The sequence below is a fragment of the Xenopus laevis genome, chromosome 1L (genome assembly GCF_017654675.1).
Source record: "Xenopus laevis strain J_2021 chromosome 1L, Xenopus_laevis_v10.1, whole genome shotgun sequence".
NCBI lineage: Eukaryota > Metazoa > Chordata > Amphibia > Anura > Pipidae > Xenopus > Xenopus laevis.
The window spans coordinates 42,224,880-42,469,857 of record NC_054371.1 but is presented as its reverse complement, the minus strand read 5'-3'; the positions used below and the strand labels follow the sequence as shown (position 1 = coordinate 42,469,857).

At 38.9% G+C, this 244,978-nt stretch overlaps 4 protein-coding genes and 1 pseudogene across 7 annotated transcripts; 2 read left to right on the top strand and 3 right to left on the bottom strand.

Moving 5' to 3' along the window:
* Positions 1–1,387: 1,387 nt before the first annotated feature.
* Positions 1,388–38,848, bottom strand: cep135.L (centrosomal protein 135kDa L homeolog). 3 transcript variants are annotated; one of them, XM_041588978.1, is made up of 27 exons: positions 38,537–38,848; positions 35,172–35,256; positions 32,351–32,511; positions 31,973–32,163; positions 30,039–30,206; positions 29,155–29,296; positions 28,810–28,894; positions 27,546–27,674; positions 26,795–27,010; positions 25,320–25,385; positions 24,208–24,358; positions 23,765–23,988; positions 22,231–22,386; positions 21,685–21,846; positions 20,911–20,988; positions 13,807–13,958; positions 13,294–13,409; positions 10,986–11,140; positions 10,805–10,860; positions 8,861–9,029; positions 7,936–8,046; positions 6,523–6,708; positions 5,446–5,655; positions 4,632–4,834; positions 4,147–4,251; positions 3,432–3,587; positions 1,388–3,336 (listed from the first exon to the last, which is right to left on the bottom strand). In XM_041588978.1, exons 3-27 carry the CDS (start codon positions 32,461–32,463, stop codon positions 3,315–3,317), a joined length of 3,522 nt encoding a protein of 1,173 aa, XP_041444912.1. In that variant the 5' UTR covers positions 32,464–32,511; positions 35,172–35,256; positions 38,537–38,848; the 3' UTR covers positions 1,388–3,314. The 3 variants fall into 3 exon arrangements, with proteins under 3 accessions (XP_041444912.1, XP_018085543.1, XP_041444917.1); XM_018230054.2 differs by lacking the exon at positions 35,172–35,256 and having other exon boundaries at positions 38,537–38,847; XM_041588983.1 differs by lacking the exon at positions 38,537–38,848 and having other exon boundaries at positions 35,168–35,186.
* A 2,194-nt stretch (positions 38,849–41,042) lies between these two features.
* On the bottom strand, positions 41,043–81,854 carry LOC108719596 (annotated as a pseudogene).
* Positions 81,855–90,433: 8,579 nt separating this feature from the next.
* On the bottom strand, positions 90,434–101,747 carry LOC108698504 (exocyst complex component 1-like). The gene is made up of 3 exons (XM_018230044.2): positions 101,391–101,747; positions 94,003–94,133; positions 90,434–92,328 (listed from the first exon to the last, which is right to left on the bottom strand). The coding sequence occupies exons 1-3, from the start codon at positions 101,509–101,511 to the stop codon at positions 92,065–92,067; spliced, it is 516 nt and encodes a 171-aa protein (XP_018085533.1). The 5' UTR covers positions 101,512–101,747; the 3' UTR covers positions 90,434–92,064.
* A 3,730-nt stretch (positions 101,748–105,477) lies between these two features.
* Positions 105,478–167,555, top strand: LOC108698490. Its single transcript, XM_041588969.1, has 17 exons — positions 105,478–105,578; positions 105,657–105,730; positions 110,754–110,865; positions 116,657–116,731; positions 118,708–118,796; positions 119,984–120,146; positions 123,339–123,419; positions 132,690–132,754; positions 136,986–137,063; positions 145,061–145,121; positions 145,541–145,688; positions 146,176–146,255; positions 150,732–150,795; positions 158,695–158,735; positions 161,419–161,481; positions 163,115–163,162; positions 167,036–167,555. Exons 1-17 carry the CDS (start codon positions 105,549–105,551, stop codon positions 167,252–167,254), a joined length of 1,491 nt encoding a protein of 496 aa, XP_041444903.1. The 5' UTR covers positions 105,478–105,548; the 3' UTR covers positions 167,255–167,555.
* A 29,918-nt stretch (positions 167,556–197,473) lies between these two features.
* On the top strand, positions 197,474–233,073 carry nmu.L (neuromedin U L homeolog). Of its 2 annotated transcripts, XM_018229994.2 has the most exons (10): positions 197,476–197,880; positions 210,904–210,959; positions 216,348–216,392; positions 216,488–216,547; positions 218,552–218,581; positions 218,683–218,733; positions 223,136–223,210; positions 228,350–228,397; positions 231,556–231,594; positions 232,708–233,073. In XM_018229994.2, the coding sequence occupies exons 1-9, from the start codon at positions 197,721–197,723 to the stop codon at positions 231,589–231,591; spliced, it is 561 nt and encodes a 186-aa protein (XP_018085483.1). In that variant the 5' UTR covers positions 197,476–197,720; the 3' UTR covers positions 231,592–231,594; positions 232,708–233,073. The 2 variants fall into 2 exon arrangements, with proteins under 2 accessions (XP_041444895.1, XP_018085483.1); XM_041588961.1 differs by lacking the exon at positions 218,683–218,733 and having other exon boundaries at positions 197,474–197,880.
* Positions 233,074–244,978: the final 11,905 nt, after the last annotated feature.

Below are 244,978 nucleotides of genomic sequence, written 5' to 3'. Positions count from 1 at the left end.
ATTGCGGAAATGGACATTTAATATAAGCTTCCTCATACTGAAGTAAGAAACTTTCTAAACCAATCAATTATAAATTCTGCATCATTTCTGAAACAATCAAGTTTATGTTCGTTATTCCTCTCTCAGCATCTGTTTCTCTTCATTCTCTCTTTATGCAGCAGTTTGTCACATGAATGATCCAATATATCAGATGTATCAGAGATCACTCAAATAACTGATTCCAGTACAAAGAAAATCTAACAAAATAACAGACTTTTGCACAAATTCTGCATTTAGAGAGACATGATGTCTGGTGATTTTAATAGTAAGCTCTAATATATATTCTAGGGAAAAGGAGCCCCCCTATAAGATATATTGGATCAATTATCTGACACCCAACTCCTGAATGAAGACAGAATGAGAAACAGATGCCGAGAGAATAATAGTGAACATAAACTTATTTATTTTAGAAAAGGTACAGAATTTTTAATTGATTGTATTTATAAAGTTTCTTATTTCAGTATGCTAATATAACATTTTCACAATAGTTCCCCTTTAAGATCTGCTGGTTTGCCAAATGAGTGGATCTTTCCCCAATACGAACACCTTGCTGGGTTGACTAACTGGGCTTCAAGCTGGCTTTCAGGGGTATCTAAAAGATAAGAGAGACATTTCCCCAAAATCTCACTGTAATCAAGATGTATACCTTGTGTACCAGTCATTCAGCCATAGCTCCAGAAATCTCTAGGACCTCAAAGAAGTATTTGCCCCAGACGCACTGTAATTGACCTTCAAGTTAGGCTTTTCGCTTAAATGTGGAGAACAAATATAAAGTCTCCTTAAACTAGAGTCCTGCAGAGGTCCATTTTTTGGAACCCGTACCCGACTCGTACCCGAAACCTGCAATCCGCAACCCGGAGCCGTATTCTTACCCACTTGGACCCGCTACCCAACCTGATCCGCTAGTACCTTATCCGCTAGTACCTTATCCACAACCCGGACCCGCTGACCATCAAGAATCAGGAAGTGCTGTCATTGTAAAGCGGAAGCGACATCATCGGAAGTAGGCGTGATCAGAAAAAAAAAGGAGTAAAACAGGAAATGCTGTCATTGTAAACCGGACGTGACATCATCGGAAGTAGACGTGATCAGAAAAAAAAGAGTAAAAATCGCTATCGAGAAGACCCGCGGCCCAACTCGCGACCCGCAAACCCACAGGCTCCCATCTATACCTGTACCCGGAACCTCTCTCGCAACCCGCAGAGTACCGCAGGTTTTTGCGGGTAAGCCGCGGGTACCCGACCCGCTGCAGGACTCTAACCTTACAGCTGGGCAAATCTAGGGGGGAGCCCACAGATATTAAACCACTGGTCTACAGTTTGCAGTAAAGATTTAAATAAAAACAAAATCAAGGTAAAATATTTATTTGTTTTTTAATAAATAGTCACGTATACAAAAATAAATAAGAATAACAATATATGAGGTGTATGTTACATCACTGGAAGAGTTATTTTCTGCTGTGAGATAAAGGATTAAAATTACATTTTACGGTGAAGTGAAACATTCATGACACCAAAAAAACTGAAATAAAATAATACTAACTGATACTAGCAATATTTAAATTATTGGGCAGGCCTTTTTAACTTAAAGGGCTACATCACACTAGGACTTGTAGCAGTGATAAATACATCCCATGCCCAAAGAGGATTGCTTCCCAATGACTAATACAATGAATCTGAAACAACAGTGCCACCTGCTGGTCATTTACAGTCAGTAGAAAATTAATTTGCTGAGAAATTCAATGTTGTGATGTTGTTCTGTCTCGTGATGTTACTCTGCCTAGAAGTTAGTCAGTGGAAATAGCTGTGTGATGTTTCTATGGTCCGTTCTTAGCAGAGCAACACCACAAGCCGTTTCTTTTCTCAGGAAATTCATTTTCAACTGACTTTAGCCAGGTGTAAAAAATGACCCAGTGGATGACACTTCAAAAAAAAAATTATGTAACTGGCAAAAGTGCTTAGAGAGAATGCTGAGCAATATGTTTCGGGGCTTTACATTTCCTTGAACCCTAGTAAATTAGTCCCTATCTGTTTTAAGGGGTTAAAATAAGTGGTTCTGTGGTTTTGGTCATCACTGAAATGCTCAATATGTGACACTGGCCTAAAATCAGAACATAGGACCAATGACAGTACAACAACTGATCACAGAGTATCATAACTATGTATATTTTTCCTTTCACAACTATGTATACATGATCGTATTCTCAATGTAGGTTTAATAATTCTGTTTTGTAACATTCTCTGCAGCAATTTCTCTTTCAGCAGATGAGCAAAATATATAAAGGGGAAAACACTTGAATGGTCCTATACTGTAGGAGGTGTCTTTTTAGCTTATCCAGGTAGATTGAATAAAATCTGCACTGGTTCTTACAAAAGAGCAGAAGGAAACTGCTGCTTGGAGCATCATTTTCCACCTAAACCTTTAATGGTTGAAATCTCTACTTTTCTTCAGGACATGGTGCTGTGCTCAGGGCTTACAACATACAGGAGTATATGTGAGCTGGCTGATAGTTAGGGATGCACTAATCTACTATTTTGGATTCGGTCCGAACCCCCGAATCCTTTGCAAAACATTCAGCCGAATCCCAAACCGAATACACAAATTAGGGGTGGGAAGGGGAAAACATTTTTTACTTCCTTGTTTTGTGATAAAAAGTCACGCAATTTCCCTCCCCGCCCGATTCGGCCGGGCAGAAGGATTCGGTTGAATCCGAATCCTGCTGAAAAAGGCTGAATCCTGAACCGAATCCTGGATTCGGTGCATCCCTACTGATATCATCACGCAACAAAATCACTCTCAGTATCTTGTGCAGTTTCATTGCTCTGATATAGAGTAACACTTACATACACTGAACAGACAATCATAACGGGACAAATATAAAACCATATACATGTTATTTACACACATTTAAAACCTGATTTTTAACAATAAAGGCATGCCCTATATAAACCTAGAATGCTTCTCTAATATGGCCACATCTTATAGCACTATTCAAACCAGAGGTGTTGAAATCAAAAGTCTGCTAGGTCCGATATTAAAATTTCTTTGCAGATTAATAAAATTAAAATGAACTGGCATCTCCCTGAATTTAGTATTAACCCATCTGCAGATCAATTAGTAAACAAATGAGGCCATGCTGTCTTATAGCAACCCCCTCATCATTTGGGAAATACAGAAATCTGCAGACAATGCGAGGGTTTTTTTTAGATCCAGGGTTGGAAAGGAGATCAGGGGGGTGTTTATTTCTTCCTTCATATTTCTGGGTGTTTTTCAAGTTACTCCTTGAAGCTTACGCTCCTTAAAATGAAAGAATGGAAAACAAACCGTTAACCGTACAATTGTAAAATATTCTATGAATACTGAAAGCTGTTCCTAAGACTGGGGAAACCTACTTTTCTGCGGATTTCTCAGCCTCTCTATCAGCGGACCTTAAAATGGAGCGCTCGGGAGAAGGTGCAGAAGACTTCATAGTTGAAGTAAGAGGCGAGGATGTCCGTACAGAAGAAGTGGACAGACCATGCCGCCGCAACTCTTGAACTGCGCGCTCTCTGTTATAAGGGGAGAATTAAAATGTATTGATGGATAAAGAATCATTTTGCGGTGTTTCATCCAATAGTGACCACATTATTTAGCAGGAATCAGGAAAAAGCTAACTTTTCTATCCCCATAAAGGCGTGGTTCACCTTTAAGTTAACTTTTAGTATGTTATAGCATGGCACTTTCTAAACAACTTTTCAATTGGTCTTCTTTATTTATTTATTTTATAGTTTATGACTTATTTGCCTTCTTCTGACTCTTTCCAGCTTTCAAGTGGGGGTCACTGCCCCCATCTAAACAAAATGCAATACAAATGTATTATTATTGCCACTTTTTATTACTTATCTTGCTATTCAGGCCTCTCCTATTTATATTCCAGTCTCTTATTCAAATAATTGCATGGTTGCTAGGGGAATTTGGACCCTAGCAACCAGATTGCTGAAATTGCCAAGTAATAAAAAATGAATACCAATTGCAAATTGTCTCAGAATATCACTCAGTATATCATACAAATAAGTGAATTTAAAGGTGAACAACCCCTTTAAACAGTCAATAGGTCTGCGATGTTACCTTTCAAATCGTTCTGTTGTGAGCTGCCGTTTTGCTACATCATAGTCTGCCTGCAGCTGCGTAAGTTTATTTCTCAGCATGGTTGCCTCTCGGGAATAGCTGGTGCTGAAAAGATTAAAGATAGTAGGAGGGATCATTGATAAGTAGTTAGGTATGTTTTGCTACATCTCGGTTAAATATGTTTTTTCGCATTCGCATTGCGTTGCAAGTCTACATTAGTATTATTATACAAATATTATATATTTCTTTTACCCCCACCCTTTACTTTGAAATTGCACGTGTAACATGAAGTCAAATCTTTGTTTCCTGTAAACTTAACAAATAAAATAAATAAATAAAAAAAACTCTATAAAACTTTCCTTCTCAGAAACTAAATACTATTGTGCCAAACATTATATGTCACCTGGTTTCAGGATAACTAATCTCTAGTCTCTGCTGTTTTTACTGCTCAGGGATGTCGTGCAAAAAAAAACCAGAACACTCACAGTTTACTCTCAGAAAGCGTTAGCTTGTCTTTCAGAAGCTGGATTTCAGAATCCTTTTCATGAGTTGTTAGGTGGCTCTGGAACTCCTTTTCTCTGTTGGATGCCAGAAGTGTTTCCAGGTTCTTAATAGTGAGCCGTTCGCTTGCTAGTTGTTTTTTCAAGAGTTCTGCTTCGGACTTCATATCTTCCAGCTCATCAAGGATCTGAAGTAACGCAAATCAATGTAATGTCTTGATACAATAAGAAAACACATGACACTAAGAGGCACATTTATCTAAGGTTGAATTTCGAATTCATGCAAGTTTTTAAAAACTCGGGTAAATTGAATTGACCCAAAAACACGAATCGTATTCGAGTTTTTTTTCTCGAAGGCTGCAAACAACTCCAAATTGATCCCTGGACCTCTCCCATTGACTTAAACAGCAATTCGGCAGGTTTTAGTTGGCACTAAGTTGAATTTGAGTTCTTAAAGTGCCAGAGTATGATAAATCTCGAAAAATCTAATTTGAATTTTTTTTTTAAAAAAAAAAATTAGAATCGAATTTGAATAATAATTCAAATAAAAATTAGAATTTTCAATTCGACCCTTGAGAAATCTACAGGTGCCTGCTGAAGAAGCAGAATGCACTGCTTACCTCTCATGTGAAGACACCCTCACACGTAGTTTGGGGATATGACTAAGCCATCAAGAGCTGATGGTGAAGGGATGGGACTTTTCATATGGATACGCAAAAACATGTATTTTCAAGTAAGAATCAAAGCAAGGACCACCAAGGAGCCAGAAGCTGCTTTGCTCTCGCTCTCTTACACTCACCCTCTCTTGTTCCATGGTTCTGACAGACAGCTGCCGCGAGAAATGTTCTTTGTTAGAATCCAGCTTTACACAAAGCTCCCTCACAGAAGACAAATCATCCAAAATGGACGTCTTTTCATTTTGCTCATGCCTAAGCTGTTCGTCTAGTCTGGAGACTGTTTTTGCCATTGATGATATCTGGGATTCATATGCTTGATGAGCATTCATGTGCTGCAAAAACACATGATAAATAAGCTGTTAAACAAGCAGTTCACAGTATAAAAGATCTTGACTCATTTCTTCCTCTGTGATGAACTGAATTAAATGAGTAATTCTCCATTTTAAAGGGTTCAAGCTAAAACTGCATGGCGTTTAAGAAAATGTCATTGTCAACAGTTGCAGAAATTCATTTTAATAAAGGGAGTCACATATCAAACTTTTTATTTATGTGTTCTAAATAATGGAACAATAATAATACATTACATTGTAACTACCTCTTCAGACACTAATGCAACTCTGACTAGCTTACAAGACACTCAGTCATTATCACTTTAAAGGAACTGTTCAGTATAAAAATAAAAACTGGGTAAATAGATAGGCTGTGCAAAATAAAACATGTTTCTAATATAGTTATTTAGGCAAAAATGTAATATATAAAGGCTGGAGTGACTGGATGTCTAACATAATAGCCAGAACTCTGCTTCCTGCTTTTCAGCTCTCTTGGTTTCCACTGATCAGAGACTTGAGGGGGGCCCACATGGGTCATAACTGTCGCTTTTGAATCTGAGCTGCATGCTAAGGATCAACTGCAAAGTCACTGAACAGTTATGTGTAAAGTCGCTGAATAACTAGAGCTGAAAAGCAGGAAGTAGAGTTCTGGCTATTATGTTAGACATCCAGTCACTCCAGCCTTTATAAATTACATTTTTGGCTAACTAACTATATTAGAAATATTTTTTGCACAAACTATCTATTTAACCAGTTTTAATTTTTACACTGAACTGTTCCGTTAAAGAAAGCAAAATCTAAAAGGTGTTTCCAGCTTGTATATCATTACATAGTTACTAGACATGCAAGCAGTGACATCTGCAGACTTACCTCTTGGATTTCATTCTCTAAGTGCACCACTCTCTCACGGAGATGTCTCCTGTCCGTATCCACAGAGAGTAACTCTAGTCTTACTGAGCTGCTCTCGCCCTCTGCATTTTGTGCTTTTGATTCCCACTCCTCTGCTTGACTATGTACCATCCTAAACTGATCCAAAAGTTCTCTGTTTTCTTGCTCCTGGTGGTATAAATATATAAATCAATATACAGATATAAATTGAGAAATGTAAGTTGCCGTGTTTTACCCTTCCCTAGAGATTACATTTATTTCACAAAATAGCTTTGTTTGGGTCACAGGACCAAGGAGCATTTATCGCTCAAGGCATTCGGCAATTTAAAATGCTATGGGGTACAGGTGGATTTATGGCAAGTAAAAATAGCAGCAAAGAAACATATTCCTCGAATTTATAACCCCCAACAGAAAAATGTGCAGCCCCACAAGAGCAGCTTAAAAAAAAAAAAAAAAAAAAAGCCAGATCAAGGCATAAAACTAGACAAGGCAATTGTGCTGCCAACTGGGAAGATATTCTCCATCATGTAATCAAGTTTATTGCTGGTTTATGTCATAGGTATTAAGCTACATATTAAAGGTACTACATAGGTTACTATTAAAATTTCATGTAAGGAACACATTGGAGGCATCTTATTTTTTTAGCAGTTTGGGGAAAGAAGGAACCATGAGAACATGCTCAAGTAAACCCCATGGAAACAGAATAAGTTCTGAGTTCAAATAAATTAAAGGGGAACTATCGTGAAAATAAAAATTTAAAATAATCTTCCTCATACTGAAATAAGAAACTTTCTTAATATAATCAATTAAAAATTCTGCATTGTTTCTGAAATAATCAAGTTTATATTCACTGTTCCTCTCTCAGCATCTGTTTCTCTTCATTCTGTCATCATGCAGCAGTTGGGTGTCAGATGAATGATCCAATACATCTTATAGGGGGAGACTTCCTTTCCTAGTAGATGAATTAGAGCTCATTCATATAACCGATTCCAGTACAAACAAAATCTAACAAAATAACTGCCTTTTGCACAAATTCTACATGTAGAGAGACAGGATTTTCGGTGATTTTAATAGAGTGAGCTCTAATACATCTTCTAGGCAAAGGAGCCCCCTATAAAAGATATATTAGATCATTCATCTGACACCCAACTCCAGAATAAGAGAGAATGAGGAGAAACAGATGCCGAGAAAGGGATAGTGAAGATAAACTTGATTATTTCAGGAACAGTACAGATTTTTTAATCGATTGTATTTAGAAAGTTTCTTCTTTCAGTATGCTGAAGCTTATATTACATTTTCATTTTTGCGATAGTTATCAAATGGGCACAGATGAAAATTATCCAAGTAGACTGATAGTTTTGAAGCGTTCCCTCCAAAAACAGATTCGATTTTTACCTTGGAAGCCATTAAAGATTCAATTCTAGAAACTTCAGCTATGTAGCCATGAACCCTCAACTTCAGTTCTTCTTTCTCATGCATTACAGTTTCTAATTCCAAAGTAACTGCCTGTTAAAAAAAGAAAAAAATAATATATCAATGCAGCTAAGATTACCAGCTCACCATGTCAGTCTCTACATACACAGTAATAGCAGATGTGCTTTAAATGAATTGTTCAGTGTAAAAATAAAAACTGGGTAAAAAGATAGGCTATGCAAAATAAAAAATGTTTCTTATATAGTTAGTTAGCCAAAAATGTAATGTATAAAGGCTGGTATGACATAATAGCCAGAACACTACTTCCTGCTCTTCAGCTCTCTTGGTTTCTACTGATTGGTTACCAGGCAGTACCCAATCAGTGACTTTAGGGGACCACATGGGTCATAACTGTTGCTTTTGAATCTGAGCTGAATGCTGAGGATCAATTGCATAATCACGGACTAACTCAGAGTTAGAGAGCTGAAAAGCAGGAAGTAGTGTTCTGTTCTGTTAGACATCCAGTCACTCCAGCCTTTATAAATCACATTTATGGCTAATTAACTAATTTAGAACTATTTAGTATTTTGCACATATCATCTATTTAGCCAGTTTTTATTTTTATACTAAACTGTTTCAACGGAGTTATGGAAGACTCAAGGCAGCCATAAATTGTCTGACCCTGTACAGTATCCAAGTGATTGGCCAGTGGGCCAAACAGATACTGTACAAGGGCCCACCCAGCAGATGGATCGTTTTTACTTCCTCATCTGCAGATGAACCATACACAGATATAGATGATGCACTGGTAGATCATCACTAAGTAATGAGAGAGACATTCCGGTGGTTTCTTTGGTTGGCGTTTCTGCTAATCGATGCAGTGGGAGTTCTATTAATATGAAACTACCTGGGTTTCTCTTGCCATTGTGCCCAGGTCATCTTGCAATCTTCGGTTTTCTTTTAGACTAATTTCTCTCAGCCTTGCATTTTCTATAAGTTCAGATTGGACAGAATCAAGCTGGCGACGTAAACTTGCCAGTTCCCGATCTTTGTTACCAATGGAGTCCTTCAATTGGCTGTTAAACAAAAAAAAAAAGTGTCTTTAAAAACAGCATAGATAGGCGGACATTTGATTCATCCCACTGTTAATACTGAGTGCTGGGGCACACTGTTTTGTAATATTAAAATGTCGTGAAATTCAGGAAAAGTAAACCTTAAAAATATATCTTTTTCAAAATCCTGACATGAGAACACGCTCAGCTGCTTTATTTACTAAAAAGCAGGATTTTTTGTTAGTAGTGATAATTTACAAAGTAGGCAGGTACCCAAACAAGCCACCGCCTCCTAAAAATGGAGTTCTGTATTGGGTTCTATTTAAAAAGATCCAAGCAAGTCTCTACCCTATGGATTGTTATTGACCAGGTGGCTTTCATGTACCAGTGCAACTCAAGACTAGTTCTCTGAAATATGGGATTCCAGGATTATACTTTTGCAAACATGATCAAAAAAGCTTTAACTATGTGGCCTTGATTAGAACCAAACCACAAAACTCAAAAATTAATCATAGGAGCCACATATAGGAAATTGCTGTTAGGATGGCTGTCTAAATTAATTTAAAAAAAAAATCGAAAAACAGATGAATGTAATCAACCAGAAAACTTGAATTGAATACGAATCTAATTCGATTTGAACTTTAAAAACTCGATTCGAGCTTTTTCTCTGAAAAAAACTTGAATGTCAGGAAGGCTGCAAACAACTCCAAATTGATCCCTGTACGTCTCACATTGCCTTAAAGTGGACCTGTCACCCAGACACAAAAATCTGTATAATAAAAGACCTTTTCAAATTAAACATGAAATCCAATTTCTATTTTTTATTAAAGCATTCATAGCTGTTGTAAGCTCATTTAAAAATCTCAGCTGTCAATCAAATATTGTCGCCACTCCTCTATGCCCGTGGCATAGAGGCGGGGCAGACAATTACTTTCACTTTCCATTCAGCACTTTTAGATGTCACTGCTCTCCATATATTCCCCCCGTTCTCTTTACCATTTAATTGTGTAGCCAGGGCATGGGGATGGACATTGGATTCCCCATTCTGGTGCACAAACAAGATTCTGAGATGATACAAGACTTGTCTTAATAACAGTGTCCACAAAATGGCTGCTGCCTGTTTGCTATAATTTTGAAATCCCAGACTGAAGGAAGCAAGATTCAAATAATTGATATAGAGTAATTAAATTTAAATTTGCTTGACTAATGTGATAAAATAGGATTTTGTATAATTTTTTTGGGTGACGGGTCCCCTTTAATGGAATTCGGCAGGTTTTAGGTAGCGAATAGTCAAATACGAGTTCTTAAAGGGCTAGAGAGTGTGATAAATCTCGAAAATCTAATTTTCCCTAGTCGAATGACAGTTTTGATGATAAAAAAAACTTGAAAATTCGAATTCTGATTTTCAATTCAACATTTGATAAATCTGCCCCTTAGTGTGCATACTTACTGGTACCCTGCATCTCAGGTAGGGGCAATGTAAATGTGTTCAGCCCCATAAGGGGTAGATATTTCTAAGCAAGATGTTAAGGAAATCTGTTAAAGGGTTATATGCGTTTTATCATAGGGCTGTGACAAGTGATCGGCAGTCCTAACGGACAGAAGCAAAATAACCATGAGGCTTAAGTTGCTTTTTAAATGTTGTCAGTTGTATGCCCATTTATTGTGGCTTGATGGTTTTCAGTCAGACAACCTGCAGTAGACAAAAAATACTCTCTCCTTCATACAGGTAAAAAGAAAGCCAGGCCACAATGAACCAGTATAAATGAGTGTTAAAAGGGAGAGAAACATTAACTTACTCAAGGGTGCTCTCCAGGTCAGAAAGTGTCAGTCTTAAATTGGTAATCGTTTTTTCCTTAAAAGAAAACAAGTATTAACAAATCACACAGTTGAACAAAGTGTTCGCCCACAAGCTTTCTTCCCCATATATATACGGCAGAAGGAGATGGTAGAGAAGGGGCAGGAAAAATGACCACCTACTTTATTAGCCATGTTATCTTCTAGGCATGCAATTCGCTCAGTTTTATCATCTACGGCTTCCTGCAGGCTATCCTTCTCTTTATCCAGTACAGACACAGTGTTCCTGACCACATTCATTTCATCAGTTTGTGAGGATATTCGACGCCTCAGTTCATCTGCAAATAAAAATAAAACTAACATTTGGCAAGACAGGTATTTAAATAATATGAGAAAATAAAGTAGTAGGAATACATAATTATAATCCAAATTAAAAGTATTAATATAAAAGTATATTAAAAATATTTTTCTGCAATGCAAAAACTGTGAGATACACATGACTGGCTTGTATCAAGACTTATCTGTTAACAATAAAAAAATAAATAAAAAAAAACTGGTAAAAAAAAAAAAAAAAATAGAAATATTCAGTCACACTTTAATGACGGACAATATTGAAGAATTTGACAAAATTATTGGTAATAGCACATTGGGCGATTTAGAGCATTTTGTAGCTCTGTAAGCAATATTACTAATTTCTTATGGGTGATGGCACGCAGGGAGATTAGTCGCCAAGCAACAAATCTTCTCTACTGCGGGCGACAGATCTTCCCAAATGCCTTCCCACCCGCAAGAATACGAATCGCCAGTGGGATGGCATCCATATCATTTGTTCTCTGAAGTCACCTCGTTAGGCGATGCGAATAATCTCCCCGAAATGCCTTCCACCCGCAAGAATGCAAATCGCCAGTGGGAAGGCATTTCAGGGAGATTTGTCGCCCGCAGTAGCGAAGGTTTGTCACTTGGTGACTAATCACCCCATGTGCCACCACCCTAAGAGTGATTCTTAACAATATTCTCAGGAACGAAACAGTATTTGTGGCCACTAGTTACCAAATGAAAATGCCTCAGCGATGGCAATAATTAGACTACCATGATGTTTTAGAGGTGTATTTTTGGGATTACCAGTCACTACTAGCAGTGACAAGCAGTTTTAAATGAAGACAGACGGCACAAGCTGTTTGTCAGTTCTATGCTGGCTGAAAAACACAGGCGGAGGGTAGGCCCTGTATTCCATAGCACTAAAAGTCATAGCAGAGGGGTGCAAAGTTTTCACAAAAGACAATTCCCAATGTCTTTACTAATTAAAGAAAAACAAACTGAAGGTAAAAAAAAAACTATTTAAATTGCCACAACGGTATTTAAAGGAAAAGGAAAGGCTAAAATTAAGTAAGCTTTATCAGAAAGGTTTATATATAAGTAATGCTGCTCTGAGTCCTCTGTCAAAAGAAACACCACATTTCTTTCCTTCTATTGTGTACACATGGGCTTCTGTATCAGACTTCCTGTTTTCGGCTTAAACCTCCAGGGCTAGGGCTTAAGCATGCTCATTTTGCTCCTCTCTCTCTCCCTCCCTCCTCTCCTCCCCTCCCTGCTGTAATCTGAGCCCAGAGCTATGAGTGAGAAGGGAGAGACTCAGACAGGAAGTGATGTCACAACAAGCTAATATGGCAGCTGCTATCTTAAACAAACAGAGAGCTTCTTGAGCTGCTTACTCAGGTATGGTACAGCATTCTGCAGAATAAACATATTTTATATATAACATACATTTTATAGCTTGCACTATTGTGGCTAATCTATTGGCAATAAACTGCTTTGGTAGCTTTCCTTCTCCTTCAAGCTGATTATTTTGTTAAAAGCTATATGGCATTAAATGACCAAAACCATACAAAATGAAAATGAATACTATTTCTCTGCCACACATGTAAAAAATCTTGTAAGAAGAAGACTGGGGTTTTAATGCAGTTCTATTTTCAGTCATCCATTACCTGATGACTATTTGTCTAATGCCGGATGTCTTTTTGTCAATTTCAATGGAGGCTTAGATTTTTTTTTCTCCTAGGGCAATTTGTGGCAGTTCATAAATAATGCCCTACCATTTTAGAAATGGTGCCAGATTTTCAAAATCTACAAGAACATTATGTGTAAATGACTTTCAGGCACATTCATTTCCAGTTGTCACTGGTCCTTTAACTTGGCAAGTAATAGTTATTTTCTAGCAATAATAAAGAGCTCCTAAAAATGTTGATAGACAAAGACTACAATGCATTCTGAAGACTTGACTAGCTAACCCCCTTGCTTATAACATACTGTGAGTTCTATGGTCAGGAGTCAATTTAGAAAGTATGAGAACAACAAAAGCAAACCTAAGTCTAAACAAACACATAAATATTGAGGAAAACACTGTCTAGCAGTAATACAGATAAACATCAGAACAATTCATGTGATATCTTTAAGAGACAGAAATAAAAAAAAAATAAAAAAAAGGATCTACCTATATTTTCTTGCAGAGCTGCAATTTCTTCCTGTGCAAACTGTACTTCACTGGATTTGACAGTAAGGCGGTGCTGAAGATCTTCCAGCGATTTCTGCAACTGTTCATTTAAAAGCCTGGAACCAAAGGAAACAAATCTGTGGCACTACATACATTGTCCTTGTACGATTGTTTCGGTATAAAACATTCATAAATAAATATACAACCAACAATATTGGGGGTACCCCCTGCCCCATGTAGCACTAACCTTAGACTTCCATTTTTTATTTTTTTTATTTTGCCATTTCTATTCTCCAGTCTACTTGTGTCACAACCATAGTTCCATTAGTTTAGTGATTGTTTTTCTTTAATAAAATAGCTTGATATATGTGGGAAGGTAACATTATATTTATATTTCAATAAGGAGGAAGCTAGGACCAAGTGCCCCAAACACATTTAAATGTAGCCTATGGCAGACAAATTTTAGCATGCATATTTTTATGCAGATTTTATATCATGATAATGTATACAAACCTTAATGAATTAATTTCGGCTTTATACTGTGAAGATTCATCCAATGTGTGAGAGAGATTAGTCGACTTTATTTTGGATTCTCTCTCCAATAAAGCTATATTTTCTTTCAGTTTTGCTACAGTTGACTTTAATTCATATCGTTCAGCTTCAAGCTACAATGAATAAAGAGAAGTCTTGAGACACCAACACATTTTACTAGTTATATCAGTGTCAAATATGGGAAAGAATAATAAAGTATTAAAGTATATTCAGAATGTTTTTTTTAAAGACTAAAGTTTCTTTATTTGCCATGACACTACAAGCAAAAAGAGCCTCAAGCAGCTCTTCAAAAGTATGTTTTTGCAACCATGAGTTATTACAGGGAAAATTACTGCTTCTTTCACTTCATGCCTAAGCATGCATCCACCTCAAAAGCAAAAGGTGGCTATATATCGATTCACGTAAACTGCTGGTTTGGCCCTCCCAGGTGAGTGACCAGCTTATTATCTTACAAAATTGGCCCTACCAGACTAATATGTGACTGAAAAGCAGCCAGATATCTATGAAGAACCACCGCAGCCAGTTTATGTGGTGCCTTCACTATGCACCCACACAATTAAATTATCTATTTCTAAGAAAAAAAGGCAACAATGGTTAGGTAAGCAAAAACACAAAAAAACCTTTAGAGTGTTACAGTTTTAGAACAACAAGTTGGACCAAGAGTGTGGAAAACCATTCTAAGGAACTAGTGAGCTGTTGCCCGGTAATTCTACGTATATATCATTATAATTACACAGTTTTACAGCAAAAGATGGGTTATACCAGGGCCAGGGCTACCTGCACTCTTCGGGTCCCTACCTCCTTCGAGGGACAGTGCCGGGGTCTCAACCTAGCCTCTTGGGCTATAATGACCAATGGACATTTCCTGCCCCCTGACCATAGGGGGGAAAGAGGGTTCTGCCGGTGCTCAGGGCATGTGAGTATAGCCTTTGCGCGCTCACAGACAGCTCTCTTCCCCCCCTCCCTTCTCACTGAGAACAGACCGGTTAGCTACGTAAGTAGACCGCTGCAGCACAGGGGCACATTGCTCATCCGGCTGCCTAGAGTGTGCCTCCCCTCCCTTCTCAGAGTTCCCCGCTGCCTCCGGCCCAGGAACCCTTTTTGGATGCAGCGCGGGGGAGCTCTACTATAAGCTCCTTCACTCGCGCCTCTGTTGGAATGCATGCGATGTGTTTCAGGCGCCATTTTAGATGGCGCGCCTCATCAATTTAGGAGGAGGTGCCTGAGTTCCGGGCACCATTTTCCTTCACCCACCCTCTGGAACACAGGACATACAGGCGCAAATTAGCAAGAGACTTGCCAGGAGTAGATGTTGTAGAATTAACAATCCTGCTCGTTTCATTCAGCAGGGGGGGCACAAATAAACAAAGCATATACAGGTCGAAAAGGGGCATATTGAGAGAGCAACTTCTCCCACAATTCCCCTCCACTATACTCCCTCAGCAGGTGCTTCAGACACTGCAGCAATGGCAGAAGGTAAGGCAGGGAAACTTTTCTCCAGGGCTGGAGGGAGAGCAGTCGCAGCAGCAGCAGCGCAGGTCACTTATTTTTCTTGCAAAAGCTGCCACACACAAAAATTTCTGGGGGCCAGGGAGAGCCTATCTGCAGGTCTTGCTCCAAGGGGCAGGGGATAACCCCCTCTCTAGGGTCCAACAAGCCCATTCCAACCCCTCCGGGGAACCCCCAAGACATTACTCCTGATGCAGTAGCTGGCACTTCTACTGATCCTCCAGCTCCATTATGGGCTGTCCAGTTGTCTCAGTCAATAGCCTCATTACAGAGTCTTCCCGCCATTGCAGACAACTTAGGCAGAGCCCTAGCCAAGTTAGGCCAAAAGACTAGAGGTAAACGCAAGAGACCTTCCAGTCCCAAGGGAGATGCCGGCGGTCACGCTTCCTCCGATGCCTCTTCAGTGGGAGGGGACAATTCTCATTCTGAGGGCAAACTTCCCCCTTCTGAAGTATCCTCTGGAGCAGAGGACGAAAATGAGGACAATCTAAAGTCAGGGATGTCCCACACTTCTGCCAGCCTTTTTAAAAGACAACAAAAATCCTCAGTTTTCTTCCCTTATCATGAACAACTGCTCAATATCATACAAGAAGAGTGGAATTCTCCGGAACGAAAATTTCAGTCCTATACTTTCTCCAAATGGTCGATGCCACCCACAGTTGATGCTCCTTTGTCCAGACTGTCTAAATCCACAACCCTTCCAGTCACAGATGCCGCAGCCTTTAAGGATCCTAGTGACCGACGGCTCATGGGTTTTCTAAGAGCAACGTACTCATCGGTCTGGTCGACTCTGCAACCAGCATTAGCTTCGCCTGGGTGGCCAGAGCCATACAAGCATGGTCTGAATCCCTGATCAACGATATACAAGAAGGAGTAACCAGAGCGGATCTTATGCCAACGGTACACTCCATAGCGGAGGCATCAGCATACTTGTGTGACGCCACTCTAGATACGGCTGAAATTACTGCCCGTACATCAGCTCTATTGGTCACAGCCCGCAGAACCCTATGGCTAAAGAACTGGACAGCCGCCATCAGTTCCAAAAAGTCTCTCACTTCGCTACCCTTCAAAGGACAACGTCTTTTTGGTGAGGAACTGGAAAAGATTATCTCGCAGGCCACGGGAGGAAAGAGCACATTTCTCACTCAAAACAAGAGCAGAACCACTTCTTCCTCAAGACGAGGAAAGTTTTTTCGTCCCCAGGCGAAACAATTCTCCACAGCGTTCTCACTTCCGCTCAAAGACAAACGACAAGGGTCGACCAGCGTGGAAAAGCAACAAGTTCCATAACAAGTCACCGGGAGAAAAATCAACCTTTGCATGACGGGGCACCCCCTCCGGGATCCGAGCAACCAATAGGGGGCAAACTGCTGCGATTTCGGGAGGTATGGAACAGATATTCCTCAGATGCCTGGGTCAATGAAATAATAACCGAAGGTTACCATCTAAACTTTTCCTCTCAACCCCCCAGAAAATTCATCATGTCCCAGGTTCCATCCAACCCCAAAAAGGCCCAAGCCTTTTACAACTGCATTTCCAACATGGAGCTAAACGGAGTGATATCAGTGCCTCAGTCAGAGACATTGATTTGGAAGAAAAAAAGGACTCACATGCCCCTGCTGCAGTCACTCTTTCATTGTGTCCAGTCCAAATAGTGTGTTGGTCCCCTCGTACTGGTCTCCATCCAGTGGACATCATATGTAGGGGGGGTTTAGGTAGGTGAGAGGTGTCTGATGAAGTGCCAGAAAGAGGCATGAAACGCATCAGGTGATCCAACATGTCATAGAGTAGGAGTACATCTGTAATAGATGCCTGTTTGTTGTTTTAATTACTCAAATAAAGCTGGGCAGTGATTTTATCCTCAGACAGAGACATTGTTTACTCCAATCTGTTCCTAGCCCCCAAGAAGGACGGATCATTCAGACCAGTACTCAATTCCTCAACAAACACATTAAGTCTGCACGATTCAAGATGGAAACGCTACGGTCAGTGATCTGGGGGATGGATCCAGGGCTCCTGTTGATGTCCCTGGACGTCAAGGATGCTTACCTCCACGTACCGATATGGCCACCCTATTATCGCTTCCTGAGATTTGCCTTCAAGAATCAACACTACCAATTTGTAGCGTTACTGTTAGGCCTTTCCTCAGCCCCCAGAGTCTTCACCAAACTATTGGCTGTCACAGCAGCAACGTTGAGACTCCAAGGAATTTCGGTGACACATTACCTGGACGATCTTCTTCTCAAAGCCAGAACGGAAGCAGACAGAACCTTCAGCAGGCAATAAACCTACTTTAGAGCTTCGGCTGGACCATCAATTGGGACAAATCCAACCTGCGGCCCAGTCACCAGATGATTTTTCTGGGTCTTGAGTTCAACACTCTAACACAACGGGTAAGCTTACCCAGAGACAAGCAGATAAGGATCAGAGACCAGGTCAGCCTTCTTCTCTCCAACCGACGTCCCACTGTCCTCCTAGCAATGAGAGTTCTGGGATTGGTGTCAACCATCGAGGCGGTACCTTTCGCACAGATACACCTCCGACCGCTACAAGCCAGCATTCAGGATGGAAGGGAGGGTCTCTCTTACAAACGTTTCCTCTTCTAAACACAACAAGAGAGTCCCTCCCCTGGTGGCAAAGACAAGAAAATCTATCGACGGGCCAGACCTGGGCAATGCCAGACTGGACCGTAATCACGACAGACGCAAGCCTGTTAGGTTGGAGGGCAACATGGAACAATCTATCTGTACAAGGTCCATGGTCCTCCAACGAGGCCAAGTTATCCATAAACATCCTAGAACTTCGGGCGGTACGACTAGCTCTCAACCACTGGTCTCGCAATCTCCAAACCAAGTCGGTCCGAGTACAAAGCGACAACTCCACCAGGGTTCGCGTACATCAACAGACAAGGAGGAACCCGCAGCAAGGCAGCCCTAGCGGAAGTACAGCAAATTCTAGCTTGGGCGGAGCTCAGTTCAGTAAGATTATCCACCATTCACATTCCAGGGGTATCCAACACAAAAACCGACTTCCTTTGCCGCAACCAGCTGGATCCGAGCGAATGGGAAATCCATCCGGAAGCATTTGCGGAGTTGGTGATGATATGGGGTCTACCTCAAATCGATCTGATGACATTGGGGGGGGGGGATGCCATGACTCAACCCTGGCGATTCCAACCGGCCTATGTCTTCCCTCCTCTTCCCATGCTACCTCGGGTGTTAAAGAAAATCAGACGATCGCAGATTATAGTATTAGTGATAGCTCCATTTTGTCCCAGGAGAACCTGGTTCACAGATCTTCAGATGGCAATCGCTCAGCCAATCCGTCTCACACCCAGGAGTGACCTACTACAACAGGGTCCCATAGTTCACCACAATCCAGGACTCTTTGCTTTGACGGGATGGCCGTTGAAGCAGCCATTTTGGAGACGACAAGGCATAGCTGAAGAAGTCATCTCCACGATGCTCAAGTCACGCAAACCTACATCTTCCAGAGCTTACCACAGAGTCTGGAGGAGCTATTGGAATTGGTGCAAGGATACAGACCTACCATTTCTGGAACTCAACATACAAAGGATTTTGTCCTTCCTTCAGAAGGGACTTCAGTTGGGATTGAAATTAAGTTCCTTAAAGGTACAAGTTTCAGCTCTATCGGTTCTAGTCCAATCCCGTTTGGCAATGGACAATTCTATTTGTATTTTCTTACAGGGAGTAACATGCATCGCACCTCCCTTTCGTCCACCAATTCCAGGATGGGATCTCAACCTGGTCCTCGAAGCCCTACTAGATTCGCCCTTCGAACCCTTAGGGGTAATCTCTGAAAAATGGCTCACCTGGAAGGTGGTATTCCTCATAGCAATTTCATCAGCCAGAAGAGTATCAGAAATAATTGCCTTATCATGCACCCCTCACTTCTGGTCTTCCACAAGGACAAGGCAGTACTGCGAACTGTACCTTCCTTTCTTCCAAAGGCCGTATCCTCCTTCCATATAAATCAGGAGATATTAGTTCCATCCCTTTGTCCGGATCCCAAGAATGACAAGGAACGACGACTGCACAAGTTGGATGTGGTTATGGCACTCCGCTGGTATAAAGAACGATCCAAATCCTTTAGACGATCTAAAACTTTATTTGTCATACCTTCCGGCCTGCGAAAGGGCATGGCAGCCTCCAAGACATAGATTGCACGGTGGATCAGAGAGGCAATTCGTCAAGCTTATCTATCCAAGGGAAGATATCCACTGGAACATGTTCGAGCACACTCCACTAGGTCACTGGGACCATCCTGGGCATGGCGTAACTCTGCTTCCTTGGATCAGATTTGCAGAGCGGCCACCTGGTCCTCAGTACATACATTTACAAAATTCTACAGTCTAGACACGTTTTCCTCAGCTGAGGCCTCTTTTGGCCACAAAGTACTGCACTCTGTGGTGCAGTAACATGTCAGAACCAAATTCGATCCCGCCCTTCTGTTCTGGGACTGCTTTGTTAAGACCCCAAGAGTCCCTGTGTCCCCCTGAGATGACAGAGAAAACAGGATTTTTTGATACTCACCGTTAAATCCTTTTCTTTGTAGTTGATAGGGGGACACAGGGCTTCCCAACCCTGAGCAAAAGTTGACCAATTTGGTCCATAGGAAACATTTTTTCTGAATTACCAGTTCTGCAAGTTGTTTAGTTATCATCATCATCATCATCATTTATTTATATAGCGCTGTCAAGATACGCAGTGCTTATTTAGTTATGATAATCCCTAATTTCAGCAGTCTCTTTGGTACAAATTGAGGGGTTATGGCAGTGTGGGGTTAAAACAGCGTCCCGGACACGCCCCCTGCAAATTGTTCTAAGTGTCCTGCCTCCTAGAGGGTGGAGCTTAACCCCAAGAGTCCCTGTGTCCCCCTATTGACTACAAAGAAAAGGATTTAACGGTGAGTATCAAAAAATCCCGTTACCTTTGGCAAGATTCTCTGTAAGAGCATTCGTTTTGATGGTCTATTGAACCACAGGAGGACCAGTTACAGAGATCTAACGTTGTCTTTCCTCTTAGTGGTTGAAGTTACTGTATATACCATTGTTCCAGTTTCCCTCAAAGTGATGCAAGTGAACTTTTAGGAAATATGTATGTTTAGAACTTCCTTCCAACTACAGGTATGGGAGCTGTTATCCAGAATGCTCGGAAGCTGGGGTTTTCTGGAGAACGGATCTTTCCGTAATTTAAATCTTCATACCTTAAGTTCACTAGAAAATCATGTAAACATGAAATAAACCCAACAGACTGGTTTTTCTTCCAATAAGGATTAATTATATCTTAGTTGGGATCAAGTACAAGGTACTGTTTTATTATTACAGAGAAAAAGGAAAACCTTTTTAAAAATTCGGGTGATTTTGATAAAATGGAGCCTATGGGATTAGGCCTTTCCGCAATTCGGAACTTTTTGGACAACGGGTTTCTGGATAACTGATTCCATGCCTGTACTATGTCACTTGCTACGCTCCTATTGCACTGCCCCTTTTGGCAAATATCACTTAAGACATGTTTATTTGAAAGAATTACTTACCATACGGATTGAATTCTCAAGTTCAGAATTCTTTTGTACAAACTGTGATTTATCAGTAGCCAATGCTTCCTGCTGAATCTAAACAAAATAAATAAAACAATCAGAAACTCGTAAGTTGAAAAAACAAAATAATTTTGCTGTGCTGGGAAAGCAGAATCATTTATCTGCAGAAAAAATCAATCTAGCTCAGACTTTAAAGGAGAAATCAACCTGTGGAGATAAAAAAAAACCCTACCACAGGTAAACCTCCCTCCCTCCTCCCCTGGGGAAATGCCCCATACTCCATACTTACCCCATGGCGCAGATTCTTCCAGCTTGGAGTATTTGCTAGTGTATGAACACCTGACATGACAAGTTTCCCCAATTTTGTATAATAACTTGATCAGGAAAGATTTCAGAACTAAATTATTTGTACAACCTAATAAACATTTATATTTTTTGTTAGTTGTTTTCCATATACAAGTATGGGTCCCGTTATCCAGAATGCTCAGGACCTTGGGTTTTCCGGCTAAGGGGGTCTTTCCATAATTTCAACATTAAATTAAATCCAAAAGGATTATTGTGCCTCTATTAAGGATTATTTATATCTTAGTTTGGATCAAGTACAATGTACTGTTTTATTATTACAGAGAAATTACTTTTTTTATAAGTTTATTTTTTTTTTTTATTAAAATGGGAAATGGCCTTCCCTTAATTCTGAGCTTTCTGGATAATGGATACCATACCTGTACTGCTGACTGAAGCAAAATATATCATTAAAAAAAACTGGTTAACCTTGATTTTGTCCCTCAGACCTTCATTTTCATCTGTAACTCTTCGCAAGTCCGAGATGGCAACATCTCGCTCCTCCTCAATTTGGAGCAATTCATTCTGATAAGATGACTTTTTGGAGAGTGGAGAAATATCTTTCTTTAACATAACCAATTCATTTTGTGCCTGCAAAAAAAAAAATCACACTCCAGATATACTGAGTATAATATTATGTCTTTTGTACATAATAAACACAATTTTGATATAGCTGCAGCTAAGAAAGAACAATTAGCCATGCTTAGTTAGCATTAACAATAAATTTGTAGCCTTACAGACCATTCATTTTTTAGATGGGGTCAGTGACCCCTCTTTTGAAAGCTGGAAAGAGTCAGAAGAAAAAGGCAAATTAAAAAAAAAAAACCTATAAAAAAAATAATAAACAATGATGACGTATTGAAAAGTTGCTTAGAACTATAATATACTTAACGTTACCTTAAAGGTGAACCACCCCTTTAAAAGTATAATTCACTTTATATTTTGTAAAGGAAACAGCATGACTTTGGGCTTTACCTGTTCATATAGTATACAGATCTTATCTCTTTCAGCTGTCAGCACTCTAACATTGGACTGTATCTCAGCCATGTGATTTTCAAATTTCCCCAGCATATTTTGAAGGTCATCTCTTTCTCTGGTAATGCGCCTCAGTTCTGAACTGCTTTCGCCAGCCTAAAAATAGAGACAATAATATAGAAATAAAAACTCGTCAGTCTCTAAATAGCACACAGCCTACAGATTTACACCAATTCTTTATCAAACATTCAGACTGTTAGTCTGTTTAGAAGTTTAAACACAAACAAATTGATCCAGAAAGTCTGGGCCATGACACAAAGTGCAGTATTGTATGTATGACCCTTTATTGTGGTCTATGGAATGGACATGATAACACCAGCACAGGTGATTTTTCCAAGTATGTTATTATGTTCTATGAGTTTTCAAGTGTAAATAGCCTGTGTAGTCTATATTCCAACATGCAGCAATGGGGCTGGAATAAACATAATAGCTGGCCAAACATGGCATTATGCACAGACAGACGGGGCTACATACAAAGGGCATAAAATGGCACAATGGGACTGGGACTGTTGTGCGTGAAAGAGGTGGAAGAGCAATTGCTCTTCAGATGTGCAGGTTACGAATCTTAAAGGGGTGGTTCACCTTTAAGTTAACTGTTAGTATGTTATAGAATGGCCAATTCTAAGCAGCTTTTCAATTGGTCTTCATTATTTATTAGGGATGCACCGAATCCACTATTTTGGATTCGGCCGAATCCCCGAATCCATCTTGGAAGATTCGGCCGAATACCGAACCGAATCCGAACCCTACTTTGCATATGCAAATTAGGGGCGGGAAAGGAAAAAGTGGAAAAAAATTGGTTTGCTTTCTTGTTTTGTAACATAAAGTCGCATGAAATCCCGCCCACCCCACAATTTGCATATGCAAATTAGGATTCGGTTCGGCCAGGCACAAGGATTCGGCCGAATCCGAATCCTGCTAAAAAAGGCCGAATCTTGGCCGAATCCCAAACCGAATCCTGGATTCGGTGCATCCCTATTTATTTATTTTATAGTTTTTTTTAATTATTTGTCTTCCAGCTTTCAAATGGGTGTCACTGACCCCATCTAAAACAAAAGCTCTGTACGGCCACAAGTGTATTTTTATTGATACTTTTTATTAATCATCTATTTATTAAGACCCTCTCCTATTCATATTCCAGTCTCTTATTCAAATCAATGCATGGTTGCTATGGTAAATTGGACACTAGCAGCCAGATTGCTGTAATTGCAAACGAGTGCTGCTGAATAAAAAGCGAAATAACTCAAAAACGACAAACAATTAGATTTGGCCAGATATGGTCCAGATGTGATCGCTTGGTGACCTCACCAAATGAGCAGATCTTGCAGTATAAGCCATGAGAAGCAGCTAAAGCAGAAAGCAAAAGCGTATAATGTAGTTCCCTGATGTCAGAATGTACTATTTTATTTTTGGATTGCCATAGAAATAAATGTCCAAACTTTAAAAAAAAAAAAATAAAAAAAAATGATATTACCTTTTCTGGTGAACCATGTACATGGCTACTGTCTTGTCTTGAATGGCTAAGCAGGCTGTACTTAAAGTTTTGAGTCCGTTCCAGTTTTTCCATTTCTCTTTTATAGTAATCCCTTTCTTCTTCTAGAGTTTTAACAAACGAGTCAAGTCGAGAAGGTGAGCGGTCACTGCGTGCGATTCCATATTGTGTTCTCATCCTCTCGACTTCCAGCACAAGCTCTCGCTCTGGAAACATTAAGACTGTTAATGAATGTGTTCAAACTCCAAAAAAAAAAAGTTACTTTTTCTTTAGCGAGTAGTAGAGGGTTTGTTTAACACAAATCTTTAATTGGGACAAAGCAAGGACAGTTAATGTAAACAAAAAATGAAAGACCACAGAACAACAATGCATATCTGTCAGTCAGTAAGTTTCACATTGATTCTGTTTTTACACATAAAACACACCTGTAACCATCTGCTTCTCAACTTTATTTGAAAGCCGCTGCTTTTCATGCTCAACATGGTTCAAAAGGGATTCTAGCTTTAGATTTTCATCTGCTCTTTTGTCCAGCTCATCAGCTAACTTGTTCTTTTCAAATTCACATGTACTAAGATCCTAGAGAAAGAAAGTACAATTAGAAATATACTACAGGTAAGGAATCTATTATATAGAATGCCTGGGACCTGGGCTTTTCTTGGTACAGTTTTTTTTTCTATAATTTGGAGCACCATGTCTTAAAGGGGAACTATCGGGAAAATTAAAATTTAATATTAGCTTCAGCATACTGAAATAAGAAACTTTCTAAATACAATCAATTCAAAATTCTGAAATAATCAAGTTTATCTTAACTATCCCTCTCTCAGCATCTGTTTCACCTCATTCTGTCTTCATTCACAAGTTGGGTGTCAGATAATCACTGACAGTTAGATCCAATATATTTTATAGGGGGGCTCCTTTTGCCTAGAAGATGTATTAGAGCTCACTCTATTAAAATCATCAGAAATCCGGTCTCTCTACATGCAGCCAGAAATCGCGTCTCTCTACATGCAGAATTTGTGCAAAAGGCAGTTATTTTTTAAGATTTTGTTTGTACTGGAACCAGTTATTTGAGTGAGCTCCAATATATCTGCTAGGAAAGGGAACCCCCCCCATAAGATATTGGATCATTTATCTGACACCCAACTGCCGCATGAAGAAAAACAGATTCTGAGAGAGGAATAGTGAATATAAACTTCTTTATTTCAGAAACAATGCATCATTTTTAATTGTATTTAGAATGTTTCTTATTTCAGTATGATGAAGCTTATATTAAATTTCCCCCTTTAAATATACAATACTAAGAAACATTTCAATGTTAAACAAAAGTAACAAAAACAAAGTTTGTTTTGCCATCATAATGGATGCTAGCTTAGTAATGGTTATTTACTATAAGGCCAAGGACACACTAGGCTGGTTCTTAGCCTCCACATGAACACAGACAGAGAATAAGTCCATTGAATTGCTTGAATTAGCACTTTTTGGTGCTTGTAAAGAAATGCTTGTTAAAAAAAAAAAAAAAAGAAGATTGGTTACTTACAGACTTTAATTTTGATATTGTGCTCTCCAGTGCATGTATTTCACACTGCAGCCTTGTTATTTCACTCTGAGAAAAGAAAGCAAAAAAAATATATAAACTGGATAAACTGTTTGAAGACTATAGAAATAGTGAAGCATACCACTGTGTGCATTTCCTCACACAACCCAAACACATACAGGCAGGTGTTAATTGACTACTGATATAATTGATTGAAGTGTTTGTAAATGTGCTAGGCCCTTAGACTGTAAGCTCCACACGGGCAGGGACTGATGTGTCAGGGCTATATAAATACCAGGAAATATTTTACCAAGTACACTTTTGTACAAAAAAAGCAAAGGGTGGGTCTAGTCATGAATGCATCAAACTGAGGCGGTCCATCATGTGTTTCCTACATGGTCATCTAACTGCAGAGCTGCATGTAGAAATGAGAAAATTCATAATTTCACCTTCCACAAGTGCAGGACCACTCCTAATCAGGTCACATTTTCATAGCAACCAAAGATTTCAACTACGCATGTTCCTGGTTGGTGATCACTGCCAAAAAGTTGTGGAAAGAACATCAAATAGGCCAGAGATGGCCTCCAATCCTGCAGAGCTACACTACATTATATTAACAGGTATAGGCAAACAGGGCGGTAGCTTCAGCAGGGGGCTTAAAGGACATGTAACCCCCCCCCACACACAAAGATTTAATCAGTGAACAGCCTCCTTGAAATCTTTAGATAACTGCCACACTAGTTGTTAAAAGGTTAACAATAAGGCCGCAGCATCCCCTTAATCACTTAGAATTCCTTCTCCTCCTCTAACCCACTCATGAGCAGTTCTTCTCAGCTCAGATTACTAAACACATCCTCCAGTCTAACAGACAATGAAGAGATAGCATTGCGTTGCATTGCATCTAGCTGTCTGATTCTTTTTTTTTCTCTCCTAACCACCTCTCCTGAAAGCTGCTATTTGATTTAGGAAAATGTGATGGCGCTGGCAAATGGAGGGGGTATATGCAATACATATGATGAGGCTTGGGTAGGGAAGGTAACTTATCTACATGGTAGGAACATGTAGGCTTTACATGTGCTTTAAGTCATATAAATAACTTGCCAGGTAGCATATTACATTATAGTAAATCCTGCAACATATTTTATGTAAATAATCTTAAAGGAACAGTAACAGCAAAAAATAAAAGCGTTTTAAAGTAATGACAATATAATGTACTGTTGCCCTGCAACGGAAGAATCCCATTGTATACTATACATGAGTTTATCTGTTATCTACGGTGTATTCTGTGCCTTTTCTCCCTTTTCCAACTTGAATGGCTGCCCCCATGACTACACAGCAGCCTGTTTATACAAACTGTAGTTGTGTTTCTGAAGCAAACACACCAGTTGTACTGGTGCTGGGCAACTGTACATTACGGTATATTGTCCTTCCTTTAAACCATTTAAATTTTTGGTGTTACTGTTCCTTTAATGACTTACCTTTGCGTCCTCAATTTCTGCATCAGCAGTGACCAATACCCTCTCTTTGTCACGTTCCAGTTGCTGAGCCAGATGGTCTATCTCTGTGAGCTCTTTACACAGTTCTTCGTTCTTGGTGCTCAAATTTAAAACCTCACTTGTCACATTGTGCCGGGTTTCTAACAGATTCTGAACACGTGTCTCAAGATCTCGGTTCGCTTGCTGAAGGTACTCAATCTAAAGAAACGGGCAATAATGTATACATTTTATTTTTATGTTACTGTAAAACTTGTTTGAAGCGTATCCATATTTAGATTAGCCCTCTATCCACTCCCTCTTTCCAATCCTCTGCCATTCTGACATTGCCACTTGCTAACGTTCAATACTTTATTCCACAAATTACTTTCCTGACTTTCCAACAAGATCATAGGCCAGGACATATTTCTTTTCCTATATTGTACGCGTGTGCAATTTGTATGTTTTTGCCTTAACAGCATTCTTTTTCCCTTCTCCTATCATACAGTGCTGTAGAATAGGTCCATTCTTAATAAATATTTAATAAAAACAAAAATATTAAATATAGGTACATTGGAAACTAAATTATGCATTTGCTCATTTATAAATACATTTTAGTGCCATTGTCCATGCCATGTTGTTTTTCTTTGTTTATTTTGCTTTAATAACAAGCATCCTTTTTCCTTGAATTTCTGTGAGCAGGGGAAATATAGAGAAAAGCAAAACATTGCTTTAATATTAAATTGGATTAACTTGCCTGCAGGTTTAAATGGGCAACTAGCTTTTCATTACTTCTGTATCTAGATTCTAGGGAAATGACATCATGAGAACGCCCACCATCCAGTGCCAGTTGTAAGCGCTCCAACTCCTGGTTTCGCAGATCAACCTATAGGACAAATGAAGCATATTATACCAGTTACTAGAAATGAGCACTGAATCTGCACTGAATCTGACAGATGTTATTTTTCTACCTCACTATAGAACACAACTGTAGAATTAGCTAAGCCACTTAGTATATCCGATTATTAACATATTTACATTTAGGCATGACTTTTGCTCTACAGAAGGAGATAACTGCTGCATGCTACAGGGACCATATCACATGATGTTTGCAGAGATGTTTTGTTGATATTAGTAAAATTATTTAAAGGGGTTGTTCATCTTCTAATCAGGACCGGATCTGAGGTGAGGCCACAAAAGCCTGAGTCTAGGGCAGCATAAATTAAGTGCTTGGTGATTAGCACTCCGGTATGGAAAGGATGCACATCAGCGTGATCCTATTGGAGAGAGGGGTGTGCCGGAGGACGCTGGCCTCTGGCCACCCTTAGGGGAGAATCCAGCCCTGGTTCCAATCCGTGTTTTGGAGGAGCATTTTTTTCCAATTACTTGTAACCATTTTTCTAATACTGAAGTTTAATTTTCCACCTTCTTAGGTCTTTCTGAAGATGGTCAGGGGAGGATGGGGCGTCGCAGACTCTGTAACTGTTCTAAATTAATACATTTAGTTGATACATTTCTTATTTTTGTCCCTGCTGAGCAGAATCCCTGAATCCCCAATTTTAAAATGCAGCTGTTAAAATTGCAACAGTTCAGAATCTGCACCTGGATTAATGAGCTGCCAAACTAAAACAGCAGGAACACTAAACTTTAATTTTGGAAAAATGGTAATAAATAGAAAATGTAGAGCAACTGAAAAAAAGTCCTTATTTCTGTTGAACAATCTGAAAACAACTAAACTGAAAAAAACGTATTTGGAAATGAACAACTTCTCTAACTCGGGCAAAGGAGCCCTCATGTTCGTAATCCTACAAAACTGTATCAAAAAAAAAAAAATCTATAATAATACACCTGTCATTCTAAAAATGGAGAAACCTATTACACCCAAAATAATCTGGAGTATTTGAGGAAAACAATGCTTTAAAAGTTTACATCATCATTTTTAGCACTTCTACAATCCAAACAATGGGCATTTTAGGGACAATCTTTCACTACATTAATTAATATTAGTTAACAAACAAGACCTGTTGAGTAAGATTCTTCATTCCTCTTTCAGATATGTCCAGTTTTTCTTTTAAAGCTGCCACTTCCTGTTGAAGTTCTTGAATTCTAGAAATGATAATAACATACCAGATTTACCAAAGCATGCAGTTAAAGGAAAACAAAACCCCCCTTTAGGGAAAAGTCCCCACTGGCTTCCTCCGCTGGCCCCCTGCACAGTGTTACTCATGAATTGTGTCCTGAGGCAGGAAGGGGGGCCAGTGAGAACTTTTGCCTAAAGGGGGGTTTAGTCCTCCTTTAAGATGTATACATTAAACATGCATAGTAATAACATATCAATATAGCTGCATTAGAAACATACATCGTACCTGTCATCTGCAACTTGTAGGAGGTCAGCAACATAAGGATCCTCTGGTTGAGGTACAGGAACACTGCTTATACCAGATAATGGCACTGTCTGGTCAATCTGCATGCGTTGACGTCTAAAAGGGATGGTTCTCTTCTTGCCACCTACATATAAAATCGTCTTTAAACAGTTCTTCTTACATAAATTCTTCTTGTAAAAAGCAGGTTTTAACAAATCTCAAAGGAAAGCACAATTAGTTCAAATATATTGTCCCGGCATTTCCTTTTCTCATGTTCAGTGCTCTTTGGGGTGGTCCACAGCAACAAGGATGGCCATTGCATGCTTTTGTATTTAATTCAAGACTCCCTTATTGCTAAATGAGACATCCAGACCTATCACTAAAGGGCACTGTTAACGCCAACTACATGGATTTTAAGTTGTCTCTAAAAAGAAGATGAACGAGACAGAGATGCCTACTTGCACCAAGACAACACAAAATAATAATAATCTTGTACTTTCTAAAGCAACTGCTTTAAAACAGTAATTTAAATTTTACTTCAACAATTGTTAGTGTGTAACAGAAGAAAAAGCCTTCACTGTGTCATACCCTCACCAAGAGTGAACAACATACAAAACAAAATTCACCAACACTCCTTGAAAATGGAAAAGTCCACTTGTATTGAAAACATTACAAAAATACATGTGACATTTCGGGACTCATGTTTGAGAAAGGGTACGTCACGTGCATTTTTGAATGCTGCTTTTAATGTTTTGAATACAAATGGCTTTTTGCATATTCGCTGGTGACTTTTGTTTTGTAAAGGAAAACTCTGCGTTTTTGGTTAAACCACTACATGACACGGATTGATACCAACAGAGAATGCACAAACTGTCTTCTGCACAGACCTGGGGTTTGAACAACTGCCTGTAAGTTCTTCTCCTGAAGTTGCTGTATCCTTTCTGACTTAGCTTTGCCATCCTTTTCCATTGAGCGGATTTTATGAACATACTGGTTATTAAGAAACTTCAGATCAGCGGTCTGGTGTTCAAGTTTTCGAAGGGAAGCTTTCAAGTCTTTAAATCAAAAGGAACATGTATCTGTAAATCTAATGCTAGAAATTACTCATGGTAAGGAATTAATTGAAATCCCCAACAGTTAGTTGAAGACAACGATGACAATACACTCTATGTATCTTTACAATTAAAGGAGAAATAAAGGATTAAATGACTAGAGACCAATTCATTATGCAACCACAGTGATTCTAATCATTAACCTGCAACCCAGGTACTTTAAAGCAGAGGGCTCAGTTACTAACTTCTAATATGTTCTCAGGCATTCCCTGTGCCTATTGAAGCCAGGTCCATGAGCAGTACAGAAATCAGTGACAATTCTCTACACTGCACTTGGGAAATGCCTGGGAAAGTGGAAGAATATGGCAGTGCATTGCTCAGAATAATAAAGTACTCCTGAGTATGTGCATTTTTGAAAAGACATGTTGGTCCAGGATAGGAGGAAAGCATCTAGAATCACTTGAGCATGCCTAATAACTCCCCCCCCAATGATTTTACCTTTAGTTCTCCTTTAAGTTTACTACAAAGTCAGAAATTGAAATTCTCTCTAAAATACAATACGGTACTTTGCAAATGTATTCAGATTATTGACAGGTTTTTAAAGAATAAACAAACTACAGTAAAATTTTGTAATCTGTCATTTTTACTCCAGTTAACAATTTGATGTTATACAGGTAAGGGATCCGTTATCCAGAAACCAATTTTCCAGAAGCTCCAAATTACGGGAATGCCATCTCCCACAGACTCCATTTCAATTAAATAATTCCTTTTTTTAATGATTTCCTTATTCTCTGTAATTTCTAAAACAGTGACTTGTATTTGATCCTAACTAAGGTATAATTGATCCTTATTGTTGGCAAAACAATCCTGTTGGCTTTATTTAATGCTTAAATTGTTTTTTTACTAGATTTAAGTTATGGAGATCCAAATTACAGAAAGATCCCTTATCTGGAAAACCCAAGTTCCTGAGCATTCTGGTTAAAAGATCCTGTGCCTGTATAAATATAATTAAATATGGTGTTTGTTAATATTCAATTTTGTACAGACAAAATAGCTTTGTAGCTTTAATTATTTGGTGGTAACTATATGCCAGCTTTGCCCGATGTTTAGGGTGATGTTTGTCCATTCTCCAGGCAGATTTGTTTAAGACAAAAGTGTGTGGCTCGCAACAGAACATTAATAAAATGGTTAGTGATGCTTTTTCAACTGCATATTCTAAATTTTGCTACTAGAAGCTCTAAGGACTTTAAGATGTGGGTATGAGGCTTAACCCCAGTTAAAACATATAAAAATACACTGCTGGCATGCATCTTAACTATTTTTCAAGTACAGGTATGTACCCGTTAGCCAGAATGCCGGGGACGCGGTAGCCAGAATTCCCGGGAAACTGGCATACTTTAAGTCTACTAGAAAATCGTGTAAATGTTAAATAAACTCAATAGTCTGGTTTTGCCTCCAATAAGAATTAATTATATCTTGGAAGAAGTACAAGGTAATGTTTTATAATTACAGAGAAAAAGGAAATAACTATAAAAAATTGTAATATATATATATATATATATATATATATATATATATATATATATATATATATATATATATATATATATATATATATATATATATATATATATATATATATATATATATATATATATATATAATGGAGTCTATGGGGAGATGGCCTTTCCGTAATTCAGAGCTTTCTGGATAACGGGTTTCCAGATAACGGATCACAAACCTGTACAAGACAATATTCAAGTTTTTACCTTTAATGTGTCGATCAGATTCCTCTTTGAGTTTTAAAAGCTCTAGATGCAGTTCATTATTTTCCCTGACAAGTCTGGCATTTTCTGCCTTATATGGTTCAATCACAGAGTCAAAGTTCTTGCTCTCCTTCTCAGTCTTGCCAGCAGCCAACTTTGCATTGCGTAAGCTTTCTGTTGTGTGGACAAGGTCACTAAAAGTTGCAGGCAGATAACAGGGTCAGAGCAGGAGCGTAATTTATTATTCAGCATTTTTTTATTTGGTCCATTTCCCATGGTTGCCATCAGCTACCCCAAAAATGTATTTACTTAAAAAAAATAAAATAAAAAGAGCCTAACAAATGAATTTTTGAACTAGAGAGATGAAAGCTTTACCAATACCTGAACAATTTTTCGACTAGTGGTAAAGATTCTATTCCCAGCGGCTGCTTGTAGCCCAGCTGATCCAGTCGTTTCCTGAGGTTGATGAATTTCCTTTCTGCAGCAGTAGTCATTGTAGGAGTCTCACAGTGAACCACTCACATTCACCTACAAACCTTTCTCTAAAAGAGACAAAAATGAAAAATATCAAACTTGATTTTGGCTCCAAGTTACAATTTTCCAAACTATATTCTTTGAACACATGATAACCTGGAGAAAACTGCTTACACTTACTGCTGATAGAAAGGAATTGTTCAGTGCATTGTATTGAAACACAGATCATACATTATATCTCACAATGAGCACGTAGAAGGAATTTGGTCAATTGAAACACATGGGACAGTAGCAGATTATATATTCAATTGAAAAGTCTCAAAAAGGAGACTTAAATGCGCTCCAGTCTTTCCTTCTAGCTGCACGCCCCCATAAAATTGAAAGCAGAAAAACTCGTTATCAGATGAAGCAACAAGTAGTACTCTGTGAAAAATTTACTTATTTTCAAATACAAGTATGGGACCAGCATTTTCTTGGATAACAGAGCCTTCCATAGTTTGGATCGTCATACCTTAAGTCTACTAGAAAATCATGTAAACATTTAATAAATCCAATAGGCTGGTTTTGCTTCCAATAAGGATTAACTATATCTTAGTTGGGATCCAGTACAAGGTCCTGTTTTATTATTACAGAGAAAAAGAAAATCATTTTTAAAATTTGGATTATTTGGATAAAATCGAATCTATGGGAGATGGTCTTTCCGAAATACTTTCTGGATAATGGGTTTCCAGATAACAAACCCCATACCTCTACTGTGCAATGTGCCAAATTAGGGCGCAAATCGCCATTTTTACAAACCAACAATTACCCCAGAATTCAGCGTCATTAGGGGCACCTGCTAAGTGGCCACAACCTGTGAGTGAAGCACCAATAAGGACGCAAATTAGCATCTGTTTCGGTAAATTCCAATACGTTTTTTTACCCACCATTTGTCTTTAAACTATATTGCTTCTGGTGATGACACTAAGCTCGAATAAACACGAGGTCTTGGCGGACAGTTAATTCCAGGGTTCCCATGCATCATGTGTGCATTAGTGTGTAATACATCACTTGTTGCAAAGGAGCATGTATGGATGCAATACGTAAGTAGCATCAAAGCATACTCCTACTTGTGGCAATTTTAACGATTTGCACTTGCACTATTATGTGCAGGTGCATTAGCTCCTCAGACAAAATAAATGTATATTCTATGTAGGGATGCACAGAATCCAAGATTCGGTTCAGGATTCTGCCTGGCTGAACTGAATCCTAATTTGCATATGCAAATTAGGGGAGGGAAATTGCATGACTTTAGGTCACAAAACAAGGAAGTAAAAAATGTAAATTAGGATTTGGCCGAAACTTTTGTGAAGTATTTGGGGGTTTTTCCGAATCCAAAACAATGGATTCAGTGCATCCCTAATTCTATTGTGATGCTATTGTGCTTGCACTTTCTGGCAAGCTGTTATTTCTGCCACTTAATGTAACAATCAGTCTCAGTGGGGATTTTTTTTACTATTGATTTTTGTCAGAAAAAAATAATGTTTCGGCTAGGTCCCTAGCCTTTCTCACTTTGAGAAAGGCTAGGGACCTAGCCAAAACGTTAGTTTTTTCTGTTTGAATAAAACCCCTTTTTTTCCACTTTAAGACCTGTGAGTGCTAGCTTTTTTTGAGTTATTGCACATACCTTTATACAGCTCTGCACCCAGATAGATAGATAGATAGATAGATAGATAGATAGATAGATAGATAGATAGATATACACACATACATACATACATACACACACATTTGTATAACAGATCAGCACAACATCCTATGCTGGTTAGCAGAGCTTAATTATAAGATGGTTTTGTTTTCTGCATATTTTGTGCTGAGAAATTTTAGGGATTTCAGCACCATCTTAAAAAGCGGTTGATGAGAAAAGTTACAAGGGGTGCAAATGCTACTGTATTGCTGCTATTAAAGTCATGGCTGCATTTTGTTTCTATCATAGGTACACCCTACACATAATGAAAACAATTCAGACTATAACTGATTAGAGAAGCTACGGTACATAAAGAGCATGTTGCCCTTATGTGATAAAGCATTGAATCTGCAAGAAATTCTCAAAACAGAAAATCCACCGAGAAAAGCCACAGTACAACAACTGCACCAAGTTTCTTACAGCAAATAGGAATCACAGTAACAAATAAAACTGTGGAGTAGCATAGGAGCAGCATGAAATCAATAAAAAATGAAATTACAAATACGCTCAGGAGAGTTATACATAAGGTATATGTTCCTGCAATTAAGAGAATATGTACTGGAGAACAGAAGTAGAGTAAAAGAGAACAGAAGTGGAGTAAAAGAGAACAGAAGTGGAGTAAAAGAGAACAGACGGGAGAGAAAAGACAAGCTGTTAGTGAGCAAGGTGAATTCACAAATGTAATGTTATACTGAGATTTCTTTCACAGTATGGTCATACTTAAACTTTCTACAAATGATCTGACAATACCCCAAAATCAATGTTTCTGGAGAACTGTCACATATCTTTCCTCACATCTGGCCCGCCCTCCTCTGTCGCCACCTCAATGCTGTCTACTTGGTGTCTTCAATGGAACTATTACAGGCAAGTTTCTGAGCCTTTTCACTAGAGCACTACCATACTATGTATAAAAGTGAATTATTTTGAGACAGAGGAGACCCAAAACACCTTAAAAGCAAAAGCTGGTAAACACTACTCTCCAAATGATTAAAACTTACCTACCTAGCCAGGGGTGGTTCCAATAAGTTCAACAAAATCTGGCAGCCCTGGATTGATATGGAAAGACTGGTCCTTCTTTAGGAATACCCTATGGCACGTGCAAAATGTGAAATATGTAATATGGTGTAATTATGTTGTACAACTGATCAAACTAACAGTGCCTGTACTGAAAGCCCAGGCGGGAGCACCACAACTACCCCCTTAACGCCTCTCTTCCCTTCTTTCCTCTTCCAACGTCTTAAAACTAATGAAAACAGATGCTTTAAAAAAATATATGGTCATACATTCCAATAACAGCAAATTAGTGCTGAGTGGGTCAAATTGAAAACCAAGGGACCTGTTTTAAGACAAGAAAGTGAGCCACTTGCATGAAATCAGTAGGGTGGCTTAAAGGGAAACTATAGCCCCAAAATAGATACTTAACAGATAGTTTATATCAAATTAAGATGCATATTAAAGAATCTTACCAAACTTAAATATATATTTAAGTAAATATTGCCCTTTTACATCTCTTGCCTTGAACCACCATTTCGTAATGGTCTCTGTGCTGCCTTAAGAGATCACCTGACCAGAAAAGATGCAAAGATCCGATCGTACGAATCAACGTACGATCAGACTTCCCCATCTACCGACCTGCCACTAACCATTCAGATCAAATAAAGTAGTAAAAGAACAGATCAGCCGATGTTCTGCCCCTGACAGCAATCGTACGAAAGTTATGTCTGACCAAAGCTAGTGACAGTCTCCCACTGAAAATCGTACGATCGGCAATACATGCAGAGATATTACCCGCAGCCGACAGAAATCTTTTAATCTGTCAGATCGACCAAACGACTGATCTCTGCCGGACGAAAAATGTCGGGACTCTCCACACATGGTCCGAAAATCGTACGAATTGAGGATTCGTACGACCAGATCTTTGTGTCTATGGCCAGCTTCACAGGAAGAAGTGTGGAAGCAAAAGACAGAACTCTGTCTGTTAATTGGCTCATGTGACCTAACATGTATGGTTTGTTTGTGTGCACCATGAATCCTACGATCCCATGGGGCAGCCCTTATTTTTTAAAATGGCAATTTTCTATTTAGGATTACCCAATGCCACATACTACTAAAAATTTATATTATTATGAAAATGTTGTATTTACTTGAAGTAGGATTTTACATATGAACTGTTTTACTCAATATATTTTTTAGAGATTTACATTGTGCTGACCCCTCCACTTTGATGGCCGATTTCATCCTCACCTTTTGCATCGGTACTGGTCATTAAGTATGCAACCCTGTATGCATGTAATTCATGTGTTTCTATGTATAAACACATTTATTTTACAGAGCTGCGCAATACGATGGCACTCTAAGACTACATGTTAATAATAATCTATCACATCATCATAGCGGTGTCAGGCTGGACACAGGACATAAAGAGGACTTTGGACCAGGTTTGGAATCACTGGTATAAGGTTAGTAAGGGGATAAATAAATACGGACTGCTCCTAACTTTGCATGCAGCCACCTAGTGCTGTCACGAGGTACCATTCGGAAACAGAGTCATTCCCGTGAAATTATTGCCTGTCAAGTCAGTTTTCTATTAAAGTGAATGGCAAGTTGTTGTTGTGGAGATTGACACTATGGTTTGCACTGAAAGGACTGCAAGGGACATACAGTAAATGCCAAGGAAAAAAATAGGAAAAAGGTTTTTAGCATCATGGGCACTACAAAAAAGCCTGACAGCTTTCCTGCAGACAGAACAAAATACCAGGCTTTTTTTTTTTTTTGTTGATCGTGATTCTGCCTGTGGGGCAATGAAATACAATCAAGTTCACTGGGAACAGGGTTGCCAGGTTGGCGGGTTTCCAGCCAAACTAGGCTACTAATTTAAAGCCCAGATGGGTTTTGAAAGTACAAACTAGCCACGGTATGGATTTGGGCTACTTTTTGCGGGACACATGCTTGGCACATTATTGCAAGAAAATCTTTGGCTGGTTTCTAAAGTACAAACCAGCCAAAGATTTTCTTGCAATAATGTGCCAAGCATGTGTCATGTAGTTTTTGTTTAGTCAAGTTTAAGGTAAGACTACAATACCCAGCATGCAATGGGACCGACTTGGGTAGTTACCAGATTTTAGTCTCCAATCCATATTAAGCACTACGATTATCCAGTCACTTTCCTCAATTTGACAATTTTGGGGCAAAAATCTACTGGCCACCAAAATGTCTAGAGATGGACCTGTTTTACCAATATTTATTGAAATTGTATATGTATTAGGGCTTTATTTGGGCACCTATACCTCCTGGGCCCCCTTTGTAGTTACACCCCTGGTCCCATTTTGCTTCATGGAAAAATTTGTAAGTGTAAATTTGAAAAAGGCATATTTTCACATAAAGAATGTAGACGCACTCCTGCAGCCAGCCGGTGATGTGAGAATGAAGCTTTATTACATGTTGCTAAAAGTGATACGTCCTAACGTGTTTTGTATCAATAAGATACATAATCCTGTGCCTATAATTACGTATTTTATAATGTTAGGACGTGTCACTTTTAGCAACATGGAATAAAGCTTAATTTTTCACATCACCAGCTGGCTGCAGGAGCGCGTGTACATTCTTTGATTGAATTTTCGCCTAAAGCTACGGGTTCGGGGCACGGCACCTGGGTCATTTACCGGATTTGGTGAGTGCGCTTTCCTCTGACTTCATTGTACAAATTTTCAATTTGAATTGAAAAATCCTAAAGCTGGCCATAGACGCACAGATACTATCGGTCGTTTGGTAGATCGGACAGGTTTGATTTTGACCCGACTGATCCCGCCGGAGCCCATTGCACATCGTAATCGGATCGTTCGGCCATACGGGTTTTTACACCCAGGTCATGTCTCCCATCGGGTGAGTTATAGTTCCGCTTTGACTTTTGTTTTCAAGTGCAGAAAATTGTTCTGTGCTGTAGATAATGTAGGACGGATTAGAGCCGGCTGTGTTTTCTCTTTTTTGCATGTTTTCACATATATTCGTTGTTTTTTTTCACTGCACATATAGTGGTATTTTTGGGCTAATTTTGAAGTGCCTCTTGGCTAGTTCTGGGCTGGTTTTGAAACTTAGACCTGGCAACCCTGACTGGGATGTTACATTATGCAAAGCAGTAGCACCAAAAGGTCCAACATAATTGTGACTTCACAGCGATATCCAAGCAGCTAAATGGGACATTTAAACACAATGACAATAACGCACATCGATAGATTACATCTAGAAAGAATGTCATGGCGGCCCTCCGGACTCCAGCTGATACTGCGACTTCTAGAACGCCTGCATCAGTTGTAAGTCGGGAGATTCTAAGAAATCCGATTTGTTACGTGAAATACAGAGTGACTTACACATCCAGTATTAAAGGCTCCTCTCCGCTAAGTCCGGAACAGCCGCTTAAACTCTCATCCCTTTTCAGGCCGCTTTCCTTGGTCAGACTGTTAGAGCTTATGGGTAAATGGACAATACTTGTCTGATGACAGAACAGCGGGGGGAGAAGCGGTTTGAAAATGGCGCGCAGGAAGCCGGGCCGAGGCCTCAGCGCCGCACTGATAGTTGTACATAGCAACACTTCCTGGTCAAGCCTGTTCCACAGCACACGTCAGTGGCGTCCGCCGCAACAGCCCGCGCCTGCTCAGATCTGGCCACTTAGTAACCCCGCCTACTCCTGGAACGTCAGGCGGGACGGCGGCATTCTGGGAAGGGATTCATAATAAAAATGGTTGCTGTGTCGTATTTTTGCTCATTTCGACTTTAGGCGGTGGGTGAATAAAGTGGGGTCTGATTTTTACCAGCCAATGGCAAACTAACCAGGAGCAGCTCTGCCCCTACTGCATTTGAACAGGCAGCCATGCAGAGGGACTTTGGCGTCTTTGGGGCACAGTCGGTCTGATTTCCTACTAGGGATGCACTGAATCCACTGTTTTGGATTCGGCCGAATACCGAACCGAACTCTAATTTGCATATGCAAATTAGGGGTGGGAAGGGGAAATAATTTTTTACTTCCTTCTTTTCTGACAAAAAGTCACACAATTTCCCTCCCAGCCCCTAATTTGCACATAAAGATTTGCATATGCAAATTAGGATTCAGTTCGGTATTCGTCCAAATCCGTTGTAAAGAATCCAAGGAGTTCGGCCGAATCCGAAATAGTAGATTCGGTGCATCCCTATCATTTATAAACACTGGGCAAATTTGCACCTGGGCAGTAACCCATAACAGCCATGATGTTTGCCAACATCTGGCTGAAAAAAGCTAATCATTGATTGGTTGCCATGGGTTATTGCCAGGTGCAAGTTTGCCCAGTGTTTATAAATGAGCCCCATGTGTGCATTTTCCTTAGAGGAGAACTAAACCCTAAAAATGAATATGGTTAATGCCATATTTTACATACTGAACATATTGCAGCAGCCTAAAGTTTCAGCTTGTCAATAGCAGCAATCATCCAGTACTTCAAACTTGTCACAGGGGGTCACCATCTTGGAAAGTGTCTGCGACACTCACATGCTCAGTGGGCTCTGAGCAGCTGTTGAGAACATAAGCTTAGGGGTCGAAACAAATTATCAAGCAGAAAATTAGGTTTGTCTGTTATATAAGCTGATGCTACCAAACATAATGTACAACATTTCTAGCTACTTCTTTAGTTAAGCTTTAGTTCTCCTTTAAGTCATCAGCCTTTGATTCTGGCTCTCGTACTAGAAACTCTGGCAACTTATTTTGACCCTGTAGTGGTAAAAAATGTACTGCTATCCTGATACAATCCATGTGTTTCATTGCTGAAAATACCTTGTCAAGAACTTTGAGTCCTGTGAGAGGAAAGTACTACATAAACAATATTCTTTGTGTGAAACTCCTACTGTATTATAAACAACAATACTTGCTTTCAAGCGGGTGGCACTGTAAATATTTGTGTTAGTACATCAGATTTTTATGTTATATCCCACGTCACCTCTAAATTCCTGCTAATTTCCAAAAGGGGTACCTACAGACATACCACGGAGTTGAATAATGGATTGTAAAAGGGATTACAATTAAAAAATTATACCCATATTGCAAACTAATAAATAAGGAACTTTGTTTATACTTTCCTATCTGATTTCATTCTAGATTATTTTGTAGGATTACAATGGAATCTCTAAAGGAGAAGGAAAGTCTTCTTCCACTTGGGGTGCCAAATGTTAGGCATCCCCAAGTGATTGTATATACTTACCTGAAACAGCGGGCCAGTGCTCCTATCAGCAGAAAACGGTACCGGCCCAGGGTTCTTCCAGCGAGCACCACGAATCAATCCTTTCGGAATGAACTGCATATCTGCCATAAAATCCATTAGGAAGGCAGCGAATTGACTTCTGCAATCAGCTTACCCTGTTTAGAATATTCCCTAGCAATTTATTGGTTAAAAAAATTGCAGTCCCCTTATCTAGGCACAAAGTCATAAGCCCCATCCAATTGACTTTTATAGCCCCCTGCCTGCACCAGGGCTGCAAATACTTTTTTTAATGGCACATTATGCAAATATGGGTTATTTTAGAGAATTGCTTCACTTTATGGGAAAAGGTAGGACACAACTGTCCTAATATAGAATGAATTAATATTTACAGTGGCTCTTAGCCTTGACATATGTACAGCATATAGAATAAGAACAAGCATAGGGAACTAAACGTCAGTAATTATGTACATAGATTGTCCAAATCTGTTCCTAGATTGTCCAAATCTGTTCCTCTGCTTTCTCAATGCCTTATAACTAACCACTTTATTTTTCTAGGGTTTAGCTTAGTCGATATGAACCTGCAAAATTATTCTGATACTCTGTCTGAAATTCAGAGTTTTTCAGTTCCCTAAAACTGGAGACATGTAACTTATTTACATGGGCTCTGCAGTTCTTGCTGCATCTTGAATTTACAAGAGGTAGCAAGGCAGCTATAATGCAGTGTCTTTTCTGTAATGGAAAAACACCAAGGATAAAAGAGCAGTATTGTCTGCATAACTTCACTACAGAATAGCTGCAGTTGGATCTCCAGGCCTTCAAAGTGCTTGTACTGGCGGATAAATTCATCCTGCATGGAGTGCCACACCACCTGCCAGGAATTGAGTTGCATTGCTTGGTTATGCATCTCATGAAAAGTTACGTCTATATAATGCAATTCATCAGGCACCAGCATCACTCTTTTGATCTCTCCTAACCACACTTAACTTTTGTTGGCTAATGATAATTACACACAGGTACTAGACCTACTTCTGCTCAGCAATGCTTAAAGGGGATGTAAAGGCAAAAAAATAAAATCCCATTTTTACTTTCTTAAATGAAAAATAAATATATCTCCAATATACTTTAATTAAGAAATGTGTACCCGATTGTATGGAGTGAAATTCTCCGTTCATTTACTTGCTCTGACTGCTGCAGATAGGAAACTTCAGATAGTCCCTAACTGCTCTGCAGGGAAACAATCATACTTTCAAATGGCAGGGGGGAGGGGCTTCCCAGAACTCAAGCAGCTTTGTTTGTTTCCCTGTGGAGCAGCTGGCGACCGTGTAGAGATTTGTACTAACAAGACCCAGTGCAGTCTGCATATTCTGTTGATTAATCAGTCTTGCTATATCGGCTTCTGGCAGATATTATTTGATAATTTTTTTAATTATCATATTTTGATAATTTATGACGATCTCTAAGCTTAGCCACCTAACTGGAACCCAGATCACACTGAGCATGTGTGTAGTCTTGGTCTTGCAGAGATGTATAACATAGTTACAAGTTGGTGACCCCCTGGAGCCAACTTTGAAAGCATAAATCATTTGTTTTATTAGGCTTCTGGTGCAGTACTTTCATGTTTATGTTTAGAATACAAAATACAGCATTTCTAGCATTATTCTATTATATTTATTTGCCCTTTAAAGGAGTGTTTCTAAACAGAAATCCACCTGCCACCACTCCATTTCCGATTACTATTGCCATTGCTATTGACAGATGGAAAGGGGCATTTCGAACTCTGCAGTGGCAGCTGAAGTGTCCTTAGCTTGAAGGTGTACCTCAGGACTGCAGCTCAGGTAACATACTAAACAATTATTTGAATTATCATTGCTAAATGAAGATCAATATTTTAGTGACATTAACTTGACTGTACTTCAGAGCAAGTAAAAGTAATGTTATTCAATTTCTGCAACTTGAGGATAAGGAGCAATTCTGCCCACCACAATAGGTGAACATAAAATCCTGAGATACAATGATGCATTTCTTTGTAGTTTAAAGAAAATAAATTAGCCCACACTAAGAAAAGTCTGTATAAAAATAGACCCTTGTCCCTCTATTAGGGTGATTATGGCACTAGGGAGGATCCCATAACTAACAAATACTTTCTTTTTTCTCTTTTTCCTGACAACATAATTGTTATTATAGAAAGCCTCAATACAGCTAAAATCATATACTTTGTATGTTGGTACCATGATTTTACCTGTAGCAAGTTCTCCTCTTTGCAGAGATGTTTGTCAACCTTTCGATACAAGTTCTCCAGCCCCTTCTTCACTTCCTTGCCTGGATAATCCTTTATGACTTTTTGTAATCCTTGCTTACTGAATGCTAACTGGTAGCTCACCTCACCATACCCAATACCCTGGGCAACGCGAGCATTGACACCTTAAAAATCTTAAAATGCAAATAACAACGTTAGCAAAAATAAAGGCAAAAAATTCAGCACAATACAATACTATGCATCAATTTGTTAACAGTCAGGAGGTCATTGTATCCAATCTACATTTAGTTATAGAGTCTCTTTGTGTTTTTGGACTAATTCTCCAGTATAAAAATGCTGTGTTTACTTCCGAGACAAGGTCCTTATTGTCACAAACACTTATAATGCTGCAGTGGCATAAGATATCTTATTTTTCTTCAGAATGCATCATCCAAAAAGTGGTGATTGCCTTTACCCTAGGATATTATAAATAGTCACTACAGCACTCAATCCCTACAATGCCAAATGCAATTTGCAGCCAAAGGGGCTGCTCTCAGGGTTGGGCCTAGGACAACTGCCTTCTCTCCTCTATCAAATACAAGAGGTCCTCTGCACTCATCCCATTATCAATATATTTAAGACAGAGACATTTTGTGCATACTGCTACTGAAAAATGCCTTACCCTTTAAACAAAACAGGGATTGTTTGTCCATATATTGCAATATATTTAAGCTGGCCAACTATGTCAAAGTCAACCCATATCTGGCCAGTCCTACACTCAATTTTCATCTGATTCATTAAGAATTCTATTGCTTCATTATACACTTTACAAAGGGACTAAGTTTTACCTGCAACTTACTCGCTGCTTTAAAGTAAAACTCCCAAACTTGACTGCCCTTTTATTAGACACCAGTGGAATCATCTGACTATAGCTGGGAAGGGTGGGAGCTACAACATGGAGCTGGTCAATGCTCATGAATAACTATAACAAACAAGGGAAAGTTGCGCTCACCACTAATTTTTAAAAACAGGCAGGGGGTGCAATGAGGCTGTGACCACAAAATACATACAGACAAATACAAGAAGTCCTCTGCACTCTACGCATTATCAATATATTTAAGACAGAGACATTATTTTTAGATCCCAGTCTAGTAAAAACTCAATATACTGTACTTATTAGGGTCAGGGCAGATTTGGGGAGATTAGTCGCCTGGCAACAAATCTCCTCTTCTCTTTGGGGCGGCTAATCCCCCCCGAACTGCTTCCCACCGGCTAGAATGTAAATTGCCGGCGGGATGGCACTCGGATCGCTTCGTTTTCCGAAGTCGTCCGCAGTTGCCTCACGAATAAGAGCTTACAGTTAGTTTTTCCAGCGCATGTCCAAGAGAAACTATGACATATGACTGCAAGTGGTCACTATATTTCCGTTTAGCGTCTCTCTTCTCTGCTTCCAGACAGGATATCTTTAATCGAGAAAGGGTGGCAAAAATACGGTGGAAGTTTTCCATCATGACCACGTCCCTAGGCGTCTTCTGGCTTTCGTTAGCTACTTTCTCAACTGAAAAATAAGCACAAATGCATGTAGCAAATATTACCAACACCGATTGTCATTATCTGTTATTCATAGGATTATGACTAAGCAAGGTTTTGGTTCAGAATGATTACTCGTATTACAATGGATGATGCATCACAACTGAAAATTAACTAAATGAACTTGTAGTACGTCATAGATTGATATATTCTTAGCAACTTTTCTTCTCTAGGCTTCTCTTGCTTTTAAATTATATATTTTTCTGATGCTGGGAATCATTGACCTGCCAATTCCTGCCTATTCAGGCCCTCTCATTATTTTCCATCCTGCCATCCATAGGTGTTGTTGTATGACATTATTATAATACAATTACGCCTTTGAAAATGCATTATAAAATAATTGCCCCACTACACGTAAAAAGTTGAACAGCACTGGTCTATGGCATACTGAAAGTTAGTTTTAAGGTAAACTACCCCATTAATTATAACCAATAGTAGATTATTTAGACCTTTCTCTCACATTAAAAATGATAAAGATTATTTACAGGTATCACAAGGCTGTGAGATTGTGCTTTTAAATGTGTAATGGGATTGTGAGGTGATATGTTGCACCAAAGATGTTGTATAGCCTTTAGTAGCTACAATTCAAACTGCATATGTATACTGAGGATCCTGAGTACTTTAGTTGAGTAGTAATTGGAGAACAGCAGGTTGGAAATCTTGGGGTTATATTTTTGAAAGGTTAAATAAACAATTCACCACAAAATATTTCAAAGGGAAGGCCTAAGTCCCTACACAAGAGAATAGGACTGTGAATGTCTCTTCAACTGTGTGTGACACTTCACATTTTGATTAATATGCCCCTTGTCCTGATATCCTCCAACTTTTAAGTAAAATAAAAAACACGGAGGGCTGCAGATTTAACACTTGTCTTATATCTGTAGAAACATATTTCTTATGGTACAATAAAGCTCACTCAAGTGTAAAATAATATTGTTACTTTTTCTCTTTGGTGTCAGAGATTTTGAAAATATAGTTTTATACCATAACTAATGGAAACACATTCCTTCATTCTATGTACATGCTAGTCTAAGATATGTATGACTACAAGGTATCGCTATAATTGTTTATATTGATACTGTGTGTGGTTACATAGTGCAGTTTATTACATAATTCCGCTCCTTATTTGGCATGGAACTCTGCTAAAAGCCATGTGTGGTAAGCGCAGTTTAACCAGGTATAAACTCAATCTAGCTTCAAAATATATTTACTGGATGTCTAATGTAACAAGTGATGTTATTATGCCCATTTTTAAAAAATCTGTGACAGCTTTCCTCTACCTGCATTCCGGTAAAGAAGAGTACTTACCAATAATGAACTGAACATTTGCTGTCATTTTATCTTGGCTAGAGGGTAATAACAGTGTTAATCAATAACTAACATTGACCACTAAACACATATACTAACATCTATTGACAAGATAATGAATTCGATATAAGAAAATTGATGCTTAGCGCCAGGCTCAACATCAGATGATAAATAAATGCTCTTTAAAGGGTTAGTTCACCTTCAAATTAGCATTGAGTATGATATAGACAGTGGTATCTGCAATGATCTAATTTTTTTTTTCTAAATCAATTACATGTTTAAATTGTGTAGGTTTCAGCCTGGTTGCTGGGGTTTAATTACTTTATTATTTTATTTATTGTTTTAATTACTAATTACTTTAACAACCAGGCAGAAGAAATCAGAAAGCTAATATTTAAAATAAATAAATAGACCAACAGAAAAACTGCTTGTATCAATCCATCTCAAGCCATACATATTTCATTTAAGTTAGACTAGCTAACTTGGAGGAAAAACATAACAGACAGTCACAGCCTTGTACTCTAGTATACTAGTCACCACTATCACAGACATCTATGATAGGAAAAGAAGTGCAACAAAATCTGAAGGGCTTATGTGATTGGTCAAGCAGTCCATGTGTTGACTTCCAGGACAAACGAGCATATTGCTGAGTTTAGGATCCACTTACTATTTATAAAAACACCCTTGATAAGTTTTGTGTAAGCTTTATCCAGGTCTCCCCGTCTCTCTGCTACTCGAAAGATTGATTCTGCAAGCTCAGCAAACTCCTCAAACCCTAAAACGAATGGAAGGATGCCAACTTTGCTTTTCTTCGAGACCTTTACTTCCTCCATTTGCTTGATCTGATTAATCTGCAGGACAGGCACACACACAAATGATAATGGATGTATTAAAATCCATTAAAGAAAGTCCATTGGAACATCTCACAACCCACATTCTATACCTATAGCACACAGTGCTAAAAGCACATTATCTATAACAGATGAAATGCCTCACGTGCCCTGCAAGTCTCCACTAAACACAGAGCATAACAATTTAACAGAACAAACAATGTAATTAATAAAGAGACAGGCAAGTTGAGGGGATCTTGGAACATTTTTTGCCAATATACACTGATCTCTTTGTTTAGACCGTTGTATGGTATTTATTAAATTTTAACCCACAATCTGTATATCCCTTGTGCTTAAAGCAATACTAAGGAGAAAACGACGAAGTTCCGCACACCAGACAACGAACTGTAGTTTAAAAATTGCGAATCTTTATTTAATCCATATTAAAACACGCTGCTGGCTTGGCGTGTTTCCAGCACAGCTGCCCATAACCGTAATCTACAGTTCGGTGTCTGTTGTGCGGAACTTCGTCGCTGCCTCCTTTGTACTTTGCACAGCGTGAGATGCTATAAGATTCCTGCACCCGACTGGAGGATTTAAGCTGTCGAACTTTAACCCTCCACGGAGCGGTGAGTCTGAGCTGTTCCTTTTAAACTTTTTTAAAGCAATACTGACATGTTCCTATAAAAATCATAGGAACGTGTCTGTATCAAAGAGGTGCTGCACGCAGAATATTTTCCTCTAAAAGCCACACAAACCTTTGTGAAACTGACACTGCTAACGGATCTTCTGTGGTTGTCAAGCTGGGCTGTGGTTGGAGTGATCCTTCCATAGGCTGAAGTCCTGTTTTCATTTGTAATTAGCTTATGGAAGGATTGTGCCACCACCAGCCCAGCGTGACTTAAACAACCACAGAAGAACCATTACCATGCAATATCTTTTTATAGAGACCTACATTGACTTCACGATTGTTCGTGGGCGGCTTTGGGGGGCTTTTAGAGGAAAATATTCAGTGTGTGCAGCACCTCATTGATACAGACACGTGCTGTGATTTTTATAGGAACGTGTCAGTGTCGCTTTAAAGATGCTCTACAGGATAGCGAACAGAACCTCTTACTGGAGAGAGTTCTACAGTTTCACTCTTCTCCTGTGTATAGCCATTTGATATGTGGAAGTTTGAAACTTCTTTCCTGCAATATGAATTAATGTCAAACTGTGGGTCCAGACTGCGGGTATGAATGCTCTTTACACCCTTCCCTGCAGTAATGTAAAATCGACACAACTGGTACTCTACAATGTCCTTGTCAGCTGTATGGATTGAATATTGTTGGTAGATGTATAGAATCTATGTCACTGGCAAAAAAAAAAAAAAAGTGCCACCAATTTAGTTTCTATGTTTCTGGGTTCCATTTAAATTAATGGGTAAAGCAAGTAACACAGACACAGATCGGCTGCTTTTGGCATTGAAATGATTTATACCTCTTTCATAAAAATAGCACTCTGGAAATATCTTGTTTGCAGATACAGAACAGACAAATAATCAAATATTTTCCAATTCTAGTGTGACTGGCCCTTTAAATTGCCACATATATTTACTTGGAATCACAAGTCAATAGCACATTATAACAAAGCACCTGAAAATAGCATGAACTTCATGTTTTCTGTTTAACAAATTGAAGTTGCTGCCTGCAAACGTCCACCAAGACATTGAATTGCAGGTAACTTACTGTGCACTTATCAAAGTTCCGCTTCACGGTGACAAGGACATTGCCCAATGCAGTGCTGAGAAAAGAGGCGGAGTCTACATTCCCTGCCGTCCATACATGGTGGCTCATTTTAATCAGCATGTACATTGAATTAAAGCTGTCGATCTTGTCACCTAAGGCAATAAGGCTGTTCAGTTCATGCTCAATGCAGCGGAAAATGTAATTCATCATCTGTCAAATCATTTCTTTTCTACAAAAAAATAAATAAAATGAATTTAGTCAGTAAAAGTACAGACTACAGTAATTATTGCTTTCAAATCTATCTCCGATACTTTAAGCAGCTGCGCTGCTATGATTAAAGGAGAACTATACCCCCCAAAATTAATATTTAAGCAACAGATCAAATTAAGCGTCATATTAAAGAATCTTACCAAACTGGTCTATATATTTAAAGGGATACTGTCATGGGAAAAAAAAGTTTTTTCAAAATGAATCCATTAATAGCGCTGCTCCAGCAGAATTCTGCACTGAAATCCATTTCTCAAAAGAGAAAACAGATTTTTTTTATATTCAATTTTGAAACCTGACATGGGGCTAGACATTTTGTCAATTTCCCAGCTGCCCCTGGTCATGTGACTTGTGCCTGCACTTTAGGAGAGAAATGCTTTCTGGCAGGCTGCTGTTTTTCCTTCTCAATGTAACTGAATGTGTCTCAGTGGGACATGGGATTTTACTATTGAGTGCTGTTCTTAGATCTACCAGGCAGCTGTTATCTTGTGTTAGGGAGCTGCTATCTGGTTACCTTCCCATTGTTCTTTTGTTTGGCTGCTGGGGGGAAAGGGAGGGGGTGATATCACTCTAACTTGCAGTACAGCAGTAAAGAGTGATTGAAGTTTATCAGAGCACAAGTCACATGACTTGGGGCAGCTGGGAAATTGACAATATGTCTAGCCCCATGTCAGATTTCAAAATTGAATATAAAAAAATCTGTTTGCTCTTTTGAGAAATGGATTTCAGTCCAGAATTCTGTTGGGGCAGCACTATTAACTGATTCATTTTGAAAAAAATGTTTTTTCCCATGACAGTATCCCTTTAAGTAAATCTTGCCCTTTTACATCTCTTGTCTTGAACCACCATTTCGTGATGGTCGGTATGCTGCCTCAGATATCACCTGACCAGAAATACTACAACTCTTACTGTAACAGGAAGAAGTGTTGAAGCAAAAGACAGAACTCTGTCTGTTAATTGGTTCATGTGACCTAACATGTATGGTTTGTTGGTATGTTTGTGTGCACAGTGAATCGTATAATCCCAGGGGGCAGCACTTTTTTTTTAAAATGCCAATTTTCTATTTATGATTACCCAATGGTACATACTACTAAAAAAGTATATTATTATGAAAATGGTTTATTTATTTTATAGCAGGGTTTTACTTATGAGCGGTTTTATGCGATATCTTTTTATAGAGACCTACATTGTTTGGGAGGTATAGTTTTCCTTTAATCTGTGTAGGATTCCTTGTCCTTGAGACGGTTCCATCAGGACAGCATTAAGGGCATGTAGGTAATTTCATAAAGGAAGACAAGTAAGAATCAAAGTCCATTTGCCATAATCCCACACCAATGATTAGAGAAAAAGTGTAAAATTAGTACTGATGCTAATTAGTGAACATTTCTTATTTGTTGTACTAAATAGAACCCCAGTTATTACCAAAATAGTTGGCATATGAGATGCAGAGCTAGAAGCCAAATTCAGTTTATATCCACTGTATCTTGCCAAAAGATTAGAATGGTGCATTCCACTCATAGTGACAATTGTAATGGAAACTTCAACACTCACCCAAGATGGCGTCCAAGATAGCAACCTTCTGCTCCACCGCATGGCTCCTGCCGGGCGCTGTCCTGTGACATCAGCGCCTTCTTCATCTGGGATTGGTCGTCGGCGACGGAACGGACGCCGGCGTCAGAATCGGGCGCCGGCGTCAGGACGTCAGCGTGGGGACGCTGGCGTCAGCGTCTGACGCCAGTGCGTCAGCGTCTGACGCCAGTGCGTCAGCGTCTGACGCCAGTGCGTCAATATTTTGGCGCCAAGACTTGGACTATTTAAACCCCATTGCCCCTTTCTTCTTTGCCCAATTATAGGTTCCTTTGACTTGTGTTCCTGGGTGTGACTACTAATTCTGATTATCCGTGTATCGACCTTTGCCTGTTTTTCGTATCTCCATTGTCTGCCGCCTGAATTGATCTTTTGCCTGTACCCTGACTACTCTTCTGGATAAACCCTTTTTGTACCTCGAACCTGGTTTTGTCTCCTCTTTGGTCCACTACTATTACTGCTGCGCCTTCGGGCCCTTTACAGTATAATTGGGCCATGGACCCTTCGGAGGAGGCCCAAGCACCTCTTGATGTCGGAGGGGCTATTCGTGGGTTGGCTTCTCGGATGAAGACTTATGAAGCTCAACAATCCCATTTTGGCCAGGCCCTCGAGGCGATCCTGGAGAAGTTGACTGCTCTGTCTCCCGTGGCTCCGCCAGTTGTGCCTGCTCCGGCCATACCTATTCCGCTCCAGGTTTCCGAACCTCGTATTCCTGCTCCACCTCTCTTCAGTGGTGATCCTGAAGCATGCAGAGGCTTTATCAACCAATGCGAGATTCAGTTTGCCCTGCTTCCTGGTCAGTTCGTTTCTGAACGTGCAAAGGTAGGTTATATAATCACTCGTCTGCAGGGAAAAGCTTTGGAGTGGGCATCACCCTTTTGGGAAAAGGAGGATCCGCTGATTGACAACGCCAGGGCGTTTGTCCAAGAGCTTCGCACCGTGTTTGATGCTCCAGGTCGTGCCACTGCATCCTCCGCTAGGCTTTTTCAACTGCAGCAAGGTGTTCGCTCTGTCTCCGAGTATGCCATTGAATTCCGCACCCTGGTGGCGGAGACTTCTTGGAACAACGACGGTTACCATGCTGCCTTTTACAATGGTCTAGCCATGCGGATTAAGAACGATCTGGTATCCCGTGAAATTCCCCCCAGATGGGAGGACCTGGTCGCTTTGGCCGTGAAAGTGGATACTCGCCAGCGAGAATTCCAGGTCGAATTAGACCGTGAACGCTCAAAGAGAAGTTCCCGATTTCAGCCTATCCTGGCTCCCCGCTTCCAGAGACCGTTACTCCACGACCCTGCTTACACCTCGTCCTCTCCAACCCCCGCGACGTCTGCTTCTTCCTCTTCATTACCAGCAGAGGAACCGATGCAGATCGGACGGGCCCGTCTTTCCGAACAGGAGAAGAATCGGAGAAGGGCGGCGGGGTTATGTCTCTATTGCGGGGGCAAAGCTCACTTTGCTCTGGAATGCCCAGTGAAGCCGGGAAACGCCAAAGCCTAGGTAAGTTTGGGGAGACTTACCTGGGTGGGATTTGTCGCTCTCCCCATTCTTCTGCTCAACGTTTCCTCCTCCCAGTGCAGATCCAGTTTGGTTCCAAAGAGATCTCTTCTCAGGCCTTTCTTGATTCCGGTGCCGCAGGAAATTTTATGGACCGTGTGTTCGCTGCAAGCCACTCCATTCCTCTCCAATCCTTGGCGATTCCGCTTCGAGTCCTGGCAATCGATGATCGGCCCTTATCTTCTGCGACCATCTCACAGTCCACTCAAGAACTTTCTTTCAAGGTGGGCTCTTTGCATCTGGAAAGACTGTCTTTTCTTCTTATTGATTGCCCCTCCACTCCGGTTGTTTTAGGTCTACCTTGGTTGTGTCTCCACAATCCTGTTATCGATTGGTCCTCTACACAAGTTTCCAGGTGGAGTCCATTTTGTGTACGGAACTGTTTACCTGCTGTTCCTGTCGTCAAAATTTCTTCTGTGTCTTCAAATTCTTCTCTCCCCTCCGTGTACCAAGCATTTGCCGATGTCTTTAATAAAAATTCTGCCGAAAACCTTCCACCTCATCGTCCATACGACTGTCCAATTGAACTTTTATCCGGCTCCATGCCTCCTCGCGGCCGCACCTATCCACTTTCTCCCTCGGAGACTTCCGCAATGAAATCCTATATCCAGGAGAATCTGCAGAAAGGATTTATTCGTCCTTCCGTCTCCCCTGCAGGAGCGGGGTTCTTCTTTGTCGAAAAGAAAGATGGTAGTTTGCGGCCCTGCATTGATTACAGAGGACTTAACAAGATCACCATTAAAAACAGGTACCCTCTTCCTCTCATTTCTGAACTATTCGATCAGCTTAGGGGTGCCAGTCTCTTCACTAAGTTGGATCTTCGTGGGGCCTATAACCTCATTCGGATTCGTGAGGGGGGCGAATGGAAGACCGCTTTTAATACTCGTGATGGTCATTATGAGTACCTAGTCATGCCTTTTGGTCTCTGCAATGCCCCTGCGGTCTTCCAGGAATTCGTTAATGACATTTTTCGAGATTTATTGGGGCAGTGTGTGGTCGTCTATTTGGATGATATTCTTATTTTTTCTAAAAACCTCCAGGAACATCGCAACCAAGTACGTGAAGTACTATCCAGACTGAGGAAAAACAACCTTTACGCCAAGTTGGAAAAGTGCACCTTCGAAGTCTCTTCTATTCCTTTTCTTGGGTACATTATTTCTTCCCTAGGCTTCAAGATGGATCCGGCCAAGGTCTCTGCAATCCTGGACTGGCCTCTTCCTACCAGTGTTAAAGCTGTTCAAAGGTTTGTTGGCTTTGCCAATTACTATAGACAGTTCATTAAAAACTTCTCTTCCAGACTTTCTCCAATTCTTGCCTTGATCCGTGGTGGAAACAAACCTCAGCACTGGCCCCCTCAAGCTTTGGAAGCCTTCAAATTTCTCAAGGAAGCATTCTCCTCCGCTCCAGTCCTTAGACACCCCGAACCTCTTCAACCCTTTTTCATCGAAGTGGATGCCTCGGACATCGGTGCTGGTGCAGTGTTATCCCAGAGATCTTCTTCTGATGTTAAACTTCATCCATGTGCCTTCTTTTCCAAAAAATTTTCTTCCCCCGAACAGAACTATGACGTTGGCAACCGGGAGCTACTTGCTGTTAAACTGGCCTTGGAAGAGTGGAGACACTTATTAGAGGGCTCTTCGGTTCCGGTAACGATCTTTACTGACCACAAAAATCTCAAATTTATCCAGTCTCTCAAACGCCTCAATCCCCGGCAAGCCAGGTGGGCACTTTTCTTTTCTCGTTTTAATTTTGTTATTACTTTTCGCCCTGGGTCCAGGAACAGGAAGGCCGACGCATTATCCAGAAGCTTTATTCCTGAAGACTCTTGCTCCGAAGATCCTGAACCTGTCGTTCCTTCTTCCAAGATCATCGCAGCTTTGTTTCCTTCCTGCGCTTCTCAGTTACTCTCCGCTCAAGCTTCTGCTCCTGAAGAGACTCCCCTGGGTTTAGCTTTTGTTCCTCCAGAGTTTCGTCCTGCCATCTTGTCTCACTCTCACAATTCTAAACAGGCTGGTCATCCTGGGATTAAAAAGACTACCGAACTTTTGTCTCGTTTGGTCTGGTGGCCATCTTTAAGGAAAGACGTTAAAGACTTTGTTTCATCATGTTCCACCTGTGCCGTTTCTAAGTCTGGACATTCCCCCCCTAAGGGTTTTTTGTTGCCTTTACCCATTCCTTCTAGACCTTGGACTCATATTTCCATGGACTTTATTGTCGATCTTCCAAATTCTTCCGGCCACACTGTCATCTGGGTGGTGATTGACAGATTTAGTAAGATGGCTCATTTCACTCCTCTCCGCAAACTGCCATCTGCCCCGGAACTTTCTGAACTCTTCATTAAACATATTTTTCGTCTCCATGGTTTTCCTGCTGAAATTGTGTCTGATCGTGGTCCTCAGTTTGTGTCTAAATTTTGGAGGTCTCTGTGTAAAGCTTTGAACATTTCTCTTCAATTTTCTTCTGCTTACCATCCTCAGTCCAATGGGGCCGCCGAACGTGTCAACCAAGCATTGGAACAGTTCCTACGTTGTCATGTGTCCCTGTGTCAGGATGACTGGTCAGACCTTCTTCCATGGGCGGAATTTGCCCACAACAATTCCCTGCATTCTTCTTCCCAGAAGTCTCCTTTTTTCTGTGTTTTTGGTTTAAACCCTTTGGCATTTCCTCAGGACCTCCTACTCACCAACGTGCCTGCCGCCAATGATCAAGCAGCTCATATGATGGCCATCTGGCAGGCTACTACCGCTAATTTAGAAAAGAGTGCTTCTTCCCAGAAGAAATTTGCAGACAAAAAGAGGATTGCTTCTCCAACATACTCTCTTGGTGACAAGGTTTTGTTGTCTACTCGTAATATTCGTCTCAAGATTCCCTCTCCTAAACTTGGTCCCAAGTTCATCGGTCCCTTTCCCATCATCGAGGTCATCAATCCTGTGGCTGTCCGTCTTCTTCTTCCACCCGAAATGAGGATCCCTAATGTGTTTCATGTGTCTCTTCTTAAACCTGCAGTCTCCTCTCCCTCTTCTTCTTCCACAGCTCCTGTTGTCGTCAATGATTCTTTGGAGTTCGAAGTCAATCGAATCTTGGATTCCCGCATTTCCAGGGGTACTCTCCAATATCTCATTGAATGGAAGGGTTTCGGTCCTGAGGAATGCTCCTGGGTAAAGAACTCCGACGTTCATGCTCCCATCCTTGTCCGCAGGTTCCACAAACAGTTTCCTTCTCGTCCTGGTCCCGGTGGTCCTGAGGCCCCCCCTAGGGAAGGGGGTACTGTAATGGAAACTTCAACACTCACCCAAGATGGCGTCCAAGATGGCAACCTTCTGCTCCACCGCATGGCTCCTGCCGGGCGCTGTCCTGTGACATCAGCGCCTTCTCCATCTGGTATGGTCGTCGGCGACGGAACGGACACCGGCGTCAGAATCGGGCACCGGCGTCAGGACGTCAGCGTGGGGATGCTGGCGTCAGCGTCTGACGCCAGTGCATCAGCGTCTGACGCATCAATATTTTGGCGCCAAGACTTGGACTATTTAAACCCCATTGCCCCTTTCTTCTTTGCCCAATTATAGGTTCCTTTGACTTGTGTTCCTGGGTGTGACTACTAATTCTGATTATCCGTGTATCGACCTTTGCCTGTTTTTCGTATCTCCATTGTCTGCCGCCTGAATTGATCTTTTGCCTGTACCCTGACTACTCTTCTGGATAAACCCTTTTTGTACCTCGAACCTGGTTTTGTCTCCTCTTTGGTCCACTACTATTACTGCTGCGCCTTCGGGCCCTTTACAACAATTATGTGGGAAGGGTCAAAACATACTCAGACTGCGCTGCTGTGTTTTGGGTTCGAGAGGAAGCTCCTCCATCCAACTCTTCTGTTTCACCCTTGAAAAGACAATGGAGTGAGTACAACAAGCATAGTCTTTCTATTCATTGTAGGAGTAAACTTGAAGTTTAAGAGATTGCACTACATTTAACAATTATGTAAAGGTGAAATAAGCACTTTTCTGTTCATGACCTGATATATTAGTTACTGCTGTGCCATTGTAATATTATTTAAAATACAAAATAACTTATCCTGCAGCACGATGCAATGCATTTGTTTCATAATGTCCAGAGATAGGGGATTTTTTTGTAACTGATATTCAGCTCCATGGAGCAGGCTCTGATTTCCCTTACAGGCTGCAATACATAATTGCATCAACCCCAGAATCATAATAATAAGAGGCAAGGTCAGAATTAGGGGTCAATAGTAGAGTGGCACAGGAGTGCCAATTGCTGATCCATTAACGCTATGTTTTATGGCATATAAGCAAGGCGGACTATTGCAAAACCACAACAGATCATTGAAATGAATTATTTATGTCTTCATAAGTTTTACTAATCTTCCCTCTCTGCTTTTTTACAACATTCCTTCCGAATTTTGTGGTTTACTTATCTGTAAAGGCGAACATCAAGCTTCTTATCTAATGTTCCCGATATGTTAAAAGTCAAACCATCCTGCTTTTGTCTGCCAATAACTCTTTAAAGGATAAGGAAATCCTGCTAATCATTGCTGGCCAGCACACAGTACACCAAATATGTGCTTATCATTTTATTGTAGTGTGCACAATGTCCCCTTCTGCTCTTAGATGTGGCTTTACAGCACTAGGACTATTTAACTTCGGCTTTATGCTGGTGTTGGAGACTTAAAGGAACAGTAACATCAAAAAATGAAAGCGTTTAAAGTAATACAAATATTATGCAGTGTTGCCCTGCACTGGTAAAACGGGTGTGTTTGCTTCGGAAACACTACTATTGTTTATATAAATAAGCTGCTGTGTAGCAATGGGGGCAGCCATTCAAAGGAGAAAGGGCTCAGGTTACACAGCAGATAGCAGGTAAGCTCTGTAGAACATAATGGTGTTATCTGTTATCCACTATCTAACCTGTGCCATATAGCCTTTTTTTAATTTCCACCATTGCTAAACAGCAGCTTGTTCATATGAACTATAGTTGTGTTTCTGAAGCAAACAGATCAGTTTTACCATTGCAGAGCAACAGCACATAATATTTTTTTTACTTTAAAACACTTTCATTTTTTGGTGTTACTGTTCCTTTAAGACTGGAACATATGGGTGGCACCAATGGAGCAAAGTCTGAATAGGCATATAAAAATTTAAATGTTTCTAGGGAAGCAAATACAGTTTGTTATGGGAGACAATAACATGTAGGGTTAGTGCAAGGAGCTATGCATTCCGTGCTTGACAAAATTTTCAAACCGGCCGTCAGATATCAGTTGGTCAGGCCCTGCTGAATACCCCATGCACAGGCTAATAAGATGCTGACTTGGTCTGGAGCGACAACATCAGGAGCTTTTATCAGCCAGCGTATGGTCAACTTAAAGGGGTGGTTCACCTTCAAACAACTAGTTGTTTTCAGATAGATCACCAGAAATAACAACTTTTTCCAATGACTTTCTATTTTGTATGTGTCACCGTTTTTCTAATATTGAAGTGTATTGTGTAATTTTTCACATTATGAAGCAGCCCTCGGAGGGGGTCGCCGACCCTGTAAACTGTTCTAAATTGATACAGTTAGTTGATACAATTCTTATCTTTGTCCCTGCTGAGCAGAATCCCTGAGTCCCATTAAAGGCAGCTGTTAGAATTGATACAATAATTACTTATACTCTAGAGATACTACTGAGAAATGTATCAACTAAATGTTGCAGAATTGTAACAGTTTAGAATCTGCACCTGAATTACTGAGCTGCTAGACTGAAACACCAGAGACATGAACACTCAACTTTAAACTTAGAGTTTGGAAAAAAAAAATAAAAGATGAGGAATGCTCGCACCACATATAAATGTTACTAAAAGTCGCACCATTTGCACAAGGTTAAGAAACCAATAGCAACAAGTAGATGCAACATACTGATTGGTTGGTATGGCTTACAATACTTGGTGCAAACTTTGAGACTTTTATGAAATTACCTCCTTTATTTACAATGATTCAAATTTGTACCGACCGCACTTTTTTACAGAATGGAAATGAGGTCACTTTGAAAACCCTCCTGGCATACAATAATCCATATAAACCATTGCCCCCCACATGCAGGAACCCTAGGGGAAAGACCGCTACGAGTTTAGTTTAAAATAGATCAGGGTTGGAAAATATTTACAATAATCAAGACACATCGCTATAAAAGCCTGGAAAATATTAGTATCATTTTTACAATGAAACAAACTATGGCTTGTAAAACTTTGGGTGTACAAAGGTTAAACTAAATAGTTGAAGAAATACATGCATGGTGTGCCATATCATTGGTGTTCTAGACATGCTCTGGTGCGTGTGCCATACCATTGGTGTTCTAGAAATGCTCTGGTGCTGGGATAGGTTGAAGAATTTACTGATGAAGTCTTGTTCTGCCAGGCACAGCGGCTGCAGTTCACTTAAGACCTGTTCAAAAATCTGAAAAAGAAAGAGTACTGTTGCACTTGGTGCCTATTCATTCTGCTGCATATTATTGTACAGGCAGGCCCGGATTTGTGGAGAGGCCATCAAGGCCCGAGTCTAGGGCGGCAGGATTTTAGGGGGTTGCCCGACCACACCCATATTGGTTCAGAAACACTGGGGATGAGCAGGATATACGATTTTATTTAATCTCCTGTGCGCCAATCCCCATTTATCAGGTCCCGATCGAGGGCCAGAACTAGGGGTAGGCAGAGTAGAAATGTGCCTAAAGCAAAAAAACTAGGGGGCGCCAGGCACGTACCCTCTCTGTTGCCTACCCCACGTCCGGTCCCCTCTCTCCGACTGTATATTCACTTTGGCCATGTATCTGTTCTTCTCTGCATGCGCACAAGAGCATCAGTTTGTGCATATGCGAGAACGTTAGTTCACGCATGCACACAAGAACAGTAGTTTGCGCATACACACCCCATCCAGCGATACGACTGGCTAGGTTACCTAGGGCCTGGCTCTGTCCCAATCATGAAAGTTTGAGTGGAAAAAAAGGGAGGGGACAGGGGCAATGAACAACAGTAGGCCTAGTGGCGCCCGCTATGTAAATCCAGCCCTGTGTACAGGTATGGGATCTAGACATTTCTTAGAGACTCCATTTTATCCAAATAATCAATTTTTTTAAATGATTTCCTTTTTCTCTGTAATAATAAAATAGAACCTTGTACTTGATTCAAACTAATCCCAACTAATTAATACTTATTGGAAGCAAAACCAACCTATCTGGTTTATTTCATGTTTACATGATTTTCTAGTAGACTTAAGGTATGAAGATCCAAATTACAGAAAGATCCCTTATCTGGAAACCCCTTGAGCATCGTGGCTAACAGGCCCCATACCTGTACTATAAACACTCCTGAATCACAATGGCCAATACTTCATACATCTAAAATAGTCCATAGTAAGAGGTTATACAAGATGCCTGCATTTACATGTTGTAATCTGTTCCTATAGAAATACAGATCATACCCAAGGAGCCTTAACATTTTTAAATTCACCATTCATTAATGATTGTTAAGTGGAAAAAAAAATCCAACTTTCGTGAAAAAAACATGAGAGACGAGCTGATACATCGCTCAAGGATCCGCACACCTCTTGTGCATTGTACAGTGCTTTAATCATGTGACCCTTGAATGTATATTTACTTAATTTGACTGTGATTGTGTAGATTCTGCATTAATAGCCTGCCCAAGAAGGACCTCTTCCCCACCCTCACCTTGTTACATGTTAAAGGGATGAATTTTGGAACATAAAATCTCTCTCACTTTCCATGGTGGGTGGTGCAAGTCCCAAAGTGCATCACCTTAAAGGAACAGGAACACCAAAAACTGAAAGTGTATCAAAGTAATTAAAACATAATGCACTGTTGCTCTGTACTGGTAAAAGTTCTGTGTTTGCTTCAAAAAGACTACTGTAGTTTATATAAACAAGTTGCTATGTAGTCATGGGGGCAGTCATTCAAGGCACCTTTTTTCTCCTTTTTTTCCAGCTTGAATGGCTGCCCCCATGGCTACACAGCAGCTTATTTAATAAACTATAGTAGTGTTTCTAAAGCAAACACAAAGCTTTTACCAGTGCATGTTAAGAGTATATTATATGTTAATTACTTTAAAATGCTTTCTTTTTTTGGTGTCACTGTTCCTTTAACATGAAACAAGATGAGAGAGGGGTTGTATGACTGGAACCTGGAGCAGGAAGAAGAAAGGTCCCTGTGATTTAGAGGCAGACTATCATGGTTTCCTTTACAATCTGAAGACTCATAGATGTCTGTGTGAAAAGAAAAATCATTTTAGGACATGGAATGTATAATTTGACATAATAAATCCAGAGACAGACTACCATGGTTTCTTCTGAGGAATCTGTGCAAAACCCTATTGATTTTTTGGGCATGTAAAGTGTAATTTGACATTACAAACCCATAGATGCAGCTAGGCTGCTGAGATGATGCATTTCACAATATAAAACACAGGTTGGCATAGTGTGGGGCATACCTTATCAAATGTGGTCCTGTCTGCTACATCCAGGTCAGAAGCAGACATATTGCCCATGTCTAGCAGTGATGAAGACTGAGACCTGCAGCTGCTGGAGCTCTGTACAGATAACTTATTGAGACTTGATGTGGATCCTGTTAATTTCCCAGCACTTCCATGGAGACCTAAAATCCCAACAAATGAAAAGGTCTATAGGCCTCATTTACTAACATGCTGTATGTGCTATTTTGCAGGTGCCAAGAGCAACCAATCAGCAATTGATTCTGATCAGTTGGACCAAAGTTGGAGTTGATTGGTTGCATTTTCTTGATTTAGCACCTGTAAATCAGCCCTTATGTGTGCTCTCCCCAAACATTTGTACAGTGCTAAAAGGACTTTGTACAAGTAAAACCTACAAACCATTGTGGCTGCACACTTAAGCTGGGTATACACAAGAAAGTTCCAAATGTTTGGGAGCTCACAAAACAATTGTATTTAAAAAACCGCACCAAAGATATCCTTGATAGTAGTTAAATAGTTGTATCCTTAAGATTAAAGCAGAGGTCTGACCATGGTCAGTACAGTACAATTAACAAAGTCCAAAGAGAAAAAGTACCCCGTTTAATCAATTTAAATCAAATCAATTTATTTAAATCTGAACCTATTTGGGTGTTGAATAAGGTATAAGAATAGACCAATTTCGTTACTGTTTGAGTTAAATTGATTACGCGGGAGTACTTTTTCTCTTTGGACTTTATTAATTGAGCTCACAAAACAAGCAAATCTATGCCTGATTTTGCTACCCACTCGCTAGGCCATAATCAGGCTGATATGTTTGTTTCGACCCTGAAAAGTCTGGCGACTGGCACCATTCTGGTCTGTAATTGTCCAAACTGCCTGTTATTTCAGACACACATGTGGCCATCTTAAGTTTGTGTGAAACTCTTAAACTAAAAGTGCTTCTTTTAAATTAAAAAAATTATGTTTTTTATTGTTTTACTATATTATAGTTATGTCAACACGACATACCATACTCCCTCAGCAGGACCAAGTGTCCCATGCAACGAACGCACTAAGAATACTCACTCTCCGTTTCTTGTTTGACAGCAGTTTCCTTTCGAGGTAGCGTAGCTGGGGTTGGATTAGATTGCAAGCATCAAAGACAAAAGATGCATTAGGAAAAACAGGCATTTTAGAGACCATGCACAAGAGAAAAGTTAGGCACTTGTTAGAAAGTCATGCTGAAGGCAATTAAAAAGCATTACAGTTATAATTTGTTACATGGAAGAACCAATACAATACACACATATAGTAATGGAAAGAAATGACGTTATAAATGAAATTTATCAATGGAAATTTACTTATTCTAGATAAATTGCACACATGCAATGCTTTAGTATGAAAGTATTCTATATGGAACCCAAAGATTAACTGTATCTTAATGGAAAACATGTCAAGCTTCATTATTAAAGGAGAAGGAAAGGCTAACAATAAGTAATCTTTATCAGAAAGGTCTATATAAATACACCAGTAAACCCTCAAAGTAATGCTGTTCTGATCCCTCTGTCAAAAGAAACACATAATTTCTATCCTTCTATTGTGTACACATGGGCTTCTGTATCAAACTTCCTGTTTTTAGCATAAACTTCCAGGGCTACTGCATGAGCATGCTCAGTTTGCTCCTCTATCCCTCCTTTTTCACCCTCCTCTCTTTCCTGCTGTAATCTGAGCCCAGAGCTATGAGTGAGGAGGGAGAGACTCAGATAGGAAGTGATGTCACACCAAGCTAATTAAAGCATGTTATCCTAAACAAACAGTGTTTCTAGAGCTGTTTACTCAGATATGGTAAAGTATTCTGCAGAATAAATCTAGTGTTATAGCTTGCACTATTGTGGCTAATCTATTGGCAATAAACTGCTTCCATAGCTTTCCTTCTCCTTTTATGGTACCAAAATGGAATACCTCTTCAGATTGGGCAAATGGGAAGTATTTAATAGTTAAAAACATTGAGGAAATGGAATCCTGTTCTAATGATTTCCCCTGACCAGAAACCTAGAGAGCATCCTTGTAGCTGTAGGCCAAATTCCCACTATTTGTCTCTAAGTGCCAGCAACAAATCAACAATAAGCTTTTATTACTTGCAAGAGTCTCAACACTATAATCAATGTCTGGTTTGTTGCTCACACTAATCTAATTTCATATATTGGGATTCTATTAAACAAAGAAAAAGTAGTAACCCCACACAGTCTGAAAATGGTTTTAGTCTGAATTAATTAGTAACAATAGTATTGGAATTCTGCCATCCGTGTTATTTCTGTTTTAATTGTAAACAGCAAAGGTATCTTTTGAATTCCTACTCCCAGTATCCTCATTGAGCCTTGCTAAGAGGCAGAGTTTAGAGCAGCATGATGAAATCTGTGTTCTAAGGGTGCTGTACAATATAACACTGTATTTCAAAATATTCCTTGGTTTAATTAGTACTCTATATAGTGCAGCATAAAAATGGTGACCATGTAACAGTTTAGCAGGAGAACCAAAACAAATGACATCCCCCAAACAATCCTGTCCATCTCTGGTCACAACACCTTTGGCCCTATCACTACTGGAATGACAGCGCGGTTCAATAATCAAGCCCTGCGGGATACTCAACAAGCTCAAAGGCAGGAAAAACCCCCAGCATTCTGCTACATTGAGACTATGTTAACATGTGAGGGATTTCCAATCAATTGTAATATTGCATCATATTGCGTACATTTTTAGAACCCAAAATACAGATAACTTTTTCCTTGTTTAAATATTCATGCACATATGATATGCGTTTGATTCTGAGCAGGCAGAAAACCAATTATAGGGCAACCATAAATTACCTCTTCTAATAGCAGACACAATTTATCGTAAAGTGGGTCATACATTCTATATTCTCTAAACGTATTGACTATGTTGCAAAAAAATATTCTGCTAACTTTAGTTGCTGTTATAAAACCAGGTCAGGCTAAATTCCACATTTTACTCAACCCTCTACCACTGGCAACATAGAAAACATAGTGCTGGTATGAGAAGTCATTTTGTCAGCAAGTTTAACTGCAAATGTTCAACAAGCTCAAAAATATAGTTAATTGTAGTTATTACTACATTGGGTAGAATTCCTTTTTCTGTCCTAGATATTCCAGGCTTGATAAAGGGTCCAGTGGGGCTCGAAACGTTGCCCTTTGTTTGTATTAAATGGGCTAAATAAAATCACTGAAGATTTTGCATCATTTCCAGAGTACTACTGGATTTCTTTCTCTGGATATAGCAGTTGACCCAGATAGCAGGCAAGGGTCTTCTAGTCTAGCACCTGAAACCTACACAGATATACAAGAGGGTAGAGCACTCCTAATTATTACTATATATTCCTGAAGTCTGCGAGGGAACATATACTGTATTATATTCACTAGGCCTACAGACGAATGAGCAATGTTTTTCATGTTTTTAACCTTGTTATGGCACAAGACGGGCCCTGGTCAAATATTGGGCCTCAAGGGGGACTTGAACTGAACAAGTCTCAAAAAGACCAATCCTGTGGAAATCCATAGATTATGTACCATATGGGCTGGCTTAACAAACTTCTTCCCCTGCTCTGATTTCTCTCTCATACAGTCGCACAATGTAATCCATGTAATTCTGAAAAATCTAAGTAAATTATGTTTGTCAATTAAAACAGGCCTTGTAATGACATACTTTTACAATCATTCAATTTCAATGGATTGATACTGCCTCCTCTATTTATCCCTGGCCTGTCTAGTGGGGGTAATAAATATATAGCAGTTTTCAGACACCTATGGAATCTTAGAAGCTAGGGATGCACCGAATCCAGGACTCGGTTCGGGATTTGGTCAGGATTCTGCCTTTTTCCAGCAGGATTCGGACGAATTCTTCTGTCCAGCCGAACCAAATCCGAATCCTAATTTGTATATGCAAATTGGGGGCAGGAGTGAAATCGCGTGACTTTTTGTTACAAAACAAGTAAAAAATGTGTTCCCCTTCCCACCTCTAATTTCCATATGCAAAGTAGAATTCGGATTCGGTATTCGGCTGAATCTTTTGCGAAGGATTCGGGGATTCGGCCGAATCCAAAATAGTGGATTCGGTGCATCCCTAATAGAAGCACAATATTGCTCCCCTATGCGTAGAATCACTGACTCGTTCACCATATAACTTGTTAACTGCTTTCCTGCTACCTCGCTTACTACGTCAATATTAGAAGTCACAATGGAGCACTTTACAATATAAATGCACAACAAATGATTTGTACTTGTCATGAAAATCCATGGTTGCTAAATGATTTCAGTGTACAATATGTTGTTCCATGTTGTACATGTTTATATAAATACACTGGGGAGAGAGACATTTGAAGAAGAAATTTCCTATGCTATGCCACAAATTGACTTGGTTGTGCAATGGTTAGCAATGTTGCTTTGCAGTGCTAGGGTCCTAGGTTAAATTTTAGCACGAGTTTGTGTTCTCCCTATGCATATGTGGGTTTCCTCCAGGTACAACAATTGTAGATACATCACCTCCTCTCCTTTCCTTTGATATTCCTGCCCGGTGGTGCAGAACTCCCTCGTCAGTCGGCACACGTCAATCATACATAAGGAACATAGGAATAGAGTCACACATACACCATGTTGTTTTGCAAGCCGGGGAACTTGCCCCTTTTATTTTTACCACGCGTGCATCAACGTTTCGGGGGGGGGGGGTTCACCCTGGGGGGGTTCACCCTCCCTTCATCAGGATCTGAAGGGAGGGTGAACCCCCCCCCGAAAAGTTGATGCACGGGTGGTAAAAATAAAAGGTCACTGAATAGCTGCTGTTGCTGCTTAACAGCCTGAAGCATTGTGTGTCCTACAAAGAAAATCAACAAGAAAATAGTTCCTTAGTAAATCCGATTTTATTTTATTCATTTTTTAGACTACTACCACACTGGGTATGCCTGATATAAAAGTATGTAGGGTAGCATGTGGTTCCCTAGTTTCTCTATTATATAATATTCTTGATTATATTATATTGTCAGTATTTGATTATATTGTCATGTGAAATGCTACTTGTTATAAATGACTCTGCTTGCCTCCCCCCCCCTTTTCCCTTTCATTTCTGTACCCTCCCCCCAAAATGCAATAAACAAAGAATATACAAAAAAAAAAAAACACTCATGAACCAACACTGTGTCATTTCTGTTCATATTAAATGAGAAGTTATAATGTGCCTTGAAAGCCAAAGAAGGCAGAAAGATTAAGTTCTACATTTGCTGGCTTAGTTGTTACCTAGTACAAGAGCTAGCATGCAAATATTCAAGGGGGCACCATGGTATGCTGGGAGCTTAATTGAACAAGTCCATGTATCGGCACTCGCCAAATCAAGAGCATTAGCCGGTTGCTTACCAAAAAAAAATACAAGCACCATAGAAAGCACTCACGGCAAAAATATGAAAACATTTCACCAGTCAAAAATGCATTTCAATCCACCGGGGACCGTTGTTAGGATATGGACCGGAATTAGTACAATTGCTTAAATATGTAAAACAACCAATCAGTGCAATCAGTGTTATAATTAACCCCATGTGGGCTCAGTAGTCAACCCATAACTATATACCAGCAAATTTAATACAAATATGAATCAATTAATCTAAAAAAATTTTAAAAACTTCTACCCATCTGTGTATCATCATAAAAACATAATTAAATATTAGTGACCCACTTATCAAACATTAATAACCACAATCAATTATAACTCTAATTGTACACCAATACTTAATCTCCTCTAAACATCAGGAGTGGCCACTACATACCATGAATTTCCAATAATACATAAAAATAATCAACTGATTAATCACCCCCAAGTTACCCCCCCCCCAGTGGATTGAAACACATTGATGAGAGCATGGTGTAAGAAAGATATATATACACATACTGAAAGTGTATTTCTGACCACGGAATCAAGCATTTAAAAGCATAAGTGTTCTTGAATGACATAGCAAAACAACACTGTATAGCCATTAAAGCAAAAGGTCAGAAAGCCAATAACCACAACTTTTATAGTAAGTACTGCTCTTACCAGGATGAAGAGCCACATGCATACACTGTAGGAGAGCTCTGCTGCGTTAGTACAAGCCTCAATCCCTCGAGATGAAGAAAGATCTGCTTCTTGGAGAGCTTTAATGTGATTTAATTAGATAAATCCATGTGGTTCTAAAAACATAAAAATCTCTTACTATGTGATACAGAAGATATAAAAATGTGATTTACCAGAAGAGTCCTGTATCTCAGCAGTAGCAATTCCTTAATATTTACTAAAGCTGAATGCTACCAGGACATGGTATTGAGTGGGATTACTGGTTCCTTTATCTAAAAAATTGGCATTTACATGTGATCCTACAAGAAATGTTCATTTGTGTTACTGAGAAACAATAAGTGATATGCATTTATCTTTATATAAAGACATTTACAAAACAAATACTCACAACAAGGAATTCAATCTCGCCCAGGAGAGTGTCACTGTTGGTCTTGCTGAGCTCAATAAGATGGTTGCTCTCAGAGATCTGGTCCATTTGTTCCTTCACACTCTGTAGCATCTCCTCATAGCTGCTCAGTTTTCCTTCAATGTGATCTACCTCCTTAAGGGCTTCATCCAGCAGTTGCATGAGGATATTAACTTGTTTTTCTGAAGCCATGATTGACTGAATATTTGCCTGCAAAACACAAGGAAAGAAACACCTCTGAAAGTTCATATGCCAGATCAGTTATTCCTTTAAATGGAGGTGTTTAAACCCAGCATGAACAAAAAAATTTTTTTAAAGGAAAGGCCTATTTGCTTTGGGGTGCCAAAAGTTAAGCACGCGCAACTGATTATATTACTTACCTGAAACCCTGGGCCGCTGCTCCTATCAGCAGAAAACTGCACTGGTACGGGGGTTCTTCCAGTGAGCACCACAGAGCGATGATTTCCTTCTTCTTCTTTCTTTAAACTTCCCAGGACAGACGCATGCACAGTAGAATGAAATAGCCAACGTCTTTGTTAAAGTTCGGCTTTTCATTGTACTTTTCATGGGCACCCAAGGGAAAAAAGAAGAAGAAGCAAGTGACCGCTCCATGGTGCTCGCTGTAATAACCTCCCGACGGGTGGAGTTTTCTGTTGATAGGAGCACCAGCCTGGGGTTTCAGGGAAGTAAATACAATCACTTGGGGGGTACCAAACTTTTGGCACCCCCAAGTAAATTCAGCCTTTCCTCCTTTAAGTAAAAAGCAAACTTAACATACAGGCCTGTATTTACTAATGGTGAGAAAGCGAAAAGTGCAAAAATCTCTGCAATTTGCCATGCTTCAATGCAGCAATTTTTCCAGTATTATACATTTGCAAGCACTGCAGTTCACCACAAAATTTGGCATATACCACTAGACAGTGCAGAAGCAATACAAAATGGGAGCCCTGTATATTATTACTCAGTCAACAGCAGGTTTAGAAGAGTACCTCGAGCCTACATGCTTTATCTTAATGATAGTATTTGACGCACTGGCCAAGAAAACATTGGAGATGAATCTTAAATGTATTAAGTATTGGCACACACAGGTTTTCCCATCTAATTTTGGAGCTAGAGCTCTGAAAAAAGTACTAAGATGCACTAAGTAGTTGCAATCAAGTGATGATTGTGACCTTGGCTGACCATAACAGATACAACTGATGTTTGTGCATCCTTGAACTTGTCTTACCCCATCCAAAACCTGCAGCTCTCTGGATAATTTCTCTGCAAAGACCTCTGCATTGGATATTGCATATTCACAGTCCTCCATCATAATCTCAATGTCCTGCTTCTCTCTGGCATTTAATTCCTGGTACTCGGCTGCTGCTTCTTCATCTCCCCCAGTAACAGTCTGGTTCTCCCCACTAGGAACAGACTCTTTAAGACGTGATGGGGAAAAAACAGATTACTATTTATATTCGTACAGATACAAAACCAATCACTTCTCTTCAACGAGTATTTTTTCCAATTTGCTGTACTATTCAGATCTTATCTAACCTTCAAAACTCTGTCTGGTTGCACAGGGAGGTTATACCAGGCAGTCAAATCTATATGAAGACTAGATTTCTATTCTTTAATTACTCTACTATACATTTTTCTGTTCAGGACCATGCCTATTTATATTCCAGTTAAAACAATGCCTGGTTGCTAGGGCAAGTGGGACCCTAGCAAACAAATAGAATCTTAAAATTCCAAATAGAAAGCTGCAACATAACATTAGGTCATTAAAAACCACTTGACCAGTTATTCTTAGAATACCAAAAATACTCCAGCTAAAACTGTTGAGGTCATGTAGAAGTCAATGGAAGATGTCTCTTTAACCATTTGAAGATGTCTGTAGCCTTCACGATTTTTGGGTTTTTTTACGTTGGTTTGCGCTGAAAAACTCAATAAATTTGAGCCATGCAAGATTTTTTAGACTATAACTCAATAAATTTGAGCATTCGAGTTTTTTCCCCCGATTGCATACAATTGAGTTTTTTTACATACAGGTTTTTTTCAAAAATAAGCAAACATTTATTCGAGTTAGTAAAAAAAACTCACAAACTCGATCTTTGATAAATAACCCCAGTAACGTGTCCTTTCCAATCATTTCAAAATGTGGGTTCAATGAAGCTTATTTAATATTTTAAAAGAGATACTTTTCAGAGAGAATGGATTGAAGAAGAAGGAAATTGGAGATAGAAGGCAGGCATAGAAAAATGAATGCTACTGTATTAATCTTCAGCCTAAAGACAACATTAAGACTTTATATCTCTCTCTCACGCCTGGCTATAATAATTGGACACAGGCCTGTGATATCACAAGAAAGGATGAGCGTGAACATGTTCACATGAACACAGTGGCATTATGCTGTTGTACATTCCTTGTGAATGGTATAACATACAGCTATATTGCTTGCCTCAGCTATCAATCAGGGAAGCCTGTCTGAGGGCCCCACACAGGGGCCAATAAGTTGCCGACTCGGTCTGTCAGCAGCTTTTATCGGCCCGTGTATGGCCAGCTTAATACTACAGAATTCGGATTTCATTCAGCCGTAGGAAGCAACGTTGCAGGCCTACAATGCATAATAGAAGGAGCAATAAGTGAGTGCAGATAATAAACAGCTAAGCAGAGCCTCGATCATCTCTAGCAAAGAAAGCATTAAAGGGACAGTATACCCCTCAAAATTGGTTTAATGAAAAGTTATTTATTGCTCTAAACATCAACATTTTAAAATAAAATTAAAGCCACAAAAAAAAAAACAAAAACAAAAAAAAAAACAAGCAACTCACAGATACGTGGCTGTATAATGATCTGATTTTTATTTAAAATGATAACAGGCTTTAGCTGGGGAAAGTGAGGGATTTATTTATACAGAGAGCTTCTCAGTGGGGATTGCCTTGTTTAGCGCAAGAAATAACAAAAGTCAAAAAGTGTTCAGCACAAGCCTGGTTCATTGTTGAAAAAGGAGGTATGCTATTCCTTTAAGCATAATGTAAAACCATACTTAGAAAACATATGTTTTCTACACGAATACCTCTTTGTAGTGTATGCTAAGACAACTTTAAAATTATATGATTAACTCCCTATTCATTTCTACAAAATGACTCCAGAAGGTCTAACTATAACTATAGGAACATGTATAAATAAATCATGGCACCCACCTTCATCAACTTTAGGCAGTTCTATGTAAGGAAAAAAAGAGCAAAGGACAGTAAGCAAGAGAGTATTACAGCATAGTTTGTATACAGAATACATTTGGAAACAGTTATATTGCTTGGCTATAGCTTTGACGCACAGTGCAATGCACACTAGGTATTAATCATTGCAATGAGGTAAATGTAGAAAACTACTCAGTCTTACCTGGAAACCCGTTTTGTTTATATCACGAAACCATGTTTTATGATGATTGGGAATGCTCTTGTTTGAGGATACTTGCATTGTTCTTTAGCTCTAAGGCTAGGGGCCAGACACGGCCAAAATCAGCGTGATGAAATCCGCAGGCCGATTTTAGCCACACCACTAGCAGTATCCTCTTCTTGTTTTGCGAAAAAATTCGATACTTTGCATTTTGCGCCGTGTGTTGCCCTAGCCTAAATGCTATGGTTTCTACGTACACCCATCTCTCAATCACTATGAAGATACCCAGAATATCAGCAAAGGCACCAGTTTGTGTAAGGCTCTGAACACAACCATCTTCACTCCTTCCACTTCAACTAATTGCTTAGAACAGACAAAAGGCAATTTAATGATTACATTATTAATTTACTGGGCATCTAAAAGCAACCAATTAGTAATTTTATTGTCCACACCTCAAAAAGGATATAAAATCTCAGATACTTAAATGGCATTGGTCAACTCCCCCTCCCCCCATAAAATCATGCAAAGTCACCCACTAAGCGACTGCATTTGGAAACCCAATTAATACCTCAAGCAACAGCATCATAAATTACAAAATGATCTCTGCTGCTTTGCTACTTAAGGGCTCTTACACATGAGCGTTTTTACCTGCGCTCCCCTGCGTTCCGTTTTTCTGCGTTCAGCCACAGGGGAGCGCAGGAATAGATGCATTTAATTATTTCAAATGGGGCTGTACTCACACAGGCGCATGTAGGCGCCGAACGCAGGTTGAGACGCAACATGCTGCATTTTTCCTGCGTTCGGCGCCTACATGCGCCTGTGTGAGTACAGCCCCATTTGAAATAATTAAATGCGTCTATTCCTGCGCTCCCCTGCGGCTGAACGCAGAAAAACGGAACGCAGGGGAACGCAGGTAAAAACGCTCATGTGTAAGAGCCCTAACCCATCCTTGAGCAATGTCCCTTTAAAGGAACAGTTCAGTGTAAAAATAAAAACTGGATAAATGGATCGACTGTGCAAAATAAAAAATGTTTCTAATATAGTTAGTTAGCCAAATATGTAATGTATAAAGGCTGGAGTGACTGGATGTGTAACATTACAGAACAGAACACTACTTCCTGCTTTTCAACTCTCTAATGCTGAGTTAGTCAGTGACTTTAAGATGGGGCATGTGGGACATAACTGTTCAGTGAGTTTGCAATTGATCCTTAGCATTCAGCTCAGATTCAAAAGCAAAAGTCATGGCCCATGTGCCCCCCCCCTTAAATCACTAATTGGTTACTGCTTGGTCACCAGGGTAACCAGTCAGCGGAAACCAAGAGAGCGGCAAAAGCAGGAAGTAGTGTTCTGTTCTGTTCAGTCACTCCAGACTTTATACATTACATTTTTGCCTAACTATATTAGGAACATTTTTTTTATTTTATTTACCCAGTTTTTATTTTTATACTGAAGAATTCCTTTAGGTTAGAACCTCAGAGCCTCAATGGTTGCTGAGAATGCTGTTGTAATGGAAGATGGAGAACTTACCCCACGGGATGTCCAAGATGGCGACCTCCTGCTCCACCATGCGGTCCTTCCTGGTCGCAATATGACTGCGTCCGAAACGAGTCGCCCCCGGATTGGTCGCCGGCGACGGAATGGACGCCGGCGTCAGAATGTGCGTCGGCGTCAGGACGCTAACGTGAGGACGCCGGCGTCGGCGTCATGACGTCATTGCGTCAAGTTTTGGCGCCAACTTTGGACTATTTATTCCTGACTGCCCTTTTCCTCCTTGCCCAATTATAGGTCTATCTTGCATAGTTCCTGGGTGTGATTTACTGCTTTCTGATTATCTGTGTACCGACTTCTTGCCTGTTTTTCGACTCTGATCCTTGCTGCCTGTATTTGACCATTTGCCTGTTTACGACCATCCTCTTGATAAATCCTTTTGTACCGCGAACTTGGTGTTATTGCCTCCTCCTTGGTCCGCACTACAACAGAGCCTTCGGGCCCTGACAGTATAATTGGGCCATGGACCCTTCGGAGGGGCCTCAAGTTCCAACCGATGTCGGCAGAGCTGTTCGTGGATTGGCTTCCCGCATGCACTCCTATGAAGCCCAGCAAACCCACTTCGGCCAGGCACTAGAAGCAATCTTGGAGAAATTGTCTGCCTTATCTCCTGTGGCTCCAGTCCCTATGCCAGTTCCTGCAACTCCGCTCCAGGTTTCCGAGCCTCGCATCCCTGCACCTCCTCTCTACAGCGGTGATCCGGAATCATGCCGTGGTTTCATCAACCAGTGTGAAATCCAGTTCACCCTGCTTCCAGGTCAGTTTGTCTCGGAGCGAGCAAAGGTGGGCTATATTATCACCCGCCTGCAAGGGAAAGCTCTGGAGTGGGCTTCTCCTCTTTGGGAGAAGGAGGATCCGGTAATCGACGATGCCAGGGCCTTCATCCGGGACCTTCGCACAGTATTCGATGCTCCTGGTCGGGCTACTTCTGCCTCAGCCCGTTTATTCCAACTGCAGCAAGGGACCCGTTCAGTTCCTGAATATGCCATCGAGTTCCGAACTCTCGTGGCAGAAACTTCGTGGAATAATGATGGATACCATGCTGCCTTTTACAACGGTCTGGCGATGCGCATCAAGAACGATCTCGTATCCCGTGAGATTCCTCCTCGATGGGAGGACCTTGTTGCATTGGCGGTGAAGGTTGACACCCGACAGAGGGAGTTCCAAGTCGAACTTGACAGGGATCGTGCTAGGAAGTTTTCCAGGTTCCAACCCACCCTGGCTCCACGCTTCCAAAGACCCCTACTCCCCAGTCCGGCTTCTAATCTTCTTCCTCCTCCTCCTGTGGCACCTGCTACTTCTTCTTTGCCATCTGAAGAACCAATGCAGATCGGTCGGGCACGCCTTTCCGAACAGGAGAAGCTCTGGAGAAGGGCTGCTGGGTTATGCCTCTACTGTGGGGGAAAAGCTCACTTCGCCCAAGAATGCCCAGTGAAGCCGGGAAACTCCAAAACCTAGGTAAGCTTGGGGAGACTTACCTGGGTGGAATTTGTTCTTCTCCCCATTCCTCTGCTCAACGTTTTCTCCTCCCTGTTCTAATCCAGTTCGGCTCCAAGAAGATTTCTTCTCAGGCCTTCCTCGATTCTAGTGCTGCAGGCAACTTCATGGATCGTGCCTTTGCTGACAACCATGTCATTCCGCTTCAACCTTTGGCAACCCCTCTTCGAGTCCTGGCGATTGATGATCGTCCCCTTTCTTCTGCCATCATCTCGCAGTCTACTCAGGAACTTTCCTTCAAGGTGGGCACTATGCATTTGGAAAGACTGTCTTTTCTTCTTATTGATTGCCCTTCAACTCCTGTGGTCCTGGGACTGCCTTGGCTGTGTGTTCATAATCCAGTCATTGACTGGTCCATCTCACAAATTTCCCGTTGGAGTCCATTTTGTGTACACAACTGTTTGCCTGCTGCTCCTGTCATCAAAGTTTCTTCAGTATCTTCAAATTCTTCTCTTCCTCCTGTGTACCAAGCCTTTTCCGATGTCTTTGATAAGAAGTCCGCTGAGACTCTCCCACCTCATCGTCCCTATGATTGTCCTATCGAACTTTTACCCGGCTCAATGCCTCCTCGAGGCCGCACTTATCCGCTTTCTCCCTCCGAAACTTCTGCTATGAAGTCCTATATCCAGGAGAATCTTCAAAGAGGTTTTATTCGTCCTTCTACCTCCCCTGCTGGAGCAGGATTCTTCTTTGTTGAGAAAAAAGACGGAAGTTTGCGGCCCTGCATTGACTACAGGGGGTTAAATAAAATCACCGTAAAGAACAGATATCCCCTTCCTCTCATCTCTGAACTTTTTGATCAGCTCAAGGGGGCTAGTTTCTTTACTAAATTGGATCTATGTGGGGCCTACAATCTCATTCGGATCCGCGAGGGAGATGAATGGAAGACCGCTTTCAATACTCATGATGGCCATTACGAGTATCTCGTCATGCCTTTCGGCCTTTGCAATGCTCCTGCGGTCTTCCAAGAATTAGTTAATGACATTTTTCGTGATCTTTTGGGACAGTGTGTGGTCGTGTACTTAGACGACATTCTTATTTTTTCCAAAAACCTCTTCGATCATCGTTGTCAAGTGCGTGAAGTTCTTTCCAGGTTGAGGAAAAATAATCTCTTCGCCAAGTTGGAAAAATGCACCTTCGAAGTTTCTTCCATTCCTTTTCTTGGCTACATCATTTCTCCTCAAGGTTTTAAGATGGATCCCGCCAAAGTTTCTGCAATTTTGGATTGGCCTCTTCCTATCAGCGTTAAGGCAGTCCAGAGGTTTATCGGCTTCGCCAATTTTTATAGACAATTTATCAAAAACTTCTCTTCCAAGATCCATCCAATTCTTGCCTTGATCCGTAAAGGGAGTAAACCTCAACTCTGGCCCCCTCTAGCTCTCGAAGCCTTCAAGACCCTCAAGGAAGCCTTTTCTTCTGCTCCTATTCTTCGACACCCTGAACCCTCACAACCCTTCTTCATTGAAGTCGATGCCTCAGATGTGGGAGCTGGAGCAGTTCTGTCTCAAAGATCTTCCTCTGACGGGAAACTCCACCCGTGTGCTTTTTTCTCTAAAAAATTTTCTTCCCCTGAGCAGAACTACGATGTGGGCAATCGGGAGTTACTTGCCGTTAAGTTGGCCCTGGAAGAATGGAGGCATTTGCTTGAAGGTTCTTCTATTCCAGTGACAATCTTCACCGACCACAAGAACCTTGAGTTTATTCAATCCCTCAAGCGCCTCAATCCCCGGCAAGCCAGGTGGGCACTTTTCTTTTCTCGTTTTAATTTTATTATCACCTTTCGCCCTGGCTCCAGAAACAGGAAGGCTGACGCTCTGTCCAGAAGCTTTGCTCCTGAAGATTCCTGTCCCGAAGATCCTGTACCCATTGTACCCTCTACCAAGATTATTGCCGCCTTGTTTCCCTCCTGTGCCCCTCAGTTACTTTCTGCTCAGTCTTCGGCTCCTGCAGAGATCCCTCTTGGTGTTGCCTTCGTCCCTCCGGAATTTCGTCATGACATTTTATCCCAAGCCCACAGTTCCAAACAGGCTGGTCATCCTGGGATTAAGAAGACAACCGAACTCTTGTCTCGTTTGCTCTGGTGGCCGTCCCTAAGGAAAGATGTCAAAGACTGTGTTTCATCCTGTTCCACCTGTGCTGTTTCCAAGTCCGGTCATTCTCCCCCCAAGGGTTTACTCTTGCCACTTCCCATTCCATCTCGACCTTGGACTCACTTGGCGATGGATTTCATTGTCGATCTCCCTGTTTCATCTGGCCACACTGTCATCTGGGTGGTGATCGACAGATTCAGCAAAATGGCTCACTTCACGCCCCTCCGGAAACTGCCTTCTGCTCCTGAACTCTCTGAACTTTTCATCAAACATATATTTCGTCTCCATGGTTTTCCTACCGAGATTGTGTCCGATCGGGGTTCCCAGTTTATTTCCAAGTTCTGGAGGTCTCTTTGCAAAGCCCTTAACATTTCTCTTCAATTTTCTTCTGCCTACCACCCACAGTCGAATGGAGCCGCTGAACGGGTCAATCAGGCCTTGGAACTGTTTCTTCGTTGTCATGTGTCCTTGTGCCAGGATGATTGGTCGGATCTTCTTCCCTGGGCTGAATTTGCCCACAACAACGCCCTGCATTCTTCTTCCCAGAACTCTCCTTTCTTCTGTGTTTATGGTCTCAATCCTTTGGCATTTTCTCAGGATCTTCTTCTTACCAATGTGCCTGCGGCCAATGACCAAGCTGCTCACATGTTGGCTATTTGGCATGCCACTGCGGCAAACTTGAAGAAGAGTTCTCTGGTGCAGAAAAAGTTTGCTGACAAAAGAAGGATTTCTTCCCCTCCATATGTTCCTGGTGATAAAGTTTTTCTTTCCACACGTAACATTTGTCTGAAGATTCCTACACCCAAGCTTGGTCCTAAATTCATCGGCCCCTTCCCTATCATCGAAATCATCAACCCTGTGGCTGTCCGTCTTCAACTCCCTCCTGAACTGCGGATACCCAATGTTTTTAATGTTTCCCTGCTTAAACCTGCTATGTCTTGCCCTTCTTCTTCTTCTTCTCCAGCTACTGTTTTGGTTGACGATCATATGGAATTTGAAGTCAAAAGAATCCTGGACTCTCGTATTTCCCGGGGCATTCTTCAATATCTTATCGAGTGGAAGGGGTTCGGTCCTGAGGAGTGTTCTTGGGTGAGGAGTTCCGATGTACATGCACCTGTCCTGGTTCGTAAGTTCCACAGACTCTTTCCTTCTTCCCCTAGCCTCGGTGGTCCTGAGGCCCCCCCTAAGGAGGGGGGTACTGTAATGGAAGATGGAGAACTTACCCCACGGGATGTCCAAGATGGCGACCTCCTGCTCCACCATGCGGTCCTTCCTGGTCGCAATATGACTGCGTCCGAAACGAGTAGCCCCCGGATTGGTCGCCGGCGACGGAATGGACGCCGGCGTCAGAATGTGCGTCGGCGTCAGGACGCTAACGTGAGGACGCCGGCGTCAGCGTCATGACGTCATTGCGTCAAGTTTTGGCGCCAACTTTGGACTATTTATTCCTGACTGCCCTTTTCCTCCTTGCCCAATTATAGGTCTATCTTGCATAGTTCCTGGGTGTGATTTACTGCTTTCTGATTATCTGTGTACCGACTTCTTGCCTGTTTTTCGACTCTGATCCTTGCTGCCTGTATTTGACCATTTGCCTGTTTACGACCATCCTCTTGATAAATCCTTTTGTACCTTTTGGTGTTATTGCCTCCTCCTTGGTCCGCACTACAACAGAGCCTTCGGGCCCTGACAGCTGTCCTGTCTGTATAAAAGTTGTAGAGGATTATATTTCATTATTGCTCACAAGGACCCAGTAGGAATGGCTGAGTCTCAGTGAGTCCTGTTCTTACTGTAAATCAAGTTCTCAGACCTGAGATCATAGATACTACAAATTTCAAGCATGTCTGAATTCATGAAAGAGTTTGTCTTTGGAAGTGGGTGAGCTTTAACTTGAACAGTAAATGTGGACATTTTAGGAGAGTTCTAGGTCCCCTACCAATAATTCCTTCTGCTTTGAACCCATTAGGGAGCTTTAGTCTACAGAGTATATCATGAAAATGCTAATTTAACCCAGAATTCCTTCTGGGTCTCTTTGCCCAAAATGTTTGTCTTCTCCTTCTACTTCCTTTGCCTAACATAAACTGATCAGGAAACCCCTGTACTACACTGAGACGCCCCAATAAGGACAAAACTGGTCAGCAACTGCCCCAGCTGAGCTTTAATGCATAGTAAGTATTATTTATAAACACTGAGCAAATTTGCACCTGGGCAGTAACCCATGGTAATCAGATGATTGCTTTCAGTGTTCAACCTGCAGCTGGCTGCAAAAAGCTAATGGCTGATTGGTTGCTATGGGTTTCTGCCCTGGAGAAAATTTGCCCATTGTTTATAAATGAGCCCAGATGAGTCAGTTTTATCCCATAGGCTATTACACAAAAATGGACATTTTTAGGAGCAATACTGGCATTTTTTTTCCAGAATTCCTTCTGATTAGCATGTAAATGAGGAGTAACCATAAGATGTAAAAGAGTAACCATAAGCTGTGGTGCAGCAACACTTCAAGGCTTACCTTCCAATAGCTGGGAGCTGACATTGGCAAAGTAAATTTTTTCCAGCAAATATCTCTGATTCAGCTTCCAGAGGCAAGAAATGAATATATTCTACAAAATGCAAATCAAAATCAGGGTGGATTTCCTTTAGAAATAGAAAAATATTATATGAAAATCCATACAACACCTGGGGGCAGATTCTGTAAAGGGCGAAGTGACTAACGCTAGTGAAAATTCGCCAGCGTAACGTGATTTCGAAACTTCGCCAATTTCCTAACAGGCGCAGGCGTCACTTCACTAGGAGATAAGACGCTAGCGTTGTTTCGCACTCTAACGTCAGGCGAATTTTAGCTCTGGTGAACGGACGTAAATCCGCAAATTCACTAAGATGTGGATTTTACTGAACGTTACCTCATTTGCCAGATCAGACCAGGCGGAGTGCTTAGGATTTCTTAAATTTTTAGTCCCAAAAAACGCTGGCGTCTTTTCCTTTTTTCTGAGTGATAGCCTGCAAAGGTCTGTGAATTTTTTTTGGGTTCCCCCCCTCCATTTTCTAACATATGGAACATAAACTATACACTGGGCTCATGTGTAGGGCATTATAACAACTCTATTTTATTATTAAGGTTCCCTGGAGTTGTGTAATGTCATTTATTTGCTGTAACATATACGTCCATTCAACTTTATAATTTCCTGCCATATGCAAATAAGGCAACGCTAGTGCATCTTCGCTTTGATTGCCGAAGTAACGCTAGCGAAAATTCGCCAGCGTTCGGCACCCTGGATGCAACTAATTTTTTTCCCTAATTTTTGCTGGTTAGGGAATTTGCCCCATAGTGCTCTGCAGCACTGACCTGTTACTATTCATCAAATCAGTAAATAAACAAATTCTTTAAAACTTGCCATACAAAAGTTGTTAGACTTGATACATTGAATTTTAATGAATGGATGGATGAAAGAACAGCCTGTGATGATGTACTGTCTGGAGTTTTATGCCTATACTTAAGGTAAGAATTCAGCCACGGAAGTAACAATATAAAAGCACATTAGCAAATATGGCAAAATGATTCTCCTAAACCAGAATAATAAAAATTGATCAGCGAAAATCACTGTAAACCACAGTGTGAATCAACAAACCAATTTACATTCAAGCATTATAATGTTACTTTACCCAAACTGTCCTACAAGTTTTTATGCCTGTGAGACTTAAATTCACAAAGCCAAAATAATGAAAGGTCAGTTAGGTCACCTTTAAATCAACTTTTAGTATGATGTACACAGTGGGGCTCATTAAAGTGCATAGTGCAATTTTGAGGACAACTCGGCATGTTTTTTACCCATCATTGCAGCATAATAGCACCCTCGATGTAGCAATGCACCTGATCAAACTGGCATTAATGCATTAAATGCATTAAAGGAGAACTAAACCCTAAAAATTAATATGGCTAAAAATTCCATATTTTATTTACTGAACTTATTGCACCAGCCTAAAGTTTCAGCTTCTCAATAGCAGCAATGATCCAGGACTTCAAACTTGTCACAGGGGGTCACCATCTTGGAAAGTGTCTGTGACACTCACATGCTCAGTTGACTCTGAGCCTCTGTTGAGAAGCTAAGCTTAGGGGTCATACCATATTATCAAGCAGAAAATGAGGTTTGTCCGTAATATAAGCTGAAGCTACAGGGCTGATTATTAAATTCTGATGCTAGTTGCACTGGTTTCTGTGCCGCCATGTAGTAATTATCTGTATTAATTACAAATCAGCCTTATATTGTGACATTTCTATTCTATATACAATGTACATTTCTAGCCTACTTCTTTAGTTAGGCTTTAGTTCTCCTTGCACCATTACATATGCTTTCAAAGCAAATTAGATGCAGTTGCACTTGTGTTAGTATGTCCTCATTTATAATTATGGCTGTGCCTAATTCTTTAGGTAAAATATACTTTGTTGATTTTTGAGATGGCAGTTCCCCTTCGTCAATGGCCTCACTATGCAACAGGAGGTGGGGCAGATGCACCTTTGGATGCAAATACCATTCCTGAATGGTGCCGATTCATGGAATGACTGTGCCTTTTTTTCCCAACAGCTGTGGTTGCAGTTGTAGATGAGCCCTAGTAACATTGAGACAATTTGCACTTGGCATATATTTTTGGCGACCAACATACAGCTCGCAGGCGTCCCAGTGGGACAGCCCTGCCCTAAATATAAATATAGAAATGAATTGTAGAATCAGCTACATTTCGATGTATTCATTAATGCCAATTCATAACAATTATCAGATAGCTTACCTTAACAGCATCTTTAGCATCGACCACAGCAAGATCTTGAAGCAGCCACACTGTTTTGTGTTTTATGGAAATCTCCTTTATCAGATTTCTTTACTTTCACAACTTTTACAAGCACGGGCCGTTCTGTTGTTACAGTATAGGGAATAAAGTTGGAAAGCAGTGAAACAGGTTAAGCAGAAAGTAAATGACTGCATTATCAATAACCACCAGAAGAATTCCCTATGTGACCCTAATGCACACATACTGATCTCCAGCCTCTGTGAAAATACTTTCCACACTAAAATAATGGGAGCTGCTAGGTGTTTGACACCTAGTTAAGGAGAGTAAGGAAACACAGGATGCACAATGCATTGCAAAGCGGATATTACTAAAAATCCGATACCCGAGCTTCATAAGAAAATACGTCATTTTTTCGATTATATAACAATAAAACACTTTAAGGCAATGTAAAAAAAAAACAAATGCAAAATGTCTCTTCATTTCCAAAACAACCAATCTGAGGATATCATTTACTGGTCTGCTGCTTAAAAGCAAACATCCGATTGGTTTGCAATAGATTACTAAAGGCACCTTTACCCTCTTTATTTCTTTCCTGTAATGCACTCATTAAAGCTCCTTTCATTTCCATTAGTATGAATACATCGCTACCATTAACTCTGCTTAACAGCCACAGTTGCTGCTATTTTACCTCTCAATGCTTAGAGTCCAACTAGTGTTTTCTTTTTCGCTCATTCCATCACCTCATATAAACTTCTATTATATTTTTATCAACTGCTTTTTTCAAGGCTTATTCATGGCTGAATCATAAAACAATTGGATATTTCACATTTTTATTTAATAGCAACAGACTGGCCAGCCACTTTTGTACACATGGATTTTATATGGATTTCAATTTATTAACACATTCAGAACTCACACATGCACATTTTTATACTTGGGGCGCAAATGTGCCCAATGTTGGTACAGGAGTCCAGGTGTTAATCTAAAACAAGATTATGGCACATGGGGTAACTGGACAGTCAATGTGCTCAAGTGTAAAACAGTAGTGGTCAAAATGTCTGAAATAACCTCCCTTTCTATTGAGATGTAAGAGAAATATACTGCTGATTGCAGACCCTGGTGGCAAAATATGAACCACTGCTTATGAACGTTGAAGGGAGAGAGAGAGGTTAGGAGAAATCTGACCACCAATGTTTTGTTTCTGACAACAGGCATTTAAAACAACCTATGTTATCATTTTCACTTATCGAGCATACTAGAAATACTGATACAGTAAAGCTTAACTAAAGAAATAGCTAGAAATGTTTTACATTATGTTTTGTGCTTCTGTGCCAGCCCAAGGCAACCATAGCCCTTTAGCAGTGAAGATCTGTGTCTCCAAAGATGCCCCAGTAGCTCCCCATCTTCTTTTCTGCTGATTCACTGCACATGCTCTGTGCTGCTGTCACTTACTGAGATTAGGGACCCACTCACAATATACAGTACACATAGAATACGAATGTCGTAATATAAGGCTGATTAGTAATTAATACAGATAATTACTACAAGGCAACACAGAAACCAGTGCAACTAACAACAGTGCAACTAGCATCAGAATTTAATAATCTGCCCTGTAGCATCAGCTTATATTACCGGCCAAACACATTTTCTGCTTGATAATTTGCAACAACCCCTAAGCTTAGCTTCTCAACAGCTGTGTGTCGCATACACTTTCCAAGACCCCCTGTGACAAGTTTGAAGTCCTGGATCATTGCAGCTATTGAGAAACTGAAACTTTAGGCTGGTGCAATAACGTCCGTAAATAAAATGGCCACATTAATTTTTAGGGTTTAGTTCTCCTTTAATAAAGCCGATACCTACATGCATGAAACAATTGCACACACTTTATTCACAGATCAGAACAATGTTAGGGAAAATACTGTTATTAACATAGTACAGTATGTTCTACAGAGTGTTGTAGCAATGTTTAGCACATAGAAAACAGTTTTTCTTGCCTGCCTTGCAAACATTTACAATACTCAGGAGCCGTTCATCATTAGGGGTGAAAATATCCCTTTGCAGAGCGTGCTTGATGGCTGTCATTTTGATCCAATTCTTATTTCATACCATAGATATAAACCTGTAAAACAGCAAATGAGGACATTTAGGACTCACTGGATAACCTAGATTCATCTCATAATTACATTTCAGTATGTCTGGCATCTCTTTCTTATCACAGGTATAGGATTTATTATCTGGAATGTTTTGGCCAGGGAATTCAGCACTGCTGCCTTGCAGCACTGTAGTCCTGTGTTCCATAATTTAAAAATTTGATTTACTTAAAATTGGCACTGTGATAGGAGGCCTTCCTATAATCTGGATAACAGGTCTCTGTTTAAATTCCACCGCAATTTACAAAAATGGAGTTTGTGCAATTGTGTTGCGAACAGTTAAAAAAAGTGACATTGACATTTGTTTTCTATTTATAAGTATTGTCAGTTATGTGGTTAGGGACAAGTCACCTCAGTATTAACACAACACTCTCACAGCTGTGACCATCTGTCACTGCTACAATGTTCGCGACAGCATACTGTAACATTATAAAGGTGGATTAGTAGACAGATGAAGGTGGGTGCCCTGGAATTAAAGGGGTGGTTCACCTTTAAAGTAACTTTTATTATGTTATAGAACGGCCAATTCTATGCAACTTTCAATTGGTTTTCATTATTTATTTTTTTATAGTTTTATAGTTATTTGCTGTTTTCTTCTGACTCTTTGCATCTTTCAAATGGGCTTTGCGGACTCCCTTCTAAAAAACAAATGCTCTGTAAGGCTACAAATGTATTGTTATTGCTACTTTTCATTACTGATCCTTCTATTCAGGCCCTCTCCTATTCATATTCCAGTCTCTTGTTTAAATCAATGCATGGTTGCTAGGGTCATTTGGACCCTAGTTACCAGATTGCTTAAGATGCAAATTGAAGAGCTGCTGAACAAAAAGCTAAATAAATCAAAAACCTTCAATAATAAAAAATGAAAAACAAATGCAAATAGTCTCAGAATATCACGCTCTACATCATACTAAACGTTATCTCAAAGGTGAACAACCCCTTTAAGGTCACTAAACCTTGCTTCTGCAGTAAACTATATTAAGCATTAAAAATAACTATACAAATGGCCTCCCCAAGTTTGTCAAATGGGAAATATTATTTCTATTAGCACATTCTGGCTTGTCCTAGCCATTGCCCTTTTTTTGGTTTCCACAATTTTCCTTATGTCCTTCTATTTTGCCAAACTGGATTTGGTGAGGCATGGCAAAGGGAAAATTGTGCACATGTCCTGGTATTGACACAGACTAATCAAAATAGCAACAAACACAAAGCTTCGTATTTGCTCATAGTTTATATAAACACAGACACCATAACACCATGTCCACTAGTGATGTGCGGGTCGAGAATTTCACGACCCTCACCCGGCCCTAACCCACCACCTCCCAATCCGCACCCCACCCGGCCCGCTGTTGCCCCTATATTTATAAACCCGCCCCGCAGTGACGTCACAAAAGGGGCGTGGTAAATCTATAAATTTCAGCGCCGGAAGTGCTAGGTCGAGGGCCGGAAGAACAGAAGAGCTCGACCCTGACCTGAAAATTTTGTGCAGGAGTTGGCCGAACCCGACCCGCAGGTCACACGAGTTTCGAGCCGGCCTGTACATCACTAATGTGCACTGATAGTATTCCCTTTACCAAATAACAATATGCAAGAAAGGTTAAAGAAGTTGTTCACCTTTAAAATAACTTGTAGTATGATGTAGAGAGTGATATTCAGAGACAATTTGCAATTGGTTTTCATTTTTTTATTATTTGTGGCTTTTGGTTTATATACAGCAGCTCTCCAGTTTGCCGCTTTAGCAATCTGGTTGCCAAGGTCCTAGCAACCATGCATTGATTTGAACTGTAATATGAATAGGAAAGTGCTTGAAAAGAAAGATGACAAATAAAAAGTAGCAATAACAATACACTTGTAGCCTTACAGAACATTTGTTTTTAGATGGGGTCAGTGACCCCCATTTGAAAGCCTGGAAAGAGTATGAGGAAGGAGGCAAATAATTCAAAAACCATAAAATATAAATAATGAAGACCAATTGAAAAAAGTTAAAACTAGCCATTTAATAACATACTAAAAGTTAACTTAAAGGTGAACCACCCATTTAATTTTGTGTCCCTTTACATTAATACCATAATTTTTAATATAAAAACACCTGTCTCCTTCCAACAAAAGAAGTACAAGTGATTAGCGGCTGTCAAAGCCATACTACAGAGAAACACACAACCTGAGGGAATAAAGTGACTTCTAATGCCACACATCATGCTTGCTCCCTCGAGTCACTCTATATATGAGATCATGAACACTGGCTTCCAATTCACATCCTTTCTTTAGGACGCTGCTGTGTTGGGCCCCCACAGGAGCTATTTTGATACAAGCAGTCTGTTAGAAAGCAATGTTCCCAGTGGCCAGGGTTTCCAGCCAAATTGGGCTACTAATTTAAAGCCCAGGCAGGGTTTGAAAGTACAAATTAACTTTTTGGGCTTTTGACTGGTTTGTACTTTGGAACCCAGCCAAAGTTTTTCTTGCCCTAATGTGCCAAGTAGTGATGTGCGGGCCGACCCAATACCCGCGGGACCTGCGGGTTCGGGTTGACCTCGCACTGCTCCTCGCGGGTGGCGGCATTTGAAGGTGGCCACCTTCAAATGCCGGCTTCCGACTTCTGGTTTTATAGTCTAGCGTCTGCTCACCCCGCCCCTTTTGTAACGTCATCAGCAATGGGACTGACTTTTGTAGAAACCAGATTCTAGGCTCTGTACCCCATCTCCCGTCTTGAACATTCTCACATTTTTCAGTGACTTTCCTCAATTTGACAATTTTGAGGCAAAAATCTACTGGCCATCGAAATATCTACAAGTTGACCTGTTTTATCAATATTTATTGAAATTGTATATGTATTAGGGCTTTATTGGGCCCCTACACCTCCTGGGCCATCTTTGTAGTTACACCCCTGGTGACAGGTGAATGTGTCCCATTTTGCTTCATGGAAAAATCTGCAAATCAGTGAAAATTTGAAAAAGACGTATTTTCACATATATTCATTTATTTGTTTTAGACTTTTTATCACTGCACATATAGTGCTATTTTTGGGCTACATTTGAAGTGCCTCTTGGCTAGTTTTGGGCTGGTTTTGTAGCCGACTTTGGCTGGTTTTGAAAATTAGACGTGGCAACCCTGCCAGTGGCAGAAGAGTCTTTGAGAATAAAATGTTTGGGTTGTAGCACACTGTTCCAGTTCTGTCCATAACAATGAAACGTCTCACAGTCTGGCTGAGTACAATGACAAGAATTTACCAAGGGTGCAAAGGCAGAGGGGTGCAAGGCACGTACCTCTTCTGTCGCCATCCCCTGCTCGGACCCTTGTTCCCTTAACCTGCAGCATTTCTGTGTTCTTAATCTGCAGCTGTACTGAATAGTGAGTGTGTGCATGAGCGATCCCATTCTTCGACACATACGCTCTCACAGGGTCCTCGGCTGTTTCGCACATGCACACTTACGTACGTACTTTGGCAAGTACGGTGGTGAGGCAACGTAGTCGGCTGGGTTGCCTTGGGTGCCCGGCCGACTTGGCCCAGAACTGTTTATGAGTAGAGGATTAGGTTATTTACGAGACCACAGTCACGGTTACCCTGCCTTCCTTTGCTTTGTGGTGTCCCAGGGATAGAAAAATACTAGTAGCAAGCATTGGGACAACTCCACTGTTCTTCACTCCAGTTTCTTACTACTTTCTTATGAACTGGAGAAAAGTGGTTGCATAATATATCCTAATTTTTTGCTGGTTACAGAACACTTTTACCTTAACTATTATTTATTAATTGGGGATTGGAACTGTACTAATTTTTATTGCACTGCACTTTAGACCTATGAATTTCTATTTAAATAACTAATTTTGATGAATTTACCAAATACTATATGTCACAAAACCTACTTTTTATAATTATTAGAATTCATTAAGGACTGGCTGATCAATAATTATTTGCACTGCACTTTGGTTTACCTAATTCAGAGCTAATTGATGAATTAATGTATGCACTTTATATTGGAATCAATTAACTTTTTTTTTTGCACCCGTGTTAATTAATTGTACCGTCTGCATCACAGACCATCCAATTAGTGGTACTTGCTTGGCATAGACATCTGGTCTAATATCCATAATAATAATCATTAGCTACCAATCCTGTAACTTATATGCACTTCTGACTAATGGGGAGGAATTTAAGGTTATTGGTGACCTACATTTAAAACTAGTTTTATGTGGGGTTCTTTTCTCTTTTTCTCTCTATAGAAATAATTACTCATGTCCAGTTCAAAACCACCTAGTGGCAAACCTATCTCTGTCTATAGTCTGCATTATGAGTAAGCCCAATCCATTAGTTACAGTTATGGGATCTATTATACAGAAATCAGTTATCCAGAAAGCTCTGAAATACAGAAATGTTAATTTAGAAAAACAGTTTCTTGTTTTTGATTGATTTGTTTTTTTTTGTTTCTGTAAAATAAGAAATGAACTTCACTTGATATTGAGGTGTGTATCTATGTAAATGTTTTTAATTTATTGGCCAGATTATTGTTCAGGTTTCACAAGGCTGAAAACTGAACAGAAAGTTTAGACCCGAACAGGCCTTAGAAAAACCAAACTATTCGGGTCAAAATCGAACAGGTGGCAACTAGGGATGCACCAAATCCACCATTTTGGATCTGGCCGAATCCCTAAATCCTTTGTGAAACATTCGCCCAGATACCAAACCAAATCTGAATTTGCATATTCAAATTAGGGGCAGGAAAAGAAAAAGTGGAAAAAAATTCACTTCCTTGTTTTGTGACGAAAATTCACTTGATTTCCTTTTCTGTCTCTAATTTGTATATGCAAATCAGGATTTGGCACAAGGATTAGGCGGAATCCTGCTGAAAAAGGCCGAATCACAAACTGAATCCTGGATTCAGTGCATTCCTAGTGGCAACCCTACCTGTAAGTGGGGTTTGTCTGGCCCAGGGTTAGTATAGAGAGGGTGTGCATGGTTCAGTGAGGTTACTACCTCACCTCTTTAACTATGTATTCACATCCTGTATGGCTACTTAGTAATTAATTTAGATGCATGCTGCATGGCTGCATAGGGTTACCACATATTTGGTTTTGACTCAAACAGTTTAGTTTTTCTTAGGGCTGGTTTCAAACTTGTGACACCCAAAAAATAATCTGATGTGCTCCGACGTGCCCACCGAACCAGAACTGCTCCCCGTCTGACATCTTGTGCGACCACGGGAAGTGAAAACAAGGTACATGCTCGGAAGGGGAGTCAGGAGGCAGCATCCCTGCTGTACCCAAGTCCAGTGCTGTGGCCAATAACCACCTCTGATGTCAAAACCCCTCCCACATGAGGCACAAACACCCCCCCCAAATGCCATAACGCTATAACCCCCATATGCTACTGCTCCATACCTGATTCTATCATCCCACCCCCTTGTTTGGTTTTTGAAGAAGTCAAAGGTAGCAACCCTGTGGCTGCATATAAATCAGTTCAATTTGCAGCATACACTGAATTGCTAATTAGCCATGCATTATGTGGATTTTATATGTGGCTAATATTAAAGGGGTGGTCTGGCAGCTATATGGTGAAAGAATATTTTTTCCAAAGTAATGCCCTCGCTAGCCCTAAGCAACCTAGGATGGAACTCCCGGTGCAGGCAGCCATGTTGGGGCACATGCATGTGCATAATGAGCAAGTGCCCCAGGTCACTCATTATGCTCATGGCAGAGCTGTCAGCTTGTCTCGGGGGGAATACCTGGAAGTACCATAGGCGGAATTGACATCATGTGCATGTGCAGACCAGGGTTGCCAGGTTAGCGGGTTTCCACATTTCCCATTACCTTAGTGCAAGATCTATTATCCCGCACCTCTGGTGGAGGAAACTATTTTTTGATGATAGGTGTCTTTCAAGCCCTAGTAAGGGACCCCGTGAAATCCCTTTGAGCATACTGAGAATCCTGGAACACAGGAAGCAGACACCTGTGCAGTGACATACCCACTGTGAACTGTGTGTTATGAGATCTTGCACCATTAATATTTTGGGTACCAAGGAAGTACCATCTACTATGTTATTTGTTCTATAAATCTTCTGTTCCTGTTTGAAAATCGCAAATGCCTTTGTGATTGCGACTGTGTTGAGTTACAGTTCAGTGTGGAGACTCTAATTCCCTTTCTTCTAGGTCCAGTGAGTTGAAGAGTCACATGTAGCAAAGTTCTACCTTTGAGATAAAGAAACCCCAAGTATTGGCAGATAGCTACATATTTGAGATTTATGTGGTGGTTCTTATCTTAGAGCAATTTAAGTTACACTGGTTACTTGTCCCTGGTAATGTTGAATGAACTGGATTTGAGCAGCCCGTACACAACACCTTTCATACCCTATTTATTTTTCCATATTTCAAGAACCTGTAGTACCTCAGACAGGGAGACTATAGGTGTTTGTTCTGTGGTAGTTGCAGGAACTGACATAGAATTAGTAGTGCCTCAGATATGGCTCTTTGAGACATGGGTCAGGAACCAGTGTGCACAGGTGTGAGTGGCAGATAAATATACAGTAGGTGTTGCAAGGTACACTCTTCTAGTACCAATTAACCATCTTCTTTTTAATTGCCCTTCCCTGGCACAGAAGCTGCTACATTAACTTGTTCCCACAAGGGCCACACATGTAACATTGATGTACAGTAAGTTATGATGGATAAACTGTAGGGCCCATTTTATAAGTCTCTAGAGGCCAATACTGATTTAATACATGATTAAGTAGATTAGAAATCAGTTACTGTATTTTCATAATATAAACTGTTTTCCTGTGGTCTAAAGCATGGGTCACATTAGTAAGGAATACATCCTTTTGTCCATAAACCTTTTCTTGGAGGTTTAAAGCTGTCAACACATATAGCAAGATGATGGGTAGGCTCAAGGTGAAGCCCCTGAGTTTCACAGCAGCCTCACAATGAAAGATCTTTCATGTCCGGCAAGTCCCCAGCAGTTGCTTTTAGCAGCAATGAATTCTGGGGCCATGTTTGTTTCTTTTGCTATCAATTTTGCTATATAACTCTCACCTACCTTGCTGTAGCCAGTTTCCCTCTGTGCCCACAGAGTATACTGTAGCTTTCAGTTACTTCTTTTCAACCTCCATGTGACTAGATTTGGATGATTAATCAGATTTTGGTTAGATCTATGGTAGGACCTAGAGTTCCTCCTTTTTCTCTTTAATTGACTACTGAGAGACAATAGAAACATATCTTTGCTAATATAAAATTCAAACTACTGCTAATGTTTTTGTTTGAAAAAAAAGGATGTTTAGTGCCAACAAATGATCCTGAGGCATGTTCGGCCATTGCTCTAAAATTCAGGTTCGAGGAGCAGTGTCTGACTGGCCCACCGGGATACCAGGAAAAGACCCGGTGGGCCCAGATGTCAGTGGGCCTCTTGCTTCTAACCATTTGGCATATTCTATGGTCATTCCCTATTTCTTTATGGAAAAAAGAGGATTAATAAAGTAAGAATAGAGTATAGTAAATAGATAATAAAAGACTCTGAGAATAAAGAGGTTGAGTTAGGAGAGGAGGAATAATTATTTGGAAAGTGGGCCCACAGTCTAAGGTTTTCTGGTGGGCCCCTGATATCCCAGTCAGACACTGTCTAGGAGGAGACAATGTGCCTGTGTGTTGTATACCTGATTAAAAGAATGCACAGTAGAGAGGCCCATCAAATAAATCATTTAAAGGGCACCTACTGAACAAATTTGATTCCCTTGCTGGAGCTGCAGGATTTCAAGTTGGGGGAAGCAATACTATTCTGTGCATAAAAATCCTTGTTGCAAGCATTTTGCTGCCTGCACCAGTAAGGACCTCCCAGTGTGAGCAGCAGGGGCGATCCTGGCCCCTCCGCCGCCTGAGGCAGCAGCAGTTGCTGCTGCCCCCCCTCCCCCGGAAATTCGCTCTTAAAGTACCAGGAGCAGCATTTTTCCTGCCCCTGGTGCCTAATGGGGCGCTGCCGCTGAGGCGACAGCTTCAACTTGCCTCATTGGCGAAGCACCCCTGGTGAGCAGTTATGTTTGGTCACACGCATGCGCATAATGAGCAAGCTGGGATTCTAAGCATCATTTGCATGGCAGTCCTCACTGGGAGCCCCAGTTATTTTGCCCCCTAAATAGTATTGTTTTTCCCAACCATAGTACCTCCAATAGGTGCTCTTATAGCAATATCTTCTTATATTTTGACTGACTTCCTTTTTCTTTATAATAAACTAGTAAAACAGTTGCTTGTACTTGATGGTAACTAAGCTGCATGAATCCACGTGCAAAACAATCATATATTTTTTTAATGGTTTTGAGCAGATTTCAGGTATTTATATTATAGAATGATCCCTTATCGAGAAAACAACAGGTTCCAAACAGATAATAGATTATATACTTGTACAATCTTTTTAAATGTCTTTTTTAAACTGAAACTTTATTTACAATTAAATGATCAATTAAAAACAGACAATATTGTATATATATATAATATGAACACATGATGGTGCTGTGTGCCATTTAAAGCAGAGAAAGTGACTCAATTCTTTGCTTATTACTGACTTTTTGTTTAGGATTTAGAACCAAAAGTGTTCACATTCTTACAGCATAGATTTATTTAGAAACTTGAATAAATAACTGCCCTAAAACCTTGTGCACAATTAAACAAATGAATGTAGTTGTGAAACATTAGCTTATTTCTGTCTTTTAAAGTTGTACTTGTTGGTAGAAGCTCATATATTCCGCTACCTTTTCAGGTCAGAGCAAGTTCAAATGAATTTAATATGTACTTTTAAAAGACCAAATGAGATAAGCAAGGGTATATTTAAAAGGAATGTAAATGCAACATTTAGAATAAACCAAATTTTATCTGTATTGATTTTATGCAAAAACCACATAACAAACTAGAGTTAATTGTAAAAGCATTTTACACCACAATTACTGCCTGAATTTGTTCCATTGACTTCAAATGGATTACACCAGGTCTGAAATGTTGTAAAGTCATGTGCAATCATCATAGTGCAATTAGTGCAAGAATGTCTTCTAGGATGGCAATGTTTGGCTTTTATTCGTGCATAGGGATAAAACAGAGCAATAAAATGAGCTATTTAATTACACCATTTATACCCCTAGAGTTAAGCATACTTATTGCAGTGTAGTTACACCACTCAACCACTCTGCAGCTGCTTTGGTTGGTTTACTACAAGTAAGAAGATGAAAGCAAAACTATGATTGGTTGCTATGCCTAACTACCCTGGTGAACTGTATCACACATGTTAGTAAGTAATTACTAATTGTGGTGCTAGACTACAAATCAGTATATGGGCTCACTGACCCTGCATGCCCAATCCACCCAAAGTTACCAAAGGGGCATTAATAAGCTTGAGCAAACAGTAAAATGAGAGTGGACATTAACAGGCGATTAACATCAAATGAGGGTAAAGAAATGATGTTGAATAAACACAGCGGTGCTTTAAACTGTTGTAGTGACCCGAAACACCTGTTTGCTCACTTTAGGTTTTTCTCAAGTCTGGAGCCCCATCCATCCTTATCCACTAATAGTTATTATTTTTTTTTTTCTTTATTTATTTTATTTTCCCAACACATACATACAGTGTATCTTTGTACGTTTCTCATATGATCAAGATCAATAACTATTATTTTTTTATGAACAGTCAAAAACATTCTTCTATAGCTTCTACTGTCTGTCTAACTGCTGTGTTTCTTATGTTCCCATATATCAAGGATTTTGTTTACTTCCTTTGAACTCCAAAGCAGGATTATAAGTCTGCATTGTTACAGAAGTTGACTTGACTTGCGGCGTCCATATGTATACTGTATATATAATATTGGCTCTGTTCACAAGAAGGCTTCTGATCTTAATTTTAGCACATTTTCTTGAAGATGTAAAGCCCTATACATGATTAGCCGTGGGCACAGAAATGGTGGGGTATCCTACAACCATGCCCTTGTACCACTGTAATGACTGCCCTAATTCATAAATCATGTAGTCCCAACAGGTTACAATTACAGTATGAGAACCTATTTACCCATATACTCTAGCATCTCCATTATGCATGCTATATAGCTCAATCTGACTGGACATAACTATCTAATAAAAACTTGTAGAACAGGCTTGACTTATCCTTAAGTCGGTTATATTAATTATGGAAGAGGGCATAAGGAGAGGCATAAAAGGTTTGAAGCATAAAAGCATATTCTCATAAGTACTAAGCAGTCACCGTTGTTTGAAGACCAGATCACACCATCGACTATGTAGGAGGAGTCGAAATTAATAACCTTGATGTCTCTTTTGGTGTAGAGTGTATTTAGTTTAATTACACTTCGCACAAAGGAATATTTTGAAGCACAGCTGTATGCTTCCACATTGCAGACTTCCTCAAACTTCATATGAAAGTGTGCGTTGTCCTGGAAATATAAATTAGAATATACGTTAAAGAATACAATTTATAGAAAATATAAGACAGAATTTAACCACTATTTAGACACTGAAACTAGAGCCAAATATAAAGGTCAAGCACCACTGAACTTTTAAACATATACCCTATAATGCATATGTAGCAATGTTTTATCTGAATCTTCTAAGCACTTCATGTAATAAGGATATATTTTAAGCAGCCCTATATTATCCTTTAACTGGTTCAGTATACAGAATATACACTTGGCTATATGATCCTTCATAGGAATGATTATTTGTCAGACTGACGAAGCATGTAAATACTCCAGTAGGGAAAGAGCAAGGAACATAATAAGATTGACTATACATGAATACATGGCAAACAGATATTATTGTTTGCCAAACAACTTGACTGATATCCAATATTATGAGGATGTTGAAAACTGTAAAAAAAAACTAGTATCTAATAGCAATATCTGTATGTATATGGACAAGCGATATGTATTAGGTATGTATATTTTCTTCCATAATATATAATTTGAAGACAAAACAGCCAATCGCTGTCCTGTTATTTAAACAGCTCGATAGGGAGGCCCATCTGAAACAAATAGATCATTTGGCAGGTGTGTAGAGAAATGCTGTCTGAGCATTTGTGGGTCAGTCAATAACCAAATTAGGACAAATTAGGTCATTGGCTGGCATGGTTTGACCAATGACCATGAGACGTTTATCAGCCAACTGACCATATGAAAAACCACATCTGGACAGGCAATCACAAAACTGGTGTCCAAAAACAAGTAGACTGTGAAACCTGTCTTAAATTTTAACAGCCTATATTCAGTAACATTTCAGTGCCTCACCTTCCTCAGACTAACAGGTTCATTTGAAAATTGTTCCAAACAGATACTAATTTACATCCCTATTGGTGAATAGTAGTGGCAGGTGCAACTTGCCCAGTGTCAGGCATCACATTGGGATTCTAGGTAAAAAAACATGTTTATTTGCAACTAAACTTTATACTCTGTCCACTGCACTGCTTTCATGAATGAGTACTTATGTGTGTATTTTTTCCTGAAAATAATGGATATGATAAGTGAATGTGATTGGCCAGTTTTAATGGGATGGTCTTGCAAAACAGGGTACCTTTAAAAGAAAAAGCAAGACTGGCATTGTTTGACTGCTTAGAAACCAGTCCAGTATGCATCATGTATAAAACCTGAATGTTTGCTTCTATAACATACAGTAAATATAGGAACTGCAGGCAAAAGTATATACTGTTAGATCTAATTGATCAGTAAAGGATCAATTGCTGCTTATTTGGGTTAAAGATTTGCTTTATAGCCTCACTTAATTAATGTTTTCATTGATTTGCAATGTTCCCATAGCTAAGCTGAGATATAGGACCCAAGAGCACACTGAGTATTTGTTTTGCCTCAGGGACTAGGAAACAGGCTGACCAAGAAAATAAAGAAAAGGGAGTCCAAGACACAACAATAAGCTACATAATGGCCCAAAAAAAAAGCAGGCATAGGTCACATGATAAAGTATGGCAATCACTTCACTGTATTAATCAGCATTACTGTATTGTGTTAATTCACACAGTATTTATAATCAGTGCTGGCCTTTTCTTTTCCCATCAATAAACTCATATAAAAGTATATTATATGAAAAATCATCCTACTTACTGTATCAGCATCAATCCCATCAATACACTCCAAGTCTTTAAGAAACCACCTCTCTGCTATTTCATACTTCTCATCTAGGCATACTCTATAGTGCTTTACCAGAGATATATGAACCTCCTTCCGTTTCGCCACTGAAAAAGATAGTACTGTTATTACTTGCTGTCTCTTAAAATGATGGAGTCCTTATTCAATTGTTTACAATGTACAGGGAAGTGAATCTTTCTCAGGGGTTTGCCTGGACTGACACATTGAATGAAAGAAAATGACAAGATGATGTATAGATGCTTTTCATGTATAATTAAGGGCTTCTTTTTTATTGCAATGGGGTGGGGGTATGAGCAGGTGAACCAGGATTTAATGCAGCGTCTTTAAAAAAGTGTGTAAAACTATCAACTGAAAAAGGGAAATCATTGCCTAATAAAATGTCAGTGTCAGTTCTACAGATGAGACATTGTAGTTTGTCTCCTAAGCAATATGTTGTTTGTAAGAATTGTTTCAAGTTAAATGCAGTATAAGAAATCACTTAAAAAAAAAGAGTTTACTTGTGATATTGAAACAGTGCTCTGCCTTAAAGGGAGTACTGTTGCAGCAGAATTCTGCATTGAAATCCATTTTTTCAAAAGAGCAAAATATTTTTTTATATTTAATTTTGAAATCTAACATGGGGCTAGACGTTTTGCCAGTTTCCCAGGTGCCCCCAGTCATGTGCTCTGATAAACGTCAGTCCCTCTTTACTGCTGCACTGCATCCCCCCCCCAGCAGCCCATTAGTAGAACAACGGCAATGTAAAAAGATAACAGCTCCCTGGTACATGAGAATGAGAATAGAATTCAACAGTAAAAATCCCACAAGTCCCACAGCGACTCCTTCAGTTACATTGAGTTGGGAAAACTATAAACTGTCAGAAAGCAGTTCCATCATGAAGTACTGGCACTTTCTGAAAGCCTTGTATTAATAAAAGTCCAAAATTCTGTGTAATGTGGTGCTCAATCTGGAAACTCTGCTGCTCCACACTGTGGAGATCTCAATAAAACACTAAAAAGGATCTTGCACAATTGCTGTAGACTCTTACTGAAAGGTCAGGATCAAGCGAAATCACCTAAGATGGCTGCCCCCACACCAATATTACAACTAAAAACAATACAATGGGTTTATTGCAAACTGGGTCAGAACACAGGGCCGGGTCAGTATCCAGGTAATCACTCCTTGGAGTCCCTGAACATATGCTTTGCTTATTACAGAAAATCCATGTGTTTTGTTAAGCTAAACAAGACAAGGTAGATAATTAGATTTGCAGTACACAGTTAGTCCCCCACATGATGCACTTTTCCTATTTGTGCAATTGTAACAGTTTGCTCTTTGCAGCCAGGGTTGACAATGCAGTACACACTCCTCAGCTCCTGTCACAGACCTTCTTTCCGGTCTTGATCCCTTGGCCTAGCCAGCCCTCACTTCCATCTGCCTCCTGGGCGCTTGCTGTCTTTTTACATTGGGGTTGGGAGGGTGGTCACAGTAATTTTGGCACAAGGCTAGAAACAAATTGGGGTCACTAAAGAGCCCCTAGTGACCCCCACTGACTTAGCTCCCATGACTTTTGGTTCAGATCAGTTCAATAAGCTTAGACTGTTAAAAGTTATTAAAATGGCTTTTTAATGTGTAGAGAAGGGCAGGAAAAGAAAAGAGAGAAGTAAAACAGTACATTTAAGATAACAATTTAGTAGAAGGGAAATAAAAAGTTGCTTCTGTTTTATTTATTTTGTTACCTTCGAATGCTTTGTTTCTAGTGTCAGCTCAAATCAAAACAAAAATTGGCACAGGTTCTAAAACAGTTTGGGCTGAATAATATATAATAGAGAATTGCATGACAGTATAGATAATACAGACAACAATACAGACAAACATCCCTGTCTCCATAGAGGTGAGAATTCTGTAAAAAGCTGAGGTCAAAAATAAATACTGGAAAAAGTCCAGACAAAGAGAAAACCTATTAGCTCAGATATGTAATTAAATATACATCATATTTACCTCATTAAATAGTTTCAGAGTAAGCTAAAAAGGGGGCATTAGTCCATCCAGCTCAACCCTTCCAAAAAAACCTTTACAAGTTGATCCAGAGGAAGGCAAATCAATCCCCCAGAAGGCAGTCTGCCACTTCAGCCTCACAGAGAAAACTATAAGCTCTATGCACTTTCTTACTAAAAAAATATTTAACCAATTTTTAACTATTGTATGACATTATGTGCCCTTTCAGTAACCGATGCAGAATGAAGAGACACGATTTGCACAGCCACAAGCGGCTGGTTACTGATTTTCTAACTCAAAATGTATGGGGTGGCTCATTATTACATTATTTATATACAACTGTCAATTTTATAATGAGCTATTGGAATACATAAAAAGCCGGCTAGCACCCTTTATGACCCTACTGGAAAATCAAGGCCTTGCAACTGCTCACAATGGTCATGTGGTTCTTCAAATCTTTACAGTTTTTTACAGCTATTTGTATGAACTACATCTGCATATATAATTAAAAAAAATAGTAGAAGATTGTTGTGTATTCTTAATGACTTTCATACCTAGACAAAGATCATCTGGCACTCAGATACATATCATGAGTAAAGGAATAAGTATGGCCATGGCCAGGGTGCATTATTAAAGTCTTTTAGATAAAGATAAAGTTGTGAGAGCAATTTGGCACCCCCCATTAACACATTTCTAATAATTTTCTATAAAATGTCTCAATATAGCAGCACAGCTGAATAGTAATTATTGTAATGTGATGTGGGTTTCTGTATCCCCTACTAAAACGTAATACAGGTATGGAACCTGTTATCCAGAATGCACAGGACCTGTAGTTTTCTGGATAACAGATCTTTCCATATTTGGGATCGCCATACCTTAAAGGAACAGTGACAGCAAAAAATTAAAGTGTTTAAAAGGAATGCAAATATAATGTACTGTTGCTCTGCACTGGAACAATTGGCATGCGTGCTTCAGAAACTCTAATATTGTTTATATAAACAAGCTGCTGTGTAGCCATGAGGGCAGCCATTCAAAGCTGAAAAAGGATAAAAGGCACAGGATACACAGAAGATAATAGATAAACTGTGTAGTATACAATGGGATTCTTCAGAGCTTATCTGTTATCTACTGTGTAACCTTTGCTTGAATGGCTGCCCCCATGGCTACACAGCTGCTAGTTTATATTAACTATAGTTGTGCTTCTAAAGCAAATACACAAAGTTTGCCAGTGCAGAGCAACAGTACATCATATTGTCATTAGTTTAAAAAGCTTTTATTTTTTGATGTTACTGTTCCTTTATGTCTACTATAAAATCATTTAAATATTAAATACACCCAATATGCTGATTTTCATTCCAGTAAGAACTAATTCTATCTTAGATTGGATCAGGTACAAGGTACTGTTTTATTATTAGAAAGAAAAAGGAAATAATTTTTTTAAAAAAAAAATCGGGATTATTTTAATAAAATGGACTCTATGGCAGATGGCCATTCCGTAATTCTGAACTTTCTGGATAATGAGTTACCAGAATACGGACCCCATACCTGTATGGTGCACATCACTACTCCTTTTGAAAAGGAAATTTCAGAGGTATCCACTCCCTTCCTAAAGTCACCCTCATTGTAGATCAACACAATCTGAAGACAAAGTCCAGCACTTTCTGACCTGTATACTGTACTCTGTGCTCTGGTTTTCTCCTATACTCCATACAGTACAAAATGAATTTTCATACAATATTCAGTGAGGGTATGGTGGGAGAAGGGCTGAACAATATCGGCAGAAGACTTGGATATTGGCCGGCTCGCCGGTCAAGCTGGCTGAAAGTTTTGATCGGGCACCTTTGAAAGCATCTGAACATCACCCATTTTTAGTGTTGAATCGTCAGATACAGGTAGAATTGTATCATTTCTACCTGTATATCTGACGATTCAGCTCTACATGTGTGTATTGAAATGAACAATCTTTCCATGAAAGATCTTTTCCAGGAAAGATCATAATTGTAACGTCTATGGCCACCTTAAGGAATAAGCTATGTAAACACAGCGTGACTTTGTTATACAATTAAATATAATAGTAACGTATGAGAAAGGGATGCAAATTTGCAGTCTGCACTCAAAATGTGGCTACATCGCACAAGTTGAGATTCTGTGTATTTTTGATCCAGAGGAAGGCAAATCAATCCCCCAGAAGGCAGTCTGCCACTTCAGCCTCACAGAGAAAACTATAAGCTCTATGCACTTTCTTTTTTAACCAATTTTTAACTATTGGTAATCATTCGCTAACACCTCTAGGTATGACTTTATGTGCCCTTACAGTAACTAATGCAGAATGAAGAGACACGATTTGCACAGCCACAAGCGGCTGGTTACTGATTTTCTAACTCAAAATGTATGGGGTGACTCATTATTACATTATTTATGTACAACTGTCAATTTTATAATGAGCTATTGGAATACATAAAAAGCCGGCTAGCACCCTTTATGACCCTGCTGGAAAATCCAGGCCTTGCAACTGCTCACAATGCTCATGTGGTTCTTCATATCTTTAGAGTCATTTACAGCTATTTGTATGAACTACATCTGCATATATAATTAAAAAAAATAGTAGTAGAAGATTGTTGTGTATTCTTAATGACTCAGATACATATCATGAGTAAAGGAATAACTATGGCCTTCGCCAGGGTGCATGTTTAAAGTCTTTTAGATTGTATAAGTTGTGAGAACCACCTTAAGGAATAAGCTATGTAAACACAGCGTGACTTTGTTAGTGATATACAATTAAATATAATAGTAACGTATGAGAAAGGGATGCAATTTTGCAGTCTGCACTCAAAATGTGGCTACATCGCACAAGTTGAGATTCTGTGTATTTTGGCTGTGCTTGATGACATTTTTAGCCTACCGCATATGTGTCTGGGTCAGCCAATAGCCATAAAGAGCTCTAATGGGAATCATACGGTAAACACTTTATTATGGCTAATCAAATGTAATGCAGGCACACTGTATTTCGGTCTTACGCAGTGGTTGAAGTGGATGCCCACAAATCGACTAACCAACAATTCATCTGCCATACACAAGCAGATCAAATCATCTGCCAAGCTCAAGAATAGTTTTTGCAAGATTTGCCCATTAATTGAACCTGAAGGCCAACAAGTGAGATCATATAGAGGCTCATGCAGACTCATTGGTAGAGAATTGTATTCATGATCCTCACTTAACAGGACCAAGAGCCATTATCAGCTTGTGTATATCTACCTAAAAGTTTGCGCCTAAGAGCAATGTCTCACAGAGCTATACCTAGAATTTTTCTCAGTTACAAAACTTTGGTATCTAAAAACAAGCCCAGGCATGTGTATTGTACAGTGCTCCCTTGCACTCAAAGCAGGTGCAATCAGAAATAAGCACATAGTATAGAGGAGCACATATTAGTAGATGGTAGTTTGATGGATGCAATTCTGTATCTATTTTTGCATCTAGCACTTCACCTGGGGATGGTAAATGAGCCCTACTGTATGTCTGAATAACAAAATGTTTAGTTAAGTAATATAAGATAAATGTATTACAGGTATAGGAACCCTTATCCGGAAACCCGATATCCAGAAAGCTCCGAATTACGGAATGGCTGTCTCCCATAGACCCCATTTTATCCAAATAATCCAAATTTCTAAAAAAGATTTCCTTTTTCTCTGCAATAATAAAACAGTAGCTTGTACTTGATCCCAACTAAGATATAATTAATCTTTATTGGAAGCAAAACCAGCCTATTGGGTTTATTTAATGTTTAAATTAATTTCTAGTAGACTTAAGGCATGAAGACCCAAATTGCGGAAAGATCCGTTATCCAGGAAAACCCCAGAGCATTCTGGATAACAGGTCCCATACCTGTATTGTTTTAAACTTTAAATTGTGCCTTAAAAAAGAAAAGCTGAAGCTGAAGAAACAGAAGATGATAATTGAAAAGCTTCCTCCACAAAAGCGAGAACAATTGTAATTCTATGTAACTTTGCAATATACATTCATTAGACATTTTAAGATATTCATAATTTTAAGATATGTAAATATATATGTAGATACATGTGAATGCATTTTCATTGAAAGCAGTATTTTTCTGTTTACATTCTCTGCACTCCTGGCTGTGTTGTAAAGCAGCTGATAAAACACCTAGAGGAGACTGGACTCCTGTTAATTTGTTTTAAGCATCAGACTCAGACTTATATTGAAAAGTTGTTTAAAAGGACATTTGTAAATTTGTTGGGTGCAGGACTGCTGTAAAAGGACTGCATATTTCTCATAGCACAGACACATATCAAAGGACCCTTATGTGTTGGACAATCTATTATACAGGTATGGGACCTGTTATCTAGAATGCTCGGGACCTGGGGTTTTCCGTAATTTGGGTCTTCATGCTTTAAGTCTACTAAGAAATTAATTTAAACATTAAATAAACCCAATAGGCTGATTTTGCTTCCAATAAGGATTAATTATATCTTAGTTGGGATCAAGTACAAGCTACTGTTTTATTATTATAGAGAAAAAGGAAATCATGTTTAAAAATTTGGATAAAGTGGAGTCTATAGGAGACATCCATTCCGTAATTCTGAGCTTTCTGGATATCGGGTTTCCGGATAAGGGATCCCATACCTGTATTTTTAAATGACTCTGTGGATTATTAATAAGTATACTGTTTTACAAACAATTCTGGTTTTGTTACCTACAGTAATGAAGGCTACGACTTGCTCTTCGTTATTAATGAAGTACCAGAAAATAGTACGAAAAGGATATTTCCCCAGCAAGTTAAAAGGAATGAAGAAAAGAATTCCCTTTCATATGAACCTATTTTTATACCACGCTGTCCCTTTAATAGAACAGCTTGGTTGATTATCCTGGCACAACTCTAATCTTGCATTTCCATTTGGCAGGTTTTCAAACGGAACATGGAAAAAAAAATTAAACAAAATTGCCTGCTAGTGGATTTTCCACAGCTAAAATTATTCTGATCTATAGATGCAGCCCCATTTGAGTTCGAGAAGATGGCAGAACCTAAGGAAAGCTAAGAAATCACAGTGTAATTTACAGAATTCCTTTAAAGCCCTGTCCATGCTGAATACACTATAGTATTTAATAAACCTGCCTTGTTTTTTGAAAAGCTGCATTGTAATGAATATTAAGTGGAATAGGTAATATTATCATTGCTTTGCTGCTAGAACACAATTTACCCCATACATCTGAAAAAAACAAATTACCAAGAAAAACACATTCCAAATGACCAATTGCTAAATGTGCTTATGTGTTTATGACAGTATTCCTATGTGCCGTCCCTTATCATACCCCACTCATGAAAATGGAAATAATATATTGCATTTTACCTGATGTACACAAATAAAACCTCTCTTTTAATTCAGATTTTGTCTCGATGAACTCGCACAAAGTGTGTCCCTTTGGTTTGAAGAGTTTTTTCTCCATGTCTTCCTTTAGGAGAGATGACATATCCAATCCTTGCCAGCACGGATAGACAGCTTTTTGTAGAACAAAATCATTCACTGAAATGCAATATGGTGCAATATATGGAATATTTCCTCTGTTAGACTTGCTTCTCTTAGTGCTTGAATAAATACGATAGTAGCATGGGTATAGTTTCTCCTTTGGTGACTTCAGGAACCGGCTTCCGGTAGTAAATATATCCGCACTTCAGAGCTTCCAAGTTTCCTTAACCACTGGATACTCCACGCTGCATTCAAATTTGCATATTTAAAGAAAGGTAACATTTACACTGTTGCTAAGTTATACATCTTTTTTTTTCTAAACCCCAACATGAAACAAAAGAAAACTTGCGTAGGCTCCATTATAATAATCTGTTAACGGCCGTCTTGATGTATTGATTGAGACACCCTTCCATTAAGACTATTATTACAAGTAGTGAGTGAGGGCTAAACACTTAACGCTTCCCACAAGCCTATATCTATGACGTTGCCTTCGAAAAAGGAGCCAGACAATTCCCAGCTCATAACCACTTTCTAAATCATGCAGTATTCCCCTTGCATTAAAGCTAAGAGCTACCCTTCATGAAAAGAACAGTATTCATTTATGTGCATCACCAGTTCAGAGTACAGAACGTATTCATTAAAAGGCTCTTTTAGATATTATTTATTTAATAATAAATAGAATTGACAAAATATAGGTTATTATTAAAGGACTGCTGGCAAAACACCATTTTTCTTTTTGCAGTTCTAATTTTTGTACGTGCAAGTGCTGTATCATTTTCTTATAGTTACAGCCAGAGCCATATATATATATATATATATATATATATATATATATATATATATATATATATATATATATATATATATATATATATATATATATATATATATATATATAAGTAACAAAAAGGGTCCGCACACACAGGACTTGAGTGAGAAAAATAAGTTTGTCGTTTATTCAACGTTTCGGCCCAGTCACATGAGCCGTCTTCATGTAGAGACGGCTCATGTGACTGGGCCGAAACGTTGAATAAACGACAAACTTATTTTTCTCACTCAAGTCCTGTGTGTGCGGACCCTTTTTGTTACTTCCATACAATGTTCAACTGCTCCAGCACCTAGGCATCCATTTTGTGTTCTGTGTGCACCGACCCTACGGCTTTTATATATATATATATATATATATATATATATATATATATATATATATATATATATATTCTCTGAAGAACCAGCACTCCCATATATAAAAATATAAGTTTTTATTTCTGTTGCATTACAACGTTTTGGTCCCTGTTGGGACCTTTCTCAAGATCGGTCCCAACAGGGACCGAAACGTTGGAATGCAACAGAAATAAAAACTTATATTTTTATATATGGGAGTGCTGGTTCTTCAGAGAATATAAATACATATACTTCAACTGTGCACCCCAGCTGGAGAAGCTATACCAGAGTGCATTGGAGTGCGGATACTCATTGGAACTTGAAATATATATTGGCACCCGAGGGTCTGTGCCTAGGGTGGCAGCTTTTCGGGCGGCTTTTGGTTGCCTATATATTTAAAATGTAAAAAAAATGACAGAATAAAAAAGAAACCCACAAAGACTTACTGTTTAAATACGATGGCACAGCTGGGGAGGAAGGGGTGAGGGGTACAGGGCCAAGTGATGTTTTTCCGGAAGTGACGTCAACAGCACCGTGCAACATATTTGGGGAGCTCCATAAGTTCTGGTGGTGGCACTGGACCTAAATACAACCCTGGTTACAGTATGTATTTTAGGTGAAACAAAGCAAAGAAAGAACCCTCAAAAATAGAGCGATTCGGGTGTAAAGTCCGAAAAATTAGTAAAATTTTAGTTTTTGCACGATTTTATCGAGATTTTCCGATCCAACTTTTTTTATTTATTTCAATTTTAGTAAGTAACCCCTCTAAATGTTTGAAATGGTAATGTTCAAATGTTTGTCAGCTTGAAAAAGGACCATTTTATGTCCGAAACGTTGCTGCTGTTGCCATGATATATGTGAAAGAATAAAGGCGGTTTTATACTACAACTGGGAGTGCTGCAAATTTCGTACTTTTGGTTCCATAGAAGCATGTGAAGGTGAACACATGATGTGGCGTGCACCCTGCCACTAAGGAAAGCAATTACTGAGGAGCTGGGCCAACAAAGAAATTGAATGTTCTCCTAACCATGTTATAAGCTAAGGGGGCCTCGAACAAAGGTTGGATTTCCAAGGGGGCTTGCGCTGTAAGTCAGACAACTGCTACCTTAGGGTAAAGAAATACCAATATTTGGTCTTTTACTTATCTGCTACTCAGTCCACTCTTTTTGTATGCAGCCAAACAGTAGACTGGTATTTACATGCCCTCACATTCTGCAAAGACATCCCTAATTATTAGTTAAAATGTTCAGCAGCTGCCGCCAGCATGGGACTGGGACGTGAGACACCGGAAGAAAACGTGGTGGCCCCCCCCACCAACCCAAGTCTGCTGCTGGAAACCAGCAGCGGATCTGGGGGTGGTGGGGGGCCCACTAGGGCCTGTAGAGGTTTCTAGCAGGGGTCACTTGCTAAAATCACTATATGTTTATTGGACACATTTTTTTCCACTCATGGAGAAGATTTTTTAGTAATTTAAGCACAAATAAATAATAAAAAACACTAAGGGGCCCATTTACTTAGTTCCAGTGAAGGAATAGAATAAAAAAAACGTAGAATTTCGAATGTTTTTTTTGGCTACTTCGACCATTGAATTGGCTACTTCGACCTTCGAATCGAACGATTCAAACTAAAAATCGTTCGACTATTCGACCATTCGATAGTCAAAGTACTGTCTCTTTAAAAAAAAGTTTGACCCCCTACTTCGCCACCTAAAACCTACCGAGTTGCAATGTTAGCCTATGGGGAACATTTAGGTAGAAGAAAAATCGTTCGATCGATGGATTAAAATCCATAAGATTTTTTGTTCGATCTATTTGTGCTAAATCCTTGGGTTAATTAACCCTCAATATTCGACCCTATGTAAATCTGCCCCTAAGGGTGTCACAAAAATACTACACCATATTATCTATATTTCTGTTTTTTCCCCTCAATAATCTGTGTTTTTTGAGGTATATAGAGGTCCAATCTTGGATATTGTTTCTTTTGCGGCCAGAGGAGAGCCCTAGTGATTGCTGGATTGGGAACACAAAACTCCGGGGTTTCGAATTTGTAATTTGATAGTGTTTAAGCGACTGTAGTCTGTAAAAGTGAGCGTAGTCAATATTTCGCACTGTTGGGCATCTGTTGCATCAGTGCCATATTTTTACCCAGAATGCAGGGTTTTTTCCCTGAATTTGAGGTTGTTGTAATTCTGCCAGATACGTTCACGGCACCGAAGCTTTAGCATTCCATTAATAAACTATTTTAATCACTTTACATTTAAAATCTCATGCATTATCCTTCCAACGCATACATTTCTATTCAAGGCAAAGCAAGGAACTAATAATATTATACTTTGCATATAATAAATGTTTAGGTGAGGGTTTTTGCTTTTTTTTCTGCAGTTCTCTGAATATCACTCTCGAACTAAAATACTAAAATTTAACTTAACGGTGTACAACCCCTTTAATAACTTGGGGTGCACCAAATCCACTTTTTTTTGATTCAGACAAATACCAAACCATATCTGAAAACCAATTTGTACATTAAAATTTGAGAACATTTTTACAAATTGCTTTATCTGTAAACAAAACATTGATGATAAAGGGTTTGCTCTCCCTGAATTCCTGCAGCTTGCCCGAAGGCTACATGAGACTTTACACTACTCGACTAATGCCCCATACCAGCCCTCAAAACAATAGAGCTGCATAGCATTTTATGGGAGTCTGGCAAAATAGAATAATTAGCATAGCCCTGTCACCCAGGCTACACATACCAAGAGATCAGTTAAATACAACGACTCCTCCTCCCCTGAGCTCCTTAGAGTGAAATGAATCACATTAACAAGTTCATAGCAACTCTGTGTTGTTGAGCTTACAAGCACAAGTCCCAATCTGCAGTATGAGTGAAATGCATCTTACCAGCCCTCAGGTAATCACACAGCCTTCTGCTCCACTTCATATACTCATTCCCACTGCTTTATAACTGGATACTCGTTTTAAATTCCAGGGGGGAAGCCAGAGATTCTTCCAAGTGGCCACCAATATAAGGCATGTGTGTGGGATCCTCCTCAGCCTCAAAAGGTATTTGACTTGTTAGGAGATGCTGTGGTCTTACTGCAGGGACCCACAAGCGATACCGTTATCTGTATTTAGTGGGTTACTGATTACATTTCAGCTATGCCTTTCTCTTTCCCTACAAAATGTACATAAAGGTACTAGTTATAGTTACATATTCCTTTGTACAGTAATTGTTGAATTTTCTGTACTGGTTTTAGAATAGGGCAAAGAGCACATAAGCTTCAGGCTCCCAGCATCACAGATGCCTTTTGGAGGGAACTCAGGACATAATATATCCTTATGCTTGTGTGTATTTTCTCCAGGTACTCTGGCTTGCTTCCATTCTCCAAAAACACACAGGCAGGCAAAATGGTTCCTGTGTGGGAATTAGATAGGAACCTTAAGGTGGCCATACACGTAGAGATCCGCTCGTTTGGCGATCTTGCCAAACGAGCGGATCTCTCCCCGATGTGCCCACACTGAGGTGAGGCTGATCCGATCAGATAATTGGATAATAATGCAGGCAATACGGTGGTCAGATTGCGGGACCACATCAACAAACAGATGCTGCCGCGTTCCAACGGGATTTTTAACCCCGCCGACTCGCCCGTGTATCGCCTGTGTATGGCCAGCTTTAGACTGTAAACTCCACTGAAGCAGGCACTGATGTAAATTCCCTATACAGCTCTGCAGAATATGTCAGCACTATATCGATAATTAAAAAATAGTGTGACGATTGTTATAATTTTACTACCGGTATGGGATCCGTTATCCGGAAACCCATTACCCAGAAAGCTCCAAATTACGGGAAGGCTGTCTCCCATAGACTTCATTTTAATCAAATTATTCTAAATTTTGAAACGTTTCATTTTTCTCTGTAATAATAAATACCTTGATCCAAACAAAATATAATATAATTAATCCTTATTGGAAGCAAAATATCAGCCAATTGTGATTATTTAATTATTAAATTATTTATAAGTAGACTTAAACTATGGAGATCCAAATTACAGAAAGACCCCTTACCAGGTCCCAAGCATTCTGGATAACAGGCCCCATACCTGTATATAGATCAGCTGAATGGCCACAGGTTTGGCACCCCTGATTGCTGTATGTTTCCCCCTAAAGATACAAGGACACAAGGATTACTGTGTAGCTAGGAGTCTCCTCTTTTATCTCTGCTTACTGTTGTCCTTGTATAGGTATGGGATTATTTATCTGGAAACCCGTTATCCAGAAAGCTCAGATTTATGGAAAGGTCATCTCCCAGACACTCACACATTTTATCCAAATAATCCAAATTTTTAAAAATGATTTCCTTTTTCTCTGTAATAATAAAACAGTAACAGTAAAACCAACTAAGATATAAATATAATTCTCATTGGAAGCAAAACCAGCCTATTGGTTTTATTTAATGTTTACATGATTTTCTAGTAGACTTAAAGTATAAAGTTCTGCATTATGGAAAGATCTGTTATCCGGAAAACCCTAGGTCCCAAGCATGCTGGATAACAGGTCCTATAACTGTACTGCATTTTTATTTGGTAAACAGGATTTGCATTTACTTCTTTCTTTCACTTAATATATACAGGTTATACAGGTTATTCAATGGCATCTGTTTATTAGATAGCGGCCTGCGGTTGCATATCAGCTTACAAGCAACGAAAATCAGCCGTATTACCCACATTGCAGATAAACAAGTATGACAATGTACACGCTCATTAATGTATTAATCTATTAAGTATAATTATAACCAGGGACAATATTAGTGATTATTTTTTGTTGTCATAATTTAAACAGTTAAAAGTACATTTTAGATCCCCCCAAGCCCCTGTAAGTTTCAGATTTTAATTGGATACTAATAAAAATATGCTTATGCAGAGCTATTGGCTGTTGGGGTTCTCCTATGAGTCAATGTGGCCTCTGACTAATGACATTTTCCATCATGCGTGTCAATATTTGAGCAATCTCAATAAACCCGAATCAGATATATATTTTGGACCCAGATATGGGCAAACAGATTTCAGACTGCATTAGAAAAGGCCAACCCAGCCAATGTCTGACAGTGTATAGCACCTAAGTCTTCTTTAGGATTAGTTGTGGCCAGCTGGAGAGGGACTAAAAAAAATACTTCATATCAGGGACAACACCCTACCATTTATAAAAGCCTATGTGAAAATGCCAAAAACCAAAGACTGAAAATGTCTTTAATAACCTTGGGGGTTACAAGAAGCACTGAATTAGGGACACAGCCTAAATGTCATATAAAGGAGTTGTTCACCTTTAACTTAACTTTTTGTGGTTTTTTAATTATTTAGTGGTTTGTTAAGCAGCTCTCCATTTTGGAATTTCAGTAGCTATCTGGTTGCTAGGGTTAAATTTACCCTAGCAACCAGGCAGAGACTGGATTATGAATAGTAATTGGGACTAATTAGAAAGATAATAAAAGTAGCAATAAAAAAATTGTAGCCTTACTCAGCAGTAGTTTTTCAGCTGCTGGGGTCTGTGGCCCCCAATTCAGAAATGGTCAGAGGCAGAAAAAGAAGAAGGCAAATCATTTGTAAACTAGAAAAAAAGAAGGTCAACTGAAAGGTTGCTAAGAATAGGCCATTCTATAACATATTAAAAGCTAATTTAAAGGTGAAATACCCCTTTAATATGATATGCAAGGGTAAATTTAATTTGCAATCTTGAATATTACAAGAACCACAAAAGGATGAAAGCTAGTATTATAATTGTAAGTAAGCGTCTTATTGATGCAAAGCAAAGAGGGACCTGGCCAAGTGTCAGACCACGTTAGGGGACTTCCCTAACAAACTTCCCTCCATAAACTACTGTGACTGCACAATTTTGAAACAATATTTAAGCATACAGTGCCCTTAAAATGAGCTTAAAGGGAATTTCAACCCCAAAAATATTTTCACCTAATAAAAGAAAACAGAATTCTAAGCAACTTCGCAATATACATTCATTACAATTTTTTCATGATTTATGTATTGTATATGTATTGCTATTGAAAGCAGCGTTTGTTCGTTTCTATTCTCTGCATTAGTGGCTCAGACTGTTAATACTATGGAAGGTAAGGCAACTTGTCTTTGCTGGGGAACTCAGACTTTTGCAACACTGTTTAAAGGAAAACTATACCCCCAATATGAACACTTAAGCAACAGATAGTTCATATCATATTAAGTGGCATATTAAAGAATCTTACCAAACTGGAATATATATTTAAGTAAATATTGCCCTTTTACATCTCTTGCCTTGAGCCACCATTTCGTGATGGTCTGTGTGCTGTCTCAGAGATCACCTGACCAGAAATACTTCAACTCTAACTGTAACAGGAAGAAGTGAGGAAGCAAAAGACACAACTCTGTCTGTTAATTGGCTCATGTGACCTAACATGTATAGTTTGTTGGTATGTTTGTGAGTACAGTGAATCCTACGATCCCAGGGGGTGGCCCTTATTTTTTAAAATGGCAATTTTCTATTTATGATTACCCAATGGCACATACTACTAGAAAAGTATATTATTATGAAAATGGTTTATTTACATGAAGCAGGATTTTACATATGAGCTGTTTTATGCAATATCTTTTTATAGAGACCTACATTGTTTGGGGGTATAGTTTTCCTTTAAAAAGTAAGAAGCAACATTAAAGCAAATGATGCTTTCAATGCCAAATTGTTTTTACAAATAACTTTAAAAGCACTGAGAATTTTTAATACATATTTATTGGAAAGTTGTTTAGAATTATGTTTTATTTTATTAGGCAAATTTTTATTTTGGGGTTGACTTGCCCTTTTATGAGAGAAAGTATAACAAAATCCACACTGTACTGAAATATATGCTTTTCTCTACTGAAATCAAACTCAAGTTCCATGGACTAAATCAGGCCCGAACCTTTTTTATCCGTGGGCCACATTCAAATGTAAAAAGAGTTGGGGAGCAACTAAGGTTGCCACCTGGCTGGTATTTCACCGGGCTAGCTGGTAAAATACCAGCCCAGACCGGGGCCGGTATTACAAATTTACCGGCAATGTAGCTGCCGGTAAATTTGTGATCACCATTCAAACTGCTCCCGGCCTGCCTCCGATCAGCGCCGGATTTCCTCTCCGGCTGCCCATAGGCCGCGCGGTCCGACCAGGCGGCCGAGTGGTCCTAGCGCCCGCCTTCCCAGCGCGCTGGCGAAAAAACACCGGCGCAGCTGATGTAGTTGAATGGGGGCGCGAACGTCCCCATAATGCGGCTGGGCGGCATGCCGCCCCTATTTTTTGCCGCCCTAGGCCCGGGCCTATGCGGCCTTGCCGCAAATCCGGGCCTGCCTCCGATGCACCCTCAGCCCACCCTTTTCTTCCCTCTATAGCTAAAAAATACTTACCTATTCCACGATCCACGACTCTGGCCCGCCCCTTGACATCATGGCCACGCCCCCCAGTGACAGCGCTATGCTGCCCCGTGACATCACAGCACCGCCCATTTTTAGAACGATCCTCCACCTCGCGGACCCGCCCCCTTCCCTGGCCGGTAAAGATTTTTCAAAAAGGTGGCAACCCTAGGAGCAACACAAGCATGAGAAAGTCCTTTGGGTGCCAAATAATGGCTGTGATTGGCTATTTGGTTGTCCCTGCTTACAGGAGGCTCTACTTGGCACTATACTTAGTTTTTATGCAATTAAAACTTGCTTTCAAGCCAGGAATTCAAAAATTAGCACCTGCTTTGAGGACCCGGAGAGCAACATCCAAGGGGTTGGAGAGCAACATGTTGCTCACGAGCTACTAGTTGGGGATCACTGGACTAAATGGTGCAGTCTTTAGCATGGTTTGACTCAACTGACTCATCTAAGAGTCTGCTCCGAATTTAAAATTAGAGCTATAAAAGCCAGCGTCCACAAATACTGTATCTCTTGAAAAGGTTAATTAATTGACTTTGTTAGTTCAGATGTTTTTGCCTTTGTTAGACAACAGATCTTGCTGGTATTTTAATAGAAAACAATCCAGAACAATCTCTTCCAACTCCTAGTGCTGATATGCTTTATTTTGTCCATAGGTATATTGGAAGGAACAAAGTCGTGGAGTGGGCATTATTTCACCTACAAATGCAGATACACAGTAGGAGTGATCTTCTCTTCAATATAAGCAGCTTTTCAAAGAATAACATGGTTAGTGTTTTGTGAAATAGGACATAAAACCGTTGGAGCTTTTATAATGCTAAACTATTTGACAAATATATACATTACATTGAGGTGCAAATGTGGACGGATCAACAGTAAGGGGGCTATTTATCAAAGATCTAGTTTTAGAGGGTGTTGATTTTTTTTTAACTCGTAAATTCAAGTTTTGACTGAACAATACCCTCGAAAACTCAAAAGTTTCAGGTTAAATACAACTCTTTAATAAATCTGCCCCAAAACGTTGAGCGTTTAATTCTTCACTGCCAAAAATACCCGACTATTCCTACAGGAAATATGCTTGCTTGTGTGTCAGTGACACAAAATGTAAAATTATACATACGCATTATGGCATAAGTCATTAAAGTGAGCCAACACATAGGGGCAGATTTATCAAGGGTCGAAGTGAATTCAAGGGCATTTTCGAAGTAAAAAAATTCGAAATTCGAACAAATTTTTTGGAAACTTTGACCACTGAATAGGATAGCAGAATAGGAAGTAAAAATCGTTCGAATATTCGACCATTCGATAATCTAAGTACTGTCTCTTTAAAAAAACTTCGACTTCAATACTTCGGCAAATTAAACCTGCAGAAGTGCTATGTTAGCCTATGGGGACCTTCTAGACCATTTTTCTAAGTCTTCACACATCGAAGTAAAATCGTTTGATCGTACGCTAAAATCGTTTGATCAAACGATTTTACTTCGACCGTTCGATGGCCAAATTCGGTGAAAAATACTTCGACTTCGATATTCGAAGTTGAAGTATTTCAATTCGATGGTCTAATTTCGAAGTATTTTTTACTTAGAAATTCGACCCTTGAAAGGTTGTATTTAGCCTGAAAAATTCGAGTTTTCAAGGGTAGTTTTCAGTCAAAACTTTTTTCGAGATTTATTATACGCCGAAGGTGAAAATAGCTCAAATCCAAAAAATACTCCAGCTAAAAGCTGTAGAAGTCAATGGCAGAGTTCCATTCAACCATTTAAATATGTTTGCAGTCTTCACAATGTTTCGGGTTTTCACTATCTCTCAAAAACTTTCAATTTGAGTGATTTCTTTCAGAAAAAACTTGATTAATTCGAGTTTTCGGGTAGTTCATCCTGAATTCACTGATTTGAATTTTTTCCACTCAAGTTTTCTCTGAAATCGGAAAACATTCGAGTTGTTAATTCATTTGAGGTATGAAAAAACCTCACAAACCTCTAAAACTCGACCTCTGATAAATAACCCCCTAAGATACTGTACCCCTGTGTTAGCAGTTCATCGCCTGACCTTGTGTGAGCTATTTTAAAGGAATTGTTCAGTGTAAAAATAAACACTAGGTAAATAGATAGGCTGTGCAAAATAAAAAATGTTTCTAATATAGTTAGTTAGCCAAAAATGTAATGTATAAAGGCTGGAGTGATTTGACGTATAACATGTCAGTCAGATCATTACTTCCTGCTTTTCAGCTCTCTTGGTTTACACTGACTGGTTACCCTGGCTACAAGGCAGTAACCAATCAGAGACTTGAAGGGGGGCCACATGGGTCATATCTGTTGCTTTTGAATCTGAGCTGAATGCTGAGGATCAATTGCAAACTCACTGAACAGAAATGTACCATGTGGCCCCCCTTCAAGTCGCTGACTAACTCAGAGATATAGAGCTGAAAAGCAGGAAGTTGGATTCTGGCTGTTTTATTAGACATCTGTTCACTCCAGTCTTTATACATTACATTTTTGGCTAACTAACTATTTTAGAAACATTTTTTATTTTGCACAGCCTATCTATTTATCCAGTTTTTATTTTCACACTGAACTATTCCTTTAACTGGACAACTGGTTGTCCAGTTTGTTTTTTTTAGCTCTATGAAACTAGCTGAAAGCTGCTCTATATTTCAGGAATTTTTGCTCCACTTTCGAGTTCGAGTATTTGGTGTCAATGTTAAATCGATTGCTATCGGAAAAAAATCATCATAACATCATATAAACAAAATACGTTGGAAAAACGCTTAAAAATCCAAGAGATGCAAATACGTGTTCAAAGGCGAAATAAAGATGCAAAAGCCATTTGTTGCGACCTCTAGATGATCCCCACTGTAAGAAAATCGTGTTAACATTCATTTACTCTCCATTAATGTCCTAAATCCCATTATCGAGTAAACTCAGCATTATGCATTATTTCCTGTAAGCCAAAAATGCAATCAGAGAAACAACGTAATCCTCAAGGAACCATAGGAGGTGCACTAGTAGATATAGGCATCTTGAGAATACTTAACCTTTAAGATTGCTTTTCCTTCAGCTAGCCAAGTGTATTTACATGGATCGACATTGAAAAGCGTATATTTATGTAAAGCATTTCTTATATGAATTAGGTATCAGTATTATCAGTTGGCTCAGGGCTTATGAGCAAATTATTTTGCCTAATACTGTACACAGTTAAAATATACCTGTTTTTATTTAATTAATAGTGATTTTATGCTATAAACGATGCCTTTTTAGTTTACACCCCTACAGGATGACCACCATGCAGCTCTGAGTGCTTTTTTCAGAAAAACTGTAATTAGTAAATTAATTTTATGAATTTCATCAAATCAGATCAGTTCACAACAGATTCAAACCCCAGGAAAGCCAGTAATTCATTGGGGGGGGGCGATTCACTAACTTTGAGTGAAGGATTCGAAGTTAAAAAACTTCGAATTTCGAAGTGTTTTTTGGGCTACTTCGACCATCGAATGGGCTACTTCGACCTTCGACTACGACTTCGACTTCGAATGGAAGGATTCAAACTAAAAATCGTTCGACTATTCGATAGTCGAAGTACTGTCTCTTTAAGAAAAAACTTCGACCCCCTAAATCGCCATCTAAAAGCTACGGAAGTCAATGTTAGCCTATGGGGAAGGTCCCCATAGGCTTTCCTAATTTTTTTTGGTCGAAGGATAATCCTTCGATCGTTGGATTAAAATCCTTCGAATCGTTCGATTAGAAGGATCTAATCGTTCGATCGAAGGATTATTCAAACTATTTGCGTTAAAATCCTTCGACTTCGATATTCGAAGTCGAAGGATTTTAATTCCCAGTCGAATATCGAGGGTTAATTAACACTCGATATTCGACCCTTGGTGAATCGGCCCCTAAATCTTGATCAGTATAGATATTTGACAAATTAACAGGAAAAACTGTAATTATTGCTTATAGACTTGTATAGGATTTAACATTTCTCCTTTCAGATTAGTGTTTGTCAGCCATTTACGGCAATGAGTCCTATTGTGTTCAATTGTCTTTTGTTGTCCAAACAAAGCAAAGCCCAGAATCTTGTGCTTGGTGGAGCTGTGGCATGACCCACAAAGCCCTGAAAAATAGAATTCATTTTTTAATAAAAATGACATACATTTCAGGAATGATGCATCATTTCTGAAAGTTTAGACCAACTGAATATTACAGCCCTTATTTGCTAATGCATGGTGTAGTGTAAAGTGCTAATTTGTGGGTGTGCTTTGCATGTTGCACCTATATACACAGCTAACATGTACCTAAGGAACCATACACTAAAGGTGGCCATACCTGGGCAGATCTAAGTTGCCGATATTGGTCTCTTAGCCCGATTTGGCAGCTTTTGCAGGTGTCCACAATTAGTTTGGACTTCTGTGCAAATAACGCTGCATTGTGAATTGTGCACACCTTTGTCTATGAACCCTGATAAGTAATTGCATGTACGACAAAAACATTACAATTCTTTTTATCAAGGCTTTGGGTAAAACCATCTTAAGTAGTGAAGTCACAGCACCATCCGAGTTTTATAATTTATTTGAATCCTGGCTTAGATCTCAGACAAAACAATGTTTCAGGCCTGCATGGCCTTTTTTCAAAGCAGGCCTGATACATTCTTTTGTCTGAGATCTAAGCCAGGATTCCAATAAAGTTTTTTCATAATAAAACTCGGATGGTGCTGTGACTTCACTACTTAAGTATCCAAGCCAGTTGGAGTGGACAACTTTGTACATGCACCTGCTACATGAGAGCTTTAAAGGTCTGGGTGAGTGCCAACCAACTGCCTCATAATGCATAACCATCTGCCAACTCTTTAATTTGTTACTAATCTCTGAAAGTATCTTTACATCTGGAATTGTACTAGTCAAAGTATACCTGCACCTGATTTGCATCAAAACACAGTTGCGTGCATCATAACGCATCAGGTGCAATCAGGGTCAACTGGGCCGGCAGGACACTGGGAAAAACCCCGGTGGGCCCCTGGCTCCAGCGGGCCCCATTGGCCCAATCCGCAACCTGGTTTTCTTCCTTGCGGCAAAAAAAAAGGCATTATGTGCGCTGCCGCGCACGCTGACATTCACTGGTGTGCTTGTGCTGACGTGTGTGCGCGTGCGTGTCGGGTGGGTTGCCGGACAGGAGCCACTGAAGCAGCATCCCCCGGGGTCTAGAGGGGGGCCCTGAGGCAGAAGCCCTGGTTACTAAGCTCGAGTGAATAATTCGAATGGAAAAAAATTTGAATTTCGAAGTATTTTTTTGGGTACTTCGACCATCGCATTGGTCAAATTTGATCAAATTCGATCAAATCGAATGATTCAAAGTAAAAATCATTGGAGCATTCGATAATCGAAGTATTGTCTCTTTAAAAAAATACTTCGACTTCATACTTCGCCACTTTAAACCTACCGAGGTGCAATGCTAGTGTAAAGGCCGCCGGGAGCACGAAGAGACGCGTCTGCTCCCGGCGGCGAAGAATCCAAAATGGCAGCGCCCAGTCGGCCCACATGGACGCTGGGATGCCAGCGCCGCAACTCCGATGCATGCGCAAACACGCCGGCGCAAGCACGCCAGCGTAAGGACGCCAGTGACGTCACTATGGCGCGGAATTCAACTATAAAAGGGCGCCCAGGACACCAGAATGGCGCCCAAGAATAGGTTCTGCTTCCCTGAACCTGGGTTCCTGTTCCCAAACCTTGTTTCCTGTTCCTGTATCCTGATACCTGCACCTGCCTTGGTTTTGACCCTTTGCCTGGACTCCTGCTTATTGATCCTGATCTGCCTGCCCTTGAACTCTAGCCTGAACTCTGATTATCCACTTGCCTAACCCTTTGGGCACCGCGACCTTGATCCCTCAAGAGGGCTTCCTCCTTGATCCAGACTACCTCCCTGGAGGGAGCGCCCGGCTCCCTGACAGTTAGCCTATGGGGACCTTCCCCAGCACTTTTCTAAAAAAAATTTTATTAGATTAAAAATCCTGTGATCGGTCGCTTAAAATCGTTCGAATCATTCGGTTCGAAGGATTTTATCGTTCAATTGAATTCGAAGGATTTTACTTTGAGTGTTTTTTAACCCTCGAAATCCGACTCTTGATAAATCTGCCCTACTGTGTGCTTCTTTTTTCCTTTTCTGTTCCTGATGTGCATATGCAAATTAGGATTCAGATTTGGTTCAGTATTTGGACAAATCTTTCATGAAGGATTCGGAGGTTCGACCCAATCCAAAATATTGGATTCTGAAATTATTTATGAATGTGTTTTGAGTAAAGCATTATCTAAGTTTATGTAATACCCCTTTTTGCTCAGAAGTTTCTGACCAATGTGCATACGGCAGTAAAGGAGTCCTATACATTGCTTGTAGTAAAAATGTTTCTCCTGACTTCTCTTTAAAATGTTAAAATTAAAAGCAAAAAGTAACATGCACCTTTGTTATTGCCATGTGCGTTTAGTTGAGGCTTTATTTACAAAGCTATTGGTGGTTATGGAGATAATAGTTGTAAACAAAAGTGCAGTAACTGTAATTGCTGCTTCTTTTTGCAGAGAAAGGACTTTGAAAAGCTTAAGAACCTGTTATGTGTTCACCCACAGCAAAGAACTCAGCAAACACTGAGACAGGTACAATAATAGACCTTTTGTTTACCTTGTACATATTGATTTATAATTCAGAGCTGTGCACTTGTATTAGTATTGTCTTTTCAATGACTCTCAAGCTGTTATGATACAGATGGAAACTCAATACACTGCATTAATCACCTGACATGTACATAACTGTACCTAAACATGCTCCTACAATTCACATTGCTTTAATGTAAGACAATCAGAACTGTATGTGTTGTATATCAGGGACTGTATAAACAATTGCCCTTTGCAGTCATAACTTTACACCCTGGAGTTCTCTGCAAAAATTACATGTGTGCCAAAGCTCTTAATGTTAAAGGAGTTTATGTAAAGAGACACACACACATATATAGGTACAGGGGGTACTGCAATCAGGGATCCCATAGCAGAGGTGGACCCAAGAGAGATAAAAGGCAGTGTGGTGGATCGAGTGTGGTTCAGGTGCATCATGGATGGGATATTGTTATAATGGGGGTGTTTGAAGTGTAACAGGGGTGTGGTTGTGCACAGGCAATTCTTTTTCATTGGAATTCATTATCTTGTTTGCTAGGCCCTCTGCCCAGGGGTTTAGGTGACCATTGGGTTAATAATTGGGGCCCCTGGGGGGGGCAAAGCCCTGTTAATTTAGTAGTATAGGGCCCTGTTATTCTGTGTATCATAATGCAATTTTTGCATTGCGATTTTGTAATGTTTGCAGGGTCTTGAGCAGTAATTCATACATATATAGATGTCTCGCTGATATATAGTTGTTCTTATAATACATATTTAAAATACATTGGCATTTAACAAAGAAATGAATCGCCATATTGTCTTCCATTCCGTGTATCAGTCTTTCATTCACAACAGATAGTGTCAGTTAACATTATGATCTAAATCAGTGCTGTCCAACTTCAGTGGTATAAAGGGCCGGAATTTTTCTGGTGGAGGGCAGTGTTGACCACTCCCTGTTTTGAAACCACACCCACTTTAAACCACACCCATGTTACCACAAGAACTTTTAAGACCACTTCCACATTAATGGTGGTAGCACACCAAAAAACCCAATGGTTGGTGCTCATTGCAGGGATATCACTCAATACTCATGTGTGAAACAAGTTTATTACATCATATTAAAACATGCCCTTAAATCCAAATGCATCATCCTCCCCTGTGGATAACACAGTAAGCCCCAGCACATGATTAAACACCTTGGGGACCCCTAACAAGAATTTCCAAATGGTAACAAACACCCACCAGATGTACTTCCTGCAAGCAGAGCATGGCACACACAGACAGTGTAGGACAAGCTGAGTATGGCATACAGGGAGAGCAGTGCAGGCAGAGTATGGCACACACAGGGAGCATAGGGCAGGCAGAGTATGGCACACACAAGGAGCAAACGTCAGGCAGAGTATGACACACACAGGGAGCATAGGGCAGGCAGAGTATGACACACACAGGGAACATAGGGCAGGCAAAGTATGACACATACAGGCAGAGTATGGCACACACAGGGAGCATAGGGCATGCTGTCTGAATTTAAGGTTTAAACAATGCAGGGGCCAATTAATCTCTGTACTGATACCTTTTAAAGCTTACACAAGATAAGCAGTAACAGTAGGCAGACTTTCATGCGGGGTCACACAGGGGGTTCCCGGGCCGCCAGTTGGACAGTGGTGATCTAAACAAATAACTAATAATTACTGAATCCAGGAAAATTCTTTAGAACTCCTCGCATTTTAAATAACATGACCGTGCTCAGACCATAAATATTTTATGTTAAAACAGACTTCTGGCTACAATATGCCTCTTTAGTGCCATTACCCTCCATCTTGATATGTCTAGAAAAGAATCTTAAGTAAGACTTCACATACTAAAGGAATTATAATTGTGATTTATGTATGCGTGACTCATGAAGAATAAAATATTATAGGTAATAAAACATATCTACTGGAGAAAAGAACAACCATTAATGTGATATATCCCTATTTAAGATCCAGGCATGTTTAAAGAAGAACAGAGCATTTCAAAGTCTCCGAGACAAAACTCAGCTTAAGCTATGTCAGCATGCTGTGTACCAAGAGTAAGTATGGTGGAGCTGTTAAGCTGTTGACATGGGATGACAGGAGTGCTTTGATTTTCAGCTGCATTTAAAATCAATTGCTATTTAATTTTTTTCTAACAAATATATGAATCAAAAATACATTTTATTTTTTACTTCAATATTAAATTTATTTAAAAAGACGTAGAATTTAAAGTCAATGACCCAAATTCACTAAGCGCCGAATTGCTAGCGTTGGGCATTTTCACTACTTTGCAAATTCACTGAATGGCGTAAATTCGCTAGTGTTACTTTGTACCCTTACACCTGGCGATTTTCGCTACGGACGTAACTACGCGAATTCACTAACTCGCGCAGTGTACTGAACGCTACCTTTTACGCTAGACTTCCTTCGCCACCTCAGACCAGGCGAAGCGCAATAGAGTAGATAGGGATTGCTTCAAAAAAAGGTCAAATTTTTTCTAAGTCCCAAAAAACGCTGGCGTTTTTTCTATATTATGGGTGATAGGCTGAAAAAGATCGAAAAAATTTTTGGGGCTCCCCTCCTTCCCCCCTACATTTCCTAACTCATGGAAACTTAACTATACAGTGGGCACATGTGTAGGGCAAAAAAATAATTTTATTTGATGTTTTGAAGGTTTCCCAGGCATTTGTAGTGATTCTACGTATTCCTCCATTGAAATTTGAATTTGGCACCGTATGCAAATTAACCATCGCTAGCGTAACTTCGCTTCGCTTAGCGAATCAACGCTAGCGCAACTTCGCAACCTTACACTACCCCTGTGCGCAACTTCGGATTTTAGTGAATTTGCGGAGTGCTGGTGAAACTACGCCTGGCGAAGTGTGGCGAAGTGCGGCGAAGTGCGGCGAAGTTGCGCCTGGCGCAACTACGATTCTTAGTGAATTTGCCCCAATGTGTTAAAAAAAAATGTTAGCTGACAGTTATGTGCAGTTGAACTCAGACTGCAGTCATAGTGGTACCCTGCAGGGCTCATCTGGAGACTTTCTTTTGTTGTTTTAAACACTAAGAAAGTTTATTATTTGGCTTAGGCCTAAATGAGGGATAGAGAATAGCTATGATCCCACAGTTTACAGCGGGACACAGAAAACAAATGATATATAGATATTGCAAAACAAATAAAGGAGACTGTTAGCTCAGCATATTATGTTTCTTCTGTGCCATTTTCTCTCTTTTCTATCACTTTAAGGTATGAAACAAAGACCTTAGTGATTAAACAAGGTCATGCACCAAGTGAGTGCTATCTCATCCTCTCTGGAACTCTCATGGCAGTCACAGAAAACGGCAATTCAAAAACACAAAGTACATTGACTGATGCCTTATACGAAGTTGAGGAAGGGGATTTTGTAGGGGTAAGTATTCAACTTGATGGAAACTTCAACATCTGTGTACCCATATATTCAAAATTCAGATAATTACCTTTTTTGCATTACATGTTTTTCCTAAAATACTAAAAGTATTTCATGATAAACTAAAACTTGTTTGATATTTAAAGCTTTAAATATCAACCCATGTTTTTAACAAGTGTAGGAGAATTTCATAGTCCTTCAATAATAACTGACTTTCTTTATCCTACAACCATGAGGGTCACTAGTTGAGTTGGGTTGGGTGATCTGACCTGGATCATGATGATTAATGAAGAGAAAATGTGAGTTCATTAAACCTTCTTCCTGTTGTGGCCTACAGTCGTCATTCATCATCAGTAGGAATCTCGCCTAATCTAGATTTTTTTTCATTATTCATAAAATCAGTTAAACTGATAAATGGTGTGAAAACGCCTACTTGAGCAAAACAAAAAAAACAGGTGATTGGGTGAAGAAGTGAGTGAAGGACATTGGGGAAGAAACTGAAAACTGTTTTACAGGCAGTAATCTGTGACATCATTATATAAATGTTTTACATTTATATATATATCACATTAAGGGGGTTATTTATTAAAGTCTGAATGCCAAAAACTCAACCATTCCATGTATCAGTCTTTAATTCATAACAGATAGTATCAGCTAACATTATGATCTAAACTAGTGCTGTCCAACTTCAGTGGTATTGAAGGCCGGAATTTTTCTAGCCTATGTGGTGGAGGGCCAATAATGGAAGCCACTGTTGACCGCTCCCTGTTTTTAAAACAAATCCACTTTAAACCACACCCATGTTGCCACAAGAATTTTTTTTACTATAAAATTTAGTGGAAAAAACCTTATAAATTTCGTGATTTATTATACCCCAAGGCTGCTAAACGTCTGAATCTGAAAATACTTCATCTCCAAGCTGTCGGGGTCCTGTAGACGTCAATGGCAAAGGTCCCATTTCAAATCTGAAGATATCATGGTCTGCGCAAAAAGACTGAATTTTTCAAGTTTTTTTCCCAAATCGATTTTATCGAGATTTTTTCAATGATAAATAAGGTCAAATTGTGGATTCTAGTTTGGTAGGACTTTTTTTACTTAAAAAAATCAGAAAAATTTGCATTTTGATAAATAACCCCCCTCAGAGTTGGCTCATTTCAAATGAATTTAATTTCTTGTTTCTTTTTTGTTTCCACTCTCACGCGTTAAAAGGTATCTGTGTACATTGTTAACAATATGTATACAATGCTAAAATCAAGTAAATTATTTTAACCTCTTAGAATTTACTGTAATTACCAGAACCAGGCATAAAACTAGTGACACAAGAGTGAATAATATTGTGTTTACCTGCTAATGTCAGGAATCTTAGGCAAATATTTAACTTGCCCATATCCTCCTTTATTCACAACAAATTCCAGAATAAAGTGCAGGATAATAGGACTTTCAGGTGCCCCTCTGGAAACTTACCTGAGAAATAGGACTTAGCCTAAAATAGGGTTTCCAATTACATAGTGTGGTGGTAAATGGAACATTTTCGAACTAGACCAGTGTTGTTAGTGGAGTACCGCAGATGTCTGCACTTGATCCTTTGCTTTGTAACTTGTTTATTAATGACCTGGCAGTGGGCATTGAAAGTACTATTTCTGTTTTTGCTGATGATACTAAATTGTGCAGAATTATAAGTTCAATGCAATATGCTGACACTTTGCAGAGTGATTTGACTAAATTGGAAAACTGGGCAGCTAATAATAATAATAATATAAATGCGAGTTATACACTAAATGGCAGTATGGTTGGGGTTTCTTTAACTGAGAATTTTGTAGATAACAAGTTGTCTAATCCCAGGCAGTGTCATTCTGTGGCTACTAAAGCACAGAATGGCCTCATCTGGAGTATGCAGTGCAGTTTTGGACTCCAGTCCTTCAGAGGGATATAAATGAGCTGGAGAGAGTGCAGAGACATGCAACTAAACTGGTTAGAGGTGTGGAAGACTTAAATTACGAGGGTAGACGGTCAAGGCTGGGGTTGTTTTCTCTGCAACAAAGATGCTTGCAAGGGGTCATGATTATACAGTGATTTATGAGAATTAGCACATTTTCTAAGCTTTAACGGACCATGGACATTGTAGACAAATAGCAGGGAACCCTTTTTCCCATAAAGAGAACCACCGAACCAGAGGCCAACCCAGCGGAACAGAACTTTCATTTGAAGCAACGTAGGGGGTTCTTCACAGTGAGGACAGTGAGGTTGTGGAATGCACTGCTGGGTGATATTGTGATGCTGATTCAGTTAATACTTTTAAAAGTGGCTTGGATGATTTCTTCGACAGACATAATATCAAAGACTATTGTGATACTAAACTCGACAATTAGGGGCACATTTACTTTGCTCGAGTGAAGGAATAGAATAAAAAAAACTTTGAATTTCGAAGTGTTTTTTTGGCTACTTCGACCATCGAATTGGCTACTTCGACCTTCGACTTCAAATCGAACGATTCGAACTAAAAATCTATTCGACCATTCGATAGTCAAAGTACTGTCTCTTTTAAAAAAACTTCGACCACCTTCTTCGCCACCTAAAACCTACCGAGCGTCAATGTTAGCCTATGGGGAAGGTCCCCATAGGCTTTCCAAGGTTTTTTTGATGGAAGGAATTTCGTTCGATCGATGGATTAAAATCGTTCGATTCGAAAGATTTAATCGTTTTTTCGAACGATTATTTCTTTGATTGTTCGATCGAACGAATATCGGTAAATCCTTCGACTTCGATATTCGAAGTCGAAGGATTAAACTTCGATAGTCAAATATCGAGGGTTAATTAACCCTCGATATTCGACCCTTAGTAAATGTGCCCCTAAGTATAGATATTGGGGTATACATAGTTTATGTGAGTATATGGAGGGGTCAGTGTTAGTGTGTGTATGGATGGACAATGGGCATTTGGAGGGGTTAAACTTGATGGACTTTGATCTTTTTTTAAAACTGATTCAACTATAGAGAAAGTAGAGTCATTGCTTATACAGGGAGGCAATGTTTTGGGTTGGTTTCTACACAACAGCTAACTTACCTGCCTGCCATTAACAAAGTTATAGTAATAGCATACTGCATGTCTTATGACCTTGAAAAAACGAACAAGAATGAAAGTATTTTACGCACTATGAAATTATTAATGAAAAATCTTCACCCTTTTTCTTGTCAGGAAATTGGCCTTGTTACTAACAAGCGACCAGTATCTTTTATTTGCAAAACACACGTGGAAGTGCTGGTGATTGATAAGGAGGTAAGTTGTATAATGTATGTGTAGATTTATCTATGGTGTCAGTGTGTTACGCACTATAATGCTAAAGAAGAACATTATATAAGTGAGCGCAGAATAGTTGGAATGACAACCTTGTATCAAGAGCATACAATATAGAAGGGGAAAATTAGAAGTAATGAGATAAACAGAGGAGTGAAATATGTTGGAGTTCAACGTGTGGACCTCATTTACACATTTAGTTGATTTTGAGAGTTTCCAGTGATGTTAGTTCTTTCAGAGAATAGGCTTGAAGGGACAATATACACAGTATATACTCAGTATAACAATGAGAGTATAGCTTATGTGGCTAACAGACCTTTCCTATTCTCCATTTAGGTGTTTACACACATGGTCAGTGCAGCCATATTGCTTGTCTTTGCTTAGGTTTAACCAGCTCTGTTAACACCATCACACACAAGTTAGAAAGTGCAATGATGTTGCAGAGGAAGTTGTGCCTAATATAAACTGTGTGATAAACTGTTGTTATATATGCATAGATTTTCAATAACAGGGGTATGGGCTAGAAACCCATTATCTAGAAAGTTTAGAATTACAGGAAGGCCATGTAAAGAATGATTTCCTTTTAATATGTAATTATAAAACAGTACCTTGTACTTGATCATAACTACCATATAATTAATCCTTATTGGAGACAAAACAATTAATTTGGAAAAGATCCCTTATCCAGAAAAACCCAAGTCCTGTGCATTTCAGATAGGGATGCACCAAATCCGAACCCCCGAATCCTTTGCGAAAGATTTGGCCAAATACTGAATCCTAATTTGCACATGCAAATTAGTGGTGGGAAGGGGAAAACATTTTTTACTTCCTTGTTTTGTGACAAAAAGTCACGCAATTTCCCTCCCTGTCCCTAATTTGCATATGCAAATTAGGATTCGTTTCTGCCAGTCAGAAGGATTCGCCCGAATTCGAATCCTGCTGAAAAAGGCAGAATCCTGGCTGAATCCTGGATTTGGTGCATCCCTAATTCCAGATAACAGGTCCCATACATGTACAAGGCTATGATAATAAAAGTGTCAAGTAAAGGTAATCTCCATATTGTGGTCCTAACTTTTTACCTCTGGTCATATTTAGTACAGGCTGGTATAGCCCTGCATGGGTGCATTTCATGGGAAATTTCACTTCCATTCCATATACTTTACTTAGCTCCCACAACCATTAGTTTTTGTACTTCAGTACGTTAGCACAGGAAGAACCACCAAACTTCTATGTGGTTGTAGCACCCTGAAACTCATCCCTTTAATGGTCTTATGCTTCTCCTATACAAGATGCAAGTGGGGGAGTATTAAGCCTGTATAACCAATGCGTTTGTCTTGGCAATCTCCCTCCTATAAAGGCTTATGGCAGCGGTGGATCAAGCTCTATGAGTCAGTCCCTTGGTCAGGTGACACTTTTCCCAAGAATCTCAACAATGCAGGGAGGTGCCAGTCTTTAAAAATATGACCAGAGGTAAATAGTTAGGACCTCCATATGGAGCTTACGTTTATGTGATACTGTATGGTGGCTTGGCAATTTTTTGATCGTAAGTTTGTAACAAAAAATGCTGCCTGCATTCTATAGCGCTGCATTCATCAGGGGTGGGCAGGGGAAGCACAGCCATCATCAGATATCATAGGGCCCCTTCATCCAGGCTCTCCCCCAAATTGGTCTCATAGATCTCTTGGGTGGTGGGCCCTGACAACAAGTTGAATAGGCTTCGAACAGGACACTCGCACACCCGTTGTGTAAATATTAGGGTTCGCTCGGTGCACAGTGATTGGAGGATAAGCAAGCTTGACAAAGGGGCGGAGCCCTGAAACGTTGCACAACCGCAGTAAAACTCTTGCAAGGGCTTGCCCTGCAGACACAAGTCTTGTGTGCTAGTGTGATTATTTTCTAACAAGTTGAATAGGGCCCTAATGAAAAAAATGCCCCTGTGCACAAATGGTAATTCTCCAGATCCACAAAGCCATGCCCCATTATGCCAAAACCCTTCCTCTGAGCTACTCAATTTCTACCCAATGATGGCTCTGAAAGGGAGCCACGTTCTGTTAAAGCTTGGAAAATGGGGTAATTCTCATAAATCACTGCTTTCCCTGTATTTGCAAGCCAATAAAGAACTCAGAAGACATTGTAAAAACTGTGACTATCCATATGCCAAAATTCAGACTATCCACTTACTTTTGTGTTTCATGGCATCTTTGTAAATCTAAGCTGACATAATTAAGTCCATGTTCCCATCGGGCTCTGTGTCCACATTGAAAAGTACATCCTGCACTGCAGCTTCAGTTTCCCTGTTTACACTGTTTAGCTCAAGAAAAAGCCATAGGCAGAATTTATGTTCAGCACAAGCCCTATTCTCTAACCAGGGGTTCTCAACTCTGTTTACCTGTGAGCCACATTCAAATGTAAAAAGACCAACACACACTAAAAGTCCCTGGGGACTGGGTGACAAATAAGGACTATGATTTGTTATTTGGTAGCCCCTATGTGAACTCGTAGCCTACAGGAGACTTTGTTAGGCAGTACATTTTGCTTTTATGCAGACAAAATTTGCCTCTTAGACTGGAATTCAAAAATAAGCATTTTCCTTGAGGCCACTGGGAGCAACATTTAAGAGGTAGGATGCCAGCACTGGAATCACTGCTCTAAACTGAATGGGGGCATACTGACTATTTATCAAATGAAGAAACAAAGGTACCAAGATCAGTAATGTCCTATGGCCTATGTCTGAATGCTGCTTTTTATAACTTCACTGCTACTTGTGCAGAAGCACTGGCCCCTCATTTAGCTGTCAAGGTTGTTTCTGGCCCGTTTCTGTGCCAAAGAACATAACCGTAGATCAGATTTTATCTATGAAGTACTCAATAATGAACTCTCTTTCAGTCAAGTCTGCATTTCCCAAAATGCCTTGCTTGTGCCTGTTATTCTCCTTATTTACAGGTCTGATAATTATAGTATATACAAGATTATGGGAATTGTGTCTTTGCTGGAGGAGAACTGACTACTGCAGCATTGTTTTGCTGGTGCATATAGTCAGAACCAGCAGTGCAGCGATAGTAATGGACAAACATATACTGCTATATCAATTATGTTAACAAATAGAATCATAAAACATTTGTAATTAATTATACATGAATGCAAAATGTTACATTTGGGTTTAATGACCCATTTTCCAGCCTTAGTGATCTGGTTTGGCTGAAATATCTTCCATGCCTCATTTACTGTACACCCTCCCCCCTAATGCACAGTTTTGTTTACAAAGTCTTCATATTTCCACTTAAACAGATATTAAAACTCCAAACAGAAACCATGAAATTGATTCAAAATTCAAATGTCACAAGTTAAAGCCCCATTTGTACCAGAAGAAATTCTGTTCTGACCAAAGATACTGCAGTTCCGATAATGCAACAATACCATACACACTGTCTCACAATTGGTTGAATTAGCACATGTTTACACATGTGAGCAGTAATGCCACGTCAAGGCTTCAACCCTGTTACTGGCCATTCACTCTGGGTATAACATTCCTCAGGGGCCTAATACTATAGTAACAGTCAATAAATAATATCATAAGGAAATAGTTAGGCTTACTCATGTCTATGAAGTTTACCCTTTGTTCAATTCATTCTTAATAAACTTCTAGTTCACCTGCAGAAAGGTAAAAAAAAAAAAAAGCCCCATCTAATGGGGAGCAAAAACCCATCCTGCATGGAAGAATATTGATTATAAGCATTAATATCAGGGTATGGATTCAACAGACATGTGTATGAAGGCAAAGCAGATTGAATGTTAGACCCCCTTGCCCTCTTGCTACACCCTTGGCCTTTCATATCTCACATTCACTCACACACCATTCACTACAAACAATTAACTGTAACTACCTATAGGAAGGAAAACGTTAATAAAAATGTTTAATAACTATATACATGGTATAAGGTCTTACAACAGGAATGACTTATATTCCCATGAACACCGAGACGTTGATTTGGATCTTTCTCTAGGAGCTGAATGAATAAAGAAAAAAATGCATATTAATATAGTAGCATGTCTTTGAGTGCACTAGATTCTAATGCAATGATGCATAGAACATTTGCCAGAAAGGGAGATGTGATACTACTATCAGTGGGATTTAATATTGTCACATATATAAAAATATAAAACCCCACTGTTCATGCTCACCTTTTTTAGAAGGTCCTTCAGATTTTCATTCAGCCAATGGGGAATCCTGGGCTCATCCTTGATGGTAGAGTTTATGATTTTTTCCCTGTTGTTGCCTTCATAAAAGGGGGAGTCCCCAAAAGCCATCTGATATGTGAAGATTCCACGTGCCCACCAATCTACTGCAGCATTGTATCTCTGCCTTTGCAGGACCTTGAAATCAAAGTGGATACCAAACTTCAAAAAAGCGCTGAATGAACTTCCCCTTATAATATTTTGACCTTCCTACAATATTACAGGAACTGATTATACAGGACTGAGAATGTGTAGAAAGATGTGAAGTTGTAATGAATCTCAATCTTAGAGCCATAGTGCTGGCTATTAGGATTAAATATTAATTTTCCAAAACATTTTCATTTCATTTCACATGGCAAGTAAGGTTGTTCTTGAAGTATAGAAAGAGATAGAGATAAAATGGGTAAGAAACTGGATTTTTAGCAACAAACTTGAATGAAATCTAAAACTGGCAACATAATAATTACATACAGACATATGCACAGATATAAATGGATTTATCCCCCTGTATAAATCCCAATATACCTTTTTAGACAACTGCTAACATATTAATTACAAATGATCATACTAGTAATAGCCGTATGTTTGTACATTTGTTAATCTGGGTTTAGATTATTGCTTTGGGCACATTCTTATACACTAATTTCTCTTACTGAATTAATGCTATAAATGTACTGAAACTGCACTGCTCACCTCTGGAGCCATGTACCCCATTGTCTCTGCCCAGCCACCGATGGTCTTGTCACCGAATATGTTAGGAACTGCCAGGCTAAAGTCACATATTTTGACATGGCCATCTTGGTCCAGCAGGATGTTATCAGGCTTGATATCCCTGTTATAAGAGGAAAAAAAATATTTCTAGGGGTTGCTAAGATGGGTCAAACATATATAGAAAGGGTAGGAAGCAATGCAAAAGTGAAACATAGATAACCCAATAGAAAGATTATGGAGATGAGATCTGGAGAAGCAGAGCTATACTGACCAATGAACAATGCCGCTGTTGTGCAGGAACTCCAGGCCGCACACAATCTCCACTGAATGGAAACTTTTAAACAAAAATAAAATGTTATCAAACTATTACTTACATATTCACTTGTATTTTTTAAAAGTATAGATACAAATAAGCACAATTGCTTTACAGTATTATTTTTATTTCTTGCCAACTGCCTTTTCCTAAAACCCCCCATATGACTTACAGCACTGTGTCTGGCTCCAGGCTCCTGTAGTAATCCAGGTGAGTTGCAAGGCTTCCTCCACTGAGGTAGTCCATCACCAGGAAAGCATGACGCTGGTTATAAAGACAAATGGAAAGAGATTAAAACACTGGAAACGATAATGTAAATCTGAATAAATGCCAATGTTGACCAAGATTTGTACCTGAGTTTGAAAAGCCGCATAACCTTGGCACAGGAATGGGTTATCATGAAGCATCATGAGCACACTGGCCTCTATCCTGATGCTGTTGTAATTGCACTCAGGAGTCTTCTTTATCACCTTCATGGCTACTTTCTGGTTGGCAATTGTAGCCAACATAACCTGAGAAATACACAGAAAAACGAGTATTAACGAGGTTTAGGGATACTACTAGTCCATCATATTGATACACTTATTAGGTAGAAGGATCAAAGTACTGACTAAAGTTCAGTACAAGTAAAGGAACTCTGGGAGAAGTAGAAATATATAAAATCAAATACAATGTCAAATTATTCAGAGATCATTTATATAAAATAGAATGGAATCATGTCAGTTGCAGAATATCTCTATAAAAGCCACAGTATATAATTCCCTGTATATTACAATAATAAAGTATTTGTATTGGGAAACCAGTCACTACACTTACATTAATTCACCAAACGGAACATAATATCAGAAAATCAAAAAGCCACAAACCTACCTGGACACCCTCCTGCCCGCAGAGTGCATCCCTCTGTCCGTAGGCAACAGTCCAAAACCCTCTACCAAGCCACCAGTTTACAAGGTCAAACTTGCAAAGTCTTGTTTTTGTCCATATGGCCTTTATATAATCCCCAACACAAAAACAATATCCAAACTCTCCCACCCTTTTCCAAAATTGCATGAAAAACAAAAAAAAAGCATTTGCAGGACATAGCTTTCCTCGTACTCTGTGCTGAGCAATATTTCTGCCATCACCCTGAGGATAAAAGAAGAGTAGTATCAGGGTGTGGGAGACCCTATCAATACAACAATTTCCATACAGCATATAATAAAGATGGAAGGAGGAAGGTGCACCCCTCGCCATTGCTTTGCATTAGCCACTGACCTTCTTATCTCATTTTCCTTCAGGAAACTCAACTGAGCCATAGCTACCCTAACAATGTTACCAGGAGTAGCACCAGAATAACCAAAAGATTGCTTGCACCTATGCTGCCAGATCTGGTACCATGTCATCTTAAGCAATTAGCTGTGTAAAGAGTGTGAGTCCAGAGTCTGGTTTTAGTAAGGAAATTGTCCTTCAAAACATATTTCATTGTGAGCTTTTCTTCAATCAGTTTTTTGAAAGTAGGCTTTTCAGTTCAAAACCAGATAGATGGGTACCCTAGAATTTTACAGTATTTGGCTGCACAATCCAATTAAACGAATTCCATCTAAAATACCCCCTATTGCATGACAAAATAGTGCTAAGGTGCAAAAACATGTATGTTATCTCTATAATTCTATACTTACATTCATGTAAATATTCCAATACCAATCTCAGATGTTCTAGTTCTTCATCTTGTAGATAAGAAACAGAATAAATATAAAAAAAAAACATTTTTTAAAAATAGAAGCGCAAGTGCGGTTTCCATGTGAACCCCCCCTTAAAGGGGCATATTGCTTGTTGTTCAACATGAGTGCAATCAATAGGAACTATACCAAACATACCTTTAACCTATAGTGTTATTCAGAAAAAATTTAAGGTTTTGGAATAGGCTTCCTGTAAATGGAAAAGGAACAAAATCAGTTTTAAAACTGAAACTTACTTTGTATCTACCATATCATCAGGGGGCTGTGTTATTTATATATATTAATATTAACATCAAGGTTCCAACTAACAGGTGTGGATGACAGGTCATGAGCAAGTGGATGCATGTTACAGGTCACACTCTAAATCTATATTGTCCATCTGTCATCTGTACATGTTTATCCCTCTATAAAATTATGTTAGCATAATACACTTTAGGCAAAGTAGCCAATGCAGCTGCTAAAAAAAGGGCTTTCTTAAAATCAGCATTATCCCAGGGAGGCTGCCACGAACCCCTAATGTTTGCAAGGTGACAACCTCTCATAGAACAAAAACTCTGTACAGGGGTGCCTTCTTTCTTTGCGGCTGTTCTGTAGGTCTGGAGGAGCTGTATAGTGGTGAGTTAGTCCTTCCATTACATGTTACTAAGGTACCAGTGGGCCCAGGGCAGAAATCTCATTGGTAGATCCCTGCAGCCAAATTTGTAATAAAACTACTATAAAGTAGTCAAATTTGAATCTAATAAGGCAGGCAATAAAAAAATGGTCTGGCCTCACTGAAGTAAACATAAGGTCCAGGTGAGCTGCTCTGTAAGTGGATAAACCAAAATTTATAAATAAAATATGCAATAAATAAATTAGATGGATACATTGTAGAGCTCTTGCAGATGAATAATGAGGGTCTGCCATTTCAAAGAATGGTTACGGCAGCCAAAGCTCTGACTATGGCCACCCCTGTACCGGTGGGCCCTGGGCAAATGCCTGATTGACAAGGATACAATTTGCTGATGTTGTCTCATTATTCCCTGCCCCACAAACAAAGGCACCATTAAAAGACTGTAGTTCCAAATCATTACATTACATACATGACATGGGAAAAACCACATGCTATCTTTTCACAAACAATCCTTACTCATAAACATAAAGGCTAGAATGATTTGAGACACTTGCATAAATTTAACTGCAAATGAGTATTTAAAGCAGCTTTATGTTAATGCTTGAAAAAAAGCCATGCATTGTTAATATGTTCTCGCTGTAATAGTAGGATATAATAAATATTGTGGTGAGACTCTTATTGAATATACCGGTATCTTCTGCCAGTTCCCGACAATAACCATTATTTATGCATTTTCTAATGGCATCTTCCTAAATACTGCAGAACCAAAGCTATCTTTGTATGATTACATGAATTGGAACACAGTTAGCAGACTTTAATTAGGTTGACTCTTGACCTTTGCTAATTGTGCTAATTGCTTCACACCACTGAGGCCATTATGTATTAATGAATGATGTACAGATGGAGCGCCTGGTGTCCAAATTGATTTTCAAAGATAAGCCAGATAGTTATCTCTGGAAATCCAAATCTTCCCTCTGTGTTTTAAATATAGGCCTACCTCAATGTTTGACACCACTAAGACTTTTTCACATGCTTATTATGTCACATCTCCAAACTTGTGATGTGTGAGTTGGCAGAAAGCAGTCCCTCAACCTAACCGCCATAATCTATATACCCTCACTGACCCACCCATGTCTGATGTCACCAGAGGGGAAGGGCAGGCAGTCACAGGTATATAAATAAGCCTTCTGCATACTGCAGACACCACAGAATTGGGGGCATATTATTATCACAGGCAGGGTGTGCTATGGGCAAAGTCTGGCCCACCTGTGACTCGCTAAAGATGTGCTTTGCTGGTCCAAACCTGCCAGGCCAGTGGTATTTGGACAAACTTGCACCACAACTCACTACTCCAAACATGTAAACTGAGATCAATTCTTCAGGAATCCCCCTATTTTGGCCCCTCCACCTGGACCCCAGTCTTATGCTTCCCATAATATCCACCTGAATTAACCCTGTGCAATTGGTCACTAGGCCAGCAGCAAATTTTGCACCTTTGTGCAACCAATCAGCATGTTGTCTTTACTGGTCACCTCTTAAAAGGCAAAACTTTTTTATTGGTTGCTCTGGATTACTGCACCTTGACAACGTTGTACTGAATGTTACATACAGGAATATGGATAATAAAAATTATTGTCTCATTTGATTTTGTTTTTCAGGCATTTAAAGATGTTTTAACGGCCAAGGTACAGGAGCAATATTTAGGTCTCTGTGACTTCCTAAGGTAAAGTAAATTACGAAATAATTGTTTATCACTTACAGTTCCACATTAGAGGAATTGTTCAGTGTAATAATAAAAAGTGGGTAAATAGATAGCCCGTGCAAAATAAAAAATGTTTCTTATATAGTTAGTTAGGTAAAAATGCACTCCGGACAATGCTCGTGAAGATACAATAATAGTCTAAACTTTATTATGTCAAATGTAGTTTGAGAGCTTAAAGTGACCTTTATGAGAGAGATTACAGTATGCATAGCAGCTAAATGCTATTGTAAAGGCTATCAGCCGCCAGCGTGGGATGTTCTAGTACAAAAGTGCCATTTGCTTAAAGACCTTCAGCTTAAAAAGTAATGTTTAGTACAATGAATGCTTATCAAAGATTTAGCATCAATATCTTGTACCTGTGCTTTAGCATCTCTCACAAATAAGCTTTCTGGGGAAACATAAAAATACATAATGTGTGTTAAAAAATGACATCAGCCTGTCAGGCAGTTCAACGGTAAGCTATCTATAGGGCTACCTTTGCACTGGGGCCTATATGCCTCTAGTTATGACAGACATAGGGATAATGTGACACCCCCTAACGCGGATCAGTGTTTTCTAGCCCATTCATTTGCTGTGGCCTGACAGCGGGTTCTTACCATTACTTTATTAATTATAATCCTACCCTTGGCTGAAAACCTAAACTTCTCAGTAGGGTGAAAGAACAAGGATTATGCTAACAAATGTTAATTTGACAGAAAGCACAGTAGACAATGCTTTAAATGAGAATGGACATACATAAGGGTTTAACCCCTTAAATCCTAAAAAAGAATGCTTTGTATTGCTAACACTAATATTGGATCCATTCCTACAAGCTCCAAATTTGATTTTGGACATTTCATTCAAAGTCCCCAAATTCCAATCCTGTATAGAAAAAAAATCAGCATCGGATTTTGGGGTCCGGGCTACTTCTTCAGGGGCCAGTGCCCCTCTTGCCTCTGCTGCAACCACCCTCCGTCCCCAGGCCCCGTACCCCCCCATTCACCCCTCATGTGTACCTTATGTTCATTTGGTTGCAGCTGCATTTGGGGCCAGGGGGAAGGTCAGAGTGCAGCGCCTATGGGGAGCAGGTCTGGTTTGGTGGGGCCCACCAGGATTTTCCCAGTGTCCCACAGGCCCAGTCGGACCCTGGAAAGAAATCAGCAATTACCTTGGATCAGACTACTACAAGTTAGAAACTTACAGTTATTATAGTGCCATTGGTTACTACGACAATGCTTGCTCGGGAGAAGGAGGGATAAATATAAATGCACAGGATAGTGCTGTCACAATACAAAGGATACCATGGGGGTATCCTTTGGATACCAAGGAATAAACTTATTAAGATGGGTAAGCTAAACTGTTAAAATGCATGAGGTGTATTGATGACAGTGCGGTGGGTAAATGATAAAAACTCATAGGACAGAATAGCTGGAATGAAGAGTATAGCATGGTTAGAATTTCATGTCCGTGATGAGAATGCATGGGGTACAGTTGTGATAATGAGTGGAGTAGAATTAAAGGAACTGGTAGAATAAACAGCCCGAGCATCTGAGCCCATAACAAAGTCTTGCAAAACTTTGTATAAAACTGAGCACTAGGTGGCACTCACTATACAGCCTTTTAAGCCTGAGAGAATTCTTCCACTAAACAGAAAATATCAGAGAATAAACAGAGAATAAACAGAGAATATCAGCATCTTTTACTTTCTTGTCTGTCTATGATAAATGACACGACTAATATATTATATTTGCCAAACCAGAGAAATTATATATAAAAAATATACAATATCTAAACAATTTAATTATCTATGCTTGACTGAATTACTGCTGGGACTGCTGAGCATAAAATCATTTTCTCAAATGCTTACATTAGGTGCTATTTCCGAAAGAGTACTGTATATATAATATTACATTATGGCAATACAATATTTAACTCATGCTGCAATTACTCATGACAAACAGACACTCTGAAGTGATTTACAGGCGCCTGAAATGTCCTCCTTTTAGGTGTTATGAGTAGGGTATTCTCCTCACGTTTTCTTACTGAGCTCTCAAGATAACATTCCATAACAGATCACTTATAGTTGCATTTCGTACACAAAGCTTAGCTTCTGCAGATTCACTGTGGGTCTGGGTGCCATATAACATAGTAACTATCACTATGATGGGCGAATAAATTCTCCAGGCGAGAATTTGCAGCGAATTTCCACGTTTCGACAGCAGGGAATAAATTTGCGAAACTGCGGTGAAAATTCGCAGACGAAAAATCTGCTGCATCAAAAATTTTTTCCTTAAAATGGGCTTATGGTAGATGGCCTCCCATTTCCGGATAACAGATTTCCGTAAATGGATCCTATACCTGATACTCTGTATCATGCCACTTAAATCACCTTCTACCAGTCAACACAAATGGTATGTTGCATATAATACTTAATAAATGTCCATTGATTGTCAACCCAGTGCAAATTTACCTGAAAAAAAAAAACAGGCGGAAATAAAGGGCCAATATATCATTGAGTTTTCTAGAATTGTGATTAGTACTGGTTAATACTGAGTAATATCTGATTGCATAGATAAATAGTAATAGCTCATAACAGGATATAAGAAACACTAGACTTGTGTGCTGGACTATATGGTCATGCTGTTCTGTCTTCTTAAATTGGCATTATAATGACAAAAATAATAACAAAACAATGTGTCTCAGAATAATAATAATAATAATGATAATAATAACAAATAGTAGTAATAACAAGTAGTGGCTGGCCAGCTAAAAACAGATAAATATATATGTATTGCTAAAATCCTCAAATTTGCCAGTATCTAAAATGTGTACTGCTCAATACATAAATCTTTAAAATAAATAAACAAATATATATATCCAGGGAGAGAAAGCCTTTGTTGTATAGAATCCAATTTCTCACCATCTTACTTTTTAAACAAAAAAAAAGTGAGGAACAGTCTTAAAGCAGATTCCCAGGCATCAGAGGGGGATTGAAAACAAAAAAGGGATGACAGTTAACTCTGGTGGGCCAGTTAAGCACTTACAAGGTAGGAGAGTCACACTTAAGTAATTTATTGATTACAGTGCCAGAAAAACAGTGTCAGGGCATCTCCTTTGATATGCTCTCTATGTCAACACCTTTATCAGCATGAGTAAAAGTCCCCACCATTTTACTCTCATCACCATAAATGGTCCTTCTCTACTCCACTTGTGCCACCTGTCCTCTATAGGTATCCGCTCCTCCAATCCACCACTCAATGCTTCCTCCAAAAGTACTTTCTCTTAGACTCTCCAATCCAAGATGGCAACTGTCAGGGTTTCAGCTTGTGTTCCACAGTGGAATGCAAACCACTAACATTGCAGATATAAATATCACTGCAGCAAACAGTATTAAAAAAAATTAGGATTACTACACAAAATTATACTTTTTGTGCAATAAACCTCCTAAATGGCTGCTTAGCTAAGGCTTAAATTGAGCCTATATTCACAGAAAATTTGTATAGTAAATAAAATCTCTAAATAAATGCATACATTTAAAAAATGAACATATAGTGGCCCCATAACAAATTAGTTTGAAACACAAATTGAGAAACAAATTAAAAAACAAAATAGGGTACTTTAAAGAGGTTGTTTGCCTTTTAATATGATGTAGAGAGTGATATTCTGAGACAATTTGCAATTGGTATTCATTTTTTATTATTTGTGGTTTTTGAGTTATTTAGCTTTTTATTCAGCAGCTCTCAGTTTGCAATTTCGGCAATCTGGTTGCTAGGGTCCAAATTACCAACCAACCATGCATTGGTTTGAGAATGGAATATAAATAGGAGAGGCCTGACAGGAAAGAGGAGTAATGCAAAGTAGCAATAACAATACATTTGTAGCTTTATAGAGCATTTGTTTTTTAGATCGGGTCAGTGACCCCCATTCGGAAGCTGGAAAGAGTCAGAAGAAAAAAACAAATAACTCAAAAACTATAAAATGTAAATAATGAAGACCAACTGCAAAATTGCTAGTAATTGGACATTATATAACATAATAAAAATGACCACCCCTTAAAGTACCTCCATCTAAATCAAATTATTTTGCAAACTGCAATAGGCTGTAGGCTGTAAACAAAATATATTGAATAGCAACATACTTGTTGTAAAACTCCCATTGCCATAAATAGCAGTTTGTTAAAGCTTTGTCTTTTATTTTGATTCCTTTCTAACAGAAATGTCCCATTGTTTGCATCGTGGCCTTCAGAGAAAATAGACCTCCTTGTTCATTGCTCTCTGCAAAGAAATTACAGGTTAGAAAGCAACACTATATATAGTGGGATTGTTTTGCTTATTATCTTTAGCCCTTGTACTGTTTCAGTAATTATCTTTATTGGTTATTTGGGAACTGAGTTAAAGGGCCAGTAATATCAAGAAGTCAATCAACTTACTATGCAGCAAGGTGGCTCAGTGGCTGGCATTCTTGCCTTGCAGCGCTGGGGTCCTAAATTCTATTCTGATAAAACTGACCATTAGATTGTAAGCTCCGCTTGGTTTGATGTGAATGACAATGTCTGTAGAGCACTGAAGACTATGTTATATATGTATTTGTACCAACAGCTGGGCACCACAGTATCATAATTCCATGAATGCATCAATATCTCCAGCAATGAATGTCTTTACTGTTGTTTGTGCTCGGAATTCTCACAAACTCTTAGAGGGGTAGTTGACCTTTATATAAATTTTTAGGATATTGCATAATAATCATCTTTTTAATTGGTCTTCATTTATTATAATTTTTGAATTATTTTCCTTCTTCTTCTGACTCTTTCCATCTTTCAAATGGGGTGTCGCTGACCCCAGCAGTAAAATGAAAAGATTGCTCTGTGAGGTTACAATGTTATTTTTATTTTTTTTAATCAGTTGCTGCTGAACAAACTGGAGAAATAAAAAAAAAGAGAACCAATTGCAGACTGTGTCAGAAAATCACTGTCTACATTATACTAAAAGTTATTTTATAATTTAAAGGTGAAATGACCTTTCAATGCCACCATAGTCTTTAAGTGCAACCCCTCCCTCCCAAAATCTACTTGGATTATGGTCATTCCATATATTTACCTAACTAATTATAACTGACAGCTGCCATATTGCTTCTGCTGGGTAAAGGCAGTGGCGTAACTAGATTACTGGGCCCCACAGGCCCCCCAAAATGTCTAGAGGTTGACTTGTTTTACACAATATTTATTGAAATCATATATGAATTAGGACCTTGGGGGCCCATACATCTCCTGGGCAGCCACAGGGTCTGATTCCTCTGTAGTTATGCCTCTGGGTAAAGGTAAATGCTTTATGGGCAAAAATAAGAGCACAGAAGGACTTATTTACAACTACAGCCCACAGAAATGGATGCAACTTGTTGCAAAGTAACTGAGCACAACAATTCGGACTCCGTGTTACTTTATGAGGAGGTGGGCTCTAAATCAGAATGCAGGCCTGCAGTTGTGTTTGTTTTGATGAATTGGACACAATTGTTGCTCTTCTTGTCCAAAATTGCACTTTGCACACTGCACTTGTGGTTATAAATGAGCCCTCATCTCTTATAACCATCAGGGATCCTGTTGCTGCCACTGTCTATGGACATGCAGCTAATATTCTATGTATGGACATTCTGCCAGTTATATGCAAGTAGTAATAATAAATCACTGTTTATTTATTTACTTCAGATGGCAATTGTAAAGAACAAATAGACACAGCTTAAAGATTACATTTTGGATGAATGACAAATTGCAATTACTTTTTTTTTGTAATCAGTATTCTGGTTTTGCAGCCTGCAAAATTATGTCCCATGTGCTCTTTCTGGATTTGAGCAGTGCATGTTTCTACACATTTCCTCAACAAACTGAATTATGAATCCCTCATTTCCTCAACATTTTTTTTCAACATGTTAATATAACAACCAACATATGTCTGCCCTGGGCTGTGGCAGCCAACGGTACTAACTGATATCCAGGCAATACAAGCAGATCTATGTTCTGCTATAGAACAAGCTTATTTAAAAACATTTGGAAGGAAGTTCTGATTTTTATAGTTTTCTTACTAGTAACATAAATTTCAGATGGTATAATTCATAGAAATATGATATATAAAATGAAATATGAAAGTTATCATTTCAGTGGCCAGAAGTATCAGAAAGTAAAAATATAATTTCAATTGTTGCTTTGCAGTAGATTTGGGATAAATCTGGGTTTGTGCATCTTATGAACAATAACTACAATACAACAACAATAATTTGTGTATAATGGAGATGTACACTGAAGGAAAAATATATAAGCTCATATAAAATCACATCTATATGACTTTTTAAACTCTGTAGGCCTATGTCAGACCGAGGCTGACACACACACAGCCAAATACTTTGGTTGAAAAACGACATATGTACCATTATCCTAGAAGGAACTGTCATTGAGATTAAAATGTTTTTTTTTTTTTAAAGGTTTTTATTTTTGCATTTTAAACATAAAAGAAAACAATAAAAATTAACAATAATAATAATAATCGTACTTGGCATTTTCAGAGAAGACTGGGTACAAGTGATATCATAACACAGTGATTGACATTACCAATTCAATATATCGCTTGCAGTCAACGATACCTGAGGGTTGACATCCAACCAAGGGGTCCATATTTTCCCAAACTTGTCAGGAGTTCCCCGAGCATTATAGGTTAACTTGATTAGTGGAAGGGTGACATTTATTAAATCAATCCACTGCTGGAGTGTGGGGGCATTAGGACTCATCCATTTCATAATAATAAGCTTTTTTGCATAAAACACCATAGAACGTAGTAAAGTTCTAGTTTTTTGCAAGGGCACCACTTCGTCAATTATACCTAGAATACAGACTTCAGGAGTACAAATTCCAGGGAGAGACAGATGTTCATTACTATATTGAATTACCGCCTTCCAATATGACGGTACCCTGGGGCAGTCCCAGATTAAGTGCAGGAAGCCTGCCTCTGCTGTACTGCACTTGGCACATTTAGCCCCTTCTAGTCTACCCATAACTTTGAGTCTCTGGGGCGTGATATATATTTGGTGAATCATCTTGAATTGGATCATTTTATCTCTTAGGGAAATCAGAAAGGAGTAAAGGTTGTCTACAGCCTCCTCCCACTGTTCCTCCTCCAATGAGGGAAGCGTATCCAACCATTTCCTTTTGGCTTTATCAAACGGCACAGACTGTGAGGCCTGGATTATATTGTATAACTGTGATACCAGTTTAGCTGGGGCAGGGTCCCAAAGTCTGGCCTCCCACACCTGCTGCGTTGGTGAAAGCTGGTATGATTGGAACTGGGCATAGAAAGCATGTCTTAATTGGAAGTATCGATATAGTTGTATGTCCTGTCGGTTAAATTTAGTTTTTAACTGTGCCAGGGAGGGGAAGGATCCATCCACTAATAGGTCCTCTAAATGTCGGATCCCAATAAGTGGCCAGTAATGAAAATCCACTAGTTGTGACAGATGAGGCAGATTAGAATTTTGAGATTGAGATTTGAGATTAAAATGTTTAGCATTGACTGAACTGATATCTGTAGTATTGAAAAGTTATTTACATAAAATTTCAGCCACCTTTTTCTGCCTGCATGAAAGACTTCATGATATTCAGGGCACTTGTATGTCTTCTTTATTTTGGGGAAAACCATTTCTACTCTGACTTAAGATGGCCACTACATTGGTGGCCAAAGTCATCATACCCTGGTCAAGACAGGTCACACATTGACTAAACAAACTCTCAAGGGGTGTACTCTGGTGCATAATGGGGCAGTGACTATATATATATATATATATATATATATATATATATATATATATATATATATATATGTATATATATATATATGTAGCGCTATAGTAAATTGAGTGCACCTTACTCTACTATAAGCTTCACTCCCAGTACATATGCTCCGGATGAGACCTTAAAACCTTAGGGAGTGAGCCTTCGCAGCGATGTGGAAGCAGGGTGTAGTGCAACTGTAACTGTATTCAGGGTGCAAAGAATTGGGCGCCAGTGGTTCTTATAACTTAACCATAGAACAGATTTATTGAGCACAGTATACAATCCTCAGTGGAGCGTACATATGTCAGAACATTGCAGGTTCATACAGTACATTGAATAGGCAGTACTCACAACACCTTTGGTCAGTATGATTCTCCTCAGAGATAGGAACAATACATGCAGCTTTGAGGAGGTACACCCAGCTTTCAGCCTTTTCCCTAAGTGGAACCTGAGGGGAATCTATCTACCCTAGGTTTGTACACTTAGTCCCTACTTCTTGGCAATGAGTACCCTGGGATCTTAATCCCACTACAATCCTCGTAGGAGCCTCAAGCTGCTCAGCTAAATAATCTGACTGACTGTCACTTCTAGAGTGGTCTATAAGGGTGAGTAGCCTATTCTTACTAGACCTGACCTGTCTAGGTTCCACTCGAGCTCTGCCTCCTGCACAGACTAGAGCCAGCACAAGATGGACCCTGAAAGCATGGCTTCAGAGCCTTTTATATCCTAGCACAGTGCCATCTACTGGTCACTGTGAGAAATAGCAAGAGTCAACAGTACCCCTCCCAACTGTATTTTAGGACCCAACTAGGTGTCCATAACATATAGGGACTGCACAAAATACTAGGGGTGGCTATCCTACACATCCCTACACACACACACACACACACACACACACATATATATAACCTTTAAGGGCAAATGGGCTCTAAAAGCTTTTGAAATAAATAATTAAATTTAAGCTCTGAAACAGGTACTCAAGTGTAATTAAATCTATTACAGTGGGATATAATGGAATATTACAATTTCAAGCAACATTTATCAGAATCATGGATACATCACTGCTAGAAGTAACTAGATTTAAGAACAATATCCTCCTTTTTAATAAAGAAGGTTTCATATAGAAATAATCAACAAGCCTTACAACCAGAAAAGTCTTTATTTTTACAGGAAATCCAGCTACTATATTGCCTCATTTCTTTAACCTACCTACACATAGGGGCACATTTACTTAGCTCGAGTGAATGAATAAAAAATACTTCGAATTTCGAAAAAATTTTTGGCTACTTCGACCATCGAATTGGCTACTTCAAACTTCGACTACGACTTCAAATTGAACGATTCAAACTAAAAATCGTTCGACTATTCAACCATCCGATAGTCGAAGTACTGTCTCTTTAAAAAAAATTCAACCCCCTACTTCGCCAACTGGGTAGAGATTTTGACTGGGCAAAAGGTAACAAAAAGAATTATCATTGGTGTATGCTATAAACCACCTCGTATAAGTGTCGAGTATGAAGCCCAGCTACTCTTGCAGATACAAGTGGCTTCACAGCTGGGTCAAGTTGTTGCTATGGGTGACTTCAATTATCCAGACATTAACTGGGGTAATGGAGTTGCTAAGACAGAAAAAGCTAGTAGGTTTGTAAATATGCTGAATGACAACTTTTTATTCAAGCTCGTTCAAGAACCTACTAGGAATAACTCTCTTTTGGACCTTGTAATAACTAACAATACTGAACTCATCTCTAACATTTGTGTGGGTGAGCATTTAGGGAATAGTGATCATAACATGGCCTCCTTTGAGATTCTGTTGCAGAAGCAATTCTATAAGGGAGTAACTAAAACACTAAATTTAAGACGTGCAAACTTTGACAGTATAAGGGCATCTCTGCAACATATTAAGTGGGAAATGCTTTTCACAGGGTTAAACACAGAACAAAAATGGGAAGTCTTTAAAATGCTGCTTAATAAATATACTTGTCAGTATATTCCACTTGTAAGCAAGTAACGTCGTTGCAAAGCAAAACCTTTTTGGTTCAATAGAAGCGTTGGTGTTGAGGTGGGTAAGAAAAGACGTGCTTTTAAGGCTTTCAAGTTAGCTGGTACAGCCGAAACATTTATAAGGTACAAGGAGGCCAATAAATCATGCAAAGAAGCTATAAGGCAAGCTAAAATTGCTATAGAAAAGGATATTGCAGCAAGCAGTAAAAAAAATCCAAAATTATTTTTTAAATATGTTAATAGTAAAAAAATGAAGCAGGAAGGGGTGGGACCCTTACTATCAGAGGGGGGTCAGCTGGTTGATGAAAACAAAATAAAAGCGCAGATTCTGAACTCATATTTTTCATCTGTCTACACAAATGAGGAACCATTAAGTGAAGGTTTCCTTCTTAACAGTCCCAATTCTAGTAATACAACTAATGATGCATGGTTCACACATGATGAAATTCAAAAGAGACTAGAACATGTTAAGATTAACAAAGGTCCAGGGCCAGATGGTATTCATCCCAGGGTAATTAGCGAGCTTAGCTCTGTGATTGCCAAACCTCTTTACTTAATTTTTCAGGATTCATTGAGATCTGGCATAGTGCCGAGAGACTGGCGAATTGCTAATGTGGTGCCTCTATTAAAAAAAGGATCCCGTTCTCAGCCTCAAAACTATAGGCCAGTTAGTCTGACGTCAGTGGTAGGAAAGCTTTACGAAGGGTTAATAAAGGATAAGATACTGGACTTCATAGCAAATCATAATACTATGAGTTTGTGCCAGCATGGTTTTATGCGTAATAGATCTTGCCAGACTAACTTAATTTCTTTTCATGAGAATGTAAGTAGAGACCTCAATTCTGGGATGGCAGTGGATGTGATTTACTTAGACTTTGCTAAAGCATTTGATACAGTGCCACACAAAAGGTTACTGGTTAAATTAAGGAATGTTGGCCTGGAACATATTTGTACCTGGATAGAGAACTGGCTAAAAGATAGACTACAAAGAGTGGTGGTAAATGGAACATTTTCTAATTGGACCAGTGTTGTTAGTGGAGTACCACAGGGCTCTGTACTAGGTCCCTTGCTTTTCAACTTGTTTATTAATGACCTGGAGGTGGGCATTGAAAGTACTGTTTCTATTTTTGCAGATGATACTAAATTGTGCATAGCTATAGGTTCCATGCAGGATGCTGCCACTTTGCAGAGTGATTTGTCTAAACTGGAAAACTGGGCAGCAAACTGGAAAATGAGGTTCAATGTTGATAAATGCAGGTTATGCACTTTGGCAAAAATAACATAAATGCAAGTTATACACTAAATGGCAGTGTGTTGGGAGTTTCCTTAAATGAGAAGGATCTAGGGGTTTTTGTAGATAACAAGTTGTCTAATTCCGGGCAGTGTCATTCTGTGGCTACTAAAGCAAATAAAGTTCTGTCTTGCATAAAAAGGGCATTAACTCAAGGGATGAAAACATAATTATGCCTCTTTATAGGTCCCTGGTAAGGCCTCATCTGGAGTATGCAGAGGGAAGAAAGACTTAAATTATGAGGGTAGACTGTCAAGGTTGGGGTTGTTTTCTCTGGAAAAAAAGGCGCTTTCGAGGGGACATGATTACACTTTACAAGTACATTAGAGGACATTATAAAGTGGATCACCGTACCAGAGGTCACCCCTTTAGACTAGAAGAAAAGAACTTTCATTTGAAGCAACGTAGGGGGTTCTTCACAGTCAGGACAGTGAGGTTGTGGAATGCACTGCCGGGTGATGTTGTGATGCTGATTCAGTTAATGCCTTTAAGAATGGCTTGGATGATTTTTTGGACAGACATAATATCAAAGGCTATTGTGATACTAAGCTCTATAGTTAGTATAGATATGGGTATATAGAATTTAATTAAAAGTAGAGAGGGGTGTGTGTATGGATGCTGGGTTTTCATTTGGAGGGGTTGGACTTGATGGACTTTGTCTTTTTTCAACCCAATTTAACTATGTAACTATGTAACTATGTAACTAAAACCTACCGAGCATCAATGTTAGCCTATGGGTTAGGTCCCCATAGGCTTTCCTGTCAATTTGGGATCGAAGGAAAATCGTTCGATCAATGGATTAAAAGATCAATCGAACGAATGAAATGCGGTAAATGTGTTGACTTCGATATTCGAAGTCGAAGGATTTTATTTCGACGGTCAAATATCGAGGGTTAATTAACCCTCGATATTCGAGCCATAGTAAATGTGCCCCATACTGTATAAGGCAGAAATCTCCAATCAGCCTGTATCCAGCAAGCTGTTGTACTGATTTTTTTTAACTTCATTTTTTATTATGTTCACTAGCAAAATATAGAAATAAACTATAAATAGAATATTTTTGTCCTCATTGGCCATTGTAGTCTAAACATCTTTAGCATAAAGTAATATTTAATTCTACTATATGTATGTATGTTCTTTATTTAGTTATTCAATTTTTATTCCCCTCCATTATTTGTAGAGCTGGAACAACAGTAATTGTAAACAGCCTGACTTCGTCCTTTTTGGTCCTGGTAAAATCTGTAAGTAAACTATGCTTTATTTTCATTCTCTTTATTCTTATAAAGCAGTACTATTGATATGCACCATGGCATTATCTTAACTAGGCACAATGAGTCCTACCCCAGCAGAGTTTACAGTCTATAGGGGTCATTTACTTCTTGAAGGGTAGGGTGCAAAGTGCAAAAATCTGGCACAATCAGCTATATATTTTTTTTTATATTTATATTTTTTTTTTCTTTGTTCGCTGCTCTGCAGGTAGTAGAATTTCTGCAGGTCTCTGTGGTCCTGTGAATACAGGGCTTGTTTTTTTTTAAGTACACTCTTGTTTCCTTTATACCTCTGAGGGATATCAGTGCTTTATCATATTGGAAGATGATTTGGTTTGAATTTTCAGAAGATTGAGTATGGCAAATATTAATTCATCATTGTTCATGTCTAGGGAAAATGCCAGATTGTTCTGCAGCTTACACCAGACAGAATGTTATCTGATTCCAGTGCTACAAGGAATTACTCTGCTCTTCTAAAAAGGTTTCCGACTATGCCACTCATCTTAGAGAAAAGAAATGGCTCTGCTTATCCTTTTGAAAGTAAGACAATTATTTTAATGCTCCCATTAATACAATACTGTCTGCATTCAGCAGTTCTGTATTCACAAATGACAGGCTGGGGGCACCCCATAATCTGCCTGCTACCCTAACTTGTACATCATTTCATCATTTATTGACTACATCTATCAGTACAACACAATGCTGGATTTTTAATATAGTGCTAGATGAGCACTAAGGAATTTAATTTTGCATCCCTATTTTTCACTTGGATCAGAACATGTTACTGACCACTTTAGGGGTGCAGGCAAATAGTTTTATTGTCCTGCCATAAAACCCTCATATTGTTACTAACTGACAACATATGCTGAAAGAATCCTTTTTACTGTCTATTAATTTGGGGCAGATATGTGCGGTTGTTTTGCATCCTCTATGCACAACAATTGGAGGTATAGTCTGTCATCATTATGTTTGCACATTTATAGTGGCAATTTTGGCAATTTCCCCAATACTGTGCATTTTTTCTTAGGGCCGGCATTGCCACAGGCACCTTTTTCGGCTTCATACAGAGCAGCATCCAATCAAATGCACACAAGAGCAAGGCCACAGGTAAAGTAACCCATCATTCACCCTTGGAATAAAAGTATTTACCATACAGTACCTAGTCTACACTGATTGGCGCATCTCTAGAAACTAATTTTACTTTTACCACAATTTGAAATTTCTGAAACTCCTAAATTTGAATTATGTTTTCAAAATATATGAATTACTATATTATAAAAGGACAACTAAACCCTTGACGTTCTCCACCCCCTCCACTGCTCGCTTCACTGCACAAAGCTCCCTGCTTGCAGTATTTATTTATTTTAGAAGTCATCCTTCTACTGACCTACTATAAATTTGCAGAGTTGTAATTGGGGCATATATCACTAGTGCCTACCTGTTTTTAACCCTTGATGTACCACCAACCTTTTGTGTGGGGGAACCCTTGAGTGAAGCACACCAGGCAGAGAGTTGTAGTTCAGTCACATTCTCTTTATTTGTCATGGCCTTCAACGGAACAGCAGCACATTCACAGGGCTCAATCTCCCAGCCTTTTGCATAACATTGCCCATAACAGCACACTGCCAGGGGACACACATTCTCACAGGCACCCCTCTTGGGTCCTGGCCGGCTCAATCCGGATCTAGCCTTTCCTCTTAAACCTTGGCTGGCGGGATTACCGCTGGGAACACTATGCCCACTCACTCCTAGCTGTCCATGCTAGTAACCTCTCTAACTTACATTCCGTAGAATTACACCACTAGGCCTCACACTACCTAGGCTCAATAACTCTTCCAGGAGATGACTCTACTGCTGCAGTGCCCTCTGCTAATTTTGCTTCCCATGACGCATCTCTAATAATCATTTCCCTTACCTTCCCTTATATTACTATTCTCCACCCACTGGGGACTTTCCCTTACAACTGTTATCCTCAAGCTCCCCCAAGTGGCCAACCTAAATATATTTATTGACCACTACATAAACATTTATATTAAACCATTAACATTTTACCCTATTAGAGTTGCACAGCGGAGTTCAAAGGCGCCATCTTCTCTCTGTCTTCTGATCTTCTTCTGTAGAGTGGAAATCTTGAAAGAGCATGCACAGTTCAATCTATGTCCTGAATCAGCTTCTACTGCGCATGCTCTTGCAAGGTCCGTATCGGCAACTGTCAGAAGAGGATGAGAACACAGACGGAAGATGGCACCTTTTCATGTCCGCTGAGCAAATTTATAGCAGGTCTGGTCTAAAAAGAATAAATACTGCAGATACGGAGCTTGGATCAGGGGCAGTGTAGCGAGCAGTGAAGGGGGTGAAGGGTTTATTTCTCCTTTTAAAAAAAATAATTTAACATCTAAAAGCTGTTGATTCAGTTGTGTATGTCTAAAGTGTAGAAAGCATTTATCAATGTTATTAAATATCAAATATCTGCATGCTGAATTTTTTTTAAAAAAATGCCATGTTGTGTACTTACTTTTTGACATGACTGTATATTGTATGGCTCATTTACCCTGTTTAAGAAGTCTAAGAAGTCTTAACCTCGTTACCTCTATTGAGACTGGAGAAACTGGGATATGCCCATGAGTATAATGGCTATTAGTGATGGTTTCATTACAGCAAAGATAATCAGGTCATAAAATGATCTGCTGAAGGATGTGGTCATGTGGACCCAAAGGCAACCCACATGAACTTTCAAACATAATTATACCAGAGGAATTCAAAGATCTAATTCAAAGGCATTCATAGAGCGAACCAAAATGTATCATATTTTAAATAGATCATAAAGTAAGCTCCAGCTCTTCATCTCCCCATCCCTAAGTTGTTTGAAGATCAGCCTTAAATCATTTGGCCAACAAAGTAGCTGTGTATGTTTTCTGTCATTGTACCTTTAATAGGCGAAAACCGAAAACCCATTGGAACTGATTGGTGTTCAACTGCTCAGAGCAGTCAAACGCATTCTGAGAAATTAACACATTGATCTGTTTTGAAAAATGTGTCAATTTATTAAATAGTTTTCCCCAGGAAAGTCAGGAAATGTGAATTGCTGTTAGTCCTTCAGGATTCTCTAGTTATTCTAGTAAATCTACCCACAGTGGCATATATTCTTCAGAAAGCCCTTCCTATCAAGAATCTACACTGTTAACATTTTTGCGGTTGATTGTAGAAAGCGATTCGTATAATTCGCCATCAGCTGGGTTGCAGATAATTACTATAATTGAACAGATATTTGTGAAGTTTCAGTAAAGCCCTATTAACTGGTTTCCTGGGATACAGTACTTAGAGGAAATCCATCTCCTCTCTATTTATCCAATTACCCCGATAGTTACAAGGTTTGAACTGGCTTGCTGACAAGCTTATTTGGGTTATTAACAACAGTTTGTAGCAAAGACAGATATTGGAAGCAGCACATGGAAGGAGTTTAAAAATAAACTGTGTCAAAGTGATTCCCTTAAAGGAAAATTATATAACAGCACTGAGGTACCTTTGTCCTTTTGGTATGATTGCTGTCTTTAAATTTTAGACACATTTATGATTGTTTTGTGCATCAAATAAATATTATGTGTGTGATACTACTTACGATTTGTAAGGGATCCATTATCAGGAAACTCATTATCCAGAAAGCTCCAAATTAAGTAAAGGCCATAGCCCATTGACTCCATTATAATTAAATAATCCGAATTCTTAAAAAATTGTTTCCTTTTTCTCTGTGATATTAAAACAGTAGCTTGTACTTGATCCCAACTAAGATATAATTAATCCTTATTGGAAGCAAAACCAGCCTATTAGCTTTATTTAATGTTTACATGATTTTCTAGTAGACTTACGGTATGAAGATTCAAATAATGGAAAGATCTGTTATCCGGAATACACCAGGTCCCAAGCATTCTGGATAACAGGTCCTATACCTGTACTATATTATTTATAGCCTGCGTTGGGTTCATTTTGCTTCACACTCCTGTAGACACAGGGTAGGGGATCCAGAAGGGTCTTTACTTTGCTTACCACCAACTCTGTGTTTTGGATAGAGGAAGCTCATCAGATGCCTTATATGTCTTTACTGTTCTCCTTCAGGGTAAAAAAATGTTAAAAAAAACCTGACCCCATTTGGTTGATAATGGTTATTAGAGGACTTCTATTCACATTATTCTTAAATTCCAAAAAAAGGAGCCCGGATCCTGTAACTATTTTATATTAAAAGCTCTTTTTAAGTTTAAGTAATCTCTGACACAGAGCAATTTGCTTTAAATAAACTCTAGTTGTTAATAATGACTACTAGGCTACAAGTTTGGTGAGTTAACAATGAAAATACCTGGGTCACAATTGCCATGGAAGGATGTAAGAGAAATTGCTGTTTGGAATCATTGTTTTCCTTTCCAATGCAAAGAGCATGGTAAATTATTTGAGATGTTATTTTTGCAGATTCAAAGCTGTGCTTTCATTGGCAGATGATTTTTTTTGTTGATACAGGGGATGAATTTGACTCTTACTACTCTTAATTGGACTTTTGGTGGGTTATTTACTAAACTCTGAATGCAATAATCATGAAATATTCGTGATATTTTTTTTATAAAACCAGACTTTTAAAAAATCACGAATTTCTTTGGAATTTATTAAACCCAGAGGATGGAAAAGTCAGAATCAGAAAATCCGGCATCTCAGACCTGTAGAGGTTGCATATAAGTCAATGGGAGAAGTCACAATTATTTTTTAAGGTGCGCTTGGTTTCGTGCAATACCCCAAAGTTTTCGGGCAAAAATCCCAAAAAAAATCGGATGAAAAATATGAAAAAATCGTGAAAATCAGATTTTTCCTGCAAAGCAAATTTTCAAGGAAAATGTAATAATAAATAAGCATAAAAAAAAACCCCGAGCGGATTTGATCGGAGTTTGTAGCAGAAAATATTGAGATAAAAGTAAATGATAACAAATAAGTGAATACAGAATTTGACCGCAGGTGTAATGGTCTTGAAGCAATTTGCAGGATCTCTGGGAATGCCTTTGTCTAGATAAGAGCTTGAGGAGAATTGAACTTTACTATGGAGTTGTTGCACACACCAGGGCTCCTTTACTAACACCTCAGTGCAATTAATCAGAGGCTGAGCTCCTTGTAGCCCATTGTAAATCCAATTGTAAATCCAATAGTCTTGCTGCAAATCACACATGAATGACAAATGAGTTTAATATTTATATAATTTATGGTAACTGTTCTCCAATCAGCCACGGTCATTTATTGTATACCGTCAAACATTATTTTTCGTTAAACAATTGCAACTAGTCAATTGTATCTGTATACGTTCAAGTGATAATGATAATCAGATACTGCTCAGAGTCCTGCCCAGTAATTGAAGAGAGGAAGCTTATTCATAGTTCCAGTGGTCATAATAACAAAGGCTAATGACAAAATAGTGACACAGTGAAGTCTGACAGAGCCCTTATTGCTGTGTCTACGTATTGTTGTCATCATGTTAGTCAACATCGCCCAGAGGAACCTATTTGTCTTGTGGCGTATAACCGTAATTTACTCCCGCTTACTGTTTTGCAGACTGCCGGCCCGTTGACCTTCTCATTACAAGACAGGACAGAGCGCTGTGACTCGGACTATAAAGGTGAAAATTTGTTAAGGGCAACGTAGTTATCACTAGAGAAGCATCAGAAGCCATGGCTGCATTTAAGAATTTGTTGTTCATGTTATATAAATCAAAAATAAATAGCAATATGTAACTCAAAAAAAAATATCAGTAACTCACCAAAGTAAAATGTGATCCAGGTGCACCAACCCCAAACCCTCATCAAAGAGAGGAAAACATTGTACACACCAAAAAAGGGGGTACGTATGTAGGATAACAAAAAAAAATTGTTAAAAACAAAAAGCCTTATTGACACAACATCGCAAATCACTTTACGCAATTAGCTTAGAAAAATCACTGGTCGTTTAATACAAAAATGAATTTTAGTACCAACTTTATAACTTAGCAGAGATCTCTTGGCATTGAGTCCTTCTTGTATACAATAAAAAATTACCAACCAATTACCATAATGAAAAGTAATTCTGGAAAATAAATTACTGGTCTATTAACTGATTTAGAGGTTGATCAATAACTGTGACTTCGTTTGTTGGTAATTCTGCCATTCACTGTTTAACACACGACGACTCCATGGTGCTTGTATATGACATTTTTATCTAAGGTCATAACTGTGGCTTATGAATTTCTCAACTTGAATTAAACATGTCCATTTACATTAATTCAATAATGAATGCAATGGTAATGAAATACCTCTAGGAAAGCAGATCTAGTCTGCTTATTTAAACATTAAAGTAAAAGCATAAAGCCGCTTCAAAAAAAGCTGCTATAATATGAATATATTTATATATATGTATTTACTCCATTCTCTTTGGTATTTATTCTTATGTGATTGCTGTACTTGGGTATGGAGATACGTAGGGGGTTATTTACTATACTCCGAATACAAAAATCACAAATTTTTTTTGATTTATTTATATAAAATCAGACTTTTAAAAAAACTTTTTCCAGAATTTATAAAACCCCAAGGATGGAAAAGTCTTTATCTGAAAATCCGGCACCTATCGAGGTTGCATTTAAGTCAATGGGGCAAATTTAAGGGCGAAGTGGCTAACGCTAGCGAAAATTCGCCAGCATGACGTCATTTCGTTACTTCGCCGATTTACTAACGGGTGCTGGCGTAAATTCGCTAGCGAAGTGGACCTACTCTAACGCTACTTTGCACCCTTACTCCAGGCGACGTTGCGCTATGGCGAAGGGACGTAACTAGGCTAATTCACTAACTTGCAGGTTTTACTGAACGTTACCTCTTGTGTCAGACTTGCCTTCGCCACCTCAGACCAGGCGAAGTGCCCCCCTAGAGCTTGCTTCAGTCCGAAAAAATGCTGGTGTCTTTTACTTTTTTAAGGGTGATAGGCTGAAAAAGATTGTTAATTTTTTTGGGGGTACCCTCCTTCCCCCCTACATTTCCTAACATATGGCACCTAAATTATACAGTGGGCACATGTATAGGGCAATATAACAACTCTCTTTATTTTATGAATCTTTCCCAGACTTGTGTAGTGTAATGTATTTGCTGCTACATATACGTCCATTGTACTTTAACATGGCACCGTATGCAAATTAGGCATCGCTAGGGTAACTTCGATTTGCTTGACGAATTAACAGTAGCTCAACTTCCCTACCTTTTGCCTCCCTGAGTGCAACTTCGGATTTTAGTGAATTAGCGGCGCCCTGACGAAACTTTGCCTGGCGAAGTGTGGCGAAGCCAACGCTGGCGCAACTTCGAAGGTATGTAAATTGATGATTTTTTGGTGTGCGCTGGGTTTCGGGCAATACCCCAAAGTTTTCGGAGTTTTCGTGAATCAGATGAAAAAGTCTGGAAAATTTGTGAAATTTTTTCCTGCAAAGAAAATTTTGGGGAAAATGTAATAATAAATAAGCCTAAAAAACCTGAGCGGATTTGATCAGAATTTGTAGCAGAAAATAGATAAATTTGAACCTCCTTAATATACTCATATAAATAGGTGCTAAAAAGATGGGCTCACCCATGATTAGGCAGTTGGATACCTATGTTCCTCCATGAGGGCAGAGGATGCTGATTTACAGAAAATGCAGAGAACATGGAGATGTCATGTCAAAGGGGGGCGAGTGGGGGTGAATGAGCAGAGCAACTTATGTGCCCCTCTCAAACCACAAACTTAATGAAGGCGTAATGCAATTTGATTTTTAGTTAAAAGACAACAATCAATAATCATTAAATGCATTATAAAACAACTTTAGGAAGCAAATATATATAGTAGAGCCTTTCCAATCAAATAAAAACAGGGAATCTGACATTTCTAAGAGATGCTTTATTTAAAAGTCATTCCATTTGAAAGAACAACTAATCCATTTTGAGAAAAACATGCTCTCTTTGTAAGAGGGAATACAAAGCTTTAAATGAGAACTAAAGCCTAACTAAAGAAGTAGCTAGAAATGTTGTACATTATGTTTTGGGCTTCTGTACCAGCCCAAGGCAACCACAGCCCTTTAGCAGTAAAGATCTGTGTCTCCAAAGATGCCCCAGTAGCTCCCCATCTTCTTTTCTGCTGATTCATTGCACATGCTCTGTGCTGCTGTCACAATATGTATTTTTTAGTCATATTCATTTTTAGGGTTTAATTCTCCTTTAATGTAATACAGAACAGAGGTAAAATACTGCTGCCCTAGGCCTGGGTCTTGGTGGCCTTTCCACAAATCCGGGCCTGGTTGCATACAGAGCAGACCCAGGTGGGGTACACCTTAAATTAGAACCACAGCTATAGTGACAACAATCCATACATATAGAGACAACACTGCATACATATACACAATTGCAGTACAAATACATTCTCGCAGAGTGAAAGTTTGAAACTCCAAAGTTTGATTATAAAATAATGTTATTTTCTCTCTCGGCTCTATCAGCTCCTCTACCGGGTAGAGGTCACGGCCCTTTTCCAAATCAGGAGATCATTAGCTGGATCTCTGACAAGTGGTAAGCACAGGGGAAAACCATGCTCATAGAGTTTGTATTGAAAATAAAATGAATTGTAATATTACAGACTTTACATAGCTGAGGGCATTTGCAAGTGTATAAATCTATGTAAGTTGACACTGTTCTATTTTCACACAAAAAATGGAGGCATATAAATTAAAATAACATTGCATTTAGCCTCGGATAATGGATATCAATACAGCTGTGGCAACACCTTTGGTTTTGGGTAATCTCTACCACAGAGCTTAGGGGTCAAAACATGCTTCAGTGTGTATTTATTTTAAAAAAAATGTAATTCCCACCTACGTACAAATAAATATGGTTAGGGTAAAACATAACATACCAGGGGGTGTTAATGATGTCAGACAAGCCCTGGCTAAGTGTTAAGGCTATATATACATTGTACAACTTGGTCTCATGCAATGTTCTGTGATCCTAAACAATACAAAGTAACTGCATAAAGACATGAATCATAGTCAAGATTTTACAGGGTCTGGGAAATCTAAGAGAGCAGGTCCAAACCTGATCTAATATATTAACTTCAGAAGTAAACTATGCAGAATTAAATAATGCCACTTGTACTCTTAATATTTGTGTTATTGTTTTCATGGTGGACAATGGATGGGGGTACTCAATGGCAAATTAGCATATACTGGCACCATATGGATAAATCGAAGCGCAAAGAGATGTTGTTCCTATTTACTGCTAATGTAAGTTTGTAGCAGTGCCACTGAACATGTCCCCAATGCCACTGACACTAACAATCATTTTCATTTTGCCGTGTGTTACGGGTACTTGACGACTAGAGGACACCAGGTAATCTGTCATAGTTGTGTCTGGGAGAACTGCAAGAGTCAAAAGACCTAACCTACTCGTCAGCTCAGTTCTAGTGTTAGCAGGCAGGGATCGCTGGAAAATGCTTCATTTGGGATTTCGTGCCTGTACAAAGAGATACCATAACATCATACCGACACAGGGAGCATGATTCCTTTAGCTTATAGTGCTGTGTCCTGTCCTGTGCCAAAACCACAGCCATACCAAATAATACCTAGTTAAAGGGAACCTGTCATCGGAAAACATGTTTTTTTCAAAACGCATCAGTTAATAGTGCTACTCCAGCAGAATTCTGCACTGAAATCCAGAAAACAGATTTTTTTATATTCAATTTTGAAATCTGACATGGGGCTAGACATTTTGTCAATTTCCCAGCTGCCCCTGGACATGTGACTTGTGCCTGCACTTTAGGAGAGAAATGCTTTCTGGCATGCTGCTGTTTTTCCTTCTCAATGTAATTGAAGGAGTCTCAGTGGGACATGGGTTTTTACTATTGAGTGTTGTTCTTAGATCTACCAGGCAGCTGTTATCTTGTGCTATCTGGTTACCTTCCCATTGTTCTTTTGCTTGGCTGCTGGGGGGGGGGCGAAAGGGAGGGGGTGATATCACTCCAACTTGCAGTACAGCAGTAAAGAGTGATTGAAGTTTATCAGAGCACAAGTCACATGACTTTGGGCAGCCCCCATGACTCTAGCCCCATGTCAGATTTCAAAATTGAATATAAAAAAATCTGTTTGCTCTTTTGAGAAATGGATTTCAGTGCAGAATTCAGCTGGAGCAGCACTATTAACATTAAAAAATTTTCCCATGACAGTATCCCTTTAAGGATTGGCCAGATATTTATATTGCTAGTTTAAATCTTGTCTGGTGAGGACTTGATTAGACCATTGAGCAGCCTCTTCTGATGGGTCTGTGTAAGCACTCAGGTGTAATATGATTATTGGGTGGCTCGACTGAACTCCTTGTGTGGTGACCTGCATGGCCTGCTTTACTTTGCCATTGACAGTGCTGGTAAACTTTTTTAGACAGTGACAATCAGGGGGAAAGTCTATGGAAATAAAAACATCATACATTATAGTGACATCTTATCCAGGTTTATGGTTATAGCTCTGTCCTGGGATCATTACTATTCTCCCTCTATACTTCCTCCCTTGGCAAATTAATAAATTCGTATGGTTTCCACTACCACCTCTATGCTGACGATACTCAGATCTATCTCTCATCTCCTGATCTCAACCCAGAACTCCTAACTCGCGTCTCCTCCTGCCTGTCCGCTATCTCTACCTGGATGTCGCAACACTACCTTAAATTAAACCTCTCTAAAACTGAAATGGTTCTCTTTCCTCCAACTAACACCAGTAGCATCACCGAAGTATCCATCATAGTTAACAATTCCACTATCACCCCCTCTCCCCAGGCCCGGTGCCTTGGGGTTATCCTAGATTCTGCCCTGTCATTCACTCCTCATATCCAGTCACTTATTAAATCATGTCACTTCCACCTAAGGAACATATCCAAAATACGATCATTTATCACCCAAGACGCTGCCAAAATTCCTATTCACTCTCTCATCATATCGCGTCTAGACTACTGTAACTCTCTTTTAATTGGCCTCCCCCTCCAGAGACTGTCACCTCTCCAGTCCATAATGAACACTGCTGCGAGGCTCATACACCTCAGCAACCGCTCCTCCTCTGCCTCGCCATTCTGTCAATCCCTGCACTGACTTCCGTTACCTTTCAGAATCAAATTCAAATTAATGACACTGACTTTCAAAGCACTTCACAACTCTGCTCCACCCTACATCTCTGAACTCATCTCTATATACTCACCCACTCGCTTACTACGCTTCTCTACTGACCTGCTACTCAACTCTTCTCTCATTACCTCCTCACATGCTCGCATTCAAGACTTTGCAAGGGCTGCACCCCTCCTCTGGAACACTCTCCCACGGTCTGTCCGACTTTCTCCCAACCTTTCTGCTTTCAAAAAATCTATGAAAACGCACTTCTTTCGAGAAGCCTACCCTCACTCTGCTTAACTACCAAACGCAACACCACATTTCTCACCCACTTACTTCGATCTTGCCCACTCCCACACCTTGTGTATTACTCCCTTCCCTTTAGACTGTATGCCTATGCATAGGGCCTTCCTCACCTCTTTGTACCTTTATTGATTGTGATGTTTGTTACTCCATATATTCTATATATGTAATTCATGTGATGTAGTTGTATAATCACATTTACTTTACAGTGCTACGCAATATGTTGGCGCTATATAAATACATGTTAATAATAATAATAATAATAGTCTCCACCCAGTATTATGGTACTACCAATCTCTGTTGATGTCTTGGTCTGGCTTGTCTCAAGTGCTAACTAATGGTTAGTTATAGAGACTGGAAGATTGTTGTAGATAAAATATGTAGAATGCAGCTTTTACTAGTAATTATCTCTGTTGTCTCCTGTTCATATGACTCAAGGCTGGTGGTGGTTGAATGCTGGAAGTTGTTGTTTAACATTGGCTGGAAGCTAAGATCCTTGATGTAAATACAAACATAATATTTAACAATGATTAATCTTTGTAAAATTCCAGTAATCATATTTATGAAGGATATTTAATGGTCAAGGTGCCCCTCAAAGACTGGGAATTACGCTCACTCTAACTGTCCCCGATGGGGACGGGATTCCACAATAATGAAACATCCTTCAGAAAACCTATTGAAACAAGTGTTGGAATGTGTGTCCTATTCAGTTTATTTGAATGCTTTGTTTTTGAACCAGCATCACGATTTGTTTGGAAACTAATTAAGTTAGTTCTAAAGAAGCTTTGCCTTGTACGGCTGATTTAATGCCAAGCTAATACTGCAACAAAAACACAATTTCTCAACAGAGACAATTGAAACCAAATGTCACTGTGTGAGTTGCACCGTTAAAATATGAAAAATGTTTTGGTGCTTAAGCCTTTGCTATACCATATGTTACAGTAGCATTTCAAAGAGATTACTCATCTATTGTTCTAGATGAAGAGAATTAGGGGCGTTATTAATTGTAAATATATATATATATATATATATATATATATATATATATATATATATAGATGTGATATACATCATTATATTATCAATAATTATTGATTAGAAGCTGAAACAATGGCAATTAGGCAGATATAAAAAAAAAGGTTGAATTTGATGGACGTTAGGGATGTAGCGAACTGCCGATTTGGTGTTCGCGAACGCCGTTCGCGAACACCGGCAAAAAATGCGAACGTTCGCGAACAGTTCGCGAACTTCGAACACCCGCTAAAATCGTTCGATTCGAACGTTCGAAGGATTTTAATCGTTCGATCGAAGGATTTTCATTCGAATCGAACGTTCGAAGGATTTTAATCGTTCGAACGAATGGAAATCGTTCGAACGAATGGAAATCGTTCGAACGAATGGAAATCGTTCGAACGAATGGAAATCGTTCGAACGAATGGAAATCGTTCGAACGAATGGAAATCGTTCGAACGAATGGAAATCGTTCGAACGAATGGAAATCGTTCGATTTTAGTGGTCGAATGGTCGAATGGTCGAACGATTTGTATTCGAATCGAACGCGAACTCAAACTGCGAACGTTCCCAAACGTTCGCGAACAATCGGCGGACGCGAACGGTCGAAGTTCGCGCGAACAAGTTCGCCGGCGAACAGTTCGCTACATCCCTAATGGACGTGTGTCTTTTTTCAATCTTACTTACTAAGGTAAGTAAATTTAAGGTAAATTGTTGATTAACAAATGTTACAGACCAAAATCACTGCAACCCTATGACTATGAAAATAATAGCTCCATATTTTTCTGACCTTGTTCAGCCTTCTGGTGTCACTGGCACTGCACATGCTCAGTGCTACTCCAGGTGCTTATAAGCATGCACTAGGTTTATCTTTCTGCTGCAGTTTGGTGGATCAGAAGCCTTCAAAGATATGAAAATTTAGAGGCTAGTACTGAAATCTGGGATATTTATGAGGTTTCCAATATCACCAACCTGGCACAGCAGCCCTTTTCATTAAGTACATGAGTCCCTGACTTAATGCTTGGGGTTATTTAAGAAATTAGACTATTACACTAATTATTCTGATGTTTCTTTGCAGATAAAAAGCCAACTGAGGAAGTGCAATGCATTTTACAACAAGTAAGATTTTTATACGTGTCCTCTGTCTGACCAATACTGGTACAGTTCTTACATTATAATATAAGTAGCTTGGTCTTGGGATGGATAGATAGATGATAGATATAGATGATACCTAGATAGATAGATATCTAGATTGTGGGTCTCTAGTATCCACTGAATATACTATACAAAAAATTAAAAAATAAAAATAAATATATATACGTATATATATATATATATATATATATATATATATATATATATATATATATATATATATATAATTAGTGTTGAAACAATTTCACAAAGGTGCACAAATTCCTCATCAATTTGTGAACCTTAAAGGGGTTGTTCGCCTTTAAATTAACTTTTAGGGGGTTATTAAACAAACTACGAATACGAAAAATTCAGATTTTTCTGACCGAAAAAAAAAATCTGATTTTATATTTTGGAATTTATTATACCCTGTGGCTGAAAAAGTCAGAATCTGAAAATCCGCCATTTCTCCAAGCTTTCGGGGTCCTGTAGAAGTCAATGGCATAGGTCTCATTTTCAATATCATGGCCTGCGCTGAGTTTCATGATTATGGTGGGAAAATCCGATTTTTTTCAAACCGATTTTAGCGAGCTTTTTCTATGATAAATAAGGTCCAATTCGGAGTTCGCTGGACTTTTTTAATAGAAATAATTAGATAAATTCGGACTTTGATAAATAACCCCCAAAGTATGATGTAATGAGTGATATTCCGAGACAATTTGCAATTGGTTTTAAGTTTTTGTTATCTGTGATTTTGAAGTTATTTAGCTTTTTCTTCAGCAGCTCTCCAGTTTGCAATTTAGCAATCTGGTAATTTAAGGTCATAAATTACCCTAACAACCATGAACCGTTTGGAATAAGAGACTGGAATATGAATAGGAAAGGCCTGAATAGAAAGATAAGTAATAAAAAGCAGCAATAATAATGAATTTGTAGCCTTATATAGCATTTGTTTTTAGTGACCCCCATTTGAAAGCTGGAAAGAGTCAGAGGAAAAAGGCAAATAATAAAAAAAAAAACTATAAAAAATGAAGACATATTGAAAACTAGCCATTCTACAACATACTAAAAGTTAACTTGATGGTGAACCACCCCTTTAAGAAAAAAGTTAAACATTTAACATTGTGTTAAATATAAAAGTAGATGATAGGCATCTATATGATAAAGATACTCTGTTACCCAAAAACAGAGCTTCCACAGCTTTTAGATATATATATATATATATATATATATATATATATATATATATATATATATATATATATATATCTGTGTGTGTGATAAGCATAGATAAAGCTAAACTAGATTTTATCCTGAATATGGAACCTGCAGCAGTCAATCCATCCCACGTGCTTTCCTTTTGTTCTAGCATTAAACAGCCGTAGACAAAATTTCTACATCTCCTTTTCTCACTGAATTAGTTGGGGATAAGTGTGAGTCCCTGGATTGAATTCCGACTCATCTCTAGTGCACAGGTGTCTGTTTACCATAGCCTCTTTTACACAAATATTTATGAGACTATCATTTGCATTGGTGTGTCTGTCATCTTTTGATTTAGTGCATCTAGGAAGATTCCATTGGGGATACCCATCACCGTGCCTGGTCGGAGCAAGCTAGTGACTGATTATTACTTTCTCTGGCTATTTGGAATACATTTGTTTCAGATTCAAATATTACATTTGCTGTATTTACTTGGAGAAAGGAAGTCAGGCTGTATGATCTGTCCTGCTCTCCAGGATAATACAATCATACTCAATTGGTCATTACCCATAGTTACACTGCAGGCGATTACACCTGACTTGAACCCCCAAGGACAGAAGCAATCCATAAGGGACAATTTGCATGTGAGGAATCATTCAAAATATAATGGAAAAATATGTTTTTAACGGTTTCCCTTCTAATGACCTGGATAGAAAGTGACAGCCAGCTGGTAACATAGAATCAACATGCCTAGGTAATACTCTAAGAAAAGCATTCTTTGCAATAAAAAAATATATATATATATATATATATATACATTACAAGAACAAATATGTGCCACACAGGTATAGGATTTATGGGATCTGGGTTTTTCTGGGTAATGGGTCTTTCAGTAATTTGGATGTCTATACCATATGAGGATCTATATACCAGCCTATCACTAAGTGCCCAGTTAAGCACAAAACTCGTTAGGCTATCTTCTTTTGTCCTGATAAATTGTTTTTAACCTTCCAATTATTTACACCACTGACTGAATGTTTTTGATGGTTCTCACATCTTCCACAGCTTTTAATCCTCTATGCCATATTTCTGCTAAAAATCTTTAGACATTAACTAAACCCAATAGGATTGTTATGCCCCCAATATGGATTCATATCATGTACGTACACGGTACTGTTTGCAGAGAAAAGAGAAGGCATTCTTAAGAATTATAATTATTTGCTTAAAATAGACTGATTCAGAACTTTCTGGATAACAGGTTTCTAGATAAGAAATCCCATACCTGTATCTAAATATACTCATTTGCTTATGGTTGTTCAGCTTTAGTGTTCTACTTAACGTGATGCTTTATAATGTGTTATAATGTGGAATGACAGCCATGATGTCTGACAAAACAATACCGTTTAGAGATTGTTTTCCTTATAAAACATCGTTAATAAGCTTTCCCATTATTGTTTATTATTTGTAGGCGACTGCATCCTCTGCAGGGCGTTTCATTACAGTCGGCACGCTCGAACACGGAGGGGTCTTTGTGAGTTTCATTAGTTCATTTTTTCATTGAGTTTGCCATCTTCCTAAATTATTCCCTTATTAACTACTATTACTGAGCCCATTTCATGCTTCTGTAACCAAGGTACTCTCTGATAGTCAGCTATAGTCGTAAATAAGAGTTTTTTTAAATATTAAACGATTATGATTTTACATCTCAATCCACTAGGGAGCCCCATTATGATATAAATGATTTCTGTAAGACTCATACAATTAAACATTGCTTTTTTAAGGGGTGGTATTGCACACATACCCCCACATGTAATACAATGCACTAAGTTTGCCCAGGAGCAGTAACCAGTAGCAACCAATAAGATGTTTGCTTTTAAACATGTGACCAGGAAATTCTACCTGCTGATTGGTTGCTATAGGTTACTGCCCCTGGGCAAACTTAGTGCCTTTAATTACATTATCCCAATATTGCCATACCCACTATCTGACAAACACTTGCACATACTGTACTATAAAATCATGCCAGTTGCCGGCACCTACTGCCATATTAAATAACATTCAGAGGCAGATTTATCAAAGGTCAGATAGGGCTTCCTGAAACTGGTAACATTTTTCTACTTTCCTAGCAGATCGTTATATTTTCTTATTTGTCAAAGGTCGCTCAGGTTCAGCCTACGTGCTAATTGGTTGTAGCAAGTAAAACTGTTCAACAGGATATACCTTTCATTTTATTTTATAGGCAAAAATCAGTTGATTTATTCAAACAGACATTATAATATGGTTGCTCGCTAACTAGACAATGCATGTTTTTTCGTGACGTTTTAGTGAATGAATTATCACGGGAATGAATGGAATGCAGCACTTTGCCCTAACTGCTCAATTGTTCTTGCCATTTTTAACAGAAATGTATGCTAAATCTGCCCCACGGTCTTTGGCTGGTTAAATATAATAGGCTGTAAATTGTTGAAGGACAAAAGAATTAAAAGTTTTTTGATCGTTTAATTATAATTATTTTATGACAACTTGTATCAGTGTGATTTGGGTTTGGAATAAATAGTTTATGCCAGACAACATGCACTGGTAATATATGTTCAGACTCATTTTCCTTTGCAAGGCAAAAAGGTTTCTCCCTCCTTGTACTGTACCTGCCTTAATAATGCCTCTAAATGAAAGCTATAGATACAGCGTCGGACTGGGACATCAAAGGTCCACCAGAGAGCTAATGCTCTGGGCTCCAGAAAGGCAAATAATATCAGGGCCCACCAGAAAAGGTTCCAGTACACCGGCAGGACAATCCAACACTGTTATTGTAAATTCCCCACGTCTTACCCAATTCAACAGTATGGTAACTATAAAAAAATGTATTCTTTCACTATCTCCCTTCCAAAAATGGTATGCACCAATGGGATCTATTTAAGCTAATACCCAGTAGGGCAAAAAAGACAGAATCATAAACATAATGAGGTGTGATGAGGCAGCATCAGGGAACACAAGTTATTGCAATATCATATGATGAACTGTGACTATTAGGGACACTGGAATAAGTTTTAGATGACAGCACCCACATTTTTTTTTTTTTGCACTGAATTTGAGTCATGTAGTTACTGTGGGCAGACTGACAATAGAGTGCTCTCATTAAATATTCTGTTTTCTTACAATTACAGGGTCTGGCAGAGACCATATTTATGTCTTCTGGTTTACGGTTTAGCCTGGTAAGTTTTTTGACCACTTTTGTTTTAATATAAAAAAAAATGAATTCCCACTGATATGTAAATCACTCTGTTATCCAATGAGATATACCGTGCTATTTGCATGGTGCTGCTCTTTAATGTGTATGTATAAAATCACTTTACAAATTATACCTGTGATATTTCTTCTGTATTTTCTTTCTATTCTGTAAATGTGTGTTTGTGTATTCTGTAGATGATATACTAAATATATGATACACCATTTTGGTATAAAACCTATTATAAATGATAAAATTGCTTAAATGGTAGGATTGCTTCCTATTGGGTTTGATCCGAACAGTTTGGCTTTTCTAAAAGCCTGTTCAGATCTCAACTGTCTGTGGCATCTAAGTGATGGAATAATCCTGGCATCATAACACCACCCAATATATTTGTGCTCACCCCTAATATGCCCACTCCCAGCATCACTGCCCCACCCCCGATGCCATCAGCCATGCCCCCCCTTTTGTTTGGGTTTAACCACCAGAAAAGTTGGGAACCCTATTAAATTGGTTAACAGTCTTTGAGGGTTAGTGGATGAAAAATGAATGAACATTGGGTACAGAAATCCAATATGGCAGATCATTTATAGCAGTAATAAACAAAGAAGTCAACATTGCATACAGTATAGCAGAGCATTCACAGCACACTATTTATTTCCTTGTTTTATTCACTCATCTACTTTGTTTTGCCATTGAAAACAAATACAGTCAAACCGATTACACAGTTCAGTACTTGCATCAACATGTGCTCCTTGCATGTCCATATAGTTGTGCTGTGTCTGTGCCTTACACTGGCCTTTTGTTCAGAATTTTGCACCGTTTTCCCTATTGACACAGGTGAACCCTGAAGCCACTGCTACTGCCTCCTCCAAAGTGGTTTGTATCAATCCCTGCAGTGCATTTGCACCAAAAGAATAGGGTGTGAACAATGGCACATATATTCTGGTACTGTGAAAAATTGAAATGCCTATGGGTTGGAGTATATCAATAAATACATACAATTTTACAGGTTAATATACCTAAATGTCCAGAGGGGGCCCTCTTAAACAAAACTATCATTTCTGGAGCAAAACGTACTTTAATCGCACATATTTATACTGCCACCAATTAAGTTATTGCAAAGGGTTTAGTGATGTGCAGACTGGCTCGATACCCACGGGTCGGGCGGGTTGGGGCCGAACTTACCCCCCCTTTACGGGTTGAGGGCTGGTGCAGGTTGAGCTCTTCTGACTGCTCTCCCCGCCCGCGACCTTACAAATGGCAGCTTTCGACTTCCGGGTTGATGTTTTATAGATGCGTGCCTACTCGCCCCGCCACTTTTGTGACATCATCGGTGGGGCTGGTAGGTGCGGGTCTATAAAAGGAATCCGGAAGTCGGGCATGGGCAGGCGTGGGTGGAGGGAGGGCGGGTAGCATGACCCGCACATCACTAAAATGCTTGGCTCAACTCATTCATCTTTCCATAGGGAAAGTAAAGTCTAAAATAGAATAATGCTAGAAATGCTGTATTTTGTATACTAAACATAAACGTATTTTGTATACTAAACATAAACATGAACTAAAAGCACCACAAGCCTAATCAAACAAATGATTTATGCTTTCAAAGTTGGCCACAGGGGGTCACCATCTTGTAATTTTGTTAAACATCTTTGCAAGAACAAGACTTCGCAGATGCTCAGTATGATGTGGGATGCTTAGGGATCATCATAAATGATCAAAACAGGGAAACAAACAAAGCTGATTGCATGGCTGGGAAGTAAGGCAGGGGCTCCCCCTGCTGTTCATAAGTATTATTGTTTCCCTGCAGAGCAGTTAGGGACTGTCTGACAATTCCTATCCACAGCAGTAAATGAAGGGAGAATTTCACTGCATACAGTCAGGTTTCTTATATAAATGGTGCACATTTTTTAATTAAAGTATATTGGAGATAGGTTTGTTTTTAATTAAAGAAAGTAAAAATGGGATTTTATTTTTTTGCCTTTACATGCCCTTAAAAGGAGAAGGCAAGTCCGTTTACACTTGGGGGTGCGAAAACAACACCGGCCTGGGTTATTCCAGGAAGAACCACAAAGCAATCGTCTTCCTGCTTTCTTTTCCCGGCTGCACATACGCAGTAAAGTGAAATGTTGAACTTTAACGAAAAAGCCAGCTATTTCATTTTACTCCGCATGGGTCTCCCCCTGGGAAATTTGAAGACACAAGAGGCCGGAATAGATGAACGCTCTGTGGTGCTCGCTAGAATAACCGACCGGGGTGTTAGGAAAGTAAATGCGATCACTTGGGGGTTTTTACACAACCCCCCCCCCCGTAAAAATGATTTCCCTTCTCCTTTAAGGCAAGAATAGATAAAGTCTCAATTAACGAAAAACTCACTGGTATTCCTCTTGATAAGCAAAAACAATTTATATATGTTTGGGATCCGTTGCTACTGTATCGCCACCGAGTGGCTTTGATCGTTCTACACTGACTTATTGAAAGATTTATAACTGTATTGTTCTTTCTTACTTTTATTATACAGTATATCATTATATATTCAGTGCAGCCTCTTTAATGGTTACTTTAACCTCTTCTTTTCCTTTCTGTTTCATGTTTCTTTTTTCCCCCTTTATATGTATTTTTTGTTCCAATAACCCCACTGAAATTTGAGAATGTACCAAACCATTGAAAAATGTGATGATGAATGTGTTGCATATGCGTATAAGATCTTTTCTTGATATCACTGTGAATTATATGTGCCTTTTATATGCTTGTATATGCTGTACAATAAACTGTATATTGTATATGCTTTACAATAAACATCATTGAAACGATCAATAAAAAGAATAGGGAACAGACATCTCCAAGAGAGACACCTTTGGATAGATGCGAAACTAATGCTGCAAATGCTGTTGCAGAGCAATATTCCCATAGACAGAAAATTGTTTCTTAAGCATTAAAATTATTTATTCAGCTGGAAATAGTATATTCAACTATGCACCCTCCAAAAATGTTTGCCTATATGTATGTGTAGAAATATATACTGCACATGCTCTGTGCTGCTGTTACTTACTGAGCATAGGGACCAACTCACAATATAAGTTGATTAGTAATTAATACAGATAATTACTACATGGCAGCCAGAGTCAGATTTCAGCAACGGGTGCCCCTAGCCCACACGGTCCTAGCGCGCCGCGCGCACCACTCTAGTGAAAGCTGGCGCACCTGAGCACTGGGGAGCTGTGTGTCCCCAGTGCTCCTCAGCAAGCGGCTGGGTGGCATGCCGCTCCTACCAACTTGCCACCCTAGACCGTGGCCTTTGTGGCATTGCCACAAATCCGGGGGTGATGGCAGCACAGAAACCAGTGCAATTAGTATCAAAATTTAATAATCAGCCCTGTAGCATCAGTTTATATTACAGGGCAACCTCATTTTCTGCTTGATAATTAGTGACGACCCCTAAGCTTAGCTTCTCAACAGCTGCTCAGAGCCCACTGAGCATGTGAGTGTCACAGACACTTTCCAAGATGGTGACCCCCCATGACAAGTTTGAAGTCCTGGATCATTGCTGCTATTGAGAAGCTGAAACTTTAGTTCATTATATAAAATATGGCATTTTTAGCCACATTCAGTTTAAGGCTGTTTCGATATACATTGTTCTATTACTGTATTTTATCTACGTTTCCTTTGATGACCTAGCATTTCACTTGATAATTCTGCCCATGTAGGGAAACAGCACAATGGGATTAATGTTCTTATTTTAATATTTTACTGATCACTGCCTTATGAAAGAATGTATAAATAGATGTATTATGCATAAATATAATTTTATAATTTTCCCCCTTCTTCATATTCTTTTCACTGCTATGTTCTCTAACAGATCAGTGAGGGAGCTGAATGCATTCTTATACCAACAAAACTGTTCCTTTTGGAAGCCCCTGCCAAGTCCATGCAGATCGCCCAAGAGCTGGTGAATACCTTCCCCACAGAGAGCACAATTAGGGAGAACTATGAGAGACATAAAATATGGACTGCCTACAAGGACAAAATTATTGGCCAACAACTGACAAGGGATCAGAAACCACTTTTCAGAAAATGAATAAACAGAGAATGAACAGACAGACAAGTAGAAGAGCTTCATTTGTACAAAGACTATGTTCTATTCATTTAATGGCAAGTTCATTTAAATGGCCTTCCAGAGGAAGATTATTGATACTTAGTGATGGGCAAATTTATTCACCAGGTGCGAAGTCGTGGTGAATTTTCGGGTTTTTCCGTCGGCGAATAAATCTGCAAAATTGCAACGAAAATTCGACGCCGTCAAAGATTTTTGACACCGGCGAAAATTCAAACAAAACGAAACGGGACAAATTTGCCAATCACTGCTGATAGTACTGGTATGGGACCTGTTATCCAGAATGCTCGGGACCTGGGGTCTCCCAGATAAAGGATTTTTCCATAATTTGGATCTCCATACCTTAAGTCTACTTTAAAAATCATATAAACATTAAATAAACCCAATAGGCTTGTTTTGCTTCCAATAAGGATTTATTATACCTTAGTTGGGATCAAGTATAAGCTACTGTTTTATTATTACAGAGAAAAAGGAAATCATTTTTAAAAATTCTAATTATTTGATCATAATGGGGTCTATGGGAGATGTCCTTCCTGTAATTCGGAACTTTCTGGATAAAAGGTTTCCAGAGAATAGATCCTTTATTTTTAACATGTTTCTGTTGCTCGTGTAAGGAAATACACTGTATGGCGTTACTACTGGGTATCTCCGTAGCAATTAACGACCTACTTATGTCAATAATGTTACTGCAATACAACAGGTTGCAGATTAATGGGCTAGAATGTGATGTGGATACACACACACACACACATATAGATATATATATATATATATATATATATATATAAGCTGCAAGTCGAGGTGATATATTGGATTGTACAGTAAATCAATATAAACCCTGATTAGTCATCATTATCAATTTGTCTTCACACTCTGGTAGCCAATTAGCCAGCCCAAGGCCTGATCTTAGTGTTTGCCAGAAGGCCATTGTGGAGAAGGAAAAGGCTTCTTTGATGCAGAGCGGTGGATTTATCATCTTACCAGTAATCATGGAAGGCTTGTTTATTTTACAAGATGATAGGTTGTCTAATTAGTAAAATGTGGCAATATAGAGTCGTAAGTCTCATGTCCCAAGCTTAGCAAGTCATTTGTAATCTCTTTAGGCTTGAAACCAATTTATTTGTCAATGTATTATGTACCGGGGAGTTAATATATTATAAATCAAGCAATTAATGTTTAAAATTAAACATGAAAAAGAAAGCAAGGCTTTGAGTGTCATCAGCAAAGTTTGGTTTTAATTAGAAATATTGTTAGCTCCGCAAGGTATCAGGCTTCTAGAAGGAATTTTTTTTTAATAACCTCTGCACATTTATCATAAAACTGATTTTCTGTGGGAATGTGCAGCATCCTTATAAAAGAAAGTCATTGCAAGTTTCAAGGAACGTATAAATGCACCATGGAGGGGGAGTACCTTTCTAATATAGGGGTGATTCTGCCAAGACAGCTCTGGTCACATGGAAATATTCAGCTTTCTGCCTCTGTCTGAACTCAAATTCTGTTTTTGCATTATGAAATAAAATGTAAAGCTGAGGATTCCTTCCATATACACATAATTAATCGGCTGAGTTAGTAAAGGTCAAATTTCGAATTTATGGGAATTGTTTTTACTCTAATAAATTAGAATATACTCACAACTCGAATGGGAGGTTATTTAAAGGGAACCCGTCACCCAAAAAATGATTCCAAATCCTATTTAATCACATTAGTCAAGCAAAATTAACTTTAATTACACTATATAAATTATTTCCTTGTTTCCTTCAGTCTGTGAATTCATAATTATAACAAGCAGGCAGGAGCCATTTTGTGGACACTGTTATTAAGACAAGCCTTGTATCATCTCAGAATCTTGTTTGTGCACCAGAATGGGGGACCTGATGTCCATCCCCATGCCCTGGTTACAGAATTAAATGGTTAAGAGAACTGGGGGAATGTGGGGAGAGCAGTGACATCTAGGAAGTGCTGAATGGAAAGTGAAAGTAATTGCTCGCCCCGCCTCTATGCCTAAGGCATAGAGGAGGAGCAGGCAATATCTGATTGACATCTGAGATTTTTAAATGAGTTTACAACAGCGATGAATACTTTAATAAAAAAAAGAGTTTGGATTTCATGTTTAATTTGAAAAGGACTTTTATTATACAGCTTTTTATGTCTGGGTGACAGGTCCGCTTTAAGAAAAAATGTGAACGTCTAATGTTCCATCGAATAGCCCTAAACCGAAAATGTCAGGAAGGCAATTAACATATTCAAATGGTTCAACGGACCTCTGCTATTGACTTAAAAATTAACTATTTTCTATTGGTCTTCATTATTTATTTATTTTTTATAGTTTTTTTAGTTATTAGACTTTTTTCTGACTCTTTCCAGCTTTCAAATGGGGGTCACTGACCCCATCTAAAAACAAATGCTCTGTAAGGCTACAAATGTATTGTTATTGCTAGTTTTTATTACTCATCTTTCTATTTATGAAAACCAATTGCAAATTGTCTCAGAATATCACTCTCTACATCTTAATAAAAGTTAAGTCAAAGGTGCACAATCCTTTAATGACTGTATATTGAAGGTTGCTTGGAATTTCAATTTATTTTATTATAAAAAAAAACTGTTTCAGGACCCCCCCCCCTTGTGCAACTGAGAGGTAGACTTAATCACTTACTAGCCTAGGGGGTATGCTAAAGAGAGAGACTAAGGCCTAAATGTTGCTGCTATGGGGCAGCTATGCCTTTAGGCTAGTAAAGTAAGTCGTACAGTATTTCTAGCCTCATACATGTATGGGACCTGTTATCCAGAATGGTCGGGACCTAAGGTTTTCTGGATAATGGATCTTTTCGTAATTTGGATCTTCATACCTTAAGTCTACTAGAAAATCATGTAAATATTAAATAAACCCAATAGGCTGGTTTTGCTTCCAATAAGGATTAATTATATCTTAGTTTGGATCAAGTACAAGCTACTGTTTTATTATTACAGAGAAAAATTAGATTACTTGGATAAAATGGAGTCTATGGGAGACGTCTGTTCCGTAATTCAGAGCTTTCAGGATAACAGGTTTATGATAACGGATCCCCTACCTGTTCATGGATGGAAATGAGTTCCGTTTACAATAATTCTAAGCCACTGGGGAAAACTTTATAGGCTCCAAAAAGTGTGAGGTTGAACTCACCGCATTGAGGGCCCTTGAAGTTGTAGTCCCTGTGGTCTCGAAGCCCCAGTCCGACCATGATTCTAAGACTCTACATCAGGGGTGTCCAACCTCAGGCCCAGGATGGATATGAATGCGGCCCAGCTTGAAGGAGAGAGAGAAGGAAGATACAGGGGAAAAAGAAAGAAAGAAAGAAAGAAAGAAAGAAAGAAAGAAAGAAAGAAAGAAAGAAAGAAAGAAAGAAAGAAAGAAAGAAAGAAAGAAAGAAAGAAATGAATGGAAATACAGAGAAAACGAGAGTAAAATAACACTTTGTGCTCTCTAAGTCCAGACACATTGGGCACCTCAGTCTGTGGTCTTGTTAGGAACAGGCTTACTATGCCAGGTTGTAACAATGTGGTGACCTATGGAGTAGGGAGTAGGGGGGACTTTGCCCATTGCCCAGTTAGTAATAATAATATAATAAGTCTGTTTAATATCCAGGTGTCCCATATTCCAATGTATAGCTCCATCTGGTTATCCAACTGGTATAGTTTTTTTCTGTGTATTTTCTTTAATTTTACAAATAAAAAGTGTTTGTGTATTTCATGTGTAGCCCCGGACAATTTTTTTTTTTCCAATGTGGCCCAGAGAAGCCAAAAGGTTGGACACGCCTGCTCTACAATAAGGGCAGATTTATCATGGGTCGAAGTAAAAATTCAAAGTAAAAAAATTTTGAGTTATTTTTGTGTACTTCGGCTATCGAATAGGCTAAAATTCGCTTCGAATCTGAAAAATGTTGACTATTCGAATACCGAAATCTATCCTTTACTGTCTCTTTATAACCTGCCTAATTGCTGTTTTAGCCTATGGGGGACCTCCTAGAACCTATCTGGAGTCATTTGGTGGACTTTGCAAAATCTAAGTTTTTTGGGGCAAATATTTTGATTCGAATTCGATCGAATGCGCTAAAACTTCGTTTCGAACGATTCCAATACAGCCTTATTCACCCGAAGTTAAAAACGTCAATTTTTTAAATAAATTTCAATTGGTCTTTTTTATTCGAATTTCGAAGTTTCATAACTTTGAAATTCGACCCTTGATAAATCTGCCCCTAAGTATTGCTTCGTATTTTTCTTGGCAAGGAGGGGAAAAGAACTAAAGATACATGCATCTGTCTAATTAATTATGATTAATTATTTTCGATCGCAAAAGACTAAAAAGTGATAATTGAAAAAGAAAACAAAAACAAATATACAAAACTCCCATGTGGATACTATATTCTGTTTGTCTTCTTAAAATTCTGAATATTATCCAGCACAAAGTGCTAAAAGCCTTCTAAGCATTTTAACTTTTGGATCACTGATTTGATCGTGTGTCAGAGCAAGTGAGGCGGAATCTTCTCAACATTGCCTTGAGGATTGCTTTGTCTTTATGTAAAATTGAATGTGAGGGCCAGCCATGAAGTCTGGATCACATGGTCCAAAGCAAAAAGCACAGCGTTATTGGAACTTTATCTGTACAGGTATGGGACCTGTTATCCAGAATGCTCAGGACCTTAGTTTTTTTCGGATAAAGGATCTTTCCGTAATTTGGATCTCCATACCTTAAATCTACTATAAAATCATGTAAACATTAAATAAACCCAATAGGCTGGTTTTGCCTCCAATAATGATGAATTATATCTTAGTTTGGATCAAGTACAAGCTACTGTTTTATTATTACAGAGAAAAAGGAAATAATTTTTTGAAATTTGGATTATTTGGATAAAATAATCGAATTCAGAACGGGTTTCCGGATGACGGATCCCATACCTGTAAACCAAAATCAATTTGTAATCTACGAAAACCATGTTAGAATATGTGTCGCCATTCATGTATGTGCACAAAATGCCAAACCTCATCATATAATCACCAGTTTAACACTACAGGTATGGGATCCATTCTCTGGAAGCCTGTTATCCAGAAAGCCTTGAATTACGGGAAGCCTTCTCCCATAGATTCCATTTTGATCAAATAATTCAGAATTTTAAAAGTTATTTCCTTTTTCTCTGTAGTAATAAAACAGTACCTTGTACTTAATCCCAAGTAAGGTATAATTCATCTTCATGGATGAAAGCAATCCTATTGGGGTTAATTAATGTTTAAATCCATTTTTTTGTAGATTTACTTGGGTACAGAGACTCAGATTACGGAAAGATCCGTTATCCAGAAAACCCCAAGTCCTGAGCATTCTGGATTACAAGTCCCATATCTGTCCTATAAAATATACAAAGTAACCTTATTGTTTCAGGTGCAAAGTGTGTTATTGATTCTTATAGATTTATCAAATAAAGGCATTTTATGTACATTTTAAGCAATTTTACAAGATTAGATTAGAGACATTTCTAGAGGTTGCCCTTATTTTTTGCAGTCCAGACACGGGTATTGTAAACCCAGTAATTGTTGCCTTGTTTGTAACATAACAGCAACATGGTTAAAGAGAAGAAAAAAAGATTGCCAGTTCTTAAATCCAGCCTGTGTGAATATATTTATAGGTGTTAGTACCACATTTTGCCACTATATGTTGTTGTTTAGTAAAATGCATTTAAAGAGATTCTCACAGGCTGAATTTATGTGCTGCCATTTGTTTTCTCTTTTGTGTGTGCAAATAATGGCCATAAAGGTATGGGATCCCTTATCTGGAAACCCGTTATCCAGAAAGCTCTGAATTACAGGAAGGCCGTCTCAGATCCACAGATTGCATTTTAAACAAATAATCAAATTTTTAAAAACGATTTCCATCTCTCTGTAGTGATAAAACAATACCTTGTACTTGATGCCAACAAATCTCATTGTGTTTCTTTAATGTTTAAATATTTTTTTTAGTATACAAAGGAAGGAGTTCCAAATTACAGAAAGATCCCTTATCTGGAAAACCCTAGCATTCTGGATTTTGTTTGGTCAACTCAGAAAGTAGGTTTGTCCATGCGCTGTAAAAGTATAGGATCCATTATCCAGAAACCCGTTATCCAGAAAGCTCTGAATTATGTTATGGGTTTATGTAATGTTAATATTATATTTTAGTAGATTTATGTTATGGAGGTCCAGATTAAAGAAAGACCCCTTATCCAGAAAACTCCAGGTCCCGAGAATTCTGGATAACAGATTCCGTACCTGTACTGATCTACAGTCAAGCATTCTTAAAAGTTTTGGTTTTTTTAATATTTTTGCCATATTATGCTTGCAAGCATGGTGAACAAGTAGTAAACAGTTCAAAATAATAAAATATGACAATCCCCAACTTTATGAGCTACAGTGCTTCTCTCAACACAGAAATCCCCCTGATAAGAACTGCAAGGAAATGAGGATGATCTGTTGTTAGTAAGAAGCCAATGGGCAACAGATGCATATTGGGAAATGAATAAAGGAAAGTAGCGCGTCACTCATATTATTTTGGAAGTGAATGATTCATACTGTAATGCCGGCAAGACGAAATGTGATTTTCCTTGCATGGCCCATTCCTGTAAATGCCAAGCTTTCCTACTTGGCGACTTAAATGTCTGAAGATATTTGTATTTGTTTTGAACATCTAAGCAGCAAACAGACCAGCTGCAAAGCTGTTGAAAGATTTACAGGGTTTCGTATCGGTTTACATTAATTCCATACTACAGATTGGTGAGATGTGGGTAGGAATTGAGTCTACCTTCTTCTCAACAAAGGCCGACCAAGCTGAGGTCGAGAAGGGAATTTTTCAATTTCAACCTAAACTCACCTGATCCATGTGTCCCATGGGTTTTGGGCTGGCCCACACATCTCCACTACAGAAGTAATCTAAAGCATAACCAATAACAAATGAAAATATGTAAGCAAAGGTTGTGCTGTGCAATTGTATAGAATTTGAGAAAACTACTCGCAATTCTGGCCACTTGCTGCACCCTGGACCGGCTTGGGGTTATTACAAGAGCTTGAATCTTTAACAGCTAAACCTGATCCCTGCTGATAATGGAGGGGAGAGAGGAGGAATATGAGTCAGTGAGTGTGTGGGTGTAGGAACATGTTTGTTCTATACTTTAATGCGAGGGGAAAATGAAAAGTTTTGAACCCGGCACAGCGGTTTCTGCTGTTAGCTAGACATATTTGGAAGTTGTTTTGACAAGGATAATATACAAGTGTTAGCATCGGGTATTGTGTTCCTGATCGATTGACCTGCACTCTAAATACATGAAATATCTAATTGCAAATCCCCCAGACCTTTCATTTGTGTCATCTAACTGGTCAACTTCATAATCTATGTATCCTGGGAAAACAAGTTAACAATATTGTTTGCTGTTGGTTTTTCCGATAACGCATCCACATAATCCCATAAGTATTCCAGGGGGATCTCATTAACCGTGAGGGCATCACTACTAGTCTACTAAAGGCAGAAGAACAGAGCTGGTCTCAAAGGTGACTGAATGATCCCTACTGCACAAATATCTCATTTGGTTTGTGGCATCTGTACTAGTGTGTATTCTACTTTACTCCTATTAGTTTAGCTCTGAAATGTGCGTCAGATAATACTGTACATTCTCTATTTGTAGTGTGGTTACACCTGTGAGTAAGATGGTAGCTGGAACTCCCAGACACTCACTCATTATGAACATAAATGCAGTGTAGCAATCTTTGCTTTAAAACATTTATGAAAACATTTTGTGCATTTTATTTTTTATTCCTTTCCTTTATTTTTACCTTCATCATAATTAACCTTTTTCTTTCTAACTCCCTTTGAGGTCCAACATTTAGTCCATACTCCATTTACCACAAACATTGTTACAGATATATAAAATTGTTATTGTTTTAGCCTTAGTTCCAAGACAAGCTATGGTTGATTATGTGTTCTTCCAAAATCTTATTCTTACTGACCTTCAGATTAGGTTTTAAGAGAAAATAGACATCCAGATTCCTATAAAAATTGTCCTATAGTCACTGCTTACAGCTTTTATAGAGGCGTCAGCCTCATACTTTGGGGACACATCCATATAGTGGATGTGGAATGAAGGTTCTATTTAAATAATAGGTTGACTCACCCCAAGTTGTATGAGTGTAAGAACCAACTTTTTTCCATGTCTAAGGCTAATAAAATGGGAACAGTAATTAGGAGCCCTGGGACTGCTAAATGGATCAACCCCTTAAATGAACAGCAACACCAAAAAATGAAAGTGTTTTAAAAGGAATGAGAATATAATGTACTGTTGTCCTGCACTGGTAAAACTGGTGTGTTTGCATCAGAAAAACTATTATAGCTTATATAAACAAGCTGCTGTGCAGCTATGGGGGCAGCCATTCAAGTACAGGATACACAATGGATCACAGATATGTTCTGGAGAAGAATCCCATTGTATACTACAGGGCTTATCTGTTATCTGCTGTGTATCCTGTGCCTTTTCTCAGCTTTGAATGGCTGCCCCCATGGCTACACAGCAGCTTGTTTATATAAACAGTTTCTGAAGCAAACACCCCCATTGTATGAGTGCAGCACAATCAGTACATAATATTTTCATTACTTTAAGGCACTTTAATTTTTTGGTGTTACTGTTCCTTTAAGTGAAGCATGAGAGCCCTGCCAACAATGGTCTTCACCAACACCCTATTAGGGCCCTGGAACTTTCTGCTGCAGCGTCAACAGGGATCTCAGCCACTACAGAGACTGAACCATTAAACATAATTCAGAGAAGGGCCAGGCAGAGGCATAGTCAAGGTGAGGCAAAGGATTACACATGAGCAGGCATGGAGTCAAAATCAAGCAAAAGCAATAGTACTAAGGCTTAGGTAGGATCTGAGAGAAACGTTCTTGTAAAGGCAAAACTGCACCAATTCTAACATAAGCTGATGCCATGGCACTTTGTCAAAATAACATCACGTTGCCTCTTCTTAGGAAGAATGTGTAGTGTTGCCTTTCTAACCATCCTAAAATGCTAAAGAATTAAAAGGGAAATATTCCAAATTTAAGACCATCAATAAAACTAATGAGCCTTTTTCTCGTATAACCATGTTTCTATTTCCTGTAATAAATTCTTTATTGGGTATCACTTGACCCGTATTTTGCATTCGCTGGTTTGAAGACAACTTACTAAAAATGTCAAATTTGAACCTGATTAGTAGTAGAGTTCACCACATTGTTCTCTTTTTTTAAGATCTGGCAGTAGTATGAAAATGTATCTAATGTATCTAATGAACTGTGAACTGAACTTTTGTTTTACACTTTTGTTTTATACTTTTTTCTACTTTACACACCTGGACTACCTCAGAGACACTCTGATATCTGGACTAGCTGGAGCCACGTCGTCGCGTCTCACTGTGTATTCGTATACTACTGAGATGACAATAAAGTTTACTTTGATTTTGACTTTTGACTTTGAACCAACTCTCTGGTTGGACCCCTATGCAATTTCTACCCTTTTTGAGGTTCCTTTGTCAGCTCTTATTAAGTCCTTGTAGCTCAGGTTCTCCAAGCAACTAACCCATCTCCAGGGTCAGACTGGGCTGGTGGGACACTGGGAATAAACCCAGTTGGCCCCGCCAACCCAGACCCCACCCCGCCCTCCCCTGTTGCTTCCCTGCTGCCCTCCTTCCCTCCAGACCTGATCTCGCCTCCTCTGTTTCTCCCCTGATGCCCTCCCTAAATCCTGGCCTCCTCCACAGCATCAAAAATCAAGTAATAAGTATGGTGTGTGGGGAGGGCTTGGCAGTGGGTAAGTGGGCAGCAGGGGCTGTAAATGGCGTGTGCAGGCCATCTGCCAATATCAAGTGTATGTGCATATGGATACACACAGGTCTGGTGCCTATGGCAGCACTAAACCTACATACACTACTGGGTGGAACTCTTTGTTTACATACAGATTACCTAAAACATTTTGTATAGAAACACCCCTCAGTTAGACTACGCTGCAGGTACAAATGCCTACATCAAAAAATATAAATCAATTCTATAGGGGGAAACCAGAATTATTCCTGCATCCTGGAGGTGGTACAAAGTATAATTGTTGAGAATGTATTTAATTGTTAATGCGTGATATCTTCCAACTTTACATATTTGTATAGTAGCAACAAGCCAAAAGTTATTATTCTAACAAGAATACGCACTACAAGCAGACATTATATTATGTGCTGCGACACATGGCAAAACAAAATTAACATTAGATTGAAATGAAATGTAGCCAATTATAGAAAAAAAAAACTGGTAACGATAATGTCTTCTTTGACTGATGAAAATAAAGGAATTACTGGTAGGGGGTCATGTTAAGGTAACCCAATTATTTCTTCAAAAATGAAAAGAAAAAATGATTTCAAAATAGTTGTTACACTTCATAGCAAACTGAGGCAAATGTGTATAGTTCAGTGCAACATTTGCTCCACCCTTTCATATGATTTTGCTGAAGATAATTGAGTTTATAGATGATGTACTTTTGTTGCACAAACAGCAATTAAACTAACTAGTAGGGGTGCTTGATAACATTAGGAGCTATACCAGCTGACTTTCTTTTTGCCAGCAATTTCCAAAACAACGTTATTCTTTAATGACAGGAGACACTTTAAAAATTACAAAGTACTGTAAGTAAAACTGTATTTGTTCACTTACATTCGGGTTTGTTATGATGTTATTAGACCAAATTGCTGCTCAGATATACCTAGTTTCTTGGCATAACCAACATGATGGTATAACATGCATACATATTTATCCATGGGGAACAGCAGACTGCAAATAGGATCCTTCCACAATAAAATCAGTTGGGTTTAAGTAATTGTTAAATGAGAAACCTAATAGGGCTCAGTTGTCAGCAACCGCAGTTGTGGTTGCCCAAAAACTGACAAATTTGTTGCGCACATTGGCACATTATACAGGTATAGGATCTATTATCTGGAAACCCATTCTACAGAAAGTTCTGAGTTACAAGAAGGCCAGCTTCCATAGACTCCATTTTAAGCAAATATGTCACATTTATCAAAATGAGTGATGGGCGAATTTTTTCGGCAGGTGCTAATGCGCAGCAATTTTCCGCGTTTCGCCACAGGCGAATACATTCGTGAATTTGCAGCAAACTAAACGGACGCCCATTGACTTTAATGCGCGTCAATTGTCATCTGCGACGAAATTGTTTGCAAATTTTTCACCCGTTTTGCGGGAAATTCGCGAATTTCGTGGCAAAGCCAGATGGGACAAATTCACCCATAACTAATAAAAATCATTTTCTTTTTCTCTATAATAATAAAACTGTAGCTTGTACATGATCACAATCCCATTGGGCTTATTTAATGCTCAAATTATTTTTGTTAGCAGACAAAGTATAAAGATCCAAACAATGGAAAGACCCATTATACCCAGGTCCCAAGCTTTATGGATAAGAGGTCCCATACCTGTATAACATGTGGTTCAAGAACAGCTGTTGTTGCAGGAGATTATTTGATAGGAAGGACCTCTGAAAATTTCTATTTACTGTGGGCCTCCCCTAGTTATTTCTCAACCATGTTTTACCTGTATTTACATGTGCAAAATTTCTTTTGTTTGGGTTCATTCTCTGGAAATCTATTATCCAGAAAGCTCCAGAGCTGGTGCTATTTACAAAAAGATCCCTCAATCTCAGTTCCAAGCATTCCAGATAATAAGTGCTATGCCTGTATCTGTTTAATTAAAATTTGTCTAAAGCTCCCCATAGACGCAAAGATTTCTCTTGCTGAACGACCGATTTTAGCGAAGTCCAACCAATCTTTCGAAATTATCGATTAGTGGGATTCGGTCCCAGTGCAATCTATCTATGTTTGCAGGGCCAAGCAGGCAGCTCCCCTTTGTTTTCCTGGCAAATTGGTCTTTTTAGTTGATGGACAATTCGTACGATCATTCCGAGATAATTGTGGTCTCACGATGATGATCGGATCTTTTAAAAATCTCAACATCTATGGCCAGCTTTAGACAAGTTTTCTTTTAATATCACAATTATAAAGAGTGATGATGAGTATCCTTCCCAGGATTCCTTCTGCTTTGCATACAATTAAGGTAAGGTTCTCCTCACCTGAAATGCTTTTCTTCTGGGTGTTTCCATAACCTTTCACTATGCAAATTGATCCTACAAATGGAAAACATCACCTTCAATAAGCAAGTCATGTGGCAATATATCTGTATTATTGTTTAAATGATATAAAACAATAAATGATTTCCTACGACCTGTTTCAGTAATAAATTTCATAACATCATACCTCCCAACATTTTGGAAATAGAAAGATGGTTTTTGGTCATCAGAGATAAGGGTCCACAAAACCCAAAGTAATATTATCTTAACCTTCTTTATGTTTGTGGAAACAATAATTAAGAGGAGATAGCTCCAATTTTCACCTATTTTTTGTAAATATTGTATTTAAAATAGGGATGCACCGAATCCACTATTTTGGATTCGGCCGAACCCCCGAATCCTTTGTGAAAGATTCGGCCGAACACTGAACCGAATCTGAACCCTAATTTGCATATGCAAATTAGGGGTGGGAAGGGGAAAAATGTAATTCCTTGCTTTGGGACAAAAAGTCCCCACCCCGCCCCTAATTTGCATATGCAAATTAGGATTCAGATTCAGTTCGGCCAGGCAGAAGGATTCGGCCGAATCCGAATCCTACTGAAAAAGGCCGAATCCCGAAACGAATCCTGAATTCGGTGCATCCCTAATTTAAAACATTACCATTGTGTATTTAGAAATATTACAAAATAATGTAAATATAGGACAACGAAACTTGTCTTTGCCTGTCCTGTGTGTAAGGAAGTGACATGTATTTTATATAGGATGTTTAAGTTAGCAATAAAAATGGTTAAAAAGGATTAAAAAAAAACAGGAAGTGAAGGGGGACTTGGCAGTATGATAGACAAGTAAAGCAGTCTTGCTGGGTAGGGGGAGCTAGGCTTTAGGAAGAAGCAGAAACTGCAGTTTGTTGCCAACTGAAGAAGCTATAAAGCCCCGTGTGTCAGTTCCCTCAGCTGTAGATAATGCTCAATGTTATATAGGCCTGTGATGGAAATAGGAAAGGGCCAATGGGAATCAGAGCAAACACTAGATACCCTGGTACTCTGGTATTCCTCCCCTGGCATTATTTGCAGGGAGCCTCTATGTAAGTGCCATGAGAATAAGCTATGAGAACCCTCACTTGTATGACTGTAAAAATAAGGGGCTCTGCTGAATCTGTTTTTACTTAACTGTCTAAATTCATCAAATCCCACTTCTGCTCTTTGTCAGAAAGCACATAGAATTTTTTTCTACATTAAATGATTAGTAGGTACATTCATTCCTTCCGGTTAAAAGGAATTGAGGCAGTCATTACAATGGCTGTCAGGATTTTGCCTACTGACCCTAGCTTAATTTTGTTGAGAGTACTATGACTGTGCCTATATAAAGCATGGATTGCCTGCGGTTACAATTACTGAATGTTCAGGGTTATTTTCGAGTGACAAGCTCTCAATCAACCCCCTTATTAAATAACTGTGAAAATAAAGTTACTGGGATATTGGTTTGTGGGGAGCTTCTTTCCCAAGTCCAGAATAATCACGACCATTTCAATGACTTACATGTACCACGGAAAAATTACTTCTGGAATCCTGTCATCTATATCTTTCTGGTTGTACTGCTAAATGTTGCACAAGAGTTCTCTTTGGAGTCATCACACATTCTTCTTTTCACAACAACATCGAAGTATGAGCAATTATTTCTCTTAAAGATGACTTTTTGATAAAATCAGAATACAAGGCAGGCCTTTTTAATGTAATTTGCAGATATCTTAGAGAGAACTCTTAGTTCCCACTAAAACAGCTTAATACCAATATTGCTTTGATAATTGTCTGTAGAATGTATTTTCAGTTGCTTTGCAGGTGTAGCTGGGTTTAGGTAATTTCAGCATTTTCTTTTTTTGTTGGAGCAGTATATTACCTTTTTTGGGGCACATGGCTACAGCAACCGTCTTGGGGGACTAAATATCTACCCCATTAAATACAGTAATAATTGGTTCTACTACCAGAGATCTAAAGAGCTAGGACATTTGACCACCATCAGATGAAATAATATTTATACCACAAATGATTTTTTAGGGAAAACCATGGGTCCAACGGAAATCCTTGCTAACAGGGATGGGAAAGATACTATGGGTCATTTATGAAGACCAGGGGAAGAAGCACTTTTTCCCCTGGCCTGGCTACATTCTGCAGGATAAAAATCGTACCCCCCATACGTAATAAAAGGCACTTAGTTTGCACAGGAGCAGTAAGCTATGGCAACTATTAACATGCTTGCATTTAAACCGGTGACTAATAAATTCTACCTGCTGATTGGTTGCTATGGGTCACGTCCCGTGAGCAAATTTAGTGCCTTGTATTACACATTCCCAATAAAGATCCTGTTATGTTTTGGGTAGCCAAGGATGAGGAGAGTATAACAGTGCTTTATAAGCAGACTCATGCAGCAATTACACAACAGTAACTTTCACTTTTAAGCTGTCCAGGAAGTATGCACAGTATGTCTGAGCACAGTGACAAGCCATTTGTATAAACACCACATATTACCACTATAGTAGGAAAACATTTGGACAACTAGAATAAACAGCAACAATTAAACAGTATGCATTTTAAAACAATATTATACATTCTTCACATCACAAAGTCCTTGGTCCATGCAGGTAGTTTTCTGATTCTCTCAGTACGCCTTATAGGATCACTTTCTTCAGGCCTATTGCAGTTGACATCAGGAGTAGGAAAATGTCCTTCATCATGGAGCTTATCCAATGTCTAATATCTAACAGGAGCAAGACGACTTGCAGTCCATATGCATCCATCAGACAGTTCATACAGTATGTGTATGGTCCTCGAAGGCGTCTCACTTCAAGTGGTGTAGTAAATTTAGATTGTCCTTGTTTCAGTATTCCTGGTTTCTTAATTCTGACAAAGGATCCAGGCTGAAAGTGTACTTCTCTTGCACCATGTTTTCTGTCAGTATGAGCCTTGCATTTGGCTTGTTGACGTTTGACAATGTCAGCAGTAGATGATTTTGTTGGCACAGTATTTTGTGGAAGTTTGATGTCTGCAACATGTAACTTAGTGCGCATCTGTCTGCCATGTAATAATTCAACTGGAGATGATTGGGTTGTTGCATGGCGCGTTGCTATGTAGTTATGTAGGAACTCTGTTGTAAATACTTTCCAAGATTTCCCAGTAACATTTGCTGTCTGTAGTGTTTCTTACAGACTTCTGTTGAATCGCTCGATTTCTCCATTTGCTTATGGGTAATACACTGAAGATTTCCTATGCACAATCTTCCTCTCTCTCAGAAAGGATTCCAACTCATATGAGACAAGCTGTGATCCATCAACTGATAACTCCTTTGGATTACCTTCTCTGCTGAAGACTGTAGACAGAAATATTATTACTGTAGCTGATGTTTTATGAGAAACAAATGCAATTTCAGGCAATTTACTGTAATAGTCTATCAAGGTTATAGCAAATCTACAGTCTATAGGAGCATCTGTAAAAGGACTGACAATATCAATAGCAAGTTTATTAATGACCTGGAGGTGGGCATTGAAAGTACTGTTTCTATTTTTGCAGATGATACTAAATTGTGCAGAACTATAGGTTCCATGCAGGATGCTGCCACTTTGCAGAGAGATTTCTCTAAGTTGGAAAACTGGGCAGCAAACTGGAAAATGAGGTTCAGTGTTGATAAATGCAAGGTTATGCACTTATGCAAAAATAATATAAATGCAAGTTATACACTAAATGGCAGTGTGTTGGGAGTTTCATTAAATGAGAAGGATCTAGGGGTCTTTGTAGATAACACCTTTGTCTAATTCTGGGCAGTGTCATTCTGTGGCTACTAAAGCAAATAAAGTTCTGTCTTGCAAAAAAAGGGTATTAACTCAAGGGATGAAAACATAATTATGCCTCTTTATAGGTCCCTGGTAAGGCCTCATCTGGAGTATGCAGTTCAGTTTTGGACTCCAGTCCTTAAGAGGGATATAAATGAGCTGGAGAGAGTGCAGAGACTAAGTGCAACTAAATTGGTTAGAGGTGTGAAAGACTTAAATTATGAGGGTAGACTGTCAAGGTTGGGGTTGTTTTCTCTGCAAAAAAGGCGCTTGCGAGGGGACATGATTTCACTTTACAAGTACATTAGAGGACATTATAGACAAATAGCAGGGGACCTTTTTACCCATAAAATGGATCACCGTACCAGAGGCCACCCCTTCAGACTAGAAGAAAAGAACTTTCATTTGAAGCAACGTAGGGGGTTCTTCACAGTCAGGACAGTGAGGTTGTGGAATGCACTGCCGGGTGATGGCTGATTCAGTTAATGCCTTTAAGAATGGCTTGGATGATTTTTTGGACAGACATAATATCAAAGGCTATTGTGATACTAAGCTCTATAGTTAGTATAGATATGGGTATATAGAATTTAATTAAAAGTAGAGAGGGGTTTGTGTATGGATGCTGGGTTTTCATTTGGAGGGGTTGAACTTGATGGACTTTGTCTTTTTTCAACCCAATTTAACTATGTAACTATGTATGTTTTTCCCATGCTGAATCAGGAAATGGTACTGGTTTTACATCTGGTCTCAACTAAACTTTGTGTACAAAGTTCTTTGCACAACCCAGTAAAGTGTTGCTTTGTGGTGATATTTTAGACACTGACTGTGTGGCAGGCACTGGTGCTGTAGTAATGAGACCATCAATTAATTGTAGGTTTAATGCAGCAAAGAGATCCCTTCCAAGTATAGCAGTACCCTTATTCACAGTGTAAAAGTCACATTTTGCAGTATTTGATTCAAATTGTAAAGTCACTGGCAAGTAACCAAGCACAGGGATTGGATCCTTTAAGTAACTGACCAGTTTCAGGGCAGGTGCAACAAGCAGATCTTTTGCAAAGTATTTCAAGAAAATATCCATTGGTAGTATAGAAACAGCTGAACCTGTATCAATGTCCCTTGTCAGCAGAAGCAGTACTGACACTGACATATAAACTTGTCTGGAATAAACGTACCAGCTTTATCCACACTTAATACTGTGACAATTGTAGTAGTGACTTCATGAACATCTTTAGCAGAACTACGGCAGATCTTAGCAAAATGTCCTACTTTTGTGCATTTGCGGCACCGTTTAGCTTTTGCAGGACATGTAGCATGATTTGCAGTGTGTTGTGTTGAACCACAAAGCAGTATTTTCTATTTGTATTTGCTGGTGAATCCCTTTCCTTAGCACTGTATTTTGCCTGTGACTGTGCATTATTAGGCCACAGTGTTGAATTCACAATCTGTACATTCCCAGCAGTTCCCTGACTGAGAGTTTTAGCCTCTGCCACTGCTGTTTCAATTTGGCTAGCAACTGTAATAGCCTTTGCAATGGTTAAATCCTGCTCTAGGAGCAGTCTCTCTCTAATGTGAGGTGAGTTTGTTTTTTCCACTGTCTGGTCTCTTAGCATTTCATCTATTAGAGTTCCAAACTCACAGGTAACAACCAGCTCTCTCAAAGCTGCTACAAAATGTTCTGTGGATTCGCCATTATGCTGTCCACATTGGCGAAACTTATATCTTTCAGCCACCACATTTACTCTTGGCACGAAAACATTCTTTATAGCAGTAAGAGCAGTTTCATAAGTATCATCAGCTAATGGTTATATAGAGAATATACACTGTCCCTCTGCTCCCAGGCAGTGAATAAGTAAAGCACGCTTTCTAGCAGCAGAAATCTCCCCTTGGTCAGCAGCAATCATGTAATTTTCAAATATACGGATCCAAGCAGTAAAAGGTATGGTAGGCTCACCAGGGTTTGGAAGAAAAGGTGCAGGCTGCTGCAGGGGTAGAAGAGCCATCTTATTGTCAATTTGTTATGTTTTGGGTAGCCGAGGATGAGTAGAGTATAACAGTGCTTTATTAGCAAACTCATGCAGCCATTACACAACAGTAACTTTCACTTTCACTTTTAAGATGTTCAGGAAGTATGCACAGTATGTCTGAGCACAGTGACATCTACAGGCCATTTGTATAAACACCACAGATCCCATGGTATCTTTACATTTTGTTATAATCTGCTAATCCCAGTCCAAGTATGGTAAATCCCAATTACGGACTTCAAAGCAAGGGCAGACAAACTAGAGATACTGTATCAGGAAGCCATGGATAATGTTAGTGATGTATCTGGGCTGATTATGGGTCGGCAAAGAAAACGTGTTTCTGGACAAGCAATTATTTTGTATTTTTATGCCTGCATGCGACTGTAAATTTACATTGGAGAGAGAAATTGGTATCTAGTGCCTGTTCAGCTTGTTTAGTTAGCAGTGGCATTTTTGGCTGGTAATTAATCGAATGAGATCTTAATTATCCAAAAAAGGCACATGAAGGTCCTGCAATACTGATGAGTGGAAAATATGAGGTGTTTACAACCTAAATCAAGCGTTTCCACTTTGTACCTATTTATTTTATCCTCAAGGCTTAGTTCACCATAAAAAAACCTACCGAGAGCCTGCACGGGGTAGGCCAAGATAATTAAAGTCGCATTAGTCACTTTGCTAAGTGATTAACAAGAACTAGTGCACTGACTTATACACTACGGTGTAATGTCACTAATTAGACTAAAGGGAGACCACAGGAGCAAATTACATTTTCCTTCATCGTCTTAGATTTATGCGGCACAGTTAATAACAACATGGATTATATATACACATGTTGCCCAATACACTCCAAAAGTGACCAACCTACAAGACATTAGGTTCATGGGACATCCTAGAAGTTGCTTGGTGAGTCACTTTATTTCTCCCATGGTATTGTATTAATATACCATAAATATAAACTCTGCAGAATATCACTAATGGCAGCATTATCCTTATCATTAAGTGAGTTTGAATAAACTGTTACAATGGGTAAAAATTAGGCATATTAAATTATTACTGTTAAATAAACTGTTTGTTGGAAGGAGACAGATTTTTGGGTGCAGGCTGGTGTGTGAACATATATATGTTTTGGGGGTAAATCATTTCAATTATTTATGCACAAAATCCAAGATTTTGGACTTTATGGAAGATCCAGGTTTACTTAAAGCTTTGACCGGGATACCAGCCAGAAAAATGGCCTAGTGTTACCTGTATGACATGTTAAAAACAGGTCTCTGCCCGAGGAAATAATCCTATGTACATTCTGCATTTCCTGGCAATCTGCAGACTTGCTCTATTTCAAGTGGAGTGATTTTCTCCTAGTTATAGAATATTTCTCCAGGCACATTAAAGTCAATTAATTATCGTTAATGGCATTATAAGGTCTTCTATTACATTGCAAGTTCACATTAACTAATAATGGTTTGCCAGAAAACACACTCTAGTTTTTATTAAAAGAAACAGTAACCAGACCAACAACAGTTTTATACTGTACAAGATTGCATTAATAAATGCATTAACATGTGCATGGACATTCATACATTATTGCATTGTGGTGCAAATAAAAACATAAAAAAAAAGAACCAGTAACACCATAGAATGGAAGTGTTTTATATGTATATAATGGATTGTTACCCTGTACTGGAAAAAGTATGTATTTGTTGTGCCCTGGCCCCAGGAACACTCATGTATCAATACTGGGCAAATTAGCTTTTCTGGCCACTAACAAATTTGCCCAGTGTTTGAAAATGATCCCCTAAATAATCATTAATCTTTATGCATTTCCTGTAGTCGTCCACCTCTGAGAGCCATGTAAAGGAAAATAAAGCATCAAAATATTTACCCAGTAACAGATCAAGAAGAATATATATTATGAATATATAAAAAAGTTCCATGAATGCGCTCAGGTAGGTGATAATCATTAACTGGTGGAAAAAGAAAATAAATTGGATGCTTTCCATAGAGAGAAAGAGTGTGTGTGTGTGTGTGTGTGTATATATATATATATATATATATATATATATATATATATATATATATATATATTAATAAAAGCTATGCTTGTTGCGTGTGTAGTTGCAGAAACCAAGCCATATAATGCTTATCTGATTGCTGGGTTCCCATCTAATTTAGCTCCTTTGTGTTTTATATGACCACATTGCTTGACTGTATTCTGATCCCTCTGCTTCCTGGTTCTGGGTGCCTGTCCGTGTGCCTGTTTCCTTCTATAAACTTGCTGTCATGCACAGTGGCCAAAATGACCGCACCAAATAACTAGTAAAATGCCACAACATGGGCCACTGGTCTAGCATTTGTAGTAGGGACTAATAAAGGTGGACATCCTTTAGACCGATTCGGCAGCTTATCTGCCCGTGTGGGGGGGTAAAAAAATCAGCCTGATATTGATCGGGCAGGTTTGATTTTTCATGCGGTCAAGGACTGCATTGGCTAGTTGGCGCGGTCCTAAGACCCGTCTGTGCCCATTCTCTTTGTTGTAATCCGATCGTTTGGCCCTAGGACCTTGCTAAACAAGTGGATCTTATCATGTATTGCAACCTTTAGAAGGGAGTAGACTGGGAAACAGACATGAAGGATGCTTTGCACACAAAAACTGTTTAATTAAACAAAGGCAGGCTGAACAAAACAAGGCAGAATGAAGGCACTGGTACAGACAAGCTTTACAGGAAAACCAGCAGGACCAGGGATAGGTCAATGGTCAGAACTGAATGGGTAAACAAAGACCAAAGTCCAGAATCAGGCCAGGCCCGGATTTGTGGGCGGGTCACATCTGAAATGGGGAAAGTGCTGGCAATGGGGGAACAGCACCGAGGGAGCAGAAGAGAGTAGGTGAGGGTGATCTGAGCGGGGGAGGGGTACAAGGAGTATGGGGCAATAGGGTTCTAGTGGCCTAGGGGCTCAAAAGCCTTACATCCAGTCTTGAGTCAGGCTAGGTTCAAGGGCGAACAGAGCTGAAGGCAATCTGGTTCTAATGCATTTAGAGTGAGAAAAAATTGATGCGTGTAAAAAAGTTTTTCTGCTGACTTCGACTTCAATGCATTTTGCAATTTTTTTTGCAGTTCCACAAAATTTTCAGTAGACCGAAATGGGGCAGATTCGCTCATCACTAAAGTGGACCAAATAGCTGACTACAGATTGTACTGATGAGGTTATATATGTGATCTCTGCTGGGAGCTCTCTAGAATGTCAATTAATGCAGATCAACTGTGAATGACAGAACTAAGGATAGAAACAGAAATAGGAAGACCAAAATACAGGCAAGACCTATACCTCTAGCTTGCCTGTGTAGGGTAGAGGTAAGGGGAAAAGCTGAAGTGCACTAGGTAACGGGTTCAAACCCAGCAGAGGACCATTCAGGGTATAATTCCTTATACTTCCTTTTGCATGTAGTAATTATTTTTCAAGAATCTGTATCAAGGTCCTATAAGTCCTCCTGAAAAAGAAATATATAGTTAGTAAAAGTTCAGATGAAGATCATGAGCATTTTGAGGGTAGCTTGCCAGTGAACCCAGAGCTCTCCGTGTATGATGGAGAAATAGGCACTGTAGTGGGCCCATGGTAGTTGGATACTTAACTTGGAGGTTGAGTATGGAGGTCATTGGTAAACCAGTAACCTTGCAATGAAATCATCATAAGGATGTTACATCTAATCTAAAGTGACAAATACTTTATGAAAATGAAGAATCTGAGCTCCATTTTACTACGAGACATATACATAATATGTAAATGTTTATATAAATAAAACAAAGGCATTGAAAGTAAACACAAGCCTAAATAAAATCTTCCCTAGAATACATATATTTCCATGCATGCATGAATATATCAGTCATCAATTGGAAAAAAAAGGACTTACAGGAAAAAGAGCCTGCACAGTAACATAGTTGTCAGAAACACAACACCCATAATTAAAGATTAAGTGTCTGTTCTTTTCTTTGTAATGATATGATGAAATTAATTTTACGTAGCACATCCTTATTAAAATTCTATTTCCAGTTAAAGTGCTTTTGGAAGGGTCATCCCATGGGTGGCCATCTTGGTTTAGTCTGTTCCCTAAATATTATAATATTCCTTTGCAAACTGATATGCATTAATACAAACATTGCCAGCACAGATGTGCTGCGGTGAAAAGCCATCCTTGAAGTGATCCATTGCTGCAACCTATTGTGTTAACTTGTATATGAACAGTAATTAAATTATTCTATTACTAAACAGTAAACTAATTAGTTAACTATGTGCACCTCTATGTACTTACACCTCCACTTATTCTATAGAGTTTGGGACATGTGAAGACAGAATGATGTCTTCACCAAACCATGGGTATTGATATGAAGTTGGTCTTAATTATGCTGATCTAACAGTCTTTACTCTTCTGGGAAGACTTTACACTTGATGTTGGCACATTGTTACGGGAATGTGCTTTGATTCAGTCAGGCTTGCAGTTGCCATGCCAATTCATTCCACTTGGGTTAATGTTCAGATCTTGCTTTGTTTTTGGGGCATTATTGGGCTGAAACAGAAAAGGGTCTTCTCAAAACTGATGCCCAAAAGTAGGAAGCACTAACTTAAAGGGGATGTTCACCTTTGAGTGAACTATTAGTATGGTGTAGAGCAGGGGTCCCCAACCTTTTTTTATTCGTGAGCCACATTTAAATGTAAAAAGATTTGGAGAGCAACACAAGCATGAAAAAGTCCATGGGGATGTCAAATAAGGCCTGTTACTGGCTGTTTGGTGGCCCCTATATGGAATGGCAGCTTTTGGAGGCTCTGTTTGGCAGTACACCTGGTTTTTATGCAACCAAAAGTCTCCAAGCCTGGAATTCAAAAATAAGCACCTGCTTTCAGAACCCTGAGAGCAACATCCAAGGGGTTGGTGAGCAACATGTTGTTCGCGAGCTACTGGTTGGAGACCACTGGTGTAAAGAGTGATATTTTGAGACAATTTGTAATTCGTTTTCATTTTTTATTATTTGTGGTTTTTGAGTTATTTCGCTTTTTATTCAGCAGCTCTCCAGGCTTTAATTTCAGGGTTCAGATTGCCATAGCAACCATGCATTAGTTTGAATAAGTCACTGCAATATTAGTAGGAGAGGGCCTGAACAGAAAGACAAGTAATAAAAAGTAGCAATAACAATACATTTGTAGCCTTACAGAGCATTTGTTTTTAGATGTGGTCAGAAGCCCCCATTTGACAGCTAGAAAACTGTGAAATGAATCAGAAGAAACAGAAAATCATTTTAAAAAATTCAAAGAATGAAGATTGAAAAGATGTTTAGAATTGGCCATTCTATAACACACTAAGGGGCCCATTTACTTAGTTCGAGTGAAGGAATAGAATAAAAAAACGTTGAATTACGAACGTTTTTTTTGGCTACTTCGACCATCGAATTGGCTACTTCGACTACGACTTTGAATAGAAACGATTCAAACTAAAAATCGTTCGACTATTCAATCATTCGATAGACGATTTTAAAAAAAACTTTGACCCCCTAGTTCGCCACCTAAAACCTACCGAAGTCAATGTTAGCCTATGGGGAAGGTCCCCATAGGCTTTGCAATCTTTTTTTGGTCGAAGAAAAATCGTTCGAACGATTCGAAGGATTTAATCGTTCGATCGAACGAATTGTGGTAAATCCTTCGACTTCCATAAGTAAATTTGCCCCTAAAAGTCAACTTCAAGGTGAACCACCCCTTTAAGTAGCCTCAAAAGAATATTCCTCCTAAATACCTTATATCCCTTAGTGCCCCGGATTGGTACCGTTTGCTCACAGCTGCTGTGTTGTTTCACCCTTCCATTACAATGTTGTACATGCTTCAAATAAAAGAAGAGGAGGTAGAGGAGCATGTGTGCACATCCCACTGCTAAAAGCAAAGTTATTAGTTGTAAGTACTCTAGAAATACATTTATTTGGCTTTCCCAAGAAAGCCTGTCAAGCTGAGAAAAGCACTAATTATGATTATAAAGCTTGGCACTGTGGTTAGAGTGGATAAAGTAACATTTTCACTGCATGTGCTTTGGGATAAAACAGAATGGTAAGCTGAGAAACTGGATCTCATTTAACTAGTAGAGGGATGTTTAACCTGGGAAACCTCAGCCGTTGCTGACAGCTCCCTCTGTGCTTCTATACTGATTGCTGCTGGATAGTGAGAGATTCCAACAGTAATGAATGCACGGCACAGGTAGAATGTTGCTACATCGGCAAATCACTCAAACGATTCATTGCCCTAATGATATAAGCATTCACATCTGAAAGGAAGACCTGTTGGTGTTGGATGTTAATGGGGGGAGCAAAAGGGGATGCTTAAGAAAGATGATAAAAAGACAAAATGAAGAGAATAATAAACATGATTATCAGGAGGTAGAATAAAGAGATGCAGTGAAAAATCAGTTAAGAGAAATTGAGATTTAAGTGAGATGCATATGAACCAGTCTGACATTATCAGTTTCTGCACTAAGCTCCCAGAAATGATAGTAAGAACCCTTATAGCCCATTGATTTACTGTAGTTTCTGTATATGAGCCCTTTGAAATATATAACACTACCGGGTTGGTTTCTGGTAGTAACTAAAAATGTTCACATTTGCATTACATTAAACATTTTTACGAGGTATTGAAATACATAGGAACCAATCAGCAGGTAGTATACTGTATACTGGTCACCTGAAAAGCAAGTATTTGCATTGGTATTTGCATTTTTCTGAATTTTTTATTCCCCAAGGATGGAAAAAGTCCAAATCCAAAAATCCGGCATCTCAGATCTGCTGAGGTTGCATATAAATCAATGGGAGAAGTCCCAAAGATTTTTTTTAATCTGCGCTAGGTTTCATGCAATAATTCAAAGTTTTCGGGGTTTTGGATTAAAAACCTGAAAAAATCGGAGGTTTTGGATGGGAATTCTGAAAAATTCATAAAATTCATATTTTTCAAGATTTTTTGGGAATTTTTCCCGCAAACAAAATGAGCATGAGTATAAATACACAATGCTGTGGGTTGGAGTCCCTTTCAAATTATAGAAGTGATTTGTTCTCATTGAGGGTTATTTATAAAGTTTGCGCTGCGAATATTTTTCGCTAATGGTTGTATTGCGTATGTTTTTTCCTGAAAGCTAATATATTGCACATTTATTGCACTGCTCTGCCCGTCTTTCCGGTTTTTGCAAATTTGCAGTGTGAATAAGTTTTCGCAAATGGCGCGCAAATGAGACGGGAGTTTGCGCGAGTGCACCCAATGTGCGAGGTTGTTGTGCGCAAAAATAGCGTTGACAGTAACTTAAATTTGCAGTTTGCGATCTGTTTTGCGAATATTTTATCCGCCACCTAGTTGTGGCGTAATTGAGTCTCAGAGTGTGCGCATAAATATTCACAATTTGCGAATTGTGACATATTTAAATAGCTCCTATAGAAAAAAAGAATTCGCAATTCTGTTTCACCCTCTTATTCAGCTTTATGAATATAACCATCTGATCAACGTTTCAGGGGTACAACCCTCCCTTCATCAGGATACAAACATTCGTGCTATCACAACATTAAAGGCATACAAAATCTGGTCTCTTTCACCCATAATTCCCCAAAGTTCAGTGTAAGTCCAAAAGGAGGTTTGGTCAGCGCCGTTTCTGTATCCATTGCCGCCTGAGGCGGCTCCAGTAATGCCGCCCCCCCAGCCCGATTCACGCTAGTGCGGAGAGCGCAATTGCGCTCTCTCGCCCTAGTAAAGCCGAATTTCCGGTTCAAAAACAAGAAATTCGGCTCTTAAAGGCACCAGGAGCGGCTTTTTGCCGCCCCTGGAAACCTAGCTGGCGATGCCGCCTGAGGCGAGCGCCTCAGCTCGCCTCATTGGCGGATCGCCCCTGGGTTTGGTACACAAAGTCCATAGTGAGGCTTGGAGCCCATAGTCCAAATAAATAATCCAATATAAGGTGATCCACAAATATATGTATTTCATTCTTTGCTCAATAATAGGGTATTTACAGTATTTACCCAATTTTCCCTCCATATACCAAATTACAATATATTTTTATTCTACTTAAAGAGAGCAGGGATATTACCATTACCTCTATCTTTCACTTTCCCCACCAGCAACCATATATTTGTAAAATTACAAAATATAAGTGTAATCTTAAAAACATATATTTATAAAAAGCAGGTTAAGATAAATTTTCATTAAACGAGAAGGAAAGCTAACAAAGCAGTTTGTTGCCATTAGATTAGCCACAATAGTGCAAGCTATAACACTATATTTATTCTGCAGAATACTTTATCATAAATGTGTAAACAGCTCTAGAAACTCTCTCTATTTGTTTAGGATAGCAGCTGTCATATTATCTTGGTGTGACATCACTTCCTGCCTAAATCTCTTCCTGCTCACTCATAGCATTGGGTTCAGATTACAGCTGGGGGTGGGGGAAAGGAAGAAAGGAGCAAACTAAGCATGCTCAAGACCTACCTTGGAGGTTTATGCTAAAAACAGGAAGTCTGATACAGAAGCCCATGTGTACACAATAGAAGGAAAGAAATTCTGTTTTTCTATTCGCTTATCTAGTGTATTTATATAGACCTTTCTGATAAAGCTTACTTAATTTTAGCCTTTCCTTCTACTTTAAGGCCTTTTCTATGTACGGTTTCCAATTTCCACATCCAGAACATCTCCATTTTGAGAAGTGCCAGTTTATCATCATTACTTGTTGGTACTTTGATTTTCTCAAGAATTTGCCAATTGCCATCTAATCTATCAACTAATCTAATTGACTAATAATTCAATTCGAGTTTTCGGGTCTGTCATATTCGTTCGAGTATTAGATACTCATTTTTTTTACTAAATAACTTATCAATCGAATTTCGAGTATATTCAAATGTATTAAAATTAAAAAAAATTCACATCAATTCAAAATTCGACCTTTGATTAATGGGCCTCCCAGTGTCTTGTATGTTATTCATATACGTAAGAAAATCAGATAATTCCTCAAGGGAGCCTGTCCAAATTAGAAACATGTCATCCACATAACGACATCATAATGTAATTGGGTGTTGTAAGATATTCTCACGTTCAAATTTATGCATAAAAATATTGGCATATGCAGGAGCCATAATGGCACCCACAGGGCAGCCATCAGGGGGGCACAGGGGGTACTTCTGTACCGGGCCTAAAGACCGGCCCAGCTGAGCTGCACTTTTCGAAATAGCCGTGCCCCTCTTGACAGCTGCAAAGCCGTGCCAACTCTTCCCAATTCCTGAACCGCAGAGGTCCCGAACCGCCGAAGCCATAAAAAGAGCCAAACTTGAATTCCCGAAGCCGCAAAAAGACCCAAAGTCACGAAAAGAGCCAAACTTGAAGTTCTGAAGCCACGGAATGACCCAAAAATTTTGTTGTATGGGGCCCTGTGTTTGTAATGGCGGCCCTGGTCACATGACAGCCTGCCCTAGTGGCTCTCACCACCTAATTACCCTACTTCTGGCACGCACATGAACAATAAGCAATTTCATTATCAGCCAATTAACCTAAGAATATGTTTTGGACTTTGGGAGTACCAGTAGGAAGCCCATGTAAACACAGGGAGAGCATGCAAACTCCATGCAGTGAGGGTATTGCTCTATTGGAATGGAACAGAGCGGCTGAGTTAGGAGAGAGATCGATTTCAAATGCCCGACTGTAAGCACAATTGAGTTGTTTTAAGTCAATTAAACCATTTAAAATGGCTTTGTCATCTTCATAATTATAATTTGTGAGATTTATAGTCCAGAGAGTCCAGAATATATACGTAGATATGTTTGTAACAATTTAAGATAAGCAGGTCTCTTGGGGAAACTGAATTGCAAGTTAAAGGGCAATTTACCTTCATTAGCAAAACTGTAATAACACATAAAAACCACAGAAATGTGTTCAAACTTTCATAACCTGTCAAATTTTGTAAAATGGACTTGGTAATTAGAGCCACAAAAAAACGGGCGTGTTCAAAAACATATGGCTGCACATAAATCAGTTCAATCTGCAGCATGCATTGAAATTAATTGCTAATGGATTCCATCTGTGTTCGCTTTTAAAGGGGTGATGTGGCAACCTTACTTGAAGATCAGTTACATAGTTTTCTTGTCCTTTAATGTGTTTAAGGACCAGCAACTACTGGTCGCTAAGTCTTTTTTAAGAAATAACTTACAGAAACTCTGCTTGCGCTCCTCTTCAGAAAAGGCAATCGGTGATCCATCGTGCGACGCTCCATTTCTCCTCCCTGCCTTCCTTATGGGAGATAGCCAGGGAGGAGAAATTGAGCGCCGCACGTTGGTTCGTCACCTTGTTGCCGTTTCTGAAGAGGAGCGCAAGCGGAGTTTTGGTGAGTTATTTCTTAATAAAGACTTAGCGACTTTAAATTTTAATATGTGTTGGTGTCTTTTTTTCATAGCATGTTAACAAATTTTTTTTAAATGTTTTTTTTGCTATTACTGGTCCTTTAATTAACTTGTTGAGGCTTTAGACACTTCTATGTTGTGTTTTATTGATGGGTTTATTTAAGACCACAGAATAATTTCTAACTGTACTACAATATTGGGCTGCTACAACCCTTAATAGGTTTAAAAAATAAAACATTAAACTAGAAATCATTTGATTTGGCTTCTATTTGTTTGTATCTAAACTTCACTGCCAATGACTGGTGTTATTTCATTATATCATTATGTTTGCGAATATTATTTTTTTTTTTTTACACCCCACTCATCAAGAAAAGCCATGCGTAATAAGCATTTGTTGAGGGACGATTATCTATTCTTCCAATATTTTGACAGACTTTTCACAGCTGAAATTTTCAAACCTGTCCGATAGACTTTTAGGATGATCGGAGCGGAATGATATCGGAAATTTTACCTTCAATTTGGTCCTATCAATTTAACAATAAGTAGACCTTTTTGTCAGTCCATCCTAAAATCACTGTAGGCAAAATCAGGTCGGTCAAGTTAATTTATGATTATGATTAATAATGATTTTGGACAAATCCCTTTTTTAGGTACTAAGCCAAGATATTTTTTAGGAGACTAACCATAATGCCGTAATGTGCAACTATAACATTTGGAATATGTAATTTGTGCTTGGAAGGTGATTATCCAAAAAAGTTCACTCCCTGCTCCCCAGGAAACATGCAGGTGTCTATTATAGTCGAAAAAATGGTAAGTTCCCCATTTGGTTCCCCTCTACCATCTGCCCCACCCACCCCTGCTATTGCAGAACCAGCTTCCTCTATAGTTATGCCTCTACCGAGAAGACACGAATGATGTCAAACTCCTATGTAACATTGCCTGTTACTTTTCTCAAAAGTGTGCTGATAAATTGTTCATGTAAACCTTCTATATCCAGCAGCCGTCTGAGCAAAAGGAAAGGGTTGATAAGTTGTAATAGGCAATCATTTTGCCAGTCTATTAGGAAGAAGAATGCATACATGATGCTGATACTGAATGCACCACTGTCATTACTACAGATATGGGACCTGTTGATCAGAATATTCGGAACCTGGGATTTTCTGGATAACGGAACTTTTTGTTATTTGGATCTTCATACTTTAGCTCTATTAATAAATCATGTAAACATTAAATAAAAACATTAAAAAGACTTGTTTTGCTTCCAATAATGATTCATTATATCTTCGTTTGGATCAAGTACAAGATACTGTTTTATTATTACAGAGAAAAGGGAAATCATTTTTAAAAATCTGGATTATTTGGATAAAATCGAGTCTATGGGAGACGGACTTTCTGTAATTCGGAGCTTTCTGGATAACGGGTTTCCGGATAACGGATCCCATACCTCCAAGACAAAAATTCCAATTTAATATATACAAATGGTTCAGGATCTCTGTTTATATTGCTCGTAAAGGTCATGAGTTAAAGCTCTAACAATTGTAGATGCCAAGTGAAATCACAATATTTTTCCTTCGGATGAATAACAGTCCAGATGTATTATTTCTTGATAGCTAACGACTGAATCCTCTACAAGACTTTGCTTTCACAAAAAAGTTAAAGCTCCAACCCCCAAATTTTATGGGGAACCATCCAATTAAAAGAAAAGGCATTGTTTCAGGGTGAAGTGGAGTAAGCTGCCCTGTGTGCGAGCGGGTAATTAGAGGGAAGCCTATGGCTGGGTCTGGCACTGATGCACACAGCATGATGAAGGCAGGAACGTGGGAGAGAAGTTGCTAATGACGCAGACTGACTGTGCGACTAGGCTCCTCCACCTGCATCTGCAGCCTTGTGGTTGGACTATAAAAGTGCGGAGCAGTCAGAGGAGCAGCAGTGAAAATTGCAGGCAGGTGGGAAGATTGCAGGGATTCCTCAAAGCAAGCACTGTAACAAGGAACTCTTGCTGCCTTGCTGCCCAGCCTTCATTCAGCACAGGAATAGCTTTACTATCAAGTTATGCTGGCTCCAAACCGCTGCAACAAACTGCCTGCTCTGCAATATGCTGCCACCCAAGCAACACCCCAGAGTTGCCACCAGTTGCACAGCTTCAAATGGCAGCCTCCTTCCTGGCTGCTTTGTGCCATCCTCTTGGTATCCTGGGCTTCCAGCTGTAAAGGTAAGCTTGTTCTTTTAGTCTTCAGATCTGTGTAAGTGCTGTGTGGCTTGGCTTTGTTGCATGCAACTGATGCTTTTACCCAGGTCTGTGCAGGAAAATAGTCTATAACTTATCCAGGTATTTTTATCATGCTGCTTTTCAGTTGTCTCAACTACAGGACTCTTCAATACAGCTTGAGCAATTCTGGGAGATTAGTCGCCTGGCGACAAACCTCCTCTTCTTCGGGGCAACTAATCTCCCAGAACTGTGCCGGCTGGATGGCACTCGGAGCGCTTTGTTTTCCGAAGTCGTCCGAAGTTTCATCGTGAGGCAAAACTTTAGGAATAAAACTGCAATTGAAAGTGGTATATTTCTGTCTCTTTCTACACTTCTTGTCTTATCTCTTGAAACAGCGTAGAAGAATTCAGCCTTGCCTAGTTCTTTGCATGTCTATTAAAGGGAATATCAACCCCAATAATCATTTTTTGTATAATAAAAGAAAATATCATTCTAAGCAACTTTGCAATATACATTCATTATCATGTTTTTCAAGTTGTTTGTACATGTATTGCTATTGAAAGCAGTGTTTGTTTGTACCCTAAATTCTCTGCACTGGTGGCTCAGACTGTTGATACAATGTTAGACAAGGCAGCCGATTAACAGACCTGTCTTTGCTGGGGAACTAAGACTTTTGCAACATTGTTTAAAAAGTAACAAGCAACAGTAAAGCAAATTCTGCTTTCAATGCCAATTTGTTTTTACAAATAAACTTTAAAGCACTGGGAATTTTTAATACATTGTATATGGTAAAGTTGCTTAGAATTATGTTTTCTTTTATTAGGCAAATTTTTATTTTGGGGTTGACTTGCCCTTTAAACAGCTAGCTACCGCTACATTGTTTCAAAAGAAACACTTGCTGCATTTGCTAGTTTTTATGTGTACAAATTGCTTTAAAACCACTGAAAATGTCTAATCAAAGTAAATTGGAAAGCTTAAATTGCTTAGATGTGTCATTTTATCTTAGTTCAAAAATGTGTATTTTGGGTTTACACCCCTAAGAGCTATTCACAGCATTCTTCATATTCATTGTTCACTTTTTCTCACTGTAACAACTTTTCATCATGTATTACTATTTCCATATTTCATTCTGATTTGAGAGCTAGTACAGGTATGGGACTTGTTATACAGAAAGCTGGGGACCTGGGGTTTTCCATATAATGTAATTTAAACATCAGATAACCCCAATAGGCTGGTTTTGCTTCAAACAAGGATTAATTATATCCTAGTCTGGAGTATAAGATACTGTTTATTTATTATTACAGAGAAAAATGCATTTTTAAAACTTTGGATTATTTGGATAAAATGGAGTCTATGGGAGATGACCTTTCCGTAGTTCGGAACTTTCTGGATAACGGATTTCCAAATAAAGGATCCCATACCAGTATATACCTGCATACCTGTATATGAAATTTTTCTATACCATTTTGCCATTCCCTGTTCTAATATTGTCCCCAAGTTCACCTCTCTGACCTCTCCATAAACACATACATAACCCTTCATTCCTGTCCTTGCTCATAATCTGGTTTCTGCATCTTATTAGGATCAATTGGGAGCAGCCACTAACTAGTTTGCTTTGACTAATATTAACTTGATATCCTCTTCTTGACTCATGTTACTCTTTGTTTATGTAAACAGCTAGTTTATTCAGTAGAAGTGTTTTCTTTAATACCGATGTCCTCTTTGGGAATAGAATTATAATATCTCAAGAGATGTAATTAACTAAAACAGTGTGAAGCTACAGTAAACTGAAGGGGGCAATGGCATATATGAATAAATGCAGGTATCTAAGTGTAAGAATAGGTTTGTTTTTTTAACCCCTTGTGCCCAAGAGTCTGTGGTCCCAGATTTTATATCTTCCAGCAATTGTTTTCATTTCTTAACACAAAAAATGTAATTCCTCCCCCTCCCACAATTTAAAGTATTGTACAAAGTACATCGGCTTAACCTTGGTCCCTTGTGAAGATTAGAATCAAGGTGCTTGTACATATACAACTGTAATTTGAAATACCTTGCTTAAAATCGAATACAGGTATAGGACCCATGTACCTTTAAAACCGAACACTCTTATTTTGTATACACATGCTTTCAGGGGAACATGGAATCAGGCAAGGATGAAGATTTTTTTTAACAGTATATTGTTGCAAAATAGTACATGCTATATACAATATACAAGATATATGCAGGTAAGAATGCTCAGGATCTGGGGTTTTCCTGATAACCAATCTTTCCATAATTTGGATCTTCATACCATAAATCAACTAGAAAATCATGTAAACATGAAATAAGCCCAATAGGATTGTTTTGTCTCCAATAAGGAGTAATTATATCTTAGTTTGAATCTTCCAGATCCAATACTCCAATAATGTAGCCTGTACAAACATGCTCACAAGGGTGATAGTGGATCACCAGCTGCAAATAGAGTCAGTAAATGTTATACTTATTATACTAGTTATCTTAATATCCTCTGCAATAAGTCTGTAGTCCTGTGGGTTCAGGATACTGGATCATTGAAAAAAAAAAAGCAGGCAGACATCTGATAAACACAAGCTGCCAGATTGCACTCCTTTCAAACTGATTTATTTAAGATTCTAGAAGTGTCTTCCATCTTTTAAATTATCTGGTAACTTTAATGCAGGGGTAAGATGGAGAACTGCAGTAGAAGAAAGAATGGTCAGATTCTGGGGGATTTAGGATTGGAAACGCTCTCTGTACTCTTTCTTTTAAAACGCTAGGGATGCAGCAAATTCATGAAGTTTGGATTAAAATGAATACCAAATCCTGCACAAAAGATTCACCGGAATACTGAATTGGATCTGAACCCTAATTGACATATTTACATTTTTGCAAAATCCCTCAAAGATTGCATGATGTGGAAAAGAAATGTTACTTGCATTCCAGCCGAACACTTAGGGGGTTATTTATTAAGGTTCAAGTTTCCACGAATTTTAGTTTTTGGTTTTGGCTTAATTTTATGGGCTAAAAAAAACTTTAGAGATTTATTATACCCCAACCCTGGAAAAACCTGTCGATGTCATGTAGGAGTCAATGGCAGAGGTCCCGTGAACCATTTGAAGATGTTAATTGCCTTCATGATGTTTGTGTTCTTTTTGGAAGGTTTTGCCCGAAAACTCGATCAATTTGAGTGATTTGAGTTCTTTTTCTCCAAAAACTATATTCATTCAAGTTTTCGGGTATCGCAACTCAAACTCATAGAATCGCACTTTTCCATTTGAGTTTTTTCTTAAATTAGAAACCATTCGAGTTGTGAGTTTGTTCAAGTTCATTTGAGGTATAAAAAAAACTTTAACATTTGACCTTTGATAAATACCCCCTAAATTATTTGGCTAGATCCGGCAATTTGGTTCATCCCTAGAAAGCACCCCTCTATCTTCTAGTTTCTCCCATTTTTCTTGTGCCTCTGAAACAGATGCCCATGCTGGTTCAGTCAGGTGCATTTTTATCTGGCCCGGGCCCTGCAATCTATATCACTACTTGCTTGAGGCCACTCAGGGCCATTCCTCTCGCACATGGTGAGAACCTTGACTCAGGAGGCAGAAAGCGCCCAGTTAAAAGGGGGCAGCAGAAAGCCAAAAAATGTTAATCTACTGCAGTGATCCCAGTAGTGTTTTATACACTGATGATTTAGTATAGGGTAAGGGAGCATTATTGTGCCCCTGAAATGCCAGTCAGCTTTACTTGCAATAATAGACCTTCCCCCTAGCCCTCTTGCCAAATAATGTTATTGGAAGTAAACATACCCTAAAACTCCCAAGACTAAAAATGTGATGAAAGAAGACTTTTTCCTTCAATTATCTTCTAATATTCACTAAATTGATGTATTATAAAGAAAGTTATCATATGGGATCTGTTATCCAGAAACCCGTTATTCAGAAAGCTCCAAATTATGGAAGGTTGTCTCCCATAGACGCCATTTTACCCAAATAAATCAAATTTGAAAACATGATTTCCTTTTATCTTAGTAATAAAACAGGACCTTGTATTTGATCCAAACTAAGATACAATTAATCCTTACTGGAAGCAAAAGCAGCCTATTTGGTTTATTTAATGTTAACATGATTTTCTAGTAGACTTCAGATATGAGGATCCAAATTCTGGATAACAGGTCCCATAGAAAAAAAGTAGTTCTACTGGTTCAGCATTTTGCAGAAAAAGAAACTGTAACAAAGGCTTTGATCTCAAATATTTCCTTAATAATAACTTCATTAATTAGTAATGTTGCCTACTTATGGTGCAAACGGGACTACAGGTCTAGTAACCCATAACAACCAATCAGCAGGTAGCATTGACTGGTTTGCTGGTTAAAAGCTAATATGTTTGTTATGGGTTACTAGACCTTGGTAAACTTTACTTTTTTTTTTTTTACATTATCCCATTAGAGCCTAAATATATAATAAGTTTAGTTCATTTTTTATTCGCCTAAATTGATCAAAACCAGTTTCTGTATATGCTTAACTTTGGTATATACCCCTTGACTCATAATTCAATCAGTTAACACTTACATTGCTGTGTTGAATAGCATATAACTGCACAGCTTGGCAAGCACAATGTACCCAAAAACACCTGTGCATGACTTGCAGATGCTCAAAGTGGACTAATGAACAGCTGCAAGAAAGGAAATGTTCTGCTGAACCTTTTGTGCTGGGAATTTCCATATTACAGCCCCTGTTCTTGAGCAGCATAGGTTAATAATTGGGGACATTGGCTACGAGCACACAAACATTAATACCTTAACTACATTTGTTACATTGCCGTCTATGATAAGTATTCGGCTTGCCATCTGCTCTAGCCACTAAAATATTCAATGCAGTTTGTTTTGTTTTAGGATTTCCGGCGTGTTACAAATGCTCAGTCAAAAAACAATATAAGAAATATAAGTATATTTTTATAGTTTCACCGAATGTGTCTAATAATTAATGCTCCGGATAATCCTATTTAAAATTATAATTACTTGAAAACAATGAAGATGCCGGGCAATTCATACAGAATATTACAGAACATTTGTTGTACAAGTAAAGCCTCTTGTTTTGCTGTGATTGCTGTGAAACAATGCAGTTTGCTCCTGTGGATCTGTCCTCATAATTGGTGTAGGAGAAATGAATGGAGCTTTAATGTCTACAATTCTGGATAGTGCTAATCTAAAAACCTCCAGAAGTTTCAATAAAAATGTTAAGCACAGCAAAGTATGTTCATCTTTCTGCTTGCCTTGTTTTTATATAGGAAAGTGTAGTGAGCTCCAACTGGATATACTGGTTCAGGATGCATTAATTGTGCTCCACAATCAAAAAATAATCTCCCATATGTAATAAAAGACACTAAGGGGGTTATTTACTAACCTCCGAATGCAAAAATCACGAAAAATTCATGATTTTTTTTAAACATAAAATCAGACTTTTTAAAAATCACAAATTTTTCGAATTTATTAAACCCCGAGGATGGAAAAGTCCGAATCAGAAAATCCGGCATCTCGGACCTGTCAAGATTGCATATAAGTCAATGGGAGAAGTCCCAATGATTTTTTGATGTGCGCTGGGTTTCATGCAATACCCCGAAGTTTTCGGGTGAAATATCTGAAAAAATCGTGAAAATCTAATAAAAAAAATACGAAAAAATCTTGAAAATCTGATTTTTTTCCCCGCAAAGCAAATTTGTAGCTGAAGCTGAGTTTGTAGCAGAAAATAGTGAGATAAATTTGGACTTTGATAAACAACCCCCTTAGTCCCTAACATATAGCAACCAATAAGATCTTTGCTTTGCTTATACAGGTCACCAGGATAATGCTACCTGCTGATTAGATGCTATAGGTTACTGCTCCTGGGTAAACTTAGTGTTATTTATTACATAACCCCCATAGTATTTAGAGGTTTTTTTTCAATTAAAATGTTGAGTTCTGGCTGAAAAATAGCCTCAAAAACTTTAATTTCTCTGGTAAAAATCAATTTAATAAATAACCTCCTATGTGTTTGATGGGACTTGGGTTGCATGCTTCAACAGGTTTGCTCCTTCTACAATTATTTAGGCTACAGAATGGCACAGTAAGGGTTAATGTTTGGATGGCCCCAGTTTACCCTCCAATGTCAATCTGTATATTAATGACCCAATTTAGTCATCTTTGCTAGATCAATTTTTCTTGCTTATGCGTAATCCAGCATTTCCTGTCTCCTGGCTTTGACCAGATCCTGTTCCTTGACCTCCAGTTTCTATCTCTGGCGTCTTACTGATTATGTGGTTACAACTCTCACCTCTCCTGCTCCACACAATCATTTTATTCTCTTCCTCTATGAGGATCTGTCAAAATTATTACTGCTACTGTACTACCTACTTGCCAAATTGGTAGGGGAGCCTACCCCAGTCAGTGCACACAATATTACCTTTTTAACTGTGTCCCAACTAATTCTGCCAGGTACCACTCGGGGAAGCATTAACAACTGGCGCACATATATTAGATGAAGGGCTAGTTCTGGAACCCATGCTGTATAAGGGGACCCGACTGTCTTCAGTTTAGTCCTGAGTCAACATGAGCCAAACAAACAAGGCTTGTGATATAATAAAATCTAATAGTTTTATATTGTTATAGTTTAAAAAAAAATCCATGTTTTCTTTTTATATTAAGAAAAATATATTTATAAAAATATAATTTTATATAAAAATATATAATTGTTTTGTTTTTCCCATTACTTCTCACCCTGAACCAGGAAATAGCTGGAATTCCAAAATACTCCAGCTAAAACCTGTCTACGTCATGTAGATTGTAGAAGTCATTGGCAGAGGTCCCTTAAACTATCTGAAGATGTTTGTAGCCTTCATTACGTTTTTTCGGTGGCTTTTGCATGAAAACTCAATTAATTCAAGTGATTCAAGGGGTTTTTTTTTGCCAAAAACTCAATTAATTAGAGTTTACAGGGTTTTCACTGATTCAAGTTTTTTTTCCATCAGAGTTTTTTCTTAAATCTGAAAACATTTGAGTTGTGAGTTCATTCAATGTATAAAAAAACTCACAAACTTCTAAAACTGGGCCTTTGATAAATAACCCCCATAGTATTTATTTTAGCCAGAAATTTTGATAAATAACCCCCATAGTATTTATTTCTCCTACTCTGTTTTGTGTTTGCAGACAGAAACACAAGATAAAGCCAGACTCTCTCAGGATAAGTAAGTTTCTGAAATTCAGATAGCAAATTGAGTTGGTGGAGCAGGAGCAGAGAGACCAGAAGTTATCAGACCTGGCGCAAACATTATAACGTTTAATATATTATCAATGAAGGAGTGGTTTTGTCCCTAGGTCTTCAAGGTGGACCCTTGATCCATTGCTTTTAGCTCTACTAGGGAGTTTTAAAATAATTTAATACACAAGAGTCACAGAATGAAATAGGGTTTGAGGTCTGTCAAAAGAATATGGTATGTTGACTTGACTTCTGATTGGTCAAGGTGCATTGAATGTGCTTCTCTAAACAGGTCGGTCTTTAGGGAGTGTATGAAAGTTTGGGGCCCTGGCAACCTGGCCAGCCTTCTTTTCCTCGATGAGACTGCACATATTGTGCTTATAAAGATGAGGGACGTGCGTTAGTTGATGGGCAAGGGCCTGGACTAGGGGTAGGCGAAAACAGAGGTACATGCCCAATGCCCCCACCTCCACCACCCTAGGCATGTGCCTCTTGTGCCTACCCCTAGTTCGGGCCCATTAGAGCTTGAGAGACATTTTGTTATGGTGAATGGGATAAAGTGAAGAGGAGCAGAGGAAATGTGACCTGTAGCCCTCAGGGAAGGACATGGGCACTGCAGCTTATCTTTTGCAGTTCTCAATAAAGACAAATAGGCATGTTATAAATTGTAAGCCATACAGAAGTATGCAATGATGGGTAATTCCTTGCCCACCCTGTGTTGTTGTCATCCAACATGAAATAGCAATAACTTACACCTCTAAATATCAGTTAACAATACAATTAAACTAAGATCATTTTCTCATAGCCGACACACCATTATATTAACACAATCACCTCTCTCTATGAAAACAGCTTAGTGCAAATGAAGAATTAAGCACCTGAGGCTACAATGCATCACGTTAATGAATCCACATTGCCTCCCACCACAGTGACTTCATTTCCCTGTTGTACTTCCTTGGGCGTCCAGTAAATCCTGTTGTCTATTTCTACCCTGAATGTACTTCATGTCAGGATTCAATAAAGTGGAGTGCTATAGGATTGTCTTCTGTACAAATAGACATGGCAAGCCTATATTATTTTATTTAATGTGTACGTGAATAGTGTCACTTCTCACATGTCTCTCATGTGTGCTATACAAAACAATGTTAGTTTAATTCAAGTTGTGTGTGTATTAGCAGTTTCATAGCTTCCAACGATTCAGTTTTAAAATGCGGCAAACTAACGTGTCTCCAATCCACCCAAGCTCCATCCTTTATACATTAAACTCTATGCCAACTGTATAAGACTGTTCGATAGGTCACTTATTAATATATACATTTAGGGGGTTATTTATTAAGGTTCGAGTTGTGTTTTTATGAAATTTTGAGCTTTCCAGTTTATTTTTTTTAATCAAAACTCCCATTTTCTGGTTAAAAAAAAAACTAGAATTTTTCAACGTTTATTATACCCCATTTTGGGCCATTTGAAGATGTTAATAACCTTCAAAAAATTTTCAGAGGGATTTTGCCCAAAAACTTTTTTTTTTTCAACTTGAACTCACAGAACTGAGTTTTTTCCATTCTTCTCTAGTGAAATACTTGAGTTATATGATTAATATTTCATGTTTCTATTCCAGCCTTATCACATTTACCTTTCTTATGGACATTTTAATAATTAGGTGGTTGCTAGGGTCAGTGACGGTTAGTGGAGCAAAAGTTAAACAGGTTAAATTTAAACCTTTTAATCAGAAGGATTTATTTTAATCCCATGAACAGAACCTCCTGAGACCACATCTTGTTGTTACTTTTCTTTACTTCTCCTGCCTAAGAGCTTACACACATAGCACGTACAGAGGTTTTAATAAACCATAAATGGGATGTCCTAAAAACAGGTTTTCATAATAATTTTGTGCAATGTTCCAACATACATTAATAAAAAATTATTACAGATATTTTTCTTCTGTCATCTGTATGTTTTGTGGATGGCATAAATGAAACTATTGAATTTTGTACTCTATTGTTCCGTAACATCAGTCATACAAGTTGGGATATTTATTAATGCTCCAGAAATCCTCTTTGGCCATTATCAGTGAGCCAGTATGATCCTTGGTCTGAAAAAGCATGCCTAAAGTATTTAGAATACACATCTCCAATTTAGTAGAACAATGGCAGCATTCCGAATATTGGGATATTACATACATGTACATAGATAAGATGGTTTGAAAAAATACCAAAGTCTATATATGTATATTTATACTAACCAACTGTAGCTATAGCCTTGAATATTATGCTTGTTCAAGAAATCATCCAAGCCCCCTCTTAAAGGCATTAAAGGACCAGTAACATAAATTTTAAAATCTGTTAGTATAGAACGAAAAAAAAACACAAAGACAAATGAAACTTTTAAATCGCTAAGCCTTTATTAAGAAATAACCGAAACTCCGATTGCACTCCTTGTCAGAAAAGGCGATCTGCCAATCCATAATGCAGCGCTCAATTTCTCCTCCCTGTCTTCCTTATTTGAAGTCAGGGAGGAGAATTCGAGTGCCGCACGATGGATCATCACCTTGTCGCCTTTTCCGAAGAGGAGCGCAAGCTGAGTTTCAGTAAGTTATTTCTAATAAAGACTTAGCAATTTAAAAGTTTCATTTGTCTTTGTGGTTTTTTTTTCCGTTCTATACTAACAAATTTTTTTTAAAAATTTATGTTACTGGTCCTTTAACATAATCAGCCATCACAACATCACCCGACCGTGCATTCCACAACCTTCAAATAAAAGTTATTTTCCTCTAGTCTAAAGGGGGTGAACTCCGGTGCGGTGATCTTTTCTATGGGAAAAAAGATCATCAGTTATCTGTCTATAACATCCTGTAATGTATTTGGAAAGAGTAATCATGTCCTCTTGCAAGTGTCTTTTTTCCAGAGAGAACAACCCCAACCATGACAGTCTACCCTCATAATTTAAATCATCCATCTAACCAGTTTAGTGCACGTCTCTGCACTCTCTCCAGCTAGGGTTGCCACCTTTTCTGGAAAAAAATACCGGCCTTCCTATATATTTATCTTTTTTCCCTATTAATAACATTGGGATCAACCATAATTTTTACCGGCCAGGCCGGTAAAATGCCGGCCAGGTGGCAACCCTATCTCCAGCTCATTTATATCCTTCTGAAGCCAAAAAACTGCACTGCAAACTCCAGATGAGGCCTCACCAGGGACCTATAAAGAGGCACAATTCATTAGATTCATTAATGCCATTGTTTTGCTATTCACAACAATCCCCAGATCCTTTTCAATTAAGAATGCGCCTAACACACTCAAATTTATGTTATTTCTACCAAAGTGCAGAACCTTGCATTTATCAACACTGAACCTCATTCTCCAGTTTGCTGCACAGTTTTCCAGTTTAGCCAAAGAGCTCTGCAAAGTGGCAGCATCCTGCCTGGAACTTACAGTTTTGAACAGTTTAGTTTAGAAACAATTATTCAGTGAAACTACTGGTCAGTACTGTTCTGTTGTAGTTTTCTGGTACCAGCTCACAATGGCAGATTACAGTTAGATCTAGGCTAGCAGCATTTCTTTGCTCAATAACCACTTTCAGTTGATTCAACTGGCTTCAGTGGGAGACACCCAGAAGTGGAGATTTGATGCCAGCACATTTTTAGGTGCAAAAGCATTCGAAACTGCACTTCCATACAGGACTTTCTTGGTCATATAGAATCATTTGCAAAATTCTTTATACTAATTTATAATTTATTTTGGTTGTTAGACTTCAGAATTATTTAGCCATAGACTATCCTATAAGACTATGTTGTTGCAATGAAGTAATTCCCCAGTCATAGTCATGACCAAATCCCAGAATCTTAAACCTTAATTGAAAGGTGGTTATTGTTGACTGAAGACAGTGGAGACCTTGGTGTGCTAAGCGTGGTTGGGAGCAGGGTGGCAAATATGGCAATAAATTAAACTAATACTAAAATATATACTGTATGGTAATACTATGGTAGTACCGTGTCCTTTAGACTATTCCATAAAATGCTAATAACATGCATAACACCAGCATGAAAATAATAACATACTATGATAAGGAAAGCTTTACTTTCCCTCTTACAATCTGTACACTTATAATATTTGATGGAAGCTATAAAATGACGATACTTCCTTTAATGCAGATTCAATAATTCACTCTATGTTCCTTTTCTGTTTTTTTCCATGGAACCAGAGTTAGCTGCTCACATGCATAATGCCAGGAAGGGAACGCATCTCTGGGCTAATAATATTATCGTGTGTTTATGTAATTATCTTTTGAATATTCCAGACAATAATATGCAATAAAATAAATAAGGCTAACCCTGTGGCATTTATACCTTTGCTTTAGCTGACATAATTATCCCCATAAGTATTTCAAAGTAGATTACTTGAAGGTGTGACAAGTCCCATCAGGACACAGGAGAGAAAATTGCCTCATTAAGTATTCTTCAAGGCAGTTTTAGGGCTGGTTCTATAAAAAGGCAGAAAAGGTGGGGCTCCCAACATCAGAAAAGTCCCGGGAGGGGGAAGTGCAGATACAAAGGAGAAATTATAATGTTTAATGATTGTTTTCATCATCTTCACATTTATGAGTGATGTCCAGCTTCTGACCCTCAGCATCCCATCATCAGCCCTATATCTAACTGCAAGCTCAAAAGGCAAGTTATATATCTGTTCTACATACTCTTCATATTACAACTATATCTAAACAACAAGCTTCCAGCTATAATAACCAGTTGTTGTTACTGTATATCTGCCACCATGCAGAGTCAGGTACATGCAAGCCAGTAATCTGGTTGCTAAGGTCCAATTACCCTAGCAACCATGCATTGAATTACATAAGAGACTGGAATATGAATAGGAGAGGGCCTGAATAGAGACATAAGTAATAAAAAGTATCAATAACAATAAATTTGTAGCCTTTCAGATCATTTGTTTTTGGATGGGGTCAGAGACCCCCCTTTGAAAGCTGGAAAGAGTCAGAAAAAAAGGCAAGAATAAATGAATGCCAATAGAAAAGTTGCTTTGAATTAGCCATTCTATAACATACTAAAAGTTAACTTAAAGGTTATCTACCCCTTTAATGCTGGAAAAGAATCTCTTAAGGTGGCCATACAGAGGGAGATCCGCTCCGTTTGGAGATGTCGCCAAAAAACGCCCGTCGGATGGCCCCCCACACGGGCCAATAACTGCTGACTCTGTCCACAATGGGTCTTTTAGTTCTAAGGAAATGGATAGCATCTGCTTAAAATGTAAATAATTTTAGGAAATGAACACAATGCTGGGTTTCTAGGAAACATGATTCACATATTATATCTTTATGGACAGTCCAAATGGTGCATAGTAATCTGGCATAACCACTGAAGATGAAGATTTCTGAACAGGTTGCCATTTCGGTTGAACACTGAAGAGGTGGTTAATGTATTCTCCTTATACATTGTTTTGGCAGGAAAGGAATGGCATAATAAAGAATAATTTATGTATAGTGCACTTTGCCAGTGAATTGTTTATTCCTCCATTATATGTGAGTAATAATCACGATCCAAATGTGGTTTGAGTCATATGTTCTTCAGTGGCAATGGCTCTTGTCCTTTTTTATGAATTTTTCACAAATACATATTCATGATTAGATTAAAGATTTTGCAGCTGAAATGTTTGCATTTTTTTATTATGAAAAACAGACCCAGTGCAAAATAGTTTTCATCTGTCCTATATGGTCTGAATTTTGTAATTTTATGCAATGACTTGTATGTGATATCTGTGCTGCTCATGGTGACATCAGTCTTCTCTTGCAGGTTTCCCACTATCACCTAATGCACTTCAAGAGCAAGAACTGCAGCTGTGGAATCAAGTAAGTTATTTATGTTTACAGTGAGTATCTACATACCTCATGCAAGCAGGCTCAGTTATATATATATATATATATATATATATATATATATATACTGAAACGTAAACAGTATTTGATCATATATTGCATTTAAGAGACTTAAGAGAAACTGCAGGGTCAGATATTCTAAAGTAAGGAGGAAGCAGTCACAGTTTTCATGACAAATACATACACTCCTGACAAGGAACTAAAGCTTCACATTTGTAACTTTAAAATAATGTGTTTTTTTTTAAGAATAGTTGGCTCTGAAATCGCCAAGCTTATTGGCATGATGGCAGCAACAATATATATACGAGCCGTATATAGGGCTAGGGTGGTAACAACAGGGGCTTATGTTTTGTAACTACAGGTATAGGAACTATTATTCAGAAACCTGTTATCCAGAAAGCCCCAAATTACAGGAAGTCCATCTCCCATAGACTCCATTTATCCAAATAATCCAATTTTTAAAAAAATGATTCCCTTTACTCTGTAATAAGATATAATTCATTGGAAACAAAACCAAGCAATCTACGGGGTTTATTGAATATTGGTTTCTATTAGGTTTTCTAGTAGACTTAAGGCATAAAGATCCAAATTATGGAAAGATATGTTATCCATGTCCCAAGCATTCTGGATAACAGGTCCTATACCTATAGCAGTATATGCTAGTGAGTTTGCTAGGGAGCTAACAAGTTTGATCTTTCATGCTTTCCTATATCCCTGGTTTATGCAGCCTGCTATATGACAAAATATTAAACTGCATATTTATGAAGGCAGGGTTAGAAAAGTCATTGGTGGAGAATTTGGAAGATACAAGAGGCAGAAGAAATCAATTTGTAAGAAATTGCATTGTTTTGAGCACCAGTAAATCTGACGGTGAATACAGTGTATGTGCAGGTTAAAATATCCTCCTGGCCCAAAGCTTTATCCTGAATGCTATAGGTAAACAGTGATCACTGAGTGAGAACAGCTATTAACAGCCATTGATTTTTGCCTTTTTTAAGGGCCTTGGAACGTTAAATCATAACCCTTAACAGCGGTTACAGCATAACAGCCCTCTACTATCCAATAATGAAATTGTTTAATTTTATTGAAATTGTTTGCATCTGGCCTGTTTGAAACTATAGTGACCTGACCAGTACTTTTCCATTCATTCAACCTGTTACAGAATGCAGTCTTTATTGGTGTCGGTCAATACTTAGATTTTTCCATTAATCTTAAAGCTCCTTTCATGGCATCCTTTTCAAAACATTATGAGCAGCTGTTGATTATAACAGTCTGGTCTCTCATCTGAGGTCTACTTCTTGTGCCCACACTCTTTGTCCTGGGTTGTCAGTCACACTACAAAGGGGCAAATTTATTACATGTGAATCTTTTCTTCGGAAGGTTCCACCATACTTTGTTCAATTCTGTCAAAGTTATTTTGCAGCGAATAAGCGTATTTCTCAAAATGCAAAACTTCATCTCAGCAAATTAACCAATTTGTCAGCATGAAAGTTTATTAGCGAATTTTCTCTAGCGGTCTTCCGAGTGAAACTTCATTAACATACTTACGCTTATGTCAATTTTAATATGGTACATACAGGTCTTATGTACTTATTTTTTAGTGATGTTGAAATTGCTGGAATTGGCCACTTATTATCAAAAATGTCCAAGAAAGCTAAATAAAGACAAAAGAGATCCTCTATTGTTCTAGACATGAGCCCACCCTAAAACATATATGACACGAGCTTCTAAAGGTTAATAACGTGGAAATGACATATATTTAACAGTCACTACTTGTAAACATAATCCCACATTCAAATATGAAAAAACGCCAGCATTTTGTCTTTTCTTATGACTTTTTTGGAGTACAGGTAGAACCTGGAGAAATATATTTTGGAGAAAAGGGTAACGTATTGGAAAGTTAGCACTATTATAAATTTGTAGATTAGTGATCGCTCTCCTTGCAAAACTTCTCTTGCTCTTTCGCTAGCAAATTGTCTTCTTCACCTTTTAGTAAATTTGCGATGTCCCTGCCCTTATTATTAAAAATGTCCAAGAAGGCTAAATAAATATATAAGGGATCCTCTATTGTTCTAGACATGAGCCCACCTTAAAACATGTGACATGAGCTTCAAATGGTTAATAACGTGTAAATGAGATATATATTTCACAGTTCCTTCTTGTAAACATAATCCCACATTCAAATGCTCTGCTGTGCTTTGGCTCTCCTCAATTAGATTTACCTGTACAGGTATGGGACCTGTTAGCCACAATGCTCGGGACCTGAATTTTTGTGGATAAGCGGTCTTTCCTTAATTTGGATCTCCAAATCTTGAGTCTACTAAAATATAATTTAAACACTCATTAAATCTAATAGGACCAGTGGCGGAACTACCAGGGGAGCAGGGGGTGCCGCACCCCCTCAGGGCCCCCCCCGGCAGCTCGCGCGCCACTGAAATGCGGCAATGAAACACGTACGGAGGGGGGCGGGGGGCCCGGCTGCGTGTCACGCACCAGGGCCCGCCCCCCTCTAGTTACGTTACTGAATAGGACTGTTCAACCTCCAATAAGGTTTAATTATATCTTAGTTGAGATCAAGTACAAGCTACTGTTTTATTATTACAGACCAAAAGGAAATCATTTTTAAAAATTTTATTTATTATTTATTATGATAAAATGGAATCTGTGAGATGGCCTCCCTGTAATTTGGAGAGCATATCCCATCTCTGTATAGAAAGACAGACTGGAGTCATTTTGAACATATAGTACCTGCACATTTAGCACATTTTTTAACCCGAAAAGTAGATTTCTGACCAAAAAATAACACTGAATGCTTGAATTTTTCATGAAAAACACAATTCGACCCTTGATAAATGAACCCCTTGGTTGCAGAACTTTACTAAGATGATGTATTTTTCCTGGACCTGACCATGCCGTGACTTTGCTGAAAAGTTTGATTGATGCTGATATCACAGATCACCCCAGGCAAAGAACAACTCTACCACACAATTCAGAGAGAAGCCATTTGAATAAGACATTAGATTTAGCATAAAGCCACCTTATGTTTCCATTTGAGTTTTGTGCCATTATTTCAATAGTGACATTTTAATGTTTCTTTCCCATTTATTTTAATGTTTCTTTCCTACGCTGAATTCCTTTGTGTTTATTCCTGTATAAAATTACTACTTTACTTACTTACTGCAGTAAGTGGATGATAAACCTCTCCTGAAAAGATGCATATGCAGATTATATTAGTCCAATGGAGAAGCAAGCAAGAAGCTCGGAAATATGGAGGACAAAGTGTTTTATTTAGTAGCTGTATGGGCCCGATACCTGGGAGATTTTTAAAATATAAAATTTCATTGAATCTGTATTAGGTTTCAATTAAAAAAAAAGATACAGGTATGGGATCCGGAAACTGGTTATCCCAAAAACTCCAAATTATGAAAAGACCATAATTCTCTCCATAGTCTCTAATTTATTCATATAATTACAGTTTTTAAAAATTATTTCCTTTTTCTCTGTAAAACAGTTCCTTGTATTTGATCCTAACTAAAATATAATTAATCCTTATTGGTGGCAGAACAATCCTGTTAGATTAAATTAATGTTGAAATTATATTAAAGTAGACCCTTATGTGGAAAACCCAGTATTCTGGATAACAGATCCCATACCTGTATTGAGCTTTGTAGAGCGAGTCTTTTTGCTAACTGATTTATGTTACTGTTTATGGAACTTCACACATGTTTGAGATCCGTTATCAGGAAACCTGAAAGCTCAGAATAACAGAAAGGCCATCTCCCAGACCCCATTTAAATAATTGAAAAATTAATCATTAATCCTTATTGAAGGCAAAATAATCTTATTTGGTATAATTAATGTGTTTTTTTTACTAGACTTAAAATATGGAGATCCAAATAAAAGAAAGATCCCTTGTTTGACAAACCCCGGGTCCCGAGCATTCTGGATACAGGTGCCATACCTGTACACTGTAAAATTCATATTTCTTCTTTCAACATGATTATTTACATCTTTGTAAACTTCCTTCACACTGAAAGATAGGGTCTTTTGCCGCTACATGTTAAATTGTGGGAGCAAAACATCCCAAATTACTATTTTGAGTCATTTACCCACCACGATATACATTACCGTACATTACATTTTGTTGCCCATGATTTAACATAGGTGGCAAAATGCTCCATCTGTCATTGTCCTAAAGGACTAACTGGCTATTAAAGTTGCATACCAGTTTCATATCAGTAGCAACAAATTAGTTCTGAAACATCTATTAAAAAGGAAGACATGGAAAGGAAGAATGTATTTGGTTGCTATTGATACATTTGCACCTCTGTGCAAGAACAGGTAGCAGCCCAATTAATAAATCAGCTTGTGGATTCTTAAAGGAAAAGGAAAGCTACTGAGGCATTTTATTGCCAATAGATAAGCTGCAATAGTGCAAGCTAGAATGCTATATATATTCTGTAGAATGTTTTACCATACCTGAGTAAAAAGCTCTAGGAGCTCTCTGTTTGTTTTTTAGGATAGCAGCTGCAGTATTAGCTTGGTGTGACATCACTTCCTGCCTGAGTCTCTCCCTGCTCACTTATAGCTCTGGGCTCAGATTACAACAGAGAAGGGTGGGGGTAAGAGGAGCAAACTGAGTATGCTCTTGCCCGTGGCAAGGAGGTTTAAGCTGAAAACAGGAAGTCTGATACAGAAGCCCATGTGTACACAATAGAAGGAAAGAACTGCAGTGTTTTAGGGTTTACTGGTATATTTAGGTGGACCTTTCTGATAAGACTTACTTACTTTTAACTTTTCCTTCTCCTTTAAAGGGTAAAACAATCACAGGAGCCAAGCTTGTTCCAAGTCTATTAACCCATAGGAAACATTCAGTAACTAGCATTTCCTGGACCCATTAAGTTTAATATACAACAAACTAACTAATTTATTTCATTCATTTAATTGTTTCTTTTAGATCAGGACACATACACATCTCTCATAGTTTACTGATAGTTTCGGAAAATAGCAAAATAATAAAACTTGATAGTAAGTTGAGGGATACCATCAATACAGTACAAGGGGCAGATTTATGGATAAGAATTTTTTTATGATGCTTAGCACCACAAAGGCTTCCAATAAACAAATGTTGTTTTGGCACCTCTTCAAATTAAAGGAGCATGGTAAAGAAGTTTACCAAATTGAGGTTCTGTTCATAAATAGAATTAGTGCAGAGTTAAGAGAGCTTTGGATACATTTGAGTGCTGGGAATCCGTTGGGAATCCATTGGTATTTTCTGCCCCTTAGCTTCAAACCAAAAATAAATGTTGCTTTTGAGCTGTGCATGCTTCATTTATATAAATGTTTCCCTCCTTTTAACAGCTCGGCAATGATTGTTCTGCAATCCTGTCAGATTCACAGTCACTGGTGAGTATGCAAATATGATTTATCTTCAGCTTTTTCTGCTTGATTTAAATGGAATAAATTCAGAACTGAATCTGCTTTCATTGTGTTCATTGCAGGGGCCTAGCACATTAGAAGAGCTGTGTGTCATGATTATGGGTATTCTGCAGAAGTCTCAGGTAAAGCAACATTAATATTTTTATCGTATAATGTTACATATCTATCACAAGTTCTTATACTCCACTGGCATACTTTTCATTTGTCCTGTAATAAGCCCCAAATAGTGAACCCTAAAAAAGGAAGGGCTTACTAAATGTATGTGGAATTGGAAGGTGGTGGATCAGGGATCAGGGACGTTGGCCTAATTGGCCATTATTGTGGCAGATTGAGTTTAGATTTTCATTTGTTGGCATCCATGCATTGGCATAATAAAGTATTTATTAGATATCCATTTTCTAACATGAGACAAGTGGATTTTGGCTGGTTGGGGCAATGCAAGAAGCATTTAAATTGGACAGTTAGTGGCTTAGGTTTAAATTGACATTTTCTTACCTAGAAAAGGGATAGCAGAATTACCTTTAAATTATTGCAAACCGTGACACATACTAAGGACGTGCTGAACAGAGCAAACACCACTTCCTACATTTGTCATGGGCTTAATGCTTACCTGCCTTAATAAGTAAGGAGATTAATGGTTTCTGTAGTTGTCAAATAAACCCTTATCCACAGGGATATGTGCTAATGAGATAAACCCTATATATATTTTTTTTGAAGACATCAAATAGAAGCCTCTGCTTTACTTAGGTATGCTCACATACAACAGGAGACAGCAGAAAACACATTTACAAGGACAAGTGCAAAGTGTAAAAATCTATGCACCGGAAATGGCACAATTTGCACACGCAATGATACCAACAGACACAACAACAGACACTTGCATGCATTTTACCAACTCCGTTACTAATATGTGCCTGCATTGGTTGCTGGCACTTCACTATTAAGCTGGCTGAATCCTCGAACGATCAGACTTCACCATCTCCCGACCTACCACTAACCATCAGTTTTAATAAAGTAGTAAAAGAACAGATCAGCCGATGTTCTGCACCTGACAGCAATCGTACGAAAGTTTATGTCCGACAAAGCTAGTGACAGTCTCCCACTGAAAATCGTCAAATTGGCAATACATGCAGATATATTATCGGAAGCCGACAGAAATCTTTTAACCTGGCGATCGGGCAAACGACCAATCTCCATGGGATGAAAAATGTCGGGACTCTCCACACACGGTCCGAAAATTGTATGAATCGAAGATTCGTACGATCGGATCTTTGCGTCCATGGCCAACTTTACTCTGGAATTCTGTGGGAACATGATGCATTGTTGATTAAAAACATGGAGGCTTCCTTTCATTTGTAAAATAGACCTCAAGATGTATTAGTTTTGGCCCATCATTTGATGTCAGACTACCAAGATGCAGGTCTTTTTTCAGGTCTTAGAACCCACTGCAACCAATCGGATACCTGTTGGTTTATTGCTATGGGCTACTACGATTTAAAGGAGAAATAAAACCTTAAAAATGAATATGGCTAAAAATGTCATATTTTATATACTGAACTTGTTGCACTAATATTGCTCATTGCCGAAAGTTTCAGCTTGTCAATAGCAGCAATGATCCAGGACTTCAAACTTGTCACAGGGGGTCACCATCTTGGAAAGTGTCTGTGACTAGGGTTGCCACCTGGCCAGTATTTTACCAGCCTAGTCGGTAAAACACCTGCCAAGGCCGGGGCCAGTATTACAAATTTACCAGCAATGCAGTTGCCGGTAATTTGTAATACACTTGCAATACACTTGCAATACATTTGTAATACACCAATTCGCTCAGAACGTACCTTTTTTTTTTCAGGCTTCTGTGTTGCTCTGTCCCCTTTTGTGTCACTGTGTGTGGCTCCGCCCCCTTTTGCATCATGGGCTGCCCCCTTTTGTTCCTGCCCCCCACCGGCCGGTAACATTTTTTAGAAGGTGGCAACCCTATCTGTGACACTCACATGCTCAGTGGGCTCCAAGCAGCTGTTGAGAAGCTAAGCTTAGGGGTCATCAAATTATCAAGCAGAAAATGTGGTTAGCCTGTAATATAAGCTGATGCTACAGGGCTGATTATTAAATTCTGATATTCTTTGCAGGGTTCAGATGAAAAAGAGGAGAGCAAAAGGGTAAGTAGAGTACTGTACATAGCGCATTCATTGTCTAGATAGCCCTTATCCATGGACTGGCTCAGTAGTAAAATAGAATTTTAATTTTCTTCCCTGCGCAGTTCTTATTTCATTATTCTAAGAGTCATGAATCAGGCAACTCAGACATCACGGTAAGTTGCACTGAGGGAATGTTGAAGTGCAACGGTAAGTTGCACTAAGGGTAAGTTGCTGCTTCTGAGGGAACCACATGGAAATAGCCACATTGCAACTCAGGCTTTCCTACTGGGGTTAGTCCAATATGTATTAGTGTAAGTACTGTATGTCTTTCTATTGTGGCCACTAGGAATATAGCAGTAAATGTTGTTCAAGCTGGTTTTAACTTCACACACAAAAAAAATTAAATTGAAAGCCTTTTTGGGATAAGATGCTCCAGATAAAAGGAAACATAATGAGTAGTTACATTTTAAGTAAAACCGACTGGGTTAGACAAAAAGAAGTGTCTTAGCAGACTATAGGCAACAATTTTTTAGTTCCTCTGACTTGAAAATATTGTGTTTCAATTTGAAGTTAATTTCGGTTTGACTATATATTGTTGGACGAGCAAAGCAAAATACCATGTTGCGCCATTAATCTTCAACAAAGACCAATTTACTGCTGGATCAATTTGTTATCTTGATTAGGTGAAACAAATGAAACTTACTTATAATAATAACACTGCAGGGGATGATTATTGCGTGCAGCATAATTTGCAGTTGTATGTAGGCCTTAAGATAAAGAGCAATAAGGGTTGCACAATCACACTCCTTAGTGTTCATGCTGAAAGCACATCTGTCTGCGCTCTGCATCTTGTGTCAGATAAATAAATGTGCTACAAGGTGTCGAAGGGCATGCAGTAAATACAGGGCCCAATGCAGGATGCTTGTTACTTTTGCACTTTTAATTTTTAATCAATAATGAACTGTTTTAGCAATATTTTTGTGGTACTGACTTTCGGGTGGTAAGTGAGAGTGGTTTTGTACTTGTGTTATTATGGCATAATGACTTGTTTACTGGAACAAAAAACTTCACTGGCACACAGGATATTTCAAGCAGGAAAAACCTTGCTAGGTATTTATTGCAGCATGCAACGTTTCGGGGTTACCCCCTTTGTCAAGCATAATGACTTGTTTAGTCATGTCTTTATAGCTTGGTGACATCAGGAAAGTCACTCTTAATTGTCTTCTGAAGTTCATATCAGGGGGCTAATTTGAACCAGATCATGAATTATTTTGTGCTAATTATGTTCTATTATGATGTTAAAATGATGTTATAACCTGTAGGCCTATTAGGTAACCTTTAACAAACCCAGGTGCTGAATTTTTGCGCACTGTATCTAATACAGGTATGGTTATCCAAAATGCTTGGGACCTGGGGGTTTCCGGATAACGTATCTTTCCATAATTTGGATCTTCATACCTTAAAGGGGAAGGAAACCTAGTTGGCGCAAACCCCCCACCCCCCCTCCCGTTTGTTGCCCACCCTCCTTCCTCCCCCCTGGCCTACCCGTCCCGCTGGGCAAATGCCCCTAACTTGTTACTTACCCTTCTGCGCAGGTCCAGTCCAGGGAGTTCACCGACGACATCTTCTTCCACGCAAACTTCTTCCTGCTGTGATCGGCGTTTTGGCGCATGCGCAGTAGGATCATTTCGCCGGTACGGATCTACTGCGCATGCGCCAAAAGTCACGCGCATGCGTAGTAGATCGTACCGGCGAAATTATCCTACTGCGCATGCGCCGTTCAAAGCAGAAAGAAGATCGCGTGGAAAAAGATGTCGTCGGTGAACTCCCTGGACTGGACCTGCGCAGAAGGGTAAGTAACAAGTTAGGGGCATTTGCCCAGCGGGACGGGTAGGCCAGGGGGAGGGTGGGCAACAAACGGGAGGGGGGGTGGGGGGTTTGCGCCGACTAGGTTTCCTTCCCCTTTAAGTCTACTAGAAAATCATGTAAGCATTAAATAAACCCAACAGGCTGGTTTTGCTTCCAATAAGGATTAATTATATATTCGTTTGGATCAAGTACAAGCTACTGTTTTATTATTACAGAGAAAACGGAAATCACTTTTAAAAATTTGGATTATTTGAATAAAATTGAGTCTATGGGAGACTTTCTGGATAACAGGTTTCTGGATAACCATACATGTAGTATCTTGCTTATGCCTACTTTCCTCTGAGAGGGTAACAGAATGCTGCAATAACACGCACTGTGATCAGATTAGTTATACACAGTGCTCAGATTTCTGTATTTTATATGAATACTTTGGAATCACAAACAAATATTGCACTTGAAAAGAGTGATAGCAACTCGCTAGTAACATAAATTGTATATATATTTTGATAACTGATCTAGAGTCAGTATTTCTCCATATTGTTTGGTTTCCCATTGCTTTCACAGGTCATATATTATTTTGAAATAAAGAATCACTGGCAAGATTCTTGCAAAATATGTATTGGCTTGGTATTGAAATAATGTAATGCTCTACAGTGGATAAATGGGTCTTATCTGGGGTCTTGTGGTAATTTCGGGTCTAAACCAGTGTTATCCCATACCAGGCCAGTTATTCATTCCAATGTCAGTACAATATATTTTGAATTGATAAGTGCCCATAATAACCTTACCTGTATACTCGGGAGCACTTTGCACCAGTTTATAGAACACTGGGACTTTTGATTGATCAGATGCTTGTGACTGTAAAGCACCTTATTACATGGGTAGCATTTTGCACTCATTCTGATGGCGATCTATCACCATGGATTTAATCCCTAGTAAATGTAGTGGACATCTTTGTAAGTAGACCGTTCCCTGCCTATAACAGCCAGTAGGAAGCAACCCATCACAATCCCCTGTACTATGGGGATTTCAACTGAGAAAGTAGCTTTCTGATTTGAGACGTGTAATTGTTTATGTGTTTTTGTTTAATCTAAGTTCACTGTTCCCTCCACATTGCCAAAGCCTGTGTGCAGTTGTCATCAAACATTTTTCAATTTTTCTTTTTTGGAGGCATCTGTGTTCTTGCTTGGCAACTCATAGTCATGACGTGTGTATAAAGTAGGCCACTGTTTGGTTCAACCTATTATAGCTGTCCATATCACCAAGCTAAAGGAAATTTTATTTACATAGATTATAAAAACCCTTTCACAAAATAATGCACACCTTCAAAATACTAACAGGAGGCAAAAATGAATTAGTGTCCATTTGGGGCAGTTCATATTCGTGTGCGTGTGTGTGTGTGTAAACATCAATGCTGTGAGTAATTATGGAAGAGTCAATGGGTATTTGGTATCTACTTTGCAGCCACAGTAGAGAAGAGAGCATTAAATAAATGCATTCTCCCCTATGGGATATAGAGATACAGTATTTAAAGGGCATTTAAAGTCTAAAATAGAATAAGGCTAGAAATGTTGTATTTTGTATACTAAATATAAACATGAACTTACTGCAACATAAGCCTAATCAAACAAATAATTTATGCTTTCAAAGTTGGCTACAGGGGGTCACCATCTTGTCACTTTGTTAAACATCTTTGCAAGACTAAGACTGTGCACTTGCTCAGTGTGGTCTGGGCTGCTTAGGGATCATCATAAACAAAGCTGCTTGAATTCTGCATGGCTGGGAAGTAAAGCAGGGGCTCCCCCTGGTGTTCATAAGTATGATTGTTTCCCTGCTCAGCAGTTAGGGACCATCTGACAATTCCTATCCACAGCAGTAAATGAAGGGAGAATTTCACTGCATACAGTCAGGTTTCTTATAAAAATGGTACACATTTTTTAATTAAAGTATATTGGAGATAGGTTTCTTTTTCATTAAACAAAGTAAAAATGGGATTTTATTTTTTTGCCTTTACATGCCCTTTAAAGTGGTTGTTCACCTTTAAATTAACTTTTAGTATGATGTAGAGGGTGATATTCTGACACAATGTGCAATTGGTTTTCATTTTTTATTATTTGTGGTTTTTGAGTTATTTAGCTGTTTATTCAGCAGCTTTCCAGTTTGCAATTTCAGTAATCTGGTCGCTGGGGTCCAAATTACCCTAGCAACCATGCACTGATTTGTATAAGAGACTGGAATGTGAATAGGAGAGAGCCTGAATAAAAAGATGAGTAATAAAAAGTAGCAATAACAATAAATGTGTAGCCTTGCAGAGCATTTGTTTTTTTAGAGGGTGCCAGTGACTGCAATTTGAAAGCTGGAAAGAGCCAGAAAAAGAAGGCAAATAACTAAAAAAACTATAAAAAAAGAAAAAATGAAGGCCAATTGAAAACTTGCTTAGAATTAGCCATTCTATATAACATACTACAAGTTAACTTCATCATTTCCACCCCACATTAAAGCACACAAATCTGTTATATACTAATCCTGGTACCCCAAACAATCTTTTAACTGTATACTGTTAGACGTTGTATGTGTCTATAAGGACAATCTCATGTAAGGCTGTTTTTTGTGTTTGGCATATTCCGTAACAGTAGAAATGACTGTGTGCTCCTCAGAGCCCAGGAGTTCATTGTTGATCATGTGTCTGTCTTCATGTTCTCTCAGTCGTCTGTCCTGCATCCTTTGCTGCAACTTGTTCCTCAGCTTCATGACAGGAGGATGAAGAGGTTCAAGGCTGAAGTACGTAACTATGATTTACACATTGTCCTTGTCTTGTATCAGTCCGCTAGTAATTACTGCAAATGTCCACTGCAAAATCATTGTATGCCCCCCCGAACTTTGTGAATAAAACATTTTTGTTTAGAAATATATATTCATTCATTTTGGGCAGGGTTTTCCAAACCTTGGAGTTTGTGCCTATGTGTTGAATCAGCGATAGCGCAGAACACTCAGAGATGGATATTGTATGCTCATACTCTCCAATTCAATAACTCGTTTTAAAGCTGCTCAGAAACTTCCATATACTCTATGAATGCACATGATATGGTTTTATATTTAGGTAAATAGATAATTATTTTTGTATTTTTTTTTTTTTACATTATTCCTTTTCTGAATGTGACCTTATTTTAACTTTAAAGGGATACTGTCATGGGAAAAAAAAAAAATTCAAAATGAATCAGTTAATAGTGCTGCTCCAGCAGAATTCTGCACTGAAATCCATTTCTCAAAAGAGCAAACAGATTTTTTTTATATTCAATTTTGAAATCTGACATGGGGCTAGACATATTGTCAATTTCCCAGCTACCCCAAGTCATGTGACTTGTGCTCTGATAAACTTCAATCACTCTTTACTGCTGTACTGCAAGTTGGAGTGATATCACCCCCTCCCTTTTCCCCCCAGCAGCCAAACAAAAGAACAATGGGAAGGTAACCAGATAGCAGCTCCCTAACACAAGATAACAGCTGCCTGGTAGATCTAAAAACACCACTCAATAGTAAAAACCCATGTCCCACTGAGACACATTCAGTTACATTGAGAAGGAAAAACAGCAGCCTGCCAGAAAGCATTTCTCTCCTAAAGTGCAGGCACAAGTCACATGACCAGGGGCAGCTGGGAAATTGACAAAATGTCTAGCCCCATGTCAGATTTCAAAATTGATTATAAAAAAATCTGTTTGCTCTTTTGAGAAATGGATTCAGTGCAGCACTATTAACTGATGCGTTTTGAAAAAAAACATGTTTTCCGATGACAGGATCCCTTTAACTTTATATTTAAAAGCAAGGCCACCTACAAAGTAAAAGTATTCTGTGGAAAGATTTAAGAAAAAAAAAATCTTTAATTTGGAGATTTTTTAATTCTGTGCCTTTCTGGTCTTTATCAAATCTAAAATTAATTACATTTTTAATTGAATAATTATATTTTATTACTTATTTTTTCCTCCACTATAATTCAGGAGGCAGTGCCACGTGCGATACCATTGGAAGAAAAAAGGCACTGGTGACTTTAATTATTTTTTATTTTTTTTAATCAAAATTTCAGCTCTTCTAACGCAGAGAGCGCAATTACACTCTCTGCACTAGTGATGAGACCCCTCTCGGCCAACTCTCAAGCTAAAAAAGAAAGGGGCAGCATCAGAGAGGCACACAGCCCTGAATTATCTACTGATCCTGTTGCTAGTTCGTTTGTACAGATAGCTGGTGTAATTATATCACATTGCAGTTAAAGGGCTGATTGACCTTTCAGATAACTTTTAGTATGATGTAGGTAGTGATATTTTGAGACAATTTGTAATTGGTTTTCATTTTTTATTATTTAAAGTTTTTGAGTTATTTGACTTTTTATTCAGTAACTCTCCAGTTTGCAGTTTAAGCAATCTGGTAGCTAGGGTCCAAATTACCCTAGCAACCATGCACTGATTTGAGTGGAATATGTATAGGAGAGGCCTGAATTGAAAGTTGCAAAGAGTCTATAACTATAAAACTATAAACTAATAAAAAAAGAAAACCAATTGAAAAGTTGCTTAGAATTGGCCGTTCTATAACATACTAAAAGTTACCTAAAAGGTGAACCACCCCTTTAAAAGAGAGTTGCAGTAGTCAATGTGTTATTGAGGGTGAATGAAAATTTCTGTGGCACCTTGGGTGATAAACGATTATATTTCTTAGTGCCATGATTTAGTTAATGGTGAGTGACTGGATTTGAGGAGAGAAGGACAGTGCAGAATCAAACATAACCTCAAAGCACCAGGCCTGGGAAGATGGGAATTATTAACTGTAATAGACACTTCTGGGACATTATGGGTGCTGGATAGTGGAAAAGAACCATTTCTGTCTTAGAGAAGTTTAATTTACGGTAACATTGGCACCTCCAAGTAGCCATAGCAGACAAGCAAGGAGAGAACTAAGTTAAAAGAGTTGAGAGAAGCATTTCATTAGCAACAGTATTAGAAACCATATGAGCTGATATCAGTTGATTCTGGCCAAGTGAGGAAATATATAAAGAAAAAACTAAGGAGCCCAAGACAGAGCCTTGAGGAGCCACAAAAGAGCATGTTTAGTGATGGGCGAAACGGCAATATATTCGCGAAATGGCACCGGTGTCTCGTTTTTTGACGCCGGCGGGCGTTTTTGATGCCGGTGAATTTTTTTGGGCTAATTTTCGCGGGCGTTTCGCTAATTTATTCGCTGGCGCCGAATTGCGCAAATTCGCCGAAAATTTGCGCCTGGCGAATAAATTCGCCCATCACTAAGCGTGTTAAGAAGATCATACTTCATTCTAGGGAACAGTGAAAGAACAATTTCTTAGGTAAGATAACAACCAGGACAGGGCAGTGTCATGACTGCCGAGAGAAAGGAGGGAAGGGAGGAGCAGAGGGTGATGAACAATGTCAAAAAAAGCTGAGCTTGCTCCTGTCATGTTATGTCTGTGTTTGGAGAACTGCAGAGTGGGTAGAGGGATTTAGCAAGAGGTGAAATGTGAGGAGATTTTGATCAGGGAGGGGGAAAGGGGAGTTAGAAAATTGTAAATTTAACGAGCCTAATAAAGTGAACCTCAAATGAGGTGGAGCAGGTGGAAGAACTTTAAGGGGCATATTTTTATGCTGTGTAAAACTAAATTCGCTTAAAAAAAAATAAATGGTGAATTTATCAAGGTGTGTGTAATTTTACGCCATGCAAACACCAGATTTGCCACCTTTATTTTACATTGCTTCTGGTGGAGGTCAATCCAAGAAAAAATCACGTTAAAATTTTACACCATTTTTTCCACTTTTTTTACAAAGCAAAGCGTGGTGATGTGTGGTGTATTATCCCGCTGTTTTTTTACACAGCATAGTAAATATCCCCCTAAATGTACAGTGGGGAGAGAGAAGGAATCCAACCCTCCACCCCTGTTTCCAGCTGTAGGAGTGTGATTAAGGTGTAGGATTAAGGTGTAGACCACCAGAGGACAGGGCAGCACGTGAGGTATTAGCTGTAGAAAGCCAAGTTTCAGTTAAATCGGCTAAAGGAACTGTTGATGAAAAGTTCATGAATGGAGGTAAGCTTGTTGCAGACTATTGTGGCGGCCATTCCAGAGAGGACAAGATAAATTAACCGTGGCTTTAGGTAAATATTAACCCTTGGGCCACTGACAGGTATGAATGACAGCTGGTAGTGTAATAGTGATTATATCATTGAAATGATAAATGAAACAAAACATCCTGAGCATGTATTAGAAAAATAATTGAAATATATATTCTTCTTATGATTTAGGCACATTATAAGGAAACATGTAAACCTTAAACTTTGACCACAAACATGGTATTCTTCAGATATATCTTATACTAGGACAGTGCTGTCCAACTTCTGTGGAACAGAGGGCCGGAATTTTTCTGGCCTACATAGTGGAGGGCCGATCATGGGAGCCATTGGTGACCACTCCCTGTTTTTAAACCACACCTAATTAAAGCCCACCCATGTTACCACAAGACCATGTCCACATTAATGGTGGCAGCACACCAAAAAACCAAATGGTTGGTGCTCACTGCAGGGATATCACTCATCACTCATGTGTGGAACAAGTCTTAAATCCATATGCATCATCCTCCCTTCAGATAACATAGCACCCCCAGCACATGATTAAACACCTTAGGGACCCTAACAACAATTTTCAAGTGTAGAGTATGGTACACCCAGGGAGCATGGGGCAGGCAGAGGATGGCACATACAGGGAGCATAGGGCAGGCAAAGTATGGCACACACAGGGAGCATAGGGCAGGCAGAATAAAGCACACACAAGGAGCATAGGGAAGGCAGAGTATGGCACACACAGGGAGTATAGGGCAGGCAGAATAAAGCACACACAGGCAGCATAGGGAAGGCAGATTATGGTACACACAGGCAGTATGGGGCAGACAGAGTATGGCACACACAGGGAGCATAGGGCAGGCAGAGAATGGCACACACAAGGAGCATAGAGAAGGCAGAACAGAGCAGGAGACAGAGAAAACTATCAGGACCACTCTAAGATGTACTACATACAGTGATACAGTGCTGGTGCCCTTCAGCAATTTGAGTTTGAACAGGTGAACAATGTGGGCAGTTTCAATCTGGGATTTAGGTGTGAACAGTAGGGTATGAACAATAGAGGTGTTACAAGTGTGAACAATGCAGGGGGGATTACATGTGTGAACAATACAGAGGATTACAGTCTGAATTTTAGGTTAAACAATGCAGAAACCAGTTAATCTCTGTAGTGAAACCTTTTAAAGTTTACACATGATAAGCAGACACAGCAGGCAGACTTTCATGTGGGGGCCACACAAGGGGTGATTGCGGGCTGCCAGTTGGACAGCTCTGTACTAGGACTGTGTCCAGGGGCGCTCCACCAATGAGGCGAGTTGAGACACTCGCCTCAGGCGGCAGCGCCCCCCTGTTTACCAGGGGCGGCAAAAATGCCGCTCCTGGTAACTAAGAGCCGAATTTCCGGTTTTCAACCCGGAAATTCGGCTCTTCTAGTGCAGAGAGCGCAATTGCGCTCTCTGCACTAGCGTCGTGCAGCGCCCCGACCCCCTCCTGCGCAGAAAATGTGAGCGCCGTGAGGAGGGGTCGGGGCGGCAACGGAAGGCCGCCTCAGGCGGCATAAAGGCGCCGATCGGCGCTGACTGTGTCCTTCATGGTGTCCTTCAATTATATCTTATGTTATGATATAAATATTTATCATTCTGTCCAATTCCATTTTATACAACTGAGCCTTTTGATTTTATATAAATTGTTGTATTACACCAATGTAACCTTGGCTTCAGACCCATTGGAATAAACAATTATATGTGAATAAAAAAGTAGTACATTTTACAAGATTTCTACAGATGTTTTCTAAAATGTTTTTATTGTTTACAGGAGGAAGTACAAGGACCAGGACTCAGCAGAGGTTACTTTCTGTTCAGGGTAAGCCACCCATCCTCTCCTGTTTGCAAAGTAATCACTAGCAGCTGCCATCCCAATGCCTTTTTGGAAACTATAGAAAAAATTGTAATTAACTATGATACCAACTAAATTCTTGGGTAGTTTACATTATGAGCATATTTATAAATTTTTGAGTTTGAGGGGAAAAAAACACAATTTTGCAGAAAAAAAAAGACAACTTTTTTTCCCTTCAACCCCTTTTTTTTCCAAGCACTAGCATATTAAAGAATAAAACCACAGTGTAGTGTTTTGTTGGGAAAAGCAAAAAGTTGCAGACAAACAAAAACCACAATTTCATTAATTTTCAATGAGACTGAAAATCTCAACAATTTTAAATATACTGAGGGAAAAAAATAAAGTTGCTTCAAATGTTCTTAGACAACTCTCAGTGACTTCTATAGAAACTGAACAGTTTTACTGTTAAAGTTTTTCCTGCAATTTTTTGGTATGTTTTTTTATTTGATAAATTACATCTATATTCTCGAGTATATTCACAGTCCACTTTGTTTTCCCTCAAATTTAAAAAAAAACTCACTCTTATATTTGTATAAATTTGCCCCTAAATGTTCCTGTAGTCTGCCTAATCACATTCAATCATTTCATCTGGATTGCACATCGGATTTGGATTGATGTCTGCCTAGAAGCAATGCATTACGTTGCATTATTTTTATGTGAACACTGGGTCTTTTCCTAGAAAACTCCCGGTGGGCCAAGGTGTCAGGGGGCCCTCCTGCTTCTAAATATTTGGCTTGTTTCATGGCCATTCCCTTTTTCTATGAGAATAAAGAGGCTAAATAGATGGAATAATATGTTATAGTATGGAAAGAAAAGAGAATAGGAGAATAGAGGTTGACTAAGGAAAGGAAGAAAATAATACTTAGAGTGGGCCCCTGGTCTAAAGGTTTTTGGGTGGTCCCCTGGTCTAAGGGTTTTTGGTGGGCCCCTGGTGCCCCAGTCCGACACTGGTCCCGCCAGCCCAGTCTGAACTTTCATCAAACTTTATTTCCCCAAAGTATTCTTGGCTTTTAGTCTTGCCTAAGCTACCATTGCCTCATGCTTGGTCCCCACAAGCTCCCTTCCTCTCCCATAACTTTAGGCTCTTTATTCTAACGCCTCATATGGCTCCCACAAACACAGCATAGCAATATGTGGGCTCCAATTCTACAGCTGCAAGTACGTGGCAAATTGTGATCTGTGTTAGAAGATGACTTTGGAATTTGTAAAGAAGAATAGTTTAATGTGTTACAGGTATGGGATCCATTTTCTTAAAACCCATTATCCAGAAAGCTCCGATTTATGGGAAGGCCATCTCCGATAGAATCTATTGTAATCAAATAACTCTTGTATTTAATGCCAATTAAGATATAATGAATCCTTATAGGTGTCAAAACAATTCTATTGGGTTTAATACATTTTTACTAAAATCTAAATTTATCTCATATTTTATTTTAAAAAAAAAACCATAACCAAACTCCCATGCTTGATTTGACTCTATTTATTTATAAAATAACCCAAATTAATCAGATTGAGGAAAAACTCTATAAAATCAAGCAAAAACCAGAATTGCTCAAATTTTTTAGTTTTTTTCCCCAAATTTCTCAATTTTTTTTGTTTTTGCCCGAAAACCTAGAAAAAGTCGGATTTTCCGACTAAACCCCGCCTAGACCTTGATAACTTCAAATTTAGATACGGTAGGTGTCTTTCCAATTGACTTATTCAGGACCTCGACAGGTCTGAGATGGCAGATTTTCCAATTGGGCTTTTTCCAGCATTGGGTTATAATAAATCTTTTTTTATTTTTTTTTAACGAAAAATTTGAGTTTTTGCTCCAAAAAGCCAGACCAGATAAATTTCACATCCTATAGTCAGATACATGTAGTTTGTACCTGTGATATCAAGTTCAGTTCCATTCTCTTCTGCACATCCGACACATCCCATGGCGACGTGTGGGACAACAGAGTTCAGCCATAAAAGTTGAAAGCGTGGAGGGGGAGGGGGGCAGCATTGGGGCTGCTGCAGCCCCTGAAACACAGCTGCACTCAGGTGCCCATTTACCAAAACTGGGGAAATTTGTACAAAGGCAGTAGCCCATAACAACCAGTCAGATAATTCCTTTCATTTGCTCTGCAGAAGATGGTCCAAAGGTAAGATTGATTGCTATGGGTTACTGCACTGGTGCATTTTTATATACATTCCACCGTGCAGCAATGTACGGCTAATTGATCTTACTGTATATTTCCCTGTGTGTCTGCACCCACTAATGCTGAATGCAATAATAATAACCGTCAGTGTTGCGCTTTAGTCTCTTGTATATAGACCCATGGGGAAGCATGTGATCAATTAGCAGATATGTTGCTGTGTGGAGGAGCCCATTAAAACCCCCTTCACAAGCAAAAGCATTAAAAATGATGTTTGTATACCCTAATAAAGGATCATTTGCTCTTTCATTAATAAACCTTTATGCAGCATGCAGCTATTGTGGAGACAGCTTCCTGGATGTATATACACACACATATATATATCATCCTGAAACCCAACATAATGCTAATATATGAATTTAAATTGTTCCCCAGAAATAAAGACTTTTTTTCAATTACTTTCCATTATTTATTTTTTACTGTTTTTCCAAAATCTAAGTGAATGTTGGTGTCTCTGGTGTTTGAGTCTGGCAGCTCAGTAATTCAGGTGCAGACTCTGAACGGTTACAATTTTGCAACATTTAGTTGATACATTGCTCAGCAGCATCTCTGGAGTATTAACAACGATTGTATCAATTCTAACAGCTGCCTGTAATGAAACTCAGGGATTCTGCTCAGCAGGGACAAAGATAAGAAATGTATCAACTAAATGTATCCATTTAGAACAGTTTACAGGGTCGGCGACCCCCTCCCAGAGCTGCTTCAGAAGGTGAAACATTAGTCTTTACACATCAATATTAGAAAAACCGCCACACATTGAAAACAGAAAGTCATTGGAAAAAGTCATTATTTCTGATGATCTATTTGAAAACAACTAGTTGTTTGAAGTTGAACCACCTCTTTAAGAGGGAGTGTGTGTTCACGTGCTTCAGTTTTTAAAGTAAAAGCATATTTATAAATACACCAACCAGCCATTGATACATTTGATTCATTTTTTTTCAGCCACGTAATGGAAGGAGATCAGCAATTTTCCGTTAACAGGTATATATATATATATATGTATTTGTTGCTAGGGATGCATTGAATCCAGGATTCGGCCAGGATTCGGCCTTTTTTCAGCAGGATTCGGATTCGGCTAAATCCTTCTGCCCGGCCGAATCAAATCTGAATCGTAATTTGCATATGCAAATTAGGGGTGGGGAGGGAAATTGTATGACTTTTTGTCAGAAAACAAGGAAGTAAAAAATGCTTTCCACTTCCCACCCCTAATTTGCATATGTAAATTAGGTTTAAAATTTGGTTATATATATTCGGCCGAATCGTTCACGAAGGATTCAGGGGTTCGGCCGAATCCAAAATAGTGGATTCGGTGCATCCCTATTTGTTGCCTTCTGCGTTATTCAGTAAAGTGAATTTGCAAAGTACATCTTTGGTATGTTTTTCTATTAAGGATAAAATTAGGGATGCACTGAATCCACTATTTTGGATTCGGTCAAACCCCCGAATCTTTCGCAAAAGATTCGGACGAATACCGAACCGAATCCTAATTTGCATATGCAAATAAGGGGTGAGGAGGGGAATCTGAATCTTACTGAAAAAGGCCGAATCCTGGCCGAATCCCAAATCGAATCGTGGATTCAGGGCACCCCCTGGATAAAATTGCAAATTATATCACTATAGCATTACTTTAGACTTGTCTAAGATTCCACTATTACGTGGATGTATAGCCACTGCCTTCTTTATCCGCATGTATAGTACCCCCCCAAGAGCAACTGGGTGTTTTTACAAATGTTGTTATTGCTACTTTTTATTACTCACCTATTCATATTTCAGTCTCTTATTCAAATCAATGCATAGTTTCTAGGGTAATTAGGACCCTAGCAACCTGACTGCTGAAATTTCAAACTGGAGAGCTGCTGAATAAAAATCTAAATAACTCAAAAGCCACAAACAATAAAAAATGAAAACCAATTGCAAATTGTCTTGGAATATCACTCTCTACATCGTACTAAAACTTAATTTGAAAGTGAACAACCTCTTTAAATAGCAATTGTCTGAGAGTGCTTGTATTATTTAAGCTTTAGAGCTTTGATTTTATCAACATCGATTAAACTTTTGGTTTTCTTCCCTCACTTTCTCCCTCCTTCTGTGCAGGTTACAGAAATGACCAAAAGAAGCATTCCGCTGACCTCCTGAAATGGAAATACAGTCTCCTTTACACTTGTGTAACTCTTTAACGATCAATCTAGAATGTAAAGCTTACTGTTCCTAAATTATTCACAATATTATTATTTTTTTTTTGGCTGAGGGTGCCAGAGTTTGCGTTATTTGTTAAATAAATTAAAAGCATATTCAAAGCTATTGTTTTTTTTTTTTTAGTGTTTCCAATGTTTTTAATGATGGTGTGTATTAGGAACATGACTGATGTGCATGAGGACTTCTCCTACCTTACAAAAACTGCTGCACCTGTTTATTTGAACTGTAAATAAATGCACTCCTCCGAGTGTTGTTTTTAAGATAGACGCCCTCTGCTGGACTGAGTCTTTTAATCATTCGTTTTTATATGAACAGCACTAATCGGGATTTCTGGGTACCTAATGTGATGCTCATATTCAGGTTTAATAAAAGTGCCTTTCCAAATGGTCACTGTTGCGGTAATGCAGATAACTAAATTATCATTAGCACCTTGTCTAATATTCTCTATATAATAATAGTAAGATAAGTGATCCATTTGCCTAAAAGAAAGTTACAAAATATTCAGAGTCCAAATTTGCACACAAATTTGATATGGTTTGAAAGGACTTGAAGGTCTGGAAGACTGTTGTACAGGTATTGGGATCCATTATCTGAAGACCTATTACCCAGAAAGCTCTGAATTATGGGAAGGCCATCTCCCATAGACTCCATTTTAACTAATTCAAATTTTTGACAATCATTTCCTTTTTCTCTGTAATAATAAAAAAGTAGCGTATACTTGATCCTAGCTAAGAATTCACCCTTATTGAAGGTAAAACAATCCTTTTAGATTTACATTATGTTTACATTACTTTTTAGTAGACTTAAGGTATGAAGATCCAAACTACAGCTAGACCTGAGCATTTGGAAAAACAGGTCCCATGCCTGCAATATTAAAGGAGAAGAAAAGGTATAATCACTGAGGGGTGGCATATGTTAATATATATGATAATATACACGTACCTCAGACCCCTGTGAATCATATTTGACTTTTTGGCTCTTTACTTTGGCCATGGGAGGAACAAAAAGTCGGCTTTTGAAGTTTGGCTTTTCACTCAGCTAGATATGCACACCTGGACTGGGCCATAGAGAGGACCCAGTTTGGTTGGTGCAGTTTTTAGTGAACAGGTGCACTGGCACAGGGTATTAGGCAAGCAATTATAACCAATGGGGTGGGCCTAACATTTTAGCACTCTCCCAGTGATTGTACCTTAACTTCTCCTTTAAAGGCTTCCTACGAGGTTCGGCATCCTGTTAGAATCCCTTCAAAATACTTGCAATATATAAATATTGTATTTTTTCCCCTACTATTGCCCCTGACACAATAGGCCACTCCAGGTCTAAAGTTCAAAGCAGTTGCTGTCTACTCTCTTCAGCTGAAGCAATAGGCAACCTCACTTATTGCCATCTTAATGGTGACCTCACACGTAGGTGCAATATTTTGAAGGTGCAAAGACAAGGCTTCCAAACAAAAATCAGTGCTGTGGCTGCATGAGTTACCAGCGGGGACCCTGAAGTCTTTATCTAAGCATTAGTAGAAAAGAAATAAAACATCTCTGCTGTAAACTTGCTTATTTGAAGTGATTGTAACTACTGTGTAACTATCCCAGATTATGGGTAGATGGGGTAGATAGGGTACATTGACGACTTCGGTGTGTTTCCGGTGGATCTGACGTGTTGCGCCAAAACGCAGGCTTCAAATCGGATGCAACGGAAAATAAGGTAAGAAATACAAATGTCGGATCTTGTTGCAGCATTCATCCAAAACGACTGTCGGATGTAGGCGCAGCATGCAGCGTCTGCATCCGATTTGACGCCTGCGTTTTGTCGCATTGCGTCGGATCTTCCAGAAACGCACTGAAGTCACCCATGTAGTTCTACCCTTAATGGTACCTTTGTACAAAAGAATAAAAAAAAAATCTTGGAATTGCAAATGACGTAATGTCAAAAAGCATTGGGGAAAATAAATAAAAAATGAGGTTGCATCGGAAGAGGCAGTTATAATAGGAAAAGGGCAGATATATTTCCATTATACTTGTCACTGATAAGGCCTAACCTTGAATTTTACATTCTAAAAATTCCACATGTCTCAGAGAGCAGAAATCATACAATGGACAATTGCAACCTGTTTTTTGCATTTTGCACAGTTTGGGGCATTGTTAAATGACCCCTTCTATTCATGATGAAAATGCTAAGAGAGACCATTTTTTTCTTTGCATCTGGAACTTCGCAAATCTTTGCGTTCACAAAAATGAAGCTCAGTTTCAGTATACAACACTGTCCCGGTAGGTGTGCAACAGGACAGACATAGGTGTCGACTGACATACTCCCTAGCTTGCGCATCATCCAGGATATGCTAACAGCAATAGAGGACATTTATTGTACAACGCTGCAGAATACATTGGTGCTTGATAATTACATATTATTAATAATACAAGCAGGGCTCATTTTTGTCCAATGCAAGCTGTGCTCTGCACCTTGTTTGGGGATGTGGCACATGTAAAGTGTGTGGACACAAAAGGGTGCACATTTTTATCCATTAATATTCCACATTTTTAACCATTAGCAATTCCAGTCCTTGTGCCAATGCTCATTTTAGACTAGTGCTATGATAATCTTTTCGGTAAAATCTGGCTGTGCTGGTACATATATATGTTCCATGTAAGTGCTCAGTGCACTTGGTACTGAATTAAACTTTCTTGCCGTGCTCATTGTTGGAGGAATGGAATTATTTAGATCCATTTCCAGCAACTGGCATTTGATAAACATTTCAATCTTTTGGAAAGGGACATACTGTAAATAAAAGTAGATACTTTCCTATACAGGGAGACAAAAGATCAATACAGTATAATAAATGTACATTTATGTGTCCAAAAGAATTTCAGAGTGTATATGATTCCACATATACTAAGTGTTGATCTGCAGTGGAAAATAACCTTAACCAGGTCTGATATCTTTCCAAAGCTCATGCAAGAATGATTTCCGATTAAAAAAAACTAGCACTAAAAAAGAGAAAGCGCTAATTGAAAAGACATTTTATAAAATGTGGGCTCCCAATTCACAAACCCTTTTAAACCTTTTTGCAAATGGTGTGTATTCCTCTACGACGAGTGTGCAGCAGACACTTTTTAAAGGGGTAGTTTAACCATTACAAATCAGTACCGGGAAGTAATTAAACATCTTGCAGTTGGTCTTTTATTATTATTATTATTATTAACATGTATTTTTAGAGCGCCAACATCTTACGCATCGCTGTAAAATAAATGCGTTTATACAAAGAAATCACATGAATTATATACATAGAACATACAGTGTTACATAACGACTAGTAGCGGAACAAAAGGTGAGGAAGGCCCTGTGCAAAAGAGCTTACAATCTAAAAGGACAAGGTAATGAGACACAAGGTGTGGGCAAGATCAGAAATAAGCAAGATGAGTGAGTGAATAGCATATGGCTTTGCATTTGATAGCTAAACATAGGGAGTGTAGGCTTCAATAAAAGGTGTGTTTTTTAGGGATACACCGAATCCACTTTTTTGGATTTGGCCGAACCCCCGAATCCTTGACGAAAGATTCGGATGAATACCGAACTGAAACGGAATCCTCATTTGCATATGCAAATTAGGGGTGGGAAGGGGAAAACATTTTCTACTTCCTTGTTTTGTGACAAAAAGGCCCGCCCCTAATTTGCATATGCAAATTAAGATTCGGACTCGGTTCAGCCTGGCAGAAGGATTCGGCCGAATCTGAATCCTGCTGAAAAAGGCCGAATCCTGGCCAAATCCCAAACCGAAATCCTGCATCGGTGCATCCCTAGTGTTTTTAGAGATCTTTTGACAGCAGAAAGGTTGGGAGAAAGTTGGAGGAAAGTAGAGAGGCTGAAATTTCTATACCTTTGTGACTTGTTAATACAACATTAATCATTTCTAAAGTACCAGTAAACCCCCGATTCTCTAAAGAATCGTTAATGAAAGAATGGTAACAACAGTGAGGCAGCAAAATGCGATGGGTGCTGATTCACTCGGCATCCCCAGGCAGCAACTGGCGACGCTAATTTGTGGGGATGTAGAGTGAATCTGTGCCTATTGCTTGTTATTACCTATCTGCTATTAGAATTCTTAAATTTTGAGTTTATTGGTAGTAAAGTGTTACTGAAAAATTTCTTTATAAACAACATTTTTTGTGAAAATGTTCTCCTGTCCTTGAATGAGTTCTCCCTGGTGAGCTGTACTTAAAATCTTGACTTTAACATCAGATGAACGCTGCACTCTTGAAAATGCAACATAAAGTTGACCATGACCAAACACAGGCTCAGATAGGTAAATGCCGACTTTATCCAATGTTTGTCCTTGTGATTTGTTGATTGTCATGGCAAATGCAGCCTTAATGGGGAATTGTCGTCGTTTAAGTTTAAAAGGTAATTCCTGGTCAGAACTGGTAAGGTCAATTCTGGGAATCAAAACAGTATCACCGCTATGGGATCCTGTAAGCACTTCTGCCTTGATAACATTTTGTCTCATGCTCTTCACAACCAACCGTGTACCGTTACATAAACCTTGCTTAGTGTTAGGGTAGGGGCACACGGCGCGATTTCGCCGCGATTCTGCGCTCGGCGAGTTGTCGCTGCGTTTTTTAAGCCGAAATAGCTTTGCTAACTTTGGCGCTGGCGTCAATGCAAATCGCGGCGAAATCGCTGCGCTAATTCACACGCGGCGATTCTTTTTCTACTGTCGCCCGGAAACGCTCAGCGAGGCAACTTCGGACGACAATAGAAAACGAATCGCCGCGTGTGAATTAGCGCAGCGATTTCGCCGCGATTTGCATTGACGCCAGCGCCAAAGTTAGCAAAGCTATTTCGGCTTAAAAAACGCAGCGACAACTCGCTTAGCGCAGAATCGCGGCGAAATCGCGCCGTGTGCCCCTACCCTTAAGGTTTCTTAACAGCATGACTATTGTTCCTACTTTGAGTATAAGATTGTGTTGTGGTAATCCAGCATTGTTGATAGTGTTTAAATATTCTAATGGGAAGTTAAGTTTCTCACTTTCGTCTTCAGAATCAATACAGTCAGTACTCAGAAAGACACAGCTTTGTCCAGGAAGTAATGCAATCACTTGGTTGTTTATCATGTCAACATCAATATTTTTTGGAGATAATATAGCCCGTTTTGCTAAAAATGGCCACCCACGCAGGCACGCAACCGGTTCCCCTCCTAGAGTGACGCTAGCGCCGCCATTAGACAAACTTGCAAAGGAGTAGCAAGATGGCCGACGCTTATACAGACTTTAGTGGGCGGATGACAAACTCGCAGAGGAGTAGCAAGATGGCCGACGCTTATACAGACTTTAGTGGGCGGATTTGGCAGTGGGCGGATGACAAAGTCGCAGAGGAGTAGCAAGATGGCCGACGCTTATACAGACTTTCGTGCAGGTACGCAACCGGTTCCCCTCCTAGAGTGACGCTAGCGCCGCCATTAGACAAACTTGCAAAGGAGTAGCAAGATGGCCGATGCTTATACAGACTTTAGTGGGCGGATGACAAACTCGCAGAGGAGTAGCAAGATGGCCGACGCTTATACAGACTTTAGTGGGCGGATTTGGCAGTGGGCGGATGACAAAGTCGCAGAGGAGTAGCAAGATGGCCGACGCTTATACAGACTTTCGTGCAGGTACGCAACCGGTTCCCCTAGTGTGACGGTGAGCGCATCTGCCTCCCTAGATCCTAACCTTCCAGCGGTCGCCGCCTGAGTGAGCAGGAAAGAAGAGGCGGCGGGAGGCAGAAGGAGACGGTGAGCGCATCTGCCTCCCTAGATCCTAACCTTCCAGCGCATCTGCCTCCCCGATCCTAACCTGTTCTGATCCTAACCTTCCAGCACATCTGCTAATCGAAGGCCGCATCTATGTCTTTCGGCTGAAGTTGCGCGCGCATCTCATAGATCCTAACCGAAGTTGCGTGCGCATCTGCCTCCCCTCCACTCGGGACATAGATAGGCCTTCGGTTAGTATATAGGATTACGTAACAAACAAATCTGTTTTCTTGTTATCCCAGAAGGTTCAATGTTGATTAAAGAGAAAACAGTTCCTTGAGCCATATCAATGCCTTGTCCAACTTCCACTTCTAAGCATTTGTGAAATGTTAGCACTAGTGCCATGCCCCTGACACTAGTGCCATCCAATATGCTGGGTCTGAATTTATATGCATGCTGAGAACAACAGAGTCTAATTGGCTAATTAATCAATTAACCAGCGATCAAAGGGCAGAGTGTTACAAACACAAGAACCTAGTTTTGGGGCTATAAAAGTATCTCTTACTCACTGGAAATAGCAAACTGAGTTTCCTTTAAAGTGAAGTTATTATAACAATGGGTATGGCTTTGGTTGTGGGAGGGGCTTGTTTTAGCATACTCACCACACAGAGCATCCCTCCACTTTTTTCACTCCAATTCAAGCGCTGACAGAACTGCAGTAATATTTGGCAAGAGTAACATTTCCACACAAGTGAAGTTAAATGCTCATGATCCCTTTTCCCCCCACTTTGCAGGACCTTGAACCCTCAGCTCTTGTCATTAGAGGTAGTTCAACTTTTAGTATTTTATACAATGTATTCTTAGAAACTTTTCAGTTGGTCATATTCTTTGCATTTTTCCAGCTTTCAAATGTGGTCACTGACCCAACCAGGTGTGGAATGAACGACAAAACGTCAGTCATGGTAATTTCAAGAGCTGAAATTCTGATTTTTTTGTCATGATTTCAGCTCTTCTAGTGCAGAAAGCGAAATCGCGCTCTCTGTATTAGTGATGTAGCAAAATCCCCCCTGTATTCGAAAGGCAGCTCTGAGCAGCCAGGGACTCAGAAACAACCAAGGTGTGAGGCTACAAAATGTATTGTTACAATCAAGCCATGCCTGGTTTCTGGTGTAAATTGCACCCTACTAACCAGTTGGAGAGCCGCTGAACTAAAAACGAAATAATTCTAACACCTCCAAAAATTAAAAATACAGACTAAATGCAAATGATCTCAGAATATCACATTATATAAAGATATATCCTGCACGTGACGTCTATGGTCATCTTAAAGCATCTTTTTCAGTGCTGTGCGTTGTGTAATGTCAAAACAAAAGTTCCTCCATCTGTATGTCGTTGACAGTTGGTGACAATCTATTATTTTTAGATTTTAGCCCTACATTCCTGATAGGAATTCTGAGGCTCTCAAAATTTTCAGCATGCCCTGAAGGCTAAAAGTATAGTAAAAGTACCTGCAAACTTTCTTTATTCTAAAATGCTTACAGCTTACAAACACAGGACTAAAGGGCACATTTGACGGCAGCTATAATTCCTTATTGTTACGTCTGATTTGAATCATTAGGTAAAGTTGCAGAAAAAACTGTATGATGTCTGGAGGCATCAAGAAATGTCACGACCAGATGCATCATCCTTTGTCCTTTGAATAGTATCAGCCACATATTCTGTTCTGAACTTGCCCTTTGTGGAAAGGTGATGGGCAAACAGACTGAATGTCTCTTATATTTTCAAGCAAAAGACAATCTGCAACTATAACAATGAACACATTAACTATGGTCCTATCAGGGTTTGTTTTGGTTTTAAAGTTTCTTCCTACAAAACCAAATAACTAAAGTACTGTATATAACTGATTCTATATCAAGTTTTGGATCACAATGCAAATTCATCCAGCTTAGTTTTTGACTCCAGGCCCAGATTTGTGGTGAGGCCACAAAGGCCCGCGCCTAGGGCGGCAAAAATTAGGGGCTGCAAGCCGCACAGCCGCTTTCCAGGGAGCAATGGGGAGCACAGCTCCCCAGCGATCCGGTGCTGGCGCGCACGCTCGCGGGGAGGGGGGTATGTGGTTGGGCACTAGGGCTGGGCACCAGGGCCGCGTCGTCTCTGGGTGCCCGCCCACTAAATCCGGCGCTGTTTGAGTCCCCAGAGAAACAAGACTAACAAATGGTAGTGTGGAAAAAACCCATATGTACAATATTTATTCAGCTCAAAAAATTTGTAAAACTAAAAAATCTAAAAGCTGCCAAGTTCATGTAGAAATCAACAGGAGCAGTCAATGGCAAATTTTAAGCATTTTTCCAATGTGAGTTTTTCAAACGATTAAAAAAACAGTACAAATTTGAGGTATCCAAAAAATTGTTTCATGAATTTTCATTATTTTTTCACATATACAAACTGTATATATGAAAATGTCAGCATTACGTAGTCATTTATATAAGGTTGTGGGATTGCACTTAAAGGTGTACTTAAAGGTGCACTTAAAGGTCCTCTGCACTCAACCCATTATCAATATATTTAAGACAGAGACATTTTGTGCATACTGCTACTGAAAAATGCCTTACCCTTTAAACAACACAGGGATTGTTTGTCCATATATTGCAATATATTTAAGCTGGCCAACTACGTCAAAGTCATCCAATATCTGGCCAGACCTACGCTCAATTTTCATCGGATTCATTAAGAATTCTATTGCTTTAGCATACATTTTACAAAGGGACTACGTTTTACCTGCAACTTACTTGCTGCTTTCAAAGTAAAACTCCCAAACTTGGCTGCCCTTTTATTAGACACCAGTGGAATCATCTGACTATAGTTGGAGGGGGTGGGAGCTACAACATGGAGCTGGTCACTGCTCCTGTATAACTATAACAAACAAGGGAAAGTTGTGCTCACCACTAATTTTAAAAACCATTAGGGGGGGTGCAATGAGGCTGTGACCACAAAATACATATAGACAAATAGAGTCCTCTGCACTCAACCCATTATCAATATATTTAAGACAGAGACATTTTGTGCATACTGCTACTGAAATATAAATAATGATAATGGGTTGAGTGCAGAGGACTCTTGTATTTGTCTATATGTATTTTGTGGTCACAGCCTCATTGTACCCCCGCCTAATGGATTTAAAAATTAGTGATGAGCACAACTTTCCCTTGTTTTTTATACTTAAAGAAACAGTAACACCAAAAGATGAAAGTATTTTAAAGTAATGCAAATACAATGTCCTGTTGCTCTGCACTGGTGAAACTGGTGTGTTTGCTTCAGCAACAGTACTTTAGTTTATATAAACACGCTACTGTGTAGCCATGGGGGCAGCAATTCAAAGATGAAAAAGGAGAAAAGGCACAGGATACTCAGCATTTTACCAGTGCAGGGCAACGGTACATTACATTGTCATTCCTTTAAAACACTTTGGTTTTTTGGTGTTACTGTTCCTTTAACAGCAGATGCAAGTTTCCTGCTCTATTAATATGTTTTTCTGATTTTTTCTAGAATCCATTACTGGACTTTTTTTGGTACTAGTATCTATATTTTCTATTCCCAATAGCTCTATTTAGGGCGTTGTAAGATTTCACCTCCTCTGTTGCAAAGCACGAAACACAACAGGGAGCAGTTTGGCAGCTGCAACTGGCACAGGAATGATCTTATTTCATGCAGCACTCCAGTGAGCCAGTAATTTGTGAATTATTAGCCATTATCATCCTAGTAATTATCAGTATTTTAAACCCTTGGCTTCTGGCTTTTGGTGATACATTGTGTATTTTGCCCTTAAGGAACTTGCATATCTCAATTTGAAGTTTTCATGGTTTGCCCTGGGTTTAGCCCAAAAATCCGACTTTTCCGGGGTTTATGGGCAAAAACTCAAAAAATTTGAGCAATTCAGGTTTTTGCTTGACTTTATCAATTAATAAATAAGCTAACATCGGGCATGGGAGTTTGGTCGTTTTGTTTTTTTTTTTTTTAAATAAAATATGAGATAAATTCCACAAATAGCTTTTCTTCAAATCTTTCCAGAACGTATAGAGGGACATAACAAAAAGTTATTATTCCATGTTTTCAATACAGCTGCCTCACTGATTGCACAAACCTGGAAACAGCCTGTAACACCAAACATACAGCATCTCATCTTACAACTAAAGGTTAGAGAGAGCATGGAGAGAATGGCGGCATATACACCTGAAGCCAGCTTCAAATGCGCACAAATATGGGATCCTTGGCATCCTACCCAGGACATACAGGAGTGATATTCCCTTAAGACCAGACAGTTTTTTTTTTGTCTTAGGACAAGTCTATTATTCCTTTTAAGGGTTGATTACCCGTTATAACACCATGTACCAAATCTATATTCTTAGCACGATCCATGTACAAATTATCTGTATTTCTCTATTCTTTCATCTATAATCTTTCTCCTTTTCCTTCTACATATGAGTATAATGTTCAGGATGTAATTTTTCCTCATTGTGTTAATCGTGCTGATTCAACGATTTACATAGCTCTTATGTGTCACTGAGCATGTAGATCTTGGCTTTGTTTGTATTTTTACTATATCTAAGCACAATAAACCTGCAAATTTAAAAAAAAAAAATGAGATAAATTCGTATTTTAGTCAATAACCTACATGTTGTGGGTTTTAGACTACATGTGGTGGATGCCCCACTTTTTTGCGCTAGCGTTTTTTATGCAGGTGGGAAAAAAGCACATTGACTCCCCTGACAGGCACAGGGTTGGCCTTTATGCAGCTACACTGAGTGGAGAGCAAGTATTCAATAGCATAAATTGTAACTGTCGGTGAAGCTGCACAAAGGAGCAGATCCTCTTTTCTCTGCCTGGGTGCAAAATGTAGGCCAAGAAAAGCAGATCCATATTCTATATGTGCCATTAGCCTTAAACTGTCGTTATGGAAGCATACAATACAGTGTAACCACCATGATGATGATAAGTAATTGAAATGGGTAGCAATGCAGGCAGCAGTCTGAATTTTACCCCCTATAATTTACTGACTATAGTTTCTGTTGTTGTGTTCTATATTAGAACTAAGGATGAAATGATGTGGATCATTAACTATTAAAATATTGCACATCTTGGGGCTGTTTACTTATAATGTGGCCTATGCTTGGCACTTGGCTATTGAAGGTTATCATAAATATCTGTTCATTTAAAAACAGTCCAAAATCATACAGGCAGGTTACTTGTTGGCTCCTGATGAAACTGTCCCTAGTGTATGTGGACATAGACCATAGATTGTAAGCTCTACTGGGACAGGGTTTGAATATCTTATTAAAATGTCATGATATGCTGCTGCTTTATAAATAAATTGTAATAATCCTGTTCAGAATTGTTATTCTTAGGATGTAAAGGGACATTATACATTTTTATATAAGTGTTATGAGTATTTGGGGCCATCTACAAACAATGCTTTGCATCAGAATCAAACTTCAAGAAGTCTACAGTGTCTGGAGGTTTTGAAGCAAATATTAAGTTATTTGTTGGGTTAAGTTAAAAATATATTATATAATAAAGGTAACTGAGTAGCATTAAGAAAATCAGTCATTAAAAAAACAAAATGATAGTCCTCTTAAATTAAATCTATAATACTCTGTGACATAATGAGTGGAGAAATAACATTGTTTCATTGTAAGTATACACAAGCCACTTGTTTGCTGTCAGTGTCAGAATAATTTTGTTTTTATTAACCATAGATGCACAAGGCACTGTTTATACAAAGGCTCCCTCAGATTATTTTGTTGATATATACTGCCATCTGGTGTTCCATTTACAAACTTACCTGTGGTTCACAATGCTGCTTTGCAAAGAAGAGATGCATTTTGCACAGATGTCTTGTTCATCAAAATTATTAGGAGTATATTAAAAAATGACACACATGTTTCCATGTAAGTAAAAGCTGACATTTCCAACATCTAAGAGTGACAACAAGGGGATCTCTCTTTGGTAGTGACGAGCAAAACGGGCACATTTTATTTTGCTAAAAATTTCCTGAAACCATAACATTTCATTGAAATGAACTGCAGTGAAACCATTTTTTTTTTCAGGATGGGTTTAGCACAGGCAGGGCCGGAACTAGGGGTAGGCAGAGTAGGCATGTGCCTAGGGCGCAAAGCTAGGGGGGGGACCAGGTACTTACCTTATCTGCCGTCTACCCCTAGTCCAGTCCCCTCTCTCCTTGTCAGTCGTGCACTCGTTGAAGCGTGAGCGTCAATTCACGCATGCGCGCTTTGATGCGTGCGAGCTTCACTTTGCGCATGCGCACTAGCGTTGATTTGCGCATGCGCACTCCCAACCTGGTGCCGTGACCAGCCTGGTTGCCTAGGGTGCCTGGCGGGTCTGGCCCGGCTCTGAGCACAGGGTTACTGCTTCCTCCAAATTACCCTTTCA

Excerpts from the sequence above, each read along its gene's own strand:
- cep135.L (XM_041588978.1), bottom strand. The coding sequence starts at position 32,463 with ATGACTACTGCTGCAGAAAGGAAATTCATCAACCTCAGGAAACGACTG. Across the intron at positions 27,675-28,809 it reads TGAAGAATCTTACTCAACAG|GTTGATCTGCGAAACCAGGA; the intron begins GTCTTGTTTGTT and ends TTTGTCCTATAG. Across the intron at positions 20,989-21,684 it reads GTCTGAGGGACAAAATCAAG|ATTCAGCAGGAAGCATTGGC; the intron begins GTTAACCAGTTT and ends TATTTTGTTTAG.
- LOC108698504 (XM_018230044.2), bottom strand. The coding sequence starts at position 101,511 with ATGTCATCTCTCCTAAAGGAAGACATGGAGAAAAAACTCTTCAAACCA. Across the intron at positions 94,134-101,390 it reads GTTTTATTTGTGTACATCAG|TGGCGAAACGGAAGGAGGTT; the intron begins GTAAAATGCAAT and ends TATCTTTTTCAG. Across the intron at positions 92,329-94,002 it reads ATGGGATTGATGCTGATACA|GACAACGCACACTTTCATAT; the intron begins GTAAGTAGGATG and ends TTATATTTCCAG.
- LOC108698490 (XM_041588969.1), top strand. The coding sequence starts at position 105,549 with ATGAGTGAAATGCATCTTACCAGCCCTCAG. Across the intron at positions 146,256-150,731 it reads ACACAAGAGCAAGGCCACAG|ACTGCCGGCCCGTTGACCTT; the intron begins GTAAAGTAACCC and ends ACTGTTTTGCAG. Across the intron at positions 150,796-158,694 it reads CTGTGACTCGGACTATAAAG|ATAAAAAGCCAACTGAGGAA; the intron begins GTGAAAATTTGT and ends GTTTCTTTGCAG.
- nmu.L (XM_018229994.2), top strand. The coding sequence starts at position 197,721 with ATGCTGGCTCCAAACCGCTGCAACAAACTGCCTGCTCTGCAATATGCT. Across the intron at positions 216,393-216,487 it reads TGTCAGATTCACAGTCACTG|GGGCCTAGCACATTAGAAGA; the intron begins GTGAGTATGCAA and ends TGTTCATTGCAG. Across the intron at positions 218,582-218,682 it reads AAAAAGAGGAGAGCAAAAGG|TTCTTATTTCATTATTCTAA; the intron begins GTAAGTAGAGTA and ends TTCCCTGCGCAG.